The sequence below is a fragment of the Athene noctua genome, chromosome 3 (genome assembly GCF_965140245.1).
Source record: "Athene noctua chromosome 3, bAthNoc1.hap1.1, whole genome shotgun sequence".
NCBI lineage: Eukaryota > Metazoa > Chordata > Aves > Strigiformes > Strigidae > Athene > Athene noctua.
The window spans coordinates 49,659,352-49,947,709 of NC_134039.1; the positions used below are offsets into that span (position 1 = coordinate 49,659,352).

At 41.7% G+C, this 288,358-nt stretch overlaps 3 protein-coding genes across 6 annotated transcripts; 1 reads left to right on the forward strand and 2 right to left on the reverse strand.

Annotated features, from left to right (window-relative positions):
• Positions 1-58,587: 58,587 nt before the first annotated feature.
• On the reverse strand, positions 58,588-145,773 carry MSRB3 (methionine sulfoxide reductase B3). Of its 3 annotated transcripts, none has more exons than XM_074902932.1 (7): positions 145,712-145,773; positions 125,063-125,189; positions 111,315-111,423; positions 109,426-109,503; positions 97,919-97,947; positions 66,355-66,452; positions 58,588-61,349 (listed from the first exon to the last, which is right to left on the reverse strand). In XM_074902932.1, exons 2-7 carry the CDS (start codon positions 125,136-125,138, stop codon positions 61,185-61,187), a joined length of 555 nt encoding a protein of 184 aa, XP_074759033.1. In that variant the 5' UTR covers positions 125,139-125,189; positions 145,712-145,773; the 3' UTR covers positions 58,588-61,184. The 3 variants fall into 3 exon arrangements, with proteins under 3 accessions (XP_074759033.1, XP_074759032.1, XP_074759034.1); XM_074902931.1 differs by lacking the exon at positions 145,712-145,773 and adding an exon at positions 145,396-145,501; XM_074902933.1 differs by lacking the exons at positions 125,063-125,189; positions 145,712-145,773 and adding an exon at positions 145,396-145,518.
• A 1,704-nt stretch (positions 145,774-147,477) lies between these two features.
• On the reverse strand, positions 147,478-201,682 carry LEMD3 (LEM domain containing 3). 2 transcript variants are annotated; one of them, XM_074902935.1, is made up of 14 exons: positions 200,103-201,682; positions 196,211-196,225; positions 179,739-179,771; positions 177,336-177,408; positions 167,583-167,650; positions 165,644-165,723; positions 165,416-165,564; positions 163,573-163,674; positions 162,459-162,561; positions 162,053-162,231; positions 154,598-154,679; positions 150,098-150,203; positions 149,929-150,007; positions 147,478-149,681 (listed from the first exon to the last, which is right to left on the reverse strand). In XM_074902935.1, exons 1-14 carry the CDS (start codon positions 201,624-201,626, stop codon positions 149,518-149,520), a joined length of 2,757 nt encoding a protein of 918 aa, XP_074759036.1. In that variant the 5' UTR covers positions 201,627-201,682; the 3' UTR covers positions 147,478-149,517. The 2 variants fall into 2 exon arrangements, with proteins under 2 accessions (XP_074759036.1, XP_074759035.1); XM_074902934.1 differs by lacking the exon at positions 196,211-196,225 and having other exon boundaries at positions 179,739-179,776; positions 200,090-201,682.
• Positions 201,683-221,449: 19,767 nt separating this feature from the next.
• WIF1 (Wnt inhibitory factor 1) lies at positions 221,450-268,654 on the forward strand. Its single transcript, XM_074901531.1, has 10 exons — positions 221,450-221,636; positions 221,756-221,895; positions 246,764-246,872; positions 253,586-253,726; positions 257,468-257,563; positions 259,207-259,302; positions 260,677-260,772; positions 264,819-264,914; positions 265,508-265,603; positions 267,853-268,654. The coding sequence occupies exons 1-10, from the start codon at positions 221,486-221,488 to the stop codon at positions 267,972-267,974; spliced, it is 1,143 nt and encodes a 380-aa protein (XP_074757632.1). The 5' UTR covers positions 221,450-221,485; the 3' UTR covers positions 267,975-268,654.
• The last annotated feature ends 19,704 nt before the right edge of the window (positions 268,655-288,358 follow it).

The following is a 288,358-nucleotide window of genomic DNA, read 5'->3' on the forward strand; positions in this document are numbered from 1 at the left end:
TGCAGAATGTGGAGTTTGAAAGACAAACGAAAAGCCACAGTTTAGCAGCTCCCAGGAGTAAGATATCTGCTGCAGACAGCACCACTGTATTGAGTGGTGACTCCACCCCCTACCCTGTAGCCAAAGTTTGGCAGTCCCACTGCTCACAGGTCTGGAGAAAACCTGTGGTATGTGGCTGGAAGGACCGTTACAGTTGTGGTACAGTGGAGGCTGCCCGAGGAACAGCTCAGTGCAGGATCCAGGACATCTTTTTTCCTGTGTCTCCCTCCTTCTCTGAAAAGGAAGCATGCGGCTGGAGTAGGGGCGAGAGGCTGAAGCGATGACAGGCAGATGGGGAGGGGGAGATGAGGGCAAAGGGGGCCTGGCAGAAGGAGTGGGGTGAAGACCAGACAGAAACCAGAGAAAGCAAGGATTTCCATGTCTCCCTCTGACACATCAGCACAGTTCATGAGAAAGGCAAGCTTTTGATAAGGAAAATATTTTATATTTTCATTGTTAACTTAAACATTTGCAGACCCCTGAGATCAGAGGAACGCTTTGGGATGCAATCACATGTGCAGACAGCCATCACATTAAAGGCAGGAATAAGCACAGCAATATTACTCCAGTATTATTTTAGCCATGAGCGAACAGAGCAGTTGCCGTACTGAGGGCTGGGGGATTACAGATGGGATCAAGAGGTGGCTCATAAGACAATTTTGTCCTTAAGAGTGGTTTCACACCCTGCAAGAGCTTGAGCACATCTGCTGGAGAGCAAGCCTCGCCTCTATACCTCCTCCAGATGTGAGGATCCACGGGCAGCATCTGGCACTGCACAACTCCAAAACTGAGCACACCAACGTTATATGAAAATCCACATCACACGCTGCACAGTAAGTGAAAGCAGAGTGCCTATGGGGAGGTGCAACATCAAAAAGTAAGGTTCCAAAAAGTGTAATCTTCCTTCAGGAAATTTATTGCCTGGAGGCCTCTGTGCTATTCCCACATGAAGATGTTTGCTGCTGCTGGAGCCACGGGCCTGCCTTGGCCACCCCCGGGTGCAGTGGGCAGGATAAGGGTGCCAGGGCACCCCACAAGTGGGCAGGGGCAAGGCAGAGGCATCTGCTCCTCCTGCGCCAGGGAGCACAAGGGACTGCACACCTGCACATGAGGACACCCCACTGACTGGTGACTGTGGCACCACCCCCACCACCCTGGTAGTCCTTTACTTGTTTTGGCTTCTCTTTAAGGACTCTATGGGTACCTCTCCACAGTAGGCCACCCGTGTGAAGTAGGACATGAGTTTGTGCTTCATACCCCTGGAGAGAAGAGGGGTACAACTGGGAGGCTTGTGGGACAAACCCTCTGCTCTCTGTCCCTGATCTGGTCCCATCAAACAAAGGGTGTTTGTCCAAAGAGAAGGAAAGGCAACCCCCTCACCCAGCTGGGGACCAGCTCCAGGTGGCTCAGAAATGCTAACAGCATACACCCTCACTTCTGTCTTTCTCGTTTCTGTTTTTACTAACCTCACACACACACACACACAAATTCTATTTTTAACCTCTGAAAATAAGTTAGTAGGGAATTTTTTCCTATTGGCTAAAAGCTGTGGTGAAATGACTTCATATATTGACTAGAGTTTGGCTCCAAACATGTTGAAATATTTGTGTGAGGTTTGTGTATTGGGACCCAGCAGAGTGCCGTACAGGTTCATGCAAGTGATACACTGGTTGCCACGATACTGGAAATGTTGGGATCTGTCAACTGGCCCAAGCACGCCTCAATGCACAAAGCACTTCTTATACCCAGCCCCAAGCAGCCCAGCCTCATGCTAACAAAGGCTGAGAGTTCATTTAGCTCATTTCAATCTGCAGATCCCTAAACATTTTCCAGCAGATGTGCAAACCCCTTTAGAAATATCACATGCGTAGATGGCTGCATAGCACGTATGAACTTGCTTTGCTTTATCACTTTTTACACACTTCTTAAAAACCCTTGGCTCCCAGACTGAAAAAACACAGATTCAGTTGCATGCAGCATTTCAGCTTTTAAATGACTGCTCTTTGCTTCACTGAGCATGATCAACCCGAGGAAATGTGGCTTGTAGTTAAACTCAGAAAGAGGAGAGTTTCTTTGCTTCTCCTTCCAATTTTAGATGACAGAGGACATGCCCACTGTGTCACAGAGCATGCTGTGGGGTTTTTAAGCTGGAATTACCCCCAGACATTTGGTGCTGCTAGAGCCAGCTTGGGCATGAGAGATGGGCAGTGAGCACATCCGAGACCATCCAACCTGTGGGGCTTGGGGCTGCCCCATGTGACTGGACCGCATCTGTCCTCAGCAGCTGTGTGGTGACATGGGTCACTCTGTGCCAGCCTGGCTGTTTGAAGGCTGGGTCAATGTATGCAGTGCCATGAGTCTGGGGAAGGTGTCTGCCTCCAGAGCCACCCCCTTTGCATGGTGATGGAGCTGATTGGTGACAAACGGATAGACCTTGGCACCAAGTGTTTGTCCATCCTCTTGGCCAAACCACCCAGGTTGCTGGCCTCAGGGCAGTCTGTGGGTCTGTGCTTGCAGTGACGTGGTGGCTGCTGGCTGGACTTGTCCTTGTGCCGCCAGGAGTGTGGGACCAGGGCTGGGAGTAACCATGAATGATCCTTTTGTCCCCTGTTCTCCCTCCCCTTCCTCACACTAGCACATATATATCCTCAGGTGGCCAAGGACCAGGGTATAAATTTGCTTCTCCTCAGTCAAAACTTCCACTAATTTGTTCATGGTTTTGCCAAGGAAGGAGTAAATATGGAGCAGGGACTTTGGGGATTTGAGCTATAAAAGTGAGAGCTGGAGAAGCTGAGACTGAAGCAAATTTTTGAAGCAAGCGGTCAGATCCAGGCATCCTGGCTCCCTCCTATATGTACTTCTGGCCAAGCCTCCACTCCCTGCTTCAACACCCCCCACTCCACCCCACCCCACCCCTCCCAAGCACAAATTATCAAGTGCTGGTGGGGGGACCACGGGACCAGGATGCTCACAAACATCCTGATTTTCATGAGGGCCAAGTCAGCTCTAGGTCAGGCCAAGCTGCAGGGTTTGAGAGCCAACTTTCTGCTTATGACCCCGTATACTGTGCTGTGTACAGCTCTTGGTCCCAAACCTCTGCAATACACTTACAGAGCATACTCTTATTGAGGCAAGATGGAAATTTCACACTTCTCAATGTGAAATAGGTCACTCCATACAATTCCCCCATTTGTGCAGGCGTATTTAGTGTTGGTGCCAGCATACACATATTTCCAGGTACAACCTATATCCCTATCTTGTGAAAATTCAGATGCTTCTTGTCTACTGCCTTAAAACCTGAGATTTGTCTTTTCCATATAAGGTTTAATGTCCAGCTAGGAGCATTTTAAATACCCAAAGGACTGGGGTTAAAACCAGCTGAATGATCTCCAATGCAGTCTTAAAAATGAATTTCCTGTTCCCTCAGGTGGGGGGAGTCCTTTCCCTGCAGCTGGGCCAATGAATTGGGCACCTTATTTCTCTCTCTCTCCTCGTTTTCCCATTAGCCGGCATGTAATAAGGCACCACAGGCATCAAGTGTGATTTAAATCACCACTTCTACCCTCACTTGATGTGCGTGTCTGTGTAAGGTATAGAATTTTTTTTCTTTGCTCTCTTTTCTGTTTCAATTTATCTCCCTCACTCAGGAGTTTGCTGGTGAATACAATAGCTTCAGACTGGAGAGAGCTGAAGCTAATTTTCTTATTCTGTTTGAATAAATGGCTGTTGGCTCTTAAAGGAGTAGGTTAGCCTTCTCATGTGGTTGTAATCTCCTTCACTCCCAGCCACAGAGCTCCTAATGCCTGTTGTATAAATAATCAGCCTTTCATATATGGCTGTGTTTGTCCTTGTTTAATTCTTTTTCTGCATATCTATCTCTAAAAATGCTGACCCTGGGAGGGTCCCATTGTAAATGTGTTTTTCTGAGCATTCTAGTTCTCTAGTGGCTTTTACTGCTCCCCCTATGTTCTACCACCAAAGAGGAAGGGAAGCCTCCAACACCATGAGAAAAGAATAAATCTCTTGCTGTATGAAGCAGGGTCCCTGTGGCCATGAGTGTGCCTCGCCACATGCCCTGCACTGGCCAAGGGAGCAACTGGAGAATGAGATCCCATTTTGATGCTAGCCTCCTCTGTAGCTCAGGAGTTGGCATCTCCCATGGCCTCACTCCTCCCACTGTCCTTAGGATTCTTAGGATAACACTCAGTGACTGCTGCTGAAATCTTCCCAGTATCCCCAAGGACCCATGGCTACCAGGGAAGCTAAACATGTAGAGATCCAACAAAATTTACAGCCTGTCATGGTGTCTTTCCACTCCAGTAAGCTATTCACTGTGGTTATTCACAACAAATCTTGTGGCACCCAAAACATTTTTGGCTTCTGTCATGGTTAGTCTCCATTAAGACCCAGGAATTAATCAAGTTTGTTTGTCCATTTCATACATTTCCATAAGGTGGGGTGGCCAATTTCTCTCTCTGTCTGGATACAGTTTCTGGCAAGTAAAGTGTTGAATCCTAAGGGTGGAGATTCACAGTTCCCTTAAATCAGCATAAGGCGATGCTGCTGTCAGAGGGGGAGTTGCACCCTGGGTCCCTACTCCCAGGATCACCCCTCTGCCAGCACCTGCCATCACTGGCCGGGCAGCTCAGCAGCTTAGGCTGGCGCAAAACGACGATGAAACCACACACCAGAGTTTAAGCACTGCTCTGACAGTCTCTCCTTAGGCAATCCCCACAGTCTAGCAGGGTTTCTTGTATGAGAAGTAGATGATTTGTTTATAGCCAAATACTGCCTGTGGATGTGAGCCAGCCAGTGCATTTTGCATTCACATTCAATAAGGCATTTTCAAGTGAGGCATCAGTATTTCTCAGTGTAAATCCCTGTACTTGGTACACAACTAGAGCAATCTAAGTGTCTTCCCAAATGCCTAGTACAATTGCCTCTGTAGAAAAAACAGTCTATTTGGAGAAGAACAGATGATACCCTAAAGTGCAAAACAAAGCTGCTCCTATATTTCTTATCAGTCATGGATATTAAGAAAACAGGATGTGCACATATTCTGCCTCTGAAACATCATAGGAGATTGCTGCCTCTCAGCTATGTCATCTTCTGATTCATGGAGTGACAGACACCTATGTTCACTGAGTCATCTGCATGGTACCAGTATTGCTGAGATGATTGTGCCTCCAGGTTTTACAGCCTAGGGCCGGTCTAGTGGGGTGAGCTCTGCAAGGACAGCTCACTGTGGCCAGGATATGGCCTCCCACATCCTGGGAAAAAGGTTGCAGGGGGACATCCCCTCTTTTGGTTACGTGCGTCAGAGGCATCTGCTGAGAACAGCAGGAGGAATGTGAAGGGCAGAGTTTCAGTGGTCACAGACCCTGTCATCTTTAGGTTTAGATGAGAGCTGAGAAATAAGCTTTGGGAATGACGGTTTGAGATTTAAATGCCTAGTGGAGTTAGGGTAAAAATTTCATATTCAAGTGCTTTTGCGGATCCAAAATGTACTGCTCTGAAGGTGTAAATGCAGCACACTTGATAACCATACTTTGCAATTAGTTCTAGTGTTGAGAACCAGCTATGTACAATGAAATATCTATCATACTCTGTGGATGCTAGGGATTTTACATATTGTTTATATATCCTAGGGATAACATATTAGCATCTGGGATCAAAAACTATGAACATGAGGAAAACCAATGTCTACCCACCACGTCTTTTTCACTATACCATTCTGTCAAACATAAATTGGTGAGGCATTTCAATTTACTTACTGTAATTTCTCAACTGTAAACATTCTGAATGGCTTCAAACACTCAAACATTGCCACAGCGTTGCAAATCTAAGCCACAGTAATGAAAAGTGCAAATATTTTGCAAGCTGAACAGAATTTGTGTTGCTCAACAGGTAAAAGATACATAGCAGAAATTAAAACTTGGTAATCTTTGAAGGACACCATACTACTCCTTTTAATATTTATTGTTAACTCAAAGGCCTCAGGTTAATTTAATTTCCTTCCAGCATATGAATCAACAGTTTGACTTTGCTAGATGCACAGTTCTGTTCCTCTGAATCCTAAAAGCATATTGTTTACATGACATAATCAGCAAACGAAAATGATCTTGTTCATGGAGGGTCCAGTTCCCACAAAATATCCACACCCTTCCTTGCTTATGAATTATGGATGTCTGGGGTCTGTGCTTTACCAGAAACTTGGCTGGGCTATGTAAAACCATTTTCTGGAGAGTGTGTTTTATTTTGAATGAAGCAAGCAGGCAAGAGGCCAGTAGGATTAAAATGCATTCTTTATTTAAAACAACTCACAAAACACAGCAGCTCCCACCACTTTGTTAGTCTCCCCTATTTCTCTCCAGATCCCTTTTCCCGGCTTTGGCTGGTGCTCTCAAGTACACACTGCATCTCTCTGGGCGCATCAGAGGGTGGCTGCTACCCAGGACCAGTCACCACCCGAGAGCCAGTGGACACGAGAACAAGGAGACGCTTGTGGGAGCCCCAGCCGCCAAGTCACTGGATCCATTATCCCAACCCTAGCATGAAGAAGGGACATCCATCTTTCTGCTCCCTCAGCTTATGGGAAATAATTCCTCCAGGTATAATTCAGAAATACTGTGAAGCTTTAATTCTCTGAAATCATAACAAAGAGCTCTCAGATTCCCTGATGAAAAAGGGAATGCTCTGTATCTATCTAATATTATGTTACATCCAAAGCTCCCTGAATTTATTTGGACAGTATTAACAGAAGTTTATTGAATACAGGCAAAATAGTGAATGGGCCACATCCGTAAGACGGGTACCTTGAGGTACTCTGGCAGTGCCAAGAACTGTCGTGCTTGACCAAGCACAATGCAGTCGCCTTCTCTGTTCCCAGCAAAATCTACGTCTACTCCTTTAAGTCACTGCAACATTTTTGTCCTGGTTGAGTTTCTCTGATGCACAATAAAGAAAATACCCAAAGCTTTGCCAAAGAAGACATAACCTGACAGCAACAAACAACCATATAAACTCAAGTGTTATGAAAGATATTTAATTGAGTATTGTACAAGATGCTTCTCAGTGCTATGAAATTAAAAGCTGCCAAATAATTTATCAGTGGTCTCTGACAGGAGAAGTTAAGTCTGTGCCTCAGAGTCCCACCCCAATTACTGTTTAAATGTCAACTGCCCATCTGCTGCCAGGCCTGATGAGTGCTGGATCCTGCCCTATGCACGTGTCAGCAGAGCTGAAGTGTTGCTGAGCTCAACCAACAGCCTCTCTAAATGTCCATGAAGGGCTGCTCTTACTCACTGCCCATTGGGTTCTCACCGCACAGGACTTCCAAGGCTGCTGCCCTGAAAGAGATTGTCCTTTTGCTATTTGACCTCTAGAGGGCCAAGAAATTACCTCTCCCAGACCAAAATTTATTCCTTTCCTCATGACACCTTCAATACAAAAGCAGCCTTTCCACTTATTTAATCACTACTCTTTCTTTTTTATTTTGTCTTGCCACGTTCACTGCTTATCAGTTTGCTCAGCTCAAGGACTTAGAGTTTTCTGGATTGTCAACACCATAGGTGCTAACCCTCACAGAGCGCCTTGAGCCGTGGGAACCATGTTTGCTGCCACCCCTCACCAGCCCCCGTCCTGAAACCACCTCTTCCCCAAGCCACATCCCACAGCTGGGGATGCAAGAGGCAGAGGCAAGCCATTCTGGGCTGGGACAAAAAACACTTAAGATGAGGGGGTGTAAAAAGGGGGGAAAAAAGATCAAGAGCCCTGTTAGCTTCAACTGGCAGCTACTGTGTTAAAGTTAGGAGGACGTAGAGAGCTCTAGAAAGAAAGCATATCCCTGCGCTTTCCAAGATTCATTTTGAAAAGATGCCAGGCAGAACTCTGCAGAGCTAAGTGGAAGTAGCAAGCATGATGGTGACATCTTTAAACCTGGCTGGCTACCAGTGAGCTTTTACAGGGCCAGAACGATAAGGATGGTAGAAGATTATTTTCTTTGTTGTTGTAAAATCACGTAGTCCTTGTTCTTGATAACTGTGTAGGTGTTTATCCAAGAATACATGTTAAAGAAATATCTACATCACTGGGACAAGAGCAACTATCACAATTTATACAAAAAGACTGATATTCCACCATTAAGTAAAAAGAAATCATTACATTTGCCATTTTTAAATCACCTCTGGGCAGGATATGCAGTCAGACATTACCACAGCCCAATTAACCTGATAAGAGAAGGGACAACACTTAATGTTCAAAAATACGTGACCCTTTCCCCTTCCCTTGTGAAAAAAAAAAAATAATTAGAGTGGGATTATAAATTTGTTATCGTGTCTATTAATAATAAGCCCAAAGGCATGGAGAAGAGACCTTTTGACAAAGCAGAAATTAATAAGGATTTAGTTAGGGACATCTGCTTAGGGTAGATTAGAATTGTCTTTGAGAAGGTTTCCTCCCTCCCCATAAGATGCTTGGAGTTGCAGTATCATCTGAGGGGAAAATACCACAAAGGCTGCCAAAAAAGCATTGGAAGAAAATTAATATAGAGAGGAAAAGCTGAGACAAGATGGTGTTCCAAAGGCTACAGGCTTAATGTTCAGAACTCCTCTAGTCCAGCCTTTGTCCTAGCAGCAAAAGGTGCTGAGTGAAAACAAAATATCATAGAATACCAAATTGGAAGGGACTTAAGGGATCATCTGATCCAACCTTTCTTGGCAAAAGCGCAGTCTAGACAAGAAGGCCCAGCACCCTGTCCAGCTGTATCTTAAAAGTGTTCAGTGTTGGGGAATCCATCACTTCCCCGGGGAGATTATTCCAATGGTTGATTGTTCTCATTGTGAAAAAATTTCCTCTTGAAAGGAATCTTCTATTTCTACTTACAGATATTACTGAATTGTATGTAGTAATTTATTTCCTACATTACGTACTTTTTTGGCTTATTAAGGGGAATAACATTGAGAGATCCACTGTATTGCAAAAAAAGTTGTATTTTGATGTCCAGAAGGGTCACATCTCCTATTTCTGCCATTTCTGCTCTGAGTGATGAAGAAAACTGCTTTGGTGTGCAGTACAGAAGGGCCAGTTTGAAGCTTGTGGAAATTAATGATGCTTCAAATCAGAGGCAAGAAGGGAAGGAATATTTCTAAAAATGAGTAAATCTAAAAAATACAAATGTACTAGATGTCACCACCTACCACTAGAGTGAGACCTGGGTGTCAAGGGTGTTCAATGCTTCAAACAAGTAAGAAATGGAGCCAAGGAGAGAGGTGAAGAGCAGAGAAATACTTCTTTTGGTGACACATTCCATCCTGGAGGTATATAAATATCCCCAGATAGACAGAGTCAAGAAAAGGCAGCAGACAAGAGGGAGAAGACCTACCCAAGAAGATAAGCAGTATGACATGCTGATGAATTAATGCATTTTCCTGGTGTAATGCCACTGCTGCATATCCTGTTTCCTTCTGGTCAGTTAGGAATGTAAAAAACAAACAGAACAAACAAAATTCACTAGTGCCTTTTGTATTTCAAAGTGAAAGGACAGGAGAAAGAGGTGCTGGTTCCGACGGCACACACTAAATCAATTTGTGTAGAAAAATGGAGGCTTTTAGGGCTCTATTACTGAAATAAATTCTCTGTGCATGACAAAGCTTCCTAGCTTAAAGCTCTCACTGATAGAAGAAGGTACCTTCTCCCATGTACATTATATTCCGTCGGAAGCATTCTTGTAATCACACTTCTTAAGTTATTGCTTCCTCTCCAAGCATGTTCTAATCAGGAGAGTGATGTGCGCCTGTCCATAATATCTGAGCAGCAAAGTGGGCATTACACAAAAGAATGGCTTTCAAAAGGCCTGTGGAAACCATGTTCAAGAGACCATACCTGACAACTAAACACATATATCAGTTTGCTTTTTTTTTTTTTTTTTTCAGGTAGAGCATCAGATCGAGAGAGCCATGCTAGAAGGGTGGGAATAGAGAGTTTAAGGAACCAGTCAGGCATTCCCTGGTGAATTGCACAGTGGCTTAAGACATAGGAGGCCTTGTGCTGCTGCCTTCCCTCTCCCCTGGAGAAAGCCATACCTGCAGCTGGGACTGTGTGCCCACTATAGAGTAAACTCCTAGTGAAGGAGGCTGCTCTGCAAGCTTTAGTGCCTGTGGTTCACTGCACAGAGTCAATGGCAGGGCTGCTGGCTGTGGGCCAGGGCTGAAGTGCACCGAGCAGAGCTACCCCTTTCTGGTAGTCTCTTTGCAGAGGTGTCAAGGCTGCAGGACTTTCCTGAGACCTTGCTGGCTGAAAGGGCAAACGGGATGTGTGTAGGCAGCCCGAGCTTGACTGGCATGGATGCCCAGAGCTGGTGGATGCTGGAGGCGCAGAGGCAGCTACATGAACACACCAAGCTGAAGCCTGATCACTGGTCCAGTACCTCAAGGTCAGACTTGACATGGAATCTAATTCAGGAATGACAGCAGTTTTTTATGATTTAACTTACACCGTGTGGGACAGGGTTATCACATCTACTGGTTAAAATGTGTTTCAACACATGCTTCAGCATGCATGATTATAGACAAGGCCTTAGTGTGAAGAGCAGCAGGTTTGGTTATTTTCCAAAGCAAAGACTCAAAAGCAGAACTATTTTTCCTGTGCTGTTTAATAAGACTAACCTGAAGTGAAAGAGTTGCCCTACATGAAGACCCTCAGTAATAAGATTTTTTGTGCGATTGTATGTGATAAGATCATTCTTAAAAAAAAGAAGGCTTAAGTGCACGGGAGTAATCATTAACATGCAGAAGGGAAAGGTGGGCCACCTTTAGTTTCTGCAGTGTGAAATTTTGTGTCTTTTTATGTGTGTGTGTGTAATTTAACACATATCATCAAACTGTGACAGATCTGTTTTAGCAGAGCAGTCAAGAAAATCTTCCCCATTCTATCTGCTCTTCAAGATACTGTGGTAACACAAACCATCCCTTTCCACATCTGTCTGTCCGCACAGCTCCTCATTATTAATTGTATTTCCCAAGGTTCAGGAGTGTCTTCAGTAACCTTGGGAAATCTTGTTTTCAAACTCAAAATGCGGTTTCTTCCCTGATCCTTCTTACATCCCCCTCTTTAAAATGAAAGGCTCCCATTCATAGCTACCCTTTCTTTCCTCCTCTTTCGCCAGTTTTCAGTCCAATATGCTCATTGTCCTTCTATTCCATGACTTCAGCCCTTAGACATTTTAACCAACAGTGGAGAATGTTGTCAAATGCTTTCTGAAAAACGGAGTCTATAATATCCTTTCCCCTTCCTTACCAGGGCAGTAATTTCCTCAAAGAATTCCAACAAATTAGTTAGGCATGATCTCCTTTCCCTGAATTGATGTTAGCTGTCTTTAATCAAGCTCTGCTTTTCCAAGTGTTCCCTATTTGATTCCTTAAAGGATTTTTGGAGTCTTTCCCCTTCAGTGAAGTCAAACTGACAAGTCTGATATTTCTCAGTGTCTGGGGAAGCCGTCTTCTTTTTTCCCTTAAGAAAAAAATTATCAGAAATAAATTTCAAGTAATTTCAGCTGCCTCCCACCTAGAGACACTTATTCCCTTGGATTTCTAAGCACAGCTTTTGCTGTCAAGAGAGGGGATGCATACTAAGAAGACAAATGCGAGAACGGAGAGACACAACATTACAGATGAGAACTTTGTGTAATTGGATTATATATTTTGAAAGCTGGGAGCGAAATAATAACAAGCATTTCTGATGAAGCCTGAGATTTGCATGGATTAAACTCATGTCCAGTTCCTCCTGCAGGCAAGAAACACTGGGACCCATACCAGTCTACAGCGCTTCCCCATGGCCCTCACTGGGGAACATCTGTTGGGACGTGATGTGTATTTATGGCATCCATGTATTTATGTACTTATGAGGCTTTGCAGGCTGCCCCCCAAACTAGACTTTCACTTCAGGCGTGAGTAAGTTGGGGAGGGGGGATATGGGATATTATCCCCTCTGCTGGTATCAGCATGGCCAGCCTGCGTGTGCCTCTGCACACACCTATGATGTGGTGCATGATCTTGCTTCATGATGGCACAAGCCTCTCCCCACACACTGTTGAGAGCAACTGCATCTGTGTCAATATCATTTATTTGCCACACAGCGTTATAGCCTGTTTCTTGCTTTCGGTGGCTATTTGCTGGCAATAGTCAGTAACCTCTGACTGCAACTGGGACCAGCCATGAGGGTCAGGCAGACCACAGTGAGGTGGGAGGCAGCATCCCCTCCTTGGGACCTCCTCTGCCCTGCCTCGCCTGCAGTGCCCCAGGGCAGGGCAGCCCAGGGAGCCTGGCACAGGGTGCTTACCATACTCTGTTGCTCCCAGGTCTGGGTTTGGCTTTTTTGGTGGGTGGGTTTCACAGTAATCTCTCCATAAATTGCCCCTTTCTTCAGAGGCAAGCTTCATTCCCACTGTCCTCCAGGGACAGAGGTGGCCCCAATGCCCTGGGGAAGGGGATGAAGGCATGACTGTGCAGGATGGCCTTGCACCTGGCCATTGCATCTGGTCTCGTGAAGCAGTGAAGTGCCCGCCGCATGTAACTGTATCTCAGAAAAAAAGTTCTCACCACTGTCATTGGTAGGAAAAGTGAAATAAAAGAACGTCAAAGAAAAGGATGTGAAGTATGAGATCTGCTCAAAATCATGGCATAAGCACATCCCATGGGACTTTACATTTTGTTCCAAATTTGGATTTTATGCACTATGTATTTCCTGGATTCCCATCTCTGCGAGTGGTGCTGTATTGATCTAAGATTAGCAATAAGAAAACCCTGTATTGGTAGGTTTTTGTCTGGAGTGAAGACAACTGCTGAATCCCCCTCATTTCTAAAACAGGTTGTTAACACAGGCTATTTTGGGAACACATCATTTACCGCCCAAAAGGAAAAATTATTCTGGTGGATGCACCTTTCATAGGTAAAGAATATACATTTGAAAAGATAACAGAAATTAGTCATTAACAGTTTTAGTCATTGTGTTTGAAACACAAGATAGCCCTCAACATTTTTTCTTTATGTTTGAGAGAATACCCACTACCTACTTCTGACTCTTTCTCCTCTTATTTCCTTCTTGTCATTAAGCACCATTCATAAAGCATCAGACTCCTGAAAAGGAACTCCTGGATCACTAATCTAGTCTCCCACTATAATAGGCAATCACACTAAGTAATCCCTTTCATAAATGCCCTCTTAAAAAAAAAAAAAAAAAAGATAGGTTATTTGCTCCTGATATTCCTACAAAAGACTATTCATAACCTTACCTCTTTGCTGTTCTGATTTTCCTTCATCCTATTTCCAGACTGCATTTTTCATGACCCATTAATAGTAATTTGTCCTTGTGCTAAAATTTTCCTTTGACTTAAATATATCTATTTGTTTCCTGAAAGGTCTCCTATCCTTCTTACAGCATCTTTCTCTTCTACCATTCTCCTTCCTGTCTTGTTTCTGCTCTCTCCTTTGCAAAGTCTTATCTCACTCATGACAGATTGTCTAGAAAAAATGTTGATGGATCAGGCACTGAATTTGTTCCACTGGGCTGTAAGACTCCGTAATTAAGAGTTTCAATACATCAGGAGGGACTTGACTCAGATACATCAGCTGATCCACAGGTAACTGACCTTAGGCACACTTCAGGTAAATCATATAACTTCAAAACTCAGCAAAAAGGATAGACCAATATTTGAGACATGTTAGAAACATAAGCATGGTCATTCAGTTGGGTTGCTTAGACCTGTTCTGGAACAAAATACAGCAGATACCCCAGCTTCTGTAAATCTTACTCAATTTTGGGAGTTTCTTCATTGCATTACTGATCAGAATTAATGAACTAAAAAAGGCAGCACACACTCCTGCCTTATAACACAGCTCCTGGGGCCAGTACAGGGCCTGGCATAACAAGAAGGGTGAGGACGTCAGCCCAGCACTGAACACTTGCTCTCACAGGCAGAGAAGAGGGAATGCAGGGGAGTGGGAACTGCAGCTGGCAGCCTGTGTGTCACAGCACAGTACCCTTCCCAGCCCTGGTCAGAGAGCTGAGCACACAAGGATGAGCAAGAGCGAGAGGGCAGCGGAAAGTGAGTTTCATTTCATTACTTTGGAGGCCAAATCATATTAATCTTACTATTAATTCCTGCAATGCTAATGAAAGACAGCCCCACAAGACTAGTGATGGGGTAGAACAGGGCTACTTGTTTATATTTACAAACTACTTGGAAAGTGTATCATGTATGGTCCTGGTTTCATGCAACAATCAGATAACCTCCTTCTTTTATAACCACCAGCTTTTCACCGCAGTGGCTGTATTGTGCTCCAAGAATGCCCAGTGCAGCATAGGGAACCCAACAGAGGAGCAGAAGGAGCAGACCCACTTAATCTCTGACATTTCAGACTTGTGGAAGCCCAAGCAGACAGCATTAATTCCATTACTAAATCTCAGCCCAACTCAGGGAGTGCTTCGAGATCTTCTCCAGAAACAGTAAAACATTGCTTTTAGAAAGCCAGGAATGCTGGTGTTTTGATGGGCTGTTAAAAGACACATTTCTACTGCTACAATTTTATCATGTGCCTATGTTACCAAGAGCTACAGCAGCTTCTTCCTTTTATTGGGTTTGACATTTTTTGGTAGATTTCTGAATGACCTTATGTTACTGCACCTGGACAATGCTATATATAAGATGTCTTACTAAGATCCACATTTGCTCTCTGTTAAATACTGTGATTCAGCTGATTTAAAACAGTTTAGGTTTGTCTTGAAAACAGGCCTTCAGTTAAAGACGTGCCTCCTTTTCCAATTCCTTTTCACAGCCTGCTTTTTTTGGCTAGCTTTACGATGCTGACTGCTAGGCTGGCCCTTGGTAGGCCACCACACAACACCTACTCTTAGCCCTTACTGCGGCTCCACATGAAACACAGAATCACAGAATCATCTAGGTTGGAAAAGACCTTGAAGATCATCCAGTCCAACCATTAACCTAACACTGACAGTTCCCAACTACACCATATCCCTAAGCACTATGTCGACCCAACTCTTAAACACCTCCAGGGATGGGGACTCCACCACTGCCCTGGGCAGCCCATTCCAACAGCTAACAACCCCTTCTGGAAAGAAATGCTTCCTAATATCTAGTCTAAACCTTCCCCGGTGCAACTTGAGGCCATTCCCTCTTGTCCTATCACTTGTTACTTGGTTAAAGAGGCTCATCCCCAGCTCTCTGCAACCTCCTTTCAGGGAGCTGTAGAGGGTGATGAGGTCTCCCCTCAGCCTCCTCTTCTCCAGACTAAACACCCCCAGTTCCCTCAGCCACTCCCCGTACGACCTGTGCTCCAGACCCTGCACCAGCTTCGTTGCCCTTCTCTGGACACGCTCGAGTCATTCAATGTCCTTTTTGTAGTGAGGGGCCCAAAACTGAACACAGGAATCGAGGTGCGGCCTCACCAGTGCTGAGGACAGGGGTAAGATCCCTTCCCTGTCCCTGCTGGCCACGCTATTGCTGACACAAGCCAGGATGCCATTGGCCTTCTTGGCCACCTGGGCACACTGCTGGTTCCTGTTCAGCCGGCTGTCAGTCAACCCCCCCAGGTCCCTCTCTGACTGGCAGCTCTCCAGCCACTCCTGCCCAAGCCTGTAGCGCTGCTGGGGGTTGTTGTGGCCCAAGGGCAGCCCCCGGCATTTGGCCTTATGGAAACTCCCCCAGTTGGCCTCAGCCCATGGCTCCAGCCTGTCCAGGTCTCTCTGCAGAGCCTCCCTACCCTCGAGCAGATCAACACTCCCACCCAGCTTGGTGTCATCTGCAAACTTGCTCAATCCCCTCGTCTAGATCATCAATAAAGATGTTAAACAGGAGTGGCCTCAAAACTGAGCCCTGGGGGACACCACTCGTGACCAGCCGCCAACTGGATTTAACTCTGTTCACCACAACTCTTTGGGCCCGGCCATCCAGACAGTTTTTTACCCAGCAAAGCGTGTGCCCATCCAAGCCTTGAGCAGCCAGTTTCACCAGGAGAATGCTGTGGGAAATGATGTCAAAGGCCTTACTAAAGTCAAGTAAACAACATCCACAGCCTTTCCCTCATCCAATAAGCAGGTCACCCTGTTGAGAAGCAGATCAGGTTTGTCAGGCAGGACCTGCCTTTCATAAACCCATGCTGACTGGGCCTGAGCATCTGGTTGTCCCCCATGTGTTGTGTGATGGCACTCAGGATGAGCTGCTCCATCAGCTTCCTGGGCACCAAAGTCAAGCTGACAGGCCTGTAATTTCCTGGATCATCCTTCCAACCCTTCTTATATATGGGTGTCACACTGGCCAATTTCCAATCTGTCAGGAACTCCCCGGTCAGGCAGGACTGCTGGTAAAAGATGGAAAGCAGCTTGGCGAGCACCCCAGCCAGCTCCTTCAGCACCCTCGGGTGTATCCCATCCGGTCCCATAGACTTGTGTGTGTCTGTGTGATGCAGCAGGTCACTGACTGTCTCCTCCTGGAATGCGGGGGGGTCATTCTCCCAGTTTCTGTCTCCTGGCTGAGGAGGCTGGATTCCCTCAGTACAACTAGTCTTGTTATTAAAGACTGAGGCAAAGAAGGCGTTAAGCACCTCAGCCTTCTCCTCATCACATGTTGCCATGTTTCCTCCTGTGTCTAGAAGGGGATGGAGGCTCTTCCTGGTCTTTCTTTTGCTACTGACATACTTATAGGAACATTTCTTATTATCTTTGATTGCTGAAGCCAGATTAATTTCTAGCTGGGCTTTAGACCTCCTGATTTATGCCCTACATAGCCTCACAGCATCTTTGTTCTCACTAGCCCCTCTTTCCAAAGGCTGTAAACTCTCCTTTTCTCCCTGAGTTGCGGCCAAAGCTCCCTGTTCAGCCAGGGTGGTCTTCTCTGCCCCTGGCTTCTCTTACAGCACCTGGAGACTGCCTGCTCCTGAACCATTAACACTTCCTTCTTAAAGAGCGCCCTGCCTTCCTGGGCCCCTGTACCCTTCAGTGTCGTCTCCCAAGGGATCCTGTCAAGCAGGTGCCTAAACAAGACAAAGTCAGCCCTTTGGAAGTCCAGGATGTCAGTTCTGCTGCCCCCTCTCCTGGCTTCTCTAAGAACAGAGAACTCTATTATTTCATGATCACTGTGCTCTAGTCAGCCTCCAACCACCACATCACCCACCAGTCCTTCTCTGTTGACAAAGAGGAGATCCAGCAGGCACCTTCTCTTGTCGGTTCACTCACCAGCTGTGTCAGGAAGTTGTCTCCCACACATTCCAGGAATCTCTGGGACTGGTCTCGCTCTGTATTTCCAGCAGATGTCTGGGAAGTTAAAGTCTCCATCAAGAACAAGGGTAAGCTATCGTGAGACTTCTCCTAAATGCCTATAGAATATTTCATCCACCTCTCTGTCCTGGATGGGTGGCCTATAGTAGACTCCTACTACAACATCTGCCCTGTTGGCCTTCCCCCTGATTCTAACACAAAGACACTCCACCCTGTCTTCACTACACTTGTGATCAAAGCAATCATAACAGTCGCTAACATACAGAGCCACCCCACTCTCTCTCCTTCCTTGTCTATCCCTCCTAAAGATCTCGTAGCCATCAACTGGCACAGTCCAGTCATGGGAGACATCCCACCATGTTTCTGTGATAGCCACTACATCATAATTTTCCTGTTGCATCATGGCTTCAAGCTCCTCCTGCTTGTTACCCATGCTGTGTGCATTGGTAGAGATGCACTTCAAATGAGCTGATGTTTTGCCCCCTTCCCCCTTCGAATCTAGTTTAAAGTTCTCTCAATGAGCACAGCTGACTCCTGCCCCAAGATCCTTTTCCCCCTCTGGGACAGGTGCATCCCATCTGATGCCAAAAGGTCTGGTGTCCTATATACTAACCCATGATTGAAAAATCCAAAGCTCTGATGGTAATAAAAGTCTTGGAGCCACAAGTTCATCTGTTGAGTTCTCCCGTATTCTTCTTCATCCAGCCCCATGACTGAAGGGATATTGGGCCTTCGACACCCCTCAGAATGGAGTCACCCACTACAATGATTCTTTTGGGGTTCTTTTTAGAACTGGTTTTAATACCTGGTCTAGAGCAATCCGGTCTTGGTGGACCTTGGTCTTCCTCGTTGTTTGACTCATTTTCTTCATCCTTCTCTACTTCATTCAAAAGTTCCAGGGCCCCCAGGAATGTGCATGTGAGGACAGGGACCTGGTTATGACTTCTTGATTCCTGCTGTGCCTCTTGTCCTGACTCAGCATCTTGGTGAGAGCAACATGATGACTGCTATCTCTGTCACTCATTCAGCTGGTGAGGTTTCCCCCCAATGTGGTTATTTGCCTTTGGTAGCTTCAAAGAGCATCAACATTACCTCCCCGGGGTCTACCAGATGCAGGTTAGTGGTTGCCTGCTTTGTACTATATGCCCATTGCAAAAGAACTTTTGGAAGAAAACCATGGAGAAATGAACTGTAAGTGCATCCCATCATCCTCCTATGGTAGGCTCAGAAGTCACAGTGTTGTGAGCCTGCCTCAACAAAGAGTGATTTCTTAGCTGACATTTGGGCATGTGGAAGGCTAGCAAGTGCTCACACTGCTTTTCAGTCAGTTGATAGAAATCGGTTGTTGTTTATATCTAGCCTTTACCTCCATATGCACTGAGGAAAAAGTCACTGGTTCTGTCCACTGAAGTCATCTGCATTTTTTCCATGTCCAGTCAACTCTCAATGTTATTCTCGATAGACTAATACAGAACATACGTAAATTGGACCGCAAGAGCATATTTAGTATATTTCACTTTGAAAAATGAAGTTATGATGAAGAATGAACATCAAGGTAGAGGCTGGGGTTAGATGGTTGGGAATATTTTTATCAGGTAACAGCTAATCTGCAACGTGGATGCACTGCTCCCAGGTGATCAAGAGCTGCTTTAAACCAAAGAGAGCTTGAATTCTCTGAGCTAATCTACATCTTTTTCTCATTGAGGAATTTGGCACTATTCAGTACAAATAGCATGCTTTGCTCAAGTTACTGCAAGAGTAATGAAGGCCACAGCTTTTTGAATCATGCCTGAGACGCATTAGCAAAGCGGTGGGGCACTTCCCGCAGCACCTGTCTGGGCTGTTCCTGGCAGCACTGGGAGCTGTTGGGCTTTCCCTTTCCTGATTGCAGAGGAAAACAGCTTTTAAAGAAGCAGTTCCCACTGCATGCTTGATTTTGGCAAGTAATGGCTGATGCTTTGGTGGGAAGAGAAATCATTCTTTCCTTTTCATTGTGACCTTTTTATCTTAGCTTCACTCCACATCTGGTCCTCCTAATCCATTCCTCCGCCTTTGATACACCTTCTTTTTGTTTTTCTCTCTTTATAACTTATCCCCCTCTTATGTTACCACGCTTCAAAACCGTAATAGCATAACATGATGTTTCCTGCTATCATTCCCTCCTCACCTCCTCACCTGTGGTCCTGGTTGTAGCCGTAAGCTCTTTGGGAAATGGACTTCCCACCCCCTTCCTTTTGCATTTGCTGGAGGGGCGCCCAGTCCTGGTTGCTCTGTAGGCTAATAAACATGACTAAGTCTAGTGACAAGAAGTAGCAACTTTTCTCCTCAGCTAATTAGTTCCTACATATGTCAAGTGGTTTGGTCCTTTAGAAATTGCATATCCAATAGCAGGAAATGGGAATTAATCTAAAATTTTATGTATTGTCAATTCAAGGGACAGAAATCACTTCACCTGACTTGTGCTGCTTACCTAACATAAAATTAATTTTGAATTTAAGTAATGGGAATTTTTCATGAACCATTTGAAGATGGAATTACTGATGAGATTTGTGAAAAGTTTTGTGTAACAATCAATAGCAAGGAACCAGTCCTGAAGAGTTCCCAAGTCAAAAAAGTGCTGAACTTCATCCAATAAATTATTCATTGTGAATTGTTCGCACAGCTGTTCTCTACTTACAAGGGAAGTTCAGGGGGTCTAATAATCCCTGTTCATGCAGAATATTTTGTGATACAGGGAAAATTATAATTTGGAGGTTGCTAAACTTTTATGCTCTTGTAATAAAGTAAGAAACTATTTGATTCTGGCATTTGGAAGGAAAATTTTTTTTTTCTTCACTTCTGTGAACATCTCAGAATAGTTTTTAAATACAAATTATTAGCATGATTCCCATTAAAAAATCAGCACTGGTCCAGCAATTACCACACAATTCCAAATGGTGCAGTACAGGAATAGATATTTATCCTAGAAACAGTGTGTGATAACTTATGGTAAAAGTTGCTTCTTTAGGAGTAGCCGCCACAATTCCATCTGTTTTAGCTAAAATAACTGTCCAAGTGACCCCAATTTCAACTTTATGAGGCTCATATTAATAGGCAATCTGAAGAAATTGAGCCAGAGTTTAGCTTCATGTCACTACTCACATTTTCATGCTCTTTATCAAGTATCTCTTAAAAGTGTCCTGTATGCTAGAGCTCCGAATGCCTGTCTGTAAGTGATGGACTCGTCTTTAAAGGAATAGATCCACTTAATGTGTCCAGCTACAAACATGAGTCTATTGGTGCATATGAACTAACATGTCATCCGGTGATTGATGTTTCCCTATTACTCTGCCAAACTACATTAAGTTAAGCTCCTTTTCATCTTCACAAATAGTAGGGCCTACAGATGGCCCTCATTTGTAATCCTCAGGAACTAGCACAACCAAGCAATGCGAGAGGACGCTGGTACCCATTGTCCACCTGAAACGGATTAAGGAGATTTCTCTATGGAGAAGCGTTACAAGAATAAAGTAACGTAGCAAGTCGTAATAACAGAAAGGAAGGGGTGCTGATAGTGGCTGCAAGCATTAGCAAACTGTGTACATGACAATACTTTCGGAGCAGGCACTCGTATTTGGAGGTGAGTATTTTAGCAGTGTACATGACTCAAATCTGCATATTCTTTGCTGCTTGTCACCTTTGTGCCATGAGCAATGTGCACCATGAGAAGTCACATCCACTGCTTTGGTGGCATCCTGGTCCTGCTGAAGCCCATGGCTAACCTCTTGACTTCAATTGCAGTCAGGATTTCATTATGGCCTGGAGCTTGTCGAAGTCGTGGGTGAGAGGCAGCAAAAGGAGTCTAAGGAATGCTGGGCACCTCTCAAAGTGTTTTTTTTCTGAGCAGTGTTTGTAAAGGGAGCTTGGGCAACTTAGAGCTGGACGGGCACCTACTTTTTAAAGTTATACAAGAGCTTTGTGCTCAGGCTGCTTGCTACACCTGGTGTAGGTGTCATGGCTGCAGTCAGTCAAAGGACACACACTCGGGCAGCCCTGAGAAGATAAGCTCTGACTGCCCACATCCCACCCAGAGCTGGGACAGCCTTGCAGCCTGCCTCAGGCAATGCAAAAAGGTCAGGAAACCAAATACTGGTGAAACTAAGTGCTGAAAATACTTTTCTCAGGTAAAGTTAATTTCAGCCCTTGCAAGACACCTCCAAGGCATATTTTCTTAAAAGGCTTTACTGTGTCAGCAAAGAGAAAGGAGAAAGGTCCTATACCACCTTCATTGGGAGGGATGGCCAGAGGCAGGCAGGGTCTGGGCTTCTGGACTCTTTGCTTAGGGTTGTATGCACTCCACCGATTGAAGCTGGTTTTGGATACGACATATGTGTGCCTGCTCACCAATAAACATGCCATCTAGCTGTCCTCAGAGCACAAGTACTCAGGGTCCACCATGGGCCAGGGCTCAGCTCCGGAGTCTGCCAGTGCTTCTGTGGGAAAGGCAGGGGCTGGGAGGGGGTCACAGATTTCCCCCTCCCATTTTACCTCATGTCAAAGCTATTTGCATCTCTCATGTAAAGGGAGTGAGTTGTAACGCAGATGGTCTTCACCTGACGCATATTATGAGAGTGAATTTATGTCACTTCACTTTTTAAAAGAAGATAAAAAGTGAAGAAAGCAAACATGATGGTAGGTTTGAGTGAGGGATTTGTGAGGAGGGAGATGAGCTCCTGACCCGCTGGTGCTGGCCGTGGCTCTGAGCAGACAGTGTCAAGCATGGTTTGGAGGACGGGTGGGAAGGGAGCCTCAGCTTCCAGACGGCATGAGAGATAATAACAGTCTTTCCAGACACCGTTATCTGCTCCAGCGAAGTGCTGGGACAGGCTGATGGCTGTTCTCCAGGGAAAGCTGCATGAAACTCCTTGGAGGTCCATGCTTAGCTAGGGGAATGAAGCTGGTGCGGGTCTGGGCTCTGAAAGAGCAGAGACAGGGATATCTGCATCTTCTGCAAGGTTGCTGCCTCACTGGCTTGCTGCTTGCAGCCACACAGAAGTCTGGCTGAGCCGGATCCTGGCCATGTAACAGATGAACAGATACCATTCTTACACATTTTTCACATAGTGTAGTTAGTCCTGACTGACAGGGTGAGAACAGAAAGGTCCTTCTGGCTCTAGTGCTGATCTCTGGTGCTGCCTCAGTTTTCCTTCTGCACCACTTACTGCACAGTGTGATATGCTGCAGCCGTCTCCTAATATCCAGAATTTCTGCCATAAAAGTCACCATCTGGTATGAACTCCCAGTGTAGCTGCTCATTCTGGGTGCTGCCACAGTAGCATGGCTCCCAACATCCCTCCTTTCATTACACTGATGGTCATCACCTTGCATGTTCCTCACTCCTTTCCTGCTTCTCTGTGCAGGAATACATGCACCAATGCATGGGATAACCCAGGAACATCCCAGTCTTCCTCTCCCCATGTCTCACCCCAAAGAGGCCCATACAGACTCTCTGTGTGTCCTCAAGGACAAGAGAGCAGCTTCACATCATCTTGCAGCCCTGAGTGCACTTCTCATCCTGCACCACCCTGGGATGCCCAAGGCCCTCAGCATCACAGTCATGGTTGACAGCTTGCCACTACCCTTCACACACGTTTCTCCCTCTCATTTCAGGGGACTTTCAGGGGAGACAGGAGAGTTTGGAGGCTGCGTCTGGCCCCCAGGTGCAGAGACAGTGGGGGAAGAAGAAAAGGTGTGCAGGGAGTGGAAGGAGATGAAGTGGTGAGAGACTCTGGAGGCTGGGAACACGGTCTGGGCAGAGGGTGATTCTGAGGTAAAGGGCTCTTCCCCCTTCATGCGAAATTGTTGATAGCTTTTCCTTTCTATTAAATAACAAACTTCATAAAATCGTATAATTTTTGTCAAACATCCAGTACTGGATGTTGCGTTCAATTTACTGACATATCTTTATCTTAATGCAGTTGAATTTAGATAAGACTTTTTTCATTAACTCTGCAGAACCGAGTATCTCATTGCAAAGCCAACTGCATTTTTCTCTAGAATACAGCAGTTTGTTTAATAAAATAATTTTTTTAACAATCATATTTATAGGATTCTAATTAGGATGAGCTTGAAAATAATAATACAGTGCAAAGATAAATGCACTTGGGTGGTAACTAAGTATTGAATATCCAACATCAAAATACATCAGTGATGACACAGACGTGTATTTATGCACACAAACTATCCATATGCAAATTATTGACAGAATGTTATATTTGTGTGCAAAAAAGCATGCTTCTTTCTCTTACTTGGAAAGGCTATAGGTTGAACTTCTGCATCTGCTTTTCCAAACAAAGTGGACTCCTGAAATGGAACTGATTATTACAGGATGGTTGCTATTTCCAGGACAGCTGAAAAGGTAGTAAAACCAGAATTATTCACTTCTTTTAAAATGAAAGTTTTGCTAATACTTGGATGTTTCATATCTACAGAAAGAATGTTCCCTTTTGGATACAAATAACTTGATCCTGCAGCCACTCCATAACCATATGGAATGAAATTGAAAACAAGAGCCATTTTCATATAGGCTGTCAGTCTTCATTTAAAAGATGGAGCTGAATGAACCTTCCTGTTCACTTTGTCATTAACATTCCTGTGAATAAGATTTTGTTTGCAGTGGAGTCAAACAATTGTGGGCTTTCACATGGGGCACAATTGGTACTGATGTGGCCATGTTCACTTTTTGGGTTTTAAAGGCTTGGATAGAGAATCAAGTGTTTTAAGCTCTCTATCAGCAAAGACATATGTAGGTACCTTACTGAAGAGGACAGGAGGCTTGGAGAGGAACTATATTCCCAATAAGAAAACAAAACCTGTTGTCTGTGTTGATATTAATGTGCAGTACTGAAGAAACTTGAAGGAACCACATGGAATAACTTTTATGAATATTTTTTAATCTAATTATTTCATTTATTGTATCTGCTAGGAGAAAAAGTGTGGAAATTTCCCCAGTATTTCTTTGTCTTACACAGGAGATGCAATCCTGCTTTTCTAAACAGAAAGGATATCACAAAAAAGGATCTGCTTTCTAGTTAATCTCCTCAGAGAGGTTACTTCCTGTGGTGGGGCACAGCTGTTCATTGCCACAAGATCCAAGTGCATCCTGAAAAGTGGCTGGGCCAAGGAGTCCAACCATGATTAATTTTGGAGACCAAAAGCTCTTGCAAAACATCAAGGGTATGCAGAGACTAATGTTATGGGGCTAGTAAGTGATTTGCCATAAATTGAGTCAAACTTCCCTCATCACAATTTTTGTTCTACTAAAAAAACCCTAAAAAAAAGAAGTAAAAATATGTCATTAACAACGGCACAAAACTTCCACTTTTAATCAGTCAGTAGGTAACCTTTGGAATATTGTATTTTCACTGTGTGTCACTGTAGGAAAACAAACTTTCCTTTGCAAATAGTGTTAAAAATGTGGAGACGAGCAGTTCACTGCAAAGTTATTGTAGCTCTATTAAAGAGTTCAAATTTTCCTTTTTCTCTCTGTCTCCAGAAATCTCTTCTAGTTTAAGTGGAGTCTGAATTTTTCTCTCTCAAATCTCTGTTTATAAATCTCAAATGCTGACATGAGCCTACAGTTTCTTCTCTTAACAAACATTCCCTTTCTGTAGGATGCAGGGGGTCTTTCCAGGGTCTAGCAAAGGATTTCACACGAACAAACCAGCCTTCTGCATCCCAGTCCCTTATTCAATTTCTGGATCATCTGCTCAGCAGCAGCACTTCAGCTGTTTGGAGTTTTCTAGCATCCCACAACCTCCATTGGGTGCACTGAGACTTTTATTTCATTGTTGGTTACCCCTCTATGCTGCCAATGACTGACGGCACACATATTCCTCCTGAGAGCGTGATGGACTGTGTATAGTTCACCAGGGACATCCTGGTGGTTTGTGAACCAATGAAAGAAATATTGTCAACTACGTGTTAGTGATATATCCCAGCTCTTCTCATGACTCATGTCTTTAAAGGTTTTTGTTTTGTTTTGTTTTGTTTTTCTATTCCAGCAATTGGTGATGACTGGAGCAAACCAAATCTGGTCATTAACCAATAAGGATGTTTTAAAATATCCTAAATTAACTAATTTACTTTCAGAAGACTGACTGAGAAGTTATTTATTTAGTTCCTATGATCACATCTTAACAAGGTGCTGAATTTACAGCTGATTCATCATTGTGCATCTTTAAGAAGGTGATTCCCAGGAGTCCAGCTGCGCAATCTGAGATGAAGATCAGCTGCGAGGAGCTGCAAGAGGTGGAGGAGAGGGCAGGAGCAGCAGCACTGCCTTGGGAAGGGGCTTCTCCTGCACCATGGGGAAGCTTGGCCACCCTGTGCCCCCAAACCCAGCCCTGCATCCAGACCCCAGCTGTGGCCACCTGCCCCACTGCTGTCCCCACCACTGCAATGCACTCATGCTTACATACGGCTTGCAGGAAAATGCATTCAACATGCTTACATGTACATGCCTCATACCCTCGCACACACATCTTGCACACTCACATCTCACACATACGTATCTTGCATATCTGTTCCCAGCCTCCTTCCTGGCATGGTATCAGGCCTTTCTTCAACACCATCAAGAGAAAAACCTCATAGTGAAACAAAGGAACATTGTCTCCTGAAAATCTTCTCTTTGGCATGTCAGGAGACCATTCAGTGGGACAAAGAAAACTAATTCATTTCTTCTAATCAATAAACCTTCGCTAATGAAGCGTGAGGGGCTTTCTTTTTCCATGCCACTAAGATAAAATCTGATTTAACTGTGGCTGATTTTACTGTTGCTTTACCAGTCACAACAAAACAAATCAGGAAAATAGATGTGACTGTTGAGCAGTTGCCCATCACCAGTGGGTGGGGAAACAAAAGCAGAAGCAGAACCTGTGGGCCCAGCCTGGGGCAGTGCCACATTTGCCAACAGCCCTTTGGGCCAATGGGTGCAGCAGGGCACTACCTGGTACCATTTTTATGAAATGTGCTTTCCTGATTCCAAATGTCTATGTGCAGCAGGGAAGAGAGACTGCCTACACAGCCCAGCCATCTCCAGGCAGAGGAAAGAAGCTACTTCCGAAGGATCCCAGATCCTCAAGTCCAGATTGCCGAAGGCATTTTGGTTGTATTTTAGTTGACACTGGTTTCAGTGCAGTCCAGCATCCAACTATCAGGAGGAATTTGGTTCATTCCATCCTGGCTATAAGATATCCTCCCACTTTTCCACTAGTCTATGCCTGGGTTGCAGCACTGTGGGGCGGGACCACCTCTGCCTGTGTGGGCAGTGCAGATCCTTGGTCTTGGCTGGGGACTCCGGGTGTACCCTACAGCCCAGAGAGAGAAGGGTGTATCACCATTATATACACTGCTTTCAAAACACCCAGCCGCTCGCTCATACCTGCAGACAGCTCTTCAGTGTCAATCTGATGTATTTCCAATGGCTTAAATTAGTGAATCAGAATGAACAGTACATGAAAAGATATCCCATAAACTTGGGGGCAGGCTAAAGAGAGAAAGCTCCAATATCTAGGTGACTGACCATTTCTCACTCTCTTTCTAGCTTCTGGATAAGTCCTATTATCTGGACAAAGAGAGTGGATTTGGGCTTTTGACTGATATTATACCCTATTCTGTGAAAGCATATATTCTGTAAAAGGAGTCATTTAGCCGGTCATCATAAATCTGGCACAACTTGTTTGTTGGAAATCAGACTGACAGGTACTGTAACTAGTTGCAACTTCCCAGCTACTCATACAGTATCCTAGATCAGAGGAAAATCCACAAACCGTGAAGAAGTGGTTAAAGCTATGATAATTGCTACAATTCTGAATTATCTACCAGCAGTGAAATCAGCCTATAACTGCTATATGGAAAGAATTATTCCATACCACTGTCCACTGTTCTGCATCATTACCAGGAAACAGGGTTATTATAAGATTCAGTCTCTTATGTTAACCTTGGAAGAGAAAAGAAATATATTTTGGTTTTAAAATATATTCAAGAAAGAAGAAAGTAAATCCTTTCTGATCTGGTAAATTGTTACTGTACACATTCACCGAAAAAGAAAAAGGCTTTTTAAAAAACATCACAGGCATAGCATGAACCAAGACAAACCAAGAAGAATCAAAGTTAAGGCAGGCACTGTGTGTTCAGATAAACAAGGGATAGCATATTAAATCTTTCAAGAACCAGAGCTGAGCTGCTATGTGTAGCTCTGCTGAGGAGCAGCCATATCCATCATGGGCTGACAGCAACCACCAGGGATAACTCCAGCCATGGCACAGAGAGCTCCTACTCTGCCACTGATGTGGGTGTCCCCTCACTATGTCACCCACTCCAGCTTTAGCAGTGGCTTCTAAACTGCAGCATTTTTGTGCCGTGAAGATGCCAGCTCAGCACCTGCACCAAAACCTCTCCGTAGCTCAGGAACCAGAGTCCCCTCCTGCAGGACACACCTGCAGCCAGAGCTGGGGTCTATGTGACTTTCCCAGCACAGGGTCAGGATCGCTGAAACATGCCACTTCTGATACACAAAAATCTGGGGAGTTTGAACAATTTTTAAACTTTTAGTTAAGTTATACCAGTAAATAACAGTAAACATATACTGTAGATTTTGCTATAGTCTGCACTCGTATTTATACATGATTTGTTGTATCATAAAAATAAAACGCCAATTGATGTGACAGTCATTACACTTGCTTTATTTTATAGAAGTGAAAGGATGACACTGTAAGAACACAACAAACAGGTCATTTTCAGCATCATTACCTCCCCATGTGACATTCTTGCTGGGGCAGGGGAGGAGATGGAGCTGTTTCCAAACTGTTCCATGTAACTCTTTGTTGATCTGCTCCGGTCATCATTTTCAGGTGCTTTTTCTGTTGTTGTTTACTGCATGAGAAGCAGATTTTCCCTCTCCTGCTACAAAGCCGTAAAGAGAAAAGACTGCAAGATGAGTAGACAAAAGTTTCCATTCTCTCTCACCGAAGCAGCTGCTTGCTCACATGCCTTGGGTCATCCTGGCTTTTGCCAGACTTTTCTCATTGCCTGGAGAAGAACCACAGAGCAAGAAGGAGAGGTGATTTCCCACCATAAGACCAAAATATGCTCCTCTTTCACTGCCTAGGCCCAAACCAGTTCCCAGGGAGGGCAAGAATGGGAAGCCAGGTCTTCATCACATGGACAAAACTGTCCTCACTTGTGTGGGGGCAGGAGGAGGTGCAGCAGGTGCAGGTGCCCGCGTGCAGTGGCTGGACTCTGGAGATGGTGTGCTCTATTGCCTTTTCCCGGGAGCCCCACTGCTCCACAGCCAGATGGTATGGGCTCCTCTGCATGCAGCACGGGGTGTCCTGCCTAGGTGTGTGGCTCAGCCCCAGGGCACATAGCAGGAAGGGGGGTTAGCCTGGGCAGTGCGAACACCCTCTGGACACAGTACCTGGAAAGCATGTGTCCCACCCAGCAGGCTCACAGCCAGCCAAATGTACACCTGGCAAACACGCTCTTTTAACACCTCTTTTTCTCTCAACTCCCCTGCCACCCCCATTGCCTGTGACTGTAGTTACTTGGATGTTGAATTAGAAGCATTTAAATATACTCTTTGATCCTCTACTAGAAATGGTAGCCCAACACATTTGCCTGTTGGCAGATTGTGGGGACTGTATGCACAGGCCTGTAAAGCAAATATCTTTGGTTTTGTATAGAAACCCAGCTGCGCTCACGCACGTGCCATGGCACATGCTGCATTGAAGTGTGATGACAATCACAACTGAAAACACAAGATGCTTTGAAGGCTCTGTAATTGAAGCAAAAGAAGAAAAGCCTGGGCTTAGAGCCCATAGTGATCAGTACCAGGCCATGCACTCAGCAGAAAACTGCCTTGTAACCAGCGGCATTTTACAGACTTTCTAATTGGCTTCCAGGGCTGGTGGCTGTTGCCTGTGCTGAATTGGAAATCAGAGCCATGTGAGGCCAACTGAGCTGAGGTCTGTGCTGCCTGAGTTTGCCTGCAGCCGAGTGGCAGCAGAAGCAGGCGTTCCCTGAGGGAGGTTAAGCAAGGGAAGAGGTGGGAAGGGCAGGTCACCATCTGCAGCTACTTGAAGAGGTGCCTTGCCACATTAGTGCCCCACATTCCGGGCAAGGGAAGGGTATTTTCTGCTGGTAGCAGTGATTTCACTACATGCCTGTGCATTTCGGGGAGGTGAGTTTTAAAGGGAAGTCAACAGTCTGGTCTCACTGCCGAAGCTGCCTGCAAGCCCCCCAGCAGCCTCGGCTGGAATGTAATTGCTGTGCCATTGGCCAGCACAAGCCTGTGCAATGGGGCTTTTGCATTTCTTATCTTGCCTTATTTGGCTTTCCACAGATGAGTTTACTCTTGCCCTCTCCCTGCCTCTCTCTCGCTCTAAATACACGCTTATACATAGCCTATAAGTATATGTAGATCAAAACATACTCATTTCTGTAGTGTACTTGTGGTACAAGTTGGCTTATTTCCCTGGATTAAAGGACTACATGCTAAAGATGCCCATATATGCATGAATACTCATGCAATCCTTTGGCAATTATTTACCGGCAGTCTGATGGGCTGGGTTTGATATCCTGCTGGCAAAACTTGGTGTCACGAACTCAAACCTGTTGTCCAGAGACCCAGGAAACTAAATGCCCCCTGTCAAGGAGCAGGAAGGATTAACCTCTCTACTTATCAGAATTTAGCAGGGCTTAAAAAAAGACCTTTACAAGAAGAGCTGAAACAGAGAAGGGAAACACAGTAAAGTATCAGCTTGGAAAATCTGGTGAATCTGCCCAGACTCAGAGAAAACTGAAGAAAGTTGCTCTCCTGCACCTGAAATTTGTGTGGATTCAGGGAAGATTACAGCATATTCTGAGCAAAGTAATCACACCCTTATGGCTTGGCAGAAAGGCCTGAGATATCTATGCTGCTATTTTTATTAGATTCAGCCTAACATTATCTTGCCAGATACTTGCTGCCATCAGTCTTCTTCACCACTTCTTCTCTACCACTCCTTCACTGTCCAAAAAAGCCCCAAAGTGCTTCAGCTCTTTTAAATAAGGAGCAGAAACATGACAGTGTCTCTTAGAAACATATCTGGGTGGTCAGACATTCCTTCCCAGAAACTCTCCCCCTTTCCTCATGCTCACTAAGCCCAAACCTTGCTTTTCTTCCTAACTCTGCTGGCCCCTGTTTCTTCTAGGACACAAGCTCCATTTCTCTCAACTCCATTTCTCTCAACTTTTAAATGCAAAGATTTAAAAAAAAAAAAAAATCCCAAATTTGTTTGTAACTGGCAAAGAAATCCCAGCTGGTGCAGTTGGCTCCTTGCACTTCTCTGCTGCTCGGAAGGGTCTGTCTGGAGATCTCCCAGCTCATCTGTTCTTCTCCCGGTCCTGTCAACAGCCACAAGCACTGAGTTCTTGACCTTTTAAGGCTACCAGCCCCCAGACTGTGCATATGCGTGTGGATATATATACACACACACATATATATATGCACACACACACGTATGCATACAGGGAGTCTGCGGGACAAGGGAAGGAAACAGCAAATCCTCCCCCTCCCCTCCACCTCATGGTGCACTGAATTCAGGAAACAGAATCATCATATGAAGGGCCACAATAATAATTTTAAGAGACTGCACACAGCCTGTGTGATCACCTAAGCTCACTTGCATTGTAACTAAAGGCTCCCATGCCATGGAGGGTCTCTTGGGAATCTCCACAGTGGGATGAGTCTCATTTTGAAGGTATGGCCAAGCTGTGCCATCTCTGAGGTTCAAGGCATGTTCAGAGAAACCCTGACTGGCCCCAAGTTTGAAGACAACTCTGCTAACTGGAGGTCTACTAAGCTATGTCTTTGTTAGCTGCTCCATAGCAGAAATCACTAGGCTATGACAATTCTGACTGTTCAGCCACTGGAAAATAATACAGGACCAATTTTTTCCTAATATGTTTTCTACTCCATTTTCAGAATAGTTTGAGGTCATGTGCCCAGTTTCATTGTTTCCCTTAGAAATACTAGTTCTATAAGACAATATCAGTCTTAACTTGTCTCAATTTTCACAGAGCTGCTTTTTTTTTTTTTTATAATTAACAAGACCATTAAATCAAGAGAGCACTTGTTTAACATTTCAACACATTTTTGTCTGAAGTGATTCACTCAGCTCATTTTCCTGGAAAAGGTGTTTTCTGGGCCTGTAATCCCCTAGGTATGTGTTTCATCTTCCAATATTGAGCTGGTATAGACACATGGAAAGAAAATCTTATCTTGTTGACTAATATCTAATACACTTTCCAGAAAAAACAATAATGATTTGGCGTTTCTCCAGCTATTAATGCTTTATGAGTAACTAACTCCTCAATTCACAGAGTTTTCATCCTTATTCTTCATTACAGGAACAAAAAGTCCCAGGCACACGAGGCAGGAACAGAAAGTTCCAGGCACACCAACCCATTTGCCAAGTTTCTCAAGCACCACATCATCACGACTTCCATAGGTGCTCACTGGAATAACAAAAATCATGGCATATTCTTTGGTATTTATGTGGCTATCTCATGTAATTTCATGAGCTTGCTTCCTCTTTCTGTCTCCCTTTGGATTTTTACTTCAATGATAGGTATGAACTCTACACACATTACAGGGAACGTATTTAATACACCACACTTGCTCTCTCACATGCAAGTGGTTTCTATAAAGAAATCATCCATCACTGTTATATAATAAGCCACATCTTTTTCTGAATAGCCTGTCCTTGTGAACTGACATATGTGGGGATAATAATATCCACTCTAAAACAGGGAATGTGCAAATACTGAAGTTACTCCTGGAAGAGTTATTAAGTTGAGATAAAACTATTAAAATTTCCCAGATAGCTTATGAGTCCAAATCCCATTTTCAAAAGGAGGTGAAATCTAGATCAGTGAAAAGATGTAGATGCCTAACCAACATAAGTAACCTCAACACTAAAGTGACTGTCCCAGACTATATTTTAGATCTTCAGCCCTTCTCCTGTTCCATACAAGTTGCACACTCATACTTTCATCAGCAACATTCCCTGGGCTTTTATATATCGATAGGATTACCTCAGAGCTTTTGAGGCTCATTCTTACTTCCTGCACAGGTTAGACTCTTCAATATATCTCCCTTGTCCCACTTGGTGACTGGCATGAGAAACACTATGAGTGTCTAAGACCCATAATGTGTTTCACTGCCCACCAAACCAACATGTTTCCCAACTAGTCAGGAATTGGTAATTCATCAATGGTGATATGTCCAAACCAATGTTTCATGAAAATGTTTTTGATTCTGGAAACTCTTGCCATCCCAAGACTGAAGCCTTCCTGGCAGTCTTGTAGGCTTGGTGTCCCCTGGCAACACCTGACAGGCAGCAGAGCTCTGGGTCAGAAGCCAGAACTCCCAGGCTCTGCTGCACAACAGGGAGTATGGCAGGTCTGGAGGCCCAAGAAAGACTGGGACTGAGGAGTTTCTATGCACCACACACCAGGGGAGCAGTCCAGGGGATGCTGTGGAGTTGCCTCTGACACCATTGCTCTTCAGATTTAGCAGCCATCTGAGAAGACAACCCCTCGCCCCGATGAGCGTATGCCTGCTGTGTTTGGTTTCTGAAAAACAATGTTTTGACCTTCTCAGAACAAAATATTTTCAGAATTTCCTTTCCACAGGAAAGATAAAACGTTTTAGGCTTTGTTCCAATCCAGAATGAAAACTGTCTGGAAATGTCAGGATTTCCCACAGACAGAAAATGCCAAGTTGTGACCAACACTAGCCTTAAGTCATTTTTTTTTAAACCGTTTTTTCATTTAATAATTCAGTACCAGGGCATGGATTGCTAAATATTCTGTGGAAACTGTAGTTTCAAAGCCCTTGTTCCTTATGAGGATATTTCAACTTTCTTCACTTACATCCTTTACCTGGAAGTCATCTCATCCATGTGTCCCCTAGCATGATTGTGTGTTACACCACTGTGTTGTGGAGTATTTCTGTCCAAATGTGGAACTATGACAGGAAAGAAAATGTCAGCCTAACTGTTTAAACTAGAATTAAATTAAATTGTAATGAGCAATGAGTAACAAAAACATGATAACCACAGAATCACAGAATCATCTAGGTTGGAAAAGACCTTGAAGATCATCCAGTCCAACCACTGACCTAACACTGACAGTTCCCAACTACACCATATCCCTCAGCGCTATGTCAACCCGACTCTTAAACACCTCCAGGGATGGGGACTCCACCACTGCCCTGGGCAGCCCATTCCAACGCCTAACAACCCCTTCTGGAAAGAAATGCTTCCTAATACCCAGTCTAAGCCTTCCCCGGTGCAATTTGAGGCCATTACCTTTTGTTCTATCACTTGTTACTTGGTTAAAGAGACTCATCCCCAGCTCTCTGCAACCTCCTTTCAGGGAGCTGTAGAGGGCGATGAGGTCTCCCCTCAGCCTCCGCTTCTCCAGACTAAACACCCCCAGTTCCCTCAGCCGCTCCCCGTACGACCTGTGCTCCAGACCCTGCACCAGCTTCGTTGCCCTTCTCTGGACACGCTCGAGTCATTCAATGTCCTTTTTGTAGTGAGGGGCCCAAAACTGAACACAGGAATCGAGGGGCGGCCTCACCAGTGCTGAGGACAGGGGTAAGATCCCTTCCCTGTCCCTGCTGGCCACGCTATTGCTGACACAAGCCAGGATGCCATTGGCCTTCTTGGCCACCTGGGCACACTGCTGGTTCCTGTTCAGCCGGCTGTCAGTCAACCCCCCCAGGTCCCTCTCTGACTGGCAGCTCTCCAGCCACTCCTGCCCAAGCCTGTAGCGCTGCTGGGGGTTGTTGTGGCCCAAGGGCAGCCCCCGGCATTTGGCCTTATGGAAACTCCCCCAGCTGGCCTCAGCCCATGGCTCCAGCCTGTCCAGGTCTCTCTGCAGAGCCTCCCTACCCTCGAGCAGATCAACACTCCCACCCAGCTTGGTGTCATCTGCAAACTTGCTCAATCCCCTCGTCTAGATCATCAATAAAGATGTTAAACAGGAGTGGCCTCAAAACTGAGCCCTGGGGGACACCACTCGTGACCAGCCGCCAACTGGATTTAACTCTGTTCACCACAACTCTTTGGGCCCGGCCATCCAGACAGTTTTTTACCCAGCAAAGCGTGTGCCCATCCAAGCCTTGAGCAGCCAGTTTCACCAGGAGAATGCTGTGGGAAATGTTGTCAAAGGCCTTGTTAAAGTCAAGGTAGACAACATCCACAGCCTTTGCCTCATCCAATAAGCAGGATGCCCTGTCATAGAAAGAGATCAGGTTTGTCAGGCAGGACCTGCCTTTCATAACCCCATGCTGACTAGGCCTGATCCCCTGGTTGTCCATTATATGACTTTTAATGGCACTCAGGATGATCTGCTCCATGACCTTCCTTGTCACTGAGGTCAGACTGACAGGTCTATAGTTTCCTGGATCCTCCTTCCTGCCTCTCTTGTAGATGGGTGTCACATTTGCCACCCTCCAGTCCAATGGGACCTCCCCAGTTAGCCATGACTTCAGGTAAATCATGGACAGCAGCTTGACGAGCACATCTGCCAACACTTTCAGCACCTTTGGGTGTAACCCATCCGTTCCCACAGACTTGTGTGCATCCAAGTGGTGCAGCAGGTCTCTGACCACCTCCTCTTCCACTGTGCTGACCTCAGTCTGCTTCCCCTCCCCATCTCCCAGCTCATGAGGCTGGGTGTCCAGGGAACAGCCAGTTCCACTGCTAAAGACTGAGGCAAAGTAGGCATTGAGCACCTCAGCCTTTTCCTCATTCTTAGTTACCATGTTTCCCTCTGCATCCAGTAAAGGAGGGAGATTTTCCCTAATCCTCCTTTTGCTAATAATGAATTTATAGAAACTTTTTTTGTTATCCTTAACAGCTGTAGTCAAGTTGAGCTCTAGCTGTGCTTTAGCTCTCCTAATGTTCTCCATGCATAACTTCACTACATATTTATAGTCTTCATGAGAGACCTGGCCCTCTCATAATGTGCAAAGAGAAGGATCTAACCGTGTTTCTCCAGACACCAGAGGAAACTGGCTACACTTTTCACCATAATATAGAAGGACAGTGTATGATCAGGTCCTTTTGTATACATGCGTTTCTTAATTTCTCCAAGCTTGGAGTGTGGCTCCCTAGCTATTGGTGTGGGACCTGATCCTGTCCTGCCTGTTCAGGGACTCTCACTTACTACTGTGTAAAGCAGCCACACGATGCTACTGAGGCTGCACGGGGACATTTTATATCCATTTGCTACCTCCATGCACAAGTGAGCTGGCCTGCTCAGAGAAGGGCAGCCAGTGGGAAGTTAGGGAGTGAGCAGAAAACTGGAATTATTAATTTTTAATGCTCTGAAAAAACACCAATTTTCAAAATCACAGAAGGACAGAAATAAGCAATAGATTACAAGCAAGCAAAATTCTCAAACATTTTGCCTGAAGTTTTGCACATTGTGCTTCAAGGTGGCAAAAATGCCTGGCTTCACTTGCTTCCTTCCCCAGGAGAGGAAGAAGACCAGCTCTGCAGAAGACAATCTCATCCACTGGGATCCAGCACTCTGCTCTGAGCAGTCATAGTGAGCTGCCATTCCCACTGGCCGGCACGGACTCCAAACATTTCCTTTCCACCTCAGCTAAATTCTCCATACTCCTTGTTCTGAATGCCTGTGTTGTGGTCTGCAAGATAGAATGTGGAGAAATAAATGCAGAATAGCTTCATCCCAGCTGAAGCTACAAAATTTTTCTTTCTCCTTAATTCAGGAAACTGGATATTCCAGTGGAGGACACGAGCCTCGACTATTTATCATTGTTGTCTGGACAGAATCACATGCTTTCAGCAAAGAAGATCCAGATTCTTTTGTGAACCTTCCTAGCAGGCCTTAACTCCCAGCTTCTTGATACCTGCAAGAGAGCAATTCTGCTTGCAATAAAAAATAATGCCCCAAGAGAACCTCTGATCTTAAAACAAATGCTGTTTAATTCACCACTCATTAGGAGCGTATCTGGATTGATTTATTGAGCACTTCTGACCCCAAATCTTTTGAACAGCATTCCTTCACGATTAAATAGGGAATGGATTTGGGCAACACTTCTGGCAGGCAGACTGGAAGAACACAAGTGATTCTTAAAAACATTCATATCATGTAACAATGAAAATATACTACATGTTGGCATGCACTTGGCCCAGACCAGAATGGATGTGTTTTCCAGCCAAGGCTCAGGTAACTTCTGTAGTAAATATGGCCAGAACAACTCATTAATTATATGTTTGTGGTTGTCCCACCTTTGTGTATTTTGGAAATATGCAGTCACATTCAATCAATCAGAAAAATGGCAATATCTTTGGGTCCAAAGGAAATTAATGTTTTTCGTAAGTACACAAAAGTCTGTGGCAGCCGAAAGCACTATATTCTCTAGGGAATCAGTTTCTACTTACTGCTTAATATTCAAAGAAGAAATGGAAAAAACTATCCCAAAAGTCTTTTATAAGTGACTGGCTACAGACAAATGCTTTGTAGATGAGAAAAACAAACTTTCTTGCTAGTTGTACCCAAGTAATTATGAGCATGAAGAGACTTGGCCTCTGTTCTTTGAGCACATAAACAAAAAACTTTGAACGTTGTAATAGGAATCAAGAGTGCAAAAGATAACCTCCTGCATATGCCTCACCATTCTCATTTGGATAAAAAAGCAAGATGAAGCCATGGTTGCTGCATGGAATAGGCTGTTGGCTGCCTGCCTTGTTTGGCCAATGAAGGTATATGCAGTAAATCTGGTATGTGCCTTCCCTTCTCTTCTGGCTTCTGGTTAACTGTCGAGTGCAGTATCTATCTGGCTTGTCTCTCCCTCCAGAGATTCCAAGAAATAGAGAATTTGCCAGAATATTTGCATCTCCATAAATCATTAAGAACATTGCTTTAGGTGGCACTTGAATGTTAAGCAATGTCATCAGGTCTCATGAATTTATCAGAAGATTCCCTCCCCTCTATTATTTTGAATCAGATCTCATGTTTGCAGGAGATTAGAAATTGGGGAAAGGCTTGATTAGTCATTTTTGAGGATATAGACTAAACTTATCCCAACTGACTTCAGGAACCTACTGTCCAATTATATGCTTACTTCTGGTGGGCTCCCTCTGTGCTTAGAGAAGAGCAAGGGCTCCTTCAGACAATGAATTAGATGATAGAAGGAGTTTACACTGGTTAAGGTTCTGAATTAGGTGCCTGTTGCCTAAAGTTAATAGGAATTGGGCAGAAAAGACCTACAGTGTTGAACATGTGGTAATGGTAAGAATCTGACAGCACAAACAGAGGATTTTGCTGTGCAGTGTAGGCAGGTTCCTCTGAGCCTTCTCCATCTCGGATATGCAGAATCAAAGTTTTCCCAAAAAGGGGCACCATTGGGCTGGTTCATCCGGCTGTTGCATTGGGTGTCAGAAGGGTCACAGAACACCATACCTCACTCCATAAGCACCCACATGGCTGGGAAGGGTGAACTTGTGGGAAAGGTATGCACATCTCCCCAGGCTTCCCTGCATGCAGGCTCCTGAAATGGGGTTGAGTTGTCCTCATCGAAACATTGCTCCCAGGAGAGCTGACTGCTCCACAGGCAGCTACCCAGAGTATCACCCATGTGATGAGGTTAGACATGGTCCCAGCTGCTTGCAGAGAGGTGGGCACCATGGGGGAAAGCCCACATTTCTGCAGTTGCTGGGGTGGGCAGCTGTGAAGCTGGATGTGCTTCCTGTCCCACCATGGCATGCCCTGCTCTGGTACCATCAGCAGGGCCTGTCCTGAGACACGAGCAGGAGCCTTGGCGGAGAGGAATGGAAACTGCCCATCTTCACACACTGTCTCACCCAGAGAACAGAACTTCTCTGTAGTGCAGATGGGGGAGGAATCCTTCACTCAGTAGAACCTACACACCCCAGAGCAACACAAAGCTATTAATTACCTTTCATTGCTAACAACAGGTGACAGATTAAGCTTTATATCTTACACCTGCTCACTGAAAGCACACAGAAAGTTTGTTCACTCTTCTGAGACTTTTCCAAGGGGCCACACAAGTGGTGAGCCAAATAAAGCCAGTTTCAGACAGATCTGTCTTTCGCTTGTCCTTCTGGATAAAAAAATATGTGGTACATGAAAGAGCTCTTTGAAGTGACTGATGTTGATGCCGCAGCGCATTTGGGCAAGCGCAGAGGATACCATGGCTGACAGTGTTAGGAGTCAGGAGGGCTTTTCCTTCTCACATAGGGAGAAGCTGAGGATATCTGAGAGCTCTTTCCAATATACTATGTATCTATATTTAAAGGACTGGGTAAGTTTAGATTCTGCTGAAAAGGGAGAAGGGTTCATGACACGGGGATGAGGGAACAACACCATCTGCTGCTTTGCAGCGGCGCTGTGCCCTGTCTCGCAGCATGGCTGCGGCATTGAGCCCACCCTTCTCCGGGTGGCTGCTACAAGTTATTCTGACAGCAGGGTAGTTTTCTGACATTGGAAAATGTTCTATGTAGATGCCAGTGAGTGGAATTATTTTTAACTTAAGGAAAATTTGTGATCTAGGGTTCTATGGAATAAAACATACAAACGCCTACAGTAGGTGGTAATTTTAACAGCAATTGAAACTGCTGCCAAATGACCTTTCTTTTGTTGGTGAAACAATTCAGTGTGCCAGAGATGGAATCTTCCACGTAGATTTGTCTAAGGTAATTAGGAAGAATGGGAAAAGAGCATAATGAAAAACTAATAAAAACATCCGCTTTGTGTCATGTCCAGAGCCACTGACAGATTGAGAGTTTGTGTAGTTGGTGCAACTTTTCTCATGTTAGTGTATATTTTAAGCATTATTTAACAAACAAATGTTTAGCATCTTGGGCCAAAGGTGTGATAAAGATCAAAATTCACTCTGTTTCCTCCCATCAGACCAACAGGCATTCACATCACCACCCTACCCCAGCTGAACCCCTCCAGGTGCTGCTCTGCTCACTTTAGGACAGGTGGGTAGAGGAGAACAGTAGCACCTTCTTCTGGGAGACCAATGACATAGAGGATGGGAGCTGGGGTGACCTGGCAAGGTACCAGCAAGGAGCAGGATGGTGCTTGTATGGGAAGATGAAGCAGGAAGCTGAAGAGTAAAGGAAGTGCATGAGGTCATCTTTGAGCCCCTTACCCCTGTTATCTTCCTATTTTTAAAAGGGAAAACTCTGGGGCACAAAGCAACCCAAAGATGAGTCCAATCTGTTCAGCTGGAAGCATTTCCCCATTCATAAAGTCACAAATGCTTCTCAGATATTCCCGTGTGATTAAAAAGAGGAAATGCAAATACTTTAAAAGCTTTGGGTTATGGGATTAGGCTTGTAATAGTTTCACTTGGCTTTATGGGCCCAATCTTGTCCCAGTGAACATGATGGGAGGTCAGTTATCAAGCCACAGGGGGCAAGATAAAGCTCTATATGAGTTGCTATTTTTTACTCTTAAAGTTAGTCTTATTGGGCCCAGCCCAACTTCATCTGAAGTCAATGAAAAGACTCCTGCTGACTTTAATGGGAGTTGGAGTGGCCCAATTGTCCTTTGTTGAGTAAAGTAATTTTAAAAGGTCGGGAGGTGAATTAAAAGAAAAAGAAACAACTACATTGATAAGCTTTATTCAACGTGCTCACCTTATAGAAAAGAACTGTTGTCTTAGCTGGTGAGAGTAGTTCAAACTAGTCCTTGTAGACTCTAGCAATGATAACAAAGTATGGTTTTACTCAAAAAAACAAATGGAAATGAAAATTGCTGAGTTCCGATTTAATGATCTCCCAGTGGCTTCTATCTGCTCAATTTACAAATAAAACAGACACCGAAGTTAAAGCCTAATCTCAATGAAACTAACCTTGTGCTGGTGTGATTCCACTGTTTTTAATGGATTTCTTCTTGGTTGACACTGATGTGAGAGCTAAAATAAGATGCTGTGTTTCTAATTGCTATGACTACAGTTCAACTATGGACATCTTGCTCTGCTTTCAGTACAGTTGTGACTTCACCTGCAGCTGAAGCAACTTGGTAACCAAAGTGGCAGAGGAAAAATGAGTAGGAGAAGGAGGATTAGTTAATGAATCTGTTGATGGTGTAAAAATGAGCACAGATGCAGCTGATTTTCCAAATGCTACCTTGGCTCTGGAGGACTAAAGATAAAAAGGAGAGAAACCTATAGCGTGTTTTCTAGTTGTGTTGTGTGAACCTTCTGAGTTTTGACTTGCACACTGGGTCTTCTCCAGCTCTAAAAAATCAGACAGCAGGTTTTATCACCATATTTAGCATTTGATATTTAACTATCAAATGAAAAGTTGCTAATTTTACACAGTATCTTTTCAGAGTCCAGTAGCATCATAAATTATAGACCTGCCTCTATCAGAACAGCTGTTGTGCACTAAGCTGTGAGAAGATGCTGTTGGCAATCAGCTTCACAAAATTTTTATTTTCCAGATTATCCTACTTCCAGAATGTGGTTTGGGATCCAATGAGATTAAAATATGCTGCATATCTTGGGAAATGGCTGGAGGAGTTTGGTTTTGATTTTCTTGCATTGTCCTTGCTAAATGTTTCATGCTGTGAAATTCAGTCTTCTCTGATACAGGCAGTAGCAATAGGAAAATTAAAATGTATCCCTCCCCTCCCCCAGTTTATTGCCATTTAATATATTTTTTAAAAATCTCTACTGAGCTGAGATGAATCAGAACCATCTTTCCAGCAGATGGTTAAAACTAAAGGGAGAGAAGCATGGCTTCATTGGGCTAATCCAAGAAAGGGAAAAGCCTCCTGAGTGGTTCCCTTTCCAGGCTGGTTAACAGCCCTTTGCTCAGCAGGTTCTGACCATCAATGAACTAACCCTTTCCTCCAACCTCACCTCCCGCTGGGCAGGAATTCAATGCATGAGCAGAGGTCAGTGTTAATGCCATCTTGCTAAAGGCATCCAGCTTTCATTCACAAAACAAACCACTTTACTGACTTCAGAGGGAAAAGGAAGTGACCCAGGAGAAAAAATGCGCAAAGCTTTTCTCTTAAGTGAGAAACAGTTTATGCTATAATACCAGTCGCAAAAGGGTTGAATCAAACATTGATATAATATATCTTTAAAGCAGCTCCTTAACTGAGAATCAAGGACAGAATATTTTGCCCATGTCTAAGCTTAATGGCACACTTACACAAATGAGGAACTACAGCTGCAGTGAGCACTTGTGCTGCCTGCCGCAGTTTACAGAACAAACATTTGGGATCTATCTGGCTAATCATGATATATTTTTCATGTGATCATCTGTTTATGCTTCTTTGGTTTATATTTCTTGGGACTGGGCTGCATGCCAAGGGGCTGGGGGCTGGAGTCGGCAAACACACCCCCAGGCCCCACCAGACCCTCGGCGGGACCCTTGGCCACAGCTGCTCCAGCTCCACATGGGAACAGCCACCCCCACCCCCCCCCTTCTCCTGCCCATCCCTGAGGATGCAGTGTGCTTGGAGCTACACGGCTTAACCCCTCCTTTTCTTCACACAGCCCCTCTTGCACTGGAGCCATGGACTGGGCATGCATATGTAAGGACATCTGCATATGCTGTTCAGTGCACATTTTAACCAAAAAAATTGCATGGTGCCCTGGTATAGCTCAATTAGGAGGCAAGGCCAGTGGTGGAGACACATGTTTCTGCACTTGTTTCCAAACCCCCCTTTTTTTCCTATGTGGTTTGTGTCCACCAGCCCCCCCCGGCCAGCAGCAGCATGAGGGACTTGCCGTGGCTGCCCACTGAGCTGGAGACCCTGGGGTGGCCACTGCCACCATGTCCCCAGAGGCTCTGCACTGTAGTCACCACACCAGACCACCCTCTCTTTCTGCGTGTGACTCCCATGGCTGTTTCACCAGGCAGAGGCCTTCATCTTTCAGCCATGTGCACCCGCAGAGGCTGTGCTTTCCACCTTGGCTATCTGCCTTGTACCTCCCCACCCACAGCCCCACAGCATGCTTGTGCCCCAGGGCAGAAATCAGCCCTCCTGGACCACAGCCAGCAGGACCAGGCTGCCCCAGTCAGGGACTGGCCCAGGTCAAGTCACTGGTGGTGCTGCTCGTGCCCACTGCAGCCCGCATGGCCTCCATATACTAGACTCAGTGGGTGCTCCTCTCCAAAGCACAGGCACAGCAGCAGTCTGCTGCTACTTTGACAATCAGATCACCAAAGCTGAAGAAACAAAATCAAGGCAAAATTTTGATTGAGCAGCTTTAAGATGCTGGAAAGAGGCCAGCTTCATGCAAAATCTCCTGTTTCTCTCCCATAGAGGGAGCACAGCTCGTCCAGAAAACACTGAAGCAGATGCACTTCTGTAGCCATTGCAAATTTAAGAGGTTAAAGGAACTGGAAAATAGCCAAAGGATGGCCTATGCCTCCAGCTCAAGGCAAAGATGATTTTTAGAAGTGTTGCTGCTACTTGTCTGGCCTTCAACTGGGATGCAGCAAAAATGGGGTCTTGTCAACATTGCAGAACTCCTGCTGGGGGTTGCTGGCAGGCAGGAGGTTTCAGTGCAACACCTTTAGGACAGTTCTAGTTTTGGCAAATGAGTAAGCAGCTTTGAGCTCCCACCAAGAGTGGCTGGGATTGTTCTGTACCCTTGCAGGCTACGGCATTTCCCTGCAAGAATAACTCTGCAAGGGAACTACACCAACAAGAAGGAAAGGCAGAATGAACCTGGGTGAGGCCACAGATATGTAGATCTGTAACAGTGAACCACACTACCTGGTTACTCTGCTGATGGTCACTAAAGCTACCCACCTTCCTGATTAACAGGCAGATAAATAATATCATGTTGCTTCTTTCTTCTCCACCAGTTGTCACACAGCAGCTGTGCAGCCCGAGGCCCCATGGTCCACAGGCAGATCTGGGTCCAGTCCCAGGAGGAGCAGAGCCAGCTTTAACCTTCAGGCACTTCAGCACTGAGCCACCTTGGGCCTCGCACAGCTCTTTCACATTTGGACAGCCGGGGTCCTATCCAACATAGAAAGCAGTCAGGCCGTGTGTCTGGTTGGCAATGAGGAGCCCTGTGGTTTTTTTACTGTTCAGCCCCATTTCCTGGCTACAGCTGCATTTGTGCAACAGTCCTGAAAGATTCCTGTTGCCTGGAGTGGGTGGATGGGGTGAGAGGAAGCCAGGAGAACCTCGAAGGCACACACTAGGTACCCCTGCCCTCTTAACATTTCCAGCCTGCAACCACATCCTCTCAAGCTGTGACCTCAGCGGCTCTGCCGGCAGAAGTGGAGGGGACCACAGGCTCGCTGCGTGAGCCGGTCTCCCCAAGCAAGACACTGGGGCAGGGGCGTGAGGGCTGCAGCATGGTTGTGCCATGCGTTCCCGGAAGGTGCTCACCCCATCTAGGGGCTTGTGGGGTTGCTGGCTCTCTCAAATGAAACTTCAGCGGGGACCTTGCCCTTCACTGTGACAGCAGCCAGAGACCCCATGGGTCCTTCTGCACACAAAGACACCATCACTCCGGTGGTCTGGCATATAACAACAAGGGCTGTTACGCCCTGCCCACTCTCCCAGCACTTCAGGTTTCTGTGGGATGGACATCACCTTGGCACTCAGAAGGCCATAAGCAGAAGCTGTCTCATCTACTCTCGCTTCTGGCAGGATCCAAGACATTGCATGCAGAAAACAGCTCTTACCAACATCCCGTCACCAGGGGAAAGACAGCCAAAGTCTCAATACCTAGCAGCCTGCTCATCTGGAGAGAAATGTGTCTATACTTATCAAATGCCTCAGAGGTAAAAGCAGGTCCCACATGGCCAGGTATGATGAAGGACAAGTGCCTGGGAGCCTGACTCACAGGTCTCTGCAACCTGGCTCCCAGCAAAAAGCCAGTGCTGCATGCGGGACTGTCACACAAAGCAGAAGGATGTTAAATTCCTGGTTCAAAAGGGTGAATGAGCATTACTTCGTGCAGTCTCTACCACCCTGAAGATATTTACTTTGCTCCTTGTGCTTCCACTACATTTCCTTCCTCTGCATTTCACACCACTAATACATTACACATAGGCTAGCAATGAAACTGAAGAAATGAAAATGCAGTCTTGGCAGCAATAGCTCTCAAACTGTTATAGAAGGAGAAGGGTAAGGTAAGATGGGAAGGGAGCAGTGTGTTTGTCTGGTTGGTGGGGAAGCACAAATGTGACAGGCATAGCCCTTAAGTCTGTAAGAATAACTTGCAGATGCAGTGGATCAAAGCCATGCGATCAATCCTTCGTAATCAACTGCCACCAAGATTACTGGTACATGTCCTCACTACTATGCAGTATGGCCACGAAATAGAACAAGGAGGGGCAGTAAGGGGCATGCTGGCTGTTCAGGAAGAAGTCCCCCTCTCAGGCTCGGATGCCCCAGCTCATACACTTTTGTAGAGAAATTATTTTTCATCACGCTCAAAGTTAGTTACACAGTGTAAATACTCTTCCTCATTGTTCACTAGCATCTCTGAGTCTTTCAGACAAAGCCTGGAGGCCTTTTCCCCATGTTGAACATGTTAAGTCCCATGAAGGCAGGGGGGATGGCTGAATGAGAATACAGTTGGCTGCCAGAGAGGCTGGTGGTTGCTGTGTTGGCAATTTTTCCTTTCACCAGTCACTTTCAGGCAAGCCAGGATGTTCCCTTCTCTCAAATCTTGATCTAAAAGTACAAGCCCCAGATTGCCCCTGGGTGTTGAGGGAATTTCAGATCCCTGCAGTGGGACATATGTCTACAGAAGCTCTTTGTAGTATTTGAGACTTCAGTGGATTCACATTTTCTCTCTTTTTACAATAGCAACATGAGAAAGCACAAAGCCTCACACATCTGATGACTGCACAAGGGGGATTGGCAGCGGGATTATTTCAGTCTGATATGTCTCCTTTATTTTTTATTTAACTCTACATTCCTCAGTTCAGCTACTTAAACAAAAAGTAGAAACAATGAAGTGGCCCTTGTGTGAGGAACAGTATGTGGAAGAGACAGTCCCTGGGAGCCCACAGGTGCTGGTGGCCTCATTTTATAGGACAGCAGCTGATACCCACCAGTCTGGAAATGCCAAATCTATTAATATAAAAAATAAATCTCATGTGAAATACGGGCTTTCATGGATCATCTAGTAAAGGTGAACATGTTTTATATCATATTGCACACTAGGAAATATAAAGAAAACTACACTGACAGTATTCATTGACAGTGCCCTTTCTATGGCAGATTTTTATGTGTTTTCCAGAGTCTTTAATTCTCTTACTTCAGAGTCCCTCTCACTGTGGATTTATGACATGTTTCCTGCCTTCCTCCTCCTCATCTGTTCCCCCATCTCTCTTACTTGAACTACTTTAAAGTGACATGTTGACACACATCCACGTGATGAAAGTGAGCACATAGATCTGGACCCGACAGAGCATGTTTCTTTGCAGCTTGGTGACCCCAGATCAGCCAACACACCCTGCCAACATCTGAACACAAATGCAGTGGACCGACAGAGGGATGCCCACCTGGGAGGGAAAGGCCATGAACCAGGATGTGGAAAGGCTTGGTCTGCATGGAGCAGACAAGATATTGCTCTTTTTCAATCCCTTGGGTGCCTACTTAGAGCTGCTGGGTGAGAAGTAAAACTCTTACTGCTATTAAGTCACAGTCCATGACAGCAGCAGTTTGATGGTCCCCTCTGGAAGAGTTACCCTCCAGTAACTTCTGCTACTCACCATAGATGTACTCACCTTAAAAACCCAAACCATGCCACTGCCTGCCAGCACTGTCATCAGTGACACACATCCCACTCAGCAACCTCCCTCCTCGCCATTCCTCCAAGTCCAGGCAGCACCCCCTCACTCGACCTCGAGTAGTGGGGGAGCAAGCCAGCACCCAGAGCCAGGAGCAGAGGGTTTCCCCTGCATGGTCATGGGTGTCTGGGGACTAAAGCAAGGACAGCGAGTTAAAGGTTCCCCACGCACAGCATTACTGCCTGACTGACCTCAGATGGTTCATAACTGCTTTTGTGACTTAGTTTCCTCCTACATAAATTATATGAGTCTACCTGTTCCCATGGCTTTTAATTTTTTTCCTTTCTCGCTGTGTTCCTCCCCCATTCTTACAGATTCAGCTCAATGCCCAAGAGCATTTGCTAATGTTTTGAGATTAAGTCATTTGAAACATGTTTCGAAGTCCTTCTGTTTCTCTATGCACTGCATCACGTAGAGGTGTGAGATCCTAGCACCAGGTCCAGACCCACAAGTTAAGTATACCAAATGCTATAGGTCACTGCCCTCTCCCCACCAGTGCTCATCCCTGTTCCCTGTCTAACCCAGGGAATCCCCTTCCTTCCGTCATCACTAAGAAATGTTTATGCTTAGGGCAGCCTCCCAACTCTCTGCAAAAAGTGAAATGCCAAACTTCTTTACAAATACAGTGCTTGTTGGTACCCCTTCCCAAGACATCTGTTCCTGGGCAGCCTTTCCAAAGGATGTTTTGAGCAGCAGTGATCACTTGTCCCATGGAAACAGCAGCACATGGCAACTTGCTGCCTTTGCCTTCTGCTGGGCAGAGGCTTTTGGAGGATTTGCAGTTTTAAGGGATGTGTTCGTTTACCTTTGAAACAATGTGGCTGCTTCCTGCTGCTTTAAAGAGTCTGCACATAGCCTGGCTACATCATCGTAGGGAAATTTCTTGATCCTGGTCAGTACAACCATAAGTTAAACCTCATGTGTCCTCTGTGTAAATGTGGAGGTGCACCCAGAAAAGCTTTATGGTGCCAGAGTCTGGAGTTTCTCTGACATGTAATCACCACATTCAGGATGCCAATGCTATGTAATGTTACAATTATTAAGGCCCTTTTTGTAACCACTAGAGTAAAAAAAGAGTATTTTCACGCTAATGCTTTTCAAATACTTACGTGAAAATATACAGATTTGCTCTTTGATCTACTTATAAAAGCCTCTGCAAGGTGTCTCTAAGGGCATTAACTTTTTTCTAGTGTTAGTATGACTCTTAGAGCTCACTATCTATTGAGATTAGCAAGGGGTCTGGAAAATCATTACTAGAATTCAGAGCTGTGGGCTCATGCCCTTTCACACCTTTGCAAAGCAGAGCACATTTGGATTCATTCAAACATCTGCCACCTGGAATAAAAATATTCGATAAAAACAAGCCAGGCATGCACAGAGCTCACCAGCACTTGCCTTGACCCAACAGTGCTCAGCATCCTGCAGAATCACATTCCTCTCCTGGGGCAAAAGACAGCGCAAAGGACAAGGCAAGCATATTCTCACCCTGGCTCTTCGCAAATATGCATGAGATTGAGGTTCTAGGATGGGCAGAGTTACTGCAAGGCAAGCAAAGGTGAGCTTGTATGTGTACACATATTTACACACACATGGGATGCCTGGGTGAGCTGCATGAGATCCCACTTGATGAGCAGCTACCCAGGGCCATCTCACTTACTATCCTCTCTCCCATCAATGCTAGTGGTGGCCTCTTAAAGAACATCTGTAAGAAAGTTATCATTCTACTTCCACTATAGTCTCCCAGCTTCCAGCAATAAATGTATTAGAATATGCCTCAGCTCATGTTTGTGCCTGTATCACAGGTTTTAAATAGGACATACCTGTATTTCCATAATTTTTCTAATCCCTTGGAATCGTGCTTCTGCATCCCATAACATGCTGCAGCACTGACTCCCACAGATTAACTCCGTGTGGTACAGAAAGGTTCTGTCTCTTGCTTCCACTAAACCTCCTGCCTGGAAATATCACTGGGTCCCTTCTAGATCTTGTGCCATAAGAAACAGTGAACTGCTGTTCCCTATCCATCTTCTCAACATCATGTTACAGTAACCTGGTTTACACACAGACAAAGAAGCAAGGTTTGAGATGGAAACAAACTTTGACAGCTCCATACACAGCAAGCAGCCTGTGAGAACAAAGCCCACTATACAGAGAGGTGGGCATTTGTGTGATTTATCATTTTAGACCTGGTCCCCCCCAAGAGCATTGTTTGCCAGCATCGCACCAGGTCTAAGGGGCTCTGGGGTAGCTTTTTGGGAAGGTTCCTTAACTCAAGTTAACCCACTGACTTAGAAAACACCAGTCCATTTCAATACTATAGCTTTGCTCTCAGCTCAGATCTACATGAATCATGCTTGGAGTTCAGCTCATTAGAAAACCGAAGAAATGGGAGTGGGCCAATCTCCAGTTCCAGGGAAGTGTCACAGGAGTCCTGACACCACCTAAAGTCATCTGCCCTTCAGGCCTTGCCTCTACGTTCACAGGCATGCTGTGCATAGAGCCTCTGCTCTCCCAACCCAGGACATGTCTGTGAGCACTGTGCCGCTGAGCTTTGGTCTGTGTCTTCTCTTGTCTTTTTCCATAGCAGACATATGCTACCAAAAGACCAAGAATAAACCTACTTTCAAAGGGACCCTAAAATCTCAGAGATGGACAGTCTGCCTGAAATCTCATAAGTGCATCAAGGTTGTTGTCACAGTTTTGTGGGGTAAAGGCCTCTTCCAGGCTTCTTGGCCAACTAAAGCTGGATACACATCTATTAACTAAGAGGGACAAATTTCTGAAGTTTTCTCATGTAGAGAGTAGACAGGATGAAGGCAAATGCTCACAAGGTGGATGCTGACACCCACCCAGGTTCATAAGTAATTATGGGCTATGCAAGGGGTGAGCTGGACCACAGGGAGTTTATAGTGCAAATCTTTGCCCATCTATGGCTTCTGGGAGTCCTTTTGTGACATGGCCCTCTCAAGGCGGCACCATCTGGAAATGAATGAAGCCAGAAGAATATTGAAGAGTTCTCACACCATGTTAACCTAACCCTGCAGAGCTGGGATAAGTCTTGAGTGCATGTGTCTCGCTTCAACTCGTGGAAGGGACAGGCAGCTTTGCAGTCAGTATCAGCTTTTCATTCACTGGAGGCTTTCAAAATATCTTTAAAGATATTTTGAAAGCATTAGAAGGGGTTTGTTATATAGATGGGGAAAGAGCAGCAGAGAGATGAAGTTACATGCTACAGCATAGCAACTTCACTCCCATTAGGGGGTGACATGTTGTCCCCACCATCTCCACCTCCAGTCCTCCCAGTCCCTGATCCTCCTTCCCTCTGCACCTGGCTGTCAGATTAAGTGTTCATCTCACTCCACTATCAATTCACCTCAGCAATCCAAATTACCCACTCTGTTTTTGCTGGGTTAGTCTTCTGTGGTTTCAGAAAGCTAAACCAGCTCAATGCTGGTACAAAAATACATGCATGAGAGAGAGGCAGGAGTGGGGGGACAGGGGCAGAAGGAGGGGTGCAGGACTAGCACCACCTAGCAAGAGCCAGCCAGTGATGGGCCAGAGCCACACTCTTGTTTCACCCACCACCATTCCGTTTCTCCTCTCCCCTCCCCTCCCCATCCCTGGTTCATCCACCTCGCCCCCAGGACATCAAGGAGAGCAAAGCATAGGGTCACAGAGCACACAACACTCCGAAGGGGTTTGCAGGATACAGCCCTCAGGTGTGAGAAGTGATTTTTTCCCACATGCAGCTGAGCAGTCTCAAACAAACGTGCTCTGCAATACTGCCTATACAAATGGCACAGGGCAATACACTTTCTGCAACACACTGTCAGCTGGTGAGAAACTCTGCAGGAAAGAAAATGCACAGGCACTCCCAGCTGCCCTGGGCTATAGGCATCAAACCTACATGCAGCCTTGCTGACACTATATAATTGTCCACAAGCAGGGTAGTCTGAATGGCACCCTTTGAATCACAGACTTTCACGTCTCTGGCAAATGGAAAAGCAGACATCGATAGATGATGAATATAGTGAGAATTGTATTCTAATCGGAAATAAGACATATATTACCTTGTACTGGATCAAATAACACAAGGATTAAAATGGCTGTGCTGAATAATTGAGATCCCAGTTGTATAATTTTTCCTATCATTTTAAAGTTATGCCACGGAACCAGCAATATTCCACTAATAAAAATAAAGGTTGCTCATAAAAAGGAAAAATATCAAAGAGCCATCAGTGAATAGGAACATTAGAGAGAAGTAGAATTTTCCCACTCCTCACCCTTTTGTGTGTGTGCAGGTACTACTTTATAGGCTTTGATTCTTTTATAAAATTATAAACACAAATTCATGACGAGCAGCTAGTATACTCATACACAGGCCACACACATGTACATCAGATGTATGGTGATGCTGAAAATTTTCTCTTTACCCTCCTACCTGCATGACACTGTGTGCACTGGTGGTGCTGTGCAATTAGAAAGAATTGGCAAGACTTGATAACCAGAGTAACAGCTACATCCAATTGTAAACTGGAGGTTCAAAATAGAAGTATCTATGGGGTTTGGGCCAACTCAATCTGAAGGGATCACTTTCTAAATCTAGACGTGAGTAAACAGATTCCTTCCTGCTGTTTGTCTCCAGCACCACACAAAGCAAGGAGCTGTAACCATAGGCACATTCAAAGACCCAGCATCGTATTACTAGTAGCTTGAAATGCAGACTACAGCCCCTTTTAAAGATAGTATTTTTCCAGAAATGTTTATTTTAAGTTTAGAGCTGTTATTGTTATTTCTTCTCAGTGGTATAAAAGTCCAGTTGGAAGAGTTTTCTTTCCTTTGCATAGAGGTTGAAAATTCCTGGAAAGCCATGACAATATTCAGCATTCATGATTACACAGACAGACATATTTCATGAAAATTGCATAGGCTTTTAATACAGGATTATGAATGAGCTCTAATGTTGAAATTATATTAGATTGAATTTCAGAACGTATTTAACATATTTCCATACAGCAACCTTGGGATGTCTTTTCAATAACAGTGATTATTACGGGCAGGCTGTTTTTTATGAAAACATTTGTTCAGGGTGGACAAGGCTTCCTGAAAAATGTTGTACATCTTTATGGCTGACGTTTTAGTTGTTTTGAATTAACTTTTTTCACAGCCAGAATGAAACGTTTCACCATATAATTCTTCATGCATGTCTTCAAACAAATCTGGAAACTTTGCCATGAATTTTCTAAACTGTAATACAATCTCAGGCATGAAAACACTTTGTGAGCTGGAGGTGAGCATTTTGTCCCAAGTTATCCTGTTACTCTCAAAATATAAATATTCTTAGCTAATGTCTGTCTATCTTTTAAAAGCAATGGTTGCCTCAGCTGATTTGAAGGCTTCTCTAAGTATCATCCTGTAAACAATCCCAGTTTACTCTTTTACAGGCCTCCTACAGTTGACTGCCTAGCCCACAGATCTTGATAAGGAGAAGCTGTTTGACTGAGTGGAATAGAGTTCAGATTTTTCTCTGCATAACAGCAAATACATTGAGATTACTCATCACCCAGGACAGCATATGCATTTGGAAACAGAAGCTGGCGACTCACCTTTGGGATCTGCCTGCATGAACAGTTTCCCTGCCTGTCCCCATGGCACGGCACATGGATGGTCCCCTGGACCAGTGGCTCAGCTCTGACATTTTGCCCTTTTTTTCTCCCTTATAGAAAGCAGCAGAGTTCATAACCCTTTTTGTGGAATATCAGTGGTTTAAAATGGTCAATTCTGAAATGCTAAATAAGATTCAAGGTAATGGAGTGTGCCTTTGGCAGTTTATGTGGTTGTCTCCTGGGGTTGCTGGACTTACTTCTCCGTATTCAACTTGCTGCCATTAAGAGCAGCCAGCATGACATTGATGCTGCATCCTAGTTGCCTCTCATTCACATCAGTGTCAACTGAAAGTAATGCTACAGAAAACACTTTGGATTTACCAGTATGAGGCACTAAAGGCTCTCCCTCAGTCACTAGCAAGTTTGATAGCTCTCATTAGTCTAGTCATTGGAGAAAAGAGATGTGTGTTTCCTACATTGGTGGCATAAACTCTCCCCTCACTTTTACACTGTTGGAAGAAATGTGCATTTTCAGGACTAAAACAGTAATCCATTCACAGCATGCTTCTAAAATCAACCCTATTTTATTCACCTTTCTTAAATGGTCAAAACTGTGTAATTGGATGCCACAGGCTCTATACTCTAACACCTAATAGAGATTCTTTGAAGGGATGTTTTGAAGACATGTAGAATAGGAAGCTCTGTGCCCTATCCTCACTGTTGTTGTGAAACTCTAGGTGAGTCCACATAGATGTGGATTTTTATTGCAGTTTAACATTTCTAAACACCATTTTGCTGGTTAAGAATGGGCTGAATCATTCAAAATTTACTTTTTTTGCCCTCTAACTTGACCCACAGAATATATCTACTAATTAAATGTCAACAGGAAACAAATGTCTTCACAGAGGGAAAGTAATTATCTATGGCAATTTTGGTTTGTGGTGAAAAAGCAAGGATGAAAAAAAATCCACATACAGAAAGTCACATACATTTTTAAACAGTGTTATAAACTCATGCATGGCCACCCAGCTAGGAAAGGAAATGGCTGGAGACACATGGTTACTCCAGAACAGATTCGATAATGTCTAGGAGACCATGCCTTTCCAGCTGAGCTGTCCTCAGGTATGACAAGTCCCATACTCTCAGAAAGAGTCAGCTTGGCCAGTTAGGAAGGAAAAGCAAAGTTGTGCATCCTCTTCGATCAGCTTCAGCCCTGCGATGCAGTTAAGCAGGGAAGCAAAACTGTATGTAAAAGTGCCTCCATATGTACTAATAGTAGGAACCTTTCACACTGTTCTTTTTTTCTTGCCACTGTATCAACTTCTCAAAGATTCATTCTTCTGTTTTTCCACTACTGACCTAGAAAGAAACCTGGCTTGTAGAAATCTCCATAGCCTGAATAGTTGACCCAACTGAAAGATGAAATAAAATACCCAGAGGGAAGAGGAAAACCTACCATACCACTTGGCATCTAGGTGTAGGAAAAGTGTTGCTCTGCTATGACCAAAATGCTTTTAGATGCAACCCACTACTGGGCACTGCCTCAGCCTTTCAGGAAATCACTTTCCACGGTAAACACTGACTGCAGTCAGTGCAAAATATTTATTCCTCTCATCTGAGGATCTCCCACATGCTTTGTGGTATTTGAGCTCATAAGTGAGAATACCAAATATTATTCCTGTTGCATGTACGTCAGTCAGTTCTTGGACGCTCTCCCTCTATGTCATGGTGTCAGTAAGGATGAGTGAAGCTGCCCTTTGGCCAGACTGCTGTTTGGTTTAAAACACTAGATTTGGGTGTTGCTAAAACCACCTCCCACCACTGCTGTCCTTGTTTTCCAAAGTAAACAGCCTCTGGCGTCTTGTGACCTGAGCAGCCCCAAGTGTCTGACCTTGAAAAACAAAAAATATTTTATTTGAAAAGAAAAATCTGCAGTCTAAATGATTTGGAGCACTGCTTTCCTTCCTCAGCAGGATTCTGGAATGCCCAGGCTTTGGTAAGAGCTGCTTACATGCCACAGATATACATGAGAACACATTTGCCCTCTAATGATATATTAGGCAATGGTTTTGAGTTGGCAGACTACTAAAAGCCCTAGCCAAACAAAGATAAAATTGTAATTTATCAACAGAGAATACTGAATTCATGGTCACTGGTGACTGCTAGGACTGGTGGTAGCCCACAAAGCTGATGCTGACAACATGGAGACAACAAATTCTAGAGATTGCTTAGAATTTTCTCAGCTTTGGAAAACAAACTGTTCAGAATTTTTTTTTTTCCCTAGATATTGTTCAGGGAACAGATGAAATGATCACTTTTCTCAAAATCCTGCACAACAGGGCTGAAGGAGCAAGGGTGTGTGAACATAATGTGAGTGCAAGTTATCTTCTGCAGCATGTAAAGGAAGGTGTGAAAATGGAGCAGTGACGATGCCCGCAGAGAGGCAGCTGGGAGACTGTCTCACTGAGGGATCAGCAGTGCTGTGCTTTAGCTGGTACAGACCTTTCTTTTGATAATTTGGTCCACAGTTTTTAGGATTCCTGTTCTTTGTACTAGTTATTTAGAGTAGTAGGATTTTTCCAAAGGCATCCTATTCCTACAGAAAGTTTTTAATGAATCTTGAAAATACTTTACCTCAGGTATGTTGAGGAATCTTTCTCAGTAGACCTTAGTCTCTTCAGTCGTCTCAAGATTTATAGTAGCTTTGTTTCACTGAAGTCAGTGGTGTCAGGCAGATACCAGAAAAAAGAATTAGGATCTATTTTTACAGGGTTTCAGAAGCCCCTGTTACTGTAATTGTCCTAAGTGTGCTCTCACAGTGCCATGGTGGAAATCCATCCAAGATGAACAGAAGGGTCAAACAGCAAGGGGCAAAATGCAAATTTCTCTTTCCCCTTCCCCACCCTCCACCTACCCTTCTATCTCTTGAGTGCTCTCTGGATAGATAGAAACCCAGCTGCTCTTACAGCAAGGAATTCCATCTCCTCACCATTTGCAGCATCACCAAGGCTCAGGGATACTGCCACAATGATTTCTGTGAACCGGTACCAGCACCAACTCAATTCCACAAAAAAAGCAGCGAACAGCTAAGAAATCACCAGGGAAGCTGGTTGTTACAGACCCAAGCCAAATGTGAAGTGGTGTTCTGGGGGTGAAAGGATCTCTACACCATTACAGACCTTTTAAGCAATCCAGTCCCACGGGTGTACTTTCATGGGAAGAAAAACCTGTTTCAGATCATGCCAGGTATTTTCTGCACTGCCCAGCAGTTATACCTGAGGATGTTCTCCAGATGTTCATGTTTGTATGAAACATACAATAATAAAGTTGTAAACTGGAGGAGACAATACATGGACAGCAAGAAGAAGGGCTCAAGGGCAGCCTGGAAAAACATGAAAACTAACTAACACCCCCACCCCCCACCCCCCAAATCAACTAGTCCACTTTAATAGGATAATAAAGACATTTTATTTGCCTTTTCAAAGAACTGCTACTTTTCTCAGCAAGTGGGTACACATGATTTGCTGTGGTTCTTATATTCCCAGTAGCTAATTGCTTCTATTTTGGGGAACAGATATTCCTTCCACTTGGGCAGACAAGAAGTGAGAAGTATGGGGCCTAAGACAAAGTGAAGCTGCAGTTCAGATAGTTTTGGGGCTACAGTGAAAATAAAAATAATATACCATTGTCTGGAAGGCCAGCTATTGAAAAATGGAAAAGAAAATCCTTGCAGCAACTGAAAATGGAGGGGATGAAAACAGACCTGTTGCATTAGGGCAGTAAAATTTCCTGGCTAAAAGAAGTTAGACCACAGGTATCATCTGTACTGAGACTGTAAAGAACATGAAACAAGAATGCACTGGCTAAGACATCTGCAGAGTGAAATGTCTTCAGTGTTTGCAAGCTGTCTAACAAGAGGTGAATAAAACAGGAGTTTGAAACCGGAAGCCTTTTTTCGTTCCTGGAACCGCTTCTCTTTTTCTGCTGGTCTATGCTGGCTAAGCGAAAGGTCTGAGGAGGCTGGCTACAAGTCCTGGGAGGTCTCTGGGGAAGGTTTCTGAGTGTACTATTCCTGCTTCATTTGGGCTGCTCAGGTGGATCCTGATCCCAAAAACATGTGGACATAACAGAGACTTTTTTGCTTAGTGCATTTAATATTACACCAGTGGCTTGTATAAGGATTTCAGAACATCACATGCCTACACTGCTTGGAGTTTGGCTATTTCAGTGATTTCACTGATTTGGGTGCTTTTGGAAATATTATCTCACATTTTTTAAAAAAGTGACTGTAAAAAGCAGTTGCTGACTGCTGGCATGCCTTTGATCTGAATAGTCAATCACTGTGGTGTATGCCTTCCGTTTATAACAAAGCAGGAGCAAGCCAGACTGGAATGCAGCTCTTCACATATGAAGGATTAAACATTTCTGCAGGTTTATTGTGGGACCTGTAGGTGGCCTCATTTTAATAGTCAATAAAACAAGAACTATTAGTTCAGTTTGCCAGTGAGCTAAGCAACGTTTTGTCTTATTCTACTGAATTCGGAAGCTGATGGATTTGCTTCTAGTGCCATTAAATACTCTGCCATTTGTTCTGTAAACAAGTGGGTACAGAGCACACTGATTTTAATTTGGAAAGCGCAAACATCTGTTTTGCTTTCATCCTTAAATTCCTTCAAGGATGGGAAGAGAGAGGGCATGATTTTGAATCTTAGGACCAGAAAAGTAGCCTGTATCCTGTATTTCGCATCGCCTCCCAGACCAGGGGTGAAGAAGCAGAGGACTGCGGGCCATGCAGTGACATTAACCACAGAGATTTTGTAACATACTGAACAATAGGAAAAATTAATATACATCACATATTCTGTTAAAAAAGGCCTAACCTCATGTCTTATGAAATACAGCTAGGTAAGGGACTGCAAAACAAGGCTAAATGACTTAAGACTGAGATCTTTCAGTACCATCAATAAAAACATCCACATCCACACTTGGCACCATGTTTGTCACAGTGTTCTTCACTGTCACCCCAACAAAAATGCTGACTTATGATGTGGTCTCATTTAACTGAGCCATTTCGGGGGTGAGGAAGCAGAGGAAATGCAATGGAGCTTAGCTAGTGTCAGAAAGCCCCACTTTTGAAAGCTGTTGAGTGGGCAATAAGGTCACATGACTCACGCTGGGCAGGTCCTATCCTGTGGGTCATTATTATCACTATCTAGCGTTGGACCACTGGAGGCAAGCTGTGCGCTTCAGTTTTATATCGCCTTTTATCCTGAGAGTTAACAGAGTCTTCAGATACCACTTACCTGCAAGTACAAATATGAGGCAAACACATTATTTCACAACAAATTCCCTCCCCTTTCTTGAAGCAATGTCTTTGCTGCATCAATCTGGATGTCAGCCTACTACCATCCATATGGGAATACATGTTATATAGTACATGCTATAGCCACTTGGTAAGGCCCCAGTTTTAACTAGTTCACATACAGACACTACTTTTTTTTGAGTATGAGAGCTGATAGAGCTTGTGAAAAAGGCTTACAGTCAAGGTGCCTTTAATATATGGAAGCCATATAGCTACAACAATAAGAGAATCACAAAGTCGTTCATTAACTGGCCTCGTGTTGCTGATCCTGCCACCACTGCTTCTCCCACCCCGTGGCCAGGGCACACTGAGGAACAGCAGAAGCAGCAGGGAGAGCATCTCTTACTAGAAATTTCCCTGGTTTTGAAGCGGTGGGGTCTACACATGTCTTAGGCACAACTGCATGCCATGCACTGCAAAACACAGCCTGCCTTGAGCTGGACTGGAGCACAGAGCCATCCCTTGTGTCTGCTGTCAGGTCAGCAGCTGCAAGAGGACTGCACACCTCCACAGATCTGCCTTAGCACAGCACCTCTGGGTCCTGACAGACTGGCTGGGTTATGCTGGGAGTGCAGGGCAAAGCCACCACAGGGTATCTAGCCCTGCATCCCATTTTAGTGGGTACTGGTTAGTCTCTCGTTTCAGAAATATCAAACTATTACAGTTCTGAGAGTGAACTACAGTGGACAGGTGGGAGGCAGAGGGCTACAAGGGATTAATTTTTGGACTACCATGGATTATATTAAACTTGTAAGACAAGTCTTCAGTGTGCCATCTGTCCTAGGACACTCTGCAATGATTGAGAACAATCAGCAAGTGAATTAATTTTGATGTAACTCTCCAGTTCCCATGAACACAAACATGGAAACTGGTTTGAAAACAGCCGGCAACTTCTTACCCTCCCTCACACCTATCTTTTAAAACACACTGCAGAGCTGATCTACCAAGCAGCATTAACCTGCTGCCTGTAGGGCATTTCAAATCTGCAGCCTTGGAGATGAAACCTTGAGATAAACCAACTTTCCAGCCAAATTCCTCCACAGCAGACTGAGCCCAGGCACTGCCGGGGCTCCTACAGCACACCCATGACTCACCACATCCCACAACACATCTTCTGGAAGCAACCAGAACTTCTGCTAAGTAAAAGTTGAGTCTTTCTCTAAACATTTCCCCTCTCTACTGGGCCTGGGTGCTTCCAATATTCTCTTGAAAGCAGGTTAAGTGCAAGGACACCTGGTACTGGGCAATGCTACACTCCTGCCAGAAGCCTGCTGGAGCTAAAGTGCTGGATATATAATTTTCACAGTAAATTAAGGGAAAGCAAAGTAAAAACAGTTCCCTAAGACATGCTACAGCTAGGGGCACAAAAACCTGACATAAACCCAGACAAATAAGGAAGGAGAACAGATTTATCTATAAAGAAATTTATTTTATATTTGTGTACAACAAATATATGAAAACAAATTTAATTTGAAAAATGTATATTCGATTTCTTAAAAGTATTGAACCCTCTTAAGGAAAGGTTTTAGTTATTAAAAAGGTACCGAAGGCTAAAATTATACTTGGATAATACATGTGTGTGTACATATATATATATAAAACATGTGCAATTTTAAATATATATATAGTATATATAAATAACACATGTGACTTACATGATATTTTAAGGTATGCTATTTAAACATCTGAGTAACAATAGCAATATTATAAAATATAGTTTGCCATTTCTACGCAGTTTGCGTTCAGTTTTTGTAAGCATCTAGACAGTGCAAAATTTAAACATACAGAAATATTCTCCTATTATTCTATACATTGTGTTCAGCTCCCAAGTTTCCTCTGCCATGATCATAACCAGACTGAACCAAATTTGGAGGGTTCAATACTAGCCCTTACTAGCATCTTCTAAGAGCAATAAAAGGAAATCCGTCTTAACTTGCACTGCGCTGCGATACAGTTTGCACACAAGAGAGAACAATGCATTTCCTATGTTAAATGGTCTAACTCCCAGAGATCACATACACCTCACCATATTGACTCATTTCATTGCACTCCATATCCTGCAAAAATAAATCTCCTGTACGACAGCACACATTACTGCATACTGAAGTTTAAGTAACATATTTCTTTAACATAAGACAGGAATATACTGAAATTTGATAACACTTAAATCCAACAGCAATCTGGAATTAAACCACATTTATGTACCACATTGTTATAGATGCTGCTGGTTTTTATGTTTATGCCAAAAAATGTTGTAGAGAAAACCTACATTTCTTGAAATAAAAGCGAGGGATAAAAGCAGTCCTTCTAGAAGAAATTACTAAAAATCAATGGGACCAGGAGAAACTTGACCGCCTTGAAATACCAAGGTCTGCATAACCTTTCCTGCAGCTGATGAGCAATTCCTTTCATGACATCTGGGGGAATACTCACTCAGATGTGAATAGGTGCTTGCTACAGCAGAGCCTGAGTGTGGTAGCTGTAAATATTTATCATCCTTATTTGCATCTATTTGACGTTAAGGTATTGTATGCTTTTTTCATGTCTTTCTTATGTTGCTAAAAAAAGGCAATTCTGACCATTCCATATGCTTTTACAGTAGCTGTATTTTAACTGAAGGATGTTTGTATTTTAGATAATATGTTTATTATCACTGACATAAAAAACCTCAATTCTGCTTTCATAAAAATCAGTGGCTATTTTGCTTTGCTCCTACTAGAAATAATAAAAATAGTCAGAAAGTTTACTAATAAAAGTAAATACTATATTCATTAAGTCTCTCAATGCTTAAAGGCAAAGTGGTGTTAGCAAATACTGTATGGTATAGCTTAAAGAACAGTATTATGCACAATTCTAGACAAATAGTTATTCAACAAAATCTAAAAGCAGCTGTGAAAAACATGAGACAGCAAATTCTGTTACATGAAAATTTCTGGAGCTCTAACAAGGCTTTTTTCAAACTAACTTCTTAAACCAACCCCCACACTCATGTCCTACACCACAATTGCACAAATTAAAGGCTGTGGCTTTGTAGGCAGTATGCATCCAGACCAACTAATCTTTAAAATTGGATACTTCAGGAGGGTCCCTCTCTTTCTGTTGCATTCATTCCTAAACCCCATTTCAGCAGAAACTGTCATGTTTTTGAATCCTTGTGGCAACTGACAAGATAAAAAGCCTAGTGTCATCCCTCATCTACTTCACTTCTCAAGTTTATCTCTGCACTTGTCCATATAATTACCCCCTGCAGATTTCAACTTTAATTCAGATTTGAGTTACAGTTGCTGAGCAGGCCTCATGAAAAGACAAAACCTCATTAGTAGCCCACAAAATGAGCCTTACTATTTAAAACCTTGATTTAAATACCAAACAAAGGGGAAAAATAGATGCTGAGACAATGTTTACATCCTTTCAACCACACCCTTGAAATTCTGGCAATAAATTAGCCAAAGGATGGGCTTTACATCTCATCCATCTCTCTCAGTTGGGAAGGAACAGCATAACTACAAGTTTTTGCAGGGTGTGGCTGATGCTAGGAGATGGCTGAATACATATGACCAAAGGCTGCATGCCTCGCAAGTCAGAACAAAGCAGAGATGTGCTAGGAATTCAGGATTTTCTTATGCCCAGAAGTTTCCTGTAGACTGGAGATAAACACAAGTCCCATCTCCCACACAAAAAGGAATAGTGTTCAAACCTAGAGTAACACCGCACCAAGAAAAAAACTAACTATACCAAAGCCTCTCGATTTTAAGAACTCCCCAAAGCAATCTCAAAGAAAGGAAAAGAAAACCTGTGGAGTCAGTCAACACATTTTTCAATCCATTTATATAGTAAATGCACAGGCAAGCAAGGCCTCAGTTCTGAAATGGTGAGGAAGAAGGATGGCGCAAAATGCTTTCATACATTTCAACATTCTTAGGATATAAGAGAGCAGGCAATTTAGAAAACATTCCTTGTAAGCTGTGTAGGATCAGCGCAGTTTTCTGCAGGCTTTGCTTCATCCTACAGCTCAGCTTTGCCTGTTTGGGCAGGACTGGTGTTAGCACTGCTTTCTCCAGCGTTGTTCTTGTCTGCTGGCTTGAAAGATAACGAAGCAGAGTTTGTGCAGTACCGTTTGCCAGTTGGGCGAGGTCCATCGTCAAAAATATGCCCCAGGTGAGCACCACACTGAAACAAAACACAATAGAGTATCACTGTGTCTCTGTGCAGCTTGATGGCATCACTGTGCTGTTAAGCAATGACTGGTAGCTGCTTCCAAGGAAGCACATCTTGGAATCACATCGGTGCTTACATTGCCCTTTCAAGTGGGATTTGCAAACTACGTTTATTTGTAAGAGTGATCCAGGAAGATGATCTTCTGAGATACCATGGGCGCCTAAGACTTCAAGCCCAAATTTCCTGGGTGTTTTCCATCGTGCCACTGTGTATGTTTGGTTGGGCCACTATTTCTGAGAAGCCGCCTGTCTCTGTGATGATCTCATGGCAGGAGCTCAGTTACAAACACGGTGGTGAGGGCAGCACTGCCCACGTTTCACTTACTGCTGTAAGGATAGCTGTGTAAGAAAGAGCCAGCCTGAGCTCTGGGCTCTCCTCAGCCTGCAGCCATCTGCTACGCCCCTCAATAAGAAGACACTAAACCCCTTGGTGAGCCTGGTAAGGACCTAAAGCACTGAAGATACTCTTTAAAGTATGTCCTCATATTCTTTTTTTTTTTTTTCATAGCCTAGCACTCTTCTGAGCATCAGAGCCCTTCTGGGTACACCTCCGCTCCTCACCCCTCGAGGGGATGGAGCTCATCCACTACTCATCTCACACCATTTTCTGTAGTACACAGGAGACAGGGACAGATAACTAAAAAAGACCTGTAGTGAAGATATGTAAAGTATTTCTGAACGAATAATCTTTAGCTGGGAGTAATTATAAATAGGAATGATGCTGGATTTGCTTTTTGTAAGGAATATGAAACTACAGATGGTCTGCTGACACTTTTATGTATCAGCCTCAGATACTCACAGTGGTACTCAGGGTGAACACTACTGCTGCTATCTGTAAGAAAGGTAACAGTCCCTTGTTTTACAGAAGACTACAACATTTTGAAGAAGCTGATCCAGTTGATCCTTATTGAAAAAATATAATTACTATCACTGCATATTATGGCTGATAACTTCTCTGGATATTAAGAACTTCTTTTAATTAGTTACTTAAATTCCACAAGTTCATTTTTATAGCCTGCCGTGAGAAATAAAAAAATAAAACCTTGCACTGGAGAAATATTTATCTTGAACAGGAAAGTCATGCTGCTTTAGCAAAGAGCCTTGTCCTTTCAAGTCCATAGCTGATCTCAGTGAGAGCCAGAATGATGTAATTGAGATCACAGAGCTGCTCGTGGGCTCACAGTCAGACAGCAAAAATTAAAGACGGCAAATTATTCTTAACATTTAATTAATTCATAGTATCCCAAATACATAGAGGCAATACTGACTATTACAAACTGTGAATGAGTTAGTGGTGGCAAATCTCTACCCTGCAGATAATGTGTTGCTAATGTTCCCCTGCTGTTATGGCCTTTAATTCACCAAAGCAGTAGGAAGGGTGTCTGTAGAAGCAGGTAAAGTCTTGGCTTCAGGTTAAACTCTGTCAACAGATTGAAAGGCTGGGGGAGGCTCTCATGCCAGGTAGGAGGGACAGAAACTCTTCTCATTTAATGAGAGCTGAACCAATAATCCTCACTGACTCTGGGAGCAGGGCAGGTAGGCAGTGTGAAGCCTCAGTGCTCCCACACATCGCTTCCACCTGTGGGATCCCAGGGCAGGCTCCCCACTCCTGGAGAAGTGTCACTGAAACACGGCGGTCCAGCAAGAACCCCAGTAACAAAGGAGGGCACTTCAAGCCCATGGTATCAGCAGGATGAGCTCCCAGAGGCAATGGGAAAAGGCTTGGATGACTTTAGGTTAAGCAGCAGCTACTCGGCTTTGTAAGGAAGACAAAACATGGCAAATAAGGAAAAGGCAAAGGAAAGTTGCATGAGAACCAGAGAACATGAAGCTTCAAGTCTTGTTCCTGAAACATTGCTGTCTTGCCACCCTTTCCTCCATTCTCCACTGCTTATTTTATTTCATTTTCCTTTAGATTGAAAGCCTTTTTTAGGCAGTTTGCACAGAAAACCTTAGCTGTTTCTCAGAATGGGGTCTCTCACAATGAGGCATTTCACCTGATTATAAAGCTTTTCCATACCTTGTGAAAAAAAAAATCTAAAAAAACTTAAGAGTCCCAGAGAGAGTATTTTTCTAAATGCTCAGCATCCTAATTAAATCATCTCATCTCAACTAAGAATGCTTCAAAACCTCCTGGCTAGAAGTGTTAAACAGATCTTTTCCAGATTAACATTTAACTAAAGATAAATCTTTCCTCTCCGCTGGACAGAAATAGAACAAAAGAAACCGTAGAGAGAAACAGTCTGCAGGAGTAATATACTCATATACAGACTACAAAGACAATCTATCAAAAAGGTTTTCCTCACAAAACCTGAGAAGCTGTGTGAGAGTCCAAGGTAGTCTCATTACACCTTCTTGTGATGGCAGAATCACACCAGGATTGGATTACTGAAAAATTTGTTACCTTTTGAGATTACCCCTCACCAAAAATTTATGTGGCGATTCTCTCTGTAGAGGACTCTATAACTCATCTGCCCTGAAAAGAAATGTAATTCAATCCTTTGTATCACAGTATAAGAAACCTGGCCCTCAGCTGAGAATACAAAGGATGAATTGATTTTACAGTTCTTCCCACATGTAATAGGTGCCGACCGTTTTTCTAGGATGTGTATACATGTCTGCAAAGCCTCCCAAAAAGAAACAATCATTTGTTGCAGCCTTGCACATAAATATACTGGGCAGGATGCACTGGGACGGTGAAATGGTTAGAGTAAAGCACTTGAAGTATGTGTTTGGGAGCAGGAAAGGGGGAGTCACTGCTAACTGTCAGTATGCTTGGATCTCCCATGCCTCCTGGTTCTAATATGCTGCTGGGAGACACAGAAAGCAGCTTGCAGTCAGCTGCTGTAGCCAAGTCCAGACAATCAATGTGCAAACAGTATTTCTGTGACTACAGAATTTTACTGACTTACAAGTACAAATAATAGCTAGGAAAACCTCAGGGGAAGGGACTCTCGAGCAGGAAAGAGGAAAATAAAAGATGCAACCAGTTTTACAATATTCCTCAAATGCATTTAACTTCTACCTGCCATTAATCATTGATCTTTTAAATACATCCAGGGTGACATGTTTCAAAAAAACCACAGAAGTTATTTCTAGGATAATGCCAGGAATGTCTTTGATTAATATTACAGTAATTCTCGCCCAGTGTTTGCTTTCTATAAGGGAGAACATTAAAAGGTTTTTTATTCTCTCAGACAGGTGGAAGGACTTTTAAAGAAAAACTTGAAAAAGATTGATAAGGTTTTGGGTGTGGGAGAGGTTATTTCCCTCCAGTTCTACCAAGGCCTGACATATCAATCCCACTGCTTTTCAGGCTGCAGTAGAACTGCGTTTTTTTGCAGCTGCATGTGTGACTCACATGCCTAGGGCTCTGAGGAGGGGAGGAAATTGTTTTGTTACAGATACACAATGCTGAGTGGTGGCTGCAAAGATGCTCACCCCTCCTCAAGCTGTTTTCCTGCGTGACTTGATCATCCGTGGGGTTATTGACACAGAAATTGGAGTAGCTGGTAGGAAGTTGCCATTGGATTATATAGCAACCTTCGTATTTTTTTTCTTAATGTTTTAAATTCAGCTTTTGGTTTTACTTTAATTTCATGGTGTCTGCATGTGACTGCTGCTAATACTGCTGGTCTCAAGTCTGCTAACGCTATTTTGTTTGGCAACAGGTAAATGACATTTCCAGATTCCTTGGCCTGACCACAGGCTGCCTTGGGCTTCTCTCAAGGTGAAACCAGGAGCTCTGGCCATCTCTTGAAGTGTGTCAGCAGATACAGGCTCAGGAGGTTAGCAGCACACTGATTTTAGCACTAATCAGGCTTCCTAAGCAGAGCTGAAGAGAGCAGGTTACATTTTTGATTATGCAAGTGAAGCACAAGATTCCGAGTCTGCAGTCCCATTACTACCTCACTAGGGAATTTAGGGAAATGGATATTCCCAAAGAGCGTTAAATGGATCTTCTAAAGCATATAACCAATGTAAAAACTACAGAATTACATAGTACACATGACATACAAGCAGACACACTGATCTAACCATTAACATGTTGGGCCAAACCCTCTACCCAGACTGAAGTTAACGGACTCCATCTCCATAAAGACAATCTTAGCTCTTTTTGAGAAGCTTCTTAACTGAGCATTTATATAGGAGGACTGACTGGATAGTAATGATGCATGCCGTCGGGGATAAAATCAGTTATCCCTCCACCAATACTGTCTGGAAAATGAACAGCAAATTATCACTGCCCAAATAAAGCTGCTGCTTCTCTCAGGAGTTCAAGTATGTGGAGCTAGAGGACTGCATGCTGGTGGGTACGTCGGCTGAACGCTGATGAAGTAGCTTTTCCCTTCGCTAAGTAACGATTAGGCCATTCCCTTCACAGAGAGGAGGGCAGCACAAAGGGTGAGAGAAAGTAGAACAAGACAGATAACGGAAAATTTAGGCATGTTTTGAATTACTACTGACTTCATTATCATGGCAGATGGGATTGTTTGAGGCAGCCATTAGGACTGCGCTAGGAATGAGTTTTGGGAATGCATTAGCACAGCTGCACAGTAATGCACTGTGATGGAATCAGCACACAGACAGTCGCTCCACTGCTTTTGACTTCCCTCTCAACTGCTCACATGTGGAGTCAGTTGGCCAGGCTCAGGCTCAGGAGCTCCTCTGAAAGGACCCTCTTCAGGAAGACAACCTTTGTAGACTCGGCACCAAGTCCAACCATTTACATCTGCCCTGTTAAATCTCACATGAGACAACAATGTGCATTCCAACAAGCCCTTTGTGCCTTCAGCTCATTCCACCCAGCTGTTACACCTACAACCCATTGTGCTCTTTCACAATGATTACTATTTAATGGAAGTGAAAGGCTTGCAAATCTTAGGGAAAGTACAGAATGCTGTAATGTTTTTTGCAGCCTTTGCCATCAGAATGGTCTCTGTGTGCTATAAACCAACCTGACTGCAGGATATTTCAATCCGATGCATCCCATAGGAGAAATCATCGTTGAAAGTAATTGCATCAGGACTGATCACGTCATAGAAGGAAGGCCAACCTGGAAAAGAGGAACAAGATAAGAAAAGAGGGCATCTTCGAGGCAGATGGCATTGTAAAAAGCAAGACAGAATCACACTTTGAAAAATGTTTATCTCACTCCAGAGCCTGGGCATAACTGAAATGGAGATTTTGGATCCTAAATCACTTAGGTACTTTAGAAAATTTCCCCCTAAATATCAAGTTGTTTACAGGCAAGGACTAAGATGCTCATCTTCCATCTCAACAGATTTCTGCACTCCACCACAATAAGCAGTAGCTGCTCAGGTATGAAGGTGGTTGCTCAGGTAAATCAGATTCAGCTTCACCATCAGTTTAAAAAAACAGAAATTCCACCCTGAAGACAAAGAGGAAGAATTTATGGAACACAAGTGGTTTTGCTTTTGCAGTGTAAAGGTACTTTAAAAAAGAATTAGGAAGTTGCAACTTAGAGCCCCAAAACCTGCCTTAACCTTTGCCTTCACCAAGGCGTGGTCACACCCAGAAAGATGTGCTCAGACACTGACCCATCACACATTACGAGGCAGTAAAAGAACTACTATTGTGTCTAATTTCAAAACAGTAATGAGTGCATCAGATCAGCCGTGGACAGGTGGAGTTACAACTCTGCCTATATTAGACACTAGTAGACGGTCTGCATCCAGGACAAAACAATTGCATTCATTAACGTGTATGTTCAACACAGCTGCTAGCTGAGCACCGAGCAGCATGACCTGACACCAGATGATGATGAGGTGTATACCTGATCTATCAGTAATGGCCACTTATCATCTAAATAATGACCTTCCATTCTTTAACTATTCCATGCCAAATCTCCCCCTCTCCACAACCCAGGTAAAAACCAACACAGATCTATTCAGTGTCCCAGTAGATACCTGTTACACAGCTGTAATTTTTCAGCCACCCCTCAAAAACCTGTCATCATATGCTCCATTTCCTGAAGCTGGGTTCCCACACAAGAACCTGATAGGCTTTAACGTCTTGTCAACATCTACCAGTGCCCATCTAAAATCCCACTGGCTACCTGTCCTTCTCATTCAGTCTCTTGCCAAATATAGCATGCGCAGGTGGCTCTTGCTCTCTGCATATTATGCATATTCCCATGTATACAGAACTTCCTTGTTTCTTCTTCTAGTATCTGTTAAGCATTTGCTACTGATGATTTCATAAATTGACTTGCAATAAGCTATTGAGAAACACAGCAGTAGCTGTGAATCACTGCATGCAGATGAATAAAGGATGTATACAGCTTCCCATAAGTAAAGTGAGTAAAATTTCCTTTATAGTAAAAGGAGATGTGGAAGGTATCAAAGTTTTCTGAATGGGGGTAAAGGAAGCGTGTAAACTGGACAAAAATCCGTATGCCTTCAGTTGTATGTTAAACCATTAAATATGAAAGAACACTAAGGATGCAAGCATAACAGGCATAATTTTTCAATAAATAAATGCTCAGAAATGCATTTAACTTCCTTTTGGGAACACCCATACAGTAGCATTCCTAAGCCTGCAACCTGAAGGCATTGCAAGCCCTAAGTCCTATGCTCCTAAGGTGCCTTCTACCATCACAAGTGTTTCCACTCCAGAACTCACTAAAGAAGTAAATAGAGTCATTTTTTCCCAGAAAGTATGGCAAATGGAAGAGTTATAGACAGCAGACAGACTGAGGAGCAAGAACTCTGAACAGGGACAATATCCCACAAGACAGGAATTCAAAACAGTGCAGCAATGACAACCATAAAAAAACAGTTCATAAAAAAACAATTCATAAATTCTTCCCCTCATGCAAAATATCTCTGCCAAGCGAATACCTTCACAAACAGAAAAGGAATAAACATAGGACAAGTTTTGTAAAAGGGATTATCCTGTTGACAGAAAAACTTATGTCTCCTAATTGGTGGCTCCTTTCCAACACCATTTGTCATCTTCTTAGCTGGGCCTCTGTCTAACAATAATTGAGGCCTTACATAGAGCTGGTAAAAATATTTTTAATGAAGCCTTTTTAGTTTTTAAAATTTAATAATTCTGCAAAACAGACATATTAGTTTGCCCTTGTTTGATAGCAGAGAAGTTCCAAAGAGGGAGCTGTTAGCAGCAATCAACTATCTGATCATGTGAAAGCCTTTGGAGGAGGAACACTTCAGTGCTGCAGAAATTCTCAAAGAAAACCCTGCCACCTCCATAACAGCAATAAGGAGGAAGCTTCAAAGACTGCTACACAGAGATTGAAGCAATCTGTGTCTTGCTGAGAAAATTATCTTGTGAGAAGGGTTTGGAGGAGACGTGTTTGTCAGCTTTGACATTAAAGTAAGACCATCCATCCTCCTTTCTCCAGACATTTCCTTTTGGTCTTCCCATTCACCACAGAAAAATTATTTGCTTTGGATGCACTCCATGTACTTTTAAAAAATGAAGTAATCTGAAACCTATATAAACAGACAAGCTCTTCCTAGAGTAGCCTTTGTACCCAACTAGAGTGACTTCAGTTTAGGCTGTCAGTTCATGCTACACATGACACATGTTCCAAAGGCTCCACCACTGCCACATATGGTCTCCAAGACAGGGACTAGGAAACAGACTGTGCCTCCACAATGTGGGCTTTTAACTCTCAATCAGCCCACCTCTTCCTGAGTGACATGACTGGCTAGGTACTAGCACTGCTGTGACAAACCAGTAGCTCCATGAGGGCTGACTAAGGGGAAAACTGAGCAAACCCTGCAACAGAAAAGGTCCTGAAGGGCACAGTGAAACACACTGTCACTCTGTTGACTTTGAGAGGAAGACGAGTGAACAGCTCATTGAGTTGATGAACCAAACTCACCAGGAAAATCAATCCCCCTCTGCTGTCTCATTTCCCCTCTCCCAGGCTAAGGTGGAAAACCCATTTGATAGTTTGCTAAGCCTTCTCTAGCCATTTTCTCTACTTCAAAAGCTGCCAGGAACAAGCAGTCTGCTTGCCTGCACATCAGGCAACTCCCAGTGATGTAGAAAGCCAACCAAACCCCTGTGGAGTCTTCATAGCATCTTTCTGCTTTGTAAGTGGTGAATGACCCAGCAGTGGCCTCCACTTTGCAAGTTTCAGGCTACATCTCCTGCTGTCTCACTGGCTGCTGCTCCTGGAGGCCTGTCCTTCTGAGCGCCCGCCGCCTTCCTGCTGTAAAGCTGCAACGTGGCTGCCTTGCTCTACATTTTCGACTGCTGTAAACCATACATTAAAGCTTCAGCCTGCCTTGAACAGCTGCCTGGCTATTTGGAAAGGGCATGCTTCTGCAGGAACAGGGAGCGGGGGGAGGAAGAAGAGTATTTTAGATCTCTTCGGCTTCTGCTGAGCTGAGAAACAGTAACACTAAGCACTGCAGAGACTGAGCACTGGCAGAGAACCCTTTGCAAACCCTGGTGCCGAGACTCAACCCTCCCCAGGTGATGGCCTTCTGTCAGGTCTAGTCACCACATCTGATGGGCAGCAGGAGCGGGGCAACTGTCTTTTGAAGGATGGTAAAACATAACAGCTAGGAAGAAATAGCTGCCAGAGGAAAGGGGCAAAGGGTAATTGCAGGAGACAAGATCGGGGTGGGGGAAGTCTCCCAGCTGAATGAACAACTTCAAATGACATTTGCACCTTTTTGTGTGTGTGTGAACAGCAGCTAAGATTTGTGAATACATTTATCCTTGAATGAAAAGTTTAGTTTGAGGGAGAGTATGACACAGTAATGGTCAGCAATTTTTATCACGTTACAGACATTTAAAATGGGCTTATTCTTATTTTCAGAATCACTTTGCCTCACACTGGCAATAAAGGGCCTTGAAATAAGGGTCTGTTATGTTTGTGCTCATTCTGATGACCCTTTACACGGGAATCAGGCCGCTATGTCCTAAGGGCCAGTTTCTGGTACATTAATAAGCCAGACATGGAGATGAATAGTTTTTCAGATATACAGCAAGTATCCTTTCTTGGATCTAAAATACACCAAATAAAGTAATGAAACTTTCTTCTGTCAAGTATTTAAGTGAAAACCATGTGTAAACTGAACACTACTGACAGTTCTTTTCCGCTCCATCCTGCATGAGTAATAGAAAGGATCTTATGCTGCTGGGTGTCACACATACTGAGTCATGTCCTGTTCTTCCTCACTCTGGGATATCCCCCAAATATTAACCCAAATATTTTCTAAAAACTGCACAACATATCTAAAACTCCCCCCCCCCCCCAAAAAAAAAAAAACACCAAAAAAAACCCCAAACCCAAACAAAAAGCAAACCCCCGAATCCTTGTTTTTCATAATGGTCCCTATTCTGGCAAAGACAAGACAGCAGTTCATGCCTCTTTGTCAAAAAATACTTTCTTCAGAGCAGAGATGGCCTGGTACTGCCCTAGCCAGCAGCAGTGAGAACAGGGAGGAAGAGAAATGTTGGCTTTGGTAACCTATACTGGATGCTGCTTTTGCAGCCCTGGGCACAGGCTTTCAAATCATTCAAAAGAGGCGTCTTTCTCGCTTTCAGACCTTGTATTGTAGATACCTGATTCCATATTACTAAGGAGCCACCTAAGGCAGGCACCTACAGAGGCAGCTGGCACAAGGTGGTTATCACAACCACACAGGCAGCCAGCCAGCACACAGCAGTCCCAGACAGCTGACAAACTGAACAGTTTGTCTCCTCAAACTGAGATGCCAAAGTAGTTGTAATGCCTAAGTACTGCAGTGACAGCAAACAGTGCCTACAGTCCAGCCCCCTTTGTGCATTCCTGGTAGAGATATGAAACCCCAGCAGGAGTATATTGTTTCTTTCACAAAAAGTTCCAAAGCACCTTATCTTGTGGGCTACTCTAGGACTCTCTTGGAGCAATGCTGACCTCATGCAAAAAAGAAAGACATTCTGTTCCCATAAACTTTTGGAAAGCAGTCCAGCTGTTGATTGATCAATTTTAGAAGCATCTCAAACCTCCTTCCAGTTTTGCAAGTTTGCACACATTTTCTTGTAGTTAGATCTCCAACTTCCTAATAAATGGATGCAAGCACTTAGACGTCTAACCATTAAAATATGAGCCTATAATTATTTGCAGAAGCAAAACGGCAGGCTGCTTTTGAACATCAGCCCTGCTAGGCTATTTTTTTCCCTCTCCTGAACCAATATTCCTTTTGACATTTTTTTGAATAGCACAACTGCAATCCCAAACCATCTAATGCTCCGACATTATTCCCATTTCATCCACCTGCTGACTGGAGACCTCCACAGATTTTCAATAACTGTGACGTCTATAGTCATGTTTTTCATTTTAGGTCCCAAAGAGATTAAGTTCAACCTGCATTTTATCATTCTTTGCTGTAATTATTCCAAGCATTTACTTCAGTGAGTTATTTACAGATGGAGGAGTAGGGGGAGATGGAAGATGTTAGAACTACCAAATGGCACCAGATGGAAAAGAGGACCTTGACCTGAAAAATACCTTGTTTCTCTGATGTGCTGTATTTTTAGAATTCTGATTCCCTTTTAACCTAATGCGGATTAATGAAAACCCAAAGGCTTTTTAAGGTAGTCTCATCATTTATCTTCACTGAGAAGCTACGTCTGTGTAAAAACATAAAGCATATAGGATTAAGAAAAAGGTAATAAAGCTTCTACTTTGAAACTGCTGTAAAGCTGAAGGGCCTTCACTTTTTTCTTTCTCACAGGTTTATTGAAATTAAATCTGAAAGACACAGTCATCCACAGCTGTAACTTCTCACATACAAGTTTAATGTAGAACTAGAAAGTGACATATTGCCATTATGAAGAATGCCTGTGCAAACACAGACCTTTTTATGGCTAACATTCTGTGTTATTTTTCATAGTATCTTGATGATGATGAATGCACAATAAATATACTTACTTACAAATATTTTACCATTAGGTAACACTACTTTCAGTAGAGGTTCATCTAATTTACCCAAATGTAGCTAGAAACAGAATCAGGCACAGAAGCATTCTTTTTCACCAGCAAACAACTTTACATCAACTTTACATTCCACTATAAAAAAACCCAGTTAGTCCTTTCCAGCCCCATCCAGAGGTAAGACGGATGACACGGTGCAGTTTTTCAGCAGAACGTGCAGAGCATCAGAGTGGGAGCTAGGTTGCCGGGGGAGGGGATGGGGGGAGACAAATACAAAACAAAGCTTAATTTTGGAAGGAAAAGTAAAGAGAGGGCTTATCTCTAACATGCTACCAGTCTAGAACTGCAAAGTTGGGCTACTGCAAAGTTGGGCTACTGCAGCAGGCAAATACCACTCTGACAGAACAGTGTGGAATGTGAATTTTACAAAATAATTGAACTTCTAATAGCAGCTTTTATGAGACGATAATAATCTGGTTTTTTCTTTACGTTTCTCACTTGGGAAATAAAAAAACGAAAGCCATAAATAAAGGTGGTATTTATTTTCTTCCACTACAGCACTGTGAGCATCAAAACTACTTACTATGAAACAGCATATGCAATCCAGATTTATTTCTTTGTTAGTGGAAGGAGGTTATATTTGTTTAAAAGGATTGTTAAGGGAGATCTGAAACTTCACATTTACAATTTCATTTGACATTGAATTTTTCAGAAGAAGAGTGCTCCTGATGTTTCTTGAGCAATGAAAGCATGGGGCCTGCTCACTTTTAGCAATTAATAACCATATCACAATACCACTATTGCCTTAGCTGGTTCCTTAGTCCTTTCACTGTGCTCTAAAATACTGCTAAATACAAGCCGGCTGTTTTACAGCCTTCCTCTATAACACTCCTGGCATCTCCAATGTCTGGGCTGCTGCTAAAATCAACAGGTAGGCAGGGCTGGGATCTTCCTCAAGTCTTCTTACAAAGATTGAGTTACTAATGGTTTCTTTCTTGGTTCAGGTTCAACAAAACTACTGAACCTAATTCACTTCCTCCCAAAGGATGGGTTTCTCCCCTCATCTGAACAATGTCTCTTGTTACTTTAAATCATGGAGAATGTTTTTAAAAATATATCTTACACATAAGTCAGCTGTAGATCTTCAGCATCAAAGGAACCAAACAGAATTGTGTGAAGCAGTGTAACCTTAAGCTATAATTTTAAAATGCCATCAAGAAATGTCTTGAATAGCTTTTAAAATTTACTGTCGACCTAGTAACCTCAGTCTAAAGCATTCAACTTCGAATAAATGTTTTTGTTTTCATTCCAAAAGCAGTATTGGTAAAAACAAATGTATATATTGCAAAACATCTTGCAGTTGGTATACCTGTGAGTTATCTGTGCAATTCACTAAAATAACTGAAGCTTTCACATAAGATGAGTAAATCAGGACAGCAATAGAGCTGGCAGACCTTACAATGGAAGTGATTTGACAAAATTGGAATCCTAATGCAGTGTGTTCACAGTGAAAGTTAAAAATACCCAGCAAATGCAACCTTGTAATAATCAGCATCTGGCAATGAAATGAACAGCAGTCACAGATGAAGTACGTATTTGAAAAATTTGTCATGGGATGTTTCAAGTAATGAACATCCACAATTTGTTTGTTGAAATACTTTCCTGTAGTACTGTTATGCATGTCTGAGAAATAAAGTTTGTAAAGAACAGCCAGAACTCAGTTACACACTAAAACTGAAACTACAGAGGTGGAATTCTGACATAATTATTTTTAACTCAAAAAAAAGAGCAGCCTGTACTGTCTTCCTTTTGCAGTTATATTCCTTCTACTGAGCCTCCTTCTACAGTGCCTCCAGCACTGAGTGCTCTTGCAGACAAGCACCCTCCTCATTACAGCTGGACAAACAGGCTCTCATGCAGTTGTAAAGTTCTGAAACAAGGGAAAGAGTTATTACACTGATTAAAACAAACAAACAAACAAACAAAAAAGACAAAGGCCTCCTTTCTTCTGTTTACTTTAGATAGTGAATGAGATGTCTTGGCGAGGGAACTTGGTCAAAAATAACTAAGAAGGGACATAATTTTCTTGGCCATCAAGGAAAGCTTTTGTCAGGATTTGGGCCAAGACTAGGGCAGTTAGCAGATGGCAGCATCTGCCAAAGGTTGACAGAATAGAGTACTGAACAGCAGGGTGAAGACAGGACCACAAACCACCAGGTCTGCTGTAAAGGGCCATACGGCCACAGGACAAGACTCTGCAGGAAAGGTGGGGTATGACTCCTGATGCCACCATGAAGCAGTGGAGAGCAAAACCCTTCTCTTTGCCTAATATTACAGCTTATCCACTAAGTTAGTCCTTAAAATAAATACATTTCCAGAGCAGGATTTTCATCCCAATGCAGGATTATCTTGTTATGAGCTACAGGCTCTTCAAGCCCTGCAAGGAACCTTGCCATGAAGCCCTCCTTCACCTGGGAAGTGCAGAAGCTACTCAATGCAGCTTCATGCAAAGACTTCTGAGGTACTTCTGACACTCTGGACCTGGTACCCAGGGTAACTCTACATTGCCCTTGCCTAAGACTTTGTCTCTACAACATGATTGAACACTGTACTGTCATGCACAAAAGGATGCAACAGCGATAGGGACAGCAGAGAATCTTAAAAGAAGAAAAAAGGAATGATTTGTGGGATTAGATAGTTTGGAGTTAGTGTTGGGTTGGAGGGGAGGTTTAAATCTTTCTAACAACCTCTTATGCAAACAAAAGGAGGTAGGTAATAATGCTGACTAGAAAATAAAGACCTTCCTTCACAGAAAAGCCTGACAAAACCAATATGCATGTGCACACACACTCCCACACACATCTTTTTCTTTAAGTTTTCTGTGGAAAACTTCAGCTGTACTTTGAAAACTTCTGAAAACTGAAACTATTGAAATGGAAAAAGTTCATATTTCAGATTATAATGTTCACCTTCTGTTTTGCTTTCTGTTATGGTTTCTAAAGCAAAGCATGTCCTTTCTGCTAAACCCCATTATTTTCTTTCAAGAAAGATTTTAAAGGAAAACTTTTCACAGCAATACTATGTAGCCTGTGACAGTCCAATGAAAGAAACAGCAAACTACTTAAAAATTATCTCATGAGGAACTGTTCTCCTTTCATGCTCTGCTGGCAGAAGCCCAGCTTGCTTCTGGAATCTCCCAAAGACTGAACAAGTGCTAACGTGGCTGCTGCGCATGTCAGCTCAGCACAGACCGCTCATTTGCTCCAGTGCCTGTGCTATTCCTTACATGACCGTGTCTTTGATTTCTTCTTTTTCTTCTGGATTAGCCTTCTGTTATATTTTTTCTCGAATAAATAATTTAAACAAAACAAATGTATCTGAACTGCTCAAGACACGGAAGTAATTTCAGCCTAAGCTAAGATAAATTTGTAATTAAGAACAGTATGAATAGTGACAGTGAAGTCAATTATACTCATTACATGTTTTTGCAGACAAGTAGTATTGGTTTATAAACACCCAGCTCACTTCAGGGTCTTGTTTTACATTATTCTAGGTAAAGAAATATGTAAAAAGGAGTAATTGGCTTGGAAAAGAGACCTGATGCAATAAGCAAGAGGAGAAATACGAGAAGATTTAAAGAGAACTGGCAAAAGAAAATGGGCCAATGTGCAGGAGAAAACTGGAGAGAGGCAAGACGCTAGGAGTGGGCATGCAGTCCTCTAACAGATGCATTCAGGTATCTCAAGGAAAGCTCTCCACATTTGTGGGGATCTGTCTCCATTACACAGTGCCTCCCACAGCACCAGGCCAGCCCTAGCTGAAATTCACATCATCGGCTATCGACACTCTGGATACTGTCTTCTGTAACACCAAGGGCTGCTTCGTATTAGTGTTTCCCTGGGCCTTCTCCTCTGGGCCACCGAGATGTCCCACCGCACAGCCGGCCCGGCCCCACCGCTGGGCTCTGGCACCACCGCTGGGCCCCGGCCCTCGGGCGGTGCCTGCGCTCAGGGAGCCCCGTATGGCCTGGGCGCCCGAAGACCGCTGCCCTCGCCCAGCAAGGCCGCCAGCCAGGCCTGCTGTCGGGCATGGCGGCTGCTCGCACCCTCAGAGCATCAGAAGTGGGTATCTCCCAGCTGAAAAGCCTGGAGAGGGGAGGGAGAGCAAGAAGAGAAAGGCAGCGCCCGCAGGCCATGGTGCTTGCGGGACAAGATGCTGGGAACTGTGCCCTGCCGTTCCCCCTCTCCCGCTGCCTCCGGAAGGGCTGTTTGTGCCGGGGGTGAGGGAAGGCACCCGAGGGGAAGGAGCTCCGGCCGCAGGGAGCGGCCTGGCCCGGGCGGGCGGGGGCTGCCCCAGGCCCGCCCGGGTGTTCGGTTCCTCAGCGCCGGCTGCCACCTCAGAGTGCGGGATCCCGAGAGAGCCCGGCAACGCGGCCGGGAGCGGCGGCAGCGCATTGCCTTGTTCTTGTCTCCACCTGCTGATTTCACAAGCAAATATACTCGGGGAGAGTAACGTTACAAATAAATACACGTGCCGGTTGTTGTAAAGCTGTGTTTGGGGACAACTCATCTAGGAGTTCCAGACGCAGTCAAACGCCGTGAACCGGCAGAGGAAAAAAGACACTAACACCGGCACGGGTGACCAGTTTCTTTTCTGCTTTTTCACCCAGACTTTTGAAAAACAAGGACAGTGCCATTCTGTTCTCCGTTTCCTCCTGTTCAAAGACATTCAAAGGTACCACCGCGCTCCAACGAAGGCAGACGAAGCTCTTGTATAAGCAGGCTAGTTGACACTACAATCACTTGATACATTTCTGGAGCTCACATGTCAAAAAGCATCACCTTCAATTCACTGAACCCTTCAAAGAAGCACACACCAGGGCTCCAGCCTAACCTGGCTCTCACCCTCCTCAGACTAAAACAGACAAGGAAGGGATATACAAAGACATTTCTCATCAACTGCTAAATGGTCCAATGTACTCGTAACCTTAGCTTCTCTGCTTTATAGCAAGTGACTGATGAAAACCTGATGGGACAGCCTTGCAGGCTGCACTCTGAGCCACTGGGGTGCATTTTCAGAATTGGACAAAGATATTCTGAAATGGACACCTGGAAAGCGCATGAGCAGCAAGGGGAAATACTGACAGGAAAGGAAGAGTTTGAAAAGATTAAGAAAAAATTCTGATTAAAATTTTAAGAGGTGAAACGCTGGCAGATCAGTTTTCCTGAAAAGCAGGAATCGGGCTCTGACCTAGCTCCTTGGACGCTATTTGGAGACCTCAAAAGCAGAGTCATTTAGAAAGCAACTTCTTCAAGGAGTCCAGCTAAAACTACAAAGACATAAAATTCCTGTCAGACACAGGAAATTCTTAGGGGAATACAAGAATTTTATGAGTCAGAAAATAAAAATCCCTCTGAATACCTAACTAAACTAATATAAAGATGTAGTCACCAGGAAAGGAGTGTGATGAATCTGCATGTCAGGAAGGACAAATTTAAACAAACAGGAAATTGAACAACCTGAATCTGTTTTCATTTTTACTCCCTGTGCCCTGCTCCTTTATTTCTTTAAAGGTGCAAACTGAGTTGACAGCTGCAGAAGCTGCTATGTGGGTCTGAGGGGACTATTTCATTTTAGATGAAGCCTCAATTTAAAAGAAGTTTAAAAGCCTGTCTTCCTTTCACAAAATTGGGAAGTTGTTTATTTATGATTTGTTATTTACACTACTGTAGATTCTACAGAGCCCAGTGCAATCACGTCACTAACCACTGACTGCAAAGGAATACAGGGAAAATCACTAATGTAAAGTTTCTAACCTAAAATTTAGGTTCTTCCCTGGCAAGCAGAAGTGAGGCTAAACGCTCCCTATTAGACATTTTACCCATGCTAGTAGCTAGAGAGTTCAGTTCTAAATGACAGCTAGCCCTGGTCCAGCTTCATGCACCATGAGGTGCATGCTTAGTTTTTGACATGGAAAAGTTGTCAGAGATGTTTCCAGGGAGATCTTCACACCCACAAGGGCCTTGACTTTAGGTAAAGAGAATTTCAAGGCCACATATGTGAGGCAGTATTCTACATAATGTTACCTCCTCTCTGGTATGGAGCCATGCATGGTCTAGACTCAAAGAAGGGTTTTACATATGTATAGTATTGCGTCCTGGATGCCTTTTGTAAGGAATGAGGAGCTTTTTCAGTTTATAACCTTCTTATTAAAAATTCTCTCATTCAGGAAATAAATTTTAGCAAATTGCACTTTGCAGCCATCATGTTAGAATTCTAAAACTATAAAGATTGCTACTATTCTCACAATGTTGCTTCTATACTAAAATTAAGTTTGCATTAAAGCCCTTCTGTTATTTCAGGTTTATTTCAGCCTGAAGGAAGTAAACCTATAAAGAAGACAGTTGGAGTTTTTTGTTGTTTCAATGAGTTTTGTGATTGCAAATGTCTTCATTCCAGAGTGGAAAAAAAGAAAACAGAAAATTATCTTTAAACAAGCTTTCCTCCAAAACTGGTCTTGGGTTAACTAAAATGTTTCATTACACAAAAATTTCATTATATGAAAACAAAAATAATTTTGATTTTTTCCCCTTCATTTTATATTATATACTAAAAATTTCAGATAAAGAGTTGTGCTAAAATAATTTTGAGATGAAAAATGAATTCTTCATCCCCAAAAGACAAGCCACTGGTCTCTCAGCTTCCATAGTGTAATGTGCTGTGGCAGACAATCTAATGTGCTGTGCTGAACTGACTGCAAACTACTTTTATATAAATTTAGGACACTGCTTAGTTTCCTATCTGAACTGCCTGTCTAGATCCTCCTATTTGGGGTTGATTCTGGACTCCACTTAAAATACTAATTGTTTATATTAAGCAGACAAGAGAATGTGTGATGTATTTTACCTGTCAAAAGTGTTGTGAACAGCAGCAGCTGGAATAAGAATGTTTAATTCACTCTGTTACCCTCAAGCCTTTTAGAATCCTGTATCAGCAGCTAAATCTTATTCTTGCAGGGAAGAAAAACAGGGTATGAAGGGGTAGCACTGCAAAGCTTCTTTTATAGGGAAAAAAAAAAAGAAGGGGGATTCAAAAGCCCTATGGCTTTATTGTCATTATTAGATCAAAATAGAGCACTGCTAACTCTACAACAGTATTGATGCATCTATGAAAGCTGTGCACATTTTTGTGGGCAACAGCTCACATTTCATGGCTCCTATCTTGTGCTGGTCTACTCAGCTGATGCCAAAGACGTGACACAGGTAGTGAGAGGAGACATCACTTGAACCATTTGTAATGTGATACTCCTAAAAAAAGGAATCGTGATATAATCAGTTATCGTAATACTCTTAAATCTTCTGGACAAGGGGTCAGAGGCTTGTATGGAGCTGTGAGTAAGGGTAAGTTTCCACCCCTACACAATTTATTCTCGCAAGACACCAGGCACATGCTCAGGACAGCTCTCCCATGATAACTGTGGCAGTATAAGCTTGTGCTGGAACCAGCAAGGCCCAAAACAAGTGTTAAGAGTTGTTACTTGAGAGAGATTAATAAATGCCTTGCTAAGTAACAGGATCAGGTCGTTTTCAAATTTATAAAAACTTAACTTTCCAAAAGCAGAAAAAACTGAACCATGATTATACTATTTTGCATATTTCCCTCTGGAAATATAAGTAAACCAGCAAATAAGCTGCACACAGATAAATGATCCTTCTAGTGTCAAGGAAAAGGAGGGTATGAAACATTAAACAATGAGATACACGAGCTTGTGCAAACTGCTGTAGTGCAGGTTTTCCTTGGGAGGCCTGACTTCTGTCATGTGGCTTGGGTTTTGGGGTTTTTTTAATGCCACATTCAGTACAGATTTGACACACTCAGGGAAGGAACACTGCTTCTGTTCATCCCATCAGTCTTTTACTTGTCCAGTTGCCACTGCTGTATTAGTAGGAAAAATAGACTGAACAAGGTATAAAATAATGCTCTGTATTCAAAGACAGCTCTGTACCTCATTTCACTTTAATATTTACTTCAAAAGTAAACTGCTGAAACCTTGCATAAATAGCGCCAAAGGAGTTTGCAAGGTATTCCGAACTTACTGAAGCAAAGTCGATTCACACCTCATGCATACAATTGCTTATTCGATTCCTTACTGCCAAAACTTCTGCCAAGAGAGCCCTGGGATGAAGCAGAGGGGGAGACACAGGTAGGTCAGGCTTGAAGACAGTAATAAAGAAGAGCTAAGTTGTAAAGTAGCTGTCGGTAGAGATTTTAATTAGATTTAATGTTTTTTATACCCTATGTGTCCACCTTCTCATTTTCAGCCTTCTTACTTTCTTCTTTTCATCAGTTTTTCCTTACACTACAGGAAATATTTCTTTTTCAGTCAAAAAGGCAGCAAACTGCGTGTCTGAGCTTCCTCTCGGGCAGCGTGTGCTTGGGAGTGTGAAGTCAAGGAACTGTAGCCTTTATTAGACTAGATTTTGGAAGGAGCTGTAGAGATTTTGTTTAGGTTTGAAAGACAAGTTTGTGGTTCATTCTAAAAGGGAAGTCTTAACAGAGACTTTCACCAGAGAAGGCAAAATACAAAATCTTGACAAGGGCTCAGTCAGAAATCTTCCATAGAACCAGGTTTTTAAACAAAAGAAACAGGAAATGCCTACTTGCTGGAAGCAGATGTTTTCATAGGGATGCATGGGAGGCTTCGGTTCCAATCAACTTCTAATATTTTGTATGCAAAGTGGAGAAGCGTTAGCAAGGCAGACTTAGGGGAAGGTGTCATAAAACGGCTGAAGCAATTCATCAGCTTCCTGCCCTTCTCTTGCCCCTGATCCCAGTTGTCTTGGTCCTCCTGCTTCCTCATCATTCACCAGCTGTGGTGCTTATCCATTTGTGGAGAGAAAGTTCAATTCACTAAACCAGGAGAAAATTAGTCAGCTTTTTTTCTAGGCTAGCAATTGAATCAGTTAACTGAGAAGTTAAACAACCACTGGAAGCAACGAAAGGCAGGTGAGAATACAGGGCAAGGGGTGTAAAGATGACTTACTGTGATACCCCTGATTGATAGAAACTCTACTGTTAGAATAAGGTAAACCCCTGAACTCAACATTGCCACTACATCTTTGCACTAGTATCACAGAAACATGACTATAAACTGATCACATAAACAAGAGATTTGACTAAAAGGCTGCTTGAGGTCAGTGCCTTTATAATTCAAATAAGCCTGTAATCCCTCTGTTCCAAAGATCTCCTCTATCTCAGCATGACAAAAAGCAAAGTATGCGAATTTAGAACTTAAAATAAATTACCTGGGTTATTATTTGGGCTAAATCTTTTCTCAGAGAGCAGGTAGCAGAGGATGCACTTTCCAGGAAAGGGACTGAAACACCATGTACTTTTCATTCCCTAAGCATGCTGTGAGCACTTAAAAAAACAGATAAAAGCTACAGTATGTCAGTTCCCAACCCTATCTTGGATATAACAAAATCTAACCTTTGACACCAAGCTACCCCAGTACTGATCCAACTCTATTCAACAAACTCAGACTTTTTTTTAAATGCTGCATAACTCCCCACAAGTACAATGTCTGTTTACTTAAGTTCTGAGCGGGCAAAGCGGATTTAGCAGCATTAGAACAATGGAAGTTGCAGGGACAGGGAAGGACTGGAATGAATGCCAGAGGTTGCTAGGTTTTCCCTCTCTACCCTTCACGTGTTCATCAGATTGAAGTCAAAATAATACACATTCTGTCTGTGGATCGCTTTAAGCCTTATCAGAAAAGGTCTACTTTCAGTTGCTGAAAAGGGACCGTTCTAAGCTCAAACCTCCACTGAAACTGAAAAGGTATCTAGTACGCTGAAGTTTACAGTCAGCCCAAAAAATTTTCGTCCCAGCTCCCCAGGAAGCTGAGGCATACCCATGGTTTTAAATGCTCATGCTGTAATGGTATCAGTCCAGGTGTTCTCAATAGGATTCCTTCCCATAAAACAACTAAAGAGGTAAAATACGGTCCAAATCTCCACAGGAAAAGAACAGAGCCAACAACACAATCAGTTTCTGAAAGATGACTTGGTTCCCATGCCACAAGCAACAGCCCATAAAGCATCTCACAGAAAACCGAAAAAAGCCTTGCAGCTTCTGGCCTTAGAGCAAGAACTAGAGGACCTGAAAACCTCTGACCCACATTCCAAAATGGACCTTAAAAACGTACTTCCCTCCCTGCAGCTTAATGACCTGCAGATTTTCAGTATAGGCCCTATCTGACATCAGCTTCAGAGCCTCATGTTCAACCAGATTAAAATGGTTGTACATTCTGATGTGAAACATGATGGTGTTTCATTTGCATGAGTCACCATCCCATTGATTTGGTGTATTTTTGTGGGGGGAGGTGGAGTGGGGAGAAGGAAGAATTCCTACTCTGTTGTATTCAGAGCAGCCTCAGAAGCAAAACTTTCAATGCTCAACCTCACTTGGGTGTCCAGCACTGCTATCACTGGGTGTAATATTTGTTTCATGCTGTTACTCCAATTAACACATTTTTTAATCTACACCCTAAGAAATGTTAAGTCTAAAATACTTGCAAAACTACGAATCGTTTTAAAGAAGAAACAAAGTGATCAACCTTTGGAGAGCTGTGTGTGCAATGACTGATCATCTCTATTGTTGGGATTCCCAGGGGTCACAGAGGGGTTCAGCTGCATTGTACCAGGGCAGCACTGAAAAGAAAGGCCGTCACAGCTGGCTGATTGTGCAATCTAGGAAACCAACCTGTGGGTGCCAGTAATTAAACATCCAATTAAATGGGGCCTGAGTTTTGAGTTGATGGCAGATTTGGGAATTCGTTTTTAGGTTCTTTCTAAACAGTAAAATTGCCTTAAACTGCAGTCTCTAGAAGTCTAGAAAACTTTCTGGAAATTTCTCAAATTTTGTAAAAATTGGAGAGTTTGGATAAAATTCAAACAGCTCAACTGTTTTCCACTCTTCATTCTGAAAGCATATAGTTTAAGCCTTTGTTTGAAATGCTTCCTTTCCAGTATCAATTTATGTTAAAAAATCTGAGGGGTATAACACCCTGCCCCACTTCAAGACATTGAAAAAACCAAAATCTTTTCCTTCTGCTTGCCAACTTGAAGCAAACTTTCCTGGACACACAAGTCCCCAACCTTGTTTCCATATACAGGTTTGATCCCAAATAAAAAATCCTACTGTTCTCACAGCTCTAGCTGTGGCTACCCCAGCCTCTGGGACTAACTTCAGCTTCCTCTATTTGAACGCTTTACCTCTTTCTACAGTAAGAATGTACAGGAAAGGCTGTACATCTATCCAAATATGTAAATTGGATGAGCAGGGCAAACAGTGATTTTATTTGCTTTGTACTAGCATATCTTTCTGCTATCTCTGGGTTTCACAATCTACTTTCCTATGCCCATCCCATGAGACCATTTTTCTTACTTTTTTATTCACTAATCTTTATTAGATCATTTAAATATTTGCATGGGCTTCAGTAAGTATCAGTTTGTTCCCTGAGAGCATAGTATTTTCAGTCTTGCTTTGAGTGTTTTTTAAATACCTGCTATCACTGCTGTAACTCTCTATTTCCCTATCATTCATTAGTTTTAAAACAGGCTTGCACAAATAAACCAGAACATTGAACTAATGAGATATGAGTGAGAAGCTTCTGTAAATACAGCCTAAATTAAAGGTAGAATGTCTGCATAACTTAGATAATCTTATTCTTCACATTGCACTGAAGATGATGCTGAATGCCCTTCATTTATTAATCTTTATGAATTTAAAAAACATTCTGCCTTACTCTTTCAGCTGCTTTAACAGAGCACCTGTATGTTTTAAAATGTGAAGTAACACAGCCCTATCCAAATGCTAAAACAAAACTGCAGGCTGTAATAGATTTGATTATTTAGGCATTTTAATGTTATTGTCCACCTCCATCTGTGCAAGGTTTGAGCCTGGCACTGGCCAATATAGTTGATGAAAATTTTAAAAAATATGCAAGAACTATTGGCAGAGAAACAAAAGAAATATACTGTTACTGCTTGTACAAATTATGAGAAACTCATTAAAGCTCAATCATTTGTGGATAAGTAAAAACATTCTCAGAGGCAAAGTGCCAGTGGAAATCTCACGAGTTTTAGCTTCTGAAGTTTCCCAATAACCCTCTTTGCTGTGGAAAGGAGGGTAGCAGGGGGAGGGATGGACAGAGTCTCTGTATGGTCCACCCCTTTCTTGATCTGATGAAGGAAGATCAGATCACATTAAGGCCAAGGGCATTTAGATGAAGGTCTGTGTCCTTACTCCCACCCAGATACAGTCAATTTGCCTTGCCATTCTGGGTGCCATACTAGCAGTCACCCTAAGTGAGTGCCAACATGGGTCTCAGACTTGAACTTGGGCCAAGTCTTCACAGGAGGTGGGGAGGTAGTCAGATACTCACTTCCCTCCTCCACAGAAACAGCAGCCCAGGAGGGGGCATGTCCCAGTGGGGAGTCTCACTGGTGTGCTACACGTCCTGGCCAGAATAGGTCCTTTGGGCACAGACCTTCCTTGTGCGAGAAAGCATGAAAACTTATATTAATGTTAAAACTTATGTTAATGTTAAAGAAATTACTTTTACAGAGACTAGAAGAAGGGAGCTAAGATTACAGTTGTACATTGCTATGTACATGTCTCTGGTTTTTTAGGAGTGGGACTTACTTTTTATATAGTCTATACTGTGATGCCTGAAACCAAAGGAGTGAAAGCAGCTGCCAGCATAGGTTTCAACATCATGCTATTCTTCGACATTAAAATGCAACCCTGTTTATTCATACTGCCACAATGACACAGATCCAGGTACACCCAAGATACGTCAACATTGTGGGGCAAGGGAAGAGTCTCAGACAGGCAGCTAGTAAAGAAAATAGAATTATTTAAAAAGAGAGTTCCTATAATTCTCTTTTCCAGCAAAGGCAGTTAACTGGATAAGTGATAGCCACTTCAGTTTGCCACAGTCTAACACTAATACTAACTCATGACCTGAAGTCCAGCTCTGACAGTACTTCTTCAATCAGGGATTTCTTACTATCCTTGAAAGCAGGGAGGGATGAAATTTCAGTGAAAATCTGTATTTTTCCGTCTTGCCTTTTGAACTTGTTTCCAGAAACCTAATGTCCTCAACACAGTATTTTATGCAGCAGATTTTTTATTCACAAACACATTTTTTCCACCACTCTTCAACCTAAATATATCTTAATCAGTTTCCAGATATTCTAGCAGTGCTAAACAATTGACATTCCAAATCCCACCCCACTGAAAATCCATATTCCCGGGACTCTGTTTAAATCCCTTAAATATAGAGTGTATGACAGGGAAAAAAGAAATCACTGACTAAAGGGTAGATAATAGTATGGAAGTGAGTATATGAGAACTTTCAAAAAACATAAATCTTATGGGTAAACATTTTTTTTTAAAAGAATATAAACAGGGGAATTCTGTTCTTATGACCATCTCCTTGAAAAGCAAGAGGCAGAAACAGAATGCTTCTGTTTCTAAATTTTAATGTTTTAAAAATATACCTTCCAGTTTTTGCATCTGCATTTATTGTGTCAGGTGTTCTTAACTTGGTTAGAACGGTTAACACAAGCTAAAAGATTTTGACTTTCTAAAAGCTCAAGAATAGCGACATAAAATCGGCAAAATCTCTGCTTACTAAGCTTATGGAAAATTTCATGTGCTTTCTGAAACATGCTAAAGATCAGCTTAATATTTGGGCCCTGACTCAAGCTAAATTTAATACATTTACAACATTTTTGATTCACTCTTGTTACCCTTAGGCCACCTCTCTTTCAGTTACATATTTCTCTTCCTGCCTATGAATGGATGAACAGTGGTGAATGTTTTATTTACGAAACACATTTTGTCAGCTTTTTCACATCTGAAAATTCTTACTCATAATTCAAGAGAAAGAGAAGGAAATTGCTGCAATCCTCTGAGGTAACAATAACAAGAGACACATAAGCAGATTTTTTGAAGAAGATTGAAAAAAGGGAAATGAAAATGCGTACAAGGAGAAAAAGAACTAAAATAATCACAGGTAAACTCGTGCCTTCCATAAATACCTCTTAAATTTATGATTTTTTTCCACTTCACCTCCACAGTGGTAGCTGTGGAAAGTGACTTGGGGATTACACCCACTCATCCCCAGCTCTCTGCACATCCATTCCAGACAATCTCTCCTAACTTTAACTACTAAAGATACATGCCTAACTCTAAAGTTGATGGGCACTCAAAAGGGTGATTCAGTGCACCCCCTGATTTCTCCAGCAGAAGGGATGTACTCCTCTGAGGATGTTTACCTCTTCCAACTGACTCTGGATGAAGCTCAGAGGGCTATTTTAAGGTAGATCATTACAGTTAGATAAGATGATCCCACTCCCCCTGATATAGTATTAGCTTGTATAAAATATCGCTTCAAATGAAATGCTACTGTTTCTCCTCAGACACATGGGTTTGTGTGAAAGCTAGACACAGAGATAACCTGAAAAAGATATTATGCAAATAATCAGAGCAACTCTGTTGTTACAGCTAGTAAGGAAGACCAAAGACTAGTGCTAAATAAGATGCTCCAGGGTTTATTTAGAACAACCAAGCACTGAGAATATTAATTTTGTGATCTTCATAGGCATGGTGTCTGGAGAAGGGCATACAGATCTAAGATTGTTCAGATATCTGGATCATGGCTGATGAAAAGTCTGGGACCACTTACTCTGTAAAGAACAACAGGCAGGCATGACAATGGTACACTAAAAAATAAAGAATGGTAACTCAGTCCCCGATGGAAAATAAGGTTGCTAAGACTCCTGATCAGATCACACAGGGATGCAATTCTTTCCTTGCATCCTTGCATCTTTCAGCCCTTGTAACTTAATTCACTGTCATCTGGCTTAAGACCTGATGATGCTGTCCTGACATAAAACTCAGTGCAAATTGTGTCTGACTTAAAGTGGCAGCATTAGACCTCATTGGTGTTTTGATTTAGGACTTAATCCTAAGCAGACGGGTGTTCACATGTACAGAGGCAGTTGCAATGGTATGACACAAACTTGTCTAGCATTACATCTTAAAGGCTATGGCTGCCACTAAATTAAGTCAACAAAAGACAAATTAATGTTCTTTGCTTCATACTCAGATCAACACTGTAAAGATTTTGATGGTGATCACTGAACATTCCAGTTTGATTAAAAGCATCTTGCATTCTTCCCTTTACTTTTAGTACTACAAAACCTGAAATTAGTTTTGATAAGACACTAAAATGGGAACTAGTAAAAGCTGACAGCTCTTTTGTATGGTTTCTTACTGGTCATAAATTTACAGCACTACATCAATGAAATAAAAACATGAAATATTTTAATCTTTATTGAATCTTCTGTCATTAATAATTATTACTTGGCTAGTTTGTCCAGTCTAATAAAATGAAACAGGTAATTTTTTTCAAGTAGGAAACTTCCTCCGGTTTCAACTAATACTATGATATAATTCTCATCATCTTGTACAGAAAAGATGTTAAGGGTCTTTCTCTCACTGACAAATCCAGAGGGAAGAAACAAAACCAGCTTGCGCCTCTTTCTTATTCAAATTCATAACCCCATAAACTATGCTGATCAAAACAGAAGATATGCAATTTTGAACAACGTGCAGTCAGCTACTGAAGATACTGTGCTTAATGAGACACGTTGACCATAACCATCCTGTCCTGTTAAATTCATCAAGGAATACAGGCAAAAAACACCTCAGGACTCCTCTTTGCCTGGTGTTTGGGTGCAGACTGTCCCATCGATAAGCTTCTGAAGTCAAAGGGTCATCTGACAACAGACAGAGTGGGACAGTGAGAAGTATTACCACATCTTGCAAACACCTCCTCTCACTCCTCCTTTCTTCCTGGGCTCAGTTTTGTTCCGGGTATCTCCACCTCCTCTCCCCAGCAGCATGGGGACAGGGAATAGAGTATTTCCAGTCAGACCACCACTCTTTCCTCCTGCGGTCAGCAGAAGGGCTCCTCTGCATTTTCTTTCCCTGCTCCACATGGCTCGCCTCTCATGGGAGACAGTCCTCCACGAATTTTCTCAAGTGTAAGTTCTTACCACAGGCCACAGCCATTCCTGTACTGCTCCAGCATGGGTCATCACTGCATGCTGCAGTCCTCCCAGCACTGAACTACAACAGCAGAGGCTTCTTCTTCCTTCAGAGTCCTGACCTCCCTTAAGTGCCGCCGCCTGCGTGGGATCCTCCACAGGCTGCAGGTGCACATCTGCTCCTCCGGTGACTTCCATGGGTGGCGGGAGGTCAGCCCTGACATCTCACCATGGGGTACAGGGGAGTCTCTGCTCCTGCATACCCCCCCCCCCCCTTATCCTCCTTCCTTCCACTGACCTCAGTGTTCTCACAGGTGTCCTCCTTGTAACTCCTCACACATCCCAGACCCTCCCAGGTTCCTTCTCTTAAATACATTATCACAAAGGCACAGCCACCATTTCTAATTGGCTTGGCCTTGGCCAGAGGTGGGTCTGACTTGGAGCTGGGGGACCTTCGAGAAGCTCCTCAAGGGGCCACTGCTGTAGACCCCTCCCTCATTGACAAAAACCCTGCCACACAAACACAGCACATTTTTTTTCAGAAATCAATGCATGGGTGAATGATCCTATGATAAACAGGTAAAAACCTGCTTTCTTAGACACGTATCTCTGATAGAAATATTAGTCTTCAAGAGCTCTTGGAAATTTTATATTCTATTAAGTATTTTCTGTCCTACATGCCTAAGCCCTCAGATCATATTTACATGTCATTTGAACTCCACTCTTATTACATACTGGACTTTAACAAACAAATTCAGGCCTTTATCTATAGCCACAGTCATTCATTCTGCTGCAGAAACTACACAGTTCAATTACATGAGAGATTCTGGACCTGGGAAGACCATTTACATGAACTGTATTTTTTCTGCACAGAACTGAGATCCCCTTGACACAAATTTTGTGGTACAGGTGACTGTGTAAGCAGGGTAAAAAACTCTAATTCAGTTGAATACATTTACCATGCTGCCTTTTATACTGCTTTCCAGAGACTCTTTCTAACAGAACTTCATTTGCTCAGTGTAAAAGGAGACACTATGTAAAGGCCACCCATGATTTGATTTATGGGGACCTAAGAGATGATCTCAACCAAGAAAGTGTTTCCACTGCGCTAGGTCTTGGACATGCTCAATAGCAAGAGGCAGCTCCTTCCCTGAAAAGCCTTGAAATATAAACAAACTAGACAGACAGTGAGCAGGAGAAAAAAGTCATACGGAAAAAGTACTTTGCCCAAGGTCACAGAGCTGTTAGACATGCTGGAACAGGGTACAGAATCAGCAGATGGCCATACAACATTAAGAATACGAAACAGCCATCCAAACTATGCCCAAACCTGCACATCCCAGCTACCTATATACACCCAGATGGATGATGATAGTTTCTGCACCAAAAGATAGTAGTGATGTGAAGTATTCTTGTATCCTACAGAATTCTTGTTTCCTGGCACCATGCAGTGAGCTAAACAGTTATCCCATGTTGCCATTCTTCAAAACCTCTGCAGAAGGACGTACATGATGTACAATGCCATAACACTCCACTTACAAATTAATTATAGTTCAGCTTCCAAATTACAAAGCAGACAGGCAGTTTTTTCCCCCACTCCATGGTTTAAATGAATAGAGTACCAATAAAGCAATGAAACAATACAACTGACTTGAGCTGTACATGGTGTGGGTACGTTGCATTTGAGCTATATAACCATCTCAATGAGCCACAGCTGTGACCAGAAACCTCCCTGCTTGTCCATTCTTGTGGCTTCTCTTGCACATACTCCATTTTTGGCTAATTAAATGGGACTATGGCAAAATTAATTATCACAGTTAGTCTGTAATAGGGTTAATTTGACTGAATGAATTTTCACTTAAAAGGAACAGGAAAACTCTTCATGAAGTCTGTAAGTGTAGACTAATTCAAGGGTATCACCAAAAATCTTCTACTTTGTCCACTGCACAAGACTGCAATGCAAGTAGCTCTTGAAAACCAATTAGGTAGTCTTGCTCAGTAAAAAACTGCACAATGACTAGGAGGTCTAAGCAAGAATCACAACATTTTTGTATTTAAGAAATCCAGCCCTCCAGAACAGTAAAGATGTTATGCTGCTGAATGTTGCTAACTTGAAAGAGCAGTTTGCTGACTAACAATAGACCAAACCTATCTGAGGCAGCTATACTTATGACAAATAAAAAATCCTCAGCCAATCGACTTTATAGTTTATAATTTAACTGAGTACCAGTTTCCAATTCCATGTAATAAAACCATGATTTATATATTATTCATGTCTTCTCAGACTACTTTTGCCAAATTGCTTCTTAAAGACAGCCTTTTTTAGCTGTTTACAATGAAGTAAAAAATAGAAAAGATTGTCTTTAGTACTTAGAAAGAAGGGTAAAAAAATTCTCCTAAATAAATCTGATTAATTTGCTTACATTAATGATAATAATGGAAAACCTAAATATAAGTATTTTCATTACAGAACCAATTTAAACACATTGCAAAATCTTCTCAGCAAGATCCTCAGAGCAAGGCAAGAAAGAAGCAGCAGTGATCATTAAAGTATATGTAAGACAAAAATAGAAAATTGTATTTGTCTTTGTTGATATTATATTCCTGGCTCCACGAGCAAGGCCCTTTAATGTACAGTTCTTACCACACGCTGACAAACAGTGCTTCATGCAAGAGTGGCACAAGTGTGCATGTGTGCTAGCTCACAAAGTAGCTGCCCTATTAACAAGAACACAAACAGAATTTTTTGGAGGGAGGAATGTATTATCCAAAACCCCCTCAAAATAGAAATCACACAAATTATTCATACAGAAGGCTGTTGTGAGTCTGATCAAGGCTGCTGGCCTCCACTAGCCTCATGGATCTAGCTTATGGAAGAGAACAGGCTTCCTACTGAAATACTTTGATAACTGAGAAGAATCACGCCAATGATAGCAAGGAATAGTCCAGCTCAGATATAAATAAGATGAACAGAGAAAGTGGGAGGAAAAGACATCTGCAACCACAAAGCCAGTATTAAAATTTGCTAAGTTACACATTTGGCATCCTCTGGCAGCTGCTTGCCTTCTTTAAAAATCCTAGATGAGTGAGCTGCCTGCATGCTTACAATATGCCCTCCACAAATTAAAATATTGTTCTATATGTTGAAATAATTTGACCAACTTTCGCTATCCTTTACAAGACATGTAAGAGCAGGGTGATGGTCAGTTACCACAGATCAGTGCTGTTACAACCACATAGTTCACTGGGATGTACCAGTGAGATGTCCCAGACAGCTATACACTAAGTCACATTGCAGTATGGCCCTGAAAACATTCAACAGATGGTTCAGGTTGCATCTGAATCTGAATGCTCATCTTGCTGCTGAACAAATATAACAGACCATGCTCTCCAACCATTGCATCCCTAACAATCTGCTTGTAAAGTTGTTAATGTCAAAAACAAAATAGCACTGACAAGTAAAAAGTAAGATAATCTGAGCTGTTGCTCTGTTTATGTAGTTGCTGTCTCCCATCTTCCCTCTGTGCCAGCTCACACACCTTCTGAAGAATCTGTACGCTGGTGATGGCCAGAGAGAAGGAAATAATTCCTCATAGTTGAAAGAGACTCTGGAGAGGTCATCTGCCACATCCAAAAAGCTCTGGAGCGTCCCTATTATTCAGGATCTCAGTTAATTTAGCCACTCTTCCTTGTTACAGACTCTGCAAGTAACCTTTTTATATTTTTTAAGCAAATATGCTGGTTGTAGGGTGATTGATGAACTTGTCAGTATGGTTTTTTACAAACACCAAATGTCTCTTCTTCTCTCTGTTCCTGAAACTACTCAGTCTTGCTAAGAAGAAATTAAGAACCGCTCTATCACAACCTGGGCGAAAAAGCTGACATCAATAAAATTTAGGAATTGATTTGTTAATCTGTATTTAGATCTATGATCCAAGTAATCGATGGATGATATTACTAAGTACCCTACTGTTTCATGGACCTAAGGTTTCAGGCAAGTTAAGTTTCTTTTGGGTTTCTCTAGCAGCAAGAAATGCTCATTCTGAAGATGCCTTTTGGTTTTCATTTCTCTCTTAGTCAGGCAAAGAGTTCCTTATGCTCTTAATAGTTGCACCAATGACTTTCATACAGTGGACTGATGACAGGCTAGGGGAAATCAGGGCTGATAGCAAGAGTTTGGAAAGTCTATTGCTGAACATCTGGAAGTGGAGGCAAGAGGAATTTATGAGAGGAAAACATCTGACCACCCCCAACCTTATAATTTTCTTTGACTGTTCTCTAGCACCTGTGCTGAATCATGCAGCCTAGCAAGTTAGTACATCATAGGGGCCACATTAAGGGAATGATACCAGTAAATCCAAGAAGTGAGAAAGGAAAGGATGGGAACTTTGATGGGGATAGAGGGGTGGCAGCATTGTGCAGTGCCAAAGACATTCATTCTGGGTGAAACACCACATTCTGGGTGAAACACCCACAGAGTGGGATACGCTCATTCTGGGTGAAAAAGTGATGTGCAGAAAGGAAAAATGAGCGGCTGACACTGTGAGTCCAGACAAGGCAGGTGAAGGAAATTCCAGGAACTGTTGGGGGCTCCTTGACTTGCTTTGTATTTGACTGCTAGGGAGCAGGGATCAACAAAAGCTCATGTGTAGCTGTCCCTCAGGACTGCCTCTAGCTGCATGGGCAGCTATTATAGCTTAATTCCTGATACTAATTGGAATGCTTCCAAAGTATTGACACAAACAGTAATATAAAATCATATAGGTAATCTCTATATTTCATTTGATCTGTATAGAAGCAGGGAGACAGAAGAATGGGTTTTGGAGATGCACCTCTTTTTTTGAGAGAACTGGGAAGATGGCACAGCAAATGATGAAGAAAACTGTTGAAGGCCCTGTCTGTCCTTGTGCACTCCTCTCTCTTCTGCTAGTGCACAGATGCATTTCTACTGCACGGTGCTTCCCCAACTGTCACTTCATTGCACCCTGCGCTCTCTGACTTCCTCCATTCCACCATCTGAGTGATACATGTATAAAACAGACTCCACTGGAGGCTACGTGTATTGTCCGGGGATTTGTCCTTTCTTTTTAACACAGAACAAAACTCAGATTTCTTCCCCTTCATGACTTCACTGCCAACACTATCACTTGAATATCACATGGCTCACCTCCACAGTGACATTGCAGGATACACCAAATACAACAGGAGATGCCCCAAGAAAACTCCAGCCCTCTGGTAGGCAGTAGAAAACTCATCACGACCATTCCCTGGTGACCAGTGGGCCTGCTGAGGCAGTTGTTTGAATTTTCTATGCTTATTTTTTATTACTAAGGTGGGATTAACAGGGTTCAGCAACAGCTTTTGAGACCTACAAACTCTTCCTGTTATGGAACAACATCCTGAAGACCTATTTTTCTCTAAACTAAAAAAAAAATCTTTAATTCATTATTTCGATATGATTCTTACATTCTTAAATTCTAAAATTTGCAAACCAAGCACATAGCACCATGAGCATTTTAGACACTACCAAAATACTAATAATTAGAACAAAACTGTTTCCGCTGTAGTTTTTGTGGTTTGCTTCATTCCCTAATAAATTTAAAGGGAAAAAAAATATTTTTCCTACAACCTTTTTAGCTTTCAAGTACTTTTTTATTTAAAAAAATCTATTTTCAGTACCAGTGAAATTAATCATATTATGACAGGAAAGCAAAATTGTTTCATTTCATAAGATCTTCTAACAGCATGAAGCTAACCCCATGGTCTCTAAGACAGAAATTCTGCCAGCTCTAGACTTACAAAGAATCGGCAGAGAAAAACAAGTTTCTCAGATGGAACTGTTAGTCATGATATGAAGAATGTGTGTTCCCTACAGATGTTATAGCTATTTGTATGATAAATCCTGATCATCACTATAGGAATTCTACAGCCTTCTTTTAAGTTAATGCTCAAGTTGAAATTAATCTTCTTTTGACAATGTTTGCCTAATATTTCAATGTTGAACAACATTTCCAAGCTTTACATTTAGAGTGAGCCTACTGGGCACTTTTAAAGCTGTATTCCAGACTTTGTACTTGCTTCAGAAAGATTTCGTTTAATTCTTCAACACTTCACAAATATTTCTAGAAAAGACAAGTATAATAAGCATTGATAAATGCTTAACACGGGCACATCTAGACTTGCAAGTTCACTGGAATTAACATTAGGTTTAATTTAGAGCACATGACAGGTTGTAGAACAGCTCCCTGGAAGAAAATATTCATTCTAGAATAAAGTTACCTCATTCCCATGTTCAACGCTTCAACTGTTTTGAGTAACATGAGATAAACAATAACAAAGCATGTTTGTTCCAGTCTGCAAGATCGTTGCTTTACTCAGGAATCACAGTCTGGGGAATTCAAAACGAAATGAGGGATACGAAAATACCTTAAGGTATCTCCAAGGAACTGAAGGTTGCATAAATATCATTGGTGTCAAATGGCAGCAGCCCTTTTAAAATCAACACTACGTTTACATACTTCAAAGGCCTGCGTTACGTAGAACATGGTGCTACACAGGACACTGCACCCCCCATACCACATAAAGATTTTTAAAAGAGGATGCCTCTCTGCCATCACCAATGCATCCTTTCACTCCCTGCCTACACCCTCTTATTCACTCATAGGCAGCAGGAGGTCTAGGCTTGTTGTCTGGTTTTGGAAAGAGATGGCAAAATCTTTGGTGGGGAAACAAAAACCAGTGATGTTTTATTTGGGTGATACATGTTGACTTGATCTCAGTATTTCTTTTGCTCTCACATATAGAGATCAAAAGATAAACTCTAAGTGCTCACACTATCTGACTCTCAAGAAAAATTTCTTGGTGGAAGAACTGAGTACTGTCCAATAAAGGGAAGGCTGCTGTACTTTTCACAACAATAAGGGTTTTTGTCAGCCTTGGTGTTGCTGGCCATGAAATTTGCTTTGAGTTTATGGAGCTTCTGTGAATTCTTTTTTCTTAAAATGCCATTTTAATAATGCGCTTAATCTTTTAACATCTAGCTTCGGTTGTTTCCTGAAACCTGTGCTGAAAGAGGCAGTACTGATGAGACCAAGGCATTAAACCTCAGTAATTACCAGTTCCAAGTACAGCATTTGGGGCAAAGAATAAAATGAGACCAGGAGCCCAGGCTGGCACGCATTGGCAATCCGCAATGGATCACCAAGTGAGGAACCTTAAAACACCTTGGGGGTGGCCAGGGTCCTATGACAGGAAAGCCTGAAACTATTCCAACCAAAGCAGAAGATGAAAATGAGGCTCTTCAGAAAAAGGAGGAATAAACCTAATTCCTCAGCCCCAGACCTTCCCATACTGAATCCCTGATGTTATACAAAGTACTTTGATGTTCATGCTACCTGATGATGTTGACAGCAAAAAACCGTTAATCACCTGATGCAGATAATTCTGGTGCACGTCCAGAGAATATTTAGGTGCAGCAAAAAAAGGTGGAGACAGAGAAGAGCTTGGGTCTTTTACTGCTCATCTACATTTATATATTTTTTGTGTGGTCTCCTGTGAATGGTCTTTACTTCCAAATCTTTTTGCAACCTCTGTGTGCTCTGTGTTCTTGAGGAGGCAAAACTGCATCAGGTATTCACAAGGCCAGAGCTCTGGCCTTGTGAGAATAGTGCCTAAGGAGCACCTTCAGAAGAGCGGGGCAGGGAGAGCAACTCTAGTCCTCTAGTCTCTGGGCAACCAGGCTTTCCAGCACCACTGTGCTGGAAGATAAGAGAAACTGTGCCCAAAACACAGACCCAAGCTCAAGGAAAGCAAGCCTGTGGAGCCCACACAGATGAAGAAGAGACATTTAAAAGCTCATGCTCACCCTACAGAGTCCAGTCACAGAGGCCTGGTGACACTTCCTGAGCAGGTGTTCGCCATAGCTGCGGTAGTGCCAAACTTTTACCACTACTCTGTGGTCCTTAGGGAATACCATAGCCCCACCTCCACTGCCAAGGGGACAGGCACATAGAATGGTGCACCTAACAGGACAGCTGCTTCAAAAGGGAAGGTCAGAAAACTGTCTGTAGCTTAATTCACCAAGAAAATCAAAGTTCTGCAGACAGCATTTTCCCCTCATCAGAAAAGTGAGACATTTGACATTCTGTCCCACAACCTAGTTTTGGCGACTTTACTAAAAGAAAGGGGGCAACTGCAGACAATGTATGAAGCTATTCCCCTGTGTAAAACTGTTTTGTCAAGATCCGAGAAGCAGTCTTAGCACAGAGTTCATTTAAGCAATATTTAAAGCAAGCAACCTCAAACTCATAGACTAAAATCATAATAGAAGCAAGATGACTCAAGTATACAAGATATAGGAATTGGCTTATATAAATGCTTCCTGCGGTAGATTTCACCCCCATACAGTTCCAAAGATAAAATCTAATGTTGAAAGAAAAAACAACATAATACCTCACATTTCAAACCCAAATCCTGTTGTAACTGGGATAAAAGGAAACATGCTATTTCATACATACTCTGATTAAAATATATTGTAAAATTTGTATCATTATAAGCAATTGTAATCACTCCATTAAGCAAACCATATAGAAGACAACATTGGCCTAAATACAAAGTTCCATAATAATATCAGGTTTTCTGCTTAAAACATCTTTTTCATCTTAACAAAAAATGTTATACTGAATTACCTTTTCAGGCAATGGACATTTCAGCTAGTTTCAGGACAACAGTTTATTCTTAATTTACTATTGTTTAACTTTAAGGAACACCCAGGAATAGTTAATTGAATAAATAACAGTCTGGTATTAGGATCTCTGTTTTTTCCCCAACTGTTCCCTGTTTGCTGTCCTGTGTTTTTTGTCTTGTTAGATAGACATTAACCTGTTAGACTGACCTTCACTTCCCTACCAATCCCTACAACACATTAAAATTCTTTTAAAATACAACTTGAGAGACTGCCTTTTGGTAAACCTCCTAAAGCGAGCTCTACAGACCACTCTGGCATGCATTGTGTACATGCATCTGTCACGAAAATCTGATGACAAATCATGTGTTTCTTGACAGATAGGCTGCACTGACTTCAAATTCCCAAATGTCTTTGTCCACCAGGAAGAAAAACATTCTCCTTTAAAGCAGTGATCATTCTCAAACTCCACTTCAATCCTCCATTTGCTTTAGTCTGTATTATCATTTATTTGTACTACAATTTTTCTGGATCAGTTAAAGCCTGTCACAAGATATATCTTCCTGATCATCTTTTGGTAAAATGTAAAGAGACAGGAACTAATGAAAGGAATGAAAGCAAATGTTTCACAGTAATAATGCTGTTTTCAGACGGTGAGAAATGAAGATCCTTTTTAAGACTGACCTACCCCAGTTTGTTTAAAATTAAACTGAACTTGAACTGATAAACTACTCTTTTGAGATTAAGCTGAATACTGTACATTCAGCAAAACACAGTAAATCTAAACATACCTGAATTGGAGTCAAACTTTGTTTCTGACCTGCAAAAGAAAATAAAAAGATCATAAATTACAAGAACTGCTTTATGCCATAAAAGCCATTTGTAAGACTGATCCCCTCGAGTAAATATCATCTTTAACAAGACTATCTACCTCCGTACATTAATATTTAATGCATTCAAGGGCATTTGAACCCAAATAATAACTATTATCTTCAATATTTAGTTGTTTTTTTTTTACAATGTAGAGTTACAAAGAAGATATTTTAAAAGACAAATCACAAAATGAATGCAGAAAATAGAATATAAATTTAAAACAGGATTAAAGTATATGCTGTGAATCATGGCACACAGTTGTTTCTATGAAATAAATATTGTTTTCATTCATTTTCATTTTTGAAAAGTCATTAAGAGGATTTAATTTATTCATGAATGTTTCCAATCTATTTTTGAAGCAGATACTGTTTCATTAATGTCATATGTATTGTATCCAATGATCTGTACTTAATTGTACAACATCCTAGGAGGGTTTTGTTTGTGTGTGTCTTCAATTTACTTACTCTGCACATAGGAATAAGTGGTTTGATTTTCTTGAAAGTGGAAAGCGGGGGGTGGGAGAGAGGGAGAGAGGAAGGGAGCCAGACCTAAATTTTAACTTGTTTTAAAGTCTTTGCAAAAAGACAATGATGTGTGTATTATGCACCATTAGCTTTGGTCGTGCACTGCAGATTTTTCTCTCTCTAACAAGTAGTGTTTTCTTCTAAGGGCTTAGCACTTAGCAAATGAACCCTATAGCCTGTATATTTAATAAAAGGAAGAAAAAATTAGCCCTTGTGGGAACATCATGTTTCAGATATAGGTTAATACTTGTAAATGTAGAAGCCTTTGAAGATCTCAATTCAACTGTGGGAAAACTTAAGTTGGGTAATTACTCTCAAGATGCTGCTGATGTGCTGTCAAGCAGAATTAACCCTATGACTAGGCCTATCTACACAATCTGCTATAAAACAGCATTGTCTATATTGAGCTCTCAAACCAATTAACGGGCATGTTCCAATCAGATTTATATTGCCCACTAACAATCAGTTGTACACATGGTCATGGCTGTCACAGCAGGACACAAGGTCTGACCAGCAGGAGACCTGTTAAAGGATGTTACGTTGGCAGCAAAATGCATTTCCCCAGAAATTCTAAGGAGGAAGTACAATGTTGGATCCTTTTACATTGCATCAAGGAGGGGATGTATTTTGGGAAGTTACAGTCCTTCTATTTTCAAAAATAAATGTCCAAAGCTCAAGAAGAAATTGAAGATTTATTTTCTTATTTTATAAGCTTCTATGTACAGGTATGTGTAGGTCTATTTTAGACATACTCTCTATATTTTATATAATTAGCATTGTAATCCCATACCAATGATCTATGCTACAGCAAACAAATATCAAATCAATCATGATTTTAAAAATGAACACGTTCACACTATTAGTTACAGTTAAAGCTGTCAGAAAAGAAACAAATTCCCTCTCCCTTTCCGATCATTCTCCACCTTCCCCCAATGCTTACAATCTTTGATGTCTTAAATATAACCCTCAGGTGGTGAAAAGATGGAAGGGAAAAAAACATAACTTCTTTTCCTAATTGATACTTAAAAAGTACCACCAAAAGCACTGAACAAAGAAAGTATCTTGCTGATGTGCCTTCATGAATACTACCCCCACGGACTGCCCAGGATACCAGCCCATGCTTCTGTTTGGCAGTGCATTTCCTTTGGTATTTACGCTTTGCAGGATAAAGTCTCCTCCTTGTGAAAAGTGTGTAACTGGGGGGAATTCCACTGAGTTCCAGGCAAAGCCACTTAGTATTTTATTTAAAATATTCTCCTCAAGCTGCAATATATTTCTAGACTGTTGTCTCTTGCTCACACCTCACTACCTACATAGTCAGAGGCAACGGACGAATCTTACCCTCAGTGTCTGTTTATCTGTATATCAACTTCTTGCTGCCCAAATTCTAGATACTTGGTATTAGCTGGTCAAACAAAGACCCCTGTTCTCAGCCTGCACGGCTTGGCGTGGACCTATGCACTGCAACTTGTGGCATCAACAAACTGGCCCAGGGGCCAAGATGGCAGAGACTACATGGGGACGATGGTCACAAGGGTCACTGCACACTTTAATGAGTACCAAAGCTCCAAACAGTCATAAATTACTGGACAACAGATCAGAAAATTGATATGGGGTGATAAATGAAGAGCATTTCGTCTGGTAACAGCAGAAAAGCTATGAAAGAAAATGCAACATGGGAGGTAGCACTAAGAGCCATCGAGAGGAGAAGGGCCATCTACATTATGGTCACCATGTCATCTTGGGAAGATGATGCAAAGTTTAGGACACAGTATTACAGAAATTGTTAGAGATCTTAGAAAGGCACAGAAAAAAAGAGAAAAATAATGAAGTGTCTTTGGTGTTGCAAGTAAGTCACAAGTAGCAGATGCAAGAGACTGCTCTGCAAGAACACAGTCATCATGACTACTTGAACAAAGGACAAAGCTTCCAGTAACTTCATTGGAACCAGCACTTTTCCCCTAGATCTTCCAATACATATATTGTTTTCTTGACAGCATGCTAGACAAAGGTATCAGAAACCAGTTGCACATAGGTGTTAAAAATATGCAACTAAAAATGGCCAATAAATACAGTAAAATTAAGTTCTGAAAGTACATTCCAAGGGGGTGTTCTGCTACATACATAAATATTCACTCTGACTCCTTTATACTTTTAAAACTACATTAACTAGGAGGAAAAACTCTGTACATCGTTTGTTACCATTGTACATACTCTGATATCCAACCTAAGCATCCTATCAGACAAGAGGCACCTTACAGAGCCAGGTACTGACCTTACAAACTGTCTTTTATCATTTATCATATCAAGAGAGGAAAAAAAAATCCACAACAGATAATAGCTTGGGCATAGTTTCTCTACTTTCGACCCACAGGAGTTCTCTGAAAGTCAGGGAATCATTCATAAATAGCTCTGGAAAGAGGTCTATATGCATGAAGAGAGCAAGAGGGTATTAAAAAAGTGCTTTCCAACTGGGATACCACTCAAATACACACAATACATGGCAATACAAACGCCAAGTAGCTCAACTACCAACACACAATATGCAAGCAAGTAGTTAGCTAAGGACAAGGTGCCGCAATACTTTTAAAGATCTCAGACATAATTAAATCAAACACAAACAATAAAATATATGATGGCCATTTTATCGTACTGCAAAGAGGTAGAGGATTTTGACCTGTTCCTCTTAAAAGACACTGTAAACCAGATGCTCAGACTGCTAAGTACTGAGAAAGAAACTGAGTAATGATAATCACCCTGTGTTCCTATAGTGTGAATTTTAAACTACTGCCTTCCAAAGTATGACTGAACTGCAATTGTTCAATGCCACATACTATGGCATGACAAGACACACTACAGCTGAAGCTAACACAGATCTGCTATTTTACAGTGAAGTGGGCTTTTGGGAAGGAGAGGGGAAAGAGGACTTACTGCAGAACCTCTACTGTTGCTTTACAACTGTCTTTATCTTTCACCCTTATTGATGAACAGGTTTATTCAGGTTTTGCTGAAGCCCAACATTGAGAACAGCCTTTGAAAGCCCCACAGCTCTCAGAAAGAATTTGATGAAATCTCTGCAGTTCTAATCCCTTTGTTTTATCACTGAAGGAGTCATTGACTCCTCTTGGCTTTCTTATGCCTTTGCATTAGGAGTTTATACCAGGTTGTTCCTTTGCAAGATTTTGCTTCAAGGATGCTAAACACAACATGGGTAGGGGCAGACATTCAACATGCTACTCCTCTCTGAAAAGGACTTTAATTGAATCAAGGTTGGTTACAGTTGTAAAGATGACAGGTACAGCTTTGGTGCATCTTTTATTTTCAAAGATTGTCATGGGCAGTTTGCTGAAGAGACAACAATCTAGCAGGCTCCTGATGAAATCCAAGACAACTGATGTCCCGGCCCACATGAGTGAGCAGAATAAAATCATTCCTCTCTCCTTCCCATTTACCCCCAATTGTACAGAAAGTACCAAGTTAAAATAACAGCTTTCTTGCCTACAGCACTGCTAGCAAGCTAAAGAAGGCCAGGACAGAAATGCTCAGTCATGAACATGTCCCTGGACACTGTGCTGGCCCATATCATGCTTATGAGAACTAGTAGGACCTAGACAAGCTGCAGGGGAGGCTCAGGCCAGGGACCATTCCCCATAAACAGGATTAACCAGGCCACTGTGTTTCAGAGGAGAGGAATTTAGGCTAACAAACACAAGCCATGTCTTGTCACTTGCCCTTTGGGCCAGAGAAGAGGCTTTTGTTCATCTTATTTACAAGTATGGACACAGCCCTTCTGAAAAAGCAAACCACTTGGAAGTGGCCACCGATCTTACTCATAAGCCCAAGCTCCAAATAACAAGGCAAGTTCCAGAAAGAAAAACACAGTAGTATTCCAATGTAAAAAATAATACATGATGTAACTATCTGGTAATTACGAGACCCGCATCATCAAGGAATTTGAGAAGCCCCTGAGCGTTAAGAAGCAAGTAGTTCCTTCGGCAGCAGAAGGAGCAAAGCTGGGCTTGCTGCTGCATTGAGGCCAGGGAAGAGATCCTGTGGTGTCTAACGAAGCAAAACTACTCACAGGTACTTCCCAGAGCTGGACATTCATAATGCCTCTCTCTCTCTTCCACCCTCATGTGGATTCTCTGTTATATACAATAATATATATATCATTTACAAAAATATTATCTGGTATAATCTAATAATATAGTTGAACTCTTGTTCCAGTCTCCCCTCAGAGAGGGTTTGAATGTGGTTTCTCTTCCGATTTCATGAAAATTTTAAGAACTTAATATCTTTGAGGTTTAAGAGCTACTCCCTTGCCAAATTTGGCTGAAATTGTCAAATAGATTAAATGATACAGTTTTATTATTAGGAAAGGATTGACACACAGACAGCACAATGTTGTAAGCCTTAGTTCCTTAGGAAGCCTGTTAGATAGATTTTTTATCTCGCTTTCCTAGACCAAAGGAAAAAGATTGATTCACCGTTGATGGATGCCGTGACAATTTCAGTTCTGCATATTGATGAAAAGCCAAATTGAAAAAGAGCATTTTAACATCATCTTAGTCATGAACAGTCCCCGTGTGAGCTCTCTACAGAGTTTATTTTAATGTGAGAGTTATAAACAGGTAAATATAGAAATCTACAGCTTCTGCAGTCATAATCCATAACAATCCACCCTACCTGATTTTTACTTCAGGTACATACCTACACATAGTAAAGTATAAGGTAGGTTAAGACGAGCTGAAAATTATTTCTTCCAAGCAGGGTGACTGATGAAACAGTCAGTATGAAGCAGTGTGAATTTCAAACAGGGGAAATCACATACCAGACTTAAAAGTTTCCAAAGAATCCACTGAAATTTTAACAGTGAAAATATAAATAAAATTCATAGTAAAATCAGTGGAAGTTATCTATATATATCTCTAGGATTATGTAAATCTTTACATTTATTTCCTCTTATTTCTAAGTACCTTCAACAAGGATTTGCAATTCAGCTGTGCTCAGCAATAATTAAAACAATTTCACAGGCTTGTCTCAATGAGACATTGCAATATTTAAAATATTACATTTCAAGTCCCCTTTTCCTTCTTTTCTGCATCCTAACACATTTCTCCTAGGAAGCCTACACCAATATTTGCCTTTTGTAAAGGATACTTGTTGAATGTCCTCTACCTCCTTATATTCCCTCATATTACCTCCCTCATATTCCTGCACTTGTTTTCACTGCTGGAGACAGTATTGCCCGGAGAATACAAGCAAAAGGAAATCTCAGGTTCGCTGTTGTACTGGCTTGTAGCTGGCAGTCTCATACGACCTGCTCCTTGCACAGCCAGTGATCTTAGCTTGCAGTAAATCGACAGTGCCTTACTACATTTGTGGGCAGCAACCAGCTCACTACAATAGAGCTGATCTATTGAAAAAACCAAGACCAGGTGGCTTGTGGATCAAGGAAAAAAATGAGATTAAGTGGTTTTTGTTTTCCAAACTTGCTCTTGCTTTCCTAATCCTTAACATAAAAATATTTCCAGACTTCATTGCTTACATGAGGGTAGTGAAATGAACATTCAGCACCAGCCAAGCAGCTGCCAGTTAGAGGATATTAAAAACCACCCATGAGTCGGGAAGCTGCTATGACTGCAGCTCCTCTATGCCACACTTGCCAAGCATCCAGTGAAAAGAGCCTTTCCCCAAGAGCTACCCAGCAGCTGCACCCAAGGGCAGAATTGTACTGTTCTGGCTCCAAGGGGCTCATGAGGACCAGGAGCACAAAGTCCTGCTCCACACCACCACAGAATTAGTTATTCCCAGGTCAAGCTTCAGCAATGGGCCCATGCTACAGCTGTGATAAGATGAACACAGATTAGCATGTTTTCAGCATTCAGGCAGGATTTGATGTGGATTCAGCATTTGGGTATGTTCAGATGTGGATGATGCCATGAGCTGTATTCACAAAGCAATTTTACAGCAGGGACTGCAGTAAACACAGCATTCATACTGATGGTCATCCTCAGAGGTGGATTAAACCTCTGGATTCTAGGTGCCTCTGAGGAAGACAAACACTCTGCTATCTTGACTTTTGCTGAGATCATTAGGAGTGCGTAACAACTTGTCATCCAGCAATATGGCAGACTCAAAACAATGGTTGATTTCAACCAAGAAATGATGGAGCAAGAAGAAAACAATGCTTGATGAGAACTACTTAGTTTTAACTCCATCAGCCTTTTCTAGGGGACAGTCACAAAAAATTGCAGAAACTCTTGCAAAAGTTTTAAGATCCTCAAGCTTCTCAGAGATACACAAGACCTAGTAAAAATCTGGATTTGGATGAGAACTGTTTGGTAATACTGCCTGCTGACTGACTGAGACAGCAGTGTGCCCAGGTGACCAAGAATGCAAATAGCATCCTGGCTTGCACCTGAAATCATGTGGCCAGCAGGACCAGGGAACTGATCATCCCCCTGTACACAGCACTGGTGAGGCCGCACCTCAAACACTGTGTTTTAGGACTCTAACTACAAGAAAGATATTGAGATGCTGGAGCTTGTCCAAAGAAGGGCAACAAAGTTGGTGAAGTCTCATGAGGAGCATCTGAGGGGACTGGGGTTGTTTAGCTTGGAGAAAAGGAGGCTCAGGGGAGACCTTAGCGCTCTCTACAACTACCTGAATGGAGGTTGTAGTGAAGTGGGTGTCAGTCTCTTCTCCTAAGTAACAAGTGATAGGGACAAGAGGAAATGGCCTCAAGTTGCAGCAGGAGAGGTTTAGGTTGGATATTAGGAAAAAATTATTCACCAAAAGGGTTGTCAAGCATTGGAAGAGGCTGCCCAGGGAAGTGGTTGAGTCATCATTCCTGTAAGTATTCAAAAGACATGTAGATGTGGCGCTTAGGGACATGGTTTAGTGGTGGACTTGGCAGTGCTAGCTTAACTGTTGAACTCAGTGGTCTTAAAGGTCTTTTCCAACCTAAATGATTCTATGATTCCTACACTGGCAAGAGCCAATTTACTCCAAACAAATGTTATTAAACAGAAGCTGCTGGTTTTGACAAAGTTTTGTGAGGAAACCAAGTCAGGGTGGATGAAGTTGCTCAAGTAGTTCTATTAGATGTTATCAGAGATGCCACAGCAGTTATGTCATATGGCCTCTCCTAGCCAGATAGCCAGTGCTAATTTGTCATTTGGCCGGCTCAAAGGATATAAAGATTATTAAGAAAGCTTAAAGACCATTAATTAAGCACTCAGCGTTGAGGCAAGGAAATTCCTTGTATAGATCTAGCCTGATGACTGAAATCCTCCCTTGTGTTGGGAAGACAAGAGTGGTACAATGTTAATGGCACTGCAGTATTGCCCAGCCATGCTTTGCTTTTCTCACAATTTGCTTTTGGATGTCTGAGAGATGTTGAGAAGACCTGACATGGTTCAACAAAAATCAAATGAAAACATGACATGAATAAGGGTGTTGCTATTTCTCCTAGTGCATGTTCAGAAGAGCCAACACCATTACCAAGAATTCCTTCCAGGAAGCAATAAAGGCAGCAGTGGGTGATTTATGAAGACTTGGCGATTCATTCCTTGGCCCTAAAAACTGGAAACTGACACAACAATAATATTTCTTTTTTTAAAAGAAAATCATTCTCCCAGGCTTCCCAGTTCCCATCTATACCACGTCTTTTTCACACAGTCCTGCATATGGTAAAGGACATGACCGTGGTTTATTAAATATGGAATAGCTCCTCTCCTATGGCAATAGCGAGAGCCGTGGATTTCACTCAGGTCCATTGTAACCTTCTCTTGCCATGTGCACAAGAAAATGACTTGAAAAATTATAAAGTAGGTGCAATCTTGCAAATACACCTGGCCTTTCAAAAACACTGAGCATTTGAGTGGCATAGGTGGCTCTGTGAACCGATACAGAAAAAAACGACTTTGCCGCAAAGGCTGTCCAGCCATGATAAACATGGCTTACAAAAAATTAACACAAGCAGGTATAGTTGATAAGCATGAGGGTTTTTTTCTTTGGCTGATTAGTTTTCTATCATCAGATCAATGTGCTGCATCAGGACACACACCAGCTGCATCAGTTCCAGTGAAGGGAAAGCCATGAAAAAATGCCTGGGGGGAGCAGGCCTGCTTCTTTTAGCATAAGCCTGCAGCTAGATTGGAGTAAGTGTAACATAAAACCACATAAGGGCTGGCTTGCAGAAAAGGAGGTCCTTGAGATTACTTTATTGTCTCTCTCATTTATTGCTTTCTTTAGGCAGCTGTACTGGGATGTAAGAGACTGGTGTGAAAGTTTAGAGATGGAATAATTAGATTCAATGGCATGATTATGGATTTTGTGTGGGGCACCTTTGATTGCGGAAAAAGTTAAAGCATGTTCTCTTCATAAAGCTTGGGAGGTTTCTCATAACAGTAGTGCAAATAGGTAGATGAAGAGATGTTAAATTCCTAATTGTTTCTTTTATCTTTCCTGTGACAGAGACAGAGTTCTGTTTTAAAGACATACCAAAAAGCAGGTCTTTCATCTGGAGTGTAAAATTCATGTGTTCCCTGACCTCGTGTGTCACATGGTAATGAAACAACGTAAATCAGAAATGTTAAAAGTTGAAGTTTGTTAATATTACTGCTGAAGCTCCAGTCTCTTTCCTGGTTAAATTGACAAGACCATAGTCCAAACATATATATTTACAGATTACAACAACACAAAGAAAAAAAATTAATGGACACCCAATGAGAAGCAAATGGAACAGCAAGTTTCAGATGACTATCTGGAAATTAATAAACCCCACGAAAAACGCCACCACATAAACAACTTGCATTTTAAATGGGGCAACAGATTTCCTTTGTATCTTACTACTACCTTACTCCTAAGAAAATACTTTGGTGATTTACACTCTGTGGGGAAAATTTAGTAACTAGTATACATTTTGCATTCTCTTATCTATGTTTCCTTACTTTTTTAGCTGTCTGGGCTGAAGCAGTCACCAAGATACAGGAATGTATCTTCCCTAGTTGAGGAAGACATTATATACTGATATTTTGGAGTCAGTAAACAAAAGAAGATAGACCCCTATCGGCCTCTTCATTTGTTCCCAACCTTGCCAGCCACCTCAGAACTGGCTGAATAGGATGTAGACCAGAGGTGGCAAGAGCTCACAAAGCAACACAAAGACTTTGGGGATATTGGGCTAAGGCCAGTCCACCCCTGGGACACAATCAGCAAGGTGTTTTTCAGATACCCACTGGCCTAGGATTTATTAAAAATAAAAACCAACCTCTCTCTCTCTCTCTCCTCCCATAAAATCCACGGGGAGTCTCAAAGAGAATCTGAAAACAGGGACATTTCCATATAGCTCATTTCACATAGAGAAATCCAACTCATTAACTCAAAAAAGTCAAGACTACGCCAAAGCATACTGTACACTTGAGATAATCACAGGTAAGTCTCACATTGCAGTTTTTTCCCATATTAAATGGATTGTGAAAGCAACTGGAAACTAGTTCACGTTCATTTATGTGGACTACTGCTGTCCAAATCTCACCCCGCAAAAACCCTACTCTCTCCAGCAGACGACAGAAAGGAAGCCAGTCTTGAAGGTAGAAGGTGAAATCCTGGCTCCATTGTATTAATTTGCCAAATCTGAATTGACTTCAACAGTGCTAGGATTTCCTCCATAAAGATTTAGCTATAGTGAGCAGGGGAATGTCTAAATGGCAGAGTAGAAAACCAGGTTATGGAGACTTTAGATCCCCACTTTGAACCCCCAAGCCAAGCACCACAGTAACACATGACATGAGAATATTGCCTTGGCTGAGTTCGTAACGATCAGTTTTCCAACTCAAAAGATTCACATTATTACTGAAATTTCTGCAGGTAATCCTCCTACCAGAGGAATCAAACATAACAGAGATGAAGTGCTTCTTTCATCTTTACAGATGGCCTCTTGAGAACAACTATCACTGCCACATCTGGTGATTCTGAAGCTACGTCAATTTTATTTTCCTTTGTAACCTATTACTGACTCGATTTTCTCTATTAGTGCTATCCTGACCATCCTGCTTCACGCTGCTGTAAAGGTACCTCTTCTAGTGACAGGGACTGAGTCAGTGCGAACTGAGGGAAAAAACAAGCAAACCCATGAAATTCTTTATCAGAATGAACACAGCCAAAAATAAGAAAGAACATTCAAACAACAACTGTATTCGTGCAGAACAATGTAGTGATTGAGAGAATTCAATCAACACTGCTTCTAGCACCAAATTTAGGGCCATAATTCCCACAGTACTTCTAAAGAGTATTATTCATACAAGACACAAAAGTTATTATTTCCTAATCCTTGCTTCAGTTCCAAAAGCAGTTTTCCATGTGTGCCAACTGGGATGGATGAAAATTCAGTAAGTAATGCAATTTTCCTGGGTTTTCTTTTCTGGACTGCTTGAATACTAAAAAAAGCATCTACTTTTTTCTCCATTTTCAGATACAATGCTGTAGCATGGATGCAGCATTGCCACCCAGGATCCAGATTGTAAATCTACCTGTGAGTAATGCTAACAGCCAAAACTCAGTATCTATCAGCACAGTGAAAGACTGTGTTACAATTACTCAGCATGGCTGCATACGGAAAAACCCCCCACCAAACTACATTTTTTCTGTCAAATAACCTATTTTATGTGAATATCTTACTATCTTATTTATTTAATTTTTTTTTACCATTACCACAAGACTAATTTTATTATAGCATTATTCTTTACATTGCTTCTCTTGTATCCCTTATCAATTTGAATGACTTAAATGATCTTATAAAATTATCTAAGTACTGGAATATACACAAGATTACACAGGAACACAGCAAATAAACTAAGAGACAGAAATCTCAAAACTGTATTAAGCATACTCACTTGAATAAAGGAGTCCCACAAACAACACATTTGTATATTCCTTGAGCTTTATGATGTGTGTACTCCCCCTCAAAGGCACTGGGAAAACAACAACACTACATTTTAAAAATAAATAAAGGAATTTTGGGTGCTTTTAATTCTTAAATTAGCTAAGACTTTAGAAAAATTTTACAGAAAAAACCCCCACAATTTAAAAGTTGGCAGTTGTTTTTTATTAAGGGCAGCAAATAAAGCAGGCACAGGAAAAGGGGAATGTCCTCATTAGTTGTGCCTCAGGTGTTATGTATCATGCAAGAGGAAGCAAATTGTCCCACAGTTCAAAGGACAGAACAACAACAAAAAGGGAAAAACTGGAATCTGGAAAAACTGGAATCTTCTCCTATTTGGCAAGCAAAATGTAAGTTTTTGCAAATACATTGTTTGACATGTAGCTCAACCTGACGCACTTCTCTACGTCTATCTTTGGGAAATGTGTCAGTGGTGGGCTCAGCTGCTAAGGCGGAGGTGTGAAGCGCTTGGGTGCCTGCCACCTGGGAGCTGTGAAGCCATGCTGCTGGGTCAGGCCGCGATGGGCTGCCGGGGTGACAGAGGCATTGTAGCTGAAAATGAAATAATTGGTCCACAATTTCAAGCTGTGTGCGCCTTATATTTTTAGCTGAAAAGCAATATTACAGCTTTAAGGGAATATTTTTCTAAGTTAACAATCTAAAAGGCTACGAGGTCATTCATCTAATACGAATCAGCTGCGCTAGCCCAACAAAAAGCCTATGTGCTCAGCAGCTTGTTTTTATTATCCTTTCACCCTTTTTATGAGGTCCAATTTTTTTTTATAAACAGGATTTTTAAGAATGACCTAATCTCCGATTGTTTGTGAGCATTAAATCATGTTGTTGGTCCCATACACAAGAGCAAGGAGGGCCAGGGGGAGGCAGGCCTCCCAGCAGAGGCCAACGTCCACCATGGACGAAGGGGGCTGGGGCAGAGAGGGGGATCATCCCCACAGCCTCCCCTCAGCAAATTCAGCCACCGGTACATGCTGTCAGGAAGAGTGCTGATGATTAACCGGGACCCCACGTGCGGCGGAGAGCCCTTTCAGGTCATGAATGAAAACAAGCAGTTACATCATTAGTACGTTCGGAGCAGAGGTAAAGCCAGGGCCTTATGCCAAACTCAGTGGTATAAATTAGACAACAAAAAGTGGCTAGGCCTTGGCAAGTTACCTTCATGCTGGAATCAGCTGAGAGAGAGACTTTATTCAGTAAAAACAATCTTGGAAGCAAGTCCTTTTTTTTTTTCCTCCAGGACTCGGAGCTGGCTTCCAGTGACTAAAGCCATGTGAGGGCAGTTATTGAAAATTTTTGACATTCCAACCACAAATGAGCCAATAAATACCTTCTCCACATGTGCTTCAAAAAGAAATTGGAGTGGGGTGGAAAAGAACTAAATTATGCTACCTTCTTTCTGCAGCCAAAACGTCTATACTTACAATGGCCACCTTCAAAACTCCAGCCTCCTGGCACAGGGCCATTTCCCTCGTGGTTCTGCTTACTGCGATGTCTTCCAAAAAAAGTGTACCTAAACTGCTATTACTTCCACACATTTTGTAGTAAACTAAAACCAGACTCTAAACATGAGCCCCATGACTTTATAAGACATGCAGCGTTCATTAAAAGGAGAAAGTCACACAAGACCCCTGGCTTTGGCCCCCATGCTACAGATGGTTGTCTTTGCAGTGGTGTTAATTTGTAGGGGTTAGTAAACAAGTGCAGAAATCCTGGGGAAAAAAAAACCCAACTTGGTGGTGAAGGCGAGGAAGCACAAGTAAGAAGAGGGGGAGAAAAGAAAGATGCCTGCATTTTGAGGACTGCATTTCCTTCGTCCTGCCTTACCTTTCAGTCCCCTTCTCCTGAGTGACATGATACTGCAAGGGTGTCAGCCGCTTCCTCAGCTCCTCCTGGGAAAAGACCACCTTACAGTCCTTTTTATCCCTACATGACCCTGCAAAGGGAGAGGATATGGGAGAAGGAGCCTTTTTAGCTTAAATCCTGAATAATTGCTTTGGCAGACGGCCACAGCATAGCTTCTGCATTCACTTGTCAATGACCAGACCGGTCCCTAATGCACGAAGAATGGCTCAGCTGAACTGCAGCTGATTATTTCTTCAAATCCAAGTTTAAAAAAGAATTTTGCTTGAGAGCCAGGTGATTCCACTGGAGCAGTGACAATGTGCTACAGCCAAAGCCCTTCGGTGTGTTATACACTGGACTGTTGCACACACAATCATTCACAAGAAAGTAATATTTTTCCCACCGTTAAAGAAAAATAAAAAGCAAAAAACCCAGCTATAGCTGAAACATTCTTTACAAGACATCTATATTGGAGACTCATGGTAATGGGCATATGATGTTCAGCCACAACATCCAACAATTTCACTACCCTTTAAAGTAGCTGAAAAACAATTCTAAATCTTCAGAATTCCAGAAAGGTTAATTTAACTTCTAATTTGTATCCTCATCCTTTTACTTTATAACATCAACTGTTGTATTTTTTCACTGTTGAAGCACTAGAATAGGAGCCCTGAGGAGCAAGTAAATTTTTTATGCACAAAGCTGTACAAGGTTCAACAATAAACTTGTCATAAAAATCAGGTTTGCTATTGAAAGTACCCTCCTTTGAAAATCTTGTCTTATGCTTTGCTTAGTTCACACAGAAAATCCAAGGAGTACATAAGGATTACTGTAAAAAAACATTTGTGTAGTGCAAAAATTCACATCAGGAAGGAAAAAATAACAATAAGGTTGCTTTTGAGAATGAAAACTCCCAAAGTAGTAAGAGAAATTGCCAAATATTCAAATAACTTTGACAATTACTCACAAAAATTACCTGCTAAATACAGCAGGGAAAAAGCACTGTAACTAAAATATGGTACAATTAGAAATAAACAGTCCCGACAAAAATATTTTTTGCTAGAAATGTATATGCACTCATAAAAAGAGCAATTGTGTTCCGAAAGTAGAAGGAACAGAGCTACCCATCTGTATGTCATTTAGTACAGGAGAGGCAATGGCAGGTTTAAATTACATGGTATTGGATTGCAATTTCCTAACATTGGATGCTTTTCTGCTTTTTTACCTTGAGTCATTACTAAGGAGTGTTCATAAAAAGTAGCTTAAAGCACAGATGCTTGCAAATCATTTAAGAAAAGATGTTTCTTTCTTCCTCCCCCTCTTCTTTTCTCATTTTTTTAATGTGTGGGGGTGGGTGAATAGGGGAGAGAGAAAAAGAATAATGCTGTTGGTCACTACCGAGTAACCCTAGGAAGTATTTTCAGGAAAAAAAAAAAAGTAAAATTGAAAACATCTGATTGAAGTAAATAGTGCAAACATAAAAAGCTTTACTAGTGAAAGAAAGGTATTGAAAACCGACTTTATTTCATAGATTAGAAATTACTTTTGATCTAAACATTCTTAAAAACAGATTGTTTTCCACTCTGAGCCATCTCATTAGCTGTGCTGCAGAGCCTTCGTTTTAATGGCAAGCTTTGAAAGAGCACTGCTGTATGCCTTTGTTAGCTTCAATCTTATTTGGGAGAGGGATAAAGATTTCATTCCAGGTCTCTTTGTTTGTCTTTCAAGAACCACTAAAGCAGTATTCACACAAATTTTGCAGGAATGTGCCCTGTGCCATAGCTTACAAATTATTTGGTTTTGGTGCACTTAAAGGTCACCTTCCAAATTAGCAAAATTTTCCTACATCCTGGCTTTTCAACCTTAAATGTAAATATTGTTTCCTAACTGTAAGTGAGGTTTGTTCTTTACAACGTTTGGTTGCTTATTTAAAGATGTCAAATGTTGGAGGTTTTTATTCTCTGAACATGCAGAGCTCTAGGACTAATAAGTCTTTCAAAGTACATCTAACAGGGAAAGGAAGCATATGCATTTATATAAATAGCTATTGTTACGTTGCATTACGCAGCTCAGAAAGAAACTGTTTGAGAGACAGTCTTTCATCTATAATTTCAGTACTAAAAAGTAGTCTAGAGAGCAGCAAAGAATCTTACAAAGCAACACCTATTCACTTTTAAAAATATCTACCAATTATTTTTAAAAAGAATTCTATTTGCTCTTTAGATGTTGCAAAAAAGCAAACTAAGCGTTAGCAAACTAAAACTTCATTTTGGAAAAAGTCAGAGCTAATAAAGAATGGTCAGTATGCCCTCTTTCCTCTCCTTTAATAATTTTTCGACTATTTTAGAAATTCAGTGTTCTTCAATCAATGGGCTAACTATATGCACAAGAACATTTCTATATGCCACTTGATCTATGACATAGATCAGAAGTAGGAAGCGTGTTATAAAAATTTTTTTCCCCATTGTTTTTAATAATCAACTGTGTTTTACAATACAGACAAGTATTTATGTCTACAGGGGTATTATTCAAACTGGACTGGGGTAAACTGCAACCTACTCCAACAAAGGACTCTCCAGGTTTGTAATTTAATGGAGTATACATCAGCAAAAAGCTAAAGTTGCACTACAAATCATAAAATAAATATTTTGATCCAGCCCTCTGCATTCGAGAACAGCCATATTCAATTAATCGCACTTATTATTTAACTGCTAGCAACAATAACAAAAAAAAGCTCAGTAAATTGACTCCACTATTTTCTTATTGCCAAAGAGCCAAGTAAGTAAATAAAGCAAGACTCACCCCTTACTGCAAAGGATGTAAAGATACGTTACCTGAAACAGGCATAGCCTACAAGCCTCAATAAAATGCAATGAATCCTAAAAATTACTGGATGAGATTCTAGGAATACAGTCCTTTGCTTAGGAAAACAAATTACAGGCAAGAGGGACAAAAGTACTCAACTTGCAGTACAACAGTGGCTACTTCCATTTTTTTCAACTGTTTCTTTACAGCATATAGATGTCTGTTACATTCAAGCTGTCTGTGGGAGGGGACAACATAAAGCTACACAAATACATGCCCAATATGACAGAGACTGCCACTAGCAGTGCAGCTGTTATCAAATTCGTTGTTAAAGCAGAGAATAAAGGTACAGGCTGACCATCTTCATCAGCCTGGTTCCCCAAAGAAGGGACCAGGTACAGGCTGTGGAAGGGGTTCCCATACAGGCAACAAACTTCTTCAGCAGCTCAGGCATAAAGGCAGGCCCATTTGCAAATTATACAGTTCAAGGCAGAGGAGAAAAAAGGTCATCTGTTTTACAAATAGCATGGCATCAGTGTGGTTACATTAAAGGTGAGACTAAATTAGATACACGGTGAAAATAACAGAGTCTGGATTCACTGGATCTGTAATGGGTCTCTGGACTGGATCTCACTTGCTCTTTGGAGATGATGCTCTCAGCAATGACTTTTAGAAGAGCCCAGTACAGCTATGTTCCTAACTCCAGTAAGATCCCGCTGTTAGGAGAAGTGAACACTGGCCTAGAAGGGCAGACAAAATTCCCTTTACATTCCAATTCAGGATCAGAGGCCAGATTAAATCACTCTAATCAGTGCTCCTCGGTGCCTTCGCTGAGGTTGACGATCTTTAGAAGAGTGGTGTGCAGGCAACTGTTCCACAAACAGGCACCAGGCATTTCTACTTGAGGCCACTGGCCTTCAGCCTTTTGCCAGGAGTTACAGCAGTGCTAAAAGCTGTTAAGATCCTGGAACAGGACGGAAGGCTTTGTGAAGAAAAGGTCAGGCTCACAAATCTTAATGCATAAACATTAAAAAAAAGCTGAGAAAAGGGAAACAAACACCATCAGAAACCCTTTTGGAGCGTCTGTGGCATTTCTGTGCTTAGGAATGGGTCTTCTGAAAAGCAATGCAATGCACATTACCATTCAGTATTCACCTGCAAACTACAGGCATTTCAGAATTCAGCTCCGGAGTTGTCCTCTGTACCAATGAAGTGAACAGAAAGTATTTTCTGGGTGTTGACCTGACAATGAAGACATTAAGCATCTCACCTCAGATATAAATTCCGATTTTAATTCACCTTTTCAAATCTGTGGTTCATAACGCAGGCTTGTGCCATTTCCTTCCATATAAGCAATCACAAGAAAACTAGCAACAAGGTATGTCCAGATAGACAGACACAATTTAGCAGACTACTACTCCTCACCACTCAGCCCTTCACCAGCTCCCAGTGTGCTGGAGGGTGGCGATTAGTGATTAGTGTCTGTCATGCCCTGAAATACGGTGGCATTTTGTCTGCTGGCTTTCCTTCTTCAAATAGTCTTTTGAAATGTTCTAACGATTTTCTCTTACGTTTTCTTGCTTCCTATCACTGAAATTAACATTTCAATTGAGCGGAAGACACAGCACACATTTTCCCCCTTCTACGTATGCTTATGTTCCACTAGCATTAATGGACATTACAGTCATGCACTGAGCACATACCATTAAGACTTCCTGAATTAAATAGAGCAAGATCAAATGTTCCAGCAGAGCACAGCCATACAATAAATAGGGCTTCTAGTTTTCAGTACTACTTTTAATATAACCAAGGAGTTTTTTAGGGGCCTTCTAGCCTATTTTGTTATTCATACACCACCCCAGACCCAATCCTGCAATGTGGCCTGTGTGGGCAGACCCTTGGGAATATGCATAGCTCCAACAACTACATAAGGGTCTATGAATGCACATCAGATGACAGGATTTGGCTCTAAGTATACATGTCAGCTTCCCAAAGCCTGTCCCCTCATGAGTGGGTCTCACCTTAGTCATCAGTGGTAAATTATCTCAAACTGACATTAAGAAGAATCCTGCAAGGTTAAAAAATATTTGTGTACCTTTCTTTTAATAAAATATCCTTACTTATGCTATCACTAACACGCAGTATTATTAAAAGCGGAATTTTCATTTTTATTATTGCAAGTATAATTTACACAGTTTATGCTTCCTGTTTACAGTTTTGCCTCTCTCTCTGCTTAGGAAAAGGAAAACGCACAACTCTCACTTCTGTTTAGTCTGTTCTCTGCAGCCTCCAGTCCGCAGCCCTGGGAGAATGCCACAGTCTTTTCACTACAAACAAGCCAGGAACTGCTCATCTAGTTTAAAAAAGAACAACTCTTGAAAATGCAAATCGATGCAAACAGTTCTATTGTTTTGTAAATTAAAAAACAGTTTTATAAAATCTGTGTTTGACATGATAGATTTTTTATAATCTCATCACAAGCCATTTTAAATTACCTAAGCATGCTGCCGACTAGGATAGATGCTACAGAAGAACTCTGTTGGGAGGTCATGTTTAAGTAAAATCCAATCTTCATCATAAAAAACCCCTGCAAACGTTTTACACATTGAAAACCAGATCTGTGTTTCTTCTCTGAGGGATGGCTCCTTTGCTTTCTTGCTGTAGGTAGCTAACTCCCACCTGCTGTTGAAATACCATTTGCAGTTTCATGCAAGCATTAGGAGTAATGGCGCGAAGATCATTTCCACTATACTGTGCGTTGAAAATCCAAAAGTCAGGTACCAGGACAAGTTACAATTTTGGGTCAAATGCCAGGTTGTATCTGAATAGAACACCACCCAAAAATTAACTGTCTTTAAAAAAAATTATTTACTTAACAACCAGGAGGGTCATATGGCCACAAGGGAAGGGCAAGCCCCTTCTGTGCAAATTTGCAAGCTTCCCATGCAATCAAGTAACAGAGCTACCATATTTATTTTTTCCACCTGGTCATCAGCATGGCTCCCATTTTATGTAAATGTATATATTTTGAGTCAAAATCAGAGATCTTCCATGTAAGACAGCAAATTTCTCAAGCACTAAAAATAAATCCCCAAACTCCCAACTAATGCATCTCCTCTGTGCACTTGTTTTCTTTCCAAAGAAAGTGGTACTGGAACCCCAGTGTTCCCTGTACAGGCAGCATCTATGGGAACAGACGCTGCCTGGTTGTTTCCACAGGTCTGCAAGCCTCTTTGTGGCTCGTTACATGGCCAAGGTAGCCACACAAGCCAAAGAGACATTCCCTGGAGAAGAAATCTGAAGCTGCTTCTCCTCCCCATAAATGCAAAATACACTTAACAAAAGACTGAAATGCTTTGTGCAGTGGGGAAAAGGGAAGGAAAAGCAGCTTGTTTGTCCTCTCCAGGGATGTCTACTTTACTTCCTTATCTCAGGTTAATGAAATAAATGTCACTACCAGCCACAATCTTAGTCTCACAACCTTTCCAAATTACAACCACTGAGGACTCCACCACCACCCTGCGCCAGGTGGTGTAGGGGGTAGACAGCTTCCCCCAGGGCATTTTGAGCTGTCACCTTCACCTGTACCATAGTGATGGCAGCATGTGGCTGCTCAGCAGAGATTGGTGAATAGAAGCACCTTCAATTAAGTGGAGCAAAGCTCATTACTTTATGAACTGCCACTTTTGCTACCCTTTCTGCTGGGATGGCCAAAGGGTGCATGGGGCAGCTGATGTATTTGCCTTGCTCTTGAATGCAAACCAGGCAAGACAAAATCAAGGTCTGCTGCTACTGCAGTGTAAGAGGGAACATTTATAATGATGGATTTCTCTTCCTCTCTCTCTTAACAGATAAAGAGACTTTTCTTGTGCTGATATGATCCTAGCACCTTTCATAGGCACTACATTTGTTGAAATTAAAACCAAGAAAGGCAAGGACACTGCGCACTCTGTATCTGGTCAGTAGATTTCTGTCAGAATCAATAAAAGGGTGCACGACATATGGAAAGGCATTTTATTAACAGCAGAATTAAGCTGAATTTAATGAGTGCTTCATGCTACCTTTTGCATTTAAAATATTTCAGTAAGCCATCAAAATAAGTTTATTCACACGGCTTTAATAAAGGTTTAACCCTGGCAGCAGAAACAATTAACAAGTCAGCACTTGCCAGTGGTTACCACAGTGGTGTGTAGCTTATTGTGGCATTTAGGCTGTTGCTAAATCCTCCTGCTGCTTCCTCCACAATAGTGATGTGTGGCCTGTGAAATGAGCACTGCATTTCAAGCATCAAGGTGCCACAATCTATACTTGGGATGGGGGTGGAGGAAAGGAGCAGGGTGGAGGGAGGTCTTTCTTCTCCAGTTCCCCACAACAGCCCAGATCTAACTCCCTGCAAAACTCAGTCTGTCTCCAACTGTGCAGGAACCCTTTTAGCAAAGATGCAAGCAAGAACAGCCTTTCATCCCACATCTTCAAGCACTGAGGGACACACCCAGCATGAGGGCAGGAACAGCTGGAACACGCTGTGCTCCAGCTGTTGCTCTGCTATGGCCACCATGGAAAACAGGGTAGCCCACTCCCCTCTCAACCTGCTTCAGAACTAAAGGTAGAGAAACAGCCAAAAAAGGTCAGTGGCTGTCAACTTCTTTCCCTGGTGGGATTTCTGGACTTCCCTATGTTTCTGTAAAATTCAGCCATGCTTTATGGGTCAGGAAGATGGGGTCAAGCTCTATACAAGGGCTTTAAGAGGCCTTTTGAGCCCTTCCCTGCTGTGCTGTCCTTGGGAGTCCTTGACTGGGCCAGAGCACTGAGCAGGGAGGTGTTACCTGCAGCACACAAAGCTGCCAGAGCCCCACCTAGGCTGCCAGCAGCTACAGTCCCACAACAACCTCTCCCTCCAGCTGAAGTAGGGGGCACCTTCATACCCCAGCTACATGCTCCTTCCCAACACAGCCTCTTTCAAAGGTGAACACGAGATGAGACACGTGTTTAGCCTGTAACTAAGAACAAACCTTTTCTGCTTCTTAGCCATCTCTGGGACACAATTCCTCTCTACTCATTTCCCCTAAATCACAATCTGTGCTGTAGTAACCTGTGGTTAACCTAACAGCTAAGTTATAACAATGTTTGTGTCTTTGGTGCCTGACTCTCAATCCACACTCTAGACCCATTCAGTGTACCATCAAACTCCAAGCTCACACATCCCCTAAGTGACCTCCTGGGTCATCTCCTCCATCACTTCCCAACATACTCTCACTGACTTCAGGGTTCACATTCCCATTTTGCACCTTTTCTTTCTTGCCCTCCCTCAGCTTAACAAGATATTTCATTCCATTTTGTGTGTTGTAATCTCTCCTTTACAGAATCACAAAATCATCTAGGTTGGAAAAGATCTTGAAGATCATCCAGTCCAACCATTAACCTAACACTGACAGTTCCCAACTACACCATATCCCTCAGCGCTATGTCAGTCACATTCATCACATCACAAATGTCACATCACATTCTTCTTTGCAACCTTTATCATGCACTCTTCAGAGAAAGGACAAAGCCAGGAGCTGCTTTTAATTGAAGAGAAAAAAGTGAAAGCAGCCCTTAAAGGACTTCTCAGACCTCCTGTTATAAACACAGTCCCAGTAACTAAAAAAGTAGCTTTTCATGGGAAACTAAAACACAGAAACAGCATTAGTGCTGAAACCTCATCTTTTCCATACCCAACTAAGCAGAAAACACAGTAAGCCTGAGCGGCAGAGGACACAGGAATGGAACACAGAAAATTTATGAGCTCCCAGAATTAAAACATTCCTGCAAGAAGGGTAGAAACGGCTTGTGGTGGGTCCTTTATAGGAGCAGGAAGGGAAGGCAAATGACCTTAAGAGATCTGTCAGGAAACACATTAAGGAACTGGCTCTGTGCACGGTCTGGGAGCACAAGAAACGTCTCACCATCCCTGTGCTACTTCTTGCCAGAGTCACTGAGGAGCCTCCACCCAGGTGAGGCAGGGACGACGAGCACCTTCTGTCTATCCAGCAGATGAGGGAGAGTGCAAATCTCCGCCAGGACAAAGACTTAAGGAGGGGGGAAAAAACAGGGTACAAACCCTAGGGTACAAACAAAAAGGGTACATTAACGAAGGGTTTCTGGTCTTCTATATGATCCCAAGTTTTGCAAGCATCAGGCACAATAACAGTATTATTCCCAATGAGATGTCTAAAAATAAATTTCATTCTAAACTGTACTAAATAAGACATTCTAGACTGAATACTATTGTACAAAAGAATAGAATACTATCGTACAAAAAAATAGAATACAAATACAATCTATTTGTAAATACAGAATAGATTGAATATACTCCCATTAAGAAAGCTCTATACAAAGGTAATTTTAAAAACACATTTTCAAGCCATTCCAAAAATATAATAATGTTGTGCTCTGTTATGATACTACAGTGTTCAACTATCATATGACTACAAGGTAGACATACATGCAAACAATTATATAACAATGACACATGAACAGCTATTGTGCTCACAGAGTGATTGTTTTCAAGACCTTTCAAGCATTTACTAAATTCCTCCTAACTGCTGGGAGGTAGTAAACTAGATAATTTTTAAGATTGTATTTTAAGTTTAAAAACCTATGTGTGTTCCAAATTGATTTTTTTCTTTTTTTTTTTAATTTAGCATCACAGAAATTAGTTTTGATTTTTGCCCCCCAACCAATTCTGAGGAAAAAGTACATCCAGCTGAGATCTTGTATGACATATTTAAACCCAGTGCAAATTTTTGCATTCAAAATATAAACCCCAGAAAACAGGGATTTATGATTAAAACATTGACAGGCATTTAACTGCAGCAATACAGGTGGTTTTTGCTATACAACATATCAGTCTTATTTTTATTTTCTTTCAGATCACGTTAACAGACATCTTTAATAGTATATCTTTGGTGATACACATTATGGAAAGCTACAATAAAGTTATACATTATGGAAATTATATCTCTGAACATTTCAACATACAATATGAAACATTTCAACATACTTAAGTCACACAAAGTTTGATAGCAACTACAGTACTTTGAACACATTTTGAACATCTTTTCTAGGTTTTTTATTGTTAAATTCAGATCTGGCAAACACTACACACACACACATAATTTCACTGACATGAGCAGTCTGAGAGTTCAGAGGGACAAATGCATATGAATAACTCATGTATGTAAATGTCTGCAAGATCTGCTCCTAAAAGTAATCCTTTATGTTAAGATTACTACCAAAAATCCAGTTCTGAGACCCAGCAATTTTCTGTTCACTAACTATTCAATTTTATGAAAAGACATTATACTGAAACTTGGAATTAACAAGGGTTTAATAAAACAAGTTATGAGATACTATACTATAGATATTTACTTAATAAAGACTTACACCATATGCCCAGCACCATCTTCATACAGATGTATTGTAGTTTAATCTAATCCTAGAAAAGTATGGTTTATTACTAGTAGTTGTTTTAGTAATTAAACACTTCACAACAATTTAATATTATCTAGGACTTTATTATTTCATACAGAAAAAAAAAAACACCTAAGTCTACCCCTGTAATTTCTTCATGATCACTTTTACTTAATTTTACAAGCACCATAATTTTCTTTGATCTACAGGAAAGGAAAAGCCAAATTATCTCATGCAAAAAAATGTGATGTAAGCAGCACAACATTCAAAGTGTTAAAGAAATAAAGGATTTTTTTAAGAAATGAGAACCCATAATAATTAAAAGACACAGCAAAACAAAATAAGCTCTTTTTACTTCATAGATTGGTGGTCTGCTACAGAAAACATATGTACGTGGAATCTGCATAATCATTATTTGTACCAGTTGCAGGTATGCACTAACGCAGCTGAAGTAGTTTTTACATTAAAAGTTTGGGGGTGCTTTGTTCTGGTTTTGTTTCGGCTTTTAAGATTTAATTTCTGTGAACTAAATCCTGGCAGGTGCTGAGTGCATCCTACATTTCCAAAGAATTTAGAGCATTCAACCCTAATAAAGTGGGCTCAAGGAGCAACACTTCTACATCACAGGACTGACACAACAGAGCTATAATCATTACTGGCAATGAAGAAACACTGAACCAATGTGAAGGTGGTTTGCATAACAGCACAGATCGATGTGATTTTTCCCCAATGCTCATGCTTTTCTTAAAATACCTGTAAATGTTCATAAGGTCTCCGGGTGTACTTTATGTATGAATGACTCTTAAATGGGAAGCTTTTCATATAGTGCTAAGGGCGCAAAACAGCATATCCTTAGTGCCATCTACTGGGAATGCCTCCTCACTCTGACTTTAACATGTTGGCTATAAAAAGTGTAATGGGCAAACTGTGCACTAGGTTTGCACACGCTGAAACGTTTAGTCCACACTTCAGACAAAAAAAAAAAAATTTAAACTTGGAAGAATAGATCCACACTCCAGGTGCTAATATACAAATAGAAAAAAGAGGAAAACCACTTCATTAGCACAACTGATCCAGTGTAACAGGCACATATTTACAAAATAGTGTTTTTCAAAGAAGAGACACAAAGGTCATCTCTATTGTAAGATACTTCCTAACATTATTTCATTCATTTAAGTTATGGAGAAAAAAAATCACTTATTTCTGATCTACAACTATAACTTTATGATAAATATAAACTAAATATTGCATTGTATTATTTTGCTCCTTACAGAAAGGACAGGGATACCATTCCAAGCATAGAAATTGAAATGATACTTCCATCCTGCAAATATTTAACTGCATGGAGTTCAAAACTGTGCTTGAAAGCCCAATTTACAGCTCTTCTGGCTTTTTGCTCCCTTACACTGAGCAGGCTACAAGGCTAGAAAATCTCCTTCCTTATGGAATTTGCCACTGAATTAGAAGACAACCGAACTCCACACCATTCCAGAGTCCATGGGCACACAGCATGGCAGTATGGCTGCATGGCTGCAATTTGCACAGAACTGGGTGGTGGGAAAAGTACTAACTCAAAGTGTTAGAGAACTCGTGGTATTTTCTGTATACTCAAAAGTTAAAGTCACAGTGCATTGTGGCATTTAAGCAGATGTTGGCTCTAGATCTCGTTCCCATGTTTAATTTGATACATGCTATACCATTTACTTGCAACTCCCTCAATATACCACACACAAAAAAACAAACCAAAGGCAAAGCAAGCCTACGTTAGTTTATAAGCATCTGGGGAATTTAGATTACTCTTAAAATATGTGAGATATGTGATTGTATATTATTCCACTGTTAGCAGATGAATTTGGGTTTATTATACATAAATACATATCTATAAAAAGTAGACAGTCAGTGGAACTCAATCTATTAATGTCTGCACAGTTATGCATCAAAGGGACAGGAATAAACAGTAGTATTACAAGCTTTTTATTCCAAAATGTGACTACTGGATCATGCCAGAAAAATTACTTCACAAAATAGCTAATGTCATGCTTTCCAAACAGGTACGCAATAGCAAAACCTCCCATGGGCTATGCTTCTAGCTGATCAACTTTGAGATCGCCTTTTCAGAGCAGAAACAAAATGGCCAGAAGACTGTGTGCCCCCATCTTAAGGTAGACACCAGCAATATAAGCACACATTAAAAGGTGCATAATGAGGGCTAAGGAAATTTGCTTACCCTATATTTTTAGGATTTTAAATCTGGCTCAGCAGCAAATATAACAGGAAACGAAGGTCAGGCTGACACAATGTGGGCTATTGTCTCTCTTCCTCAATATGTGTTTGCAGCTCCTATCTAGGTTAATGGGTTTTGTGCACATGTGGGGGGAAACAGAACACAAATGCTGCAAAAATTGGACTCAGATTTACTTCAAATAAAGTGTAATCAACTTCAGAAAAAATCCATCAGCTTGAAAACTGATGTCTTATCACTGAAAAAATCTTTAAAACATCAACTCCATATGCTTAAGTCCAGCTCTGGGAAAAAGTGCTCACAGCATTTTGCACCCTTATGAACCAGTTGTGAGTGTAGTACAATCACCTGAGCTGTTTCTTTTTTGATGCTTCAAATACGGATCAGACAGGACTGTATCTTTTTTTATTTGGGTGTTAAGAAAATTCCTAGTAATGTTCAAAATTAGCTCAGTGCAGCTTTTATTTTCTCCCAGCTAACCACGTACACTGACTTTATTATGCAGACATTACAGATGCTATTGCTTTTAAACACAAAATACTCAGGTTCAGGGTTTTCATGATACAACAAACTAATTCCTCTGACAGCATATTCTTTAGTTACGTGACACTTCTCTAAATAAATAAATGGAAACACGCAATTTAATGCCCAGATGCAGCTGCACTTTTATTGTAAGGTCCAGGTTCAGCTATTAGGTCTGTGAAGGATTCGATAAGACCCCATCTCCATGAGTTTTAAGTTCTGCACACTTTTGTACATAGTTTTCAGTGCAACATACTTGATTCATAATAAAAATGTAAAAAGAAGACACATGGAGTGTTAACTATAGTATACTGCTAAAGATTTCAGAAAATATTTTTAAGTCCTATGATTTAACAGAAAACAATATGCTAATTTTCTGCATCTCTTTAAAAACGTTATAAATTGCATTTAATACATTATTTTCAGTTTCATTCCACTAGTTTTGACAAGAATGAGGAAAATAATATAAAATTTACAAGAGAATATGTTGGACAACGAAGTCAGCATTTCCAAGCATGCTAAAATACTTTGGATATGAAAACCCTCACTCAAGCCAGTGACTTTTACAAAAAAAACCAAACAAACTTCTGGTTCAAAGGAAAATTTAAACAAACCAGAGCAGCCCATAGCACATAGTTTCCTGCAGCAGAGACACCCATTCCTAAAGGGCCTTCATTACGCATGACACAACAAGCAGCACCCATTCAACCTGAGGGAAGCCCACAGGCTCGCAGGGCCACTGGCTGGCTCTTTGTCACCAAATGCAGCAGGTTGAATGCAGACATCACTGTGATATCCTCACCAACAAAACCAGAGGCAAAGAACAGGGGCAAGAGCTGAGTTGGGAAGAAAAAAAAAAAAAAAAAAGGATGAGAACAAATTAAAACATCAAAGATGTTAAGATACATTCACAGAAAAAACAATGCTTACAATTTTATGAGACCACCACACAGGAGCACAATTCTAAATGTGCTTTTCTTAGTACGTTTAGCCCATTGCTGAGACACACCCCCCCTACAATCGAAATTGATATATCAAAATATATAATACATAGTATTTAGTGAAACAACTTTCTATGCTACCAAGTGAGAGGGAGTGGGCATTTTTATAGGGAGCATTCACAATGGCTGCTTTAGATACCCAACGGAGAAGAACTCAGGGTAGCAACCTATGTGGTCTCAAGTGCAGAGGTACCAAGGGAGAAACCTCAGGACCTCAGCTTGATATCAGAAATCCTGCTTTGAACACCCAGGAATGCCAAGCAGATCAAACATGCAGGCTTTTACTATTTATGTTATTTAAAACAAAATCACACTCCACAACATTTCTGAATGGTGAATGCTGGACACCAGTCATTGCTAAAAATTGTTCTTTTGATGACTTGAGGAACGTGACATTTCATTGTAATAAACTTGCCAGATATCTAAAAACCACAACTTTTTTTTAAAGGCAGGAAATAATTCACATTGTAAACTGTCCATGAGATATATTTAACCAATCTTCCGGCCAGTTTAAATATAGCAAACAGAAAGATGGCAGTTGTGAGATTTAATGTATGAATACTCGTTGTTTCATTTGCCCTGCAATGGGAAAAAGAAAACGCAGCTCCCTTATGGCCCCGCCATTCATAGCCACAGCTCTCTTCGGAAGATGATGTGACATCGGGGACCGGAGCCAACTGCCACCAAAGTCACAGATGAAACTCTCATGGGCTCTGGTGGAAGCAGGGTTAGGCGCCCGGTGGCTAGTGAGCAGCAGGGCACAACTCCTCCTCTCCTCCCAGGTGCCCTCCTCCTTTTCTGCGCGGGGCAGCAGAGAGCTGCGGGAGGCAGGGTGCGGGAGGCAGGGTGCGGCAGCGGCCTGGGCAGCTCCCCACCCGTGGAGAAGCCGACCACGGGCTCACCCCGAGGAGCAAGCACATAGTACCCAGCCATGCGTATTACCCAACCACTCCGGAGCGTATCTGACGGAAACCCGCCTGCATTAACATGCCTGAGCTGTGACTTATCCAAACTAAACTCGCTGCAAAGCCCAAACGCCTCTGAGCTGCCGAACGGCGGCAAGGCGGGGGGAAGCCGGGCGGACAGCCCGAGAGCCATTACACGGAAATAAACATGCCGTTGTCACGAGTGACTGCAGAGACGGTTAAAAAAAACAAAGAAAGGAAAAAAAAAGAGTACCCCCCCTCCCCCGCGGACTCCCGGCTAATAAAAGCCGTGAGACCCGCGCGCGGCCAGGCCACAAGCCCGCGGTTCCCCGGCCGCGCCCCGCAGCGGCCTGCGGGCGGGCAGCGCCTGCCCCGCCGGCCCGGCCCACAGCCCGGCGGCGCTCCCCGCCCCGCCCAGCACGGCGCCGCCTGGCGGCCGCGGCCCACCGCGGGTCCCGGCCGCGGGCGGGGGTCCCGGCCGCCATGAGACCTGGGCCACGGCCCGCCCACGGCTGCCGCGGGGACGCCGCCGGGCGCGGGGCTCCGCCACAGCTCTCAGCAGCGGCACTGTCTGGGGCGCCGCTAGCCTCCCCGGACCGAGGTCGGCATGCGACTGGCAGACAGACAGACCGAGCCCTACCCAGCAAGGTCTTCGCGGACCCTGTGTCAGTGGCCTCGTACGTGTCTTCACGAAGCCCCCGGCGCAGCCAGGCGCAGGCACCCGAGGAGCAGAGCGTAGGGTGAAGGGACGCACCATGTAACCTGCCCCTCGCGCAGTCCCTCGGCCCAACAGACACCCTCATCCCTGGTCCTGGACTGACCTCCCACACCAACACCGCCTCCCTGCTCTCGCCTGTCAGGATCAAAACTCCCTCAAGTGCAAGCAGTTTAAAGGAAATGATTTTAAATTCCCGAGGATTATGAAATAGATCCTGACCTCTTGCAAATGTCAAGTATTTCAGTGCTCACCAAAATGTATTCATAAAGACTCAGAGGATATATAAGTCCTGAAAGCCCAATAAAATATAACTGAGCATTCATGAAAGAACTTTATTGCGGTTAACATATTTTATTCTTTTATTGCTGACGTTTTGATCACTATTTTTATTTACTCTGTACATTACAGCAATGCCCAGTAGTTTCAAGTAGGAGTAGACCTCCTGGTGCTAGGTACTGTATGCACACAAACAAAACCCCTGCTGTGGGCAGCTTACAGACTACTGTAAGAACTAGTTGTAAAGAATCAGTAAAGAGAAGAGTAAAGTCAAACTCACTGCAATTAACACTTTTGCTTTGGAGGTGCTTCACCCCTGTCTGCCAATTCCATGGGTACAGAGAACAGACTGATGGAGAATAACAGTAATGTTCTTGGGACAGGTTAAGATCTTTGCTCTTTCTGCAGCAGATGCGAGCTTGGCCACAGCTCAGGTACAGGTTCAGGAACAGAGTCTGCGTCTCAGATTTATTAAACAGGAACAGCCAGAGCACAAGAAACATGGGAAGAAAACACCATCCTGGAAATTGCAGGTGGTTTAAACTCCTGTGCTGTGCACAGCCGGACCTTTCCAGGTTAAGTGAAGACCCCATGCTGGTGCTGAAGGCACCTACCTCAGCCCCGAGGGAAGCCAGCTGTGCCAGCACAGCACCCCACGTGCTAACACAACTGTTGTATGCCTCAGCCGTGGTGAGTACTTCAGCACTGTACTCCCACCACACAGACTTGTCACCCCCCATATCTTTAATACAGCACTGCAATGTGCCACTTTTGTGGCGGGACAGATGCTCCACGAAGAAGAGGTCAGAACGAAACTCACAATCCAGGGAAAGGAATGATGCTTTAATATGTCACTTGGTTTTGTTGTTTGGTGGGTTGGTTATTTTTTTTAAGCAGGTGCCGCTTGCTGCACTGCCTGCAACACCCAGAACACCACTGGCTCCTCCCCACTTGTCTCGCCTTGTCACTAGACCTCTTCGAGCCCCTTCACTTAAACCTAGCACAACATGGGCCAGAGTGGATCTTTCCCCTGTCTGGCTCTCTTAAGATAAACACTATGCTCAGAGATAGCTTGTAAATCTTATAGATCATACAAATATAGCAGTAACTATGTCATCAGGAGGGCTGCAGAAGCCTTTTGCTAGGATGATACACATTGTAACTCCAGGAAAGCCTTCCTTTTAGGACTTTGACACCCTAATGTTGACATATGTTAAAGTACACCAAGCTTTCAAAAGCTTCTATATCGTCTATTGCAAACATTCAGAAATCACAAGTTTGGCCCCAAAATAAACATGATTGGTTAAGAAGTAACATAGGGGGTCTGTCAAATTTGTCCTTTGGAAACTGAGAACTTTGTATGTACTCAGGTTATGTTTTCTCAACCTCTGTCTGCAGCTGGAGAAATTTCTTTGGGGGATGGACAACTTGAGAGATTGAAATCTCGTATTACCACATTTTGCTTTCAAGAGCTGCAAAGGAAACATCAATGGTCTTGGGAGCTGATAACACTACTGGTTTAAGTTTTTCCATATTCGGTGTTTTTCCTTACAACTCAGGTCCATAATTCCTAAAATTACCTGAGAATCCCAGCTCTCAAGACAAATTGTGAAGTTTTAGCCCTTTACAAGTAAATTTTAAAGTAACCCAAGTTCTTAAGGGAACAATAATTTCTTTTCTTGCCCCAATAATGAGACCTTAATAGTGAGGCTTCTACTTTTTTTCCAATTTCCCTCCCCCCACCGTCTCTGGCCCCATTTGGAAGGCAGGAAACAATTAGAGATAGGTACATGCTAGCCAGAGAGCCACGCTCTTGTCAGGAATTTCTATGCCACTGGAAAAAGCAAAGAGTAAAAATATTGCCACACTGGAGAAATCCAAACAACCTGAAGTTAGAAGACAGCAAAAGCCTGTGAGTCTGCTATACTTGTGTGACATTAACAGCTTAAATTTAATCAATATTTTCTTTGTTAAGTTTCTCCAGTTCAGCAGTAAGTTCAAACAGTTGTTTGGCAAAGGGTTTATTTATTTATTTTGACATAAATCAAACCATAACCAAATTTTCACTGATAAAGCCTAGTGGAATATTTAATACATACATTTATTCCAGCCTTAGCATCTGAAATTTTTTTTATGTGGCTTTTGTTCACCTAATGCTGCTGCCAGTTAGACTCAGCAGACAGAAAGAGCAACCACCAGGCATTGCAAGAACAAAAAGTGCAGCCTAGAGAGAACAACATGAGCAACTATTTCAGGGTATCATGGGTTTCTGTGTCTAAACAGTTATTGACTCGCTAGTTATTCTCCCTTAACACTAATTCTGCTAAGGCCAAAGCCCTTAGTCTCTCCTGCTCCCTGCATTGCACTTGGTAGTTTTTAGGGACTTTACTGTTTGCAGTAAACATCTTTGGTTTGTCATCGTGTGTGCTAAGGTGGACGTAAAGGCAATGTTTAACAGCTTATAAGGAGATGTTTAATCGTGTCTGACCCAATAACCATCACCAGGCTGCCAGCTGTGGCAGGAGACTGGAGCACAGAAAAACTTTTCAGCAGGGGAATGAGGACTGCCAGTTATTTATCAGAGAAAAGGGAAGAGTTCCAGCTCCCTCTTCCAATCCAGAAGATCTCTGATCCTGAAACTATCACCCTTTGCAGTGCACTAGGTATTCTCCTCACGCACATTCACCTCACAAAGTATTCACCTCGCTACCTGGGCTAACCATCCCTTCTGTCCTGGCCTCCCAACAGCTGGCCAGAACAATGAGGAGGCAGCCTTCAGCCCTCAAAAACCACACATCTGTGAATATGCCTTTGTGTTTTACATTTTTACACAACTGCATACTTTAATGCATTGTACTGTATTCGAAACATTCAGCATGAAATTGTAAAGGTAATTGACACAACCTTTGGAAATTCACCTTTAAAGAGAGATTTTAGGCTCTGGATTTTCATGTGCTTATACATCCATTGATAATGCAAACCAGGTGTCTCCACAAGTTTGTGATTTGCTGTTAAAATATCTTGGAAAAGCTCGGTGTCTGATGAGAGTAAAATACTTTAATCATTAACAGCTAACAACATGCAGCAAAACATCATAATTATAAGCTTCTTAAAGGCTTACTCAAGAGGCATAAAGCATTCTAAATGCAACTAGTTGTCTTAGCCTTCCAGGTCTATGAAAGTATAGTAGCATTTAACTGGTATGCTTGCCTGCATATACTTCCCCACCCCCTACAATACTAGCTTCTCAGTTACAGCCACAGAAATCAGAAGTATTAAGACCTGAATTCCCACTTCACTTTTAATACTCTCAACTAAAGCATGCTCTCCATAGCTGTTTGTGCTGGAATGTGCAAGCTGAATGGCAATCCAGTCTACTTTTAGGAAGTTTACATTGTGCCCTGATAAAAGAGGTAATTACTGCCATACCTTATAATATTTGAGTGGAAAACCAGGAACCGTCAAGCTTTAAACTTGAATTTAGTACTACCATTAGAAAGGGGCTTAAACAGTAGAGTTCAAAACTTTTTGCTTTCTTGAATTTTACCTATTCTCTTATGCTAGATTTTGTTCTTAAACCCTTCCCCTAGCAACTGAGTGTATTTATCATAGAAACTCAAACTAAAGATACACACCTTTCTGCAATACAGAATGCACATTCTAACATATAAAGAGATTTTCAAATATCAGTTTGCCTAACATATACTATTGGATACTCTCAGATTCGGCTACAGACCTTTTAATGGTCCTTGCTTACAGGAGTTCTCATTTTCAGAGGAAACAGAAAAGTGCTTAACTGAGGAGTATATTCAATGTTTCCTAACACAAAGTATAGCGGCTGCCTCTGCACCTGCAGAGCAAGCAGGGCTGGAGGTGGGAGCACGCTGCCTGGGCACACCAGGTATGGTACACGCCATGGCTGCTCAAGCTGGAGGGGCACAGGAGGCTCCCCCTGTCCCCAGCTTCCTCATGGTGCCCACAGGCCAGCCCTCTTTCTCCTGTGAAATGGGGTAAAACAGCCCAGTCTATTAATGTTACTGATGTACCCTTTTCACATTCTAGCTGGGAAGCTTCAGTAGCAGCACCTTTTATATTCATCATGTTAACAGCTGGAGCCAGGGAGGAAGAAGAAAAGTCTAAAGGTTGAGATCAGACAAAGAAATAAAGCAGGAAAAGACGATGAGGATCAGACAGCATGGAAGCACTGCTCTCCCTATAGCAGGAATGTATACTCCCACCTGCTCATCTGGAGTCCCACTTTGTGATACACAGTGACAAGCAAAGCCTTAGGGACTAACCACCCTTCATATTCCATCCTGAGGCTGCATACAAGTTTCCCACTGAAGTGAATCAGAGACCTTTTCAGGAGCACAGCTCTGAAGTGCTCTTTAGTCCAAGCTCTACTACCCAGACTCTGCTCCTCCATCTAAGAGAGATGACATTCCCACAATAGATTTTAGATTATCGTGCAGGCTAAAGTGATTATCTTTCCAATAAAATAACCACTAAAATCTTGGAAAATAAATCAGATTCTGAAACCTTTGCACACAATTCAAGATAGTTTCACTGATTTCAATTGTTGAGAAAAAAAATATGTTAAGTAAGGAGGTAGGACTCCATATGTCTATGAGTTTGCATTTGTATTAGAATGGTTATGCGGAATAAAAAAATGATTTGTACTTATAAAAGAAAAACACTACATCTGCACAGAGAACAAAGAGCTATATTTAATTTTCATTTAATTACTGAATTGAGTTAATATTCTCTCCAGCATCAGCCAAAGATGGGAAGCTCACAAATCCCTTACAGGAATACCCCTTTTTGTATGCTGAACTGGCCACTGCATTGCTCCCCTCTCCACCTAGTGGAAAACTAGTTCGGCAACAAAGAAGCTGGTGTGCTGATGTAACTAAAGCCCAGAGGTGTGTCCAGGGGCCAAGTTAAAAAGGCCTGAGACCCGAGAGGATAATCAAAACAAAGGGTTTTTTGAAGGTTGTACCCTCCTGAAACTCGAGAAGGGGAAAAGCACATTAATGCCTCTCTGTTCTGCAACTTGCTCCCATGGAGGAGAGAACGGTGAGGCTGAATTCTCCTTATTTTACTACTTAACATTTGCACACAACAAGGCAGAGGTTCTGGTCCCCTCTGAATAGCCAAAGGACATGGCCTCGTACAGTGGGGATGAAGAGGACATCCGTGCTACACTGAGTACAAGGGGAGGAGGGAGTTAATTCATTTTCCTTTAAGTGATACTAAAGTTCAGAGAGTTTTTGCTCAAGCGACTCTGGCTTGGTCTTTAGGGAGGAGTGTAAAATGGAAGATTTCATTAGTGTAGAGACAAGACACTGCAGGCCTCGTGGGCAATGGATGAAATGTGAACAGAAAAGTGGAATTGCAAAGAGACAAGAAAAAGTGGAGAGACCCCAAGGTAAGGAAGAGACTAGACAAGTAAGGAGTCCCAAAGCCTGGGATGAAAGAGGATCCTTGGCTAAGGGCAGAAACTAGTGAGTCTCTGAGCCTTCCACAGCGCTCACACATCCGTCATTTGCGGATTGTTTCCCAATAGTTCCGTCTGGCAATAATTCCCAAAAGAGAGTAAATACAGGTCAATTGGGATTTTCCCCCTGTCCATTCCTGCTCCTCCCAGATCTCATGCACTAAAATAGCACTGAGCTGCACTTTCATTTTCCCTGACTTGGTAGCCTGCCAACATACAGCACATTCCTTCTACAGCAGTGAGTTTTTAACTACAACGGTCATAAACTATTTTTAAATGGGTCTTTTCTGAGAATCACAATCCTTTCAACATCTCGAAAAATATCTAATCTTTTCCATTCCAGGCAGTCCTCTCCAGCACAGTTGCAAAGATTTAATTGCTTCTGGTGCTCGGATGATGAGATACAAGTGTTCTGGAAATAACCTTTTAATTTAATAATTCCTACTGGCAAGCCCGAAAGCTTTTTGCATTGCTTGCCAATAAAGAATTCATTTTCAGTACTAGAAGAAAAAAAAAAATGTTTACAAAACTTCTGGGTTACTTTTGTGGATAGAGCTATCAAAGAAGAACCTTAGCACTGAAGACATGATACCTGTTTTTACTATCAGGTCAACTGGAGTAGGTATGCTCTCCCTCTCCACCAATATTTGCCTTGTCAAGCCTACCAACACAGAGAGAATAGAAAGCCTGTTAGCTCTGCTATTTTTAATTTGAGACAAATCCCATGCATCATTTACCAGCAGGTGAAATACAACTTTCTTTTTTAGCAGTGAACAGAAGACCTCCAACAGGAATTTCTATTCTGCTTTTCTGAAACAACTTCGTACTAGTTTTTACTTCTCAAAGAAAAAAATTACCAATTTTGAAGATTAAACAAATAATTTAAAATTGTGTTACACAGTGTTCCTTAACTCAGTGGACTTCTTCCTCAGTTTACAAGGCTTATTCGCCTGGGTAACAATACACAATAGATATGTGATATGAGCCATTTCTCTTTGGTAGAATATCTCATAAAAATTAAGCAAAGAGAAAGCTGAGAACTGGTATGACTTAACAGGATCTTCCAACCTTAAACATAAAAAGTCTCTTGAAAAAAGCATTGTCTCACTTGTTCCTAAAGTGAGATGAGTGAAAACCAGCTCTGCAGTAGTTTCCTGAGCGTGCACTCCTATTCCACGCAGCACAGATGGGCTGCGGTGCAGGAGGTGTGAAGGAAGCTGCCACTTCTGCTGCACAGAGAAGCTGAATTCTGAAATATCACAGATGAGTTACATTTGATCACTCTGTTTTATGAGGCATTGTAAGGAAATATTGAAACAACACTTAACTAGTCCACTGAAGGAGACAATGTCCATGAACACATCAGAGCTAAAAACAGTTGTCATTTGAGCTGTGGTTTTGGCCTCTGATTTAATAAACTCTCAGAGTAAAATCTGTATCAGGGAATAAAAAAACCCAAAGAAACAGCACTCCCTGCCACAGCAGCAGTCTAAAGCATCCTCAGTGCAGGATGCTATGCCAAGGGTTTATTACAGTGTATATAGGAAATTACTAACAAGTAATCAGTAAATCTATGGCCAGCTGATTTTCAAGATATTTACAACTCTTTTAATGGAAACAGTGGTTGGTGCTAATATCTATCTACATGTGTAGGCACATAATGTGGCCATACACGCCACGCATCCTACTAGAAAAATAAATTTCTAGTGCAAAAGACACACATAAATCCATACCCCACCCAGACATCAGCCTGTGTTATTTCATTCAGCATTCAATTCTTCAGCACAAACTATTTGAAAGCTGAATTATTTCCCTGTATTACTATAATTTACTACATAAGTAAATACAATTTTTAGATGACTGTGAACCAGACCTAAGTATTGTCTCATACTTTGTAAAAAAGCTTATAAACATGAGGCTTATAAAATTTAATTATGATCTCTCCATTAGCTAGCATAACTGCATTTCAGACCAATTCAGGTTGGTTGTTTCTTTTTTATTTTATCATCCCAACTAATAGAAAAGCATTTCGAGCTAAAGACATCATAGCTGCCAATCTCTCCCCAACAGTCTCCCTTACATGGAAATTTTCTACGTGGCTTTCTCCAAAAACCAATACCACTCATGACCACAGAGAGGAGCCATCTCCCTTTCATAAAATTAGATATTATAGAGTCTCATGAATTATCCTTCAAATAACATCTTCAGCACACATAAATCTATGCATATGTCAACAGAGTAAAAGCACTCTTTAAAAATATACCTTTGATCACACAGACTGTGCCATGACGCTATGCAGAGCAGCCTTATAAATATACAAGAAAACGTTAACCTTTTATCCAAAAATAGCTTAAAAAAATATAGCATGAAGAAATTCTAATACTGCACAAAAAATTTAAGAGAATGGCTCACGCTGTATTAGTAAACTTAGCCACCCTAAAACCAAAGAACATTATGCAATTGAAAAAAAAAAATTAAAATCTAATCCATACCAAAATAAAATTCCATCTAGTAAAACAGAAACTCATAAGTCTTCGCTAGTCAGAGATGTACTTTTATGAATAGCAGTGAGAAGACACTACAGCAAGGAAATTGTATTTATCATTATACTTTAAATCTTCTTTGAACTTACAGTACAATCAGATAAGACTGAATGTCAATGACTGAAAAGTCAGAGAGCAAAGAAAACAATTTCTGTCCAAACAGCAATAAATTTGATTCAAATATAAAATTATTTGATTTTAAACCACTGCTCAATGTGGATTAATTTCACAAATACTTTTATTTAAATTTCTGTAACACCATTTTCTCAAAACAAATCTTCACTTTGTTAGGTTATCATTAGTTGATTAGCAAAAAATATGTAACTTTACACAAAATTTTCTGCCAGTATATAATAACTGGAATTATATGTACATCTACCTGTATTTAGGTAATTCCAGGGATAAACACATTTATTCAGGACTCTCTTCCCTTCTTACAAAATAAAATGTCCAAAAGCAAACTTTTTTCCATGAAAAACATTACTTGGAATCTGTATGAGGTGAATTCTTTTTTTCATTCCAGTGCAGTTTAAAAATGAACAAATGTGGCATTTTATTTTTTTAATTAGCTAAATATATTTACACTGGAAGCGTGGCACAAGCATCTGTACCTCTAGGCATCTTAAAGCTGTTTTTCAATTTGTGAACAAAAGAAGTATTCATTCTGGCTAAATGTATTACTTTAAAACCTGCTTCTATTATTTCCCTTTCTCTTGAATTATCTCTCAAGTGCCCAGAATACAAAGGTGTCTCTTCCACCTCTTTTAATTGACTAAAAATACTTATTAAACCTTATTTTTTTTTTCCAATCCACACTTCCCAGCCCTAATTGCATTCAAAAGATGAAAATATTCATCCTATTCCCACCAGCTGGACTTGGAGCCAAGAGTAACCATGCAAAACCTTTCCACACAGTGAGAAGTACTTACCTTTAGAAAAAAACGTAAATACTTTCTCCAACTCTGTTACAGTGAGCATACGACAGGGCTAATACTGGAGTTATCTCCAGGGTCAGCTCATGCAGCCTCAGCCATGAGCCACCTGCAGGGGTGATGCAGCCTGCCTGCTGATGCCAGGGCTGGCAGCAGTCCCGCACAGAGCCCCCCCCAGACACACAGGCCCTGCACTCCTGCGCCGAGCCCCCCCAGACACACACGCCAGGGCTGGCAGCAGCTCCGCAGTCCCACACAGAGCCCCCCAAGACACACACCAGGGCTGGCAGCAGCCCCACAGTCCCGCACAGAGCCCCCTAAGACACACGCCAGGGCTGGCAGCAGCCCCACAGTCCCGCACAGAGCCCCCCAAGACACACGCCAGGGCTGGCAGCAGCCCCGCAGTCCCGCACAGAGCCCCCCAAGACACACGCCAGGGCTGGCAGCAGCCCCGCAGTCCCGCACAGAGCCCCCCAAGACACACGCCAGGGCTGGCAGCAGCCCCGCAGTCCCGCACAGAGCCCCCCAAGACACACGCCAGGGCTGGCAGCAGCCCCGCAGTCCCGCACAGAGCCCCCCAAGACACACGCCAGGGCTGGCAGCAGCCCCGCAGTCCCGCACAGAGCCCCCCAAGACACACGCCAGGGCTGGCAGCAGCCCCGCAGTCCCGCACAGAGCCCCCCAAGACACACGCCAGGGCTGGCAGCAGCCCCGCAGTCCCGCACAGAGCCCCCCAAGACACACGCCAGGGCTGGCAGCAGCCCCGCAGTCCCGCACAGAGCCCCCCAAGACACACGCCAGGGCTGGCAGCAGCCCCGCAGTCCCGCACAGAGCCCCCCAAGACACACGCCAGGGCTGGCAGCAGCCCCGCAGTCCCGCACAGAGTCCCCCCAGACACACAGGCCCTGCACTCCTGCGCCGAGCCCCCCCAGACACACACGCCAGGACTGTCAGCAGCCCCACAGTCTTGCGCAGAGCCCCCCAGATGCACAGGCCCTGCAGTCCTGTACAGAGCCCCCCAAACACCCAGGCCAGGGCTGCCCATGCCCGCGGCGCTGGCTCACAAGGTTGGCACATGGCTTGGATCAGCTCGTCCCGTTTGGAGGGTCACAGGGGGAAACAATGCAGCCACCAAAAGTTCGTTTTACTCTTCCCTCAGCCTTTTGCTAGTTTCAAGGCTTTGTAGTTCAGCTTCCCGTCTGGATCAATATTTTAAGATAAATTTGGATGTTTTCTTTGCATAATCTGTTCTTAAAAGCGAGATCTGTTCCACTTCCTGCAGCAGCGCAGCACCCGCAGGCAGCCCCCTCCCGCCAAAGCCTGCTGTCAGAAACCTTATTAAGCCTTGCCCCAAAATGCAGTTTGTTTCTGTCCTACTTGGACTCACACTCCAAAAAAGGAAATCTAACACTTAAAACATCGGGAGTGCCTCTTGGTCCTTTACATTTCACCCCACTCTGACACATTAGAAATTCCTTGGCAACTGAGCCATGCCCCCACAGCATCCTCAGTCCCCCTCAGGACCCTTCTCCTCCCCCCAGTTTACTTCAGCACATCTCAGTGCTGAGCATGCGAGCCTTCAGCACACCTTATCAAAATAAAACAACAAAGGATGTACCCACCCTATGTCTACTTTTTTACTTTCTACTTACTGTTTACTGTTTAGAATTCTGATATATTTGTTCAGTGTGTTATTTTCATAGCACTGGTATGAATGTGCAGAAAGACTCATTCTCTTACATTTATATGTGTACTTAAATAGATCTTCACAGAAAGAATTTATCTAGATGTTTGGAAATGTTATGTAGTTGCTAGGCAAAACAAATAAGAGAATTAATAAACCATAAGCTATAATCAGTTAAGTCCATCAGCAAATTTCTCTGTAACACAATACAAAGAAAGCAATGCACGTAACAGATTATCAGGTTGGAAATCAGTTGACTGCCCAGATGACATTCCATAGCAGTATATTTCAAGGATTTTTTTTAAGAAACAACAGAGGTAATCATCTGAAGTAGCTGCAGTGACTAATTTCAAAGTGCTGAAATCTGTTGCACACACCTTCCTCTGCACACAGACATGGAGCATGACAGCCACCTGAATTTGTAATGAACTATCTTGCCAATTAAGTTGCTGAAGCTGCATTTTTTTTTGAGCACACACACTTTATCAACATCTATCAAGCCTTCCTTCTCATGAACTCACTTCAGGTGCTTTAGCTGGATAAACATGTGGCTGACCACCAGAAATTAGGCACAGTAATGCTGAATCATTATATTCCTGGATGATAGAGCTATCTTGTGTGTCTGCAACCTTTGTCTGAGGTTGCTCTTCCTCCGCTGACAGGTTAGGAAATTTATCCTACAGTGTTTCGGAAACAAGATGTGGCAATCATTCAGAAAAGAGCAGTCACCTTGCAGGATTTCTGAAATGCTTTTGCCTTTCCAAAAGCTCAGGAATAAGCTCACAACATCCATTTTTAAAACAGGAGAAAAGAGTGATTGGTGAATTAAATGGCCATAAGCCTACCTTCAACACCCAGAAAGCTTTTGAAACAAATTATTAAACAATCCATAAATTAGAAAGCAGTAAGCTACCAAGATGGACTTGCCAAAATCTAACCCCATCAACGAACATACTTTTCCTTCTTTCCTTCTATTCTACAGGCAGAAAGAAAGAGTAAATCCAACAGATCTCAAATATAAAATACTTTTTGACAGAGCAAAAGGGAGAAGCACCTTGCTTGTGGATCAAGGTCCTGCAACATAGGTGCATTGCTGCTTGAAAAATCACACTTGATTCAGTGCTTCTCCCACTGACTAGGGACAAAACCCAGCAATTAGTCTTACTAAAACTGCTGAGCCACCAACCTGCAAGGAGCATGAAACACTCCAAAGACCTGAGCAGAACTGAAGATGGTCTTAATAAATCGGAGAAATGGTAAAAAAAAAAATCACATTAAATTCAATACAGCCAAGTACAAAGAACCACATTTGGACTTTAAAAGAAATCCTCAAATGCACAAAACCAAGAGGCTGAATACCAGGCCAGCCAAAGTACTGCAGAAAACGATGTCAAGGTTACAGTGACAATAAATTGAGCCAACAGTGTGAAACTATTAAAAAAAAAGCGCAAATTATAATCTAGAGTTTATTAGAAACAGAAGCATAATACATAATAGCAGGGGCTGGGGAGGAAATCTGCTCTCAGGAGCAGCAGTGAGGTATCCGCTGGAATGCCCTGCTGGCTTGGGGCATAGGACAGAGACAATTGAGGAAAGTCCAGAGGAGAAATAAATTAAAAAAAAAAAAGTGGCTCAGAAAACCAAATCCCCACAAAAATATTTTAAGAACTTGGTTTGTTTAGGCTACAAGAGTGATGGTGGAGATGGGATAATGCTCTGAAAACCTGCATCTTTTCTTAAATTGCATTACATCACTCAGCTATTACACCGTCTGTATTACCGTCATAGTTATTACTGGACTGTCATTAGATAAAAATGTGCTGCTCTGCAACTCATATGTAACAGAGCAACAAAAAAGGCTTATTTTCCCCCAGACAGCTACTGTATTTCACATTTTAAAGGACTTCACAGGCAGAGTGCAGTGCTTGAAATACTTCAAAGTATCTGTTGTAATCCTTCCCAGCATGGTTCAACAACCGCTAAAATGGTTTGGTGCAATCCTGCACCTCTCTCAAGCTCAGAGGCACATAGCAAAGCTGCCTTGTCGTTTTGAATGAGGGATGACAGGTTCTGTAGAAGATTAGAAACCAGCAGCGTCTCGTGGGTCCCTTCTAGAGCGAGCCACTAATTAGCTAGACAAGTCAGTGGAGATCTTGTCCCTTACATGTGCTTCCTTTTAAGTAAAAGCAAGAGCATGCAGAACAAGCATGTACACAGACAATTTGGTTTCTCATGAAAAGAGATGTTAAAAGGTGTACTGTCAGAACAGTGTATTTTTCTACCATATATGCATGCAATTTAATGAAATACTGGTTTTAATCCTGAAAAAAAAACCCCAACCAAAAAAACCCAACCAAAAAAACCCAGAAAAAAAATGAGGAAACAGTCTAAAGGTACAATTCCCACAGCAAGCAGTTAAATACTAAGGCTTTGACCAACAGGGCTTATTTTCTTTTTCTGCAGCCATTCAAAAGCAGAGATGATAAATCTATAGAAAACCCAAATCACTTTATTTGTGGAGTTTCTGAATTTTCACCTCAGGACTTTAACTTCACACAGCTGGCTGATCCACCTCAACTTTTCCACCAGAACTGGCAGCCTATGCATCTGTTTCTGTCTTACTCCCTTCTCTCCCTCAAACTTATGCTGTGGCTACTGACAGTGCCATTGGTGTTGAGGGAGTAGAAGCCTAACCAATCTGATCTGCAAGTACGGTTTCAGCATACTTAACACCAAATCAGTGCACTGCTGGAGCACTCACTAGCACAAATTCAACTTGAACTGGGTGTAAGCTGTGACTGCTCGTCATCAGGACACATAAGGAGGGATCTGCATTGGTATTATGTTTAATATCAAGCTTCCTCCCAGCAGCAGGATGGTGACAATCTGCCCCAGGTGGCAAAGCCTGCTTGTATAAAGTTAGCCATTTTTATTAGCCGATTTGAGCAAGTAGTTACCTTTACATCAAACCAATGCTTGCTCTTGCACCAGTTGCAGGAAACCCAAGGTCAGACTCACTATGCTGCCGAACAACTGCTGCATGAGCTTCAAGGGACATCCATGGGGTTCTCACCCCAGCCAACGCACCACACAGGTCCTTGAAGTTGTTAAGATCACCTACATCCTCTGTGTATGTGTGCAGCTGGAGGCACAGCCTCGCCTGTGGATTTCCCCTGAGAACCACACACTGGGGAACGGAGAAGAACATGAACAAACCAATCCTGCAGCCAGACTGAACACTTTCTGGGCTCTTTTCTTTTGGTGATGACCGGCACAGATCACTTCCCCAGGAAGCTGCTAAGGTTCCTTGTGCTGTTTGGGTTTTTTTTCCATTTTCATTGTGTGGTCGGATTGAAAGCAGTGGCATTTGGCAGCCACTTTCCATCAGCGCTATTGTTACCCCCTGGCAACAGGGATTTGTTTTCCATCAGGTGAAACGCACAGGCATTGTCCCTGCTTGGAGGAACACAAGATTTAAAGGGATCCCTGGGGAAATATTTCCAAATGCCATGCACAACGTTACTCTTAACATTTCTTGAATGTAGTAACACTTTCCAACAAAACAATGCATTAGCACACTACATACATTTTGCTAAACTGCTGCCCACGTTTCAAATAAATCATTAATCCCAATGCTCAGATGCTACCTAAAGGAAAGAGCGAACTGGGGAGCTCTGCAGAAGTCCCATCCATAGACTTTGTCTGTGCAACACTCAAAAGCTGAAGGATGTTTAAACACAAAACTTACTGGAAAGATCATTTTCACTGCTCTGTCGAAATGAAGAAGCACTTATGCTATTAATCATATTATAAAACATGCTAAACTGTAACTTAAGTCTGTGAAGACAGAAAATTGTGTTAGCACCTTATAAATTTAAGCATTGTTCTTGCCTGTTTTGGGCTAGTACTGTTCAATTCCTCTTAAAGTCCTTACTGAGAACAGTCTCTTTATTCCCAGTAACAGTTGCTAGATTGCGTGGCTTTCAGATAATGCTATTGGAACTGATGTTCCTAAATGAGAACCAGAAGGCTGGAGTTAAGCAGATAAATTATAATTCCTAGTTATCTCACCATCAGCGGGGTTCCCAAAGAATTCTTCTACCCTATTTCCAGGCAAAGCATAAGGATCACCATCTTCACTGATTAAGGCACAAAAATCCCCATTAAAACCCATAATGACATTCTTCATCTTCTGGTAGAAGTTAATGATGCAATATGTGCTCCCTTCCTTTTCTTAAGTGGTTGGTTGGTAATTACTTTTAAGATGCTGCTAGTTGGTTATACATTCACATATTTCCATGGAGAGGACTTCAATCTTTAGTTTTGTGCTTTTTGGTTTTTTAGCTAGTACATATCAATACTGGGAATCTTACCGGGAACCTAAGAACCTTCTGAGGTAAATGAAGCATACAAAAAGATAATAATACAAGCCTACAGAAGCGACAAAAATGAGGAAAGGGGAAGTTAATCTGTAGCCACTTCTCACCCTGTGAGACACTAAAAAAAAAACCAAACCAAAAATGCCCCAAAATCTAGCATGTTTTTTGTTGTTGTTTTGAAGACCTCTGACTCTCTGACTTGTATTGAGAAGTAGCCTCCAAATAACTCCATGTATGGACACAATTATTCCAGATCAAGAAACACCCTATTTCCATCTAGCCTTGCAGTCTGTTCCAAAATAAGCATACCAACTTCAGAGTTACTCAAGGAAATATAAATTCATACCTGACTTTATTCTACAATAATTCCTAAACACACTGTCATAAATACACCAGGAATTTGAGGGTCCATTTTTCTGGGGGTCTTTTGGCTAAGGAACCCTTTAACAAATCAGGGCTAGACCAAGCTATAATTAGACTGATAGTTTATCCTACCTTTCCATCAGCTTAAATTCATAGACTGTGCGCTGCCAAAACTGAAATTTTTAATGAAAGAAGAAAAAGAATAGAAAGGGGAAAAGAGGACCATATTCCCTATCTATGACTAATAAAATGTTGTGCGTAGCTTAAGAATTGCTCTGGAAATGAGGGCACACTCACTTGAATTATGCAACTCAACAGAGCTATCTCAAAACTGGATGGCTTCACTGCATTGCTGGCTTCTAGCGATGCCAGTCAGATGTAGACAGGCAGACTTCTTAACCTGGCTGAGAAGATTAAATCCTTAACAGAGCAATCTCTTCTCTCCCCCTTCACTCTCCTATTTTCCCATCTTTTAAAATAAACAACAAAGGAACCTTTAACAAGCCACCTAAAAGGGAACTTTCATTTTCTAGCATTTCTCATGTAATAAACAGGCTGGACCTTCAGCGATACAGAAACAAGTATCATCTTACAAAGCTGACAAAATGTGAGTAGGTAAACAAAATCCTCCCATACCTTCATAAATATCAGGGCAAAGGACCAAATATCTTCGCACATGCAAGTTTCCCTTATCGAAGGGCTGTAAGGGATTCTTATGGTATGTACAAACATAAAAGTCCGTATTAGCCAAATAAATCCCTGTGGGAGTGTTTAACCGCCACCACTTGGAAAAATAAGCAAGGTCTTTCAGTCAAAAGATTTTCTTTTTGCCTAGGATCAACTGCTTTATATGGCTTTACTACTGAATATAGAAACATTACCCCATATACAAAGGCACTATTTTTAAAGATTGTGCTTTTGGAGGAAAAATAGAATTTTTTTTCCCTCCTAAACGATCTTTTCAAATATGTATTATAAAGATCCGAGGAATTTCAGACAGGAAAAGGACCCACCAACCGCTTTTTGGACTAAACTATATGTGGCTTAACTCAGTAACTTGAGTGGTTTTGAGAAATCAACTCAGAACTTTATTAAAAAAAAAAACCACAAAAACTTTCATCTCTGAATTCTAGGATTATTTAGTAACTCTGGTTAAGCTATTCACTATATTTAATTCCCTACAAAAATTTTAACAGACAATTAAGAAATACTGTTCTAAAATAAGCCATGTCTACAGTAAGGCTGGCAATTCTTTTAGAAACTACAAGCAGCTGTCTGATTAAGATGATAAGCCACATGGAAACTAATGGAAACTACTTCCAGAATCAGACTTAAAGGGCACTGTTACCAACCAAATTTGGCAGACAAGGGATCATGACAAACTGCAAAGGCACGCAGCAGCACAATAAAAAGTTGGGAATCATCAGCAAACAAGACGGCAAACACTTGTGTTAATTCAGTGAGGGCAAGAACATAAGCAGGACAAGTTCTAAACATTAAAGGCTGTACTCGGATGAATGGCACTGTGCCATAGTGGGAGTGGAGCTGACTCTTCCATTTACAGACCTCTTGCTATAAACAAGCTGCATCGGTAAGGCAAAGTATCTGCCTATTGCAGATACCTCATTCTGACACCTATCTTTCAAAAGAACAGTTTCAGAACCATTTTAATAGTAACAACGGGAAGCTTAAAGGAGAAAGAACTAAAAGCATGACATACGTAATGTAACTCTATACTTTCCTAAAAGCTGCGTTTAAGGTCAGAACTCTTACCGATCTGACGTTTATTGCTACGTAACAGAAGGCATCTAGCCTTACCTGTACATCTCTATCTTTAGATTTAATATTTTTAATACATGGTCCTCCCTATTTAAGATCACTGCACCTTCAGACAGTCTTTATTCCAAGAAGAGGGTGACTAGACTTTCAACTCGAGCAGGAAAGCCAGCATTTATAGCAGATTTGTCAAATATTAAAGGAAGATTAATTGAGTCTCATTTCTATTTCCAGGAATATTAGAGATGCACCAAGTACTGCTACACTGAACTGGAAAGGAGACAGTAAGAAATAAATTATACTTTGTTTTTTGCATGCATCAACTCTGTTTGTCAGCAGTGGAATATAAACGCAGCGAGCGAGCGCACTGAGCCCCCTTAGAAAAACACGACCGAATTCCCAAAGCCTACGTGAAGTTTAAGCTCGCTTTCTGACCGAGGAGCCCAATTTACCGAGAAGGCGACCGCAGCAGAACTGGACTCATTTATCCTCGGCCAAGCGCTGCCTCCCCAAGCCGAGTACCCCCCGCACACCCCAGGAACTATTCACCTCGCTTCCGAGTCCGCAGCCGCACCGCAGCCGCAGCCCAGGACGGCCGGGGCCGGGGCTCTGCGCGCCGCAGCCCGGAGCTCAGGCGCTGCGGCGGCCGCGGCGGCCTGGCCGGGACGGTGGGAGCGCAACCCCCCTCGGGGGCTCGCTCCGTGAAGCGGGGCGCAACCCGCGCACCGGCCGCAGCCCCCCGCTGCCGGCAGGGCCCGGGGGGGTCCCCCTCAGCGGGGACCCGCTCCTCGCTCCCCTCCCCCGCCCCATCCGCGGCAGGTGCGGCCCGGCCCCCCGCGCCGCCGGGGCGCCCCTCCCCTCGCCCCCGCCGCAGCCCCCGGCCCGTCCTCCCGGCGGCGGGGGACCAGCGGAGGGCCGGCTGCCCGCCGGGGCGGCGCAGCTCCTACCTGCGGCTCCTGCGGCGGCCGCCAGCGCCAGACAGAGCGCGGAGAGGAGCGGCGGCGGCGCAGCGCGCATGAGGAGAGGCCCGAGGGAGCGAGCGAGCGGCCCAGGCCCCCCCGCCCCCCGGGATCGCAGTGACGGGCCCGCCGCCCGGGGAGCATGACGGGAAATTCCTGGGCACCGGCGGCCAACGCCAAATAAGAACATAGACCGGGAGACACCCGCCGCCCGCCCGCCCGCCCGGCACGGCAAGAACGGCGCTGGGACCCCGAACCGTCCCGCCACTGCAGCATGTCCGGGGCTCGGTGTCCTTTGGCTTACAGGGTGTGCTTCGGGAAGGCCAACCCAGCCGCTCTCGGCCTTTCTAAAAATATTCTCCCTGCTGTTCCGAAGGGGGCGGGGGGGAGCGGGGCGCCGGGCCCCGCTTGGCGAGCCGAGGCAGCCCCGCCGCGGCCCTGACCCACCCCCACGGGCGTGAGGGGTGCCAGGCGGGGGGCATCAGCCTGGCGGCGGTATCTATCAGCCTGGCGGCAGCCGCCGCCGTTCCGCGGGGCGTGACGGCTCCGGCCCGCGGCTCCCACTTGCGGCCAGAACCCGAGTGACTGATCCAACTTCATCACAGACAGCGAAATTAAAGACAGGTCTTATAGCCCACCTTGCACAGCTTTAAAAAAAAAAGAGAAAATTATAGTAAAATTCTCCCTCCTCCCACTCCCCTTCCACAAGGAAGAGCTATAATTGAGCTGGGTAAAAATGCACATTAAGTAATGGACTCGACACACTGGAGGGAAGGGATGCCATCCACAGGGACCCCGACAGGCTTGAGAGGTGGGACTGTGCAAGCCTCATGAAGTTCAACACGGCCAAGTGCAAGGGCCTGCACATGGGTTGGGGCAATCCCGAGCACAAATACAGGCTGGATGATGAGCAGATTGAGAGCAGCCCGGTGGAGAAGGACTTGGGGGTATTAGTGGATGGAAAACTGACTGTGAGCCAGCAATGTGCACTCACAGCACAGAAAGCCAACCGTGTCCTGGGCTACACCAATAGAAGAATGGCCAGCAGGACGAGTAAGGTGATTCTCCCCTTCTGTTCATGTAAGGCACATACACACACCCACTGGAGTACTGTGTTGAGCTTTGGGCCCTCCCCCCCCCCAAGTGCAAGAAAGACACAGACCTGTTGGAGCAGTCTGGAGGAGGCCATGAAGATGATCAGAGGCTCGAGCACCTTCCCTATGAGAACAGGCTGAGAGAGCTGAGGTTATTCAGCCCAGAGAAGGCTCCAGGGAGACCTTACAGCAGCCTTCCAGTACTTAAAGGAGGCCTACAGGAAAGATGGGAAAGGGACTCTTTACCAGGGAGTGTAGGGATAGGATGAGGGGTAACAGTTTTAAACTAAAAGAGGGTAGATTTAGATTAGGTGTAACAAAGAAATTCTTTGCTGTGAGGGTGGTGAGACACTGGAACAGGTTGCACAGATAAGTTATGGATGCCCCTCCCTGGCAGTGTTCTTTGAAGAACCTGGTCTAATAGAAAACCTGCCCCTGGGAGTGGGGGTGGAACTAAATGGTCTTTAATTTCCCTTTTAATCCAAACCATTCTATGATCATTCTATGACTTGCACACCATTCTTTGGTTCTTCTACCACACAACCCTTCAAATACAAATCATCAACAGCATAGTATAAATGTAATGCCAGAAAAAAAGCGCTTATATTTTCTGTTAGTCTATCAGAAAAAGTCCTCAAAGGGATTCTATCTCAAAAACACAAGAAATAAGATGAAAACATAAGGGTGAGACTCTTCACATCTGTCGTTTAACAGGTCAGACATGGCCTCCCCTGGACTGAGAAACCAAGGTAATGTCTCTGCACTCTCTAGGTACAAAATCTGGCCAATTTTCAAGCTGACAGACTTTTAAGTGAAGCTTGGTTGTGCATTTCATCTCACAGTAGCACCTGTTCAGCTTCACACCCCAACAAACATTGAAAGTTAGGTGGCTATGATGAATGAATCTCCCCTCCTCCACAGATGATAAAAGCATTCAAGTCAGAGACATCCAAATATCTAGAAGGTGAGACACATATAAAAACCCCTAATAAACCTTTAATTTGAGTTTGGTTTGGTTTTTTTGTTTGTTTTTTTTTTTTTACAGGACAGAGTGACAAATTACAACAAACATCTGATTTTTCTCAAATGTTCAGGTATTGTACACATTCCCATCTGTCTTGCAGGAAGGGATATTGGTCAACTTAACAGTTTAAGGTAAAATAAGCTGCATAATAGTACATATTACAATAATAAAATGTACAGTGTTTACAAGAAATATATTTTAGAAGCAAGATAGATGCATTTGCATCGAGGCGACCTTTTAAAATGCCACAACTATTTTTACATTCACTCTTGCAACAGGTCACAAGATGGGGTCACTAAGGTCAGGTTAACAAATCACTATGATGCACATCAAATACAACAAAATTAGTTTATATACATATATATAATACATATACATGTATATTATACATATACATATATGTATATAGTAAAACTCAAAATCTACCAGACCTGGCACAATCTACTTACCCATCAAAAATATGTACTTGTCCTTGGTAAGTAGAATTCTGCATGGCTGATTATATATTATATATACTCATTCATTAGCATCTGAGACATAAAACTGAGGATTTAAAACTTTTCGGTTAACAAACTCTCCAATAATAAACATGGTGCCCACAAAAGCACAAAGGTAAGGCACAATAGGATTTTCTGTTGCAGAATAGTGTGCATCATGTTTACTTAACCATAAGAAAAACGTGCATTATTTGTGCAAGTTCATGCTGCAAATCCATCATATCTACAAAGTAAAGTGAGTTTCAGTAAAATTCGTGGGACTGGTGTGCTTCCAGTCTCACCTCCTACAGGATATTCAGCTGGATAACTACATAAAATTGTTGTTGGAATGGCAATTAGTAAAGCCAGTAATCTTAGATTTGCAACTAAGCTTCTCAGCAACAATTTTGTACTTTAGGTAAATGTTAGTAAATTTACAAGCTTGGAATCACAAGATTTGCTATCAGCTGTAGTTGTAGTTCGCATCAGCCAAAATTGTTGCAAGGAAGTATGTACCTTTTAAAATTTTAACAGGTAACTGGTTCATTAAAACAAGTTATAATGTATTGGGAAAATCACTTCATCCCAATGGTATTTTGTCACAGCCCTGGCAATTGTAATAATAAATACAGCTTTTCACAAAATATTTTTCCAGTATCTGCCAATTGCTTCTTTATTGCTCACAAATTTGAATTCATTACAATTGGTATCAGACCTTTTACACAAAATCAGTCAGGTACTTTAATATAAAACCTATAAAAGATATTTAACCTGTATCTAACACTTTAAGGTATTTGGCTTCTTGTCACGGTAAAGCCAAAACCATATAAAACATTAGGTTTTGAATAAAATAGGAAGCTTATTCACTGCTTCAATGCAGACATCCTCACAGAACACAACCATTTTTGCCGCCACCAGCATTTACATTTATATACAAACTGTAGCACGTCCGCATTCAGTTCGTTTTCCCTCACACTTATATGCAACCACTAATGCCAGATTAACTTTCCCCATACCCTAGCTGCAGAAAAAGATTCTTATACAGCAACAAAAAAACTAATATTGACTGAAAAAAATTTCTTTAACTTATTCACCATCAGGAACTGTAGGTTGTTTGTTACAAAATACCCACAAGATTATTTCACAGGAAACTATGGAAATACAGGAAGTCATCTCTTCTCCATGCTTTTGTATTATTAAAAACACTTCTTGGTGCAAAAATACAGTCACCACATCTGCAAATGTATAATGAATTCGGTATTCCTCATGCAAAACTTAAATGCATTGGTTTACTATAGCCCCGGAAAACTTCCTGAGGCAATTTCTTTTCTTTTTTGTCAGCTCAGTATTACTGCCTCATTGCTAAATCCCTTTGGAAACAAGATTTTTGGAACGTTCAAACTTTTATTTAATTCATTAAAGTATTACATACAAAAAGCACTAAAAAAGGAAGACGGCAGCCAAACAGGAAAATTCCTGTTGCAAGTAACAGTCCTACCAATTGTAGAAAGTCTTCTCAGGAACTTCCCTGAGAATTAGTTGTGCCCGTCCGAAGACGCAGATGTGACATAGAGTTCATGTGTGTGTTTGATGGCTTCAGTGGAGTGTTACAAGTAAGAGCCTGGGGAAAACGATGATGATATCGATCTAGTCGCAGGTATTTTACTGTTACCAGCTTTCCTGAGGCAAAGAAATAGGAAAAGAGAAACCTTCGAGTTCAGTATTACTACATTTTGTTTCAGGACATAATACACAAACACATCATTATACTATAATTAACTTCCCAGGTGATGACTACTGAAGAGATACAGTTTTTGTTACAGCTCAATACTTAGATATAAAACATTTCACCATTTAAAAGAACTCCAGCTTGCACCCATCTTCTGTCATTTCTACCCATGCTTTGTTATAAACCCCCATTCCTTACCATCAAACCAAGAGCCATGTAATGCCTTGAAAGCCTTTCCAGCATATTCTGGAGAGAGACACTTGACATATACACAACCCTGTATTAAGAAAGAGAGGTTTGGGTGATTTTTAAAGTCCAACAGACAAGGATAAACCAAGCATTAAGATGTTACTGGAAAAACACTCACCTCACGTGAATTTTTGTCAACAGCAATATGAACAATTCCATCATTATCACTGCATTTCTCCAAGATTGCTTCTTGAATTGCTAGATGCCAGTGATCACCTATTTCCCTATGCAAACAATTAAACGTTTAATTAAGCACATATTTCTTTAAACATTCAGAACAATCTCATCCCTCCCCGCTGAGTTTGGTTTCTCTGTAAACTGACATAATTTTCTGTTAAATGCCTTTGGGACAGATTTAGTACTTTACCTACTGAATATTCAGTAAATTATGTTCTACGGTCCACTTTAGAAAATTCAGCTCTAATAAGCAAAAGGAATAATCTGTATTCGGGGGAGTTTGTCCTCCCCTTCCAGCAGGCTGCCATCACCTTCCTGTCTGAAACTGCAAGTAGTCATAAACTCGCCTTCCCACATCTGCTCGGATGGGATGGCTGTTGTTCCAAGGAGAAGGCCGCTCCTAGGCTGTTCCTACTGCAGTGGAAGAAGAGCAGGGGAAGACAACAGCTTAAAGGCCTCTTCCCCTTTACTGTATCACCTCTACCAGCAGTCACAGAAGCAACATTACATGTCAGGCTTCAGCAAGGTGGAGAAGCAAGCTGGAGGAGCTTTTCAGCTAACAGCAGACACTGTTCATCACTGAAATAACTGTTCACTATCCCAAACAAAGCATCAAATTACATTCATCCTGGAGGGTACTGATAGAACATACTAAACTAGATCCGGAAATAGAAGTTATTAAATTCAGATTCTAGTTTTGGGAGCTTTTCACAAAAAATATTTTATTGTCAAGACTAATCAATCTTTCCATACATCATTAGAGAATACAAAAGTCTATGTAATTTTGTGAAGGTACTGCAGGAACTATCTGGTTCTAGTAAAATAAATCTAAGCAGAAGGAAAACAATTTCAAAAGTCTTAATACACCTTTAAGCCTGCCTGAATAGTCTTTACACAAAAAACAATGAACTTACTCTTTCAATAATACTATCAAGAGCTTTGGGTAGTTTTAAAGAGTTTCTTCTACATAAAGCCAGAATTCTTGAAATATTTAATCTACTTTCCCCCTTATTAATGAAAAAAAAACAAAACATGGTGGAGGGATGGAATGTACATAGGGAAGTTAATTGGTCAGGGATGTTACTTAAATCTCTCAAGCAGGGCACTAACACAATACTTGAGGGACTCTGGCAACACAGAATATCAGCGTTTGTTTCTGTCATTTGACCTTGACTGGTCAGAGGATCGCTTTCCAGCTGATACCCCTTAAACAGGCAGATCATACATAAACAAGCAAACAAAAGTGGGGGAGGGACACAAGGCTGCAAAGAAGTTCCAAATTAAGGTCCTATAAGGAGAGAGACTGGCCAGTAGGAAACACCTACAATTTAAAACCTTGTATGTTTAAGAGAAGGTGCACCCTACTCAGGCTGGACGAAGTGTTTTCTTTTTATTAGATAACTCAAAATGAAAGGAATCTAATCTCCTTCCCCTTCTCTAACAGTGTAAAAAACCATATTTTGTAACATGCTGTGCTCAGGATATTAGGGAAATAAAGTAATTCCAAGTTGCAAAAGCCAGGACATTTAAAATTCCCCTCCAACAAACTATTCTATGAAATCTTGATTTCAGTGCATTCCCTCCCAAACCAGGACTCGTGTCCAGGTTTTCTTGAGAAGCATGCTGTCATCAGCAGAAAGGCAGCTACCATAAGAGAACATATTGTTAAGAGTAAGCAATCATCTTTTCTGCTGTGTACTGTTTGCAAATACTGAAGTCACTGCATTACTCCCAAGTGCTCATTTCCTGTTTAAACACCAAGCAGAAGTGCATTCTCAGCCTAGTCTGCTTTTTTGTGTTTTGCAGACCTGGGACATGATGAGTTATCAATTAACGTGGATTTCCCATAATGAAATAGGCCCCCAAAAGGAATGACTTCCTGTTCCCTGATCATGCACGTGTATGTGCTATCAATACGACTCTTGCAGTAGTACTACCTATGCTTTATGAACCATTCTTTTCACCTAGTGGTAGATGCAGAAACACTGTAACAGGCTTATCCAAATGATGCTTAGACTGGTATTTTTAAAAATAGGTTTGTGTCTGGCATAGTAAATGCCTAGAACATACACTCAACTTCAAATCGGTTGTTGTAGTCTGAGGGTTCACAATGTCCACATAAGTCTTCTGACTTTTGGCAGTAGAAAGATGATTATTTATCAGTGCTAACAGAGTAAATACAAATTAACTGGTACACTCCCCAGATGATTCTAAGGTCAAAAGACCTGTTGTGGATGGCTGCTTTTACCACCTACTGGCACATTGTTGAAAAATACTTAGTCAGTTATTGTTAGCATACGATAGGTTGATTTAAAAAGCAGCTAAAAACTGATTTTGTTAAACATACCTTGCACCCATGCCTATGGATGTCTAAACCAGTACTTGCCAATGTAATCACATACACTGGTACATTCTGTTTCAGGTGGTCAGTGAAGGCATTCATCCCTTTCAGATCTGGGACAGGAACATAAACCTCCATCCTCTTTTGACACAAGCAGTTGAATAAAGGAGTTTGTCTTGCACTGCAGGTTTTGGGGTTTATTTTTGTTTGGGGTTTTTTAAGATTGCTCCCAGCATGTGACAAAAAGGACTTTCTTTAGCAGCAGTCCTCTGCAAGACAGCTCACAGAAGAGGAATGGGCTGGGGTATGCAATATGGAATTGAGAAGTATCCCACTATGACTATAATCCAGTACTCCAGCAACAGAGCTAGGTAAACTTCCAAAAGAAAAGGTCTACAAAAAAGCTAATTTATTAGAAGTTACACTGTTCAAAACAGCTGACCAGACACAGACAGTAAAGAGAAGTGTCAAAAGAGAACAACTTCTAGTCTATTTTTTTTTTTTTTTTTAATGCCCTTGCTGGGCACAGATTGGGTCAGTACTAAAAACCACTGAAGTTTACAGCAAAGATATAGCCTATAACGGGAGGTTGTTCTGACAAAAACAACATCTCAGTTACTAGTTCCATTAACAGTGGACAATTTGAACGGCTAACATTTTGAAACAAGAAAGTAACCAACAGAGCATACCAATAAATATTAAAGTGAAACTTCAGGAATGGATTCATTTCAGTACTGCTCTGATTAATATAGCTCATTAAGTTTCCTTTGTAGCAAAGACAATAAGGATGTTGATCTCACCCAAAATTCTCAGTAAATCTCATCTTTTATTTCATCCTCCTACAGGAGGATCAACTTGCCTCAAGAACAATGCCTAAAATTCAGTGTTGCTCACCCTACTGAAAGTTGTGAAAGAAGCCATGGTTGGGGTCTCTGCCCACAATGGCCATTAAGTCTTAAAGGTGCTGAAAAGTTCAGTTTTTAGAGTACTTCTCTGTGCTAGGGATAACACTGTCCTCAGTTAAATTAGCTAACAGATTTCCAAGTAATAAGGCAAGGAACTAAAGTAATTAAGTGTGGTTAGAAAAAGTAGTGAAACAGAGCTGAAGAAATATAGCCAAACTTTGCAGTCACTTGTGTCCATACTCCAATGTCCCCTCCTACTTCCTGTTATTCCCTATTCTAATCAATAGCTTTTCCACTTGACTTCTCAATTCTTCAGTTCCAGCAAGCATCTCACTTTTATTCTGTAAAACAGTATAACATCTTTATTTTTCCCTTATATAATCATGTCAGGGAATAAATCACTTCAGAGGAGTTACTGGGGTCCATGATCTTTACACTGGACAAACCAGGCTTCAAAGATTAGAAGGGATTAGCTGGCATAACCTGTGTTAAATCCCCAACTCCTAACATGATCTAGTCCACACTCAATGGGGTGTAACAGGATAATGGAGTGGATGAAGCTTTAAAAGACTACAAAAAAATTAATTATACTTCTTTAACTCTTCCTATGTGAAACAAGGCTTACTCATACACAGTACATACTTTAGAATTGTATCTGAGCCTTAGAAGCCAGTACTCTGCACTAATTTGTTTAAAACTTCCAACTATAAAAATCCATTTGCTTAAAAACTAGGCAGTCAGACTGCCATAAAATAATAAATTATTTAAATTCAGCCTTTTAAATGGAAACTGTGCAAGCTCTGTAACCGTCTAAATACTCCAGAATACTTAAAAATAGTTCAGAAACTTAACAGTCTGTTGTTAGGCCACATGAGTCTCCCCAGCAGGTGATACAATTGAACATTTACAAAATTAATTAATAGTGAAAGATCAGTCATTGCTCCAAGCAGTTTGACTAAATGCCACACTCTTCAAGAAGTAACCGAAAGACACAAAGCAAGACAACAAAGGACAGAAGACAGATAGTAAGATTATTTATGTCTTCTCACAAATGTTGAGGAAGATTTTTTTTTTTATAATCGATGTGTTTCTTTTACAGTATTCATGTTTACTCACTTCTTCCAAACCCCTCTCAGAAGAAAGGAACAGACCCTTCCAAATGAATACAGAAATACAGATAACTGGTTTTACTTACATAACTGGATCAAACATATTGCGAATCTTTAGACATGGTGTCAAGCTGTTTGGTGGTGAATTTCTTCTATCTAGATGAAATGCTACAAAGAGAAGTAAATTTAATAATAATTACTGACAGGCATAATACGATCTAGTTAACAAGTGTCAGCCTTATATATCAATACTTTTCTAGTTTTACTCAAAAGAATACTTTCCTTCATCTATGAAAAAGCTTCAAGCAAGTTATGTTCCCCATTGTCTTCTACTCCATTGAAGAAAATGTACCATACTTAATTGAATTTTCTGAACTTCTACATTTAAAAAGATAATGCACTCTCATACCTAGGCATAGGACATGCAATGAATTCAGGATATTTAAGAAAATACCATATAGCTGAAAGTATTTGCATTACATCTTTATGAAAAGACAGATACTCTTAAAGTGTGGAGCAAATTTCTGGTGCTGCAGGTTAACTATTCAGTTTTAACTGCCTGATGAATTTTTGTTTTTTCCACCTTTGGGGCAATTTACTGCCCATCTGACTAAGAAATAGGAGATGCTCAGATGGATGTTGTCTTGCATCTGTATTGCAGTAACAACTTCCAAGGATGAAGGTTTTGCAACTCTAAATGCTCTACACATGATCAGAAGCTTGCAAAAATCTGTAATGAAACACACCAGAGGATAAAACAGATGTAAGAAGAAAAGTGGAAATTAAAAATAAAAGAGTAACTTTTTCAAAGTTGAACAATCCTGTGAAATACATTATGAAGTGTTCACAAGTTATACTTGTGGGAGTCACAACAGAAGACTGCACCATGAGAAAAGGAATAATGGAACCCTTCAGACTCAGATAAGGTAGTTCCATGCCTTGGGAAGGGCCAACAAAGCAGCAACAGAAATGGAAGGGGATAACCTGGTAAAGTAACTTTCAAGGCTTGAAGGAAGATTTACTTTGAAGACTTGAGATGAGTAGATTCAAGAGTTTAAACATAAGACTAAAAATCTCAACAAGACGAAAAAGATGTTCCAAACTGATGGTAATGCTTCTCCTTTGCAATCCCTACTTTGGAAAAGTTTGACAGATTCAAGATGTTACATTCCAAGCGTTAGAAATTTTAGTCTTGCATAGATGACACTACTGTTGACCTTTTAAAATAACGTCTTGCAAGTAAACCCAAAATACACAAACACTGCTGCTCTTCTGTATATCACCAAACAAAAACTGCGTCACATAAAAAAAATTCAGTCATGTGAAAAGACACTGCATGTGCAAGATGAGCACTAACTAAGAGAAAATTCACTGCCTGAAGATATGGCATAGAGAAACTTGCTCCTTACGTAAATTTCTAAAGGCAAAGAAATACATAATCACCAAACAGAAATTAGAAAAGGTGTCCTCCAAATCTAATATGGAACCTAATGCAAGTTCCCCAAATAACTAAAAATGTTCTTATTATACACACATACACAATCCAAGTCACCAACACCTTTAACAACTGTGTTTTTTCTTGGGAACACATTTCTAAATATGCTGGTGACACTGCATCTATTTCTGAGCTGCCTAAATGTCCCTTTAAGGACATGTCTTTTTTCAATAGCACATGGTTTTGTGGAGTTTTTTTCCCTTGATTAGAAACTATACATAGGGTATACAATAAAAACTTTACAGAACTAAGCTACTCATGTAGGTAGGCTCCGGCAGATTGTTGGGGGAGGGGTGTGTGTGTGTGTGAAATGTCACTAACATATTGTACACTGGAGCACCACACCATACTGGAGAAGGTGATCTGGGGTTGCTTAGTCATGGACCTGGACCTGAAAAGGTGTGGGGTTGAGGAAATTATGTGCGGATTGTTAATAGCTAGGTTTATTTCAGCACATGATTTTAACCCAAGGATAAAGAATGGCAAGGTTATATGCAAACACCCTAGGCCCAGAGGATGAACGTTTCTGCAAGCTGTTTATGAACTCAAAAAACACCATACTTTTAAGGCAACAGCTACACTTAAGCTACGCAAAAGTAACTAAATGGGGAATTCATGCTTTAGTGTAGATACCTATAAAAACCAAGCTTTGCCTGCTCCAATTTCAATTACTCTTGATGTCCTTTTAGAAGATCTCAGGTGCTTGCAGAGTTGACTTCATACAGAGCACACCACCAGCACAAAACTAATCTGCTACCAACTTAATGTAACATCATACCAGTAGAGCAAGTGTGCCCTGGGCAGTGCAGCACAAAGATGAATTCTGCTTTTTCTCAAAAATGTTTCAGAGTCATGGTAAATTAAAAGAAAATTTTGTGACTTAGGTGGAGCTTTTTATGTATAAGAAAAAAAAATGGCCACAGACACCAATAAGGTACAAAATTAATGCTAGCACATTAATAAGCATTAAAATGTATACCAGATATGGTATACATTTTACCAGAAGGGGAGGCTTGGGAAGACACAGGCAAGTTAAAAACGCTGTACCTACACAGCAAAATTCAAAATAGAGTAGTTCATATGTCTCTGGAACTTCATTACACATCTGTAACAATTAATTCTCCCCCTTTCTTCAAACGAGCAAGTTTAAGTGACACACCTGTTCAGATTACAGTTCTGATTATTTGAAAATTTACACTGGTGTGGAGCATACAAAAATACTCCTCACAATAAGGGCATAAGCAGACATTCTTGTAGGACAACAGTCTAAGCTACACCATAATTAATCAAGCACCTCATATGCCATTTCTTTTCCTAAATAGATCTCAACAGTAAGACTTACAAGATGAGGGTAAAAAAGTTGGAGATTAAATAGGAAAGCAGAAGCACAACTTATCACAAAGTCACTGACAAGAACATTTTTAGGACTTTCATAAATTCCCCTTTGGGACTAGTGAGTACCTTCAAGAAAAGGAAGCCACTTTATATTTCAATCATAACATACTTTACTTTAGTACCTTAAACTGAATATGACTGTATCATTCCAGATTCAAAGAACAGCAGTAGCTAAAAGTACGTACTTCAACAACCTCTTTATATCACTGTGGCTGGAGTAGGCGTATGATGGAAGAAGTGGCTCTTGCACAGACTTCAAAATGAATATCTAAGAAACTGCAGTACAGCTTTCTATACCTCTTGAATTACTACTGTATTATTGCTATAGGGGTTCCCCAGTATCACCACCACAGGTTACAAGACAGCCCAACAGATCTTCATATGTGGATTTCATGCACTTGATAAGGTTGAAGACTTGCATCAAATACAGCTAACCACATTTCTTTACAATAGATTTATTCATGTTAAGCCACAGATCACTAATTTATTAAGTACTAAACCTTATCAAAGGCAAGAACAAAAAGATAAAACATTTAGTTGAAAATGTTGAAGCTACACACTTTCACACAATACTAGGTTCTTCAGTAAACAGGAAAAAGATACTGAAGTCAAAATACTGCTGGATGTTGTTAAGAGAGTGTGGTTGACTTGGGGTTTAATACAGTTAAGTTCAGCTACAGAAAACCAGCATGGGATAGGTACAGAATTTTACAAGTATAAAATCCAGAGTTTTCTTTCAACAGTTAAGAATGGAACTTTTTTTTTTTTGTAACCTGGAGAAAGGATTATATTCTCACAAGCCAGGGAGGAGAGGTGTCATTCACACAAGGTAACAGGTTATCTTCCACTCTGCAGGATGAAATATCACCCCAGATGTGGTACTTCAGAGAACCTCTATCTCATTTCCAGAGCTGTCAAGGAACTTTAGTTATTGCTCTCAGCTTAGCTACATTGGAGCTCTGCCCACCTATTTTTCTTTAGAGCTCTAGTTATCAAAGGCATGATAGGACAATAGCATCTGTTCTTTCAAAAGCAAACTGAACACACTAGAAATGTATTTTTTCTCCTATTGATTTAATTAAATTACACTTTGGCATGCTCAAGATTGTTTTTCAGCTGACAGTTTTCTTGTCAGCTGCTTTCAAAACACCACTCATATTTGTCTGTCATCTTACAATGACTTTTTTTTTTGACAGATGCATCCACTTTATCCAGTAGATAATATTTCTAAGGAAGTACACTGGACTGTATTCTGACCCAGTGAAGAAAAAGATCCCAAGCTGTCAAAACACAGGCTGCATCCTGAAGGACAGGACAAAATGCCACAGCGATGCTTGAACTCTAGCTGCTAACAGACAGTAGAGCCTAGATCTTCATGAATGCTACAGGTCCCATATTTAAAATGCAGGTAATCATCTACTAATATCCTAGTACACACTATACTGACAGGTCAAGAGGCTTTCTTCAATTGCATACACTCTTGGTATTGTGCTCTGCTACAGAGCACCACTACCTTATCTCAGAAGGTTAAAAAAAATTGTGACCTTGCAATTTATTCACACAATTCAAAACAAACAATTCATTCTAATTTTATATGTACTGAGTTTGTTCAGGACCTAGCAGTCTTGAAGAGTATTTAGATTCATGAACTTCTATATTAAAACATCAGAACTGGAGGACAAAGTTAATTCCAGTTGATCTATCCTTTCAAATATGTAGGAAGGAACACATACATATAGAATTCCTAATATCAGGAAAGAAACAGCTGTGCAAAAAGTATAAGATTTATGTATTCCAGCTATTTCCAACAGTCATATGAAAACAAGGAAAGCAAAATAGAAAGTCTTTTCATGTGAAAACTGCCTTTGCTTGCTGACTAACAAGATGTAAAGAGCCCAAATAAGATGTACAGAGCCCAAATGACCCACTTATTTCAGTCACCCTTATTTCCATGCCCTTCTTTTAGAGCCAAAGTATGCAATTTCAATTCTTCAAAGATCTTTGCTGAACTACAAATGTAACAAGAAAACTGCTATTAAAAGAACTGAAACAGTATAAATCTTACTATATCCTACTGAACAGAAAGCAGAGTCTTAAGTATATACTCCAGGCAACGTAACAGATAAAAACCACAGCTGAGAGATAGTTACTCTGTCTACACTCATAATATGCTAAAGTTGGTATCAGATGCTCAAATTCAGATGGTACATAACAGTAGCTACTACAGTAGCTGTTCTTCTAGGAAGTTTTGGAAACTAGTCTTCTGTTGAGACTCTTGAATACATATTCCATGTAGCAAAGCAGCACCTGAGCTATCACACACTGAGAGGTCTTCTGGGTGAAGGAAAACAAAGTCCAATTTCTAATACAGGACAGAATGTTATGGAGCTATTTATACTGCAACCAAACAAGACAAGAAAAACTCAGAGCAAATGAGTAGTAAATGAGAACTTCCAGAACTGGAGTGTCGTGTTTCACAGTCTGTTATTGAACAATATACTACATAAAAGATTCAGCTTTATAATACACATAGCTTGCAGAAGCTACGTTCAAATTTGAGTGTTTGAAAATCGATCGTGACAGTATTACAGAAATGGAACAGAGACAGCTGTTGACAAACCCCCACCATCTCTGCACTGCACCTAAGGCATTTGCACATCCCTAATGGACAATGTCATAGAAAGAAAAGGCTCTGCCACTTCCTCAATAAAGTTATTATTCACATCTTACTAACTAAAATTGAGAAATGGAAATCATGTAACACAGTTGTCACCACAGAAGAACACTGTGTTACTACTACTGCAAGACAATGCCTGCAGAACCTCAAGTCCACAGAGGTATTGAAAAGTTACTCTAAAAAAAAAAAGCAGCCCTCCTTTCCAATGAATGATTTTAAATGAGAAACATAATACTAAAACCAGTAGCATAACTATTCCAACTTAGCATTTTGCATAAACAAGCAAAAAATGGGTCCCAAGACTAAGACCCTGATCAGATAACATGCCACATATCTTGCAAACATCTCAAAATGTTTGACTTTTCAAGTTGACAGAAAGAACTGTTTGGTTTTGCTTTCAAGTAAAATTTAAGACCTGAGGGCTGAAAGCATACATAGAACTTAAGAAAACATGCAAATAGCCTGGGACAAAACCAAAACGTTAGCAGTACTTTTACTTGGGCAATCAAGCTTGCTACAGCATAAATGTTCCAGGCCACAAAGTTCTGTCTAAGTCTTTGGAAAGGAAATAATCACATTGGATGGAGCTACTTTAAACTGTACCCTATTTTATAGGAAACAATAAACCCATTGTTTCTTACAAATAAAAATATATACCAGTAGAAAGTAAAAGAAGGAAGCCTCTTAGTACTTGCATTAGTTAAACTAGGACCCAAATTAGCATATTCCAGAAGAACATATGTGAGTGCAGTTGTTTGCCAGTGGGAAGTTATATTTTAAGTGAGACTAGGAAGGGAAGAAAGTTTGGGTTTTTAATAGTTTTTTTTCCAGCATCTAGTTCAATGCCATAGAAGTACAATACAACCTTGATAACAACTGATTTTAAAAGTTGAACTAAAAACTGGAGAAGCAAACACTCCTTCCCCCCTCACTATCAATTAAGACGATGAGTTTATAAACTAGGATTCTCACGGCATTCATTTCAGTCCTGCTGGAGAGATAATGCAGCATTACAGAATAATGTAAGGCAAGATGGACTCCTTAAAAAAAGTCACAACATTTAAACAACTGGCAATTAAGGTTTCACTTTAAACATTTACCTTCACACTCAGACACTGATAGAAGCGACCATTCTTTTTCACTGCAATCCAGAATTCAAGTCTTATTGCTTCAAATTTTCATTGACCAAAAAAACCCACCACAAACCCTGAAGCTTAACATGAAGAAAGGCAGAAAGGAAAAGAACTAGGAAAAAGACCACTGCAGACAGACAACTGCAAACCCACTATATTCTTGCCACTTAGCTCCATAATAAAGCTGAAAAATGACAGACCACTGCAAAATCCACGTATAACAGCCTCCTCTATTAAAGTAAATGCTTTGCTGCTCCAGAGCTTGAAATACAAACACACAGAGTAGAAAAACATTTATGACAGAAAGGAAACACTACCAGGAAGTGCTCAAAATCCATGTTCTGCCTATTGAGGAGTCTTTTGTCCCAGCAGTTTCCCTTTCAAAATAAACAAAAATCTCTCCCTTCAAACTCTGCCTTTAGGTAGCTCACTGATAACAGCAGGAAACTCAAGTCTACAAGCTCTGATTTACCTGTGTCAGATATAACCAATTACATTACTTCCAGTAAGCATAAGGCATGTCAGAATTTGACCAACTAAAGAGCTTTGGTTTTTTTTTTTAAATTCATGAAAAGGAACAAGCAACACATTTTGGCTATATGCCCTCTGCTGTATTTCCACAGTAGCTATAACAGAAAAGCTTATTTTGCTTGAAAACAAGGCAGACACTGAATGCCCAGAAAGTCTACTGAACAAGATAGAGAAACAGCACTGACAGTTCATAATGATAAAGTCGTGAGAGAAACCAAGTCTTTCATGTTCAAGCAACCAAATACCATTCGGAAGTTAGATGCAGAAATTAAAACAATTGTATTTGCAAAACATAACTAAACTTCAATACCTTGGCCTTGCCACACTTTCGATGGTATTACTAAAATTTTGTCACTTGCTGCAGAAGGCTGCATCCATTTCCAAACCAAGAACTCGGCACCACCTATTCTTCGTGTCTCTGTGCGAACTCTAGATTCATTTGCTGCAAGAAAGTCAACTGCTCTATTCCAGACTTTCCTCATTTTCCTCCTTAAAAATTGAAGCAAGAATTAAAATTAGCATTGTAGCAACCTGCATAGGTGGCATCCAGCATGTAAGAGAAATCCAACGGCTTTTTCCACCCCCACCTGTGTCAGTAGGAATCTCCAAAGTATTATACTACTCAAGCTACAGAAATTAACTTAGTTAACTGATGAATTTTACTATTTTTCCTTATTTACACATACGGAAATTCAGTACTTCTAGCAAGAACATACCTGTCCTGAGGTGGTATTAGAGAATCACGCACATGTAAAATAGGCAGGTAAGGCTGCAAGTCTTTATTTTCAGAACAAGCCTCGCTGTGACTTCTTAGAAGATCTGAGGACACCGTAAGAAAAACTAGTAACTATGTAGTTTGTGCAAACATTAAGAAAAATATCAATTCTGGCAATGAATAGCTACTCTGAAGACCCCTCCTAGTTTCAGTAGTTAAGGTGGTTTTGGCATTTTGGAGCATTTTTCCTTCTAAACACACTGAAGGCAAATCAAGAAAACTAACCACACAGTGACTCCAAGCACCCCAAATAACTTTGGAATAAAGAAAAAGATTTCTTGCAGTTACTCTTGCTTGGTACTTTTAACTGTTAGGAAAGAGAGCCACCTTTGAAAGCAAAGTGCTTTCCCCCTACCCCAACAAAACTTGCTTTGCAAACAAAAAAGGTAGGAAAATGGTAAAAACAGGAAAACAGCTTCAATTTGTCTACCATCTCTGTATTTACAATGACTGCCATAGGCAAAAGTAGTAACACAATTTAAGTAAAAATGCAGCCCAAAACAGAGCTTAAAAACTACAAACACAAACTCCCGAAAACATTGTGACTTCAAGGAAAAGGCAGAATTTCAGAACTTAATTATGTTTTCTATTTTGGTTACATAATTTCTGTTCAAAGTTACTAATTAAAAAGCTGCTTTTTCTATGAAAAGCAATTAGGAATGGAATTGAGAGCTAACACACATCTTAGGAGTGGATTTAGCTAAAGATAGCTGAAAAAACAAATACAGAAAGCAACATGTCACCATACTTCTAGTTAACAAACATTGCATTTATATTTGTTTTCAATAGTAAGATAAAATACCACCAAGTCAATGGACATTTATTATAGCCATGGTGATGTTATTCACAAAGTACAATCTTTATACCAAAAGCTTTGATTAGGTTTAAAGGATGATTTAAAAAAAAAAATTAAGAAAGGGAACACACACGAACCACACATTTGACCAAAAACTAACAGCATGGTAACTGACAACTAAGCAGGAAACATAAATGAATTAATGCCAGTACTTCAAAAGCTTATACAGATACATCAGATGTGACTCAAGAAGCCATACCTATGATTTTTACCACCATATCATACATCTGCGTTGTTTCTTCTTCTTCTTTTGCCCAACGGTATTTCATGTAGTGTAAGACTCCCCAAACCATTGCTATACCTGCATTAAGATGTATAATACTCTTTATACAGCAGTAGAACATTGATTGAAACTAGGTAATTTGGTTGAACTAGCTAACATTTTGAAGTACTTTAAATTTCAAAGCTACTCACTGTCAATATTTTATATTTTACTAACACAGCAACACAAACTCTTAAACTTTGAAGAGCATTACCTTTTGAAAAACATTTCATTGTTTTAACAATAGCCTGGTATCCCATAACTGTGGTTTGAAATTTTACCCATTTATTAAGAAAAATAGTAGAATAATGGAAAAATTAATTCATATCAAAAGTCAAACTGACAGTTCAGAACATGTTAAGACTTAAAAATGCACAATATTCACTAATTCATAGACAAGTCACATGCTTTCGATATACCAGTCAAAACTAATTAACCTGGACTGCTTCAGTTCAGCTACAGATTTGTACTTTTTGCAAAGTACTGCATGCTCATTTTCTAATACTTTAAAATATTCCCAAAAAGGATAATCTAGTTAGGAAGGCCAGCAGCATAAACTAAAAATAAAAATCTTATTCCTTCTTCTATCTTGGTCTGAGGGTATCACTACACCTGTGATCTCTCAACAGTATAAAAAAAGAAAAAAACCCCTCAACACAAACCCACACATACACAAATTATAGTTACAATAGTTACATAGTTTGTTTTGCGTACCTGTGTTTGCAAGGCAAGAGTAACTGTTACATCTAAGAGACTGAGGGACACCATTTTAGGCCAAAATGAGTGTTAGTTAATGACAGTACATATAACATTCATACCGTGGTTTGAAAACGTGATTCATATTAACCTTAATTACTGATGAGAAAGTTGAGACAGGGAGCAATTTGCTCAGCATGACTGATAAGACCAGTGGTTGACTTGGATACTGAGTTTCACCTCCACATCCTAATTCAACCCTCATGTCAACTATTATCAGAAAGACAGCAACCTGGGACAGTTTGATTCTTTTGGTTCATCAAAAGACTAGCGCAGAAGGTCTCAAGTCTTCCGCTCATAAGCATAAGGTACTGGGATAAACAATTTATCAAATATTCAATAGGTGCATGAGAGGAGCTCCACATCTTCAGTATTCCTAACCATCCACATGGAAAGGAATCAAGTGTTTTCACTCAGCTGTACCATATTTTTATGTTGCATAGTTTTCAGTATGGTTAACAATTAAATATACATGAAAGAACATGAAACTTAACTAGAGAACTATCAAAGACTAAATGAATTATGCCTACTGAAGGATTAGATAAAATTTTACAACACAGTCTTAAAGGTAAGAATTTTTGGTGACAACCATGTTGGGTAACCAACTTTTCCTAATAGGAAAATCATGTTTTCTGTAGTTATGTTTCCAAAGTTCCTGGAACAACAGTGAAATATTCTCAAAATTAAGGTTATCATGTCTTTTTGCTGAGCATTTCACTTTTTCAAATCAGTTTAACCTGGAATTTTTGAAAGAAACAAGGTATTGCTTTGGCAGGGAAAAAGACAAGAGTTCCCAAAAAACAAGTATGTTCAGCTGAACAGCAGCAACAGATAGCAACGAAACTGAAAATACAGTAGTGCAAGAGAAGTGCAAAGCAAACTGCATTGTAATCAAGATACCGATAGAAACTCCAAGTTTTACAGCTGAATAAAAACTTTCTGTAAACAGCATGCTTACTTTTCCCCATGCTCTTACAGAAACATAAGTTATAACAAAGAAGTTTGGGGGTTTATATTAACTTACCCAAAAGCAATATTGATAATCTGTGAGTTACATTAATAAATGCACGGCGAAAACGACACCTGAAAGACATCTTCGGACTAGTGGATTCCAGGTATTTCACGTCTGTCACATTAGTGACATCCATCTCATTAGGGTCATTGCTGAAACACCTATTCAAAAACATACGGTATTTATGAAAAATGATACATCTGTTAGAATAAATTAAGTTAAGAAATAAAGACAACTTACTTTATGCCAACATCTTCCCCACTATTCAAGATCCATTGCAATGCTGTGTTAAGTACACTTTCATATTCTGGATCTAAATTCTGTCAAAATACAAATATTAATGATTAATTTTAGAAATAACCAGGAAGTTATCATGCCACAATAAAATCTAGATACTGCACAGATTAGTAGCCAAAACTATGTGGTTTTATTCTTGATTCTTCAGATTTTGCATAAGGGTTCACTACACAAAGTGAATCTATACCAGCTATGAGCAGTTATCAGACTTACTAGCACTTCCAAAATTAAGGACTGTTTGAAAAGCCAAGTCACATTCACTGTTACTAGCAATTCTACAGCAAGAAAAAATTATTCAGCCACTAGGCGGCGCTCACTGAAAATCTACTTCCAGAATAAAACAAAGTAAGATATAAACTCAACTGTAAATGAGTCTTATAAAAGCAGTTCAGGTATTTTTTAAAGAAGCTAGAGGAAAACCAGTTTTAACTGATATTTTGCAAATAGTTCAGTGATTGTAGTTCAAGAACTGCTATTACTACATAGAAATTGACTTTTTCTTTTTAATTAGCTGGTATCAACTATCACAGAACATTCACTGCTATCTAAGCTAAGTCTGTCTCCACAGTTCACCTTGCATGTTCTTTTGCAGAAAAGGAAAAGCAAAAATGAAAGTTACTATTATATTTGAAATTACACTCTCCAGAAAGATTTATGTCCATCTTTCCTTTGAACCTCACATAATGTAAATGGCTGAGAATTAAAGGATAAGCACTTAAAACCAGTAACTTTCATTTTCACTTTGAGAGTAAAACATTAAAGTTCTATCACTGAACACTGACATTCTACAAAGGAGTTATATTTATAATCCCAAAATGAGGAATTGCAGAGTTAAATGAGACTTCATACAAAGTGACAGATTTTCATATGGAATTTGAGCTTCTTATCAGAGCTAAAACAGTTGTTTTGATAACAACTATCATTTTTTCAGTACAATAGATAGGTAAGACCATCAGTTATCTGGCATCAACTTAATTTTTTCCAATGTATTTCCACAATGCACTGGTTTTAACAGATACAGAATATCATTGCCAAACCATAAACCAGTATTAGCAGCTTCTTCAGGATGCTCTTAACATTGTCCCCTTTTGTTTACTATGTAAACACTTGCCAAAATGTAAACTTTCGATACATTTATATATTAAAAGTCACATCAGCTTAATTCCCCCCACCCAATCAAAGAAATCTTACACTTTCAGCCTTTTAAAAGCTTCAAGTAGTTTTCCATTGAAGGGTACACCAATGCGGGGCTAAAATAAACCCTACAGCTGTCAAGACAGGTCAAGAGTCATCTTTTATTTGGGGAATGAGGCAGAGGAATTTCATAATACTGCACACCTATCAAATTAACAAAAAGGCCTTTTTTGATCATTTCTATTTAAAGCATCAATGAATGGTGCCTTCATACAGCTGCTGCCTGTCAGGCCCACTGCATAGATCCACGTGTCAGCCTCTTCTCCCAAAGAAAGGAAAACAGTACCCTTTCCTACTAAGTCTCTAAACATAGTGTATTGATTTCTGGAGAAGCTTCTAGAGATTTGAATTTCATAAACTTATGATTTTCATGTTGGTCATCTATCTCCAAATTATGCCCTGGTGTTTTAACTAAAGGGAAAAAACCTGCATGCTGCTGAAGCATTGCTATCTGCACTTTCATTGCAATTAAGCCAGTTTAACCTGCCCTGTCCCTCAAAACCTCGCTACATCCCCAAATAAAAATCGTAAGTAGCATGTGTTAAAGACATCAGTTCCAAACATTTCCAAATAACATTCAATGCTAAGTCAAATTTTAGTTAATACACTAGATATGAAACCAGGCCTTAAAAATTGTAATTTATACAAATCTTATACACAACCAGTGAAAAATACCTCATTTGCTTACTTTTAAATATGCAGCTGCCTCCTGGACGGTAAGATTTCTTTGAACAGAGCTGCCGCATTCGTGTTCCCCTGGTAAAATTAAAATTTTGTTTATTTTGATCTACTTATTACTGCATTATATAAACCAAAACCACTTAGACACAAACTCATGGTTAACACAGTCTACACAAGCAGCAGTACCTCAATAATATTCACTAATATGGAAAAAGCTCTGCACAAACTTCTTCAAGAAAGTTAAAAAAACTTGAGATTGTCACTGCTAATAGTATGTGCAAATCACATGAATACAACTTCATGTACTGCTCAGAAAATATATTTCAGTATGTACACACTGAAAGTAGTACAAAAGGTAGTATGAAGAACTATCGAAGGATGTTACCATAAAACAGTTGCTGTACCCTGACTCAGCTTCTTCCAAGTAATTTCCATTCACTCTGAAACATGGATTTTTTTTAATAGAAACCAGGTTAGTTCCAGCTGCAACACAGCCATAATAGTATTTCAGGAACTATTTTAGATTTGGCCAAGTTATCACAGTAATTCCCCACCTTCCTGAATATGCACAAAATCCCAATATGATTTGAAATTGGTGGTTTTACCATCCTCCTAATTCATTTGGAAAGTATGCAGAAGTAGTCAGGAAATAAGGATTATATGCACAGTCAGGCTTCACAGCCACTTGCCATGATCTTCCTGATTTTCTTTGCTAAACTTAAGGTACATTAAATAAAAAGTAGGAACAATCATACCAACACAAAGTCACACAGAAAAAAGGTCTAACACCAGTTTTATCTATCACTAGGCCATCAATTCTGAAGAATTGTCAGGGAGTGGCAAATCAGTTTCTTCCTGATCTTTCTAAAATAGAATATCTTGGCATCTAGTTACTGTGCCAAAACAATGAAATAGGAAACAAATCCAGTCTTTCACTGGCTCAGGGTTATACCTACCTTACCTTCCTGAATCTATGCCAAGCTGTGTTATTCCCGAAGCCATAGTGAGGCTAGGAAAGTTCAAGATACTCATGCATATACAAAATATAAAGCTTTGCTTATACTCTTACGAAGTATTTAAAGTTGGAATTACTCCACACTGGAATACCCTTTAAACGGAGCAACTTCAAGTATTAATTCCCTACACAAACAAGAACATTCGAGGCAATCTGAGCAAAAACTAGAAAACACTACCAAGTTAACGAGAAGCATCTTCATGTCTCATTCACAGTAGGGAGTTTCAAAGAAGTAGGTGTTTCTATGACATGAAAGTCCTTCTCAGACTGTTAAAGCAAAGTTTTGTTCAATATGCTTGAACAGATTTAAGTGAAATCGACCTTTCAAGAACATCAGCATAACAGGGATTCTCTTCTCTTACTGTTAGGATAAAGAATAGGAACACTCTTTTTAAGAGTGTCTGGCCTAGAAGTGCTGCTGGAACTAAGCCTGTGTGCATATGCATATTTTCAAGCAAGCACTGAGCAGAAAAGACACTACTTTAAGTTGATTCACTTGATAATTAACATGTAACATCTTAGACTTCCAAAGTGCCTGAGTCACTGGTACAGCAAAACTACAGAAGATCACCAATGAAAATTGACACCATCTTTGTCAAAGAACACTCTGAATTTAGAAGTCAGCACCACAGCTGGAGTTATGGGCTACTCTTGTATGTAATTTTAGGCAGCCATTCTTTCTGTGACGTATAAACTCCACAACCTGTAAATTTACATGCACAATCATCAGTGATTTCACGCTTCAAGATTAGCAAACTTTGGATAACGTGTCACACATATATAGTCTCTAGTGTAAACGTATGGTTTTAAATCTAGAACTTAAATGACTCTACACAAATGCATGTCGCACCGAGAACAAACAAGAAGAGCTAGGCTTGTGCGCACATCTGCAGGGCTACAATTTTATTGGCATTACTGAGACATGGTGGGATGACTCCTGCGACTGGAGTGTTGGAATGGAAGGATACAGGCTCTTTAGGAAGGATGGGCACGGGAGACAAGGTGGAGGTGTCGCCCTCTATGTCAGTGACCAGCTGGAGTGCATGGAGCTCTGCCTGGGGATGGATGAGGAGCTGACCCAGAGCTTATGCGTCAGGATTAAAAGGAAGTCATGGACAGGAGACATTATAGTGGGGGTCTGCTACAGGCCACCTGACCAGGAAGACCAAGTGGATGAGGCCCCCTATACACAGATAGAAGCAGCCTCATGTTCACGAGCCCTGGTCTTCATGGGGGACTTCAACCACCCTGATATCTGTTGGAGGGACAACACAGAAGGGCATAAGCGATCCAGGAGGTTCCTGGAATGTGTTGATGATAACTTCCTTTTCCAAGCAATAGAGCACCAACAAGGAGAGGTGCTATGCTGGACCTTGTTCTTACCAACAAGGAGGGGCTGGTGGGGAGTGTGACGCTCAAGTGCAGCCTTGGATGCAGTGACCATGAAATGGTAGAGTCCAAGATCCTTAGGGCAGTGAGGAGGGTGCACAGCAAGCTCGCCACCCTGAACTTCAGGGATCTGCTTGGCAGAGTAGCACAAGATGAAGTTCTGGAGGGAAGAGGGGCCCAAGAAAGCTGGTTCGTATTCAAGGATCACCTCCTCAAGCTCAAGAGGGATGCATCCTGGCAAAGAGGAAATCAGGTAAGAATGCCAGAAGGCCTGCATGGATGAACAAGGAGCTCCTGGACAAGCTCAAACACAAAAAGGAAGCCTACAGATGGTGGAAGCAAGGACAGGTGGATGGGAAGAAGACAGAGAAACTGTCTAAGCAACCAAGGATCAGTTTAGGAAGGTCAAAGCCCTGACAGAATTAAATCTGGCCAGGAATGTCAAAGGCAATAAGAAAAGCTTCTATAGGTACATTAATAATAAAAGGAAGATAAGTAAATTGCAGACCCTCTCGGGAAGGAAATGGGAGACAGTTACCTAGGATATGGAGAAGACTTGAGGTACTCAATTACTTTTTTGCCTCAGTCTTCACCACCAAGGGCTCCAGCTACATGGCCCAAGAGACAGATGGAAAAGGCCATCACTGGGAGAAGGAGTGATGACCCACTGTAGGAGAAGATCAGGTTCAAGACCATCTAAGAAACCTGAAGGTGCACAAGTCCATGGGACCTGAATAGATGCACCCACAGATCCTGACGGAACTGGCAGATGAAGCGGCTAAGCCTACCCATCATATCTGAGAAGTCTTTGCAGTCTGGTGAAGTTCCCACTGACTGGAAAAGGGGAACACAACCCACATATTTAAAAAGGGAAAAAAAGGAACTAATAGGCCAGTCACTCTCACCTCTGTGCCAGGCGAGATCATGGAGCAGACCCTCCTGGAAACTCTGCTATGGCACATGGAAATAAGGAGGTGATTGGTGACAGCCAACATGGCTTCACCAAGGGCAAATCACACCTGACAAGTTTGGTGGCCTTCTACAACAGGGTCACAGTATTGGTGAATAAGGGAAAAGCAACTGACATCACCTACCTGGGCTTGTGCAAAGCATCTGACACTGTCGCACACAATACTGTCGTCTCTGAATTGGAGAGACATGGATTTGACAGATGGACCACTCCGTAGGTAAGGAACTGGCTGTGTGGTTGCACTCAGAGAGCTGTGGTCAACAGCTCAATTAAGTGGAGAGCAGGGACAAGTGGTGTTCCTCTGGAGTTGGTGTTGGGACCAGTGCTGTTAAACATCTTTGTTGGAGACATGGGACAGTGGGATTGAGTGCACCCTCAGCAAGTTTGCTGATGACACCAAGCCGTGTAGTGTGGTCAGCATGCTGGAGGGAAGGGATGCCATCCACAGGGACCTTGACAGGATCAAGAGGTGGGCCTGTGCAAACCTCATGAAGTTCAGCATGGCCAAGTGCAAGGTCCTGCACATGGGTTGGGGCAATCCCAAGCACAAACACAGGCTGGGCGATGAGCAGATTGAGAGCAGCCCTGTTGAGAAGGACTTGGGGGTGTATCAGCAGATTGAAAACTGACTTACAAACCAGCAATGTGTGCTCACAGCCCAGAAAGCCAACTGTGTCCTGGGCTGCATCAAGAGAAGTGTGGCCAGCAGGTCAAGGGAGGTGATTCTCCCCTTCTACTCTGCTCTTGTGAGGCCCCACCTGCAGAGCTGTGTCCAGCTCTGGGACCCCCAGAGCATAAGGAGGACACAGACCTGCTCAAGTGGGTTCCGAGGAGGCCACGAAGATGATCAGGTGGCTGAAGTACCTCCCTTATGAGGACAGGCTGAGAGAGTTGGGGTTGTGCAGCCTGGAGAAGAGAAGGCTCCAGGGAGACCTTATGGCAGCCTTCCAGTACTTAAAGGAGGCCGACAGGAAAGATGGGAAAGGGACTCTTTACCAGGGACTGTAGTGATAGGACCAGGGGCAATGGTTTTAAACTGAAAGAGGGTAGATTTAGATTAGATAGAAGGAAGAAATTCTTTACTGTGAGGGTGGTGAGACACTGGAACAGGTTGCCCAGAGAAGCTGTGGATGCCCCCTCCCTAGCAGAAGGTGTTCCTGCCCATGGCAAGGTAATTAGTGCTAGATCATCTTTAATGTCCCTTCCATCCCAATGGATTCTATGAAATACAAGAAAACCAAAATTTATCTCTGTAAAAGCCACACCTACAATATTGATCCGGTATTAAGTTGTATGACATGACCAAGTCTGATAGATAAATCTATTTATGCCGCCTTTTTTGTTGTTGTTCAGTAAGATCTAAAGTCTTCCTAGGGTCTTTCTAATATAGAAAAAGCATGTGAATCATAATCTGACTGAACAGATCAGCTTGGTTTTTGATTACATAGATAAGAAGGAAAGCCCATTTATGAAATAAGAAAGAATAAAAGGGTGAGGTTAATACACAGCAAATAAATAAAACACAGAAGCAGGAAACCAGATTGAAAATCCCAAATGAATCTTGAAACTTTTTTTTTTAAAAAATGAATCTATCACAATCTCACAAGAACACAGCATTACCTCTTACAAGAAGACAAATTCTCTCTTTAATATGGGACTTCTGCATTACTTTAGTACCTTTAAATTCAAATCTTATTTGCCTTCTTCCAGGAATTATGTTTATGCAGTATACAGCCAACACACTGACTTCACAGCTTCAGGTCTCGTCTTCAAAAACCAACAGACAACTTCCTCAAAGTCCTGCTTCTGCAATTTTCTTCAGACTATATTCCCTCTGAACAAGTTTAACAGTTAAAAGCACCTTTGCTGCCTAGGCTCTGACAATATCTAAGGCCTATCAGTTCAAATTACCCTCATGCAATGCTGGGGAAAAAAAAAAAAAAACAACAAACCACTTTAATCCTGCCTCCCACTCTTGAACTGAGTAAACTAATTAGAGTTACAGAGTTTCAGTCCGGTACAAAAACCTGTTGGAAACGAAGTTTTCGTTCCAATCCATCTATTGCTGAGAACCATTTAGCAGCTTTCTTCTGAGAAACTCATGAATTTGAAAGCCTGCAGAAAGTTAGGCAATTCACAAGTCAGACAACCTTCTGTTTTACTACAAACAGCAGGATATTCCTATATGCCATTTCAGTCACCGCTTTAGCTAATAGTTCTGCAAATGAAGGCTTACTTTGAATAACTTTGGTGCAATCATTAACCACTTGGCTTGGAAACCCACTTTCCATAGTCTGCGCCAAAAATGTTTCCCAACTGTTCCATTTGAGGCCCTATATCCAGAAATAAAACTGAAGCAGAGGCAAAAAAACCCTTTACACGGGTCTGCTGCAAGATGCATAAGAGTTCTTTGTAACAACTGTCCCTCTTAAAATATCTATTACAATCTTTGTGCTCAACTTCTCAGGCACAGATCACTTCAATTTCTATTGCAATCAAAGAATCATTCTACTTGCCATTATAGGGAGGCGAGACATAACAGATCCCAAAACTACCTTTTAGCTTATGTTAGAGTACTTGGGCAAGCCACGAGTTGAGTTGTTCTCCTATAAATACTAACAAAAAGCAACTAAAGCCTAGTTCTAAAGAAACATTTAAGCCTGCTCTCACAACTGCTTTCAATACAGAAAGTAAGTCAGATCTACTTTTACATGCAGGCTAGAATATTTGAAACTAACTTTCATTTGGGTGTTTAGCTTAATTTATGCACTGCAGCATATATAGTTAACAGAAATATTCAGAGTTTCAAAATACTTGCTTTACAATGTAAATCATTCTCTTTAAGTACCAGAACCAAAACCCAGTGGAAATCTAATACACCAAGGAACACATGAATTTAGCACAGATCTCTAGGTTACAGCTTAGTGTGACAGTCAACCAATACAAAAAGGAAATAGTGTATAAAACATTTGCTTAGCAGGTCTAATGCTTAGAGGTTACTTGCAGTGGGACACTAAAGTGGGTAGCTGAAGAAAAGCAGGAGCAGAACAAGTGTTGTGAGATCAAGAATGTCTGATCTCCCAAAGGCAAATTCAACAGTTTTCATAACACTGTGGAAAACCAGAACTTGCTAAATAGTCTTTAAATCACTGCTTGGAAACAGCACAGTATCAATTACCTGAAGAACTAAAGATTAAGGAGAGTGACAGAACAGAGAGCCTGTGACAGCAATCAGACACAGTAGCTGACACTTGAAATTAACTCTAGGATTTTGCCAGGATTTTCTTATAGCCATGGATTTATCAGTAAGCCTTATTACATATGAAGTCTAAGTCATTCCTGCATCTCAAGGACTTGTGCTGTCCATTAGCTCAGAAGGAAACCATCTAAAACTGATAGATCATCACTCCATGGGGAATGCCGAGCAAAAAGAAACATCTAACTAAATAAAAATTCTTTATATACAAGAAAGTAAGGTCATACCCATGGGTAGCTGGATGCTTCTTATGGATATAGTGGTTAGGTTTATTCATCTGGCAAGCCTGACTGAAAATGGATGTGATCTATTGAAGTCTCTCCATGAAAGACCAAGACATCCAGTAATTAGCATATGCCTGAGGAAATCTAATTTAAATAAATCGCATATTTTGGTTTAGGAGAAACTGTTAGGCACTGAAATATATACTATCTATAAAAAGTTGCTGCTTTGAAGAAAGGCTGAACCATTAGAGAAGAACACAGGAACACAAACTTCAACTCAACTGGATGAATAGAGTTCTCCCTCTAGTTTCTTGTGAGTTACACATTATTCACCATAGGTTTGGCAGACTAGTAATTCTGAGAATAGTAATGCATTAAAGGCAATTTATTTTTATATAGGATAATTAAATCATTTCACATCATAAAGCACCACCACACAGATTAGGCATCAGCAGCTGGAACACAATATATTAAGTCAAATAAAAAGAACAAACTGTTACCCTAATTTTTTCTTCCTTCAAACAGCTTTTTTACCTTCTAAAATAAAAGCCCCATCACTTGCTCTCCAACTGAAGTTGACAAGGCAAGAAACTAGCTCAGAAAAAATATAAGTAGTCTAATAAAACAAAGTGATAGAAAACAAATTCTGAAGCAACCATCTTCATGGTAGTCCAGATGTTGAATTAAGCTTAACAGACCAGACTACTGTAAGTTTCCAGCCTGCCTTTTTAATATTAATAGTTATAACATGAACAAATGATTCATAGCCAAGTATGAAATGAAACTTTTCCAAGTATGTGACAGAGAGACCTGAAAAGCACTACTTTTAGTAAAACTACATTCCTTTACTTCTCTCTTTTGAAGTGGTGCACTGTGTACAAGATCAACACTTTTAAATCCTGCATCTCTCTAGCAGCTTTCTCTGTTCTATGAGTTTTTAAAGAGCTTTCAGATATTATGCCAGGTCTACATCAATACAGTATTCAAGAATGGATGGCGGACTTCTTCCTCTCATACCTTATGAAACTTGGCATTGAGGACAACTTCTGTTTAAGTACAGATGAATTAGGTCATTCTTTAAACTTACAAAAGCTACTCTGCAATCCAGTATTCTTGCAATATGGCTTCAGATTGGGGAATCATCTGACAAGAAAGTATAGCTTTATTTTTTAAAAGTAAGTACTGAAGATTCTCCTGGCCAAGAACAGAGATTAATGCACCTGGGGAAGAACACAATCATCTTGGAGCATACAAATTCCTCTCATAAGGCAGACAGGTAAACATTTTTATTAGTGCACACGCATGTAAGTAAGCCCCAGCTAATGAATACAAGTCCCTTTCACAAATGTAGAAATGAGATGCCAAACCTTTTTATCTAGGCAAGTACACTGTTTACTGTATGGCCACTGGAGGGCTAGACAACACACTGAGAAAAGCAAGCTGTTACATTTTCATTTCAAAAGGGAGAGAGAAAGCATAACCTGTTACTTCTTCACACAAGTCAGTGCTCTACTGCACACAGCTGTAGGTCTCGTAAGACATTCCTACACACCACAGGTTGGCTACTTCGCATGGAAAAAATACCTTTTGGCCTCAATGACTTAAAGCACAGAATTATCTACTACCAGCTATTAAGTATGAAATAGTTTGAAACAGATAAAAATGCATCAAGATGTAATTGACCTGTGAAAGATGAACAGTGCAAGGCATTCACAGACAGAAAGCAACAAAATTAAGACTAAAGCAATTATTATTTTGCATGCACTCAGGTTAAACATTATTCGTTCTCTATTTTGGGTTAAAGTATAATGCAAACAAGAAGAAATTTATGAGTTTTGTCCAAACATCTATTTTAATCACCATGGATATTGCAAATGCCCTGAAAACAAAAAGCTTCTGCAGGAAGATTACTCTTGCAATTTAAAGGTATTACAGAACTGCTCAAATTTCTCAGAGATTTCCTATATAGTCAAGACATTAAATCATCAGCCTCCTATCTGATAAGAGTTTTTTCCACGTTTTTTAAAGTTTGAGAAATGTCTGTAGCACCTGATAATAGTGGAAAAGCCTTCTTGGTACAAGTTACTGTTGCAAAACAAATAGTTGACACAAAGAACAGAAAGGCTTAAAAAAAAAACCCCAAAAATTAACCACTAGCTCCTAAACACATCATGGATTAAATAAGCAAAGATGATAAATAAATGGCTTAATAATCATGAAATAAGATTCTGCTGTAACACACACTCACCAAATGCCAAAGTTATAAAACCAGTCTTTACCATTTCCTGATTGTGATGTGTAAGTATCTATGCAGTTTAAAGCTGTGTTAATCATGAACCTAGGCAAAAGCACCATATTTTTTACTTTGAATATTCAGTAATTAATACTAATCCTAAACACCATCTCTGACGTTACTATCTACAGCAATTTTCATTACTATATAATTAGTATGGTTAAGTTAGACTATTTTGTCTAACAAGGCAATCTTGTTCAACCACGACTGTTCATTGTATTAGTAATCTTTTTCTGATTGCTGCGAAATACTGTTTTTCAGGCATATTTCCACTACAGTGGAACAGCTACCTTTAAAAAACATGCATATTCTCTCTACATATAACACATTTAAATCTTTTAATAAAATCAGATTAATAAAGCATTAAGATCAAGAACCATACAGGATCACAATATTCAACAGCCTATCCTGTTAACTAAAAACCACTGCAATAAAAGGTGCTACACTGGTGAAAAAGGCAGTGTAAGTGAACAAGAAATGGGATTTCTAGTTTCCCAAAATGGAACTATCGGGGCCCCACCATATACCAGTTGTTACAAATCACTATCTGAGCATAGACTTCTTCGTAGCTGTTGCCATAACACTCTTAGTCACAATATTTTTGAAGTGTTACCTGCTACTTGTGCCAATTTATCATGAAGTGCATATAAGCTGTTCATCATGAGAACATTCATCTTTTCATCTTCCTAGAATTAGAAAAACATATTAATGTTAAAACAAACATTAGTAGAGATGCATTTTGTTACATTTACCCCCAAAATCTTTATATATATATCATGAGGAAAAAAGAAAGGTTTTACACATACAGGTGCAAAGCTGTAGTGTTTCACAAATCAACAGTGATGCAAGCAATAGATTTTGAATCTAAGTTTTCACAATATTGATTTTTCAGATCTTGACGGAAACTAAACTAGACTGCCAGTTAAGACTGACAGCTCAAAAGGTTATATTAATACTATTGAGAGAATAATGCAGTGACCCAGAAGAAGTCTAGTGGTTGTTTGGGGATTTTTTTAATAGCTACTACATAAAAAACAAAGCAGTTTTATTAATAATAAATGTGCAGTGACATATCACACAAACCACACTAAAGTACTATCTGGTCATATTCCTGCATAAAATCCATAGCAAAGTAAAGATTTTTGCTGTCTACCTTCAAACTTCAGTAACTTAATTAAAAAACAAAACAGCAAGAAAAGAAACAAAACCCCAGAAAGCCATGGAGTATACAACTTTGTTGATAATCCCTGCATATGCCACTAGTATAAAAAGGCCCAATTCCCAAAACAGGCAGGAATATGAGATGTCATATAATTGTTACTTACATGGGAGCTAAACTTATCAAGATATTAAGCAATTTAATTAAAATATATCCAGGAACATTTTATAGAAGAAAATTATTCAAAATATGAAGATGAGGAACATGCAGTTACATACACTGAGGACTAATGGCCATTCTAAAACATTGGGGGTTCTTTTTAAAGTTGGCTCTGACTCCTGGGGCAGTCAAATGGCTGAGATAAGGCTAGAGCCTTTATTCAGAAAATATGCAAAGAAAGTAATTTTCCAGCTTGTGCATCTGCTGAATTATACTCAAAGAAAAAAAATATATTTTAATTCCCTGATACATCTGCACTGTCTGACACTATATTAAAATTTGAATACTCCGATTTTTTTCCATTAGAAAACTGCTATCAAAAAGCAGAATACTACTTTCTATGAGCAAACATTTGAGAAATTAATTCCCATAGACAATATAAACAGTTACCAGCATCACCTCTCCTCATTCTGGTCCTACAAAACCATCACTGAGATTAAATTGATATAGTTGGTACTCCCCAGGAAACTAACCAACCTTAATTCACTTCCTGGCTGGAAAATACTGGGCACATCAGAAGATACATACACCCATGACTATACTAATAGCTACACTGAGACAGGTACATGAAACAATTGTGACCAAATTATTTTTTTGTAAATTAACGGTCAGACCAAAGGAAGGAACTGAACAGTATAACCTTTGAAGCCAATGAACAAATCAAACTGGAGTAGGATTACTATGGAATAGTGCACAAGAAACACAGAAGAAACTAACATACAAAACAAGTTCTCAAGTTGTCAAACCCAGTGCACAAGATACATTGTTCTCACTGCACTGCTAGTCATTCTGAAAGAATCCTCAGAATTTACCCCACAAAATTCGATTTGCTCAAAAGATTCAGAATCATTTTCTACCCAAGAAACTAGACAAGTTAATTATTCCCTTTTAGAGAGCTCAATCCTAGACAAAAAAAAAAAAACAAAACACAAAATCCAAAACCAAAAAAACCCACCCAGCAAACCCCACAAAATTATCTTGCAATACTTGCTTATGTATGCCTAGCAAAAGCATATCACTGTGTTTACATAGTGATTACAGTCCAGGCAGAAAGACTGAAGGCCAGAAGAGAACCACCAAAACACATGCTGCACAACTAAGAATAATACAGATACCTTCAATGGTGACATCTCAGAAATGGTTATCCTGATATTCCAGTTGAAAGAGTGAATACAGGAACAAGTAACAGAATAGAATCAGAGTGAAAAAAGCAAACTTTTAAATCCATTTTCTGAAGGAGGCTAACCCTTGCTCTTCTATGGCACTACATAAGATCCTGGAGTTTCAAAGTCAATAATGTCTTACCAGTTGTCCTTTCAAGGTTGAAAAACTAAATGGTAACAGTAAGAGCAGTGGTAAATTTAGTCTCAAAACTTAAAACATTTTCCTCATAGCTCTACAACACAGATTATGTAACTTTTTCTTAGTATATAAAGCAACCAGCATGCCACAGCCAAAACTTGTAATCCTAGTTATATTGCCCAAGATGAAAAACAAAAAAATAAAACATTAGAGTTGCAAGAATTGTGTTCATCTCGTGCAAAACATCCTGAAACTACATCCTTCTGAACAAATATATATTGTTTTTATACAGTCATTGTACAGACTAAAATCTCAATATGAAGTGGGTTTACTTACTTCTATTTTTTGTAGTTCTTCACTGAAGGGATTCTTGACTGTCAGAAAGAAAAAAAAATTAATTCATTCTAGAGTCTGAAAATGCTAAAAAGGTATACTAACACTGTAGCTTTATGATAACACTGTCATCTGTAGATAAACAAGTCCATAATATGACAAATAACAATAAGACAGCTATTAACCTTTGACTTAACTCCATATTTGATAATGCACTATACTAGTATTTAGGTTAAACAAGGATCTTGTATATCTGCAAATTTCACAGCTATTTCCATGCAGACAAAACTATGCCTATCATTTGATAAACTCTTGCATGACTCAACTGCATTGAAATAGTAGTTTGACAGTTTTACATTTTTCAGTATCTAGTTTAAAAAATAAAACTACTTTTTCTTACTAAGCAATAATCCATACAACAAAGCTGTACAACTCATCAGCATTTTCTGTTTTGACAAGAGTAAGAGATGACATACTGAGATCTCAGGTGAAAAGTGCAGTGTGACTAAATGACCATTCCTTCCTTTCTAAACAAAATAATTTCCACAGCTCCTGAAAGCACAAGTTTATGTATTATATTGCTCTTGGCTACAAAAATATATTCTTCAAGGAAGAGAAGTTGAAAAAAGACAAGTAATTTGTGCTATGCTTCCACTTAAGACTGACCATCTGCTAACTGAAAAGTTACCAAGGCAGGAAGCAATCACCATTAAAGCATAGTCTTGCCTTTCTAAGCCACAAACTCGTTTCACCAGTCTGAGTTTACACAAAAATTAGCAGTTCTACACACTATTCAAACACAAAATGAAGCTTCTACTAACTATAGTTCACCAAGCACAAAACAAAAAAACAAACAAACAAAAAAGAGTATCCTGAGAAACCTGACACAAAATTGAAGGTCTAGTTGTGTAGGTCATCATATGGATGTTGAAAGCACACCAAGAACAGGTAGCACTTGAAGGAGCACACTGCTCCATGTACAGTTCTACAAAAAGTAGGGTTCTTCCAAAAGAAAAAAAAAAGAGAGTACTTTCCACTACTTCCAGATCTGATGAATTTGCATAGAAAAACTGGAATAAATCTCTGGAATAGAGATTGCAAAGAGTTCTGTGCATTTTGAAATCTTGCAGTTCAACTTTCTATACTGAGACATAGTAAAAGACAAGTACCATCTTAAATGGTGTCCAAAATACATAATTCCATTTATATGGTGTAATTACACTCACCCTCCCACACCAGATATTGCAGCTGTTTACACAACATTTCTGCTTGTATCTAAAGGTAACTCAGCAACAGCCTCTGATAGTGCTAACCAATTTGACTTCTTATAGAGGCACTCGCACACGTAAAGATATTCACAAAACATTGAGTTGCCTCCCCAACAGTCAGCTGATTGACAATATCTTGACTCCTGAACCACAACTATTATTATGAAGCTGATCAGTTAATTTACTTATAAATGGGCCAAATAAGAGAAAGAAAGGTGGGCACAGTAGATCAAAATCATGGCAAAATTTCTCATTTAGAAGAAACAGAGGATAGAAAAGAGACTAAGGACCAACTTAAAAACCAGGGGTCCCCTAACCTTTGCCAAGCCTAACTGCATCTGGATAAGTAACTGAAAATACATACATCGTATAACCAAAAAAAATTGTTTTACAAATAATTCATACTACCTGCACAGACTTCCATATCACTGTTGGCAGCAGCCAGACACTGAGCCAGCAACTTTACCTTATTTTTGAAAGGCAAGTTTGTAGTGGGAGTGATTACCATTTCATTGCTTCTAAATGTATCAATGGTCGGAAACACATCTCTATAATTACAACCAACAAATTATGTATGAAACAGTGGGGCAATGAAAATGCTTTGAGTGAAAAAGCAAGCTTGCCTCTGAAACTTTTGTCCATGTGCCTGAGCTCAGAAGAAAATGAAGCATGCTACCTACCCAACAGCAATAAACACTTCAGCTTCGTCTGACACAACAAATGGGAAGAAAAAAACAAAACCAAACACACCCAAACACAGGGACTGATTTTCAAACATCTGAATACTTGATTCAGATATCAGATTAATTAAAACTGGTGGAAGCAGAAGATGTTAAGCACTCTTGTAAACCAAGGCCTATACCACTTCATGATTTCATTCTATAGAAGCAAATTCTCATACATTGCCTACTAGATTCAAGCTACCAACTTGACAAAGCTTCTATGTAGTTCATTCATTAACTGAGCAGAACATTGCCAGTACACTAATTTTTTAATCTAAATAGTCTAAAATGGGATTAGAGAAACACAGCCAAGGTTCTAGATGACTGCCATCCTCCCAGTTTGATCGTTAGTTATCCAGACAGGGTAATTATGCAATTATGGTCTCTTCCCAAGGTCAATCTTACTGAGTATACATGAAACCTTGATTATATGGTTGTAGATTGGGGGGGGGGGAGGGCATGAGACACAACGCTGTGTAGATTTCAGTATACCTAACAAACATATTTTAGCACCGATGAAAGCCATGGAACAAACACAAATGCAGTCCTTCCACAGCTGCAAAGATGCAAACGGAACTGTCAACTGCAATTCTAAATACACTAGGACAGCACAGCAATTAAGTGAAGGCAATGGTGGTGTTACACTCAGACTTTCCCAGCGTCACAATCCCAGTGTAAAATCAATCTCACATGCAAACAACTTTGTATTTGGAGAAATTAAAACACTGAATTTATGAAACAATCCAGATGAGATGTGAAGGTTTGCCTCTTCTTCACAAATACAGAGTGGTTAAATGGATTAAAAAAAGGACTCTCCTCCAAAATTATGTATCACAAAAATTTAACAATTCTTGTAACTCATTATTTTAACTCAGACTACAGAATTTCCATTAACTCCCTCTGAAGTTAGGGGTTTTATGGCAAGTTAGCAGTAAGTGAGACATTTTACTTAAGCTAATATAGTTTAGGATGTCTGATGCCTTAAGAGGCAAGGATGACAAATGCAACTGCATATGCAGCTGACAAATCGCTGCAATTAATTAACAACTGTTAAATCAATCTGCATCTCCTTACACATATCTTGATTAACTTGAGTTAATAAGGCCAGTCCTTAACTACTTCAGTAATTCCTCTGGATCTAAGCTCTTACCAAATCCTCCCACCACAGCTGTAGTTTCATCTACTCCAACACATCTGAGGTATTTCTAGGTATTACATCAACATTATTGGTTCAAAAGGTTTCTTGACAATTCCTAAAATATGTAAGTATTGTTTTAAGAGTAACAAGTTATTGTTCTACCAAACTAAGCATTAATTTAATAATCAATTACTAATAGAAGACTTTCTTATGTGAACACATCACACTTTCAAGGTTCCCCCCCTCAAAAACGGTTCAAGCCCTCTACCATACAGCAACAATTACCAGTCTTGAAAGTAGTCTACCTAGCAAGCTCATGTTTTTATGAGCTTCAAAGAACAGATTCTCATCTACTTATACTACAAAACTGAAAACTAGACAGATAATTTTCTAAAGCAGGAAATGTCCTGACTGTTGTCCCAGGGGGTCTTCTCTCCAGGTAGCCAACCAATGAACCACATCCACTGCTCTCAAAGAAGGAGGGATGCAACAAACTACTTGGACATGGCAATCTCACTGTCCACTAGAACTCTCCACACAGCAGCCAAAGTGTGAGAAGCATGGCAGTTTTACCTGGCCACATGTGAATACTAGCTGTGGGATAAAAAAGCAAGGGTATTTTCGCGGAAGAAAAATCTCAAAAACTTGGCACTGTAACAGCTAAACATTTTGCTTTAAAGTTTGATACATTGAGAGATTCCTGGCAAGGTGTAATGAGAATAGGATACTTAGCCAGACATGGAAAGAAACAAAAAGCACACTAAGGGACATCATCTTCCCATGCAACTTGATTACAAAACAGGAAGGGATATGCTATTTAAATTCAATTTTTTAGAAGTAATCTTATTTAAATGTTAATCTAGAACAAGACAATAAGATGCCCAAAAAGCTTGCAAAATAAATCAAAGCACCTTACAAATATTGTTCTGGTTAACTGAAAAGACTACTAATGACCCTTAGAAACAACTAATTTACACATATTACTGTTGGGACAAGCTGTAAATGATGACTTACAGACTACAAAAGTTCCTTAGAATGGCAGAACTGGTTAGTCTCAAGTAACAAAAAGTCACCAACACAAAGCTAAAGGTCACAGCACAGCTCCAAAGCATTCCAGCCAAAGCTGTCAACACAAATGCTTACATGAAGCCATCTCACAGAGATGCTCAATTTTAGGAATACAAATGGAGTCAGTGTCAACATACAAGGTTTTCACTATAATACAGAAGCTTTCATCTTGAAAGTAACAATAAAACCACTCACCATCCCCATCCCTATTTTCCTCCCTAATACACCGGTAACAATTGCAGACAGACACAGTATTTACAAGGGTTTAGTTTCCTTCAGCAAGACAGCACAAAGTGGGATTTCTCCTCTTCTTCAAACCATTGACAGATGTGAAGTTGCAGCCTAACTGCAGATATTCATGAACACACAAGTCAGTTTTAGAGAGTCTTAAAGGTAAATGTTCCAAAGATTAACATAGCTTCACAGGCAGTCATACCTAGAAGACATGAACAAATAAAAATACCTTTTCCTAGGACATAATGTAGAACCACATCACTAATATGGTACCAAAATAAGGGATCCAGTTACCTCCTGGTCAGCAAGTTTGGATACCAAGAAGTAGCTAATTGTTCCACTACAGCAATCTCCTAGATGCTGTGGTATCCTGCCCCGAATAGTGTTAGCATTCTTGCAGTTTCAGTATTCAATACACTTCAACACATAACATTAGAACTGGAGCATGAAGGAACAGTCACACCAACACAAACCAGGGATTCAACTAGCCCAGAATCCTGCCTCCAGCAGTAGCAAGAAGTTTAACTCTTTTCAGAGATACCTGTTCCTAACTGGAGGGGGGAGATCCAAAGAACAGTGGCAAAAATGAGATGGAGGATAAGAATATAAAGTATATTCTGATACTTCAACAGAATATTCTCCCCGTCATAAAAAAAGTTGCACCTCAGTGACTTCCTGAGACAGACAGAAGTGGCTATTTTTCTTCTTCTCAATTACCAACCCCAATGAATGTTTCCCTACCGATTTATCTAGTCCCACATTAACCCCAAGCAAGCTTTTACCTTCAGCAACATATGGTCAGAGTTCCACAACTTAAAAATGCATGTGTAAATAAACAGCTTCTCTGCTTACTCTGAACTTGTCACTTGTTAACTCAAACTCCTCCTTGTATGAGAGACAGTGATTAATCAGACCCTGTTCACTCTCTCCACAATACTCACACCTTTACTTCATTCCTCAGTCTCTACCTTGGTCCTCACACTTGCTATGAAAGCCATACTATGCTTTTGATTATATCACTACTCTCTGAACCTTTTTGCAGCTCTGCTATGTGCTTTTTGAGGTTGGGGACCAGAACTGGACATTATTCAAAATAAAGGAGCACATGGATTATTAGTGTCATACTGATATTCTCAGTTTCTCAAATATACTTAGTTCTCAGTTCCCTTCCTAATAACCAGAAAATCCTACCATTGTGTTTCCTTCTTGACCACTACTCAATATTGACGTAGATTATGGCATAACCTATTAATATTTCTGAATGTACAGATAATTTTATTTCATAAATGAAAAAGCAACTTCCCAATGCAACTTTAAGGAGCTATAAAGCCACAGCTGCAAAACCAAAAATGATCCCAATTAACCTGTATGCACTTAATTTCTCAATGTGATGATACCAAAAGTGCCAAATACCATCTACACAAGGATTCAGAGCCTCTACACTGCAACACACACTTCCAAGCTAGCAACTTTTGCTGAAGCAAGAATGTTCCTCCCTGCAAGCAGAAAGTACTTTTCTCCTCCCCACCCACCATGTCACAAGCAGACTAATCCCAAAACAGAAGCAATATTTTTTCCAAAATCTGTCCTGTAAAGGTGTGTGCAGTAAGTGGATAACCTAATGCTTTCCGTTAGAATTTTTTCTTCATCAAAAAAATACATTAGCTGGATAATGTATTGTTAACAGAAGAAACAACAATACTGGAAGCGCTGCTGTCTGAAATAGGCCTTTAGCCCAGCCTTTTTCTACATGACCTCAAAACTAAGTTCTTAATAATGTTACAATCCAAGTATTTTCAGTATCAACTAACAAATCTAACTTTTCTCCCATAAATTTGGGGTCAAGTACTGATTCCACCCAGTGACATACCGTGTATGTGTCAAGGACAATTCTAAAACACTGTCTCTTAAAGCTCCTAAACCTTAAAATGCCAGAAAAAAAACATACAAGTTATTACAGAAAATAAGTTATTCCAGAGCTCCATCTTTCAAACAGCTTGAACAAAATAATCCTGCCTTTATTCTCCTCTCTGCGATTACTCACTGCTCAAAACAAATGAGCAGTTTTGCATGACCATCATCTCCAGACTGTGCTAATTCAGGTAGAAACCACTTTGAATTAGTAGGCTAGATCTCTGTGCTTTGATATTAAAACACAAAGTTCTATGTCAAACTAAGCAATTCCTTCACTACAGATCATGCTTGTGTGCTTTGGAAAACGTTTTTACATTTCTAAATCAGTACACCTTTACGTTTTGAACAGTCCTTGGCCATGTCCATTTTGAACGGCCACACAATCTGCAACAACGATTAGCGAATTCTAAAAACAGCTGAATGTTTCCTCAATATCAAATTAGTTTTTCAACTGCCTCAGTTCAGAGAGCTTTTACTGATAATTTTTCCCCAATATCATTTGAATGCATTCTGTTTGTGAATAGGTGACAGAAGGTTTGATGATATAATCAAACTACTTAATAATTCTTTTTTTTCTTTTTACAAAACTCTCCTCCAAAATAATTAAAATAATCATATTTGTGATTGACATTTCAGTTCAGACACATTTTCTATAAGCCCTCAAAATAGGAGTCTTCGTTACTTTAGGTAAAAGGGTGGGAAATACCAGAATTTCTCTTTGGAGTTCAGTTCTTCACTGATTCTTAGAAAAACCTCTCCATATTTTAGGTGTATCACCCTTTTCAGAAATGCTCAGATCTACTCCAGCCTATTTAAATAATGGTTAGAACAGACCTGAATGTTGAAAGATGCTCTTGAGAGTCATGTCAATTCAGTCCATATTTAAGGAGGCTAGTGTTTTGGGAGTGCTTCTCATCAGATTATTAATTTTCACTAGAATAAAAATATTAAGCTTCATTCTAGTACTTGTATTAATGATTTAAAACCTAGAAATCAAAAGTTTTGTGCTTAAATGATTGAAGTCAAGTATTTTACTCTTCATACTGACTGTAGATATCCTCATACTGTGAAACTGAAACAGAATATGTCAGTTCTTAAGAACATCACCTTTTTTAAGCAAAAAGCCTTATAAAATAAATCCAAAACTGAAACAGTTGCCAAGACATCACAGCTGACTTTAGAGGAAGTTTTCACTATATTATTACCACATTAACTCCATGAATACCGCTGCAGGCTAGAATCTACTGCAGTGAACTGCCCATTTCAAAGAGAGATGATAACTCAGTCTATATTAACAAAGAAACTGTCTTTCCTTCTTTCTGGTCTTGTGTGTCCTAAGTATCACCATCAACCATAGCAAGACTCGGGGAGGAAAAAACCACACACATACAGAGCTACATACACCACTTGTTTCAAAAGGAAGAATGTGCAACCTGCCTCTGTTTATGAAAAAAGCATGAAAGTTCACTTTTCCTTCTAGAAGACCATGTGAGAACAACTGTATGCAACAAATGGAGAAAGAAGCAAATGAGCCCAAAGAACCACTGATGCAGCCACACCAAGAAACTGAACAAGCTTTTGAACGCCCCTATTAGCAAGAAAACAATACTGCATTTTAATTCCCCAACCCCATAGACAGATGAGAAGTTTGGGCAGTGTTTCACATGCCTAACTTGGGGGGAAAGAGAGGCATCAACAGAAGAAGCAAGTACCAGCCACCAAATACTTCAGACAATGCTTCCAGCTGCTACACCCACCAAGGAACTGGTCTGCATCCCAAATTCTATCTCCTCTATCAAGCATACTCAGCACAAGAGCAGTCTTAAGCAAGAGCACATTAAACTGCTAGGTTATTTGCAAAATCATTTCTCATGAACTGTATTTGTGGAAAGCCAAAACTATTCTTACAATAAAGTAGCCCCTCTTTTCCAATTTTAGCAGTGTAAGGAAATGTTTTATAGCAACAGGATTTGCACACACACTCTTTTACATTGTATTACAAAACATACTATATTTCAATGAAGAAACAGCTGTTTGTGTTCTATTAGGAAAAAAATGGCTCAGGAGTGCATTTGCCACGTATTGTAAAAATTAGGTAATACTACATTCCTCACACACACATACACAGTCTCCATTATAGGCTAGCGTTTATATGTAGAAAAAAGAAAAAGAAAGGAAGAAAAAAAAAAAAACTACACTAAGACTGCTTTTTATCAATAGTTGCAAAACATTACCAGGAGAACTTCAGACACCTACCAGCATTTTATAATGGGTAGAGAATACCTTTACTGTCAAGAGATCCGGAACAGGCTTCTGTAATATTCTCTCTTCTGTGCTCCCTCCAAATATTTTAGCTCCTTATACTTCACAAGATCAAAACATACCCACAACTTCAATAAACGAAAATGAAAAAAACTCCAAAGATATTCAGAATCAGTGGAAACTCCATCTTGAAAACACATCAGCACAAGCAGATCAATGTTAAATTAGGAAGTGGTCTGCTTTCCTCGAATTCCAAAGTTCAAGATGGAAAGCAAACCCATAAAGCAAGTGTTATTAAAACACAGGTTTAAGAATCAATAGGAATCTGCAATTAAATATTAAATCTATTGTCACTCTGCCAAGGTGCCCAGTCTGGATAGAAACCCTCCTGCGATCTTGTAACATGCAGGAAGGATTCTTGTCTGAAAGAGTTTCCAATATAAAAATACCTAGTTATAACCTGTTCTTTCAGATAGATTTCAATTACAGAGTATTAGCAATATACTCTGATTGTATGAACAGTTTACAGCATCCAAAGAAAACATTCAAATGGAGAGCACTGACAGAACTCAAAAGACCGTCAATCAGGAGACCAAAGACATTAACAAAGTCAAGATAAAGATCACATACAGGTTTTTCATATTTAAAACTGGGGGTTTGTTGTGCCTCTGTCGTTTTAACCATTCAGCACACATTGATCTATCACTGCTTGCTGCACTAAGAGCAGCAGAACTGCTGAACAATGAGCTATACAAAGCCTGAACACCGCAGTAAAACTCTGAAAATAGGCACTCTAGCATATCCTAGGGAGAAAAAAGAGCTTACTCTATGCAGGACACAGAGGTAGCTGCTAGCAGGTCACTTGTCATGACAAAGATGAGCTTTCACAGAGGAAGCATCAGCCATCTTACCAGAAGTATCCATATTACCTAAACAGAAAACTGCCCACCACATATAGCTGAAGTTTGCAGTGCTCAAAACCAGGTGAGCTCAGCAGTAATTCAAGATGTAACATCACTTGACTGGAAATTAATAAAAGTAGGCAATATTCAGTAACTTCCATTTTTATTCAGTTGGACTAAGACTCTAAAGAGTTGTCTAACCTTCTACTCTGTCTACCATACCAGCTGCATTCTGACAGCATAAACTCACTGGTTCAAATGAAAATTGTTATCTTAAGGGAACAACTCGACTACCACACAGCCATATGCCACCGCTATCTTGATATATATGCCTTGCCATTGGCTCCTATATGCACTTGAAGAGTCTGCTTGAACTAATACTTCCAATATTGTTATCACAATTGTTTGTTAATTAAACAGGTTATGTCTACTAGTTAAAGGATTACATCCTGAGCTCGTGGATTAAGCTGATGAATCTTCTAGCAGTACTGTGTGCAGTTCTCCTGAGCCAGGCAGATCTAGAGGAGAAGGAATCTATCTTGGCAAGAAACCTATCTGCCATACAGCAGAAAAAGAAGATGGAAAGGAAGAACAATTGACTCAGATCTCAAACACTGGGAACAATAAAACCTTTCCACACCACTGGCTATTTGTAAATACATAACAACTCTGTAGTATGTAAGTCACTACATACAAAAGTATGTATCACCTAGTACAAAGCTAGGAGCTTAAACTATAAAACTAAGTTTACAAAACAAGATCTTAACTCTCCTTACTCAAACCACTTATCACTGCTTTTAAGGAAGCACAGCTGGCCATATAGCTAGTAGTCTGACAGCAAGGGTTGTGTAAGAAGCTCAGTATATTCCCATCTCCTGAGTGGCAAAGAACATCCACATGCTAATTCACTCCCTTACAGAAGGGACAGGCAGACCCTATTTGGCCTTCCGTCCTCATGTCACTGGAACAGATCCTTCCCAGGCTGCTACTTCCATGTGATTTCCCTCTACATTTGCCCTCCCTCCAAAGGAATGACTTTAATACCACCCATGCTATGCAGCAGGATAAAACAAGTCTGGATTTATCACCCCATTGTTTCCCCCCAAAACAACATGTGCATTTGTACTCTATCAGCACATCTTTGTTGTTAGTTCATAAGCAGCACCTTTAGCTGAAGGTCAAGAGAAAAAACACTGCATTTAAAGTTATAAATAAAAAAAAATACATTAACCATTGCACCGTCCAATTCCAAACCACACAGACACATTAGTGCTCAATGTAAACAAGCTAAGAAAAGAGTGTCTACAGCATTTCTGCAGGGAGTACCACCTTTGATGGAAGTCAAACTTAACAGACACTGGTCACAATACACCTAGGATCACCAAGTCAGACTTGCACATACACCTGCCCACTTCAAATGAATGAGCTCTTAGGAGTACTAAAAGGCTGGTATATCTAATTTCCAATTAGAAATGAAAAAATACTATCTCAAAGGACACTGTACAGACAGTACAACAGTATGGCTCTTTCAGATGTACTCAACACTCCATTTTATTTTTTTCTGAGTTTATATGAAAATGAACACATGTTTGCTATTATATACAGAAGACAAAGTACCCAAACAAGAATACAATCACTTAGATACAGCTCAAATCCCCTATTTCCCACAGTGATTTACAACCACCTTTATCCAAAGCTGGTTTTGCATAAGCAGTACTTTGCTTACAGATAAGAGAAACAAAACCCAAAAATAAGTACACTAGTTCATTCTCAAGGAAATCTGCATCTCTAACCTTTTCTCAGCTAGGCAAAGTCTCCCCAGGACAGCATAAAGTTCCTAGGACACACACCTCTGTAGCTTCTTTCTTGAAATATGTCTCACCTCCAGAAGCTTCCTTGGATCATGTATCAGGTGCAAACCAATACAGAAACAGACCAGAATGAACCTGACATCATATTCTCCTCTTCTTTTCAAGAACCCACCAATGAATTTCATAAATCATCTTCTCTTATTTACAAAGTGGCAGTAAACTATTTCCAAGAATGAGAAACAGCACAAGCAAGACTGCCAGTTCGGCCTTTTCCCAATAATTTGGTTTGACTGTGGGTCTCCATAGTCTGAAAGAGGCCTCTCAGGTTTGTCACACATGCACCACCCATTCTGTCACTCAACAAAATTAACAAATACCCTCTTTGATTGTCTGAGGCATGACACCTGGAAAAGAACAAACAGCCCACTAAACTTTCAGATCAAACAACAGAGATGAGCAGAGAAAATAATGATGAATGTTTTACCATTTCCCAGAAAATATCCTGGGAATTAAAAAAAAAAAAAAAGAAAAGAAAAACACACACACAAAACCACACAACACAACCAAGAGCTGTTTCAGGCTCTTGAAAAAAAATCCAAAACAAAACCAAAACCCAAACACACATTTACCTTTTGATATTTGAAACCCCTCATTCACAGTAATGCTCAGTATCTACTGACAGGTTTCAGATTAGCTCTAGGCTAGACTTCCGAGAGATATGGGAATACTACATGATGGGCTTGTGCTGTGCAGCTTGATGATACTGAACAGACACTAGGATAAGTATTACTAAATGAGTGTGCTGTGGAAAGTTTGACTGTATAAAAATCATCTCACATAGTAAGATGAGTACTGAGGGGTCAGATGGTTAAGGTGAGCAGCTTTGATAGGCAGCCTGTTGAAAATATCCACAAGCTAACACAAGCAGTTACGAAGTCAATAGACAGTCTGAGCCTTCTCCAATAAGCAATTCAGAGATTTAACTGACCTTCAAAGAAACCCTTTTCTGTGGATAAAAGGAAAATTAAGATCTATATGTGGCCTTAAAATGTAGTGTGGAATAACACTACATTTATCCAACTCATCCCAGAAGACTCTCACAACAAAGTTTTGTTCAGTTGACTCCCTAGCAAGAACAGGCTGAAGCTGCATTAACCTAAAATGCCATGAGTCCAAGTATAAAAGTTTCATAGAATTATAGAAAGGTTTGAGTGGGAAGGGACATTAAAAATCATCTAGTTCCAACCCCCCCTTGTCATGGGCAGGGACACCTTCCACTAGATCAGGCTGCTCAAAGCCCTGTCCAACCTGACCCTGAACACTTCCAGGGAGGGGGCAGCCACAGCTTCTCTGGGCAACCTGTTCCAGTGTCTCACCACCCTCACAGGAAAGAATTTCTTCCTTCTATCTAATCTAAATCTACCCTCTTTCAGTTTAAAACCATTGCCCCTGGTCCTATCACTACAGTCCCTGGTAAAGAGTCCCTTTCCCATCTTTCCTGTCGGCCTCCTTTAAGTACTGGAAGGCTGCCATAAGGTCTCCCTGGAGCCTTCTCTTCTCCAGGCTGCACAACCCCAACTCTCTCAGCCTGTCCTCATAAAGGAGGTGCTTCAGCCGCCTGATCATCTTCGTGGCCTCCTCGGAACCCACTTGAGCAGGTCTGTGTCCTCCTTATGCTCTGGGGGTCCCAGAGCTGGACACAGCTCTGCAGGTGGGGCCTCACAAGAGCAGAGTAGAAGGGGAAAATCACCTCCCTTGACCTGCTGGCCACACTTCTCTTGATGCAGCCCAGGACACAGTTGGCTTTCTGGGCTGTGAGCACACATTGCTGGTTTGTAAGTCAGTTTTCAATCTGCTGATACACCCCCAAGTCCTCCACCATAGGGCTGCTCTCAATCTGCTCATTACCCAGCCTGCATTTGTGCTTATGCTTTCTTGTACTTTTTCAACAAAGAGAACATTACGGGGATGTGACCCATATGTAAAACCTGTATTAAGCCTTAAGTGAATAAAGGCAGTATGAAGAAAGTCTTAGTCTGTATATGAAACAATGATTTTTCTAACGAGTCATCTTCCAATTTTTCATTAAGTAACTGGCATTCTCCAAGAGAAAAACTGGCCTAGGAATTGGTCTACACCCTTCATTTATGAGCAGACCTTTCTTACCTGTCTAGTACAGCAGCACTAGAATTCAATGGATTTTGTAGACTAATTAGTAAGTTTTAATGCCACTTAATGCAGTGTAAGACCTCTTAAGCCCCTACATCTTCTCCTCCCCTTCTATATGAATTCAGTCACTCAAGAGTTCACTTAAAGAAGCTAAAGGAATGTAAGACTCTAAAGAGGCAGCTTTATTCAGGATACTTGTGTTACAATATGACCCTCAGTATGCAGAAAATTTGATCGTCTCCTCTGCAAAAAGACTTCATCTCTGCAAAACACCAGACACAACAGCACATCTCCTACAACAAACTATGCCCAACAGGCACACCACGTTTGCCTGTTTGACATCATGCATACATCCACACTCACATGCTCCTTACCCTTTCACCCTCCACATAAGATTGTAAATACACAGCAGAACAGTGAACAGCCCTAAACAATGCTGTGGGAAGTACAGCACAGTAGGACTCAACATCATACATTATAAACTGGAGCAAGCCTTCTACAAAGAACCTACATAAGATCAGCTTTAAGTTGTGCAATAGTTTTTCAATCTATCCTTGCATCCATCAGTATGCTTCTTTCCATCAGTAACACTGTCCCTTTTCTAAGTTTTTCTAAATCAGAATTCCTCAGTGGACAGAAGGTATCAAGGTTACTTTGATCAGCGGCAGTTACATCATGCCCTTGTTTATTACAATCACAGCAAAGGTGTTGCCATTTTCCCCCACAACTCTAGACCTACCAGCAGCAACAGTAGGAACCAAAAAAGGAAAAGTAAGGACAAAGATACTACTACTGAAGTTCTTAGCAAACATGTAAGTCCCCCAAAAAGTGCCTTCTTTTTCTTAATGTACCTTGATTTCACAATCCCTTAACCAGCCAACTTACTCCCCTCAGCCTACCACAAATCATAACTAATTCTACCAGAGAATACAAATACCCACAAGAACCTTAAAGGTGTAAGGAATATATGCTTCATGATTACAACGGACTGTGCTTCTCCACAGTATTGGAACAGCACTTTTATCAACAAAAACCTGATGTACTTGCTTATTTAAATTGCCTAAGTTTTTTTGTTAAGTGGCCAAGTAACTTTCTCAAACAGCAGCTCTGGCCTGTTCACATGTTCTCAACTATTGAAGCACAAGTCCAGAAGCATGACAGGGATCAGTTCACTACAACTCTAGCACTCCTGGACAGCTTAGCCAAAGTTTTGTGACCTACTACTCCCAGATGAAACACAGATGTCAGCAGGAATTACAATGTACATGACTGTTTAGAAACACAATTGATCCCCAGGAATAGAAAGACTGTAGACCTGATTCTCCTCTTGTACTGGAATACTTAAAGATTATGAAACAGCGCAAAGTGGGGCTCCTACAATGCTAAATTTAAGCCCTTAGTTATCACGGAAATTTCCTTGAAATATTTTCACTGCATCCATTACTGCTGTATGCATCTGTCCTAAGCAAAAAAAAAAAAAAATCTGCATTGCACTTGAAGAAAACTATTAGCTCGTAGATGTTCTTAACAAAAGAAACATGTTTGCTTTTTGCTTTCCCACTCCTTTCTAGTCTGCAGTGCTTTATAAACATAGAAAAGTGGCAACCAGATCTGCTTTCAGATCCTAGATCACCTTTAATTTTCCTCACATCACAAACCAAATTTTCTTTTAAGAAAACTACTATGCACCATGGAACGGAGCACAAGCTTTCAATTAGTTTTTGATACCTAGTGAACAGTTCCTGCCAAACTCTTCTGCATCCCTACTCCCCAGGCAAGTAATCCTAGTTCCAGTTTCCCATGACTGACTTCACAAAAAAGCAGAACCTACAACAGTAACACTGAAAAAACATCATTATAAGAATATCTAAAGTCATAGCACAGGGAAAGTTTTGTGCATGCCTGCAAGCAGTGGCACATTTCAGGTATGAATGCCAAGTAAGTTAGTTCTAAATATTCTGAACAAACACCACACTAGCTCCTTAAAAACAGAAATTCTAAAGTTGCATCATTTTTGTTTCAAATGCTTATGAGCAATTTTCATATTCATACTTTGTAAAAGTAAATAGACTGTTTATTGTCCTTTAGGAAGAATCTGAAGTTGTCAGCTAAGATGAACTACTTTGCACTATGTAACAATTATTTGGACTTTCCTGAGTACGAGTCTTGGCAAAATTTGTTCTCGTTTTTGTTATTTCTGATATACCATAAGGAAGACTGAAGATTAAAAGTGTCAAGAATCATACGGAAATTTAACTATTCTGCCTGGCTTTACCTTACAAAGGTAGCTTAGGGCTTCTTTGATCTATTGATCAAAAGGGTCTTTTCCAACCTGAATGATTCTGTAATCTTGATCCAAAACTCACCAAACCATGTAAGTGAGATCAGCTACAAGACAGATTAGTCTTTAAGATGCAGATCAGAGTTTTCTTTTGTATCACCTAGAAAAGAAATACTTGCTATTTTACAGGAATACAAGGAAAGTGAAACAGAGCTATTATGCCAATATGTCAATAGAAGAAGTTGTTATATTGTCAGCTACAAGTCAGGGTATTATTGCCTGTGCTTTGCAATTGATAATAGTGACACAACACAGGAACTCTCCAAATCTCTTAATTTTGCTTTCTCCCTTTACCATCTTATCTTCTATAAATATTTCTTATCCAAAATTAATTTTCTTCCATTGAAGCCAACACTGCCAAGATGATTTCTGAGAAGGTGATCCTAGAAAACAAGTATATTCGTAACAGTTATCTGTGAAATACCACAGCACTTTAATAGTAATCTGCAGGTTTGTGAGTGCAACAGTCTTCATCTTGTCTTTTATACAATAAGTCTAACTTCTTACCAATGAAGTTCCCTGCATAAAATTCCACAGAAGCTTTAACACCTGAGAGATTTAGAAGTTGAGTACAAAGGAATGTCAATGGAATAGATTTAAACTCTTAGAATTGCGATTTGCATAAACTTCCACTTGGAATATACACAACTGCTAAATCTCCCTGAATTAACATTTCAAAACCACAAGTTGTAGCAAATACAGTATTATCCTCCTAGCAATCGTTTTGTAACAAGTACCATAGAAAGACCAAAAGCAAGAGATGTCACTTTCAAATGCCTCTTCTAATAAGAACATAAGATTTTAAACAAGACCTACCTGCAAGTTTCAAGATCACTTTTTTGTTGTTTTTTTGCCATATCAACTACTCCCCAGGCAAAGTACTGGAGCAGAAACAGTGGGAGTAACTTCAATGCAAACCATTTCAGATTACAACCTTAGCAGCACCTACACTAGCACTTTCATCTTCCAGAAAATAAACCAGACCCAAAATCAGCATCTACTATCTGATAGTTATTAGCTTTCCATGAAAAATAACTTTAGAACTAACTCCCAGGAGCAGCCACTTGAGATGCTCAGAGTAACATCACAAAGCAAAACCAAAGAAGTTGGAAGAGATACCCAACTCTTCAAGGTTTGGAGAACCCTAAGAAGTAGACAGAAGTCAAACCTACCATGTTCCTGACAAAAATACTATGCTGGCTTGGCAAGTTGTTGATGGAATTCCACAGTATTTTGAAGGCAGGTGCAAGCAAAACACGCCTCATTGCAAGAGCCACACAAATGAGGTTACCAGCAACCAAGCCAGAACTGATCTTTCTTTACACAGACAACACTGTCAGAGAGAGCAAGCACAATATGTGCCTATGCATTAGTTGGTCTTCTATGTACACTTGAAGAGTAGTTTAATTTCAATGGTTTAAGATGCTCTAGTAAAAGCCCCATAGATAATTTTCTACACTTTAGACAGCTAAATGCATAAGTTTACCTCAAGTGACCACATGCAGGTTAGAAACAGATGAAACAGCCCAATTATGATTTGTCTTTCAACATTTTATGCTGCATGTGTGGCAAAACTAAGGCACTTCATAGCTGTTTCAGAGCTCTGAATAAGAAATCATTTGAATATTATGAGAGATATAAGCGACAACCCTCTCAAGTTTTCTGCTTACTGCTTCTCATCTATATTACCTTACCTGGTCTAAATTCAACCCCTAGTTTTAAGCCTCCCCCCCTACACACACCTCCTCTGTTCTCAGATTACAGACTGACAAATACTGTAAGTGCTGATATTGGATGTACTTGGTGATAAATATTTTTCAGTGTCACAGACATAATATCACTCAACACAACTTTAGGTAACACAATTTTAGGTAATGAACAACTAAGACAACCAACATTAAGCTCATTGTGCAACATTCCCTTCGAAGTTAAAATAATAAGTCATCCAAATATAAACCTTTGTTGTTTTCTCACAGTAACTACGATAATTATGGAGATGGGTATAGTGCAACTCAATTGAATCCTAAAACTTTTTATGAAATAGTTATGAACAGAATAACTGAGTTTTTCACAATCAAATCACTCTCAGCAAACAGAATCTTACCTACAACAATCTGAAAGACAGAGAAAGCTCAGTATCCAGTCACTTACCCAAAAGATCGTTTCTTGAGATACACTATTATTTTTTAATAGAAGTGTATGAATCAGTTTTGCTTCTATAAAGAAAACAGACAATACACCCACACAAGAGTAAGAGCCAAAGGACTCACTCAGATGATGCTCAAGCTTAGGGAAGCATGTAATAGTAGACAGGGCTCTTTCCCTTCCCAGTAGCAATCAGTCTTTATTGGCCTGTCTTGCTTGTTCTTGCATGTTCTACAGACCTACCACATTTTCGTTGCATACACCCATTTCAGAAGTAAGAATTTAGTGAGCACGTGCTGAGCATATGGGCAAGGTAATTCCCTGCTCACTCCCACATTACTTGAAAGCAGCAGCCTGCTCCTCTTCCTATGAAAGTAGCTATATCCACAGAATCTGTTGTTTGTTTTTTCCAATAGGCCCTGTTACCCCTGTTCCCATTTGTTGCGTTGCAAAGCCCAGGGCTGTGAGGAAGGACGACAGATGAAATATGAGTGCCAGAACAATTCTTCAGGAAATCCACTTTCAGGAGTTCTACTGAAAAGAGAACAAATAGGAACAGGCCAAGAACTGGCTTAACTGAACTACCAAGCAAGATTGGGCTACCAGACCCTTTGCTGGGCAGTCTAACCTAAGCAAAAGCGGAAAAGAGAACAATTTTCCCTGTATATCAGTTCCAGCTAGGTTAACTTTTTTAAGAGCAATATATTCAACACAGTGATTCCATATGCTCTATAGGACAGTTCACACATTCAGAACAAAGTTTTCTCCCAAGACAAAAATTTTAGACTGGGTTTCTTTTTACAGTATTATTGCTATCTGCATAGCTGAGGCATTCAGCTTTATCAACCATCACGGCAGGAAAGTTTTAACTCAGCCACTGAACTTGACAGTCAGAAAGTTTACCCCAGTAGGTTGACAGACCTTCTCCCCTATTAAAATAATCATATTTCAAGACTAGAAAAAAAAAAATCTAATACATGGTAGTAAATTACATATCAATACATTAAAAAATTATCTCTGTCTCAAGCAGTTATGGCCAGAAGTTAACCACAGAATATGAGGAGTCCCAACAGTCACAGTACACTGTATCTAATTTTAGCCCACCTGCATATGTTCACTGCCTTCCCAAAAAAACAAGACTGTAGCTTAAAGCCACGTGGACAGCAATGAAATCATCGCAAATGCTTTTAGTCCTTGCTGCTACTGTGTCCCTAAACACTAAATCCTTTACTCTCTCCTGCAGAGTACAAAACAGAGTTAAGAACTATTCTGCTACCATAATGTAATAAATAACCGGGGGGGGGGGAAGCCCACGCTGCTATTCCTGCCCTGTAACATCTCGCAGATCCCAGTCTAACAGTGGGATCACTCCTTACAAGGCACTGTATATATCCATGTCCACACATGAGTATATAAATCCTCTACACTCTATACAAAGAAGGATAGAGGCACGTGTGTACACCCCACACACCTTCTAATGCTCTCACGTCCCAAAACAAGCTTTTTGCATTTTTTTTCATTGCTCCTGATGAGAAATTAAGACAGCAATGGCATAATCTTTCTGATGTTAGAATCTCCACTGTCCATTTCAGAGCAGCCAAGAACTGAATTAGCATGAATCATCACCCTTAGGTGGTACGTTTCCATTTTCGTATGCTTTGTGAATAGAAAATGGTAGTTTCTAAATCCATTCCCAGAAGTTACTTTCACATATTAAAGAAACTCCCAAGTAATTCAGGATTAAAGAAAGAATACTCTGAAATTCAAACTAAACCACAAGTGTTTCATGTATAAACTTACTCTCCACTAAATTTAGAAAAAAGGACTTATTAGAAAACAATACACAATAGGTCCAGCAATCACTGCACGAAGTTCGTTGTAGTGTGCACATCTCAACCTAGCATCATTTACAAGCCTCAGTACATAAAAATGAAAACGACCTGCTTTATTAACAAACAACTACAGTCAAATCTTAGCCCTTTAGGAATCCCAGGTATCTAAATGTGCATTGTTACTTCTGTAAGATTAGCGTAAAGCCTTACCCTCGTCAAATCTTTATTAACCATACATCTGCTATATTCAACAAAACACATAAAATTGCTTTGCGAAGAAAACTTGCTAGAAAACAAGGTATCAACAGATTACAGCAGGGAATGACAGGATTTGAGTCTGTCCTCAAATGTCTTGCAGGCTTATTACACCAGCTTGCAACGTATATAAGGAAAGACAATTTCTCCGTGCTCCATCCTATATAGAAAGATTACACCAAGGTGGAACCCAGAACTGCTCAGTAAGGGATGTGTGGGAACGCAAAAGTGAATTAACAGTTGTATATCCAGCTGCAGAAAGAAACTGCTCTTACCCTTCACCTAATACTTACTGTTGGCTCCCACATCCTCAGCTACTCCAGAACCTCTCATTCTCAGGTATGTGAATCCCAGTATCAGAAAGAACAAGCATGCAGCAGTTAAGAGGAACATGGACAGGTAATGTGCACTGAAGCCTCCAGTGGTGGATACCTCCTCTCTTTTGAACTGCTGGAGAAGCTCCTCCTCGGGCTCTGAGAGATTCTTCTTGTAGGTGTTTTTCAGGTAGGTATGATTTGAACCCGTATGATTGGAGTGGTTGAGTCTAAGGGAGGAGGTGGTTCCACCCGGGGAAAGGCTATTACTAGCTGAATAGATCCTGGATTCAACATTATAGCTACCAGCAGCACCGCTGAGAACATGATTGCTGGTCGCTTTCCTAATGGTGCCTGGAGGGTCAGTGAGTTTACTGCTGTCCACGTCCGTGAGCGGTGGTGGCAGCAACAATACTGTAGGGGATTTCTTAGACAGGCCAATGCGGTATCTGGGGCTGGGAGGACTGGAGTCCAGATTTTCGCATCCTCCTCCTCCCCCCACCGCCGCCGCCTCCTCCTGATTTCTGCCCGTGTCTAGACTCCCAGCAGCAGCCGCCTCCGCCGCCGCCCTGTCATTCGTTACGACTACACCAGCACCACAGCCTCCGCCAGCCCTTTCTTGGCCCGTCTCCATCACGCCAGCGCCGGCTGCAGCGCATTTGCTTGTTATGAATGGAGCAGGAGACTTGCTGAGGCTCCGTCTGGGCCGGCGAACTGCAGACTCCTCCTTCGGTACCTGCTGCTTGGCCCTCGCCCCCGCCACCTCCTCCTCCTCCGAGTCCGAGTACTTGTCCCTGCTGCCGCCGTAGGAGAGGAGCCGATTACCGTTCACGGTCCGGTTCTTCCACCGCTGCTGCTCGCCTTCCTCCTCCTCCTCGTCGTCCTCCTCTTCGTCGTCCTCCTCCCCTCCTTCCTCGTCGCCGTCCCCGGGCTCCCTCACACCCTGAGCCGCCGCCGCCGGTCTCCTGGCCGCCGCCCCCCACCAGGCGTTGGGCTTCCGCCTGGCCGCCTCCTCCGGGGGGGAGCTGCTACTCACGCCGCAGGCGCCGTCGGGCCTCAGCCCGCGGAAGAGGGGTGAAGCCCGCTCCCTCCTGCTGCCGCCGCCGGCGCCGGCCTGGCTCCGGGGACTCGTTTCCACATCCGACTCGTCCGAGCTGAAGCCCAGCAGCACTTTGCCGCCCCCGGCAGAGGGTGCTGCGCGGCTCCGGCCGCTCCCGGCGGCAGCCCCGGGGAGGTAGGGGTGCTCGGCGCCGACCAGCCGCGCGCCCACGACCGGGGCCGCCCGCCCGGTGCCGCCGCCTCCGCCCGGCGCCGCTCCGGCCGCCGTGTTATTGTTGTTGCTGTTCCGGGTCTTGTTGGCGCCGCTGCGGGCCCCAGCCCGCTCATCCTCGCGCAGCTTCTTCAGCTTCTTCAGGTAGACGGGCCGGGTGCTCTCGGTGACCGGCCCCGGGGAGAAGCCGAAGCGCCTCAGCTCCGAGAAGAGCTCCTCGTCCGTGAGCTGCGCGGCCGTCGCCATTTTCCGCTCCCCCGCCGCCGCGGCGTTTCCTACCCACGCGCCGCGCCGCGCCGCGCTCCCCGCCGGAACTGACGCGTGCGCACTCGGCTGCGGCCTAGACCTGCCTGTCACGGCGCGGGCACCGCCCGCCGGGGCCGGGGGGGCGGGGCGGGGCCGGGCCGCCCGGCGCCGGCGGCCCCTCCCCCACCCCGCGGCTCAGTAATGGCCGGCGCGCGGCGGGAGGCGGGGGGGTTGGCTGGCGCCGGCGCGCGCGGCGCTGCGAGCCGCCCCTGCGAGAGACGTCGGGCCGCCCCCCGCGCGGGGCCTCGCGCGGCGGGGGCGGCCCGGCCGAGACACCCCCCTGCCGCCGCGCCGCGCCGCCGAGTGCGGGGAGGGGGTGTCGGGGCGGCGGTTAGCGGCGAGGAGGCCGCCCCCGAGCGGGCGGCAGCCCGCAGCCCCCTGCCCGCCCATGGTCGGGAGGTCGCGACACAGGTACCCCCGGCGGGCCGGGGGGCGCCGAGCTCGGCGGGGCGGGCGCGAGAGGCGGCCGGGGTTGTCGGCGGTCGCTCTGGGAGCTGGGAAGGAAGATCCGGTCAGAAACGCGCTGTTGTGTGCGCGACCGTAAACAGCCCTTAAAACGTGATTGCTGGCTGAACGCCTCGTTGTTGGGGACACACTGCAGCGAGAATGTCAGACCTAACATAGAACAACGAGGGCAGGGAGGCTCTGCGGACAGACCTGGACAGGCTGAGGCCAACTGTGTGAGTTTCCATAAGGCCAAATGCCGGGGGCTGCCCTTGGGCCACAACAACCCCCAGCAGCGCTACAGGCTTGGGGAGGAGTGGCTGGAGAGCTGCCAGTCAGAGAGGGACCTGGGGGGGTTGATTGACAGCCGGCTGAACAGGAGCCAGCAGTGTGCCCAGGTGGCCAAGAAGGCCAATGGCATCCTGGCTTGTGTCAGCAATAGCGTGGCCAGCAGGGACAGGGAAGGGATCTTACCCCTGTCCTCGGCACTGGTGAGGCCGCACCTCGATTCCTGTGTTCAGTTTTGGGCCCCTCACTACAAAAAGGACATTGAATGACTCGAGCGTGTCTAGAGAAGGGCAACGAACCTGGTGCAGGGTCTGGAGCACAGGTCGTACGGGGAGCGGCTGAGGGAACTGGGGGTGTTTAGTCTGGAGAAGAGGAGGCTGAGGGGAGACCTCATCGCCCTCTACAGCTCCCTGAAAGGAGGTTGCAGAGAGCTGGGGATGAGTCTCTTTAACCAAGTAGTAAGTGATAGGACAAGAGGGAATGGCCTCAAGTTGCACCAGGGCAGGTTTAGACTGGATATTAGGAAGCATTTCTTTCCAGAAGGGGTTGTTAGCGGTTGGAATGGGCTGCCCAGGGCAGTGGTGGAGTCCCCATCCCTGGAGGTGTTTAAGAGTCGGGTCGACATAGCGTTGAGGGATATGGTGTAGTTGGGAACTGTCAGTTAACTGTCAATGGTTGGACTGGATGATCTTCAGGGTCTTTTCCAACCTAGATGATTCTATGAACATCTGTGAACTCCGTTTCCAGGTTACAAAGTTAGCCTGGCGATGGCTGAAGAAATGCAGAGAGCCCACACACGTACCTGTGGTGGGCTCTTCCCCAGGGCTTGTGCTCGCTTCCCCCATCGCGCTGGGTGAACTTTTCCCTTTCAGAAGTCCAGCATCAGGACATCACAGCTGTGAGGAGACACGTGAAGTGTAACAGCGTGAATGCTCTGGGAGGCTGCATCCTCACTGTCAGCGACTGAGCACCACCCTCATTAAGTTTGCAATTGCCTGCATGTATTTTGCTCTTTTCTTTGGGAAAATACAGTCTTTCACATACATTACAGTTGAAACTATCTGTCTAACTATATAGGGAAATGTGTACTTGTCAAAATGATTGTGCCAATATAAAGAGATGTCGTGCTGGCATTTCTCAAAGCCTGAGGCATGCGCTGTCCCTTCTGGATTGGCCCTTTGGCCACAGAACCTCATGTAGAGGCTTCAAAATCTCCTTCTGACCCATTTGTCTGTCTATTCACCCCAAATGACAAAACCCTGGGCTTACCTGCTGCTTATTCCATGATAAATACAGGAGGCTGAGCTTCCATTTTGACCTAACTCTGACTGGCCTTATAACACCATGTGCAGAAGTGGTCCAGAAACAAGATCCAACTGCAGGAACAGTTGTACGTTCCCCCTCACAGTCTGCTGCAGCGAGGATATTGTGGATGTGCCCTGCTAATGTCAAAACTGAAGTTGCTAAACTTGTTATTGTGTAACATTTGCAGAGCAGGAATTAAGGTAGCTGTAAGGCGGCTATGTGCTTAAGATCAAGCCAGGTCTACAGACCCAGAAGAGTGGCTTGAAGCAATCTTTCATCATGATGATGATGATGAATGGTGATGATTAACTCCTGTACCCCACCCTCCGTTTCTGACCAACCACACCTGGAAATGCAGAACCCGTCCTATTGTTCATCTAGGCCTCGTTTAACACAACTCTTGTGAGGCTGAGCAGTAATAGACAACGGTCTGTCCTGCTGGTGCTCGCTACATGGCACCCCTGTGCACAGCCTCCTTGTTTCCCTGGCAGAGGAACCATTTCACATATAGCAGGATTGTGCGTTGGAGAAATGCACAGAACTCCAGCTGCAAGGAAGGTTGTACTCAACATTAACTCAATTGCACATTATACCGCTAACGTAAATGTACCTGCTCTGACCTATCTCTCAGTCTGTAGGAGCTAATTGATATCCCAAGTGCCACAAGAAATGTTTCCAACATTCCATTCCTCCTCCTCAGTGAGAAGCAACACACACCTTCCACCAGCAATCTATGTGGGACATGTTTTTGAAGATCCCCCTACCCCCATGCAGCATTTACCTCCAGCTGCCCATGACACTGGCCAAACCAGCAGCAGTCAGTCCCAGAGGAGATACCATTCTGGCAAGCGCACTTTTGGCTAGTGCCCGCTTGGGCACCTTCCTTCTCTTAGAAAAATGTGTGGTGTCCTGCAAGAGGTGAAGATCCTGTCATCTCACCAATGCAACTCATATCTTCTGTCTGTTACAGCAGCAGCAGGAGAGCAGTAAATACTATAAATTGTTAACAATTGAATCATCTGCAAAACTGTAGCATGTCGATACGCAGAACAACTGACTGAAAAGTCTGCATACTCCAAGTCATGCTTTAAAACCTGTGTGCCAAAATATTTTTAAATGTTTCAAAAATATCTCTTCTGGTTGATACTGAAGTAAGGATACTTCTACTACCAATTTAAAATCTCCACATTTCTTTAATAGTATACATTAGTGTCAATAATATCAATGCCTCATTAGTATTGATACATCCACCTAGTAAATTTTTAAGTAGATATTGAAAGTAGCTACTTTTTTAAAGGTAAATGTTGACTGCAGGGAGTGTGAAAACTGCTCTTCATCAGGAAAAAAAATGGTGGGGTTTTTTTTGAATAAGACATTTTGGGTTATATTTTCCCTCTCATCCTTAAATGACTGGTGTTCTCAGGAAACTGCAAGTTCTACCATTGGATGAAAAAGTGGTCTTTTGGAAGTTAACAACATACTTCTGTCGACCTCATTGGACTGAGATTCGAAGTTGTATCTTAATACCTCTTTTACCTTTCTTTCTTGATTCCAAGTTTGTGTGATGTTTATGCATTTTTGTAAGTTCTTAGAATCTATGAATGACAGTTGCCTTTCTAGGGTTAGCATGTCTCTTACTGCAGCTTCCTCTAGCAACTCATGCAACCCAGTCTCTATACAACCCGCATACCTGAAGCACGGAGAAATCATGAACCACATATAAAACAAATATGATCCTCTTGTAAAACCTGCAGTACTGTAAATGCTGGTGTCTTTCCTCTTACCTTTTGATTTTTGAGCCTTAAGGTATGCTCAAATCACATTCACATTCTGTTAGTAACGTGATGATAATGAATATGAAAGTTAGTGAAGAGTAGGAATGTGCTTTTTCTTTCTTTTTCAGTAAAAGTGGTGATTGTCACACAATCACAGAACTCCAGAAACTAGTACATTTACTTTTAAGACAGTATGCATAGGAAGAAATCACTCTTCACTATGAAAACAAACTGTATTAATCTATTTTTAAACTTACTTACCCTGGTTTATCCAGTTGTTTCAAATACTACATGATGAACATGAAATAACTTTCTGCTTATAAAACTTAAAAGGCTTTTTACTAAGAAAACTAATGTTTAAATATTACAGTTGCTGCCACCATGACAGTTCTGTGTGAACAGACTCACTTGCACATCCCTCTTTTCTTATTTCTCCTCCTTACAACTTCCATGCGAGTTTTTGTAACAAGAATGAATCCATCTTTATTAAAGTTAACAGCAGTGTAACGGTACTAATACATACCATTTGTTTATATATTGGCTGTGCCATTCTGCACGTGAGCCTGTGTCTTTTGCTGATACATCTTTTGCTGATATGCTTTTTTTTCCTGAGGGCATCCTGTTAATGTTCAAAAGGCTTATGCTGTCTCTTGCCTTTGCACTGCTGCTTATTTGTGGCTAAGATGTGGGCACCCGCAAGGTATCTAATACTGACGCTTCCCATGTGGTGCTGAACTGCTTGCATATTGCAACAGCGTGAGCACAGCATGCTAGATAGCCTACGTCCCACAAAGAGGCCATGTGTTTCCAGATTGCAGTTCTTGCCTAAGTGTTCCCCAGTAGTTCCACTCCCACAAAATGTGTGATGACCTGCTATGACTGTGCAGTTCTTGTCACTAAAAGCAAACCCTCTTAGTTCATGTCTGTGTCTTCATAAGGCAACAGAATTCACTCCTGCAGTTAATACTTTACGTTTTGTATAACCTATAATGATCCATAGAATGGCTTATTCTCAATTGGGTATTCTCCCTGATCACATTATATAATGCCTGTCACTTCATTATGTCTGTATTCCTGGGCACTGGCCATATATAATGGAACTGTTGGAGGCATTACTGCTGACTCTATATGTTAAAAAAACCCCCACCAAGCAGAACTCCAAATCCTTAAGACTTGATTAAAAAAACTATTTATTTAAAAAAGACAATTTATTTACGTATGAGCCTTTCACTAAAATTTGCTTTATGTGTTCAGTTCTTTTCTCAGGGAGCAGAATGGTTAGGTATATTTCTTTCAGAACCTGAACCCCAGCTATCCAGCTCCCCTGGAACTGAGCTTAAAAAAGAATGCCAGCTATCAGAAGACAAGAGTGACAAGGTGTGACAAAGAAGTAATAAGAAAAAAAAGCTTTAAAAAAAAAAAATAGACACAAGGGCTTTAGGAATGAAACAAAGAAATAATAGTGGCTAAAAGATTATGTTTATTATAGTAGTCAATTTTTGCCTTCCAGCCTTTTTTTTCAGGAAACTAGTGGAAACATTGTAGTTACAGAAGGCAGGTATGAAATCGTGAATGCTGATGAGTGGTTGAGAGGCCCATCCTGAAGTTATTCAGAGAGAATGGGTAAATCTCGTAAGTGGGACAGTATCAAAATGTCACTCGGCTGTTGGTCCCTAAAACCTTCTTGCCCCTTTATCTTATGTCTCAGAGTAATTGTTGCTAGAAGACTAGTGCATACTGTAATAGACAGTTCTAAGTGCGTGACAAATCAGTTGTGTTACTCATTTTCTGAAGCATTGCAGTAGATTACATCCAGAGTTTTTGTCTGAATTTGAAAAGGAAAAAGCGAATCTGAACTTGGTAGTCAGGCAGAGTGTTTTTCATCTTGGTTCACTACTCCTAACATACAGAAACTCTGACTAGATAAAACACACATTTGCTCCCCAGAACTGGCGGAGATACTTCTACATATGTATAATACCCTAACCAGCATATTGTGTCCAAAAGTCATGGGAATACATTAGTCTGGCTTTTGAGCACCTACTTTCCTATTAGTAGGTATCCCTTGCAAATATTTTCAAGGTCTAAGGAATGATAAAAAATAGACATGCATCCTTAATCACAGGAAAATACTGGGGAAGGATCCTGTCTGGCTGAAATCCACAGAACTCTGAAAATGTGAAGATGCCTCATTTCCTGCATTCCTGTACCTTTCTTACTTAAGGAAATACCTGTGAGTGCCATGCGGGATGCAGACATGTTGAATATACTTGATGAGATTTTTTGGTGATGTCCTAAACAACCTTTAATATGGGTGTAGACATGGCTCTCTAGCCTGGGACCTTGGTAGTGTTTGGCAGCAATGTGAAGAGCAGTGTAGACATAGCCACAAAGAATACAGTTTAGAATTACACCCCTGACTTTGATCCAAGGCTAATGTCTTGAAAACTTAGGTTTATTTCATTCATCTAATAATGTTTAAAAGAAGAGCCATCATTCATTGAAGAGATTTGAAAGGCATCTAAGATGTCTGTCCTTTGCTCAGGAAAAGGTGGCTATAACCCCAATACACATTCTCCCCCTAGTACTCCTCTTAGGTTGACCCAAATGTAAGCAAAGTGTTCTTCAGAGCCAGTCTCCTTTGTCAACACTGCTGAGCATCTTGGTTGGAGAATGGAGCTAGGGATGCCAAGAAACTCATGCCCTGACCCCACAATAATGTCCTTCAGTTGTAGGGCCTTTTCTTCTTAACTCTTCAAGCTCATTACAGACCAGAGATCTGCCTCTCCTCTTCAATGTTAGACTTCACATGAAGGCTGGATCCTTCAAGTCCAGGGTGTACCATGTAGCATCCTGTCCAAAGATGTTATTTAATTTCTCAGACCAGAGATACATCTGACAAGCCACTCCTGGTTATTGTACCTGACCTGAAAAAAGATGGCCTTCACCTTGCTGAACTTGCATTAGAACTGCAGTCCTTTTACTGTAAATTGTTGGACCAGCTCCAATATTACTTCTGGGAAATCCTCACAGCAGCAAAGCCCTTGTCCTCTCCCTGCATAGTCAGACAAGAGCAACGCTTTCTGCCAGCTCTCCAGCTCACCTCTCCATACCTCTATGACTGAGGTTGGGCTAGCATGGAACACTTTTCCTTTTCTTGGGGAAAAAAAGCATAAAAAGTTAAAAAAAACCCACACAGAAATGAAAAAAGGAGAAGACACAGTAGCGATAGGAGAAAGTATCAAAAAGAGATAAGTAAAAGGAATAGGAGAAAGCAGAGGGAACACAGAAAGTGGTAATAGCAAAATACACAACAAATTTAGAGCCAAATACTGAAATGACTCCTTGGGACCACATGAGGCTTTGTAGAACAGTGCAGAGGTGTTCTTACAAGGAATCCTAGAGGATGTTTGGAGGCGCTCTATGTACATACGGGATGAGTTAGGGCAGGGGAAAGAAGGTGGTGTTCTCAGCTATTCATCCACACTGCTTAGGGAGCAGTAGGTGGAGGAGTGAATTCTCCTCTCATCCACACCGTGACTTCATCTGGAGTGTAGACAGTTGTGCTGCAGATGTCTATGGAAAAGGAAAATAGCATTTGCAAAGCTAGAGAATTGGGGGCCATAGCAACAGAATAGAGGCTCCTCTAACTTAACCACTTCACATCATCTATGGACACAGGTTTCTGCTGGCTAAAATTAGTCCTTGTGAAAACTTCCTGGGAAAAAATAAACACAGCAGGGAAAAAAAAATTACTTCATATAATAGTGTGCTGAATAAAAAATTCTGCCCTGCAAAGAACCTGTGAGAAAGAATGACCCATCTATATATGTGGCCAATGTACTAGTGGAGGATTTTTCTCCAGTTGTGATCTTAAAAAAAAGCATGAATGAACATGCACTTCAGTGTTTGCAGAATAAAGGACCCAAATGACTCACCTAAGGTCATAAAGAAGACTGTGGCAGAGCTGTAAACTGAGTTAATGTCATGAGGGCACCAGTTAGGAAATGAAGAGCCTTGTTCTTTGCTCTTGGCTCTACCACTGACTTGCTGTATGGCAAATCACTTCCTCTTCAGGTGATTCAGTTTCTTCCATAGGCAAATGGAGATAATGATTCATCTTTGAAAAAGTGCTTTAAGGATGATGATGGAAAATGTTATAGAAGAGCGAAGTAGGAATTCTATTCCAGTGCTCTCCCTGGCCCATCCTTTGCCCTCTTCTTGCTAGATTTTTTTCAGAATGATGTCATTGTTACTGTGAATGGTATTTTGTTAGAGATAATAAAGCTGCAAATTATATAGCAAAAGCTGCAAATTATATAGCAAAAGCACGTTAATGAATTAAATGCCAGATGACTTCTATTATAGACTATAAACAAACAGAAGATGTGCTAAAAGAGAATTATCTGTGTTTCAGAGCCAGTCAGGCAAATAATTAAATGCCACTTTGCTACTCATTCTGGAGAAAAAAGCAGTATGTGACTATGTAATTTAAAAGTTGTCATAAGCAGAAACAAGTGAGCATATATACAGGTGAGTACATCTTAGAGGTATGCTGAAACAGGCACGAATAGAAGAACTGAATGAGACCGTGTTAGGTAATAAAAGGAAGATTATAATTTTAAAGTCAGCAACCTCATTTACAGCAGAAATAAGAAAACACAGCAGCTGAGGTAAGGCACTATAAGTGGTCAAAAAGGAGTATAGGTCTTTCTTTGTGTGTTGGTACCCAGGGAAACAGAATTAACTTTACTACAAGCTTTAAGAAGTAAAATGGGGAAGATAGGCAAGCCAAAGTTTTCAAATGAGCCTTTTGTAATGTGTTCCTTATCTTCCAAGTGTCCAAATTCAGATGAACGTTAAGACCAGTTTTTAGAAATGCTAATCATTCACAAATCTAAATTAAATTATTTTGAAAACCATCTAGAAAAATATAGGGGTGAAACTTTTCCAGTTAAGGTCTACAGTAGCTATTAATAATCACTCAAATGAAGTTTTCAGTATCATACATGCACATTTGCAACCTAGTGTACACCTGTTATTTGTTATAACCATTTGAAAATCTACAAACAGCCGATTAGTCAGCTGTTTATTATATTGACCAAGATGGTACCTTTAAATTAATGCTTAAGTCTACATTTTACATATGCAACTGAACATACATAATTTAGAAATGATGTTTCAATTTTATTTATAAAATGTTTTAAACCTTCTGGCATTGAGAATACTGTGCAATCTCAGTAAAAACAATATCCAACAGGTTTTAAACATCATTTTGGTTTTGCTCTTACGCAGGCAAGTTTTCCATGCTCCTTTATCCTAAACTCAAGAACTACTCCATGCCTATTCTTAGATACATCTGGACCTATTATGATCATCTGAAAGAATATAAATACATGTATGAGGCTGAATTGTTGCATGAAAACAGTAGTTGCTTCAATTGCTTCCATATATTTTGCATGATGCTGTGACATTTATTTTATATCACTGCCTTGTAATTTGGTTTTAACTTTCTTTTATAACATATCTTTGCTTTCCATGGCTTTTTTACTGACTCTCTGGAGCATTTCCTATTTAAGCTATCATTTACTGAAGCCATGTTTTAGGACCTATTACTCCCTTACTCCCTCCCCTAGGAAACATTTTACCATGCACAGTTCATCATTTTTTTACATCATTTTACATCATTAATATTGACATTGTGTTGGCTGTACAAGTTGCCTCATTCATTCTGTTAACTGTGGAAATCTGCGCCCTTTTAAATCTATCTGCAGTTGTCCATTAGGATTTTCTGAAGAACTCACGCCAGGCAAAAGTCTCTAAGTATGTGTAGATATTGTATTCATTTTAATGCTCTCATTATCCATCCATTGCTCTCAGAATCCACGTTTTAATTCCAACTTTTCCATAATCTCACATTATTTCTTCTCCTTTTGACATCTGGTACTTAGCTTACGTAATGAATGGATTGCTGAGGATACATAACAACTTCCAGATATTCTATCACTCCCTTCACTGAATCTCTTCCTGTTTGTCTCAGCACATCCACTCTGCTTCACCTGTTTGGTACTCACTGTGGGGTACTAAGGTTGCTGTTCTCACTCTGCTTCAGGTGCTGCCTGTGTAGTGTGGAACCAAAAAGGCTCTTGCTTTTTGTCTAAAATCTACCACTTCTGTTAAAATATATCCAGATCATGGCAAACCTCCATCTGCAGGAATTAATATGACAAAGAGAAATCCTGGTGTTGAGGTCTCTAAGCAGTATAGTCCTTTTATATGTCACTCAGACACCCATTGTCACTACCTACCATAGACAGGAATTCAAAAGTCCTCTGGAATGCTACTGCTTTCAGTAAACAGGCAGCACCAGCCTTCTGCAGAGATTCAGAACTCTCTTATTTCCTCAGAACACCCTATTTTAATTAGATAATTTTCAGATGTGTCATTAAGTAAATATGGAAGAACTTTAATGCAATTAAAAAGGTTTGCAGTTTTTGTGTTTAATGCCAGGCATGTCATATTCTCTTCTGATCAGATCTTTTAATAGTTTTTGAATTTGCCAGCACCCTGTTCTTCTACATCTGTTACTGCATTTCTTCTCTCAGCTTTCTTCCCTATATGTAGGGGATTACAACCCTTGGCATTCAGTTCCTCAATTCCTTTACCCATCATTACCAAAGGGATGGAAAAGCCTTTGCAGTCAGTCTGGATGTTTTGATTCTCCGTACTTGCTCCCACATGAAACCCACCTCTTAGTCTGGCCCATACCCAGGCAGTTGAAAGTCAATGAAGACTTTATTTCTTCATGTGTGAGAAATTAGACTTAGCCAATGTAATAACCATCATCAGTTAGAAAACAAGAAGTGGATCACAAATGCCCAGGGAACAGAGAAAAGAAAATGTCTGTGGTAGAAAATAATTTGTGGGGAAGGAATATTCCACAAGTAGAGAATGTAAGAGGCCCTAATTATAAGTTCTTTATTTTTCATGGTATAGTTTCCTGTTGTTTCAGATCACCTCAGTGTGTTAATTTTTTCCTCTATCTAGCCTTATAGGTCAATGCACTTTCCTTATTTCTAAATGATGTCGTTACCCAGCTTCCCTCATAGCTGGACGTGTTGTTATACCTTTGCCTTCTTCCTGTGTAAGCAGAACCGTCACATGTCCTATCTTCTGCTAACATGTGGATTTTGAATAGAGCTCCTACAAAGCACTCCTTCCAGGTTTCCCAGGTGTATGTTTTCATCTCTCCAGCTGCATGGTAAGGAAAGCAGCAAAACTAAGGAATTCAAGTGGTTTTGCTCCAAGGAGAAAAGTAACTGTACTCCCTTTTCTGTAAAAACGTGGCCAATAGACTTCGGGGTTTTTTTAGAGGATGTGGCAGGAAAGGAAGAGCTGACAAATGAGCAGCTCCCCACAGTGTCCTACTCCTGACACCGCCTAAAGTCTACCTGCATTAAATGTGGGGTACAGGTGGTCCCGCCCTGAACATGAATCACTCAGTGTCCTGTTGTATCTCCAGACGCTGACAGGAGAGCTGTGCGGTACAGCGGCACCGGGAGCCCAGGGCGATGCCTCAGCAGCAGCTGCACAGTTGTTTCAGGGGTATCAAAGATAATATAATGAGAGACAGAAATTCTGGCCCTGTTAGGACAATGGCAGTTTTACCACTGCCTTTATTTAGGCTAGGATGGCATCCCGTGTGCCTGACTCATACTCTACCAAAACTCTGAACTGAGTTTTGGGATTCCTGCCCTGCCCACCCTTGCTCTTTTGTTTCCTTGCCAGTTCCAGCATGAGGAAGTTTTGAACAGGGAGATGAGTGGGGCCATGCTTCACTTTCTTCAGCACTGTTCAAAGTGTTGTGCAACTTCTCATACAGCACGTCTGAATCTTGGTCTGCATAGTGTACAAAGGCAGCAGGAGAATGCAGTTGAATGGCTACGCTTCAAAAATCACATGATTTTTGGATTATTTTGTTCTCCCATGCAGTTTAATGCCAGAGGGGAACATATGGCCCAAAGTGATTTTTTTCCACTTTACAATTCACATATTCTTTACCATATGCAAGGCATTATTTCATGCTATGACATCTATAATCCCTCCCATGTCTATTCTTTCCTACCACAGATGGACAATATACATCTTGTCTTTCTGCTCCTAAGGCACTGTCACTGTGATGGTCTCTTCAGACATTTGCTATAGTTTTCCAAGAATGTTCCTAAAAGGATTTTTATGTGGTTTTTTATTATTTCTGTGAGAAATTGTTATGATATCTTTAGTTTTAAATTTGTTACTAGGCAAGTCACAGACCATTTGATCAGTTATCAAGAAGCTTGCACGATCCCATAGTCACAGAATTTCACTTTTAATCTCCAGTGTATGACATACGCATCAAAAGCTTTGTGGGTAGCCACATTCAACTACAAATCATACAGCTCTCATGTATCTCATTCCTTTTCAGTGAGCAATATTTATCAAATCTGCCTGTTATCTCCTCCGATAGATGTAGATGTTAAGCCCTCTGAAGTTGATGTTGCAGGTAAGTAACTTTTTCATAAAAGAGATTGCTTCCTTTGGTACAGTACAATAATAATATTGTAAAGGATGAATTTCTGTCAGCTCCTCTTCATGTTCTCTGTAATTTCTAAGGTTAAAACTTAATTGCATCCACTCTTCTTCCCTTTTATTTTTTACTTTGCTAAGATCTATCTTTCTCTCTAAAACCTCACTAAATTCAGTGTTGCTTAGCATAAAACAATGTCCACTAGAGTGGAAAAAAAATCCCAGTACCTCTTCATAAGATCTAGGATGATTTGTCCCAGACCAATGTAAGTAACTGAGACTGTTGAAAAAGAGCTAAAAGAGAGTTTGTTTATGCAGAAGTGGGATAATGAACAATACTGGCAATCTTAGAGGGTCCTGAATCCAACATAGACTGGATTACTGCAGTTTGCATCTTGTGACTGGTTGATTTTCTCTCTGAGAAAGTGTAATCTTCAACTGAAGTTTCCTCTGCATTTGGGGACATCTGGGGAAAAGGTCTCTTTTCCATGTCATTTTCTTACATGTAATAATGCATAAAGACAGACTGCATTTCTGTCACAGACGGGACATTTAGAGGATGTCTCCTTTTTTCTGCTCTACTACTACTACTACTAACTACTTGCAGTAAGATATTAAATATGCTTTGAATCCTATGTTTACCTGTTAAAATTGGTAGAAATCAACTAATAAATTCACAGACATCGTAATTGCATGGATGTTGTTTCCATAGGAAACCAAGCTAAAAAAATGAAACAATGCTCTCAAGGAAAATATGTGGCCTCAGTTGGAACCCTGCCAACAGCACTTGCCAACGTATCTCTAAAAAGAGTATTGCAAAGACAGCAGGTATTCAGCAAAGGGGGAAAAAAATAACATGGAAAAGATCTGATATAAAGAGAAAGCAAGGATGTGCTCTGTAGGGAAGAGACAAGCAGCTCGAGTCATGATAATGTTTAGAGCCCTAAGTAGAGAGCAGAAGGATAAGGGTTTCCTTAGTCTGAAAACCAAGGGAATGCTCGTGGAAAATAAGGAAATTCAAAACTGGGAGATTTCCCCTTCGCCCCTGGAATGGCCAGTTAGACTGGAATTCACTGTGTCCGAGAAGAGCTAAAACCAGCGCCCGAAACAGCCTGGCAGCCTCCTGGCAGTCTCCGGCGCTGCCCAAAGCGAAACCCTGCGGTGGCCCGGGTCTGTTCTGCGGTGGCCCGGGTCCCTTCTGCGGTGGCCCGGGTCCGTTCTGCGGTGGCCCGGGTCCTGGCGCTCCACCTAGCGCTGCCTGGCTGCAGCAAGCGCTGAGCTTAAGCCCTGCGCCAGAGCATCCCTGGGCGAGCTTTGTTCCCCTGAAAGCAGGGCAAAAAGCTGCCTTTCTCATCACCCCAGAAGTCCATCCTGGTAAACAGAATGTCACGATTAAATAGGTTTTTTGCTTCTTCTGCAGAACCGGTGTGGGCCACCAGCCCCTTGGACCACCCGCCTAAGCTAAGGCTGCCATTTCTAGGCAATGTTCCATCCCCTCTTGAACAGCACAGGACAAAATACCTTGGTGAGGAGGTAATGTTCTCCTCGTTCACTAGTAAGTACTAGAAGTTTCATAAACGCAAGCAATAAAAGGAAGCTCGAGAGACATGTTTTTCTATATATGTATTTCAATGTAATGTTTTCCTTTTAATTATTTCTGATAATATTTCACATATAGATACTTCAATGCAACATGGGTAAATTAAATTTTGTCCAATTGCTAATCTTATAAATAGGAAAGGTGCAATGAATTATGTTAATACGAAACTAATATAACTAGTTTAGTATGTTTCTCAGTTGTTTTAAGGATATATAATTTTCATGACATATTTTTTCATTGAAAAAATTGATAATTGAGATTTGAAAAAACTGAAGTAATTAAAAATACACTTGCATGGAATTATTTATTACAATGTAATAAAACAATCAAACAGGTCTAATTTTCTTTATTTAAAATTACTTTGCTCTCACAGTTTTGAAATAAATGTACACATCTCAAACACAAAATAAGTTTCAGAAATGGAACTAAAATAGTGTACACTTTTCCTTTTAAAAATGAAATAATTAAAGTCTAAATTTACTACAGTCTATTAAAATAATGAAAATTACAGTACCAATTAATTAAAACAGTGTGGTTTTCTACTGCAGTTTAAAAGGTTAAATCTACTTTTTTTAAAAAAGCTGAGAAATGGCACACAAGTTATAAAAAACCCCTATCATTTAAAACATTGCGAATTCAATCATTCAAAAACTTTTAAAGCTCCCAGAATTAAGTGTAATACATGTTCATGAATTGTAAGGTGGTAGCTAATAATACAGTTGCAGAAAACAAATAATGCCTACTTGAATCCTTTGTTTTCTCCAAACTCTTCATCATTTGGCCTTGATCTCCTCTGCTATACTATCCTTTTGAAAGACAGAAGTATACATATTTGCACCACCTCTGGGATAAGCTATCTGGATTTTGGGATTCTTCAGACAAGACTGAAGACCTGCTGTCAGGCACCCTGAAATGAAGAGTAAAAATTGGTGACCACTTGGCAAAAAAAAAAAGAAGTAACTTGGCTATTGCCACATATGCAAGTGACAGAAACAAGGATGAGGACAACTTTCTCTAACTTCTTTATGTTTGCTTCTGCAAACTCCTGTCTCATTTGCTATACATTTTTCAACTTTAGCAACAAATGAGGCAATGGCTCTAAAAATAATTTTCTTCCTCAGTACCTAGCCTGGTTCAAAGCCAGACTAATTGTATGCTCTCCAGTGGATGAGCCAGGAATATTGTAGGAAAAGAAACAGAACAGATAATAAAGTGTATCATAAGTGACATAAAAGAGACTTCTCCTGCCCCTAGAGTGTGTGATCTTAAAACCTTCAGAGTGTTGCTTTAACACAGTTTTTAATGCTACTGTGCAGACAGTGTTCTAAAATAAATAATTGGAATGTTATATTCAGAATAATTACAGGTGGAATCTTTGATTTTCCGTTTGAAGTTTTGGAAACTTCAACATATTCTGATTCCACAAAACTGATTTTTCTAATAAAAACAGTTCTATGATTTATTTTTTTTTTCCCCTGCCAGATCTTAATGCCAGTTGTTTTGGCCTAACCAACAGGAATTTAAGGGGATCTAATTCTCAATGAATAAACTTTATTTCTGCTGAAACTGGCAGGAGTTTTGTGATTCCCTTCAGTGAATAAACCCAGAGAAGGCTGAGCACTTCTGAAAATCCTGCTTCAATTTGGCATCTTCTTCCTTATTTAAATTGTGCAGATGTTAGTTATTATCTACCAATGTTCACCACAAAGAAACAAATAAATAAAACATGTATTTACTATTTCTGTAGACCTGAGGTGAAACAGCATGTATAACCTTTGGGATGAAAATTATCACCTCAGGCTGCATATATACCCGTTACTGTTATTTATGCCTTTTTCTCTCTCTTTTTTTACATTACTCATAAGTGGTGATCAAAGGGCATCAGGCACTGACTTCCATATCCCTCCCTAGATAGATCATCATTCAAACCATCTATTCATTAATTCATGCCAAGGCTGTCATCAGGGGGATGCTGTCAGTTGCAATGAATGTCAGAGCAGGCCACAAATGCGCTATATATGCATTCCTATGAAAGTCAGTGGATCTTGAAACCACATTCATGACTTAGTTCTGTTTTCATGTATGTTTTCCATTTCACTGAACAAAGAACTATGAAACACTTGCTTTTCCAAGTATATTCCAACCCACCCTCCACAATGCTCTCAACTCACTTAAAAAGTGAGTATTATTCCCTGAAATATGTCATGTAAGTTAGGAGGAAGAGACGTTTAAGTAAGAGATCAAAAAGAAATATAACAAGCTTTTACCTAGATCTTCCCGTTGAATGCAAGCAGGCAGTACGAACACCAGCTTTGCAAACCATGTCCTCAATGAATCTCATCGCGGTAGAATACTACAATAGAGAGGAACTTAGGAGAACAGGCACTGCGGTACAACAGGCCAGTCTCAGTACTAACGCAGGGCTACCAAAGCCTTGGTAGATGCTGGAGGAAAGACACCGATGTGCAAACACATACATAGGTGTATATGGGCGAAAATAGCCTGTAGATACAAATACATACCCACTGAACAGTATGTCAGACACTATTTACTACTTACTTCTGCAGAAAGTAAGCTCATTACTACTTCATTTTTTACTCAGAGCATTTCTGTTGTACCATCACAGCTTCAGAAAAGATGTTCCAGGGTTATTACTTAGCAATTAAATACTCTTCCTTTGGTAGATCTTAAGAAAGCCCTTTTAAGTGACAAATTGTATTAGAATATAAAAAATTAATACCTATATTAGGGTCACATTTTAACCTCTTTCTAAAAGATATTATTCAGATGTTATTCTTCCCCACTTGGTTTCTCTTTAGTCGCAAACTGAAAATTGCTCGTACCCTTTGAAGCTAAGAAAAACGAATCATATTTAATTCTCAAACCCAAACTATTTTTCTGCTTTCTAAAATCAAACCCACTAGCAGTAAATTTCCAAAATAATTCACAGCTGTTCTCTTGCAGGCATCTCCCATCTCCACGGGACATGGCTTTGTTTGGCGCGGGGTTTGGCTGCACACCTGCTGCAAGTTGAACCCTCGACCCGTGGGTTCGGGGTTATGGAAGAACAGCCCAGCCTGAGGGGAGCCCCCCCGGGCTGGCGGGGCAGGGGGGGCCGGGGTGCGGGGAGCCGCGGGGAGCCGCTGCGCCGAGCTCCCCCACGCTCCCCCCGGCGCTTGCAGGGGCGGCGGCGGCCGGCAGAGGGCGGGCTCGCACCGGCCGCCTCCCGGGGCCCCCCCGGTCCCCCCCCCCCCCCCTTCCGCGGGAAGCGTGAACCTGGGAGCACCCTCAGGCAGTTATCCTTCTGTCTAGTCCGTTAGGGGCAAGCACTGAGGAGCCAGTGTGAGAAACCGCATTCTACACCCAATAAGTAATTGTAAATAATTTTTAGAAAGTAAGTAATCACCCTTATGTAATAAGCACCTAGAGTTGGGGCATTTCTGTTAAGGTGCACGCTCTGACTCCAGTTTTCCGGGGACAGTTACTAGGGAACCAGCTGAGGATTTGGGAGAACTGTATCTGTTCTTAATAACAGTATTCCAGCCTGTATCTGTTCCTTGGATAAACTTGAGCACATCATTCCCTCTCTGTGTCCCAGCAGCTGCCCACCCATAAAGTGCAGTGAAACTGGGAGAAAAAAAAAAAAAAGTGTTTGAAAGTGTTGGGAGGTGCACAGGTGCCTTACAGGTATTTGTGTATGGAAAATATAGAGATGTCATTGTAATGTCGTGCTTCACAACTGCAAGGTATTTATGACTGTATACCTATATACACACACACATGCACACGCTGTGTAAATACGTGTGTTTCTTTCTGGTACGCATGTGTGCTGTTCTGGGAAATGTGACAACAAAATCCTGAGCAGCCAAAACAACAGAAATGAGGGAGGGGTACCTACTCGAGGACAGAAACAGCGATACGGGATTAGTGAAGTGATCCTTTGACAGCAGCAGCAGATCCTCAGAAGAAGATACAGGAAAACTCACCATACAGCATGTCAGTGGGAGGGTGAGGTTTTTTTATGTGTTGAACCATATACCTTTTGCTTGAAAAAAAATCACCGTTACCCTTCTGTCTATGCTCTTCTGATATAAAAAAGAAAAATAATGACAGAGCTCAGTACCTTTTCCCCTTGTGTAACCTGACATGGCAAACTCCACTCAAATCAATCTGTCTGGAAAAGCGAGACCAACTTCATGTTGTTTGCCATGACCTGAAGAATTCCGTGTCAGGCAGTTAATCCTGAGGTAACGTTTGCAGTCACACTAACAGGATGGGATAGAGCACAGCAGCATCTAAGGCAGCATTCACAGGCAGAAAATACCCTCCAGCTCCTTCCAGAACATTACAGACAGAAACTTGGGGGTTTTACTCAAACTTTACCTATCCTGGTTAATTTAAATTTTTTAAATGAATCCAGAAAATATAGAAACAATCGTTTTTATTCCTTTGAAAGGCATGATTCTGTTTAAATAGCTTTTTGAATAGAAAATTATTTCAACTTTACTAAGTTTCTATATTGAGCCAGTTCCAGTTTCTGTGTAAACGGCAACATTTCAGCTTTTTTCACTCTCCACTATCACCACAACTGGGAATAAACCTCTTAACACCAATGCAGCATTAAGAAACAAGCATGTCTTTATTCAGTGCCAGGTGCATGTGGGATCATTCCTCCTAACATGCACACCCTAAAACAAAAGCTCATCCTTTATATAGCTTAAAGACATGAATATTTATACATTTTCCAATAAGTCTCCGCCTTTCTGCCTATCTACTACGTTTATATAGTGCCGGTGTTGCAAAACTACACTACGCATGTGCGGGAGTCTCGGGTGGTCGTCGGTGGTCGTTTGGGGAGTCAGCCCCCTACTCCTTTTTCCCTTTTATCGTCATAAGTCTTTTGAGGACAATTTCTTCTCCTTGGATGTTTCCCAACTCTGTTGTCCGGCCAAGCTGTTCCTTCTTACCAGCCTTGTTTGAGCAACTCTGCCAGGATGTATCTGTTCTCACGGTCAGGGTATCTTCTCTGCCCTCTCTCATCGCTTATTGACCTCGTTAAATACAGAGTTAAACACTGTCTGGTAAAAGAATTTCTCGCCACCACCGTTGCGGATTCCCTCGGACAAGCGCAAGGCGGAAGCCTTTTCCCTCCTGAGCCCGCCGCCGCGCTCCCCGCGCCGCTCCCGAGAGCTGGGCAGCGCCGAGCAGCCGCACGGGCCGGCCCGACGGCTGGCTCCGCGGCGCGGCCCGCCCCGCCGGCGCTGCCCGCCGCCTTGACCGGCTTTGCCGGGAGCCCCCCCCGCCGTCTGGGTGACGCTTCCCCAGCCCCTCTCCCAAACACCGCTCGTGCCGGGTGCCCGCCGCGCACAACCCGAGTTTCTTCAGGCGGGCGCCGGCGCCGCCAGCGATGCGGTGGTGCCTGCGGCGGGGCCATCTGGGCTGCCGGGGCGCCGCCGTGCCCCTGCGGGGTCAGCGCCGCGGGGGCGGGGGGTGCGCACACGGACGGGCGGACGGACACGGGCGGCACCTCGTGCGCAGCATGTGGCGGCCACGGGGACCCCGTGTCCCGTCCCCCGCGCCGGAGGAGCCGCGGGTCACGCAGCGCGTCCCGGCGCTCGCCGGCGCCGAGGCGGATCGCTGACGGCCGGGCGGCGGGGGAAGGAGCCCGCCCGCAGGAAGGGGGTTGCGAGCACCCCGCGGCTCGCCGCCCGCCCCCGTGCCCGCCCCGCCCCGCGCCCCCCTCCCGCCGCCGCCGGGGCCGCCCCGCGGCAGAGGGCAGGCTCGGCAGCGGCAGCCGGCGAGCGGTGCGCGGTGCGCGGAGCATGGCCCCGGCCCCGGTCCCGGTCCCGGCGGGGCGGCTGCGCGTCGCGCTGCTCTGCGCCGCCCTCAGCCTCTGCAGCCTGCGGGCCGCGCCGCGGCAGCCCGACACGCTCTACATGTGGATCGGCGCCCGGCAAGCGCGGGTCCTCATCGGTAAGCGGGACCGCTCCCCCGGGCCGGCGGCGGCGGCCGAGCGGCGGGCGTCAGCGCGCGGCCGAGCGGGGCCCGGCCTGGCGGGGCTGCCGCCCATCGCGCCCCTTTGCCTTTCGCAGGCTTCGAGGAGGATATTCTGATCGTGTCCGAGGGGAAGATGGCCCCGTTCACCCACGACTTCAGGAAAGCCCAGCAGAGGATGCCCGCCATCCCCGTCGGTATCCACGCCGTGAACTTCACCTGGCAGGCAACGGGACGGGTAGGTGCGGCGACACGAGGGGCGGCTCTTCGGACCCGGGCAGGTGGCTTGGCTTTGGAATAGTCGAGGAAACCCTCTTCCAGGCGTGCCGGGGCGGCCCTGGGCGTGGGTCGCCTGCCGTCGTGCCCCTCGCCGGACACGCGTGGGCAGCGCCCGGCGGGGTGCCGGGTCCCGGGGCGCGGGCAGGGGAGGCAGAGGGAGGCAGAGGGCGCTGGGAGGGCGGGGGGAGCTTGGGGCGCAGGGAGGAACGCGGCCAGGTCGCCGGGAAAGTGTGTCTGGGGTTGCGAAGTGCGTGGGAGAGCCCGCGGGTGTCGCGGGCACCGGAGAAACCGGGAGGCTGGCGAGGCGTGAGCAGCCCGCCAGAGCTCACCAGGAAGACACCCCGTGCCTTTACTTTTAATTACATTTTACCTGACAGTAGTTGTGTGGAGGCAGTTTTCTTTCAACTTTCCTTAGCTTATGGACGTATACTACAGGTTGTTCATTGATCTGTATTTACTAAAAGTGCACGCTTAATTTGTACTTCTGGTAAATAAGAGTTCTCTCCTGTAGACTTAATTTTACCAAGTTTAACTGCAAAAACACGTAAATCTGCAGTGCATTGAATCCTTTGGATTCTTTTGCTGAAAAGATAAGAATGTGTGACATTTTCATGCAGAAACATATGCATGATTTGACACACTGACAACATATGTTAAATTTGCATAACGCTGACACATGATAGCATATGTTATCATGGGTACAGGAAAAAACAGTTTTAACATAAAACTGATGGATAACTTTAATTCGTTTTTACAAGGCTGAACACTGACTTTATACAATAAAGAGCCTGCTGAAGATGAAACAATATTTACCTTGAAATATGCAGTGAAAATTGCTTGTATAATTCAGCTAATTGCAGCTTCACAAATTTGCTTGCGGTTTTAGTTGTTTTAAAATACTCTAACTACAGGACTTGTTTGGCTTTGAGGTGTTGTCTGGGGCCCTTGTAATTTTTTGCTGTCCTCACAAAGCCTTTGAGTTCAGGAAACACTTCACCTCCTCTTTTAGAGAGGGGGGGGGGGGGGAATGTGGAGAGACAAAACTTACTCACAAAGTGACTTGCTTGAGGTCTTTGACGTTCCAGTCCAGTTTTACAGAGAAAACAACTTTGTACGCCAAGGGTTGGCATTCAAATACCTAGAAATAATTAAGGTGTTTGGGGACTATATATTTCTTGTTCCATTTATCTGCCAGCTTCAGCTGCTATCCATGATAACACTACCTCTTTCTGGAAAGGAGGATTGAGATGTTAGACTGAACCCTGTCCTTCTTTTCTTGCCCTTCTTTCTTGTGCTCTCTTCTACCTCCTTTGCTGCCTACAGGTAGCTCATTAGAAAAAGATGATTGTAACACAGATTTCAGTGCAAAAAGCCTCAGGCTTAAGGACAGCATAGACAAGTATTCCCCTTGATGCAACTTGCAGAGTGAAATCCCTTCTGAGAAGCAGTAAAGCTGTTTAACCCATTATTCCTCCTCCTCTTTGCTGAATTACTGAATTCCTGTTAGACAAAACGTAGTTAGTAAGTAAAATACCTAAATGGCTAAAGTAACATCATCAGACTATTCCTAGAACAGTTAGCTTTCATATATTTATGGATCAAACAAGTGTTTGACTGAGACACAACTGAGACACTCTGCATTTGCAGATTTTATAATCTCATCTAGCTACTCCTTACAAGTTCATCTGTGTGTCTAGTCAATATAAACACTGGCACCCTGGTCTTCTGGTTGTAGATATTTAGATACTTACACTGCAGATGAGGAGCAGGATTTCAACCAGTAGCCTAAGCTAAGGAAGGAGTTTCAATCTCATGGTGTTTTAGGAGTTGGGGAAAAGCAAACATAGCATCCTAGAGAAAATGTCTACTTTTTGGTATCACAAACAGTCCTGCTGGGTTTTACATCCCTTAGAGGTGTCTGAGTACAGCTGCCGGTTACACACAGTTCTTGTTATCCTCTCTTGAAACTAGGGCACTTACTGTCCCTATGCCACCCAGCCCTTTACATGATGAGAAGGGACAGGAAAAAAACATGAGTATTTCTTTTGTAGCCTATGTAGGGCAACAACATCATTGCCCACAGTAGTTTTGCAAAGAGGAGTAGGATAGAAGTTATTTGTAGCAAAAGAACACAGTTTCTCCAGAAGTTCCAGTATTTTAGGAGGGGAAGAAATGAGTAAATTTTAACAGTTTTTTTCATTGTTCTGTTTTGGTTTTAAGTATACATTTCTTCGACATTTCCATTGACCTGTCCAGGAAAGTACTAAATACTTGCTACCTTTATTCTGGCAGAATACTTCTTTCTGGGAGTTTCCTAAGTCAGGGAAGGAGAAGGGAGGGAAGGGGAGGGGAGGAGAGAAGAGAAAAGAAGAGGAAAGGGGAGAAGAGAAGCAAGAAAAAAAGGAAAAGAAATGGAAACTAGTACTCAAGATATTGAAGTATGAGACTTCTTTCTGTAAAACAACTGTTAACTAGCGTACAGTTTGGTTAAACTGTACTGTTTGGTAAAACTGAAATAATTTCTTCTGCAAGTCTTGTATCTTGTGCCTTATATATAAGACCTCTTAACCTTGTACCCCACTTGGAAGTTGAAGATGTTTCTCTAGGGCTCTAAGGTTTTGGGGCCTGTCCATAGTATATGCCACAGCCTCTAGCAGTAGCTAGACCTTTTTTTGGTCTACAGGTATCGGACTTCTGAGTAGGTATAGGAGATCCTGTCTATGTCATTACATGATTCCTAGCCCTCCTATCAACAAGATGGAGGAGTGAGATTGCAGCTGGGTGGGTGTCTGGCAGCCAGCCAAGGTCAACCCACCACACCTGGGATCTCCAACAGAGTAGGGCTAAGTCTCTCCTCAATATGCACCTTGCCTCCCTGTTTACACCTCTGGAAAGTGGGTAAAAATATCCTGTGGGTAGATCCCATCTACCTGCTCCTGGGATAAATAATGATCCAACTTGTAGATGAGTAAATAATCCAGCCTGGGGAGTGGCAATACTTCTCAGTCCTGCACTGGGGCATATGTCCATATTCTATGCAAAAATGTCTCTTGAAAGCAATATTTGAAGGACTGGACTATATCTGTATTCTGTGTCAACTGAAGTGGTAAAAATCCGCTACATTTAGATGTTAGTTTCTCATACAGTGGCCTTTGTGCCCTGGATACATTTTCTGTGGAAAAGATTTTGTATGGTAAACAAACAATTAAAGCCATTTTCACTAGAAAACATTAACCAAAGAAAAGCTCTAGTTGCTTTTAGTCCTTAGTTCATCACTTCTAATTAATTAATTAGGAAATATTAGGGGAAGCCCAAAATTTAAGGGTCTGAAGATGCAGAATACAGGGTTTTTCTGGTGAAGTCAGGATGAGCCAGCAGTTACGAGAAGGCTAGAGTACTGCAGAAGGGGATTGTTACATTTTTATGCACTTTACGTTTTTACCTATGAATTTAAACGTAAGATTACAGATGTTATGCCCTCTTTAGAAAAAATGTAATCTGGGTAAATCAGTAATTACAAAGATTGCTCCTTGATTTGAAAGGTTTAAAAAAGCAAATATTGGTGTTAATATATAGCATATGGAAGGCATGTGTGTAACCACTAGAGCTTACTGGTGTGCTTCTTGCTCTTACTCTGTATGGTTTTTACAAAAGAAAGAGTAACAACTTCTGGGAGTCTCATCCTCTGGGGAAGACTGCACTTAAAGACTTCTCAATGAGAGGGCAGTAGACCCTATTATGTTAACTAAGCATGTTTCACTGTGTCCACCAGTGGAAAGTACCAAAGATTGCAGTGATAACATCATCTCTACAGTTTTTAGGAATTTATGACAGGTATTTAAGTTCCAAATCCATACAAACCAATATGTATGCCTAACTTTCAGTGGGACTTCTGACAGCAATAAAATTAAATTCACATGTGAGTGAGTAGTGGTGGGAGAGAACCATATTTAAAAAAAACACACAGGAAGAAAGTGGTCAGTGACAGAGCAGCATCCAGGTTGATTTAATAGATGAGAGATGAAAAAAGAAACCAAAGAGCAACTTGGAATTTTTGTCTGTAGCAGTCTCTGGTCTGATCCACAGAAACAATCAGTCTGGGCCACAACACACCCAGGCTACCTTCTTCTTTTCGGATATGGGAGAAATATTTGGGGTCAGATGAATTATTGTAGCAGCTTGCTTCCTACTCCCAACTGTTGTGAGTACCCCGCAGCTCCTCTCCTGTTGCACAGTTATATGTGTGCCCATGATGTAACACCTGAATACTCAGTCCTCTGCTGGTGCATGAATGGGACGTGGCCCATGGGACTGGAGGATGCATGTAGAGCACAAGGGGATCTCATGGTGCATGGATACCTCATGTATATTGAGTGCTGAAGATATATCCAGCCTTGTGCTGCTGGATGCATGCCGTTTTGTGATATGACAGTGGTGGTTCTGCTCTGTGACAGGAGATACGCATGTGTGTACAAGGGGATCAAGTGCTGGGGAAAGGTCTTTGGTCTGGGAGTGCTTCTGGCCACAAGAGCACAAGTGTTAGGAGATAAGGGGGCATCCCAGCATGTAGTCCTCAGAGCCCCTGAAAGAGGCAATTGGACCTGTCCCTGCTGGAAAGGCTGGATTACTCCTGATCAAAGACTTATTGGTAACCTTAAGTAAAGCAAAAAGATGCCCACCACTTAAGAAGAGGGAATATATGTAATCGGTGCATTTTATAGCGTCATTTCTATATTCTAAAGTGGAGCTTAGGAATGGTACATAATTGCAGCTCCTGGAGGCTAGTTCTGATCTCAGCAATGTGACCATCAGCCCCAAATAGCTCAACTGATTTCTCTAGAATTACCTTATATCACTGAGATATAGCCTGACCATGAAGATGAAATGGAATATTCAGCTATGCCAGGAGAAGTTTTGTTTCCATGCTCAAAGGAAAGCTTACAGACTGCCAATTTTAAGGCATTATTGGTGCAATAGGATGCTGCATTCAAATATCACTATTTCCCTGATAAACTGAAAGGAAACAAAACCCAGTGAATTTCAAAACATGTAATTCTTCAAAGGAAACTTTCCTTCAAAGAGACTGCTGAACTTTTTGTAAACATCTTATTCATACCCAGTTGTTACAGTGATGCTTTTCAGATTAAAAAAATGTGTCATATGCACAATTTAGGTTTTTTTTCCAATAAAAATATGGCTGTTCTGGAAGTTTGGTCAAGGCAGTCGTGTAAACTCACACTCTCGGGATTTACAGTAGTACTTTCACTGCGGTTTCATGTCACCAAACAGAGGAAAAACTTCGTTTTCTAGCCTCTGTACCAAAATTTCCATGTGGAATGTGAAGATGTTTACATACTGTGAGCATGATTTTTAGACAGGGGGTTCTCATATTGAGAGCACAGCTCCAAACCTTTAATATTTAGATTCTGCTCAGCTGTGGTATTTTGCGTCTCAGTGTTGTAGACATGCCACCAGGGATCAAAGTAATGCTGTAGAGATCCCACTTTCTTAGTAAAGCAGGCATGTGCCAGCCATCTGTTGTATCTGCTGATAGAAAACAGCAGTAAAGTTTCTCAAAGTTTTGCCAAGAAGAAAAGGGGGGGATTTATTGCTTAGCAGAGATGAGTTACAAGGCACCTTGTAGTGTAAGCTACATCTGGTTTCCATAGTAATTTACACGGTATGTGTGTAAACTACACAATTACTCTTTTTACACAGCAGTGTAAAGCTGCACTAAATAAACCATTCTTCAAGATTTTCATTGTTTATCCTTTCTATAAATATTCTAATAAGTTTTTAACCAAAAAAACCCCTTAAGTAATAAAATACTTTCACTACTTTTACAGTAGTAGCTGCATTGTACAACATAACTGTTGAAAACCACTGAAACTAACAGGACACTCCAAGCTTCAAGACTATATTTTGTGAAAATATATGGATTTCTCTCCCCATGTTACTAGTAGTTTTTCTGAAATATAAAATCCAGGCTGTCTTGCTTTCCTCTTCTTTGTGGAAGCGAAAATGTTTTCTGTCAGCATCACCTCTTTTTTACAGACAGTTCCCCAAGTATGTTTGTAGTGGTCTAAAGTTGTAATGCCATGGAGTAAAAAGTAAGAACTAACCATAATGAGAACTAACTGGAAGAATTTCAGATTTATTTAGCTTCTTTTGTTGGTATCATGCTTTCCAAAGAGGTTTTTCAGGGTGCTGAAGTCAGGGGGTTTTTCAAGGTAGCTACGAGTATGAATTACTTGCTTCTAACCAAAACAAGTGTAAGAAAACCACGCTCTTCCTAGGGCATGCATGTATGTAAAGAATATAGTATGACCCAGAGTTTTCAAAGCAGTGATATGTAGTAGCTGCTTGCATCATGTTGAACAGAATTTTAAGTATTGTATACCTTATCTCAGAGCAATGAGTTTCTGATTAGTATTTTTAAAGCTTTCAAGAAAATGCATCTCAGACCTTTTTTTGTTTCGCCTCCCTGTGGCTTTACACTTGGCTTGACAGGATTTGTTCTTCTAGTTTCCTTTTTGTGTACAAATTCTACCTTTTGAAAGATGCTACTTTACTTCCATTAGTCTCTTTTATTCTGCTGTTCAACCATGTTGGATTTTTTTGTTTTGCTGGGGTTTTTTGTTTGCTTGTTTGCTTTTTAACTGTTTATTTGTTCACCAGACTGTAGCCCAGGCATGTTGGAAAGTTGTTGCAGTCACCCAAAATTCACAGCAAAATGCACAGCAAAGAACGGACAGTTGCATTGCAATACTTAGTCTTGCCATAACAAAGCACATAGTGTTCTTGGCAGTGAATTATATAAAATGTAGTAGATGTCTGTTGCTGCAGGTGTATGTTTCAGTAAAGGTAGAAGATTGCTTTATTGGTATTTTGTTACATAAATGGCTTTTTTAAAAATTGTAAATGGAAGAAACACAAAATCAATCACATTTTGAATGGGTTGTTGAATGCACAGTTAAGTTTTCATTTTTTCCCTGCTGTTTGTTTTGTGGAGACTGACATTTTAAAATCTTAATTGTACTAAATTGTGATTGTAATAAAATATATGTAATAATGTACATATTAATGTAATGAAAGACTGGCTGTTCTTATACAAAATAAAGTAGAGATCCATGTACTAAAAGCACCTGGGCTATCTGTGACACTTTGAGCTGAGCTAATTGTATAAAGTAACAGAAGTCCTGCCCAATGAGTATGTATGCATTGAGATCAGATGTGTTTTCCCCTTGGGTAGCACCCTGGCAGATGATGTGCGTGCACTGACAGTCCTACAGGGCTTCTGCCTGCATCACTGGTCCTCCCAGGCTCTAATGAGACCTGTCAGCCTGTAGAAGAACCTGCAGAAGATTTGCCTCTTTCCTTACACGTACTTCATAGAAGAAAGAGCTAAATGGGGAAAAACACAACATATCCTCAGACTTCTATGAGGCACGTTCCCATCCCATCATGTCCCTTTCCCTGGACTGACTCCAGTATGTCCATGTCTCTCTTGTACTGGGGAGCCCAGGACTGGACCCAGCACTCCAGGTGTGTCTCACCAGTGCTGAGCAGAGGGGAAGGATCACCTCCCTCGACCTGCTGGCACTGCTCTGCCTGATGCAGCCCAAGAGGCTGTTGGCCGCCTTTGCCACAAGGGCACATTGCTCATGGTCAACTTGGTGTCCACCAGGACCCTCATGTACTTTTCTGTCAAGCTGTTTTGCAGCTGCTTGGCCCCAGCATGTGCTGGTGCATGGGATTGTTCCTCCCCAGGTGAAGGACTTTGCACTTACCCTTGTTGAACTTCATGAGGTTCCTGTCAGCCCATTCCTCCAGCCTGTCAAGGTCCCTCTGGATGGCAGCACAACCTTGTGGTGTATCAGCCACTCCTCACGGTCTTGGGTCAGCTGCAGACTTGCTGAGGGTGCACCCTGTCACAATGTCCAGGTCGTTAATGAAGATGTTAAACAGTATGAGACCTAGTATCAACCCCTGAAGTACACCACTAGGGACTGGCCTCTAACTGGACTTCGTGGTGCTGCTACTAACCTACGGAGCCTGGCAGTGCAGCAGTCTGTCTCACGTAATTTCCACTTCCTCACTTGTTCTGTGGGGGTGTTGTGGGAGACAGTGCTGAAAGCCTTACTAAAGTCAAGGTAAACAAAATCCACTGCTCTCCTGTCATCCTCCCACCCAGCCATTAACACAAAATGAGCCAGGCAGGAACACAAAACTGAGACTGGCTTGTGCAATCACAATGAAGCAGCAAACCAAAATCTGCCTCAGAAAAAGTAATATAAATAAAGCAAAGACAGTGATACTGTTGTACAGAGGCAATGAGAAAACTTTATCCAGCTATACCTGAAATCCACCATAGTATGTGGATTCATAGTCCGTTCAGAAAGACCACTTAGCTGCACAAAAATGCTGAGGAGGAGTTACTTGGCAAGTCTGTCTGACTTGGAGAAGAGGCACGTGCGGAATAGAAATGCCTTAGTAAAAGCTCACAAAGATTTGGGGTGGATTTTTTTCAGCCAAACAACAACAAAACCCCTGGCTGTTTTGCATCTAATATGAAAGTTTGCTTTGTTTTGCAACCAACTGGTGGAATCCAGCATGTTTGGCCATACAAGGAAAAGTGGGCAATTACCTTCCAGCTGCTTCAGCACTTGCTGCCATCACTGCCAAATACTTCAATAAATAACTTAGAGACCAAACACCGCTTTCAGAGCTGGTTCCACAAATCCTCTGAAGTTGCCCCTTAGCCTGGATAAACGGCTAGCTAAACCCAACCAATCCTAAAGGAAATAAATATGCCTGACATCAAAGCTGGCAATCACCCAGCCTCAGGTTTTGGCCCATCACCAGGGAAAACAAACTCCCCAAACAGCAGCCCGCTAATGAGAAGACCTGTCACCAGCTTTGAGCACTGAAGCACAGAAACCAGTAGCAAGAGCAGTGGAGCCAGCCTTCACAACGATGCCTGGCCAGCGAAGGAGAGGGCAGGCTCTTGGACCATCCTGATGATCACAGAATGAGTTCAGAGCTTTCAGTACTGCGATTATGAACCTATTTTTTTCTGAGAACATGAGGAAGACATGGAGAGATCACAACTTGTTGATGAGCAGGAGAAGACAGGCTCTCCCTGCAATGTTTTCTACTTGCTCTCAACTTGCAAATCTGTGAATATTGATATAGTCAGTGGGAATCTGAGACTGAAAGCCACATAAGCAAATAATCAAGTCCACTGAACACCTTCAGTAAGGAGTACAAGTACCAACTTCAGCCTGTTCCTTTTAAACTGCAGTAAACACTGCTTTCATTTTTCCAAGTTTGAGCCTTAGCCAGTTCTCTTTCTTGCAGAGGTTCTGGGAAATAAATTGAACTGTTAAAACAGAGTCCATTTGAGTGACCAGGTTGAAACAGTTTTTTCCTTGTGAAGCCACAGATACATCAAATAGCTGCAAGCAGCTATGTGCCTGCAGTCTTCCAGACAGTGACCTTCAGGGAGAACAGGCAGGTTGCACAGCAGAACACACCGCCATCTACCAGAGAGGAGGGAGAGGCAAAATACAGTTACCTGGGTCTGTAATCACAAGAAACAGATGAAATGCATAGCCATATTAAGAGTCGGGAAATAATTTACTAGCAGGGCATGTTGACTATTACCTTGGTTGATTTATCTTTTTCGTTTGTGCTGAGGTTTATTTTATCTCCTTCCTTTCAGTTCTGCATAGGAACATCTATTCAGATTGCCCAGGGATGATAAGATTTCTGTATTGTCAAAGAAGCATAGCTGAAAGCTTATGACCCAACATGTTGCTCCTCTCCAGTCAGACCTGTGACCTGTTGGTATTAGCTACGGTGTGGAGAAGCCTGTACTGTCCCTTACAGACAGAAATTAGAGGCCTTCATCACATGAAGAACCACTTGGGTTTCACATTTTCACTTGACATAACGGTAGTTTTCCTTGGATGGGACAAAGTCTGCGCCTTGTCCTGCCCACTGAAGGAGTTCACATTTGAATTGTGTCAGTGTGAATACCCTGTTTAGTTAATGAAACCTTTTTAATTGTCCTGCCAAACATTTGCAGTCAAGTAAACTTGATAATTTATATAATTGCTGTCATGGTGCCATTGTTACTATGATTTGTTTAGACAGCAATTAATTGAAACCTAACAGTAGAATTACAAGATTTACAATATTCCTAAGTATTTAACTTATTTATATAAGACCTTTTATCCATCCAAAAGTAAGGTTTTCTCATCCTGTAAAATACAACCAGTGTAAGTTAATTCAATTAAATTAATGGGGAAATATTTAAAAGGAAATCTGAACATTTGCTGGCAGGAGGAATGGTTATCTTGAGGTGTAGAGCTCACAGCCTCTGCAAGTTCTCATGAAATCTTTGTTTCTCCATCTCTCCCCAACCCCAGTAACTGCAACAGAAACTTCTGCTTCAAGGTTTGTATGTGTCTTGTTCCTGTCTGCAAAGATTGAGATAACTGCAGTAAGATCTTTACCTCATGTTGATTTAGAGCAGGTGATGGAGCGTACCCAGGTTCTTCAGGATTTCTTCACTTCCCCAGGCCAGAGGCCTCATGAAGAGTGGGAAGCAGAAAGCCAGTTTTGTGAGAGATGGAAAGAAAGGATGGCCATTGCCCTTTGGTGAAAGTGGTATTATGAAATTCTCTCTTATTCCTTTGTAACCACTCCCCACCAAAACAGAAGAGGATCCCCAAACTAACCCTCTCTGCTCTGAGGAGAGAGCTGTGCCAGTCTCCTGCTTGTGCTGTGACTGGTTATTTCACCCAGGAGAGGGGAAGATGGGGGAAGCAGCCAGTCCACAGGGGCTTCCCTAAGTGTGGTGAGACATAGAAAGGAGGGCTGGAGCTTTTCTTATAACCTGAGCAGAATTTCTTGAACTGATACTCGTTTATGAGAGCTTGCAACACTGTTTCACACACCACATTTTGCCTTGACCAACAAATGTGGTTTTGCTACCTCAGCCACATTCACAGGACAGTTTAAATGCATAAGCATCTACTCTGACAATTTATCAAGCAGCAGAGATGTTTAGGTGAAGCTTGCTTTTTATCTCTGATTATAGACTTCCAGATAAACCAGATTTAGTAATGGTATACTTAAATTAGTTCCTGTGGTAAAGTCTAAGTTATATTTCTGGCAAGCACAAGATGAGCTACTGACCACTCTCAAGAGAAAATGTTTGAAGACATTTCTTTGAAAAAAAAAAAGCCTTGGATTAAAATTTGTACAAACTGCATGTTGAAAACTCAACCATTAACTAAACGTATCTTTCAGTATATCATGGAAAATGTACCTTCTAACTGAGGTGCGTTGTTCACCTGTTCTTCAGAAGTATGGTAATATCCTACAGATAAATTATAATTTTTCTGAAAACAGATTTATACTACTTTAAAAATCTGCATTTGAAAACTTTTGTGGATATTTGCATATGAACAGCATTGCTTGGGCTTGAGAGTTTTTTCCATACATATTACCCCCCAAAAAATTTCTAATGAGTCTTGTGATCAGCAAGTTGTGGCATTCCAGTTTCTGCCACCCCTAATTCATATGCATCTCAGTTTGTTAAATACAACTGAAAGGTTACAGCAACAAACTATTACATTAAGGTAGTTGGCCTTCATGTGCAAGCATATTTTCCCTAGACCTCTGCATGTCTTGTACTGCACAGCTTGCAACTGTGTGGTTTACTGTGTATCTGCGTATTAACGTGTCCAGTTGACTTAATGGGCCAGATTTTCAGACTACTCAATGTTTGCAACAGCCATTCACTCTGAGGAAACCTGCAGGACTTCAGCACTAGTTCTCTGGTTGTGTAAGAGTCACATTTACAAAAGAACCTGCATGATGTTATGTCTCATACATGAGAATTAGTATGGGCTCATGTGCTTAATGAGGTTTTAATGTCCTGTAAAAACAGAGACAGAGTTAAGTCTGTACATACAGCATTATTCCCTGGTATTTCCTGATTTTTGACTGTTTAACTGGATACCTTAAGACGTCATGAAACTTTTTTAAATTAACACAAGTGGATTTTGTGAAGCATTTCCTCAGATTCCTAAAAAAAAAAAAAAAAAAAAAAAAAAAAGATTGAAAGGTAGAAAGGATTAGGAAAAAACTTCTCTTTGTTCCTCAGATATTTAAAAATTTGAAATTAGTTTGCATATTGCTTAAACTTAATTCCATTGTCTAGACAGCAGCGTGTCTCTTCTCTCTGAGCCGAGCAGAGATGGGATCGCCTTCCCCACACCTGGGGAGGGTGTGGGAGTTCCTCCTCCCAGCAGAGCTGTTCCTGAGCTGTACTTGCTTGGCCCTTCCCTGGTGCCTCTTAGGAGATCCACACGAGGGAGCTCATATGCTGTGTGCACCACCGGAACGGCAAAGGCTGTTGGAGAGAGTCGAGAGTCTCTTGATTCAGGAGTGCACAATCTGGTTTGCCTGAGCACCTCATGAGAAAAAGCAGCAGAGCATGGGCCTCACCTTTGCACCAAAGCAGCATCATCCTCAGCTGAGACAGGTCATACCCTGACTGGTGATTTCCTCACTGGAAAATTATATGTATGGTTGTTACGATTACAAAAGCCTTCTGGTGCAGCATCCTCGTCCAGTTTCTTCTGCAAGATTCTGTACAACATTTTCCCAAGACGTGCCGAGACAGCCACTTGAAAACAGATGTGTAACCTATGCTCAATTCAGCTGCACAGCACACCTAAGCATGGCACAGTCAGAAGAGTGGCACTTGGCTTGTCTCACTTTCCCAAGAGGTATGTTATATTCTATTTAAAGAGTACAGCTCCCTGGCCACGTTTCAGAAATGTGTTTGTAATCTAGTGTTGCTCCAAAGAAACCTGTCAACGTGAACTGCCTCAAGCTGAAAAACATGACAAACTGGAGTCAACTGGAATTATTCCCTATGTATAACCTTAATGAACTATAGCAAGATATTTCTGAGGGTGGCATCATGTGTTTGGATTTTTCATTTTTCTCAGAGATAAAAAGCCTTGTGGCCACATGATGGCTCTGGTAGTGCCATCAGGAATGCGCATGCCCTATCCAGGCGCAGGTTCTGTTGGTTTCAGCAGAGCAGTGAGGAACCATCTTCTCACTGATGATTCTCAGTTTAGCTGCTTCCCCACACCAGGATAATGAAATTTGATGTCTGCCAATGACACAGGAACAATTTGTCTCACTTCCAGTGCCTTCCCCCAACAGCTTCAGCCAGGCTAGCAGCTGACACCATCCCATCTTCTTTCCCATGCCTGATCACACATTTCTATTCTCTTTCTCGTGCCAGTGCTGATGTGGCTGCTCAGGGAGCTTCTCTGGCTGAAAACTAGTCCTGCAGAAAGAAGTCATTGATTTTTAACTCGATCTGCTGTTTTGGTTAGCTCATCGCATGGCCATGTTTGAAGAGGGTAGGACTGTGACAGCACAGTCTTAGGCTGCCTTGAGCTTTTCTGGTGCAGTCCCAGTACTGCGAGCTACAGAAAATGTGGCACATCAAAACAACTCCCAAACACCAAGCATCTTCTAACTGGCAGAAATTCAAACAGAACCAAACACAATTGACTCAGCTGACTGGTATCAAGAGAGTCCCGCTGCAGATGACAGGGAAGGTTTGATCCACAGGCTGCTGTGCTGAGCACTGCATTTCTATGCCCTGTAGTGACGCAGAGAGCAGATCTGAAAGCCAGCAAGGTCCTTCTGCTCCAATTTCTTTCTTCCTGAAAGTACCATGGACTCCACTCAGCCCAGAGCTTCTCAGTTCATTTAGTCAAGAAAGGCTGGTTTGGGGGATTTGGAGAACCTCCAGCAGCCTTTAACTCCAGCAGAAGTTAGGATTGTCAGTACATCTGGGATTAGTGAGTGACAGAAAGGACAACTGGACCTTGGTCTGCAAGAGCAGACCAGATTTACTGTAGCTGTGTGTCAAGGAATAAATTACATCTTGGATCTTAACAAAACTCTTTAAACCCGAATGGGGCAGTTTTCTCAAAGCAGAGTATAGACTTCTGCTGTCAGAAGTCCATATGGTTTTTCATCAGAGGTAAATTTGGACTTGGGAAGGTCCACACATTCGTGTCTGAAGCTGAACTGTCCCAGTGGCATTTTCTCTAATAAGAATGAGGTTAGGGTCTCTGCAAAACATTATTCTGGAGAACTGTGAACTGCTGGCCCTCCTTGTCAGTATTTATACTGATAGATGATAGGTCACATTATCCAGCGTGAAAACAAAACAAAACAACAGAAAGATGTAGCTTTCGAAAAATAAACTTCATACCTTTCTGAGTAGGACTCATTCCTGCAAAGGATTCATCTGGAAGCTCAGCTTGACCCTGACTGTCATAACTCTTCCTAATTTCTTTCATCTTCCTTGAATGGAGAATTGCCTTCGTGATGCCAGTACTGCAGGTATCAGAACACTGCTGTTGTCTTTCACCAAGTTCATCTGCACAAAATTTTTAACCTAGAAAGTACCAGGACCATTTCTTAATCCCATTGAAGAAAGGGACCATAGCAGGAGGACAGAAAAGCAAAACCGGAATGGCTCTTTGCCATGTTCATCATCTGAATCCCCTTTAAAGAAAGATTGTGACAAGAAGAAAGGGAAGGCAAGAAGGACAGACCTTGAATAATAGGAAGGGATTTCTACAGTAGCAGTGGCTAGGGGCAGAAGAAAGACATTTTTAGTGAGTTTCTCCAAATAACTGTTCCTAAAACTCAGTGAAACAATACCAAGTGCAGAGAAGTGTCTGTGTTCAGCAGTGCAGCCCATGTGCCACAGTGAAATTCAGGACTCGCTGCCTCTCTGGAGTGTGACTTTGCTAGCAAACCAACGCAGAGGAAGTCAGCAGAGTCCAGGCCATGTGAAGATGCCTGTGCTGTGAATAGACTCCATCTGCACCCAGGGAGGGAGAGAAAGGCAGTTCAAGACAACAGGTAAATCAGACTCTGGCTGGGCTGAATTTTCTTCTGCAACTGCTGATCTCTCTCCTCTGAATGTACAGGAAGTTGAGGATGAGCTGACTTTAAAGAAGATACTTCATTTAAATGCTGGGAAATACACTGGGCCGTGTATTAACTCAAAAGACTAGACCCTGTAAGACTGGTACTGTAACCCAGGGATGAAGCTGTGTGGACCCTGCCTGTGGAAACAATCTGAAAGAAGAAAAGTTATTTGTAGAATCAGAAACTGGGAATAAGGTAATACTTCCCTGCTTTGCTATGAAGATAAGTCCATCTAGCTTTGAAAAATTCAAAGTACAGTTATGGAGGGCATAACTATGTGGAGGCCTGTGTGTCAGTCATATATGTCCGTATACCGGGGTCTTGTCTCGGTAGACAAATCAGTGATTTCAAGTACAACAGTAAACACTGAAGTTCATTTTCAGACACACTGATCAAACATTAAATAACAAATTTAGTTATTCTTTCATGGTAATGTCTAGAATTTGCTTTGGTCAATGACAGCCTGTAAAACAAGAACAAAATTACTCTGTATATTCACAAAAAAAGGCATTTGAAAAATCCATGCAGCAGATGTTGAAAGAGAGCAGTGTTAAGGAAGTTTTTCTAACAACTAGTCAGGAAAGAGTTGAATTTTTTTCAAAACCTTTTCACCATAACTTTTAAGCACTCATTTGCTTGGAATACAAGGCTAAAGACCGTTATCTAGTGAGCAGTAAATAAAGAAACTCAGAGGTGCTTCAAACTTTCTGTCACTTGGGTATACAAAAATGGAAGCGTCCCACTTTGAGACCCTAGAAGGGCTCCAGTCTGACAGAAGCTGCTGTGAGATTTCATAATTTTTGACAAAGTTCATTGCTTACATTTTGGGGAGAGATATTTATTATACAGGAGTGCCAGTTAAAGCCAAGAGTGAAACACATGGACTCAATAAGGGCCCAATTATGTGACCTTTGCTGTTTGCCATGCTTTTAACTTGTGTAAGTTATTGATTACACTTTCATGAGATCATAATCAGAAGGTTGTTCTTTGGTAATGGCGTGCTAGAGGAGCTTTATCCTCAACTTCAAAGCTGTCCTGTGAGTCTTAAGAACAAAGAGTTGGAAGTTTGAAGCATGGCCAAAATGAATCTCTGTGCATTATCCATATTTACCACCGTGCAAGAGGTGGATTGGGTTATTCTTCAGCTGTGAAATTTCTCTTGTCACGTCAGATGAGCCACCATCTCTAAGGTTTACATTTGTGCTTTTTAAAGTATTCTGTTTAATTAAATGTAGTGTCTACGCAGATCTCTATCATAACTAGTCTAAATGCTTGTTAGTGCAATCATTTCCCTAATTGTAAAAGTTTTATTGAAATGATTTGACATTCTCTGAAAGGAATTTTCAGGGTAATTTATTAATTATAAATAAATATATCTAGAGCCTAAAACTGCAGACAGTCTATAGTCTATGTAAAGATGCACTCCCAGGACCAGCCAGCCAAGGTTTTCACTTATTTTTCAAGCTGTGAGGAAAAGAAAATAACCTCTCAGTTTATTCTCAGTGTAGATAGAGCCACAGGTTGCAGGTGCCAGTAGCAGACCTGTACAGCATTGTTTTGTTAGGAACTAATCTGATGAGACAGTATTTTTATTTTCTCTAAGGAGCAGTAATAATTTTCCCTTTTTTATTAGCCTTAGAAAATTGTCATTTTGAACATACGTGATCATGAAATCTCCACTGAAGAGAGCATTGATCTTTTGTTGAGTGACAAAAGGATGAACTAGCACTTGCTGTGCCAGAACAAGAAATAACTTCTCAGGAGAGTAACTTTTAGCAATTCTCAGGATAGCAGAAAAATATGTTTCATTAGATATTTGAAGGTAATGAAGGCTTGTGTATCTTTTAACTTTTTTTATCTGAACTCTTAATGCTATTTCTCTTTTTGATGTACTGCTTGCTTATCCTCCCTTTCCCAAAGCAAGAGTTATCTAATTTTCATCTGTCAGGCATAGGAGAAAACAAATTAGAGGAAACTGGTGTACCACGTGTATGTTCCAGCCTGGTTCATGCTGAGAAATATTATTCCTTGCTAGAGATTTTCAAGGTGTAACTAACTGTGCATATTTATCAAAACCCTGATGATTTTGTCTCCTTTTAGCTTTATTTTTTCAAAAGTAATTCTAGTGAAGCAGTAATAAAATATGTTACAGAAAATCTGTTAAACAAGAAAATGTCTAAATATGAGGAGTTGTGCTCTCTTGCTTTCTCTTTTGTTTCTGAATAAAGCAAGGTAGAGGAGGAGTGAGACACTCCAAGACTTTCCTCAACAAGGAACTGTAAATTTGTTGTGACTGTTTTTTAAGAAATCTTGCATGCCACATGACTTTGCATCAGTGTACTTGTACTTACCTGGAAATTGCTGTGGATCTCTTTGCCCGTACGCTGCTTTCCAAGGCGTTAGCCTTGTAGAATGACCCCACTGTCCCCATTGCAGATACCTACTGCATCAAAAGGATTGACTCAGATCTAAACCAAAATCATATTTTCATTAGCAGGCTAATGATGGACAGGAATGTGCAGTAGGCCTGTGTTTGGCCCTCTGTTTCAGGTAGGCTGCTTTTCCTGCACATGAGTTTCAGAGTTAACGCTCTGCTGGTGTACTTGGATGTCTTTTTCATTGGTGTCCCTCTTGAACCCCACTCTTTCTGCCAAGCCCTTCAGCTTCCAGTCTCGGGTTGGTTTCAAACGACCTCTTCAAATGCTAGAGGGCTTCCATAACTCAAGGCCTAGTGAGAGAAAATATCAGCTCAAAATGACCAGGTAGCCACCCTGTTTCCCATGTGTCCCAAAGAGCAGACTACTGTCAGAAACTCAACTGCTAAATGTAATCTAAATCTATTACTTTGAGACCTCACCAAACTTCTTGACAGTGATTTCTTCATATTGCTTATCTTTACAGAAATTCTTTTCTCATTACTTGGAGGAAAAGCTAATGTATTTTGCAAAGATTTCTATCCATTTCTCCTGTGCAAGGCATTCTTGGAAGCCTGCAGTGTCACCTTTCAAAATCTGGGGCTCCTTTTGATAGTAACCAAGAAATTTCTCTTTTCAGCTTTCTAAATCACTCTGTTGGGGGATCTGATCTGCCATCCACAGTCTCTTGCCGCAGGAGATATTAGGCACCAGTCAGTTATCTTCCATTGACAAAATCAGAGAGTTTTTGTACCATTCTTCTTTTAAAAGCATTAAACCCACAAGTGGTCACTCCATTGTTACAAAAGTCTTCCTCTTCATCCATGGATTTTCTTCAGTCTGCCACAGTTTTCTTAATGTGAAGAAAGCAGGCATAAAATGGGTTCTGCAGAGCTGTGTGTATTTCACCACAGCATTGTGTAATTAACACCGTCACATAATGGGGTTTTTTTTTGAGGTAGCCCATTTTGTTGAATTCTAGTTTGGGTCCTGTTTTAGAAACACCAAAATATCTTTATTTTGCCTTTCGTGTGCATCTCTGCTTTCGTTAATCCTGCTGCTTCAGTTCATTCCAATACACTTAGCAACTGGTACTGGAAAATGGGCGGGTTATCCTGTCTTCTGTGTAAATTGGTTTTCTCAGTGTGCTTCTGTATCACTTCATATTGTTAAGCGTGTGTCCCATTTCGGGACTACTATAGTGAGGTTGATGGCAAGTCTCTCTGGGTGTCACACTGAAGTGCAAAAAATGGTTTACCCACTCTCTGACAGGGTCAATTAACAGGTAAGGCAAAGCTGCCTTCCCTAGCAGAAAAACAAAACCTTGTAGGCAGACAGTTTATTATTTACTTGTCTAAGGAAGCATGATTATGTTGTTCATTACAGCAGTGTCTAGACTGCACTGCAGTAACAAAATGTGTTGCTGACATACATACTCATACCCTGGCCAGACTCCTTCAATACCCTGGTACGTACAGGGCGGCTATGGCCTTTCCTCTTTGTTGAAATTAATCTCATTTTGCTTCATGCTTCATCTTGGAACATAGACAGACCAGTTTCTCTGACCTAATGCAGTTAATATCTTGGAGAAGCAATGGTCCGTGCTGTAAACACCTAACAAACACATACATATTGCCTCACTTTGTGATTTTATTTATGGCATGTGCAGCTGTGAGCATCTGCTATGGATAATACATGCTAGAATCTTCTAGTGTGTGCATAGCCAGAAATATCCATGAATCTGGGATAAAAATGAACTTTTTTGATTAATTTCTTTATTTAAATTTAGAAAATTGGCATTAGGGTATATTTGTCATTTAATTTATAACATAATAGAAAATTTAGCATTCATCTCTTTAAAATAATGAGAAGAAAATATAGTTAATTTCTTACATCTACTTGCAAAGCTAACACACATTCTCTTTTCTTTGTTAGAAAGGCTGAAGATTTCATTAGGTTATTGATCTGTGACATACAACAGTTTAAGCTATTCTCCTTTACTTCAGTTACTATCCTTACTTCCAATCCTATATCATCTTTCATGTAAAATGAAGAAAACATTAAGCACATTCCTGTGAATGCTTTGATTAGATATGAAATAAACACAAGGTATGGCACCTGAGTAATAAGAAAACTCTAATGCAGTAGATCTTGTGCTGAGGAGTGGGGTTCTATAGGAATTTTAATTGTATATCATTTAAAACCAAACTGCCGACAGATGTTTGCTACAATACTTGTTAGAGGGCTTCATTATTTTTATAACCTCTTAAATTCCTCTGATTTATAGAAAACAGCCATTTAAACTCCATAAAAGTTAATCCCAACCATGGAATTATTTGCCTAAAACGAAATTTCCTCCCTTTGCTGAGGGCTTTGCCCACATGGGGAACTGTTAAAGGGCAGCTGCATGGGTCTACTGTCTGCCTGAAGGCACCGAGTCCCCAGACTGTTCACACAAGGTCTGCAGCGGCCCTTGTCTCAGTTTCTGAGGGTCTCAAAAAAAGTCTTTACACAAGTAAAGCATATTCTTCCTTGAGTGCTTCCTGAAGTCAAGCAAAAACCAAAAAGTCTTCTGTGCCTGCAGAGTGTGCAGTTGTCAGAGATCAACAATTTATCTCAAACCCTGTTTCCTTCATCACCTCTGATAACACTGTTCCTCTAAGAGTTAGCTTCAGTACCAAATTTTGCCCCTCATGTGCGAGACAGTTCATAGGCTGGCTTAAAAAAAAAAAAAAAAAAGTCACAAGATTGTTTTTGGAATGGAGAAGGGATTATAGATTAGGGGGTTTTCCCCTTTATCTCTCAACAGTATTCAAGGAAATTTTGTTCTTGCTACCAGGTCACTCACAATGACCACTTACAGCACAAATTATGGTAGTCCTTAGACAATATTTTAATTGCACAGAGATATCTCTTCAATTAACCATCACAACTAAATTTCATGCTAGGCTGGAGCATGGTAAATATTTGCTGAGAGCATGTTGTTTGCTTTACAGTCATGGTGATTAATGCAAGTTAATTGACTCAAATTACATCAGGTCAGTACTGGAGACTGGATATAGGGATTGTGTCAAGACAGATTTTTTTCCAGATAGATAGGATTTATGACAGCCAAGTCTTTTTTCAGATTTTGAGAAGTTAAACTACTCTTCTCCACTGTGCAGCCTCTTTAGACTGTGGGTTTTGTATATAATTTTTATATCAAAATTTAACCAACTCAGTCCATCACACATGATTTGCAAACATACTCTGCAACACATGACTTCATAACTTTGAAGTCATGCTAGCTGGATCTACCTGAGGTTTTTCATGTCTTCTTAGATACTATCATTTCAAGTAGTTCAACTTTTGTCTACCCAGCAGATGTACAAACCTTTGTACAGCAATGGTGAGAGCAGGTATCTCCCCCAGTGCAATCTGTGGCTTTCCTTCTGAGCAGCCTTTTACTTGTACAGTGTGTCTTCCATCTTTTTAACATGTGAGCAGAACATACTCCTGCCTCAGGCACTAATCACTGGTACAGCTCTACTCTGTTTTTTCCCCCAGCATTTTCCTGGTGAAACTGGCTGCTCGTGGCTTAGATGGGCACACACTTTGCTGGGTAAAAATCTGGCTAGGTAGCCAGGCCCAGAGAGTTGTGGTGAACGGAGTTAAATCCAGTTGGCGGCCGGTCACGAGTGGTGTCCCCCAGGGCTGGGTTTTGGGGCCACTCCTGTTTAACATCTTTATTGATGATCTAGACGAGGGGATCGAGTGCACCCTCAGTCAGTTTGCAGAGGACACCAAGTTGGGTGGGAGTGTTGATCTGCTCGAGGGTAGGGAGGCTCTGCAGAGAGACCTGGACAGGCTGGAGCCATGGGCTGAGGCCAACTGGGGGAGTTTCCATAAGGCCAAATGCCGGGGGCTGCCCTTGGGCCACAACAACCCCCAGCAGCGCTACAGGCTTGGGGAGGAGTGGCTGGAGAGCTGCCAGTCAGAGAGGGACCTGGGGGGGTTGATTGACAGCCGGCTGAACAGGAGCCAGCAGTGTGCCCAGGTGGCCAAGAAGGCCAAAGGCATCCTGGCTTGTGTCAGCAACAGCGTGGCTAGCAGGGACAGGGAAGGGATCTGACCCCTGTACTAGGCACTGCTGAGGTCGCCCCTCGATTCCTGTGTTCAGTTTTGGGCCCCTCACTACAAAAACGACATTGAATGACTCGAGCGTGTCCAGAGAAGGGCAACGGAGCTGGTGCAGGGTCTGGAGCACAGGTCTTACGGGGAGCGGCTGAGGGAACTGGGGGTGTTTAGTCTGGAGAAGAGGAGGCTGAGGGGAGACCTCATCGCCCTCTACAGCTCCCTGAAAGGAGGTTGCAGAGATCTGGGGATGAGTCTCTTTAACCAAGTAACAAGTGATAGGACAAGAGAAAACGGCCTCAAGTTGTGCCAGGGAAGGTTGAGACTGGATATTAGGAAGCATTTCTTTCCAGAATGGGTTGTTAGGTGTTGGAATGGGCTGCCCAGGGCAGTGGTGGAGTCCCCATCCCTGGAGGTGTTTAAGAGTCGGGTCGACATAGCGCTGATGGATATGGTGTAGTTGGGAACTGTCAGTTAACTGTTAGTGGTTGGACTGAATGATCTTCAAGGTCTTTTCCAAACTAGATGATTCTGTGATTCTGTGGTTAGAGGAATTCCTTCTTTGAGAAGTGGTGAGTATTGTGGCTCATGCAGCAATTGGTCCCCTTTCCCACAGCAAACATTCTTTTTTCTCTGTCCTTAGGCATCATTTCAACTCTTGAAAATGGGATTCCAGTTCCTTTCCTACAAGTCCGGGCTCTGGCTCACAAGCGGACCTGCTACAACAGCCTGGCTGGAATGGAAATATGGGAGTGGACCTATTTGGTCTAGTTACCAGTTGTTGTTTACTAGAATAGTACAAACATAATGTTTTAATATCCCAGCCCATTATGACCTGGTTTAGATACAACCAAACATCAAAGCTAACCAATGAGAAACAGACAGTACAGCATTGACTCATTCACTGTACTATTCTATAGATGTGTGGAGACATATAATTATTTTTCTGAACCAAAGTTTTACTTGAAAACAAAAATGTTCACAATCTGACTTTATGGCTTGTTTTCATATTTTGGCATGGTATATTGTATTGGAAAAAATATCTTTAATTAAAAGCAGCCTCTTGAACATTGCCACAGACCTCAGTTTTCATATCCTGTTCTACTGCTTCTCTCCACTATGTCCCCTCTCCCTCCCACATATATTCTGTGTATTTAACCCATGCTTAAAAACTTTCATCGCTTCCTTCCTTATTGTTTTAAGAGTCCTCGCCATGCCTACACAACACCTTCTGAAGACTGTCTGTGCAGAATGTAGCCCCTCCATGCTGCTTGGGGTCTCCTTGCTGTCCCCACAGAGCGAGAAGATGTGCAGCCAGGGCTGATCAGGAATTTCATAATGACCTTTCTACCCAGCTCATGAATGCTTTGCTGGTGTCACCAGGAGCTAAAGGGAGATGGTCTTTCACACGCTGCTGGGGCTTCTGCTCAAGTTAGCAGAGCACAGCATCACAGAAGGGCTGAGGTCAATCTGAGACCAGACAGTCTGATCTTGACATGATCTGGTCCACCTTTCTGCTCAAGCAGGGTCACCTAGAGACACTTGCCACTTGCATTGGGTTTTTAATACCTTCACAGATGGAAGCTCCATAACCTCTCTGGGCAGCCTGTGCCAGTGCTCAGTCATCCACTCAGTAAAAAGGTGTTTTCTCAGATTCAGATGGAGTTTTCTGTATTGTGCCCGTTGCCTCCTGACCTGTCACTGGGCACCACCAAGCAGAGCCTAACTTCATCTTCTTTGTACCCCCTATCAGCTATTTCTACACATTGATTAGATCACCTCTCAGCCTTCTTCAGGCTGAATGGTCCCAGCTCTCTCAGCCAGCCTCTCCCTGTATGTCAGATGCTCCTGTCCCTTGATCATCTTTGTGGCCCTTCACTGGCCTCGCTCCAATAAGTCCACATCTTCCTTGCACTATGGAACCAGGATATTACAGGAGTAAAAGGACAGTCTTCTGGCTAAGGACATTGACTGCCATCTTATAGACATAAATTAAGTACCATTTATAAGCCCAAAGTTCTCATAAAATTTTGGCTTTATTCTCTCTTTGTTTCACTGTTCTAGCTAAAAATCAGACATAACAATATTGTCTACTATCAATGAGTTCTTGAATGAAAACACATTTTTTCCAGTACCCATGCTGAAGTCTCAAGTGCTTTTCTGAGAGCAGCAAGTACAATTAATTAGCTGTGATCCCTTGTATGCTTCAGGACAAATGAGAAGCCAGACTTTAGGGCAAGAGGCTCATTTTGGCTTGCTCTGCACACCTGCAGCTGTGCCGTTGACAGCAGTGGAAGCCTCCAGTGGCTTGCTAAGATGCGTACATCTCAGGTGTACATGGTATGTACAGCTATGCTGCAGATGCATGGTGTCACTTTGCATCAAATATGAACAAATATCAAACAGATGACTCAACAGAGGCCAGGATTCCATGGAAGAAAGTACCAAAGCCTACAGTCTGTGCCACGGTGCAGGTGCATATAGGGAGTAGGATGAAGGTAGTGGAAAGTAGTTTTTAAATTATGCCAACACCTTTTGGGAATGACCAAACCAAATCATTTATGTTGCAGTAAATAATGACTGACATGAAACCAACTCTGTAGGAGACCTCTCAGCTCCACTCTTAGAACAGTTTAATGAACTGAATTTGAACACGGCAGTGTTGGAGCTGTAAGCCAGGTATGTGTCCTAGCATGGTGCTCCAGCAAAGTGGCTATTCACTGTCTGACACTGTTTCCCCAATGTGATGTGCCGTGCTGTGCAGATCAACCAAGAGCAAGCTCAGATACTCTCACGCCACAGTTGCATCATGCATGTGCATATGTCCTTTAAACTTATGGTGCAGGCATGTCATCCAGGCTCTCCAGTCAGTTCCAGAAAGATTCTTCCCAAAAAACAGCTTTAAGGATTAGCCTAGTGTTCATACATTTTTTGTCGTCTGTCAGATAAAAGGTGTGGCTTGTAAAAAATGTCTTCTCTGTGTAACATTTGTTCACTGTATGCATGCCATTTGCCTTGCTGTTATGCTGTGTCCTTACAATACTCGGTCACCTGCAATCTCTGAAATAAGAGGAAATTATCTGAAAATTACACTTAGGTGAAGAAGCACTCAGGGAAATAATAGAAACTAATCCAGTGAATGGCATAATGAAAAGTGTAGTATTTTTCTGCTGTAGTTTATATGCTAAATAGTTTGCTTTCATGAATGCAATTAAAATACCTATTGATTTTTCATTTATTTTGTCATAGGCTGAGTACTTCTACGAGTTCCTGTCTTTGCACTCTTTGGATAAAGGCATAATGGCTGATCCAACTGTAAATATCCCTCTGCTTGGAACAGTTCCTCATAAAGCATCAGGTTTGTGCTGTTGATATTATAAATTGTGTTCCTGTAAAAAATATTCTACAGCCAGTAAAGTCTAAATATTTTATTATGAATTGCAGTTCTGAAGTTTATTGCTAAAGAAATGCTCACCACAGTGCTTGACACTGAACAGTTTGTGAGTGGCTTGCCCAACTGCAGCAGCATATTTTGTCTGAGCTAAGTCACACGAAGCTTTTATGCATACATAAATCAGCAGAAACTTGTTCAAAATTGTTGCATAAAATTCATCTGCATGAGTACTATTAGTTAAGTTGTGCAACTTTAGGAAAACAAAATCTTTGATCACTATAAGGACTGGTGGTTTGCTGATTAAGGATACCAATTAAAATTGGACACCAGAGTGAAAAGAGTAGGTGTATTTTAGTGGTGATAACCAAATAATGTAACAGAGTAATACAGAAGACATGCAGTTAAGAAAAGGCAGAATAGTGCACCTAAAGCAACAAACAGGAAAATACAGGGTAATGCATCAAATCATTACTACATGAGAGAGAGAATAGTGATTAAGAAAGATGCATCACCACTTGCATGTGTTACCATCACCCAGACCCGCAGTGGCTGGGCAGCCCCGGTTACAGCGAGGGTTTGGGGAGCCTGGCCCGGCAAGGGGGAAATCCTACACGGTGTGTCCACCCATAGGTGAGGCTGCCAAAGTCACTGTGAGCAGGTTCAGCCTTATATACCAGAGATCAGCCAGCCAGAATAGCTGGCACCTTTGTTTTGAGTGGAAAATTTCTGGTTTCATCCTCCTGTTGGATTCCACCCAAAGCCTGGCCAGGGCTCAGGGGGGGAGACCAAGGGAGTTTCTAACAAGGCCAATACGTGGGTTCTCAGCTTGAACAAGGCTAAACAAGGGAAGCTGGATACATTCTCTCAGCATTTCATCCTCACTACTGATTATATTCTAGGCTGCATCTTTCACTAGTGAGCTTACACACTTTGTTAATGATTACAGACTAAGTCAGCAGCTTCAGCTTGGGGCCTTTGTTCAGGCTTCAATATTTCAATGCTTTAGCACTTTTTACATCAGCGTAAGTGGGTTGTTATAACTCAGTACAATACCTACTAGCACAATGGTTATCAGTTATAAAATATACAGGATTTATCTATAGGTCAACTCTGGCTTGGGCCGGTTGTCCAAGCCTCGACACTTCAACTCATTATCAAATTATTCTGTTTCTCAGAGATTGCCATTTGTGGACGTTTTACTTTCAGTTTGGATCAGCTGTTATCATCAGGCATTCAGCTCAAAGACATGAGTTCTAGTTTAGGATATTGTCATTTACCGCTTTTCCCTTACTTGTGCATTCTTAGTCCTTCTCTGGAGCTTATAGGCCCACAGCAGAGACTGAGCCCAAGCCAAAGCGAGTGCTCCAGAAGCACCACAGTGCACAGTGAGCCGGGTGGAGTAAAAGCTTTCTGTGAGAGGTTATCAAGTCCACTTTGCTCTGAAATGGATAAATAACAGTTGATGTGATCTGTTCCAGGGCTAATATGTGGTAGTCTCTGGCAGAAAGTCAGAAATGTACATTTGGGTGACAGTAATGTCTTAGACATCATGGTTTCATGATCAGCCTTAGCTAACCTAAGACCATGTGGGATAAAATGGGAAAGAGATGAGAAATGGAACAGAGATGGGACTCCAGGTGGAGCACTGATATACAGGTTTAAATCTAACCATTCTTTCTCTTTTTCAGAGTATACATTTTGAAAGTTTGTGCTTGATAGCCTCCATTTTTGGCTTATAGTAGAATGATGTTGAAACAGTGTTGCAGCACAGCTTTTTGCTGTGGCACCTGGAATTTAACACTGATGATTGGTCTCTCCATTCAGTGTGGATTGAATGAGTGGTCTTCAAAATGGATTTGGGTACAAATGTTTGTACCATAATTTCTGCAATTTAATTGTTTACAAGCCCAATAAATTGGCAGGTAAAGACATTTTAAAGTAACTAAAAAGTCACAAAGGCAAAGTTCTTGTTAAGCGTTATTTCCATCTCTGTATAAAGCAGGTGAGGTATGTGGGAAGCTCTGCACTCAGCATCCTCTAATACAAACTAGTTTCTCCTTTAATTTTTAACTATCTAGAAAGGCTAGACCAAAATGACCCCTTTCTGACTGTGTTTAGGAAAACATAATATACAGCTGCAGGGAGGCCGGAGATGAGATCTCATAGTTCCAGCAGAAGATCTGCTAACCATCATAATGCGAGGTCTGGTTAAAGCCAAAAGGGACTTATCCTGTTTGCAGCACTGGTACCTCAGTTCCAGGACTAATATGGGCATGTCCATGGTGTTTCCCTATCCTGGATCATTTGCAGTGCACCACTGCGCTTAGAATATATAAGCTATATTTAAGTTCTGTTTGGCATTATAGTGAGTCTGGTGTTTAGCAGTGATTGATGATCAGTACATGTACAGTATTTGAAGCATGTACACTATTTAACAGTGAGGCACTAGTATGATGGTGGCTTTTTTACACTGCCTGCTAGCTGTCCAAAATTAACTAAGTAGCCTTAAATAAATACACACTATAAAAGTAGTGAATGTTTGCTGCTTTGTAATCATTTCAATAATTTATATGTTCACAAAACAGTTCTGACAAATCTAATCTAGTTTGCCTGGATTTATCGCATTACCAAATCATTTTTTTACACATATGCATGTTAGAAGAAATTCAGTCACCAGCTTATATTTAGTAACAAATCAACAATAGCAAGTTATTTCTTGAAAAAGTGTTTTAGCCCAAAAGATTACACTAAAGGCAATTAAGGAGGAATAAAAGAGGAATGGCGACTGTATTAAGCATGAGAGTGGGGAAACAAGAATGAGGATTAACAGTTAGGTATCTTACTCAGAGGCAGTTGAACCCAGTGGTCTTGTCAAAATCAGTGGACTTTTAAAACTTCTTTGAGGATATTTGCCTACCACCAAAAAAGCATAAGGATGGCTTTAGTTCTTTAGTGCCTGCCTAGCCTCTATTTTGTCTTATGGCCAATAAGAAGACATTTGGAAGAACAAAAGGAGAGCAAGCATATGGGATACTTCCATTTACCGTCTCAGATCTGACTAGCTTCAGTTTGGAGGATTTCCCAAGTCTTAAGTGATTTGTCTTTTTATAACTCTACATGGGTTACTGATCTCTCTTTCCAGTACTTGTCCAGGCTCTCCTTGAGTCCATATTATCTTCTGGCATCTCCAATTGCTTTGGCAAGGAGTTCACTGCATTCCATTGCATAAAGATCCTCTTCCTGTTGTTTTGAGTCTGGCTGTTGCAGCTTCATCTGATGGTCCTTGTACTGGTAGGGACAGCAGTCAATCCATACTGTTGATCCTATCCATACCAGTCATGATTTTGTAGATGTCAATTATGCTCCCCAAAATTTTTATCTTTGCCAGACAGAAGAGTTGCAACCTAGTCAATTGTTCCTCATTGGATGCAGCCTTGTTCTTCCTTCAGCTTTCTCTAACTCAATCTATTCTTAATGAGATAAGGTGTCAAATTCTCCTCCAATTTAAATGAGGCTTAAGTCATTTAGGTTCCTTAGACTCATTTGAAAATCCCATCCCCATATCACAGGATTGCTGTCAGATTTAGTGCTCACAACACAGGTATTGTTAAACCTAGACACATGGTAAGATGTTAAGAAGTCTGGAGAAGATGCCTTTCAGTGAAAGCTTAAAGAGCTAAGACTACTGAACTTGTTGGAGGGGAGTGTGGATACCTGTACAATGAGAAGCTGGCTGCTCATTTCACAGGGGAAAGCCTATGAAGATCTGACGGTTCAAACTGAGATCAGCAAGTTCAAAACAAAGTCAAGTGTTGTTGGTAGCGACAGTGATTAATGTCTTGAACACCACACTCGGGGAAGTAAAACCACTTACTGGTCTGTGCCCATAAGAAATATAGTGGCCTGTGACTGAGAAGCACCTGGCCCCCTAAACGACCTGAGCCAGCCCCTCCTGTCCCTGTGTGCGCCAGCCAGTGCAGTGCCATGCCAGGGCTGCTGGTGCAAGCTGATGTGCCTGGGATGCTGGCACAGTGCTGCTTCATGCATTTCATGCAGCTCCTCCCAGCCCACTGGCCAGGCTCAGGACACCTCTTCTTCCTGCCGGCTGCTGGTGTTGACACATTAAAACATACGTGTTGAACAACCAAAGGTGCTGAAACCCTCTCTGGCTCAGCGGAAGAAACCAGTGCCTTCTCTGGGTGCAGCAGCGTCTCTGCTCGCTCTGCCATGCTAGTAGAGAGGGACAGTGGGTTGCAGGGCTGGGCATGGACTCCTGCTCTTCTCCAGACCCCACATGCTACTGGGATTGGTAATTCAGATGTCCTTTAAGCAATCCCACCCCTGAGACTGTAGGTGGCTTTTGGTGGTGCTTTTGCGTATTAACTAAGTGGCCTGCAGACTTGAAGAGCTGTGCAGACAGGCAGGAGTTACTCTCAACCTGCCTCTACTGGAGACAATTTAGGGAACCTTGGTTTCCTGAACAGAAGGAAAAGGCATGAGGTCCCTGACAAAAAGGATTAAATCTGCATCCTCCACATCCCAGGAGAGCATTCTAATTACTAGCTAAAATTAAATTAGATATAAATCACTAGGTTTCTTTAGGTACCTGTTGAAATTAGTTAAATTTTCCTCACTCCTGCTAGAACCATCTGCTCTGCAGCTCTGGGTGCAAGTGCTCCAGAGGATGCAGAAATATAAATGTGCAGGACAGGCGATTCTGTGGCCTGGTGATGGGATAATGGCTAGCAGAGAGAAGTCTTGAGCTGTGGTTCCCTCTTCTTGTTTTTAGCCAGTGATTGACAAATGTAAACTGCACCCTGAATTTGGGAAGCAGGGACCAGACCTGAGGTTTTCCCTGCCACAGGCCTGCTCAGCGCTTTGGTAGCCCATGGGAGCTCACAGCTATGGTTCTGGATGCAAGGGACTTTTTCTCTGTGCTTGGTTTTGACTGTAGTGCTGTTGGTACGTGCTTAGCATTATTCAAACAGGCATAAGAAGGCAGAGATTCATGCAGAGTTCAGGGACTTTATTTTAGCTCTGAACCACCACAGAGCTCAGCCAGGATCCAGGTGCTTACTGTGCACATGAGGGTCCTCTACTACATTTCTCTGTGCCTAGGAGTTTGGACATATGGGAACTCCAAAAATACATCTGCTTCCAGGGTGCGGAGTGCTGGAATAAGGAGTTTCTGACCTGTCCCCTGGGACTTTAGCCTGTAGAAATGCATCCCTGGTCTTTGCCCTAGGCATTTAAACCCACAGTCAAATCTCAGGGGAGTTCAGGGGTTTGCTAGTGATTCAGTGAAATCTAGATATGACTATAGTGCCATCATTAAACATCTACTGTGTCTTCCTTGCCATTGCAATTTGGTCAGCTCGGTCACACATATCCCAATACAAGCACTGATTTCCTGCACTTGCGCTGTGAGAAGGTTACTACAGTTTAAGAAGTTCACTGCATTTAAACTGTATTTAATCCACTGTAAGAGTTTCCTTTTTACCAGATTGGTTACATGCTTTTTGTAACTGTCTTTTAAAAGATTGTTGTAAAAATGCCTCAACAATGAAATTGCTTTGTAATGAAAACTGGAACAGACCTTTTAGTTCTTAGGACTTACCAGAAGCAGAAGGTGTTTCAGCTATAAATTATTCTGTATTATATCAAGGCAACAAATAACAAAAACGGCCCAAATATGACTTGCGAAATTTTTCATAATAAGCAATTTAAAGCAAACCAAATGTAGGACTATTAGTTCAATATTTGGTTCTGAAATCTCAGGCCAGCTTCAGAAGAAATGAATAAACAATTTCTATTAGCTGGATCTAATTTACAAAGCAGCTAGGAAAACCAATTTAGAAAAAAAAGAGATAAAATAATTTTATCTGAAGATTATTTAAGATTAATTGTGACAATCACAGCAGAGCATTTCATAGCTTTGAGGTATTGGGCTTGCTTCCTCATTAAAATACTCCAGATTTACTGGCCTTAATTATGCATTTAAACTCTTTGTAGTTCAAAGTGTTTGAATACTTTTCCTGGAAAGGCAATCTCCAAATATCACTACACTTAACAAGTTCTGTCGGAGTGGTGAGTCTATGTCTTCTTTTGAAATATTCGCACCCACCTTGCCAGCACTTTATGGAGTAAGTTTTGATTAAATCAGTATCCTGTTTAAGTATTAATTGCAATATCCAAACCAGAAAAACATATCTAAAGTAACTTTTTTTTCCAAAATGTGTAAGATGTTTTTGCAGAAGTCATATGAGAGCCTGCAAAATTTAGACTCAGAAGTGATCAACTCATCTTAGAAAATTAAATGTAGTCTTCCAGCTTGTTTTGGTGTATCCTTAGATACCTCCACATGAGTAATTGCGTCATCTGCAAGCAAAAGTATGTTTGTGTCAAGATTGCTGTCTGTGCTGTAGACTGTTTAGACTGTTGAGGCTATGTCAGTAAATGAGCACAGACTCATCTCCTGTGCTGCTGTACTTCCAGTCCTGGAGCTGCCTATGAATAAGGTGATCTGTGTATCTCTGTTACAGGTTTTCATCAATAGCATTACTCTAAAATATAAATATTATCTAGATTTTTTAGTATTTCGATGTATGCTTTTATATGTATATAGATACATATGCATGTAAATATAAATATTATTGTTGTTATTATTATTCATTCAGTTGTTCAGGTTGGATTTCCTTGCCTTGGAAAACAAGATGGGGTTGCTGCATTTGAAGTGAACGTGATTATAATGAATTCAGAAGGCAACATTATTCTCCAAACACCTCAGAATGCCATCTTCTTTAAAACCTGTCAGCAAGGTAACACTAAAGAGAACGTGCCAGAATAATGTTAGACCAGGGCATCTAACTTTGTTATGTCTCATTCAGGCTAAAGGTTAGAGAAGATGGAAATACAGTGGTCACACAATGTGTAGTAGTGGTGGTGAATGCCAGGCTGTTCTGGCTCTGTCTGTGGCTTTACTGTTCATTTACTATGTGTTTACTAACACTTTTCTTACTGTCAACTACATTTCCCTTAGCAGGCTGGGTTGGAGGCATTTCTCCTTCCGTTCACTGCTTATCACATCAAGGATATTGGTAGAAATGTATCATATGAAAAGCACCTGTTAGCAAATGATTTGACGTGCGAGGAGGAGAGCTAGTCCTGTGAAAACAAGTCGAGGCTAACATTTCCAGAAAAGGCACCTAATTTAGAGAACTGAACTTCTGGGATCTGTAGTGGGGACACTGACTTCAATTAATATTGTTTGGTGGCTTAGTTCAACGGTTCCTTAAATCTTAACTTGCACATCCAAACCAAATGCAAAAATCCCAAATCAGAACATTTCTGCAGAAGTTGGCTTTACCTTCTCTGGGGCTCAAATGGCAGCCTCTTGGTTTTGGATACAGGTAAGGTGGTGGAAGCTGGTCCTCAATACTTGCATTCATCAATGCAAGTAAACACACACAGGATGTGCAAGTAGAAGGTCACCATGAAGTTATTACAGTGTTTACTTGGAAAGGAGGGAACCTATTTAATCAACCAATCTATGAACCATAAACACTATGTAATAAGACTTTCTGGATTAGTTTGGTACACTACAAACAACTATAATTATCAGTTTAAACTGAGGCTGTGGAAATTGAAAAATCAGTTATCTAAGATAAGGCAGTTATCCAATGTCATGTGCAATTGTGTCAGATTAACCCATGACAGGGCTGATGTACAAAGAGTGAGATTTTTGTTCTGCTCCTATTAAATCTTCATTCCCAGTCTCACACTTTCTTCTCTGCTCTTTTCTCTGAGCTAATTCACTGTAGTGTGGCCTCGAAGAGTGAGCAGCAGGAGCAGGAGCTGTTTATTCTTCGAAACCTCTCTACACCTAAGTAGCGAAGCTGCTTGTCTCCTTTGAAGCCTTGCTGCTGCCAATTAGCCCAGGGAGAGTGGAGGAGGGGGGAGAAGTGGGCAGAGAAACAGGAAGGAAAATGGTATCTTAATGGAAGCAATCAGATGTCATATATGAAGTTGTATGTCTATGTAAACGCAACACAAAACATTTGCTATCTTTTATTTCAGTTATTCAGTTCAGTTCAAAGATACTGAACTTAATAAACTTTGGAAACAGTGTCCCAACACTAATCTAATCTAATCACCCTAATCTAATAGGGACAGCAGAGTTACAGGTATGTATTGTAGGAAAATGTGGCTTAAACAGAAAGGGCTCCAAACTCAGTTTAGTAGTAGCATTCATCCAAGTTATCATTTCTGTGCTATTAGTTGTTGCTGTTACCATTTTGATATGAGATGTGATATTTAACAATTTAACAGTATTACATCATATGGCTTCTCAGGATAGCTGGGAGTGATTGTTGTCCCGGTCCTTTGTTTCCAGAGCCAGCTGAGAGACACAAGGATGATTTTCCAAACTTTAGATTACGTGCTCTATCCCAGCACGTACTGGGATAACTCCCATTCCTGCCCTCTGTCTGGTAAGGTGGACACTGCAGTGTTTTGGGACAGATGCTGAGAGGGATGAGAATGTCCTTACCTGTTGGTGTTAGAGCAGGGGTGAGTTTCCTTACTCTGAAAGACGTCCTTCACAGTGAGGAGCTCCGATTCCTCCTGCTGGGGCCTTGGTCACTGTTTCCAGTCATTCTTGGCCATGCAGAAGGGCACCTGCCAAAGCAAGGGGAACAAGGGAGCAATTTTGCAGGAGAGGAGAGGATTTGTTCTGGGTAAGAGGTGGCCACACAAAAAATTATGTTTTCCCATTTTTCTGTTTGACATAGTATGTATTTATGTATGCATTTTCTGTAATGAATAGCAGCTCTGCATTTGGGTACAAAGAGAGAAGCATTTCCAGAAAGAGTCCTAGAATATGGTGTTGGAACACAATAAGACGGAAAAGCCTTTACCACTATTACTGCTGCTGTCAACAGCTTTACTTTTAAAGCAACACTTTTTGCTTCATGTATCTATGGCCTTGGATAGCAGAGCATTTTAAAATCATATGAGCGCAGCAGAATAGTGTGCGTAGTTATAGCAGCCATCGTTTCCTGTGGCTCTAATAATCTATTAGATAAATTTTCAAAACCAAAAGTTCATTTGTGTATGAGTCTACATAACAGATATGTCACCTGACTCAAATATTAGAAGGGATAATAATCAGGATTATGTTTTCCTCTGTATTAGTAGGAGTTACAGTTTAAAGAATCTCTGTAGGCTGCAAAAATGTCCCCGGCAACCTGCCCCTCCTGAATTTATAGAAATCCTGCTACTCCTTGCTTCTTTAAACAAGTGCACCTTAAAGGCCATAGCTGCTTCAGTTTGAACTCAGGTATTATTTAGTTGGGAGTCATTGTGAATCGATGGTACATCTTTACAACCTAGGGATGGTAGGTGCCAGCACTTCCTGATGAGGCAATGGAAAAGAGAGGTAAGGGTGCTTGTTGACAGGTGTCACAGATGTTTACAGCACTGTTACACTAAAGGAACAGAAAGAAGATGTGATGCCAACATTAGAGCAAATTGCTGTCTAATAGATGACCTTCAAGTTTGGGTTGAGACATGCCAGTCTACCTTGGAGTTTTTGAACCTTGTCACTCGAAGTGTCATGTGGCATAGTATCAAGATAAGAAGGTCATGACTTCTCTACTAAAGCTGCCCTGTGGTTTACCCAGGTACCACTGATCACTAGTGTTGTTAAGTTTTCTAATGGAAGTAGGCAGCCTCTCCTGCCTGCTGCCTTCTCTGTGAGAGATCTGGGAAGGTATTTTTGAGTAGTTGTTTTTCTACCCAGCAGTCATGTTTTCATGGTGTTCCATAGGGTTCAATTTAGTTTGCCTTTTGTTCAATGGATTCTGGTGGTTTGAGGATGGTGGTGGTACCCAGAGGTATTTCTCATCCTTGTATAATCCAGCCAGTGTTGCCAAATGCTCTTACCAGTGTTTGATCAATAGCTGAGATATGAAATAAGAGTTGGATGATGATATAGGACCATTGTGCAGGAATGCTTTCATCTTCCTTTCTGGCCTTCTTTCATTTAGCCTTGAAGCTGACTCTTTCATTTGAATACAAATTTCATCACTTTGTCACCTCAGTTGTTACAGTTGTAGTAATTAATGCAGTGTAAGTTGCAGTGCAGTCTACTTAAGGCTGCAGAAATTGAAACTGGTCCTGTAAAATGAGGGCAGGTCTAATGAGCAATGCAAGTCCTGCACTGAGCTGTCTGCTCATTTCCACACACAGGAAAAAGTGCTGGATTGAGCAGAGCATCCACATTGCTCATGCACCTACAGAACAGCAGAGCAGTGGAAATGCACAGTCTGTCAACAAGCACATTGCGCATTTGTCTAAACACATGATGAAACCTCTAACACAGAAGAAATTAATTTCTCTTTGAGGAGGTCTTAGCTCAACTTCCATTTCTGTCAGCATTTGCCTGTCTGTCAGCAAATATTTTTACTCTTGTATCAAAGGAATATATTGATCTTACTGAGAGCTGGCTTACAGCTGTAGTATATAATATTAAATTAAGACTGCCATTATATTTTATGAAGCGGAGTGTCCAGGAGGATGCAGAAATGGAGGGTTTTGCAACGAAAGACATGTCTGTGAATGTCCAGATGGATTTTACGGGCCTCACTGTGAGAAAGGTAATTTAAAAAAAATCTTCTCGACTGTCTTGTTTACCATGATCTCAGCAAAACTGTAGCTATTGCACTGTAGCCTCTCCTAAAAATAATAATGTTGTATTCTGAAGATTTCGTGTATCTTAAGTTCACACATGTAAGAGAATTACTATTATCATCCATGGGCTAATGGAAACATTAATTGCTTAAAAGAAAAATGTTTTCTCTCTAAGAGATTGCTTTTAACAAAAACTGATACAATAGTTAAGTGATCCTTAATCACAGGGAATCCATTTGGCAAAAAGATTAAATAAAATTCTTCTGCTAATGAGGACTAGCTGGGAAACAAAGCACAGACTTTAGTTGTTCTGTGTTTGTTTATTTGGAGATAAGATCTAATTTGGAGACAGGCTGACAACAAAGATATGAGGATTAAAGAGTCTCCTTTTCCCTTCCATTAGTGACTAACAGTCCCAAACAACATTTCCAGGAGTGAAGGACCAGGAAAGTGGTGTGACTTGTTGAGGAAACCATCTCTTTTTCCTGTCTCTTCCTTCCTCCTCCCCCAGTGGCAGAACCTCCCTGGGGTGACTTGAGATGGAGCAAACCATCCCCATGGGCATCCTATTCCAGTGCCATCCTTTAGTCTCAGACACTGTGGCTACATCCAAAATATTAACTATGAAGGGTCAGGGATTGTTTTCTGGCCTGGAGGCCAGCTGGCATGGCACAGCTTTCATTTGTGTGTTTAATAAACTCTCTTACCCTCCAAAAGAAAACCCTCCAAACTGCTTGCTGGGAGGAGCCCATGGCTGCTGCTCTCCCCAGGGCCATGCCTGGTCATCTGGGGCCAAAGCTGTGCCAGGAATGGCACCAACAATTTCACAAGATGGATGATCCTGTGCCCCCACTTGGTCCCATGCCTGGGTGCTGTTTAACTCACTAGTTTGGACCCAACCTCTCTGCATGTACTAATTGTGGGCAACCACAAAATGAAGCATTGCCCCCGATATGACTTCCTGGAAGAGCCTTATGTGGTGGCCACAACTGAAGAGAAGTCTTGGGAGAGCACAGGGACACTGGAGAAGGTTCACAGGGAGCAGCATGTAGGACAGTTTGGCCACCAAACCAGGCCATGCGGCAGGCTTCCCTAGCCTAAATTAGGTAGCTGTGCTTAGGATCAGGTATGCAGAGGGAGAAGGGAGGGTTCATTGTAAAGCCTGCCTGGGAACCCCACTGAATTACTTACACCTCTGAGTGCAGCCCCTAAAGAGACAGTCCTGTCTGCAGAGCTGAGGCACCAGCTGCAGCACCAGAGTCCAGATACAGAGAAGAATGGTCAGGGGGGGCTTCAAATGTCCAGTGGGGGTAGGTGGGCAATTTGCTCTCCCCTGTTTGAAATTAAACTGTGCAAGAGGCAATTTCTGCTTAGATATGAAACCAGACTTGAACTTAATTTAGCCTTCACTTTTTTAGTCACACCATATACAAATTGCCTGATACAAACCAGAGATGTAATTGATTTAATTGACTAACAAAGATGCTTTGCAAAGGTGACTTACTACCTTCAGTATCAGGAAAAGTAACTTAAGGAGTCAATGGGTGTATTTAAATAGTCAGTTGCTATCACACCAGTGATGCTTTTTTTGGTTCTTCCTGCTCCTCAGCCCTGTGTGTTCCTCGCTGCATGAATGGTGGGCTCTGCATTACACCAGGCCTCTGCATCTGCCCCCCAGGGTTCTATGGCATCAACTGTGACAAAGGTAACTGCCAGCTAAAACCCCCCAGACTCCATATCCAGCAGCCTCTCTTTATTCACCCGTGTTAGTTTCCCTCTAGGAGTGGATTTTGGAAAGTCAAGCAAGTGATGAAGTAAATAAATTTTAAAACTTCAAATACTTCAGATAGATGCTCTAGCACAACCTGGAAGCTGCTGGAAGAATGTAGGGATTTTCAGGGCTTTCTGAACTGGGTGTGCAAACATCTGTATATGCCAGCTCTGTGAAGAGTAATTTAGATAATTGCTTTAGTTGATCCACTGAAAGCTGTGGGACCTCCCAACAAAATTCACTTGTATTTCTGGCCTAGGAAAAAAAATTACCTCTATTTGAATTCTAGTTCCCTGGAGTAAAATTAGTTTTACTAATTATTTAGTACATTAATTTGCTGCTTCTGGACACATGAAAAAAATAAGCAGGCTATTCATTTTTTGTTGATGCTTTGTGGCTCAGGAAGGATAAAAAGGAACAATCAGTTGTTCAGAACAGTAATTTGGAACAGTCCAAACTACCATGTAGAAAAAAAAAATTAGTTTTCTGCAGAAATATAATTGACCTGCTCATGGCAGAACAGATTACAAATCATCATGTTTCATTAATTGTAGAGAACTATATGAAGTAAAGACTAAATGCAAGAGTTCCTAGCAGACTTTCCAGCAAAATAATGGGAACCATCCTAGGCCCTTAGGTATGTTTGCACAAACTGCTGTTGTCAGTGTCCTTCTGACTTGTATCTAGTCCTCGATGAGACTTTTACTGCATTTAAAAAATGTTTCAAAAACACACCGTAAAGAAATGTTCCCAGTGTCTTAAAGGATTAATGTGAATCCCAGCTGTTTGGCGAAGTCACATCTAACACAATGTAAGTAAGTTGACAGGCGAGAGACACATCATTTGCATCTGTGTCACTACACGGCAAAAACTTATAAACATCTTTTTCTAGTCAAGGAGTAATTAAGAACTGTAGTGAAATATCCTCTTGTAGAGGTAACTTCCAGTCCTAGGTTGTGCTCCTTTTATCAGACACTGTCAGTTTCAGTAGCAATAGTGACTTGATCCTTCAATGAGCTTTACATGTGAGGATTGATAAAGATTTAACACTATCTGTCCTTGGGGATCTCACTGCTGTATTGTTCACTCGTCTTTATATTGATTTGTGTGTGTGTGTGCACCCATGTAAAGCGTTACGTAGGAAAAAAAGCATTTCAGTCTTCCTTTGTAAACCAGATGAATAGATGTTAATGCAACTTTTTTAAACCTACTCAATGTTTATTTATAATGAGCAGCAGAAAACATTATGGTCAAGTCAGACTGAGTTCATGTGAGTGTCTTAGTTCATTCCTGGTTTATTTGTTTCAGCAAACTGCACAACAACCTGTTACAATGGAGGAACGTGTTTCTATCTGGGAAAATGCATTTGTCCTTCGGGCTATGAAGGAGACCAATGTGAAATTAGTGAGTAGCATCTTCATGTGCTTGCTTTCACTTACGTCAACTTCTTCTAGTGTCAGTGTCTGAATCATGACGTGAAACCTGCCTCTGCCAGGCTCACAGTGAGGGTCTCACACAGCAGGTTGGGGCCCTCACAGAGTCAGATGCCACATGCCTCCAAATGAGTTTCTTACTGTTAGTTTGACTCCTTGCGAGACTCTCTCACTCCCTACCTTGGTTTGGTTTTACTACTAATTGAGCTTGGTAACAACCCTCAAACCATAAGTATGAAAGCAGTCCTCTGTGGCAGAGAGATGTGCTGCTATGCCAAGCCTGTGTGAAGCAGCTGTTTTCAAATGTTATGGCAATTTGTACTTGGGCACAGCAGATTAAGTTTGAGCTTGCACCTCTGAAAGGGCTGCTATAAGTTGGGAATAGGGTTTGGGGCAAAGGGAGGACTGAACTGTAAGACCTGAGAGCTTTCATGTAACATAGTAAGTTGCATTCACATGGAAACTTGAAAATCTGTGTCACAAACATCAAAAGACTTGCTATTTTCAGAAGTTTATCATCAAAGCAGTTCAAAATATTTTAGCTCATGGTTGATCTAAGTGTGCTGTGTAAAGCTGGGGGTGGAGATATGGCTAGGTTGAAACAGACCTGGGAGGTCAGCTGTCAAGTATTTGATCTCACTAAAAGAAGGGTTTTCTCACAGCTCTGTTAAATTGGATTAAGCCTATAGTTCCCCACACTTGAATAGAGTATGAACATTTTGGTGCTGAGAACGTACGTCCAGGTTGTTCTTTCTGGGCTTAAAGCTTCTAACAAGACACTGTGCGAGGAGCTTCCCCTGTTGTAAATAATCCCGGTGATGTTCCCCAGCACCTTCACAGGTGCACAGAGAGTAGTATTTGTCCTGGGATATGTAAGAGATGATTTCTTAATATACATCAGTAGAGACAGACTCTTCTCACAGTTAGGAAATTTGTATCATTCAATATTTTAGAAACACATGGAAATAAACTAACGTGCTGTCAGCCCATACAGGACAATAAATGAATTACTGTGCAAAGAAAGAACGCGGATACTTTAAGACCTATGTTTTGCTCAGTATTTATGTGTAGATAAACAGTAGATGTATGTAAATGTTTCACCATGTGTCTGCATGTTACAAGTCATTGTGCAACTCCTTTTACCTCATCAAAACTTGAGCCAAATTGAAGCAGCAAAGCTTTATTATTGTTGAATTAATGAAAATTACCCTTTGATATAAATTCAGATCAGATGTCAGCAAGAACAACAGTGTGAGTTTCCACTGAATTTACCTTTGCTTACATCCAGTTCAAATTTGACACTGACAGAACCCCATTTCTTTCTTCAGTCCCCAAGAAGTCAACTTTGTTGACACTTTTCAGATGATCAATGAGTTTTGGTTTGAAGTTTGAGAAGCGTGTATTTTATGTCAGTAGTGTTTTTTGAGAGTATTGTTAGAACTGATACTACAGCATATCTAATTAAGGGTAATCCATTTAATTGATCTGTCTGAGGGGCTCAAGCTCATTGTTGTCTACTGCTGCTTGGGATAGGTGCAACTGACTGGTTTCTTGCAAAGGCTTACCTGTGCAACTTAAATTAAATTAACTAAATACAGGCAGTAAAATAGTTCCTGTACAAAAAAAAAGAAAAAAAATTTCAGAATCACAATATGCTAGGAGCTAAACTGAGATCATGTTGAGGAGAGCAAGGAAAGCTATGTGCTTGCCTTGGCTTTTGTAAAGCTGGCACAGCAGTTGTCAGACTGTGATTGATCGCTGCTACCACCCCTGGGCACAGCACCAGTGCCAGCACAACAGCGGAAGGCTGCAAGAAATGCTAGATGAGGCTTAGAAACAGCCTACAGAGGAAAAATGCAACTCAGTCTCTTTTCTTAGATCCAGGGCCAGCTACATTCAGTCATGGGGGTCTTGAAATAACAAGGGGGAAACTTTCAACAGGCAGAAAGCCATATTCTGAAAACGGCAAAGTTGTTAGGTTTTTTTTTTTAAAGATTGTTTGAAGATTTTGAGTGCTTGTCTAATAGCTGAATCATTCTGTGAGACTCCTGGGAAATGTACTGGACCCAGTCTACGATACTAACAAGCATTCACAGTCTTCCAGATTTTTTCCTAGCTATAGTTATGCATTGTCTCTAATTAGTGTTTCAGTCTGAGTCCAGAGAGTTTTGTTTTGTTTTGGATTCCTCCCCCATTTGTCACCAACTGTTTTGTTGCTTTTTCCATTTCTCAGTCAATAACAGAGAGAGTAATTACTCTTTCCTTCATTCTGTGAAAATAGTACAAAGTTAATTGAGCTCTGCTAAGCCAAATGCAGCTCTGTGGAAGTTGGTATCACATCCCTTGACCCATATTCTCTAGATTTACTTCAAGAACTAGGAGAATTCATGGATTTCTTTAACATTGCTCCTTTTGGTCATTAATTACTTGGGATCCAAATGCTTGCAAATTAGAATACCTGAAGGTTCCCTCTCCAGAGGCTCCCATGGGGAAATTGTGCTTTTGCAGAAACTCTCCTTAGCATGGTTTGTTCTGTCAGCTTGTTATGAAGCTTGTTTCAGGACTATTAAAATAATTATGCACATTAGGAACAGTTGTTTCTTTTATGTTGATACACACATGCATCACAGAAGCCTGCCGAGCTTGAGAACTGATCAGGCACTGTCTGGGGTATTGAGCTCCCAAGGGGGCAGTCTGTGATCATGAGATGAGCGCATTTACTGAGGTTTTCAGCAGAGCAAGCCAATGTTGATGCTTAAATTATCATATGCAGGTCTCAATTAACATCCTTTTTAACAAAACGGAAAGGCAAGGTAGCAGTTTGCTGCCCCAGGTTCCAGTTTTTGTTTGCTCACGGATTCTGGTAAATATTAGTGCTAAATCTAGGAAGGGCTTTCTTTTCCTCTTTTCTGAAGAATCTAGAAAATGTTGCGGGATTAAAAAAGATGGAAAAATGTTTTGGACAACAGTGAGAAAATCTGCACTGGTACATATGGCCACTGAGGGGGTGAGGGACAGAGGGTGTAGTTTCTGGTGGCCCAGTAGTGCCCAGGGATGTGGCAGTGAGCGTCCCTCGGCCTGAGGGTGACCTGGCTCATGGGTGCCGTGCTTTAATTAGTTCAATAATGCATACAAATTCTAACAAGTGTTTGACAGTCTGGTGATGGGACACTTGCCACGAAGTTTGAGGAAGGCCCTTGGTGTGAGACAGGCCCAGCAGGAACTTGAATGGGGATGTCCTCCATCAATGTGGACCTCCTCCATCCCAGGCGAGTCAGGGCCAAACATACCTTCCTACAACAGTGCTGTCAGACACAGCCTCTTCCTTGGCAAAGTGATTTCCAGACCAAAAGCCTTGAAAAATGTCTGCCAGTTCTAATTACTGTTACCAAAGATGCTCTGTTCTTTGAAAATAGGAACAAAGGGCATGCTTTTTTAATGCGTCTTTAGTTTCTGAGCTGTGGTGTGGAATAGCCCTCATTGCACCATCCACAGCACTGTGGTGCTCCACAGTCTCTTGTTGCAAGTTGACAGGCAGAGCCAATCTATTTATTGTCTGCAAGGAACAGCCATACTTGTCAGTTGCTGAGCATTCTGTAGCTTAAAATCTCTCTCAGACACCATCACATTTTGCTTGTGTCCCCTGGGTATGAATCCCCCTCTTTGCAAATGCAATGTCTGGACAGTGCTGCCTCCCCCCACGAGGAGTGAGGAGAGCCGGAGGCAATACTGACTGGTCGCACAGGGGACTCCGGAGTCTGAGTGGCACAAATTCGGGCAAAAGCAGCATGGACACATGGGCTTTGGCTGTGACAAATTATTGTCATATTTTCAAAGCAGAAGAATGCATATAAATTGGAAGCACAGAATTACAGCAGAGTCTTCCTGATGGATCTGTGGTGCACACCCTTACACCAGCATCCAATGAGTTTTTCAGGTACAGGGCCGGCTTCTCAGACACCTCTCTGCAGTAGGTACAGGGACTCAGACCATTGTTTTCATGTTTTCGATTTCTAGGTAAATGCCATCAGCTCTGTCGAAATGGAGGCAAATGTACTGGTAAGAATAAATGCAAGTGCTCCAAAGGCTACCAGGGAGACCTGTGTTCAAAACGTAAGTACTAGAGCTACTCCATCAGTCCTTGTAGGAACATCAAGCTGGTTGTACAGTATCTTTTTATATACTATTAACACTAATCTTTTGTTGTCAAAGTATTTCAGGTGAATTTACTTTCTGGACATGCAGCATACACCAGACTTAAGGGAATTATGAAACCAGAACTGTTTTTTTACAAAAGCCTCCCCACAGTCTCTCCTGTACTCTGAGTTTCTATAAAACAGCAATGTGCCATCTCAGTAACAGAAATGCTTAATAAAATGTCAATACATTGCCCCATTAAAATCCAGTGGGAGCACTTTGTGAGAGGGATGCTGGGGCTATCCTCCTCCGGCTGGTTCTGGTGGACACAGCTCTGCTGTTCGATCTGCTTCTCTCTGCCTGAGACTGAGCCTGACCTTGCAGGTGAAGGGGGGATTAACTCTTCTGGGGCTCTGCACGTGCTCAGTGCAAAGGCACAGATTTACTGTGAGAGCCCCAGCCCATGCCAGGACCAACCCAACATGAGGAACACCAGAGAAAGCAAATGTGCAACTGTGCCCCTGGATGAAATGTCAGGAGGTCAGGAGTATGCGCTCACTTTCTTACAGCTGTCTGCGAACCCGGCTGCGGCCCATACGGGACCTGTGCTGAGCCCAACAAATGCCAGTGTAAAGAAGGCTGGCATGGGAGACACTGCAATAAAAGTAAGTGAGAAACAAACCCTGAGAGTTCATATCAGGGGTCTTACACACCTTACACATCCGATGCTATACAGAAATGACCGTGTCAAGAGCCTTTCCACATCATTAATAATACTGCACCCCATTTCTTCTAATCTGTAATCCAAACAATAAAACAAAGATTTTCAGTAGTTCATCGTTTTTACTACTTAAAAAACCCCTTGGAATCGTTTGAAAGTGTTTTACCAAGATCACCCTTATATTAGAAATTCCAAAGACTGATATCAACTGGATTTCTAGATGATCATACTTGTCTTCCACCCATAGTATGAAAGGGATCTAAAGTCCTTCAGTACTCGTCAGTAATGTCAGCTAGCTTTAAAATGTTGGGTAGGCATTTTTAGAAATAAAACTCTGTCATACTTTAAAGCTGATGAAAACTTAGAAAAAATGAAATGTCCCCTAGAAACTTTGGGGAAAACTTGAAGAGTTATGCAAGATCTATGCTTACTGACCTCAGAGTTTTCTCCTCCTCTTCCCACCCACGCTCCACAGACTACAAAATATATTGTCCCAAAGCGAAGTTAAAGTCGTCAGAATTAATTTCTGTTGTGCTTAATGGTCCATCTGACACCTATTGAAGCAACTGATCATTTCACTGGCTTTAAAATAGCCCTATAAAATTATTTGAAATACAATTGGATATATCCAGTAGGAACTTCAGGTTTAATTTTGTATTTCATGTGCAACAGTGCTGTAACAGCAGATCTTCAAGAGACATTCGGTACATCCTCCCATAAGGTATTGATGTTTATCACTGTTAGCTAACGATTCACATTTAGTGTTTCAAGCATCAATAATAAAAAAGTTGAAAAATTTTGCATCTATAAAACCCACCAGTTAGCCATAACAAATGTGAACCTTACATTGCAGCATCAACTGAATGTTCATTTCTATTAAATGCTGCTGATGCCTGTAATTTGTATCACATTAAAATGTATTAGAATAAATATAGTCATTTCATTAAAAAATAAGTATTGTCTAACTAAAATGGATTATCCTGTGAAAATGAGGTTTGGGGAGTTCACTTTTCTGCTGTTAGGTAGTGGACATGTATTTAAGTACTCATGCTATTCTCTGAAGGAGAAATACCATTAATATAAGCTATGGTTAGAAAAAAGGTATATGGAAATGAACCAATATGAACTTCAATTCATAAGATCAATATAAACTTCTTCTTCCTGTCATAGACTTCTTATAAAGAACTCAGCAAGTGAAAAGAAGTATGTACTATGGGTGACCATCCCCAAAGAAGTAATTACCGGTACAACAAACCCAAAACTCATAACTGCCTTGTTATGAGTCACATGTTATTGTCAGCTCCAGGGTTTTCCAGTCTTCATCACTTGGAGTTTGGGTAGAGTCCTGCTGTGTTTAGGACTGCAAAGCTCTCTTTGTATTCAGCAAAGAAACTAAGAATAGCCATTTGGGTAAAATTCACCCGCTTTATAAGTGCCTATGTAGGGCTTAAATTGCACATGTGAGTGCATGCACTTCATTTCACTCTTTTCAACTAAAACCAAACATCAGATCTTGAGAGGAGATTTAATTTGAGAGACTTGCTTCATACTCCCTCAAATGAATGGCTCTTTGGTAAAGCTGTTTTCTTAAAAAGAAGTGGTTAACAAAACTGAATGGAGGACTCAGTTTTTCAAAGTCATTTCCATGAGATTTAAGTAATGAGATGGGTAAGCAATTAAAACGTAATACTTTGAATTCCATTTTTGTTGTTTGTTTTCATTTTCTACAACAAAGCAGCTCTGCTAAGCCTGTTTCAGACTGCTTTTTTTTTTCCCCCCAGGTGTTCATTGTTGCTGCTGTTCTTTCTCTTTGAATTCAGCCATAAACCAAAGCCAAGCTTGGGTAGCTGGCACAGATTCTCCCCGGGGGGGTGCTTAGGCTCCTCTTTAGAGCCTGTGGCTGGGAGATCAGCGTGTCTCTCACCCACCCAACATGGACAGTGCACGTGTGCACTCAGGGGTGAGTGATAGCCTGGGCATGCTGAGGGTCCCCTGGGCTCCCTGGTAAGGCAAGAGCATCTGTCTGGCAGCACCTCGTCCATCCTGGGGGGCACAGAGAGGGGCGCGCACTTGCATAAAGCATAACAAAATCCTTTGTTCAAATGGGGAAAGCTGTTTCCACTTGAAATATTAGCTGTGGATCGTGAGCCTGCTTCTGTGGTTTCTTTTCTCTTGAACTGGATAATTTTCCAGGGTACGGAGCCAGCGGTCTGAGCGCCCTGAGGCCAGCAGGCAGCAAGCACAGGCAGCACACGCCTTCACCAAAAAGGGCCGAGGAGAGGCATGTTCCACCCGAATCCAATTATATCTGGTGAACTCCAACATCTGAAATGGTTTCTGTTACACAAAGTTCATAGCCTTCATTAACCTCTCATGGATTGAATGTTAAAACGCTGTTCATTACAATTAAGATTACTGGCTGGAATTTTATTAGCTTCATTATAAACCACTGAGCTGATATTTACTATTCCTTTTAAGTTTTATAATAATTCCATAGCATGATTATATAGGCTGCTTCTTTCAGTGCTTTGGATGATGTTTTGTACTACAGTTACATTTAAACTTTCTTTTTTGATCATATAGCTGCAAATATTTTCCAAAAATTAAGTAACAATATTCAAGCAGAAAACCTTGTAGATGTTAACCTGGATAATTTCAATGACTAAAGATTTAATTTGCCTAAGACAAAAGAAAAGTGCATTTTACATTTTTACTATTGTGTGTTTAGATTTTTCCCTAAGAAAAATAAATAAATGTTGTCTAATTTAAAAACTGAATAACTCAATTCAGTGTTATTTTTTTGTCTTACAGTTTTGCAAAGTGCTTTGTATTAAAAATACACTGCAGTGCTGCCATTTAACCAACATAATATATTGTAAACAAAGTAGAACTATAATGTATGACCTTTCTGCATCAGCTTGAAGCAATATAATATATATTGTAAACAAAACAGCTCTTATATAATAAACTTTTTATACTGACGGTTATGTATAAAATAAAGATGCTGCTTTAGTTTTTCGAATACTGCTATGTGTGGCCTGCTGTGGTCTCATCAGCACTTGGTGATGATGATCGCTTTTCTAGAGCAGCCTCATAAAACGGTGGCACAATGGGGTTGGTTTCCCTGTCTCTGCTTTTAGCTCCACAGCTCTTAAAGATATTTCAAAAGAGCAACTTCTTGTGCCTTTGCAAAAGAGGGGATAGCACTGAAAGCCAGATGTTTCTCACCCAGTATTTGCCCTCCACCATGTCCTCCTTTCCCCCACCTGCACTGCCAGCTGGCCATACCAGCCCTGTTCGTGGTGCCTCCAGTACCTGGGATATTCTTCTCAGAGCCTCTGTCCAAGCAGGTAATAGTCCAGCCCTGGTGATGTTTCCCATTCAAGGGTGATGCTCCTGTGTTATGTGCTTGGATTGCAAAAGATTTGGTTCCTGCATCTTGTGACAGTCAAGGACCACAGAGTTTGTAACATGCTGTGTCTAGGAAGCAATGAAAATGAATCCTGTCTGTGCTGAAGAACAATATCCACTTCAAGAAGTGATTACTGACCTTGCTATATTGCAGTTCTGGGAACCTTATTATTTGGGAGATAAATAAAAAAATAAATAAATAACACATAATTTGGGGCATAAAATTAATCTTAATGAGTGAGAAATTTTGAGTTACAAAGGAAAAAGTCTATTTAATTAACCTGATCTTGCTGGTCTTACTTAGTCAGTGGACCCACAGGCCAAGTAAAAAGACTTGCTTAGGCCAGAGAGAGGGAGGACAGCTCTCTAAGGATCCATTTTTATGTCATCTTTCATATGGTGGAACTGTAGTTGCTGCCCCGCGAGCCTGATCCAACAGGAGACCAACTCCCCTGTCACCACACATGGCTGCAGCCCTCCATGTCTGGTGCAGGGAGAAATGAGGCTGGGGAAGGAGGGGCAGGGCCAGGCCAGCCCCCCGTTACACCTGGGGCAATAACGAGAAACAGCCTGAGCAAGGTAGTTTGGCCATTGCCTGATATCCTTCTCTGGGATGGCGGTAAAACAACTCAGGTTTACTGTAGAAGGAGCTTTCCTGGCATGGATGCATAACAGCTCTGACTGGTAGGCTCCAAAGCAGTGGTCCCCCAGCCCTCAGGGTCATACCTCCTGTGGGCCCCTGGCACCTCTCTGACCTGCTGGGGGACTGGGGGGACCCTGGGCTACGGAGCTCTCTGGTGGCAAAATACCAGCTGGTGTAAGCTGGGCTTTTCTCTTTGCTGGGGCCAGCGAAGGGGTCTGCGGGGCAGGACGGGAGCTCAGCCTCCACCCGCAGTTGGTGCTCTCCCGAAAGCACCCTATTTAGATTGAGAGAGTATAAAAAACAGGGAGCCGGGGGCACAGGAGGAGACACCTGAGTGATGAAAACCTGGAGGAGGTGTTGAGGAAGAAATATTTTTTGAAATTTTCCTTAACAGTGAGGAATGAAGGGGTTATTAGACAGTGGTTAAACATGTAGCTGCTCTGTATCTCCAGGGGTGCCCCAGGAGCTGTTTATAGACATAGATGTCACATTTGCTAGCTTTTTGCTTTTTCTGTAACAAAGATTGGCTTAAGTGATTGGTCACACACTACAGTAAAAAGTACAGAAATTTCTTACTTAAAATTCCTCAGATATTATGGCTGAACTTTTTCTGCTCCTGTCAATTTTTTAGAAAGTGCTTCCTTAAAAATAGCAAGTGTATTCTTTTATACAGAGTAATTTATTTTGCTACTTGTTCGAAAGACACTAAATACTGCTGCTTTGTTTTCAGAGTTTCACCACTGATTTTTGGAAAGATCATTAATCATGAGAAGAATATGTTTGGAAAGGTTAGAAAAAGAAAATTATTCCTCAAAGTGCATACTGTAACACCGCTTTTTCTTAAATAGCATCAACTTTTTACACGCAAATTTTCCACCACTTTGCCTTTACTGCCAGCGTGAGCACAAACTTTCCTGGGTTGAGGTAGTCCCCCATGTCAGAGAAGCTTTAAGTCAAAGTCCATGATATCTGACAACGCTAAAAGAAGACATTAATTCCTCAGAAAAAGTCCAGTAGAAAGTTGGAAGCAATTTTGCCATTAGAAAATAAACTACAGAATTTCTCACACCCTCTCACTGGACAGAACATATGTATGGGAAAAACAAATGTATGTGCCATGGGTGAAAATCACTTAAAGAAAAATAACAAGAAAAGTTAAAATACCAATCTACTACAATAGGTCAAGTAGAAGCTGCCTTTTCAACAACATTTGGAAAGGCTGTAGTTAGGCCGAGCGAGATGCCAAACCTGCTTGCAAGCAGCAGCTATGAGATGGTCAAAACTGGTAAAAGAACATAAAATGTTAAATCACTATAGCTGTATCCCAGAAATCCCAGTTTAAGCAACTGACAAAATTATAGCTTTACAAAGTGCTTCTAATAGTGCTTGATAATTTGGATATCTAATATTGTCATCCTGCTATGCCCAGATGTATGCAACAGTTCAAAGGACAAATACATAAGGCACAGAAAGAAAGCAGAGGCAGACACCCTAAGGGCAAACTGCCTTTTTTGTAGCGATGCTATTAGCAAACCGATGCACATGTGCTTTCTTTTTGTAATTTACAGTTTATGTTAGCATCTCCTTAACTCTGGCTATGCCATTTGATTTCAAATACATTGCTTCTAATGCCTCTTCACTCAACTCTTTGGGAGCTGGAGAGAATTTGAGCCCTTTCTTGTTTGTGCTATGTATGAATTAACAGCACAACTACATTACCACCTGCAAAGCAAGCTGTGTGGCCATGCTGCTGCTGTAGCCGGGGGCCAGCACCGCCATGCACGCTGGGCGATGCTCACAGGGTGTCTGACCGGGAGGCAGCGCTGACTGCCAGGACCTGGAACGCTTTCCCCACGTGGTGTGAATGCATGGTCCAGTTGTTCTTCCATCTTCAGCTGCATTTCAAGGAATATTAGGGAAAAAAATGACAAAAAAAAAAAAAAATTCAAAGCTGTTCCAGATGACTTGCTGCCTGTAAGATTCAAATTCCAAAAGCCAGGCTCAAAGCTTTGGCCAGACCTAGTGCTATTAGTTCAAACACTGCAGCTTTATTTCTGCTGGACAGATTTGTTACCTTTCCCTCCCTCTCACTTCTCTACATCACCTGTTCTACTGAGTTTGTATGGAAAAAAAATCATCCTTGCAGATACTAAGGGGAGATCTGTCAGCAGCAGAGCAGGAGCTGCCTGAAATGGCCTGGAGTTGTGCCAGAATTGCTCCTGTGCCTGCCCTGCCCATGGCACTGCATCAGGGGTGTTGAGGTGTCACTCAGAACCACAGATTCATGGCAGCTCCAGGTCTTGCACTCATTTCAGCTCAAGTCTAAAGAAACTGCATCAGCTGAAGTTGCTCTCATCCGTAATAAGGATTAAATCCAGCTAAATCCCACAGGTCTTGCAGTGTGAATATGACTTTGTGTTCAGTGAGGTGACAAGATGCAATGATTAGCCAGGCTGTAGCCAAACCTTAAGATCACAATTAAACAGTGACACCCTCTCCATCTATAAAATGTGACAGCAAGATTTGCTCACATGATTCTTTAAACAAAAAAAAGCATCTAGTTAAAAAAAATTCTCAAGTGAAATGAGTCCCAGTTGTTTATTTTTTCTTGTAGCTCTCTGATGGGGTGGCTGCTGAGCTACAGGCCAGTCATTTGTGTGCAGGTCCCAGCACCCAGCTCCTGCTAGGGCACAGCTGATTGCACACTCCCGGGTGCCTGGCTGGATGCAGCTGCCCAGCCCAGCCATGCAAGTTCACCAACACTCAACAGCAATGCGAAGGTGAACTGGGCACAGAACGAACAGGTTAAGAGAACATCAGGGGTTGGAAAATGCATGCATGCAGATCTGGGAAGGTTTATTGCTTACCTCTGTGGCTGTCTAAAGTTCACACCATTCAGATGATACTAATTTAAACGAGCCATCACAATTCAAAGCTAAAAAAACCCACTCTATATTTTTGTCTTAGAACAATGTAATCTATTGTTTATACTAGATATAGAAATTGCATTTTAATCCCTTTCCACATAGCCCATCAGAAGACAGGAACAGCCTTGTTGCACAAATCTTTGCATGGAAATGTGATTTTTTCAGAGAGTTTAGCACACATACCCTGTATGGCCAAGCCACAGCTCATAAGCAGTTCAGATGTTTATGAGGGACATCCTCGTAAGTACTTTCTAATACTTTCTTTCCTGGTGTATTCTTGGAGGATCTTATGGCTGGGGAGGGAGGAGAGGCAAGTCTGTGCTTTAAGCACATACTTTGCAGAAGGCACCTCTCTCCTCCAACCCGGTCTACAGGGATAAGCTCAGATGTCAGGCACACTTGGTGACCAGCTGCTTCTGGGCACATGTGCCCCCAAATGTCAGAGAAGCTGTGAAATGTGATGCTGGCGTCAGTATCTGGCCTTGCTGGTGTTACCTGGGGACAACCTGGTCAGAGGAGGAGGTGGACTTTTGTTGGAACTGTTGATAGGAGGATGTCGTGGTTTAACCCCAGACAGCAACTAAGCACCACACAGCCACAGTTTCAGCAGTTCCAATAAAAGTCCAAAACTGGCTCATCACATAAAAAGTCTTGGTGCACTGTTCCTAAGCCAGTCACATGTCAATAACACATCCCCTAATCAGTGTGCTCCAGTTGTGCTGCTTGCTGCCTGCCCAGCAACCCCAGCAAGCCTCACACGTAGGCAAGGACCTGCAGGACTCCATTAATTCTTCTGCAGGCAGTATTTGGAAAGGCTGCCCCACACTGTTCATACCTCATGCATCACGTTTCAGCATCTTCTGTGTTATCCATGACGCCTAGCTTGCAGGAGCCTTGCCCAAACAGAGCCCATCATGACCCTGGGCTGGCATTTCCCCAGTCATCATACTACTGATTACCAGACTTTGTTGGTCAAACTTGGCTTCTATGTGAACTCCTTGTGTTCTGGATTTAGGCTTGCTTCAAATTAGGCTAATCCATCTGAAAGAGTGCTCAATTGCAGCCCCGGCTGTTTTCAGCATGCGCAATTCCACCCTTCAGCATGAGGGTGGTCGCTGTGGGTACCACCTCTCCCGGGTCTATCTGGAGAGTGACTGCCACACCTATGTATTTCCCAGATGGTGCCACTGCTAAAAAAGTTAAAGTGAATGCTCAGCACAATTCAAGTCAACTTTTTAAACCACTTTATTATGTAAAGGAGTAACTATTTCTCCTCTTTTACAGTTACAGACACAATAAAGAAGGTATTTTCTGAACCAGAAACTTGGTATTGACTGTACTGCTTCACTTTATTTATCATGTTTAAGACAGTGATTCAGCAGCAATAGTTCTACCTCCAAGGTTTGTTCTTAAAAGGAATGAACTGTGTTTGAAAAGCAGCTGAATGTTTGAAGATTGATACTTTCTCCCACCCCCAGAATTACCAGAGCTCCTAAGTGTTTCAGATGTCACAGGTTACACTGATCCACTTAACAATGAGGTGTGATGGTCTTCCAGGGAGAGATAGGTTTGCGGTTTTTATTAATTTTTGTGTACCTTTGAGATCTGTGGAAATAGGAACTTCCCCAAGCCCAGAGGAGCCCAGCCAGTTGGTGTTAGCATAAGGGCAGCAACCCCAGATGAGGTGGGTGCACTGACTCTCTGGAAGCAAATGCATCTTTGTTGCCACCAAGGAGCTGAAACTGGGATCACCATAAGCCCTGTGGGTCTCTGCAGCTGTTCCTGGTCAGCTTTACAATGTATGATTTAGTAATATAGAATCAATGAATGGTTTGAGTAGGAAGGGACCTTAAAGATCATCTAGTTCCAACCCCTCTGCCATGGGCAGGGACACCTTCCACTAGATCAGGTTGCTCAAAGCCCCGTCCAGCCTGTCCTTGAACACTTCCAGGGAGGGGGCAGCCACAGCTTCTCTGGGCAACCTGCTCCAGTGTCTCACCATCCTCACAGTAAAGAATTTCTTCCTTATATCTAATCTAAATCTACCTTCTTTCAATTTAAAACCGCTGATCCTTGTTCTGTTGGTACAAGACCTGGTAAAAAGTTTCTCTCTGTCTTTCTTGTAAGCCCCCTTTATATATTGTAAGGCCACAGTAAGGTCTTGTTGGAGTCTTCTCTTCTCCAGACCAAACAACCCCAGCTCTCCCAGCCTTCCATGAAATACTTGATTTAGGTTTTTCCCCTCTACTACTACCTCCTTTCATTGGGTTGAATTAAAAGTCAGTAACTTCAAACAATCAAAGAAACAAACAAAAAGTCAAAAAGACCCCAACTAACCAAAAATCCACAAGATTTGCATTTGTTCAGAATTCCCCACTTCTGGTCTATTTGGAGGAGAGATTCCATACTGCAGTAACGCTGTGATTAATTCTGCACTTGTCCCTGGTGGTACAATAGTATTACAACATTTTTGAACACCTTGTGGACCACCCACAAGCAAGAGGAGCAGCAACCATGTGGCCAGCAGAATGCCTTGGATGTGGCGTTTCCTTGGGGATTTAGAGGACAATAAGAAAATAGTTTGTTGGTTAGTATTTTGACTGAGATAGATTTTGATCACTCAGACAAGTCTGTTCAGCTTGAGAGAGAGCAGTCTTCTCTGAAGCAAATGAGTAACACAAACACCTTAGTAAAATGGGTGAGATAAGTACAGAAAGTACCTGAAAAGAGCCATGAAGGTAGTTAAGTATTTAGATTCCTGCTTGCCTTTTAAGTGGATTTGACATAGCCTCATGCAACAGCTCTAACTGCTGCAGTACTCTAATATACATCGCAAAGGTTGTTCTGGAAAAGTTTAAGATAAAAGAAAAAGATCTGCTGAACACAACATCTTGATGAAAAGAGGAATGCAAAATCCCACGTTTCTTTTTTTTAACTCTGCTTTCTCCCCTAGCAAAACGCATTCCTTTTGAATGTGTCCCCTTCAGCATCCCAGATTGAGATATTCTGTCTCTATTGAGACAGAATAATTGCAAGGAAAAAAAGTGGCTAATTGGGAGGTATGTTTTGTCTGTCATACCCGGCACAGCAAGGTCCCTAAAAGACAAGCCAATGAATGTCCCTTTGAAATGAAGGGAAGGAAAATCTGTTAAAAACCTTGCAAGCAATTTACAGTAAGTATAACCTCACCCGTTATTAAGGCCAGCTTCCTATGCACTGTGTAACTCTCCACTCAGGCTTCCTCCTCTTACAGACAGTGATACAACAGTGTTATTTCATATCTCTGAAGTTGTTATTGGAAGCAAATAATTTTGCTGTGAAACCAGAGTGCAGCTATAAAGCTGCTGCCTCACTGCTCTGAAAACACAGCTACATGGCATGAACTTAACTTTGCTGTTTTATGAGATGTATTTGGAGCCTAGAAGTAACTTCTGCTGCATGAGTAGAGGTTTGTTTGACATTCTGGGTCAGCTGTGTTAGCCAAGCCCTGGAGATTGTCCCAGACTCACGGGCATCCTGAGCTTTTTGATCCTGTCTGCTTTCCTGGTTTAGCAGAGCTCTCCCAGCTGAGTTACCCATCAAAGTACAGAAGGAAGCAGCAATGAGGAGCTTACAGTGGCTCTCTTCCCTTTCAGACAGTACTGAATCACCCCTCACATGAAAGGGCAAGAGAGGACCTCGCAGTGATGTTGATGTAATTTTCTGCGACAGACAGAATTAAAGATCTTAACCAGATGTTGTTATTAAATAGGTGTAGCACTAGTTCCAGAAAAAAAAAAATGAGTGTGCTTCCAGTATCTGTATTTCAAAAGAGATCTTGGAATATTTACGAGAATTGAGGAGAAAGTGGATTCAGAATCATGGAAAAGTGTGTCACAGAATGAGAGACTTTGAACACAATTCAGGAGGACTGGCTGAGCTGCCCTGCTGTTAGAAGAGATGTCTTTCTTTCACCTCACCCACCATTCTCACCAGAAAAAAAGCAGTTTTCTGCTGGATAAGTGAGCTCAGCCAGCTCTCCAGCAGACCAGCAGAAGTGAGGAGATCTTTAAAACGTATCCCAGCCACAGTCTCCAGCTGCTTGTAGAACCAATGGCCTTTTACAAAACTGCCCACTGGGGCTGAAAAAATGAATAAAAAGAAATTTCAGACTGGATCCAGAGTATACGTTATTAACAGCACATTAAATAATTTAGGTTTTACCTGGGACTGCAGCAGATTCTTCATCACCTGAGTCTTAAAAGCAGGACCTTCTAAAAGATATACTTTTAGCTAAAAATTAAGTTAGAGGCTTCATGTAGAAATGCCAAGACAAAGTTCTTGTTCTTTCCACACTATGACCACCTAGTCTAAACTTTTGTCTAATGGATTACTCTGGTCTTAAATATATAAAATGGTGAATAACCCCAGAACTGAGGCCAAATCCTAGTGGAGGTATGGCATTCCTGAGTGCCTCTCTACAGCTTCACTCCAGAGGTGGGTGAAGCTTATGAGTGACTGAAGTCACAGCTCAGTGCTGTTCACACACAGATACTGGGTTTGTAAGAGGCACTTTACAACTTTAGCTAGTGAGAAAGTAAAGAACTCAATCCCTATAATGTATAATTTCAGAAGAGCTGTGGCTTTTTTATTTCCTTCCTTGCTCCTGAAGTACATTTTTCACTGTCCCATGGCAACTGTTTCTCCTCACCCAGTTGTTATGTGAGAACTGGGATTTTTCAAATCTATTGTGAAGGAGTTTCAAGAAAAACTTCAAAAATCCTTGCCATTTAAAGATCAGAAACAGAGAAAAGCTCATAAGAAGGACAAAGAATAGCAGCATGCTTGTGATACAAGCCTTTGTAGAGGCAGCTACCCACAGCAGAATGAATGTTTCAGTATATTTCAAATGAACAGACATTTACAGACACTATCACAGATGTGTGGCCTTCACTTTTCTGGGTACCAAGTGTGGGTCAGAGCGGGTTTTGTGATTGCTCCTGTGTATCTTGGCACGTTGGGTTTTCCAGTCCTGGCCAAACTCCACTCTGGACAAGTGTTCATTTTCTGGCAGATTGTTCAAGGGATCTTTTTGTGCAAGTGACAGCTGAAAGGCATTAAATTGTACAGTAAATCATTTAACTGGAGCCTAGAATGTGTGAACACCAAACCACAAGCTCTGACAGAAGAAAATCAGAATTTATTTTGTGTTTTGAACAGTTTTAACATTAATGGCCCAGTTTAACCACATATAACAAGCATAATCTGTTCAGTTTTCAGCAAGGTCTTCAACTGGATATTGTATACCTCTGTAGTGGTTTCCTCTAATTATTTGAGGTTTCTTACTTGGGAATTTTGTTGTTAAAATGGATTTTATTCTCTTGAAAGGTGACAGAATGCTAGCTGAGGAAGACAAAGTCTGTCCACACCATAGTTCAGCAGGGGCAGTAGCAAACCTCACACACTTCCACCAATTCCACCATGCAGGAACAAAGGATGAAGAAAGACAATCCAAGACACTCTTCATACTCATCCTTGATTTCTCCACATCTTGGGAAGGGTCTGCCTTTTTTCTTCTGGGTCTGCCTTTTTTCTTCTGGGCTTCAGGAAGTGATTCCTTTTGACAGTTTTATTTAAATCAAAATACATTCTTATGGGGAAAAAAAAGTTGGCTTTGACACATCAGCATTTTCTACAAAAGCCTTTTTATAGAAAACTAAGTTACTTTGTTCAGAAAGTATCCTCATCCAGCATCCAGTCAGTTTGACTTAGTACAAACTCAAAACTGTGAGCCATATTCTGAAGTCAAAGGGGACCAAGTCAAGGAGAAAGCCAAAGGCTGAATTAAAATGATCTCTGGACAGGCAGAAGACAACTGATAAAGGGAGACCTGCTGGGCCTGTCCTGGGAGTTGCGAGCAGATGCCGCCCCTGGCAGGAGGGACAACAGGCACTTACTGATTTACCCTGGCACTGAAACACCAACTAGTTATTGTAGCCACTAACAGTTTTGCGCCCAAATTCAGCCCAGCTTTTCATTTGCACGGTCATCAGAGAGAAATCCCTGACTTGTGGGGGCATTGGTGTACTGTAACCAGCCTAGGGCTTGGAAAGAGGTGATGGCATTGATGCTGGAGCTTCTGGCCACCTGCTCGCCTGTCAAGTAGGACTCCCCAGGACCTCCTGCTGCAGGAGAAGATACCGCATTTACAAATGACCAATGTTGTGCAGAAGTATCATTTGCTGTCCAGGAAAGGTGTTCATGGTCACTAGGCTGCCTGTCTCCTCTGCTGGCCTTGAACTCTCCATCCATCCATCCATCCATCCATCCATCCATCCATCCATCCATTTCTTGGCTGCAGCTTCTGAGTAGACAGAGCCCGTTCACAGTCACTGGAGTACCAAACTGCTGGGGTTGGTGATGTTACGAACAAACTCCCAAACTACAACAAAACCCACAGAAATGACAAAACACCACCTGAGGAGAGAGTGTCATGGGTACAACAGTGCCAATGTGACCCTGCTCCAGGAGTCATGAGTCTCTGCTGTCACCTTCACCTTCTCCACCTTCTTCTTGCAGCTGAACCCGTTAGTACAGCCCAGTAAGCAGAGGCCTTGGTTCCACATTACCAATTGTTTCACCAGAGCCAGGGCACACATATCGCTGTCATTCCTTCCAGCAGCTGCCCTCCAACCGACAAACAGTTGGTCTCACTGTGCTTCCAGTGCTCACTGGGTGATGGCTGCAGCAGCACTGCCTGCAGCACCCTGCCACCACCCTGCTGGGCTCTCCAGCAGTCCCAGCCCCTAGGAAAGACACTCTGAGTGCTGCTACATTGCAGAGCAGGAGAGAAGGAGGACTTGGTGTGTGTGCATCTTTGGTCCTGCAAGGCACTGCCAGGCCACCCCGCTGCCATATGGGGCTCCTGCAATGGTGGAGTTTCAGCCTTTTCAAATTCCAGCAGTTTGGATGCCTCCTGTGTTTGAAGCTTCTGGAACCGCATCAAACGGCTGTGAGCAAAGAATGCTGTTGAAGGATTTATTCAGCCTGGATATGAGTGTTGCTGATGAGAGAGGAGGGAACAGCAAAGATTTCTCAGCCACCATTGTGATCTACACATTTAAATATATATATATATATAAAAGAATGGTTCCTTTTACTATCAAAAGCATTTGGCTGAGCATTTTACTGCAGATCCTCAGCAAGTTTCAAATTGCCTGGTTTACATAATTCCTTTATCACCAGTGGGCCTTACAGAAGGAAAAAGTTTATAATTGAGGAGTAAACCTTACTAAGGGACAATCACAAGATACAATACATAAGTGTCAGACTTCTGAATTGAAAACATACAACTGAAAATATAAATTCCAAAACAAAAAGTAGATTAAAACATTACTGTAATTAAATGAGTTACACATCTTTGTACAAAAGGTAATGAATTGTAACTTTTTCTACTTAGGGAAGGTGATTTTTAAAAACAATCATCTCAGTTCCTTTTCTTTTTTCCATACTTTATTCCAAATTCAGGAAAGAACATCAGTCCAATATATTTTCATCTTTACATTATGTTTGCTCCATTCAAGAGAGAGCAAAAGCCCAGTCCACAAGCACATTTGCACTAGTTAAATATGCCCATTTTAAAAACTAGTTTGTGCATTAAACCAATGTAACTTCCCCTTTCCTCTTCCTATCTATTCCCAGTTACATTTCTTTAAACTGGGCATTTCCACTGCCTTCTCATGTTGGTCTTTCACAAGAACAGGAGCCACCTAGGGTGATCTGGATCCGACTGTAGGGTTTTACACAGTCATTTGTACTGTCCCTGCTTTAGACATGTACTCCATTATCAGGTTTAAACAACACTCAGCTTTTTCCCTTCCTTGCTTTATTCTTCCTTCTTTGCTGCCATTGCAATGGGTGTACTTAAAGGGAATGTATAGAGAAGATGGAACCAGCCTCTTCCAGGGGGTGCAGAGCAACACAGAAAGATGCAGCGGATGTAAGCTGTGACACAGGAATTCCAATTCAGTAAAAGGGGAATAAAAGGATTTGCCATGGAGATGGTCAAACACTGGACCAGATGTTCAGGGAAGGTATGGAGTCTCCATCCCTGGGGGTGTTCACACTTGTCCAGACACAGCCCTGTGCAGCCTGATGCAGCTCCCAGCTGGCCCTCCTCTGAGCAGGGGTTTGGACCAGGTGATCTTCTGATTTGTCTCCCAACCTGAGTTATGATTCTGTAACGGCCCTTAATGAAGGGGCACAGACAGGTGTGTCTGGGATCTGTAATAAGATCACAGACAGGTGTGCACTGTACTTACTGTCTGTGTGCTACTTCCACATATCATGTGGAGATAGGTTTGAGCAACAGATAAAGCAGTCCATGTCAGACAAGTCTGACAGGAGCGATTCCCTCAGACCTGTTTTGGTTTTTAAAGATACATCACAGTTCAGTTCAATTCTTGGGATGCACAAGCATGACCCGTAGCACTCAAACCAAAACTTTTTTTCCATATTCATATCTGAAGACATCTGAAATTTGAAACAATTTAGTCCCTCAGATGTGCATGTTCTAAAGACATCCTTTACTGGATATCTTTGCATTTATAAACAGCATTGTGAGTTTAAGGCACAATTTGACCATGATTTGCCATGCTCTGCAATAGTCAGAATCTCACCTGTCGTTAATGACCAGCTTCAAACACAGCCATACTTTTAAAGGCCATAATCCTTGGGACTGCAGTTTCCTCAGGGTCTGTTGTCATCTTCCTTGCTGAACACTGGGTCACATCAAAAAAAAGGATGGAAGTGGATGGAGACAAGACCGAGATGAGATAGTAGAGCAAAACCAGTGCCTACCAAAATGCGTAACACATTTTGTTTAAAAAAGGGACAAATTAAATTAAGGGTTGATGGCTTGGTATTTTTTTTCCCCACAGCACCAAAAGAAATGTCCAAGCAGAGCTGTCTTTGGAAGGGGAAGAGCAACAACAAATTAATGAGAAGATAGACAGGAACCTGAAATACCTCCCCAAACCCTCCTGCATTTCCCTCTGACTGGTGGCCACTTACCTCTCATTTCCTCACACAGCACACAAAGCAAATATCCTTTCCCTGCAATGCTTTCTTTCCACCTGGTGAGAGCCACAGTACTAAAATATCTAAGTTTCAGTTAGTATTTCATGCAGTTTGGAAATGCATCAGGAGGTTTTGTGTAAATAATATAAATACCTCCCACTGCAACTGGTCTTTGCTACTGGGAGAGGAACAGGCTGCATCAACATTGCTTTTCTGCTAAAGTGCTGCTGTAGTTCCAGTTTATCCTACAAATGTGGCATTGTCTCCTAAAATTACATTACTAATTACAGCTAATACACCCAAGCCCAGATGAATGCAACTTTCATCTGAGTAACACCCCTACGCAATCCTTCTGGCATGCAAATGGCAATTACACAACAGGGATCAAATACAGCTTGAAAGCAAAGATGTAAGGCCAATTTTTTTAGTGCCCCTAGACAAAACAAGGTGCTTATTCCAGTGCCAGATTATGATTGATGGAGATTTACTCACAAAACATTTCCCACTGAGAATGTGTGACAAACTGCAATTATTACTAGTCCAGTTGGTTTAAAAGAAAAAAGGCCATCTTTAGCTGCAATTTTGGCTGGGCTGCCTGACAGAAATTGACTGCCAACTACAGCAGCAGAGCAGGCTGGAGGGAGTAGGTGTGGGGGTAACAAAAATCAGAACAAGACAGGTTTGGGGGATGGCAAGGAACAGCAGGAAGGAAAGAAAAAGAGAAAAGAGAGAAAGAAAGATGATATAGTTGAAAGGGACAAGGAAAAAAGAGAAAATAAGAGAGGTTAAAGGAATATAAGGACACAGAAAGCAAGCATGGAAAAGAGAAAAACAGATGTGAGAAAATGAAGGAAGTTGAGAAAGAAAACATAGTAGGCAGGTCAAAAAATAAAATAGAAGGACTAGCCAAAGATAGCTCCCTTGAACGCCTGCCACCGACTATCTCACCAGAGCAAGAGCTGGACCACATGCTTTCAGCTTTTGGAAGGAGCCAATTTAGGCTTCTGCTGCTGCAATCAAGCACGTGAAATTCTCATTTCTCATATTAAACAGCTACAGGCATGAGTTCAAGAGCAGAGCTCTCCTCACGACAGCTAGAAGAGAAAGCACTTGCCACGTGGCACCTAGTCCTAGACACTGTGTGCAAGCTCTGCCACAAAAATCTGACAGAAAAAAAGAATTTGTTTATGAAAAAAGAAATACGGGATTAGTAATTCAGCAGTACACTGTGACAGCACTAGAGAGCTGAAAAACAAGCATACTCATTTGATTAACAGGTATGTAGCAGTTGTAGTCTGGGGAAAAAAATATCAAAGAAACAGAACCTTTTCACTGCACAAAACCAGATATAAGCTTTTCTGCATGCTTCAGTTATAAGAGGAGGTCACAAGCCAAAACAAAATGTTCCTTCTTATCATGAGCGAGGAAAGTAAGACATCCCAGACCTTCGGTTGATGTATCAGAATAAAGCTGAGGTAGATATGAAAAACTGACATTTATTTGAAAAAAAAAAAGAGCAATGTAATCTGAAACCACTTACAAATGCTCACTCATTTGGAGAGATGTCAAAAAATTAATTTAGAAGATATAAATGTGGTCTTGCATCTTTTTAAGGACAAAAACAAAAAACCCAACAAACTAAACAAAGAGCAATTGTATCAGAAAGACTGAATAGATAAATTCTGTTTGCCTTAACATGGAGAGTGATGCAAAGCCAGCACCTTATTTTTTATCTTTGATTTGCTTTCTTTTAATTCAAATCTTGTATCTATGATTTATCATCCACATTTAAACACATCTAGATAAAGTCTGTGACTCTCAAGCAAAAGATAGCCTTAACCCGTGCAAATAGAAGAGTTATTCAAACATTGAATGAAAGGCACATAAAACTCTCATTTGCAGTGCAGGTAGCACAACAATCTTAATGACATTCAAGCTGAGCAGAAGCCATTTCAGTACCAACTAAATGATGTTTTAAAGCAGAAGTTAGGGACTAAACTTTGTAGGAGTACAAAATCCTTCTGATGACTCAACCTAAGCTTATCTTCTGAAATCCTGCATAAATATTCAGGGTAATTACTACATAATCACCAAGTCATGCTGGCATGCGGGTCTAATTTGTTTTAAGAGAGATGAAAAATGTGAATTGTCTCTTCAAGCAAGAGATCAGGGTGGGAAACCCTAGGGGAAGGAGTTCAGGCTCTTATTTGTGGACATTGTTTTCAAGTTAAATCAGTCAAGTCAAGCTCACAGAGCAGGTCTGACTGCGCAAATAACCCGTCTTCTCTCAGTTCTTTGGAGTAGTAAATAGGGTTTCTATCTATTTCAATCCTTACTCAGAACATTCTTTTCTTACAATTGCTTAAAAAAACCAAACAAACCAAAACAACAAACAGGAAATAATTTGAATATCTTAATATCAGAATTCCTGAAATCAAAGGTTTCCTTCCATAAACTTATGTAGAATTTACAAGATCAAAGAAACTGTATACCTTTAAGCCATAATCTTATAAGGCACCCTTTACAACCGTGGGTCCAGGCCCAGCAGGGCTGTGCTTGTATTAACTAGTTTTAAGGCATCCATCACAGACAGAAGCTGTGTGTACACTGAACTTTGCCAGATGGGTCTCACCTATATGATTTAAACTCCCTTCCCCTTCCCCTTCCCTTGCTGTTCTAAAAAAAACTTGCTAAAAAAGCAGCCTTCAACTCACTTTTTCCCCTGAATGAAAAGCCACCATAGGAGTTAATGTACTAAACTGGGTCTATTATATTAAAATCAAGCCATGTCGTGCTGCACATGTTGACACTGCCACACACTGAAATTTTAATAAGAACAGGATGTCTGCGATGATGGCACTAAACTGAAGAGCACTGGGTTCTGCTCTCATGCAAACTGTATAGTGAGCTTGGGCAAGGAACTTAGTGAATCTCCATCTGCAAAATGAGGGTAACAACTGACAATTGATTTGTCCATTCAGGTTTTGAATAAGCAAATCCTCAAAGCCTGTGGTATCTTGTGCATGGGCAGTCATGAAGACACTAGGTAGCTGGAAGGTCAGAGTTTGACTGAAAACTGTTTTGAGAAGCGTCTCTCTTCTGAAGCAAGGCACCCAGGACAACAGGACTGCATCAACAACAAACACTGCATTCTGTGGTCTTTTCCTGAGCCAAAAGCAAACGTTCCTGCAAAATATGCAATTAACAAGATGCTAAAATTGTTCTGTGGCTATGAAAGTGCTCAGAAACATTCATTTTTAGCTCTCAAATTATTTGGGTAGACTTTGCAAGGGACTGCATAAACAGAGTCATTGTCAGTTTCAGACTGGTGTGCCACCTTATTCCTACAGCTGTAAATCTCCTGAAACATTTAGATTCCTCTCATTAGCAATGGCAAAGTAGTCAAGATATTGTCATCAGATATAGCTTCACAGCTGCACAGATCTAGCTAAGGCCCAGAAAGTCTAAAGGGGGCAGGGGAGAGCTGGTGGGTGCCAGGCTGTGCAGGGGTGCCAGATGTGGGACAGGTGCTCATGGCCGCTCAGTGCCGAACAGCTGCAGGACCATAGGTTACAGGATGAGACACCATTTCAGCTGCTGAGTTCTTAACTGAGCACCTAAACTTGGGGTAAAAGGCTAGCTGTATAACAGATTTCGGATGGGATCTGTGAAGTGAATATAGCACTTGACACCCAAGAGTCAAGCACTTTCCTAACTGAGTAGAATCCACAGAACTTTATGTATTCCTTCCTGAGCCTAAAACAGAGTACCTCAGGATATTAGAAAGATGAGGAGAGATGCTTTACTGATCCCTGGGTAAATTGTAAGTGCTTGAAAAAGCGTTTGGATTGCTTTTATGGATTTCACCTGTATACGTCCAATTCTGAGGCTTACAGCCACCCAAGCCACAGAGTTCAGTAGGCTGTATTAAGTGTTCATGTCTTCTGTGGGGTAGCTGGTTTCCAGCTCTGTGGCTAACACAGATGCCAGCAGATGCCTTTTACAGTATCTTTTCTAAGGACTCCTATCCAGTTAATGTTTCACATAAAATACAGGACCAGGGTTAGGACAGGCAAGCAAGCCCTGGGACTGCCTACTCCCAGTGAAGGCCCAGGTCACCAGCCCACACACACTTCTCCTACGCTTGAATTATTTGTTGTGTCATGACCTGACTTCACAGATCTCTAACCTCTCAGGTGAGCACTCTAACCATCTCATTTTATAATAATGAGGAAAGACTGCAGCAAGCATGTTTTGAAACCATGGCTTTAGGCAGCTCTGGTACCTCAACTGAAAGAAGTGGCTTTTTACCCTATATGAAAGAAACTATTTCTCAAAACCCCAAGTGATGAGATTTATGTTGCTGCATTTAGCTTTCTGGCCAGAATGTTAGCTACTGTAGCTCATCTGAGGGTCCTGGACATCTTCTTAGATGTTTAGATCAAAGCTTAGCTTTGTTCATGGATGTACTTAAACATCCAGGACTCCCTGGAAGTCCTAGCAAGTTCTTAGGGAATGATCCAATGCAAAGTCCTGCTGAGCCACACATAAACTCTTTTTAAAACCCAGCTATTGTTCCAGCACATCATTTATCTTTTGCCACCCCTTTTTGTGTCTATCTGGGGACTCCTGAGAATAATGCTTCTAGAAGAGAAAGAGCAGAAGCTCCAAATTTTCTCCAGGTCCCTAGGAATTTCTCCTGTAATTTAGTTCTTCCTCTAGGGTGAGAAGTCCCTTTCTGCTCATATGTGCATATGATAAACACATGGATAGCTAGGGAAAAGGGCTTAGCTTTCCCTCCTCTTAAATCACTTTTTCAGTGATCTTTTCACAGAATATAATGAAGTTTATTTTTATCTCCCCTTTAAAACTCAAATCCAGTGTGACATCATGCAAGATGCAGCTTTGCTAAAAACATTGGTGGAAAGAGCTTCTCTGTGGAGAAGAAAGCTTTGTACATGCTGGTTTTCTTCCATCTGTCCCCCACCCCTTCTAATTTATACCAATTATTCAGCCTGGGAAAATACCAAGATTTTTACTTGGTTGTTCTTACTTCCCACTTGATCCGGGTCCTGTTGGCTATTTCCTGACAACTGCCTTGCAAGGGGCCACCTGGCCCAGCTGTGGCCAATTGACAACTAATAACTAACCAAAAGAGTTACAGCAGCTTGATGAGAATCATCCATGACTGCTATGCTCTACAACAGACCCAGCTGCACCCGGGGTTTACTGTAGTCCACTCTCCTGTGATGAGAGTGTTTTAGAATAAGGCTGTTGTTAAAAAATAAACGAGTAGTCCCTTAGGCACAAAAGCTGTAGGGCAGATTCTGCCCTCCACTGCCTACCTGGGTTTTGAATGAAAAAGAGTCTTAGTGTTGGCTCCCTGCGACCATTTTCAGTCAGTGACATCAGCTGAGGTGGGATACATCTCTGAACTGGGAAAGGGCAGAAGAAATCAAAGGTGTCCAGGTGGCCATGCCTGGCGAGAGAGGAAGAGGGCTTTCTTGAAGTACTGACATGAGGTTATATGTAGGCAAGATACTTTTTTTTATCTATATGTTTTAGGTACTTTTAGTTTTAAACTACCTATGTCCAAACTACTCCCATTCTCAGTGGAGAGCATAGCAATCAATACTGGAGTTTTTCTTTTTTTTTTTTTTCCTTATGAGGGGTCTCAATTCTATAAAAATCTTTCAAACTTCAAAGCCAATGCAACAAATTCTGCTTTAGCTTTGTGATTAAGACATGGGAGAAAGAGGATGACAGCTAAGAGGCAGAGTGTTTGCAAGGGGAGCAAAGTGATGCTATGCGGATGGCCGTGCAGTGGGAATTAAGAAAGTGGTGGTTCGTGAAAGGTTCAAACCTGCTTCAGGACTAGACAGGAAACACTGTGAGAAACCAGCAGTTGTAGATCCTTGGTTCATGTTCAAATCATCCCTGATTTTTTAAATTAATTTTGTAATCAGGGAAAAGAAAGGAAGAAAACTTGTTATCTGCAGCAGTGGCTTTTGCTGATAGCATGCAGCAGAGAGAAGACATGTTCCTTGCCTAGGGCTATAATGAGGTTGAAACATCTAATAGCGGCAGCAGTGTTTCTTTTATAAGTAATGATCAAATTTTGAAGGTGTGACAGCTCTACCTTTCTGTCAGGGATTGTGACAGGATTTTTTCCACCTTTGCAAACCTAGCATTACTTTTATAGTCACAGTGGCTGACTCGGCACAGTAGCTAGGCATTAGTGTCTGGCACAGAGGCACTGGGAACAAGAAGATGCACCCATTTGGTCTGTTTATTTTGAAAGCTTCCTCATTATTGTTGGTTTTGTGGGTTCAAGTACTGTAGGCCTGTCAGGAGATAAAGAGGCCTTTCCTGGCTGCTGAAGCCAGTCTCCAACATCTGCTCTGTCCAGAGGGAAGGAAAGCTATGTTAAAGGAAAAAAAAAAAAGCCACCACAATTGTTAGCTATTTGCTAGTATGTTTAGGCAATGAGATCAGAGTGGTCAAGCCGAAGAAAAGTTTGCTCAGTTCTGATTAAGAGAACCAAAAAACTTCTGGCACATAGGTTTTCATCTTACAGTAAATCAAAGGAGCCTCTCATGAACAAAGCCCTTTTCATATTTTACAAACTATAAAATACTCCAGTGGGTGTTTACTTGTAAAT

What these genes read in the sequence shown, in the direction of transcription:
- MSRB3 (XM_074902932.1), bottom strand. Translation starts at nt 125,138, where the DNA reads ATGTCTGCATTCAACCTGCTGCATTTGGTGACAAAGAGCCAGCCAGTG. An exon ending in TGTGGGACTCCTTTATTCAA is followed by an intron (nt 97,948 to 109,425) that starts GTGAGTATGCTT and finishes TTTCTTTTGCAG; the next exon opens with GTCAGAAACAAAGTTTGACT. An exon ending in AAAGTTTGACTCCAATTCAG is followed by an intron (nt 66,453 to 97,918) that starts GTATGTTTAGAT and finishes CCTCTTTTCCAG; the next exon opens with GTTGGCCTTCCTTCTATGAC.
- LEMD3 (XM_074902934.1), bottom strand. Translation starts at nt 201,626, where the DNA reads ATGGCGACGGCCGCGCAGCTCACGGACGAGGAGCTCTTCTCGGAGCTG. An exon ending in TAAATTGGCACAAGTAGCAG is followed by an intron (nt 167,651 to 177,335) that starts GTAACACTTCAA and finishes TAATTTTACCAG; the next exon opens with GGGAACACGAATGCGGCAGC. An exon ending in GAAAGTGTGGCAAGGCCAAG is followed by an intron (nt 154,680 to 162,052) that starts GTATTGAAGTTT and finishes TTCTCTTTGTAG; the next exon opens with CATTTCATCTAGATAGAAGA.
- WIF1 (XM_074901531.1), top strand. Translation starts at nt 221,486, where the DNA reads ATGGCCCCGGCCCCGGTCCCGGTCCCGGCGGGGCGGCTGCGCGTCGCG. An exon ending in CCTGGCAGGCAACGGGACGG is followed by an intron (nt 221,896 to 246,763) that starts GTAGGTGCGGCG and finishes ATTTTGTCATAG; the next exon opens with GCTGAGTACTTCTACGAGTT. An exon ending in AGTTCCTCATAAAGCATCAG is followed by an intron (nt 246,873 to 253,585) that starts GTTTGTGCTGTT and finishes TTATTCATTCAG; the next exon opens with TTGTTCAGGTTGGATTTCCT.